The sequence below is a fragment of the Hesperophylax consimilis genome, chromosome 1 (genome assembly GCF_061612785.1).
Source record: "Hesperophylax consimilis isolate HC1 chromosome 1, BYU_Hcon_1.0, whole genome shotgun sequence".
Taxonomy (NCBI): Eukaryota; Metazoa; Arthropoda; class Insecta; order Trichoptera; family Limnephilidae; genus Hesperophylax; species Hesperophylax consimilis.
Genome location: NC_142836.1, coordinates 79,861 through 368,218, shown reverse-complemented (window position 1 = coordinate 368,218; position 288,358 = coordinate 79,861). Strand labels below are relative to the sequence as shown.

General features: G+C 35.9%; 2 protein-coding genes and 1 long non-coding RNA gene across 4 annotated transcripts; all 3 read left to right on the top strand.

Moving 5' to 3' along the window:
* The first annotated feature begins 95,879 nt into the window (after nt 1–95,879).
* On the top strand, nt 95,880–222,004 carry LOC149426077 (uncharacterized). The gene is made up of 4 exons (XM_089635207.1): nt 95,880–96,089; nt 165,141–165,259; nt 221,458–221,551; nt 221,846–222,004. The coding sequence occupies exons 1-4, from the start codon at nt 95,880–95,882 to the stop codon at nt 222,002–222,004; spliced, it is 582 nt and encodes a 193-aa protein (XP_089491333.1).
* On the top strand, nt 141,155–141,982 carry LOC149426078 (uncharacterized). The gene has a single exon (XM_089631668.1). It carries the CDS (start codon nt 141,155–141,157, stop codon nt 141,980–141,982), a length of 828 nt encoding a protein of 275 aa, XP_089487794.1.
* Nucleotides 222,005–264,131: 42,127 nt separating the features above from the next.
* Nucleotides 264,132–267,974, top strand: LOC149426076 (uncharacterized). Of its 2 annotated transcripts, XR_016302622.1 has the most exons (5): nt 264,132–264,618; nt 264,711–264,907; nt 265,000–265,141; nt 265,243–265,387; nt 265,635–267,974. It is a non-coding gene; the product is annotated as an uncharacterized LOC149426076 (long non-coding RNA). The 2 variants fall into 2 exon arrangements; XR_016302621.1 differs by having other exon boundaries at nt 264,132–264,907.
* Nucleotides 267,975–288,358: the final 20,384 nt, after the last annotated feature.

Sequence of the window (288,358 nt, the reverse complement as noted above, 5' to 3'; positions counted from 1 at the left end):
TTTTTATTTATATTTTTTGTAGTTTTCTTCCGATCGTATATGAAGGGGTAATTTATTAAATAATTTTACACCCTTGAATATATAGTGATGCTGTGCTGTTGTGGTTCGTGCTAGTGGCACGGTTAGTCCTCCAACAGATATTATTCTTTTGCTAACATTCAATTGTGGTAAATTATTTTTACTAAAGAAATCTTTATGTATTTGTAGAAGTGCAATTTTGTCATAAATTTTTGTAAGTGGGGGAACCGGGAAATCTCGAAAAACATTTATAGTTGGGTAGTAATATGGCTTTTTTAAGATGATTTTTATTAATATTTTTTGAATAGTTTCCAATGGGAGTAGGGATGATTTATATGCACCCCCCCAAGCCACGATTCCATATTGTAGTACAGAGTGCGCCAGTGCATAATAAATATCTTTTAGTATTTTTAATGATACAATATTTCTTAATCTAAAAAATATATAGATCAGTTTGCTCATTCGGTCTACTGTGGAATTTATTTGACTTTTCCATTTGATGTTATTATCAATAATTATTCCAAGATATTTTATTTCTTTTTTACTACTAATGTGTATACAGTTTGAATTACAGGGTGCGAATCTAAGGAGGCAATTTATTTCGTGAATTTTTATGTTTAGATTTACATTTGAGTTATTCCCTGTTAGGCTATAAGGTATAAGATGGGTTTTTTCGACATTTAGTGTCAATAAGTTTTCGTCAAACCAAAGTTTAACGATATTTATTGCATTATTATTTATTCCTATGTATATATGTCAGCGACATGTCATTGGTACCAATTATTATACTAACTTTTATAACTTTGTTACTATTGTCATCTATGTAATTATGTACTGTTTGTTTCTGCAATAAACAAAAATAAAAATAAATAAAATAAATTATTAGCTGACACTTCGACCTCATTCCAAGAATTTCCTTCAATAGTTATCACTGTATCATCTGCGTACGATATAATGTTTCCAATGATTGGGAGTTGAAAAAGTTCATTTACATATATTATAAATAGTAAAGGTCCCAAAACAGTTCCTTGTGGAATTCCAAAATCTATATTTTCTATTTCACTTAATTCGTTGTTTACTTTAACCTGTTGAGTTCTTTGATAGAGATAACTTTTTAACCATGTTTTAGCTTTGCCAGTAATTCCTATATTATTTAATTTATTAATTAATTTTGAATGTGAGACACTATCAAAAGCTTTACGGAGGTCAATGAATATACTTAAGCATTTTTTGCCTCTATCTAATGTTTTGTAAATAAGTTTAGTTAATTCTGCGATTGCGTCTATATATTTGAGAGATTCATTTGGCAAAAATATTTAAAATTGGCGGTGACGTTGGTGGAGAGGTGGAGGTGATAAATTCGGTGGATATGCACAGCGTAGGTGGAGACCGGACTTGTGGAAGTATTCAGCACTGGCGAAGACGTTCAGGCTTCCTGGTACTCCAGTGTGAAGCAGAAAAGCCGAAGGTATAATTGACCTGGTCGGCAGATGCGCGGGAGATGCAGGCTGCCAAAAATGTCGCCGGGCCAAGGCGCAGACCGGCGCGAATATATATATATACAGGGTCTGGGCGCGTGGGGAAGACAGGCCAGGGGATAATATCCAAGGCCAGGGCGTTGGTGTAATCCCACGGAGTTGATGACTATCCGTAGCCTCTCCTTTAACCCTTAGGATACCATCAACTACAATAGTATTTCATAACTATCTTCAGGTGCATTGCAGTGTGCAGTGTGTAGAGCTAGGTTTTAGAAGTTTTGAACGCATTTCAATATTGTCCATGAAAATAAATAAGTAAAAAGTTGACATTCAAGATAAAAATAATAATAATATTAATATATTTCACAAAAAATTATACAATAAAACATATGCGGAAACTTTGACTGGCTAAGAATGGATCCTGTTTTAGGCCAGTAAAATTGACAAATTTAATTCATATCATAATTTCATATTACATTGTTTAATTATATAACATATTACTTTATAGAAGGAAAAAAGTGTTATGATTGTTAGAAGCTTTAGTTAAATATACAAATTTGTACTTTAAGAAAAAGCGAAATGATAAAATAATATCTTAAAAATACAAAATTTAGTATCGAATGCGTATGTTTAAAAATAGATGCATGTTTGGTTATTTAAATCGCTCGCAAAAATCGAAAAACAAAATATTCTTTAAGCGTGATTACAAAATATTATACTTAGAGTGAATGACGTGTCCCCAAGCTTTAGGAGCCGGTAAAGAAACACAAAAGGATGCAGCAAATGATTAATAACAGATTAATATTTATCTTAAGTAATAACAGATTAGTATTTATCTTGAGTAAGTGTATCAAAAGCGACATGAGAAAATGGTTGAAAAAAAAATGTATATATATATATATATCTTAGGCAAAGAAACTCAAAAAGATGCGACTCGAAAAAGATGCAGCAAATGATTTAAAACAAAATTGAATATTTATCTTAAGTTTATTTATAAAAAGCGACACGATTCAGCTGGGTGATTAGAATATAATAAAAAGCATAGATTAATAACGAATAGACAATTGTGTTCAGAGGAGATGAATATGTGTTTTGTATTGTAAGGACATACGAATTATGTATGAGTATTTTTGAAATTATCTATAAATTTTTTATATTGAGATTATTTATTGATAAACATATTTTAACTTTTGACACTACCTAAATCAAGGAGCCAGTCTTTGATCAATTTGCGCATTTGTACTTTTCGTTTTCCAAGCATCGGGAATGATATTAAATAATTTAGGTCCTAAATACGAAAATTGCCGCTGCCCAAGGGACGTCGAGGTTTTTATTGGGACTATTGGATTATTTCTTGAAAGTCGGGTGTCGTGAAGGTGGTCGATGGAAGGGTAGTGCTGACGTTGTTTTTGTGCAAATCATATAATCTTTCTAATATACAATTGTCTAACATCGAGAACTTTTATTTCCGTGAATAATGCATCACTGGGGTACCTGAAACGTTTTTTGACGATGACTCTTATTAGAGATTTCCGTGCTTTTAAGCAGGGAGTCTAATATTGTTTTGGAACAGCCACCCCATCATCCTAGGGATGCATATTCGAGTAAAGAATTACACATGGCAGAGTATATTGATTTCATATCTTTTACGGAGAGAATATTTGTGATGGTCATAAAAAAGTGAGTAAGTTTTCTGACTTTTGAGGAATTAGAGTTAATGTGTTCTTCCCATCTCAGATATTTATCTATGGTGATTCCTAGATATTTTAAACTATCCACGCATTTTAAGTTATTGCAAGTTATGAACAGATCATTTAATTGAATATAATTTTCACAGATCCCGTAAATGAACGTTGAAATTTGATGAACTGTTCAAATTCTCCGAAACAACCCGTCCGTCTTTGGATTGGACTTTATTTATTGACGGAGTTCCTAAACAATGAGTTTACTGACTCTAGCATAAGTGCAATTTTGGATTTTCTATTGAAACTTTACTTGGAATGATTTTATTATGGTGGGGTGAAATGAAACTTAAAACATTACTGCGACTTGGGGCAGGATTTATTTATTTTTATATACTTAATTTGCCTACTCATATACATATATAAAAGACATAAACATTCGTAAAATACGTTTACGGTAAAATTAGATAAATGGCAGATGTGGTCTTTTTACACAACCAAGTTAGAGAATTTCTGCAATTTGACTCAAAATCGTGATTGTCGTACATGTGCTTCTTTTGAATTAAACGAGATATGTAATGTGTCGATTCAGATTTCCAATTTCAGTCTTTCTCCGATATCTTCTACTTTGGTACGAAGTGAAAATTATTTATTTAGGTTGCGCTGTGAATATTTAAAGATGGCGAAAGACAACATTTATTTCTTGGTTTACGTTATGTCGGAGTGGGTACTTTAATTATAAAATCGAATAATATTATTAATCTTTTCTTTTTATTTTCAAGGGAAGCTTTAAATACCAATTATTATTTTAGATTTTATATTTACACAATTGTTGCGTTTATATTTATACAATTTCGCGAATCATTACACATCATCAAACGGAAAAAACACAAAGGTCTTTACGTTTGAAGTTTATATAAAAAAATAAATAACTGGAAGGACTGAAACAAGCTGAAACTACGCCTGAAAGTGTTTATGGTTAAGAACCTGAATACTGGTGGTAATACGTGGAGAGTAGACAGTAGGCAGTTCTAGTACGAGACGCTCTCTGAGGTTGAGGCGAGGCGGTGAGGGAACATTAGCGCCATTGTTTTCATTTTATCATCGCACTTCCTTATCTTATGCCCACTTCAAAGAAAACATTTTTTATCATAGAAGAGCGAAAATCCAGCCCTCGCGCACAAACCACCTCTTTATCTGCCGTTGTTTTTTCTATTTTAATACTATGTAGATATTATTTTTCCCAGAGATACAGAGGATGGAACTATTTTCTCTTTGTAACTGTGGCAGATATATTTTTGTGAGGTTTAGTACCTATATTTAATTAAGATAGAGCTAAGCAGAACAGGTCAGTTTATTATTAGATACCCCCAATAAAGGGGAGGGGTGTAACCAACATTATAAGAACACGAAGAGGTTTAGTAGGTTCGCCTTCTAACTTAAATACAATTGAAGCCGGTCCAATTTGAAGTGTTGTGTAAGGAATTCAGAATCAGATGCGACAATAGTTGTCAAACTCTTCACAGTGACGCCCCGATTGGGATAGAATGACGTCAGAGCGATCTGCCAATTTTTTAATAATCTCTCAAAATCGATGTATAAGGTACAAATAATACGGTGACCGGATAAATCATAAAAATGATAATTCATCACATCTTTAAAAAGTTATAAAAAGTCATGGAAAGTGATGAAACTAAAACTTTATTAACAGGGTTATGTATGTTAGGTTAGGTTAGGTTAGGTTTCAATTATTTTTTTCATCGTTTCTAATGATTTTATATCACTTTTTAAAGGTGTGTTGAATTGTCGATGTGTTGATTTATCATGTAACCGAATAATACACATCATAAAACATATTATTCCTAATCGCCGAAGATTGTTATACATATGTGGTTGGGATTCGCTTTTTGGATACTCCAAAATAAGTGAAGAGGGGAAAACGTATTTGAAAAGTTCCACGAAACTTGTTAAATCTAAAAAACATTCAAATAAGTACTAAAAAATAACCAAAATACGAACTTTATGGCTACGGCTATCGCGAGTAAATAATCAATTTATGAAATTGATCCAATTTAAATCCAAAACCAGACAACTTCTTGATCTCATCCCTTCTTGAGAGGAACGTCGTCGCGACGCCTTTATTTTTAACATGTATTTAATGTTTAGGCTGACATACATAGCCAAATAATTAAAAAAAAATCCAAATGTATAAAATATAATATTAAACCACAAAAATCATCTAATTCATTTTTTGAACACTTTGAAATATGATGACAATGTAATAAAAAATACATCTGTGATAAAAACCCTTTTGTTGGGACGCAATTTAAAATTAGTGACGAAAATTTTGCGTACACATAGTTACTTTGGAACGGAAATCAGTTGACAAGTCATTTTCCAAGGCAACAAAAATATTTTTTTTTAAATAACATTCTTTTGCCACAAATATTTTGCGAAGCGTTCATGAAAAATACCAACTCTAGTATCTAATATTTAAAAAAAACCTCTCACCAGCGTAGTATAAATGTAAGTACTTATTGTTAGGCCTTACTTCGTGATTGTAATAAGATCTTTCTGGTGAGTTGGGCATTTCAGTCTTATCCGAAACAAAACAGGAACCTCGCACGAAGTAACAAAGATTTGACGTAATGTAGTAATTAATTAAGCATAATTTAATAATGGCATAAATAATGTAATTACTTCTCTACAGTCCCTAAAGTAGCTTTAGGCCACCGTGGGGGACTGAGGAGACACTTCCCACCGGTCCCCTGCGCTGGAGATGGGAGAACGTTCTCCTGTCACCAGTGGGGTGTGGGGAGGTAACCTTGCCCTACACCCCACCCCACACATACCTTGTTGTTACTGCGTTAATAATTATTTATTTATTTTGAATGTTGACGCCCAGCAGGGCTTTTACATGTTTATTTTTCAACACAATTAACATAACTCCTAAAAGAGCATTACATCACAAAAACAAAATACTCTACAATAGTAGATCCGACATCGTGATAATATATTATATGATTTACTAAAAGGGAATAATTTGAAGAGATTCTTAATGAATTAGTAATACTCATTTTTCTCCGTGTAGATAATCGTAATTGACATATTCCCTGGTAATTGTCATTGTGAGATAATATATCGTGAGATTTTATTTTGAATTTCTTCTATCGTCAGTGAATGAATAGCCTAACTTGGTGCCCACACTTTTAACTGACGATACGTAAATTTATAATGCTTTGAATATTTCAAAATTAAATTGAATTTCTTAATACAAAAATCCAACATTTTATATTATGTATTTCTATGTGATTAATAAAATTTCGTTTCGATCAAATCATTTACCTCGATCACAGTTGTAAGCTAGTGCTATAGTTATCATTGATGGAATAATCATAAAATATTTTTTTTCAAATATTGAAGACAATATTAGTGATTTCTAAACGAAAATCTGAAACAGAAAAATCAGAAAAGGAAACGGTCACATCTGGGACTCGAACCCAGGACCCTTGTCTTTCCGGGACAGTGCTCTACCAACTGAGCTAATGGGACCCTATTCCCCTCGGTCACTTTTAACTGTATCATACTTCGAATAAGAACTACTAACATTGTCTTCATTTTTTCACCGCACATTTTTACTGGCAACTATCTTTATGTATGATCGCAAGATTCAACCCGAACTAAATGCAATCCAGACAGCGTCTTTTTAGATAAACCTATCTTATTTTTAATGTCCGACATCTGTTGACTTTTCAGCAAGTCTAGAATAAATATTTATTTTTCGGAATAACTTTATTGAGTAAAACCTCAAATTGTAATATTTAAATATTGAAGACAATATTAGTGATTTCTAAACGAAAATCTGAAACAGAAAAATCAGAAAAGGAAACGGTCACATCTGGGACTCGAACCCAGGACCCTTGTCTTTCCGGGACAGTGCTCTACCAACTGAGCTAATGGGACCCTATTCCCCTCGGTCACTTTTAACTGTATCATACATCGAATAAGAACTACTAACATTTACTTCATTTTTTCACCGCACATTTTTATTGGCAACTATCTTTATGTATGATCGCAAGATTCAACCCGAACTAAATGCAATCCAGACAGCGTCTTTTTAGATAAACCTATCTTATTTTTTTTTATTTTTAATGTGCGACATCTGTTCTGTTCTCTCCTTTTCTGATTTTTATGTTTCAGATTTTCGTTTAGAAATCACTAATATTGTCTTCAATATTTAAATATTACAATTTGAGGTTTTACTCAATAAAGTTATTCCGAAAAATATTTTTTTTTTCATTCCATGAAATCTCATAATTAGACACTTGCTTACAGTTAGTTGTTAATTGTTCTCTTGTTATTAAGTGATATTGTTGTTAAGTGACTTCTTTAAACAAAAAAGTTTAAAGAAGTCACTTAACTGTCATTCATATTTTTATAGATTTGTATATTTTATTACATTAAAACTTGGACATCGTTGAAAATAGTGAGAATATCATCCACAAATAGCAAAAGAGTTTCCAAATGTGACCCTTAGAGGATACCGCTGGTAGCGATAAATGTATATGAACTGAAGCCATCAACATTAACAGCCTTACTTAAATAACTGTTTAACCACATGTATATCGACCCGAATGATTTGCTGAAATCAGTGTAGGCAGAATCAACTTGTAACTTCTTAGACATGGATTCGGATACGGATATAAAGATTTGGTTAGTAAAAAGATTAGACGAAGTAGATTTTTCTGAAGTAAAACCATGCTGTTTGGTTGAAATAGGTTTTTTAAAGTTTTATCACGTTAAACTACAACCAGGCAGTTTGTCAACAACAATTACAGTGGCATTTGATACAGTAAATGGTTTTATTTAGAAAAAGTTTCTCAAAACGTTTAGGGATAGTTGATAAAATGCAGAATGGTCTAAGTAAGCAAATATCTCTTGTAATGATTTGATACAAATAAAATGTAGTGGGATGCAGAGCAGTGACGCGATTCTGAAAAAAATTCAATGCAGGTGGAATGTTATCAGAACAGAATATTATATTATCCGGTTGTTTCAGTTATTCAAGTTTACCTAAGCTAAATTCAAATAATGTTCTGTGGATAAACTAGACATGCAATCGATGACTATGTTGCTGAATCACGAACAGATCGATGGCCCAGTAATAAACGGAAACAAGTTTAAAAAAAAACATTGCTATATGGGTATCAAAATATCGCGAGAAGGAGTTTTTATCAGTTTTAAACAGCAGCTAAATAGACTTATTTATCACAAATATCATAATTTATTATTTTAAAATTATCATCTTAGTGCAGGTTGTTTTTCGACTTCATAATATCAAAAAGTAATTTGGCTCTCGTAAATTCAATTTGCAAAGAGTTATGTCCTACGTACTCGTATTTTACATATAAGTCATATTTACAAAATGGGCATAACAATCGGTCTACAGTTTACATATAGCTGACTTTGGTCCCAGAAGCCGAGCTGTCATAATGCTCCATGGAGTGTTCCATGTCAGTGAGTAGCTTGTTAAGAGAAAGCTGCAAAACAAAAATGTGTATATTTTTGGTATACCTTATTGCAGGTAATAGGCATTAAAATCGCTTGAAAAACGGAGTCTAGAAAGTAAAACTGGTTTTTATTTATTTTTAAAATACTTTTACAAGAAAGTTAAAAAATTAGTCAAGTGAAACGGTCAAAGAAAATCTTAACTATAATAATGTATTTTAAAAAGTTGTTTCCTATACGCGTTCATCCATTTCTATTACAAAAATATATTTTTTAGTAGTTTACATTTATATTTTTTACCGAGCAATTTATTTTTTTACTTATATTCTACTCAAGCAAAACGATGGGAAAACCTTCAATTTATCTAAAGCATATTTTTTGGTATTCTCAATGTACACCGTTCGTTCTAAAAATTAATCCAAATAGTGATTTAGCATCAAGCTTCGCCTTAAGCGGTTGTTTTGGCTCAAGGATGTACCTATGATTATCAAGCTTCGCCTTAAGCGGTTGTTTTGGCTCAAGGATGTACCTATGATTATCAAGCTTCGCCTTAAGCGGTTGTTTTGGCTCAAGGATGTACCTATGATTATCAAGCTTCGCCTTCAGCGGTTGTTTTGGCTCAAGGATGTACCTATGATTATCAAGCTTCGCCTTAAGCGGTTGTTTTGGCTCAAGGATGTACCTATGATTATCATTCTGATCCCCTTTTAGTCGCAATAAGACCCGACGGGCCTTTGTTTAAATACGAAGTTTCTAACCCCAAAATGAAACTCGCGATTTTACGATGTTCAATTCTATTTTGTATTTTGATGTCACACTCAACGGCAGAATTTGATTATATAAGGAGATTTTATGTAAATATAAGTATTGATATATATCAATTTTTTATATAAAACAAATTTCGCCACTTGAATGGTTAACGTTTCTGAATTGTTTTTGTTTGTTGGTTATGCCCACATACAGATGTACCTATACGATACACATACCAACCGTAAAATAGTTTGTTGAAATAATTTTTTAAGAATTTCCACTTGTTTTGTTATGACCATCTTCACACTAGAGCTATAAATAAGTTGAAACCGGTAACGGGTCAAAAATTAAATTACTGAAAAACTTTAAATTATTTCAACACGATATATAATAATGGAGTTCCACCACGAATTGTCAGTATCAAAAATATAAAAATCATTATTATAGCTACATACAAATGTACAACTGTTTCCGTCTTCCATTTATGATTAAATGTCCCAGAAATAATAGAGTTTGGCAATTTAAAAAAATGAGGTGGGTGTAATATTGTGTTCTTCATTATTATTTGAAATCTATACAGGGCAGGCAAGAACTCTATCCCTTTTAAACGGGCCAATGATTACATGTAGGCGGTTGACCTGAAATTCAAAAGTTATATCTCCCCAGGAAAACTATTTGTGTGTATAATTTGTCATCAAATTCACAAATCCATTAGCGAGCATATCTCTATATCCGTCCCCCCGCTAAATTATTTCTACAGTAAATTGTCTTATAGGTAAGAACAGAGTGAGTTCAGTGAGTCCCAACTCGTACGAGTATCTCGGCTAGGACCAGTTGAAGGGGTGTCGGGTGATGTTTCATATCAAGATGAGCCGTTTTGTTTTCTTGGGCGGGTTGATTTTATCCTTATCTCACCCTATTGGCAGGCGGGTAGTTGGCTGAGGATATAATAATATAAGGCTGTAGTGGGTAGGCTATATATACCTACCAGTCCGCGCCGGACAGGACCGGCCGAGGAGGAATGGGTCGTATCAAGGAAACGTGCCTGCCTCCCACCTATCTGTCAGAGGAAATTGCCTGCCTAAAGGATATTTCAGATGATAACGTAATGCAATCACGTGGAGGTACCGCCCTTACTCTACTTCCTGCCGCCCTTTGTCTTCATTACACCTTATTCTGCCAATCTTCCACCGTCCGTTTTTGATCAGAAATTCCACTTTGAAATGTTACCAGTTAAATACTATTATATTATTATATAAAAGATCAATACAATTGCATTTTATACATGGATACTGTGAAAGTTACAATAATACGTAATACAATAAGGCAATTTGATATGCAGGCTGACATTAATTTAAATGTATTATGTATGTCTACATTCAACATGACTAAACAACTTAGCGATTTAATGATACTGAAAATCTTAACTAGATAATAATAATAATAAGCCTTCAAGCAGCAGTAAGTAGAGAGTGCCTGCGACTGACGATTATTATGTATAGTGTATCATCATCTACTTAAGACAACTCCCCAACGAATAAGTATTTTTTACGATAAATAACAATTGAGCTTGGTTAAAAAGATTCAATACAAAAACATTGTGAAAATTTAAGGCGTACTTAAAGAAATGACAAAATATGTTAGACATTTATATTCTTTTGTTCCGCCTGCGCCTGTCTCACGCAGAGAAGTGAGCCGCAGTTTTATGTTTTGCGCCTTAACGACTTTTATCAATACAAATGATCGAGGGTTGGGGACCGCTCGTGAAAAAGCGGTAGTCATTCAAAACGGACCGGAGCTTTTCTGCGAAAACAATATCAGAGAGAAAACCCCGTCCGGACGTAATCGACATCGCAACGAATATATTGGTGATTCGGATAAGTTATCACGTCTTTTCAAATATAATCGCCTTTTCAAGAGCTAACAAATATTTTAAGGGCTGGATATATTTAGAGCTATAGATATAACAATACAGCTACTGGAAATATATTATACTATTTGGTATTTTCAACCGAACAAATTTATCAAGTCGGAGCTTTCAATATTTGAAGATGTCTAATTTTGTAATTATTTCTTGAAAATAATTCGATCCGGCAACCAAAAACGTAATTAAAACGGTAGCTATCCAAATAAAATTGCATCCCAAATTATCCATTTTAGTTCTTCCATTATTTGTAAGCCAAGCAAAAATCTCCCATTAGTAAAAAAACGACCTCTTACTAGGTACAGGTACCTACTTATTTCTGAGGTCTGAAAATCATTCCACAACGAACGGTGCCCAACCAAACGGAATAATATTTTTTTAATAAAAAGGTGTAGTAAATATCTAGTGGGGATATTTACTATTTTATTTATCTGTGTTTTAAATTATCATATCAAGGCATTAAATAATTCATTTTTCGAGTTTAAAAGGCAATTTTCTGTTAGTTAATCTTCATCAAAATTAATTATAAGTAGAGAGAAAAAATGATAAAATGTCTTCAAAAAGCGTTTTTTGGTTAGAAATTTTAATTTGTATTCAACGAATTTGTGTTTCAGCGTAAACTGGTTATTTGTAATTAAAATTTACGCCCATCAATTTTTGTTTGTTTTTTTTTAATTATGTTATTGTATATTTCATCTTATTTGAGTGAATAGAGAAAAATCTCTCTTTAAATAGTTATGAACAAATAATTCATCTTAATATTTGAAAGCGTATCATGCAAAACATTTTTTCCTAAAATAATTTAATCAGCGCCGTCTACGAACACGTACATTATATCATATGTTCCATCTGCGGAGGCAAGGAGTCATCCCCGCCTAGACAAATTGTTAAACAAAAGATTATAGAAAAAAATGACATTTGTAACTGGCGCCAAAACTACAAATCTGTTCTTTTTTTATAATAAACTAGTAGGCCCGAGTACACGTTGTCCTGCCATAGACCGCATTTTATATAGACCTCATTTTGTATGGAGGCACTACTGTCAGATATTTTATGGATTTGATATACATGCGCAAGTCGCATCCATCGTAGATATTGTTTTGACGTTTTATTTGATTTCGATCATTTTAGCAGATTTTGATTTGTTCAGTACAATAGAATAATTCAACCGGCATCGTTCTACACTCTTCAAACTACCTTGAAGTATATGCCTGTGACAGATTGCTGTACGAATACGATCCATAGAAAACACTTTCAACGTACATTTTTTGAACTTTTATTCATCTGATTCAAGTGTAATAACTAAAATGAAAACTCTCAAGGGAATAATGTTATAAATGTGGTCAATAAAGTTTGATTCTTAAGTCTAAATATTGTTGTTAAACAATATTTTTGTTTTAAATTATAGTAAAAACAAAAAAATTAAGTAGTTCGATTTAGTGTACCATATTTTTTGTCAATCCGTATTTTGCCAATATGAATAGATTCGATGGTTTACCTACACGCACGCGAGCATGCAACGTAGAATTAATTGACCATGGGAGAAACATGGATTTCCAGGCCACAATGGACATTGTCTGCTCTTGTAATTTGTCAATTTTCTTTGCGAATATCAAACGAATCGGAAATTGAATAGGATTGTAGTCTCCAACGGTATCATTGAGACACGTGGCAACGGAACGATTTCTCCCCTAAACTTTCTATTAAAAATAATTGCTACAATAACATTTCCGTTGATCAGTTTGATGACCGAACGTGTACCGTTGCACAATCTAGGTAGGTTTAAATTAACAAGCAGAATTATAGGCGAACCATTCTTCAATCGAAGATTGTGTGGTGGCATTCCTTGCATGTAAAGTGAATTTTAAAAATCAGTATAATTTACTGATTCCTTTTCAACAACGACAGTGTCGATTGATTTGAAAGACACCAGTTTGCCTGGCAACGACTGTGGTATCTATCTGAAAGTTGATTTGTGAACGTAAAAAAATTTGCAACCGAAGAGCATACTAATGGCAGCTTGAGTGCTGAATATGCCGTTCGTCCACCATCTGTAAACAAAGTGGCAGCAATGCCTGACGATGCAATTGCAAAAAACTCAAAACTATCAAAAATTGGTATGTCAAATACAACTGAAAACTTACTAAAAAGTTATATTATGGAACGTACACAGAGAGTTCAAATTAGCAAGAGACAAATGAAACCCCTCCTTATCAGCATGGAGTACTGCAAGGAAGTGTACTTGGACCGATATTATTTGTAATATATGGTGACCGGAAAAATCATCACATCTTTTAAAAGTTATATAAAGTCATGGAAAGTGATGAAACAAAAACTTTATTAACTGGGTTAAGTATGTTAGGTTAGGTTAAAAAAAAATATTTTTTCATCGCTTCTAATGACTTTTTTTCACTTTTTTATGTGTGTTGAATTGTCACTGTGTTGAGTTATCATGGAACCGTAATATATATTTATATGTAAATGATATTTTTTAACCTTGGAACGAGGAGAAAAATCATTAGTTTTACTGACGGTGCATTAATTTTATTTAAATAAAGAGATTGGATAAGTACCTACAAAAAAGTGGAAAACGGACTTGGACTCCTGCAAAACTGACTTTAGAGAAATTCTCTCACGCTTAATGTCAATAAAACAAAATATCTGACAATTTTTATAACAGCCAGAGGACAGCCGTCGGATATCTTAATTCTTCAATTAAATACGTGCCAAGGAATCTATCAACAAAATCAAGGTAAATCGTGCCTCTGTCCCACCATAGCATACTCCAAAAGTATCAAATATTTTGGAATCGAAATTGATGAAAATCTCCGATGAAACTTGCACATTGAAGTAATTACAAAAAAAACGCTCAACATTCTATATTATAGAAACATCCGTAATATCCTCAACATAAACATCACTAAAAAAAGTGTACTACGCTTTGTGTCACTTACTAATAGATTACGGGATAACTGATTGCCCAAAACTACAAAAGAACTCCGACAAAAGAAATATTTTATTTCAAATAAAAATAAAATCTATATACTCCATTGCTCAACATAAATACTCAACCTGAGTAATAAGACAAAATGTACTGGTTACTCCTAGTTTGTACATCTTTTGGACAAACAATATTACATTCTATGCCACGAAATTATACAATGCTCTACCATATCAATAAAAAAACGCAAATGATATATCAAAATTTTACACACTAATGTTAGTGGTTTTCAGTTAGACCTTTTAGAAATATTAGAAATTAGGAAAAATGTCAATAAAAATTTAAATATTATTAATAATCAAACTAATTTTATTGAATATATCATTTGATATTTAAAACAAAAGTAAAAACATGGCTGAGAGAACAAAGTGATATTCAACTTACCAATATACCATTCTATTCATAAGTTATCACAGAACCTAAACTATGCCCCTACATCAGATATCAGACAGAAGAGTGTTATCTAATAATTTTATATACTTAATCAAAACTATAATTTTTCCCAAAATTTGTTATGAGATGTCTTACTGACAGCCCTGATTCAATAGAGCTAACTCTTAGTTCTCAGCAATTTCAACCAAATTCAATATTGAAGGTAACAATAACCTCAATACTAAACTACTGTACGAATTGAAAATAAGAATGCTATTGTACCTATGTATACCAGATGTTATTCTTGTTTAAATTTCAACATAATTTCTCAGTAATTATTCTGTTTAACATAATACTGTATCGATCCTGTGAACCACTGTAAACATAAATCATGTATATTGTAAAAGCCTTTTACGGCGTCTAAATAAATAATAAATAAATAAATATTATGAAGACGATGTAAAGATAACTTGAAACTAAATACAAAAGTTTGAAAAACTACAGGCCGCTTTAGAACAGGAAACTCTAGTGAGGAGGACTATATTTTTTTTAAAATTTATACTTTATTTGTACATCATGTACAAATTTTGCAATAAAATTTAAAAAATATGTATATACATAAAAAGTTCACATATCATAAAAATAATAGCATCAGGAAAACGTTTAAATCAGCATTGAACATGAAACTATGTTTTATTGTTGCATTTTCTCTGTATGCGTAATACAGATACTAATAGATGTGTTCCCACCACCATCTATTGAAAACTTACACACCTTAAAAATGAATTACGACCCTTTTTCTATAAAAAACTCTTAAAATTGCATTAAAAATATTGAGGGGGGTGTAGGGAAGTAAAATTTTTTGGATTATAAATCTGAAAAAAAAAATTGAAATTATTTTATTTTTTAAATTGCAACAGCCCCATCTATCCGTTCCAAAACTATCCTCTCTTTTAAGCTGGAACCAACCACACACATTCACAAAATTACATTGAAATCGGTTGGGTACGAGCACAGTGACACGTGATTTTTATTCATTAAGATGTGGCAAGTTTAGTGCCAGATTCCCTCTCCAATAAGACTATTGAAATGCTTGCAGTAAGTTTATCAAACCGGCTTAAGTATCGGGGCTACAGAGAAGCCCGAGTATACCTGGTTTCCGAGAAGGACTGGGCGTCTCGTATAGGGCTGGCAGATTCTTTAATAGTTCCCAGCTGCTAACCCCGTACAATTCTCAAGGACGCCGAACAAATTAATTTGGGAGTCACCTCTGGGTTGGAGCCCTACAATACTTGATAAAACAGCTTGATTCTGTGCAAATGAGGGCGGTCCGTCTGATGAACAATCCATTGTTAGCAGATGGATTGCCATCTCTAATGCACAGACACAGTGTGGGCATGCTGAGTCTGTTATACAGGTATTTTAATGGAACCTACTCTAATGACCTAGCAGCTTGATCCCTAGTGCATCAGTGCACGGGCCGCTTCTTCGATTGGTTTTTGTGTAATACCGTTCGTATGTGGAACGAATTACGGGCCTATTCAAGACTCGCATTGATAAATCCCTTCCTACAGCCCCTACCTTAGCCCGTCTCACAATACTGCCCAACCGGGGACGAAATAGCTTCCGTGCCTTTACATTCTGCAGACAGGGGCGCTCTTGTGAGGTGTCACATAATAAAAAGTCGGGGTCGGTCTTCCGCTTAGGCCCGAGAGGTCCCGGCCTAGAAGCAGGGGAACCGATTTAAAAAATACATTATTTTCACCTGGAGGCCCCGGTGCGAAATAAGTTCCTTGAGGCATAATATATCATCTGTAAGGATGCTCTGAAAATGGTTGGTACACATTGATGACACAGGACTTGGAAACATTTATATATATTTATTTCTTTAAATATTGCAAATTTACTTTGTGGCCTCATTTTATTAATAAAATAATTAAAAAAACTTTGTTTTTACCACAATAATCTTTATTTTTTATATAAAGTCAACATGTTTCGAGAACGATGTTCTCTTCATCAGGACAATTAATGTACTAAAAACTAAATTGTCAAGTATATAGAGACAGGTGTGGGTAGAAAAGGAAGTAGTGTGGGGGGGGGGTTTGAGGGGAGGGGTGAGAGGTGGAAAGGGGAGGTGCTTAGAAGATATAAGATAAAAAAATACAATGGAAATATGTTTAAGACAGGGTTATTCACAATATTAGTTTGATTATTAATAATATTTAAATTTTTATTGACATTTTTCCTAATTTCTAATATTTCTAAAAGGTCTAACTGAAAACCACTAACATTAGTGTGTAAAATTTTAAAACCAGTATTTATGTCAAATGAATGGTTGAATTCAATTAGATGGTTAGCAAATTCCGAATAATTATTGCTATTTAGACATCTCAAATGTTCCTTTCCTTGTTTCAAAATTTCTGCAAGTTTTACCTATGTAAAAATGGTTACAATCATTGCAATTCAATTGGTAAACTCCGGATTTTTTCATTTTTAAGTCTTTGTCCTTGTTATTTAGAATATAATTTTTCAATTTATTATTAGTATAAAAAGCTGGCTGTATTGTATTAGGAATTTTTTCCCCTATTAAATTAGAGGTTTGATGATTTACAAATAATATTTTTCTCCATTGCTTTTTAATATTATCCTAGGTAAATGTAGGACAAATGAAATTTTTTCTTATATTTTTGGTTTAGTATGTCGTCTATTAATTTGTCTTGTCCTGTCTTAAACATATTTCCATTGTAATTTTTTGTCTTTGATCTTTTAAGCACCTCCCCTTTCCACCTCTCACCCCTCCCCTCAACCCCCCCCCACACTACTTCCTTTTCTACCTACACCTGTCTCTATATACTTAACAATTTAGTTTTTAGTACATTAATTGTCCTGATGAAAAGAACATCGTTCTCGAAACATGTTGACTTTATATAAAAAATAAAGATTATCGTGGTAAAAACAAAGTGTTTTAATTATTTTATTAATATATTTATTTATGTATTCCTTTAGATTTACACACAGTACAATATGATACAAGATATAATTAAAATATTTTTAATGATTATAGATTATTGTACCTTATCAGGTCGAAATTATTGGTTCCTAATTAGGCAAATTGCCCGTTCCAAGGAACCAAAAATATGTGAAAGTAAGTGTGTGATTTGTCTATGTCTATAATATATCTCATTAATGCTTTAATTTGTGATGTTTAATCGTTACAATCTTATGATAGAGTCGAACTTGAGCTGTTGTGTATGTTTCAATTGTGTATGAGCAATAATTAGAATAATGGAAGATATATATATAGTGTGTGATTAGTCTATGTCTATACTATGTCTATTTATTATGTGACGTTTTTTAACATTTTTTCAGATTCTCCTCTACCCAGTCCAATCAACCATTTAGTTATTATTGGGCTTATGTAGGAAATATTACAAGTTTTGATACTTTGCCGTATTGCTCGTTGGGATAATAAGGTCATTTCTGGTGTGGCTTCTTGTGATATGTTTATGGTCAATTTTATTAATATTGTCTAGATTTTTGAAGTGAAACTTCTTTAGGCGCGTAATTCGGGGACGGAGTAAAACCGAGTCAGGATCGACACGAAAATGCGGGTACCCCCACCACCGCTCACCGTTCACTGTCCCTCTCTCACCATATGCGCTTGTTGAGGTGGGGGAGCCGCTCACGAACGTTTTGCTTTGAGTTACGAGCGAGATACGAGTTCGGTTTAGCAGGTCGGCCGGTAGCGCACTTGCGCGGCCACGCCCACCACGGCCAGTGAATCAGTTAGCAGCGTGCTCCCGCTGTGATAAGTTGTGTTCGCGTTTTGTGTTGCGTTTACATTTACATTTATAGTTGTAGTTCATTTAATTAATTCATTTAATTTTTGATGAAATGAAAATAGAGAGAGAGGAATACTAGAAGTTTCACTTCTGTCTTGCGTAGGCTTGACACACCCACTTTTTTATTTACATGGATAATAACCTTTTTATATAGTTTTGACGAACACCAAGTACATTAAATTGTTTAAAGAGCTCATCGCTAGAGAACCTATATGGTTTGCGCATTATGACTTTAATTATTGATTTCTGGGCCGTCATAAACGGATCTAGAATTGATCTTCCTGATGCTCCCCAGCCAATGCAACCATACATTAAGAGGGGGTTGCACAGTCCGAAATATATTTTTCTTAGATCTACTTGTCTAATTATGTTTTGCACTGCAACGAAAATATGAGTCAGTTTTCTTACTGTAGTGTTTGGTGTTTGCGTTCGGGTAGCTTCCGGTTCTACCGAACATAACCAAACGCTACTAAAGGCCTCGGATTACATCGTCGGGTGGCGGGAAGCTTTTCTGTCGCTAGACGGCCTTTAGGCAACTTGTTACTTGTATTGTCAGTTTATTATATTCCGAATTAAACAACCTCCGTATATTAGAATCTACGACTGTTAATAATATATATACCAGATCCCTATCCTCGTTAGAATACTGGAGATTAAGGGCCCAGTATTCTATCCTGTACAACATCAATACGTTACAGTGGCGCAGCTTAAAAGGAGTATACGGAAACAGTTTTTTCGGATTGCCGGCAAGTCGATCTGTTTCACACCAGTGACTTGCAAAAAAAAAATCTCCGGGATTTTATTGTCAAGGTGACAATAATTGGTTAAAAGAGATAAACTGGGCATAATAAGGACAATTGAAAGTAAATAATTACGTGGCTCTGGGTAACAAAGACCAGACCAAGAATCCAGCGAAGAATCAATAATTTCGTGGTTCTGGGTAACAAAGACCAGTCGAAGAATCCAGCGAAGAATAAATAATCACGTGGTTCTGGGTAACAAAGACCAGATCGGTGGCTCTGGGTAACAAAGACCAGACAAGTGTCACAGAAGAAGAAGACTTGGAATTCCGGGAAGCGGCTGGGCGCTGGACTGCATCGGTGCCGGTTCCTGGAGTCAGGTTGTCTTGGTTCTTGTTTGTTTTCTGGAAGGTGTTATTGTTGCCGGGTGGGTTTTTTTTTGTTGTTGTCGTTGCAATCATGGAATCGGGCGGAATTTCCAGGTTCTCCCACGTTAATGGAGATTGGAGTCTATTCCGCTTGAGGTTAGAACAGTTCCTTTTAATTCGTGATGACATAAAAACGACTAAGTTAGATGCTTTACAGAAACGCGCTTATTTGCTGAATCTTCTAGAAGCGGAGACATTAACTCTTTTGATCAACTTATGTTTCCCTGCTAAAGTTACAGACGTGGCATTCGATCAGTTAATAGAATTAATTGAGAAACATTGTTCCAGACCGCGATCGGTGTTCAAGGAACGAGAAAAAATTTATCAAGCCAAGCAATCGCATCGGGGGAATCGGTCAGAGATTTCGCAGTTCGTCTAAGGGGATTATCTTCCTTTTGTGAATTTGGAACGCGCTTGCCAGAAAGCTTAGCGGATGCCTTTGCAATCGGTATTTTACCAGGCCGGGCTAAGGAGAAAATTTTTCTAGAGGGAACTAAATTAACATTTAACAAGATGGAAGAGTTAGCAATAACGGTTTCAGTTTTAGACAATCTGGTTCCGGAAATAAAATCTGAATTTTCCGCAGGGAATTCAGATGTGAATGCCATTTCGAATCGTTCAAATTCGCCCGGGAGACATTCGTCGCGTTCGGGAGAAACTCAAGGTTTTTCAAGGTTATCTCGTTCAAAGAGCACCGAACGGAGGAATAAAAAATGTACAATTTGCGGTGAATATCATGTAGAAAAATATTGTAAATTCAAGAACGCAAAATGTTTTAATTGTCACAAGGTAGGGCATTTGAAGAAATTATGTAGGAATCACAAGGTTAATCCGATTTTTGAACAATCCCAGAATAATAGTATTTCATACATTAATCCGTTTAGGGCTAATGTGGTAATTAACGAAGTAAAATGTGCTGCTATGATTGATTCAGAGGCAAGCATGTCGGTCATGCCGGATTTTATTTTCAATCGTTATTTTAGAAATGTAACATTGTCACCAGATAAGCGTATTTTATCAGGATACGATGGCAAACCACTTAATCTTGTAGGTAGTGCCTGTTTTACCGTAGAATACAATAATCTTAAAAATAATTTATTATTTACTGTTGTGGTTAATGGCACGGAATTGATAGTGGGTAGGGATTTTATGGAGATTTTTAATCTGAAGATAGTTCCTGTGATGAATAATTCGGTTTCATCAATCAAGGACAAAATCTGTTTTATTGAAAATTGTGAACATGTAAATTTTCAAGCAGTTGTGGTAGCCACCGCAGCGGACAGCGAATTACAGCTAGTGTTTAGGTATTTGCGGCAGGGCTGGCCCAAACGAGTAAATCGTGACAGCAGTATATGGAAATATTGGCTAAAAAGGAACGAACTTTCTATCGTAGAAGATTGTTTGTTTTGGCAACACAGAATAGTTATACCTTTTTCTCTCCAAAAGCAAGTGTTAGATTCATTACACAGGTCACATCTTGGTATTGTTAAAATGAAGGGAATACCTAGAGCATATTTTTGGTGGACAGCTCTGAACAAAGACTTGGAGGAAGTCGTTCAATCATGTTCAGATTGTGCGTTGTCAAAACAGTCACCACCAAAAAGTCAATTGACGGTTTGGCCAAATCCAGGTAAAGCTTGGAGTAGGGTACACGTAGATTACTGTGGGCCTTTAGCGGGGAAGATGTTCCTTGTGGTGTGTGACTCATTCTCGAAATGGTTGGACTGTATTGAAGTACAGAAGGCAGATTCAACTCATACGATTTTGGAATTGAGGAAAATTTTTTCTAATTTTGGCAACCCTGAGTTAATTGTGTCTGACAATGGCTCAGTTTTTACAAGTGAGGAATTTAGAGGGTTCTTAAATTAGAACAATATTAAACTTATGACTTCTCCTGTGAAACACCCCCAGTCAAACGGATTGGCGGAAAACGCTGTTAAAACTTCGAAAACGTTCCTCAAGAAACTGTTAGTAAACGGTAAATTCCCACTAAATTTTAATGTCAAGTTATTAAATTTTTTAATGGACTATAGAAATTCTTTGCATTGCTCGACAGGTATTGAACCAGCGGTACTGTTATTAGGAAGGAGGCTGCGTTCTACTTTCGACAATTTAATTCCAGTGAAAAATGGGGATGAGTTTTCGGAAAAAGTCAAGCAAGCAAACGTTAACATTTCTAAAGCTCAATCTGATCAGGTTAAGTTTTACAAAGGGGTTAAAACCATGGTTTTTAAAGTTGGACAAAAGTGTTTAACAAAAGATTATCGTCAGGATAATAAAGTAGTTTGGGCTAAGGGAGTAGTCTCTAGAAAGCTAGGCAAGAAAGTTTATATTATTAAGATACGGAACACAGATGTGACATGGAAGAGACGTGTTGGTCAAATGAGGGAAATGTCAGAGAGCTGGAAGGAAGATGGCAATAGTGCACAGCATCCCGCGTCTGAAATTTCGAGGAATGAGCCTCATGAGTTAACGCTACTAAAGGCCTCGGATTACATCGTCGGGTGGCGGGAAGCCTTTCTGTCGCTAGACGGCCTTTAGGCAACTTGTTACTTGTATTGTCAGTTTATTATATTCCGAATTAAACAACCTCCGTATATTAGAATCTACGACTATTAATAATATATATACCAGATCCCTATCCTCGTTAGAATACTGGAGATTAAGGGCTCAGTATTCTATCCTGTACAACATCAATACGTTACACTTACCCTAGTTATAAAATTGTCAATGCGATAATTCCACTTAAGATGATTGTCTATTCTAACACCTAGGTACTTGATGTTTTTCACTCATTCAAGATCTTCACAATTGCAGTTAGGTTCAGTATTATAGGAGTTACAGTCATGATTATGTGTTTTTATTGTGTGTGTTGTACTAGGTTGTCCCTTTATAGTTGAGCAGAATCTTATGTATTTGGTTTTAGAAGTGTTCAGTGTTAGTGGATTTCTGTTAAGCCATTGTTTTATCACATTAATTTCACTTTCAGCAAGTTTGTGTGTGTCAGTCCAGTCATCTCCTTCAAGGATAGCTACCGTATCGTCTGCGAATGTAATAATTTTTCCACCGATTGGTAGCTCGCACAACTCATTGATATAGATTATAAATAGAAGGGGTCCCAGTGTGCTTCTTTGTGGTACACCAAAGTAAGCGCCTAGTGAGTTACTCAAAGTTTTACCAGTTTTGAGTTGCTGGCTTCTACCTGCTAGGTAACTCTTCAGCCATTCGTATGGCATACCTACAATTCCAATATTTTGTAGTCTTTTGAGGAGTATTTTGTGAGAAATTGTGTCAAAAACCTTGGCTAGGTCTAAGAATAATGCGATGTTTTTCTTTCCACGATCTATATTATTAGAAATATGTTCTGTGAGTTGTGCTATGGCGTCGTCCGTACCTCTTCCCGATCGAAAGCCGAACTGATTTTTGCTTAAAAGTTTTCTGTTCTCTATGTAATTACTTAATCTATTTTTAAAGATTTTTCAATAATTTTTGAGATAGCGCTGAACAGGGATATTGGTCTATAATTGTTAACTTGGTTTTTGGGTCCACTTTTGTGGATTGGTACTACTATAGAATTTTTAAGATGATCGGGGAAAATCCCCGAGGAAAAGCTTTTATTGATAATGTTTGATAGAGGCGTTGCTACATTGTGTTTAATGATTTTAAGTATAAATGTGTTTAGATTGTCAGGACCTTTAGAGTGTGTAGTGTTGAGACTGTCAATGATTTTTAAAACCTCTTTGTTTGTCGTAGGTGTGAGTTTAAATGAAAAAGGATTTTGTTTTGATTCTTTTGCCAATGCCAGTGAGTCTTCAGTCTCCTTGGTGACACTTAAGATGTTTTCTGCAAGCTTAGACCCAACCATCGTAAAGTATTGGTTTGTGTGACACGCAATTATGTCCGAATCAATGATGGATATTCATATATATAACACTTTTTTTGGGCCCAACGTCAGAGGCTAGGTTACAAAAAAATACGCCTTGAGGACACAAAACTCGAAAAAAAAATTCATATTTTATGCAAGTGGAAAATGTTGGTTGTGCAATGATGGAGCACTTAGCTAACAGTGGTTGGAAGTCGCGATTCCTGGGTATCCACTCAGCTACTAGCCAGTTAAGCTGATATGTTTTTAGGTTCCGTTTTAAGCAATGCTAAAATATTTCCGTTTTAGAAAATACTAAAGAATTTTGGCCTTAATATTGTTGTGTCACTGACTCTCCGAAAAATAAAAATCGAAAGCATTTATTGGTCTGCTCGTCGACCTACAAAAATTTTCCCCTGCGGCCATTTGTCCGAGCAATTATGATTGTTATAATTCATATTAAACTCCCTTCACCCACACCAAAAACCTACCCCTAATAGGAACAACATAGAAAAAATGTAGCCTGCGTTTCTTTGTGAGAGTTGTAAGTAATTTTCCACCCCGTTTGCTCTCGCCGGTTTCTCCAGTTGATGATGTCATAGTTCCTCAGGGCTCCGAGATCATTAAGTAATTGGGATTAATGTGCAGTATTTGCTATTTCCAAATATTTATTTAAATCAATGTAGGTAATCTACACATAAAAAAAATATATATTTGACCTTTCCAATGCTGCAAAGTTGTTACGACTACTTCTTTGTTCCTTCCCCGTAAGCTCTATAAAAACATACCCTGCCCCCCCTCTAGTTTGGAGGCTGGCGACGCCTCTGATATTTTCCGTCAGGTTTGACAAAAATGTCAACCATGTACATACAAGTGGCGCGCGTTTTGTGTGTTTCCCCGCTGGAAGTCAGGGTGTTGCTGCTGCCGATTTTGTGGATAAATTAACAACACGTTTAAAAAATATTGTTTATATTATTATACATTTGTACATTGGTAAATTTTTTGACCGCCTACTCTTAAAGTATTAAGTTATAACATCTAATCATTCAAATTAATTAGAGACCTTGCAAGCCAACTGAGATATTCTTGGAATTGAATATTTTCAACAAAATATTCAGCATTATAAAAGTACTACAAGCCCTCAAAAGATGACCTACGAAAATGGCCAATAAAATAAACGAGCATACTAAATACAAGATTTTATTATTAAAAATAAAATAAAAAATTGGTTGGTGGTGATTATTAAATTTAAAAAAATAGGATACGATTCAAACGTGTCGCCTGTTTGCTCGGTAGAAAAACACTCGGATTTGGGATTTACGGGGAGCTTTTGGGCTGAAGTTGAACACCCCCAAAACGTGCCATTATTACCTAGCTTACTATTATCCAAAATTCACCCTCCTTCTTTGATTTATTATCACAAATAAACATACATTTTATGTACGAAAATAAATCTGTGTTATGAGATATAAGACATTCACATTTTATTTCATCAAATAATTATTACAAAAGTTATTGAAGAAAAATCTAAATTATGCATTCATTAGGCTTTTAGTAAAAGTCGAAAGTCAATAAAAATGGCAGACACTGTTTAGGTTACAAACCAATTCTTTAGAACTTTGTTATCATTCAAAAAGATAGCTGCCAAAAGTACGGCCAAAATTAGTTGCAATATAATATTGTTAATTCCGAATTTGTAATATGAGATCGACAAAAATTACGTGTAATAATTAGGTCCTGATGGTCAAGTGGTTAATGACGTTGTCTCTGTAAACAGAGATCCTGGGTTCGATTCGCAGTCGTTCTGTTTCATGTTTCGTTTAGATTAATTGGTATTATCTTGTTCGATTATCGCCAAGCTACGACATCTAGACGGTCTGACTTCGATTATCTCCAAGCTACAAGCTACAAGCTACCAGTGTTTCCCGGTCTTCTTTATGCCATGCCCCACCGTAGTCTTTTCAAAAGTCAGATGCCCCACCGGCATCTTTTTTAATTAAACAGCAGGTAAATTTTCAAATCATATTGTTATATGTTTTTAAAGATATGAACCCCTAATTAGATTAAATGAAACCTATTCTAATACATATATTATAACTAAAATTATTACAAAACACAAATTGAACACGTAATGAAGTAGAATAAAATAAAAATTAAAACACAAGTTACAATTGAAATTTAGTACAAACACACACATATATTGACGCCTAATTCATTATTAAATTCAGTTCCGCTTGCCACAAACAAATTTTATGTCCGGATCTAACTTATTCAATTTCAGTCTAAGGTCCCCTCTATTAGTTATATCCAATCGATTTCGTTTTTTAATGAGTAAATTGCTTATGGTGCTATTTTTTTTTTGTATGAATGATGAGTATTCCCTTTTATATGTGGAATGCCTACGTGTCTCATTTCTGCAGTGTGATGCCCCACCGTGGGAAACACCGATCTAGACGGACCAATGTCAAAATTATTTATAACGAACACTCACATTAAATACTGTAAAATCTGTAGTATAGAAACAATTCAATAAATAACTTATGAATCATTTCAAAAGGTAAGAACCATTACTAAATATGCATTTGAAAATAATTTCTGACGAGTATGATATGAATATGTTTATTCCGAAAGCATATTTAGGATCCTATGATATTCTGTTAGGGAATGTAGGTATTTCACTCTGCAAATGAATATCATAATATGAGAAGTGAGCTATTTACTTACTGTCATCGCCGTATGTGTTTACCTACGTCATGCATCAGAGTCAGTGTCAGGGCGACGACTCAAAACCAACAGAGATGATTTAAAAAATTTTTTAAAAGCTTATACACATAGACTAAATAAGACTACATCAATGCTTATACATCTTCCAAAAACCGTAGCTTGAAAGGCAGTGTAATGTGTTCAACTACAAAATGGTAATACGAAAGGTATAATACATCAATGCTTATACATCTTCCAAAAACCGTAGCTTGAAAGGCAGTGTAATGTGTTCAACTACAAAATGGTAATACGAAAGGGATGTAAAGGTTTGAAATCTGCGTAGGTTGTGACTGAGTTAGATCTTAGGAATATGGAAGGTTGCAATCATTTGATTTTTCTCAATTGTATTATTATTATTTTTTTTTAAATGATAAAATAATCTAATATAGTAAGAAAGAGATAGTACAATAAAAGAGCAAAAACGTTTTTAGTAGTTTGGCAATGGGTACTTTTACGTTGCAAATACTTATTATACTACTTAGTTAATTTGAGGATATGAAAATACACGTAGGTATATTAAACTTTGTTTTGTTAAACATTTTAAGTTTTTACGAAAATTTAATACATATTAATAAATTAATATATCAACAAAAAGGTTAAAAAAAACCTTAATTGATACCATCTTTTGTTTTGTTATTCGTTATTGGGGTGTTATGCCGTGTCGTGATAACACATCTGCCCTGATGATGGACACTGCAATGCTGTCCGAAACGTTGGCTAAATAAGGAGTTAGCGCAACATCATAACACCCCAATAACGAATAACAAAAATACTTAATAAATCTTCTTACTATTTTAAAAGCGGCTCGTGTAAAACTCTTACATTTTGGTATACACCTATTTCCTTCAAATTGCTGGGACTATCGGTACTTACCAACTTAAAACCAATTATTAATACACGTTCTGACCATACTATGTTGTACTGGCGTCTAATTACTTATTGCTCCTACATAACACATATATGAAAATCACAAAAGTTTTACCGTTGTTTTACAAAAATTTTCATTAGGTGGTGACTTTGTGTAGAAAGGTTATTTGACCAACTGTTCTGCGGAGATTAAATAGATTTACAAACTTAACTCAGGTTTCATAGAACTAATTAACTTACTTTTAAGCCTTCCTGTTCACCCTTCCCACCCCGCTTTCACCAGTCTCATAAGAATAGTTCCATTGGCTTCGGTTACTTGGAAGGGAATCGTCTAAAAATATTAATCTAAAATACGCCTTTGAAAACGTAAATATGTATTGGTTGTCAAATAATAATTACCCGTATTTATATAACTTTCAAGATTTTATTCAAACAGCAAATTTTACATGAAAATCAGGGAAAATAATTTTTGTAATATCTGTATATTAGTAATCTCATTAAAATAGTTACAATAGATACATTTTTTTATTTTCAAAATTTTCGTTATCTCAAAGTATTAATTATCTTGTTTTTTTAAAGTATCCATTCTGGACCCAAAGAAGAAGTAGTAACTTATTTTGTATTAATGACAGACACTTCATTCAAATTCATTCAAATTCATTTACATGATTTGTGTTAAAATTTGACAACCATTTTTCTTTATTAACGTGCTAATTTAATATACGATGCACTGATGAAACACTGTAATGTTTGTAGATCTACTTGTAATAAACATAATTTTTTGAAATAAAATTTTATGAATTTCCATAAAAATATAATATTATATAAATAATGGCTGTTGTTATTCCATATAGTATAGTGGTAAGAGTGACGTCGGGAGTATAATGTAATCAAGCTAACTATACTATAAAGAGTGCGGAGGATAATGGCTAGCGAAGATTCATGACCACCGCACTTCACTCTTAGTAACCTGGACATCATTTATTTCTTTGTGCAATTAATCAAGTCGTGTTCATCGCTTCACAGCATCCCTTTCCTGTCTCTCTCTCCGTCTCACAGCATGACACCATGTAACCGGGAGCCACTTCAATTAGCTTTGTGAGGATATAGTCACTACCAAAAATGATTCTGTACATGGGGAGTTAGGTTGTCATGGTTAATGTCTTTCAACATTGCTAAATTTTAGCCTCCATGAAGTATTTACACGTTTAGAATTCTCAGGTGATTCCCATTCTAAAATGTTAGTTTAAAAGCTTATAACTTGACTAACGCTCTTTTTGTAAATATTTTTTATTTAATTCCATGTGACTAGGTACATAAAAAAGAATAATATTATATTTTCGGTTGTACTAAACAAAAATATTGTTTTTTGTGTTATTAGTTTGGCATCAGAGCGTTTTGTTGTTATGACTGGAAAATTATGGTTTTATCATTTGACTCTGCCGATGGGAAATGCAATGAAAGCTCTATTGTTTTTATCTAAACCCGCAAAAATCATCTTAAAGCAACAATTTAATATGGTCAGTCGCAAAACACTATGTAAAGTTCAGTGATCAGTGGTCTTTTATATTTATTTATTTATTACAAAACAATATAACATTTATAATAATAACAGAAGGTAAAATAATTTTTATTCCTAATTACTCTACTACTCCATAAGGTGAGCTCCAGTTGCTTGTGTTTATCGGAGGACTATTTACATACAAACATAAAATAATGATTAAATTGTATGTGTAAATAATATTCAAAGTCCTATTACAAACATAATTCAACATACCAATTAACAAAATTCAATATTCAAATTAACTACAAACATAATTCATTACACACATTTTCAGAGAATTAGTTTTAGAAAAAAATTTAACAATTACCAAGTTTTTATTTTTTTAATGTTAGGTAGTATAGATTTAGTAAACATATACTCATATGGGTACAATATGTCATTACCAATTTCAAGGAGTTAATTTGCTCTTTAAATTTTTCATATTTCAAAGTTTCGGTTAATTTTGTCTGTATAGAATAATATACTGTTCCATCTCACACCTAAATACAAGTTGTTCTTAGCGTTGGAGTTGTTACTAAGCCAATAGTTTTGAATCTATTGCTATTGCTATCTAAGGGCTGAATTTTATTGATGAAATATTCTTTTTAAATTTGATATAAGGTGTTTCTTTTATACAATTCTGTAATAGATGGTACGTTAAATTCCCAAAATATCTCTAAAATTGGGAAGTCGTATGGTTTCCGAAGGCTTATGTTAATAATTATCCTTTGAATTGTTAATATTGTATAAAATTTAATCTGTGTTATTTAATTTTACATTATGACCTCTTTGAGTTAGATAGCTTTGCAACCAAAACCCAACCTTGTCAATAATGCCGATATAATTATTAGTTTGCGAGATACTATCATAAATGAGATACTTATGTAAATCTATGAAAATGCATTTTTTATCCTATTCGTGGTATATAGTTGAAATTAGTTCTGCAATGGCATGATGAGTACCTGGTTTTTCTGTAATTCCAAATTGGGTAGGACTAAGCATTTTATTATTTTCAATATAATACACGAGTTGGTTTTTAAAATCTTTTCAATTTTTTTTGCAATATTTCAGACGAAAGATATTGGTCGATAATTTGGTATTTCGTCAGAGCTGCCTGTAGCAGGTGTAACGATATATTTTTTGAAAACAGAATTTTCCACTATTCAAACTTATATTAATTTATGTTTGTAATTGGAGTACTTCATAAATTATTGTACCGTTTCAATGTTTCAACTGAGACTCCATCAAATCATGGTGCAGATCCACCTTTTAAATCATTTAAAAATTATTTTATTTAAAAAAAATCCGTAATTCACATTATATCAGAAAGATAAATGTTTATATTAAAAAATCCTCATGCATTATCCGAACATAATTGTTTTAGAAAATAAAAATTACCCAACATGGAAATTTTCCAAACATCCACGTAATATCAAAAGATCAATCTTTTGATTAAAATTTCACGACACATTTTCCGACCAATTTTTCGAGTAAGAATTTTCAGATTTTCCTGGAATAGTGATTTTTTATAATATAAATTTTTTTATAATCTAATTATGCTAACATTACATTATAAAAAAGACAAAAGTCTTTGATGAAAAATTTCTAAACTTTGAATAACAAAATCAAAAAGATAAATGTCTAAACAAAGTAACATTTTCCAAACACAAAAATAAAAATTAAACTTATGAACCCAACTTCATGTATGACTGTATTCCTGTTATGTTTTTTGCCCGGTGATTTTGCTTCCACTGATCGCCCGATATTGATTTTTCAAAGAACCGGCTATACTTGGAATCCGTTCCTGTTGTTTTTTATAAAATTCGAATGTTTTAGCCATTATATTGTAAATGGTAATCTTGAAATTTGATATTTGAAAAATACAAAGTTTTTTTCGACGGTAATGAAATATTTTACCGGGATGAAAGATAGACCATATCTAAGGAAAAACAAAAGCACTTTCGATTTATAATATTAGCTCGGATAATAAGGATGTTTAAACCATAATTATGATTTCTTTAAAAAAAGATTGTTGAACGAAAACATTGAAATTTTTACGGGGAGTTTGAGCATAATTATCATCCCGTGCATGATGTATGACGTGTTTTGATATAACAAAAACCGCAAATTAATTTGAAATGATAGTTAGTGAATAGGATGGATAGGCGACAGAGGAGTTTAAATTACAATGTAACACCTCGTAAAACTATTGTTTGGGAGATGAGAAGACACGTTTTAACTTAGATTGGAAACTCTATTCCATTAACCGAGATACGACACGAGCCTCGTCAGGTCCTGGAGCTGGTTGAAAATAAGAGGGTTGGGTGGGGGAAAAGGGAGGGAGGGATTACACACTCCTCACCTCATCACGCTGTGCTCGAGCGCTACATCAGAGACTCGGAAATCTGGAAATATCTTTCTCGTCAAAGACATACTCGAGTAGCTGTATATGATATAACAATGTAACAAAGTAGGTAGCTGTACCTTGTTCCTGTTGGATCTCTGGATAAAGGATTACATTTACCTACTTTCCTTATTGTAACGTATAAATATTCAGTTGAATATAAATATTGTTATCACGGGTGGGTACTAAATAATCAGTATACATATATACCAACCAGTATTTCTATTTTCTTCGCGAATATTTGTTTGGTTGGTGTCGGAATGGGGAAGCCCGCGGAGAGGAAAGCAAGTTTGAGGCAGATGTAAATCAAATGTTCGGCCACATGGGTGAAGTCTCCCTGGATTCATGAGAATTCGTAGTTGGCCTGTGAGCCTGTTTTTGTTTCATTTTGGATCGTTTTTCGACCGCGATGCTGAACGACAAATTTTGTGAGCTGGTCGACCACATGGCGATGACCAGGAGTCGAGATCTGTGTGTGATCTTGAGGAGCAGAGTGAATCCTTGCTTGACTGAGAACCCCGGTACCTGTGGAAGTATTTTGTAATTAATGGGGGTTGAGGAACTCCGTCGTAGTGACTTCCTTGGAATCGGATTAAGGTGTTGGAAGGAATGTTATTCACTCTTTCTTTCTTTCGTTTCTAAAACTATGTTTGATACTTTAAAAGTTATTTATATTCTTACTTTTTATTATAATTTTATTTCTTTATTATGTTAAAATACTATTAAACTTAGTTCATGAAGACATTCTTTCAATTATCAAAAGAGTTGAATTCCTTGCCCCTCTAGTAAAAAGCAGTTTTAGCATTTTCCTCGAATCCTGAGTTTCATATGGTCCATGTTCTCTTTATATTCCCCTAAAAAAGGTGAATGACAGTTAACTAACGTGATGTTTGGCACGCTACCTACATACAGTGGCAGGCCCTGAACCAAACGGCGCCTGGCGCGAGTATAATTTTGGTGCCACTTGTCAAAACCAAGAAGCCTAGGAAGGTGATCACGGACCTGTACGTTACACTCTATGTTGCCTACCTCCTACAATATGGTTCTCTTCAAGACCCTGGTTCGTTCCTCCCTTTCCCCATAGTATCCCCAAATATTACGTACGCCCAGAGCGATTTTTTTCCTCCTGGGCCCCCTGTCTGGGGTCAAGATAAATTAAACTACTTTACTTAAATAATTAAAATATGCTGGAACAAATTCAGAAAAAAAATCCTTAGGTAAATCTATAGTATTGAATTTATCCGAGGTTCATGCGCCATATGGACTTACTTGAGGTAACGAATAGATTTAGCTTAGAAACCAAACGTTCTGGAAAAACCGCATTACCCGTTATAGTTGGTTCAGTCGACAATGCTCCGAAGCAGTTCGACGAAAAAACGCGGCTTACCGAGCCTACAACACATCTCGAACGCCCGAAAGCAGATCAGCATACAACAAATCGGCAAAGGAATGCAAGAGAATCATCAATAGGTCAAAATTCGAACACGACCTGCAGATCAGCAAAAAGCTGGCTGCCTGCCCGCATGGCAGCAGAGCATTCTGGTCGCTTGCGGGCTCAATAGGTCGAAATTTTTGCAAACCCAGTTTGCCACCTCTTACCAGACCTGACGGCTCACTAGCAAACACCGCCACCGAAAAGGCAAACCTTTTAGGGAAAATGTTTGCGGAAAACTCGACCCTCGACGACGGGGGTGCTGTTCCGCCGTCGGTTCCTCACTGCGGCTTCTATATGAAAAAGCTGAGGATCCGGCATCGGGATGTACTCCACGTCATACGAGGGCTCGATTTTAACAAAGCTAGGGGACCTGATGAAATACCTGCCCTGGTATTGCAGAGGTGTGCTGCGGAAATAGTTCCAGTTTTGACAAAGCTCTTCAAAATGTCCCTGAAGTGTGGCACTGTGCCCTCTGGTTGGAAAAAAGCGGTAATTCAGCCTATTCCCAAGAAAGGTGACCGCTCCAACCCGGCCAACTACCGCCCCATAGCGATCACATCAGTTCTGTCCAAAGTGATGGAACGTGTGATCAACGACAAACTGCTCACATACCTCGAGAAGAACAAAATTATCAACGACCGTCAATACGGATTCCGGCGGAACCGCTCGTGCGGTGATCTTCTCGCGTATGTGACGCATGTTTGGGGGCGGTGCCTGGAACGTCACGGTGAGACCCAAACGGTCGCACTAGACATATCCAAGGCCTTTGACCGGGTCTGGCACCGAGGACTTGTCAACAAATTGCATTCTTACGGACTTCCCGCATCCCTGTGTACGTGGATTGCTGACTTTTTAAGGGATAGGTCGATTCAGGCGGTTGCTGACGGTTTCACCTCTTCCTCGCACTCCATAAATGCTGGCGTCCCACAGGGATCGGTTCTGTCTCCGACTTTGTTTTTGTTGCACATCAATGACCTTTTGACATGTGCACCGATTCATTGTTACGCGGATGACAGTACAGTTCATGATAGCTTTTTGTTTGACAAGCCCCCAAAGGGCACACAAACTCCAACGGCTCGGAGGGCTTTGAAGCAGAGAATGGACGGTTATCTCGAGAGTATTTCCTCCTGGGGTAAAAATAATCTCGTCGAATTTAATGTTTCAAAGACCCAATCCTGTCTGATTACGTCTAAAAGGGATCCAAATGATAATCTAGTCTCCTTCAACGGAAGCAATCTTCCGAACAGGCCTTCCATTGATATGCTTGTTGTAACTATAAGTGACCAGCTCAGGTACGGGGGCTCCATCGAAGCTAGAGTAAAGTTGGCCTCTCAGAAGCTGGGCGTACTGTACAGGGCCCGCAGATACTTTAATAGTACACAACTGCTCACCCTGTACAAATCGCAAGTGCGCCCTACTGTCGAATTTGGCAGCCATCTCTGGTCTGGAGCCCCAAAATACCTGAAAAAAACCCTTGACTCTGTGCAGAAACGGGCGGTCCGTTTGATAGATTCCCCAATCTTAACAAACGGACTGCAATCTTTAGAGCACAGGCGTCAGGTAGGTATGCTGTCCTTGTTCTATCGGTATTACAATGGAAGATGCTCTGAGGAACTAGCGTCATTGATCCCTTCGGCACCGGTGCGTAGTCGGGATACACGCCAAACGCGCGCCCAACATTTGTACACAGTTGACACTTGTCACATGAGAACGGGTCGCTTCTATGATTCGTTCTTAAGTTCAACAGCTCGGCTGTGGAACGAACTGCCGGCCTCTGTGTTTCCTCCCTCCTACAACATGGGACTCTTCAAGACCCATGTTCACTCCTTCCTCTCCACAAAAAGACCCTCCACACAGCATCCCCAAAGATGACATAGGCCCTGAGGGAAATTATTTTCTTCAGGGCCTCCTGTGTGGAGTAAATATAAAAAAAAAAAAAAAAAAGCCGGGTTCCTATTAGAATGCTATGGCTTGTACTTGCCACGACTTGCTCAAGATACCACATGGCAGAACAGATTTTCTAGCACAGTGTACAAACATGACAAGAGGAATCGTGCTATTGAATTAAATTTGAAAAATAGTAGGTATATTTAGTTATTCTTTAAATAACCAAAAAACTTGTCTGCCCAAAGATAGGTAACATGCATGTAATTAAATTATTTTTTGTGTTTTTTTTTATTTCATTACCTCTTTTGTTTTGTATTTATTCCTGTATTGTTTTTGTTATTATAAAAATATGCATGTATTATTTTTATTGAAAATTTACTTAAAATTAAGTCGTGGACTAGTTGCTTCAACACAAGCAAACAAGCTAACGTAGTAATTAGGGAAATGTAATAAAATGTTCCAAATGTAATGTAATAAATACAAATAAATAAATACCAAATGTTAACATAAGATATCTTCAACTGTAAATGTATAAATTAATCAGTCGTACAATAATTGAGTGCATTTAAAACCATAGATTTCAAGCAACCCATCCCTTCTTCTACATTATTTACTTTACATTGACGCTTTATACTAACGAATATATTATATTACTGAAATTTGTCGCGATAAGGTGAGATTTTTTTAAATGCCGTTGCTCTCGTCATTAATTCACACGCTGCAAGTGTAACTAATTACAACTTTTCACTAAATTGAGATCAAAACTTCAAGATTCTTGTATCTGTACATCTATCGAACTATAAATTATTAACTTCCGGTACCTTTGTTTAAGATTATTCAGTTGAATTGCTTACTGGAACCCTTTAAATTATGGAAAACAATCAATACTTTGGGAAAGCTCTCAGGGTTTAAAGTTTTATCTGCATCCCGCGCCGAGGAACGGCTTATCCCAGCCGGAATCTGATCCAGATTTAGAGCTTCGATCTTTCTTACAGAACGAATCTATATTAAGATCAAGGCACCTCCAAATCTGTACCCTCCAGACTCCAGACTCCATACCCGCCTTTCTCAGGTAAAGCAACCGGCAAAGGCGTGCTAATGAAGTATATTCTGCTAATTATTATTATGATGGCAAAGCAAACAATATTTACTGGCGCAGACCCGTGAAAAATCGCGGGATTTTATAATTTTTTACGTAAAAAATATCAGTAATCCGGTTAAAAACGCGATTGCAAGTATTTTACGAATGAATTTATTGGTTTCGTAATAAACTTTTAGCAAAATACGAATGTCAATAAACACGTGTTCAAGCACCTGCATTTCACGATGCTGGAAAACGTGTTCATAAAAAATATTATATTTTCATATTTCGTTATTGCATATTATCAATGGAAACGCAGGTGCTTAAACACGTGTTCCGATGTGTTAGGAATTTATTAAAAGTTTATCAGGAAACGACCTGCAATCCCCTTTTTAAAGGATTATCAATAATTGAAAGAGATTTTTAATTAACTAGCAATACCCGTTTTCTCCGTATTTGGATTGTGAAGCTAAAGCAGAGCCATGAAGAGACGAGAAGAGCCAAGAAGTGACAAGAAGAGCGAAGAAGAATGAAGAAAAGCTACATAGAGACCAGAAGAGCCAAGAAAAGTAAAAAAAAAAACAACAACAGCCAAGTATAAGCAAGAAGAGACAAGAAGAACCAGCAAGAACAATCAAGAGCCAAGAATACCGAGAAGGTGGAAGAAGAGTATGGACGAGCCAAGTAGATCAAAGAAGAATCTAGACGAGCCAAAAAGTGACAAGAAGAACCAAGAAGAGCCAAAAATAGACAAGAAGGACCAGGAAGAATCATGAAATACTAAGAAGGCAGATAAAGGAAAAACAACGCTCAATCAAATCGTTTATTCCTGCCTATCTTAATTCCAATTTTTGATTATTTGGTTGCCATGTTTATCGGTCGACTGAACTCCAATCTCTTTTCCATCCTCAGAGCACGTCAAGTTTCAAGTCCTAACAAAAGACGACCCTGGCTGGGGTGGTAAAATCGTATCGTGTTTGGTCTGTGAAGCTGAAAGTATTTATTTTTAATAGATTTGGCAATTCCTCAATTCCTAATTCCTCAAGATCAATTTAGAGACATCATCAGAAATTTATGTTTTGAATGTACTCCGTTAGTAAAGATATGATTTCAGATATTCACGGCTAAATCATAGTGATTTATTTTTGGGGTATAACACCGTGTTGCGCTACCCCCTCTTTAGCCAACACTTCGGACAGCATTACAGTGTCATCAGGGCAGATGTGTAATCGGAGATGTGATCGCAGATGGAGACTGTAATGCTGTTCCAAATGCTGGCTAAATAATTAGGTAGAGTAACACGGCATAATCCCCCAAAAATAAATCTCTACAATCGTTTATCTTTAAAAACCATGAGATTTTCAAATTTAAATTTGTCAAAAATTAAATAAAAGAAATACATTCCATATAGAGAATTATTAGCAAATAAAATAATTTTGGTACGTATTACTTTGGTTCAAAAGTTCGTTGAACGTAAATAATTTAACGCATTAGGAACATAAAGCAGGAATATTTCACAACCCGCTCGTCATTTCACAACCCGCTCGTCATCACAGAAGACAGAAATTAGTATGTTTGATGAATGTTAAAAGTTTTCCTTTGTTTCTGTATTAAAGTGGAGATGATTGGCTACAAATATATATAAATAACAGTAAAAACCATTTTTATTTTATTTATATTTTGATAATATTATTGAGTTTAGAAAAGGGTTTATTTATGAGTATGAGTCCAAATAATGTTTTTTTTTAAATACTAATGTATTAGTGAAAATTTTTTTGAATTATGGACCATAATACAATTTATTTTAGTTACGTAGGAAAAAACCAAAATTTTTAATTTAGAAATATCAATGGCCAACTTTGACGACCTTGCGTCAAATTTAATATTACAATAATAACCATTAATAATTCCGACAATTTACTCGGATATCAATAAGTGCATTGGTAATAAAAATAAAAACAATTAAACATATGATTTTCATTATAAGTAGGTCTACATATAAATCAATCCTCTGTAAGTGGCTTCATCAGAGTTCTTAAATGCCTTCCGAAGGCAAAACAGCTGTAACATGTAATTATACCCAGTAGAATTTGTTTATTAATTAACTAGTTTTAAAGATCATATAAGAAAAGGAAATTATTTTCATAAATTCCCGACTTCTAATGGAACAACATCTACGTATTTTCTTGCATATCTTTTTACAGTTTCAAAACTTGAGCGAAAATAAAGTACGTTGTAAGAAGATCGAACAGGAGGGCTTTTTAAGTTTGTTTTATAAATAGTAAAAATTTATATTATTTTAAAATATTTTTTAATTTGTTATATTACTTAAAAAATATAGAAAAAAAAGTTCTATAATCTGTAACTTATTTCTATAGTTTCCTATTGGGAATGCGGCAATCCAGGCTCACCGACTCCTCGTGTTTGTACTTCAATCTGTACCTTATTTTCATGGTCGCTTTACAGGAATATGGCAATCCAGGATCACCGGCTCCAATTCTCCAAATTTCCGTTCTTCAATCTATACCTTATTCCTAAAGTCACCTTACAGGAATGCGGCAATGCTGGCTCACCGACTCCTCGTGTTTGTTCTCCAATCTATACCTTATTTATATGGTCGCCTTACAGGAACCTTCAGATTTATTTTTGTTTTAATTAGAAACATTACACTTTCCTGTACCCTTCCTGGGAGGCTGTCCCCGGGCTGTTCCGGGCCCCGATCGAGGGAGTAGCGGGTGTGCCTCCCCACCCCCACCCCCTGCCACGTGATATGGGGGGGGGGGGGGGGGGGTGTATAAAACATGTTGTTGGTTTTTAGCTTGGAAAAAATATTACACAACTAATATTGCTTTACAAAGGTGTAAATTTTTAATTAATTAATATTTAGCCCTCTTGGACAGTCGGCCTTAGGAAACCCATTTTATTCGCTACATTTTGATCAGGATTCACTTCTCTCGATTCTGCAAATTTCCTCCTTGTTTAGGAAAGCTACACATCCCCTCCCCACTACCTTTAGCATCACAACATAACCCAACTGGGGTTGCCATAGTCTCACTGGCTCCAGACGGTTGGGAGCAGTTGGAACTTTTGTGCGGTATTCACATAAAAAATTGCGGAGGACATTTTTTATACCAACGCGGACGTTATCGTATATGAACGCGGTATCATAAACCTTTTTATGTAGGCGTTTAATCAAGTTTTCTGTAAACATACCATGGAACGCGGCCGTTTTATGTCGGCATTTTAGTCAAGTTCGCTGTAAACATACCATGGAATGCGGCCGTTTTATGTCGGCATTTTAGTCAAGTTCGCTGTAAACATACCATGGAACGCGGTCTTTTTATGTAGGCGTTTTAGTCAAGTTCGTGGTAAACATACCATGGAACGCGGTCTTTTTATGTCGGCATTTTAGTCAAGTTCGCTGTAAACATACCATGGAACGCGGTCTTTTTATGTAGGCGTTTTAGTCAAGTTCGCTGTAAACATACCATGGAACGCGGTCTTTTTATGTCGGCATTTTAGTCAAGTTCGCTGTAAACATACCATGGAACGCGGCCGTTTTATGTCGGCATTTTAGTCAAGTTCGCTGTAAACATACCGCGGAACGCGGTCTTTTTATGTCGGCGTTTTATCAAGTTCTCTGTAAACAAACCATGGAACGCGGTCTTTTTATGTCGGCGTTTTAGTCAAGTTCCCTCTAAAAATATCACGGAACGCGGCCTTTTTATGTCCGCGTTTTGTCAAGTTTGCTGTAAACGTACCAAGGAACGCGGTATTTTAGTCAAGTTCGTTGTAAATATCTTGTGCAAATTCCAATATTTAGTGGCATTTTCCAGAGCAAAAATGTTTTTGTTTTGACCCGTTCATATATGAAATCTGTGACTGGTTCCAGTGCTTTGAAATCAATTAACAAACGAAAGAAAAATAATTTTAAATATAGAATTAATAACAATAATAATTTATTTATTTTTATATTATAAATATTTATTTGTCAATAGATCATTAGCTTGTTACACACAGTACACGCACAATATTTGATAATTGATAATAATATTGACAAAAAGTCACTGCTCAGTTATATATTCCGGACCCGGAATGCAGCTTGTTTTCATCAGTGCCTTTTTACGCGATTAACTATTTCGTTAACATCTTTTTGTTCAGATACATATATTTATGTTTATGGATGGAGTTTAGTGTATATTACATAGGTACCGCTAAATCTGAAGTAATAGAAGGGACATTTAAAGTACCTACATTGTTCGTTATTACTTTTCCACCTCGACAACGGGCAATACAAACTTCCTGTTCAACCAACACTGAAAGCCGTTTTCACGATGCGATCATTTGTTAGAAACCTGATTTTATAGTTTATTGGCTCTTCGCCTTCCGAAGCTAAAATTTGGAAAATGGCTGCAACCTGCAACGCAACTCAGAGACCCGCGCCATGTTCGTCTTCCAAAATTTTGTATGGACGATTTATTTTCATACTGGAATAACTTAGTGAGTAAAACCTCAAAAATAAAGATATTTAATCATTGAAGACAACATTAGCCACTCTCAAACGAAAAATTCATGAAAGATTCGAATTGAACCTGGGAAATTGGGAAGTGAAAAAGTGGTTAATATTGTCATCAATGGATAAATTTTTGGACTTTTGGTAACTCTCAGTCGAAAGTATAATACAGCCAAATATAACGGAAGATGATATGGTCGAATAAGCTCAGTGGTCAGAGCACTTCCTAGGCAAGGAAGAAATCCTGGTTTTTAATTCCAGATGCGATCGAATCTTTTTCTGTCTTTCCAGTTTCGCATTTTTCATTTGAGAATGGTTAACATTGTCTTCAATGATTAAATATTGTTATTTTTTATTTATTTATTAACATTCAAACCTGCTAAACTACTTATGTAGTTTGTCAGCAGGTACATAATGTAAACATTTTTGCAATAACATGGTACAATGATAAACAGTATGTAGGTGTGTATAATGTTGATGATAAATTAACAATAAATGATAAGTTGGTTAAATTACAGAATTGTATAAATATAAATATGTAAGAAGCAGTATAAGCCTCATATAACAACACAAGCACAAATGAATTTAATATGAACAAATGAATATAATCAACAAGTACTTCTATGGTTTTAATATACATAAGGTAATACAAATTTATAACGATTTTCCATTTCCCTAGAATGTGAATTCCAATTAGGAAAACAAGGTCTTCAGTAGTGCATCAATATAAATCCTCAGTATCTAATAGCCATTTCCTTAGATTATATTTGACTTTGGCTGTAAAAACGTTTATATTTTTAATTGTCATTGGTAGTTTATTAAATATTCTGGGTACAATAAAGTTTAGGGTTCTTTCACCGTATTTATTGGTACATTTCGGGACCACCAATCCTTCATTTTGGGTGAATCTTGTATTATGTTTATGGAAAACTCTTTCCCTATAAAAGGAATCAGACAATATAAGATGTTGACTTACAATATTATAAAATAATAATCCTCTGACAGGTAAAACATTCGGAGACTTTTATATTAATTTAGTATCGCTTCTGTGTGCATTGGTATATTTATAGATTAACAATTTTGTGAGGGAGTTTTGTACTGTTTGGATATAACTTATATTAGTTTTACAAGAATGTCCCCAAGAAGTGATTCCATAACGGATTGTGGATTCAGCCAGAGATAGGTAGATTAATTTTAAAGTACTTATAGGCACAAAATATTTTATTTTATAAATTCTACCCACAATAGACCGTAGTCGTTTACAAACATTAGTAATGTGTACATCCCATTTCATGTGGCAGTCAATAGTAACACCCAAATATACATAATTTTTGACAAAATCAATGGTTTCACATGAACAGGGCTGTGCAAAATTTCTATGTAAGCAGTCAAAAGTATGTGTATATAACGAAGAGATTAAATTGTATCTGGTGTGTGGTGATCTTAAGTGCATAATTTTAGTTTTTTTGGCATTTATTATGAGACCCGCGTCATGAGACCATTTTAGGAGAGCAATAAAATCAAGCTGCATAAGGTTTATTGCAGTAATCAAATCCTTGTGTGATATTATGAGTGCCGTATCGTCTGCGTACACAAAATGTTTTTTTAAATTTGTTTTATGTATTAACAAATAATAGTTTAGACGGAATTAATTGTAGTATTCTTAAACTCTTCCACCTTCAATTAGGGATGCAAGACTTGTTTCTTAGAAAGAGATCGATTCGTCATCTCAAAGTTTCCGTAAAAGTTCTGTTATTATTTCATCAGGGGTCGGATTTTCACAGTACTTGGATAACAACATCACTTGAATAGAACTTGTATCTACTCGTATACTTAACATTTGATTAAATTCTGTGAAACAACCCATCTTTGAAGAAATCGGAATAATTAAGAAAATAATAAAAAATACCAACTTTAAGACAGCAAATTTGAATGTTTAGTTATCTTTTTGGAAATTAAAGTTTTCTGTTAAAATCACAGTATTCGAAATATCAAAAATTGAAAAACTTAACGAAATCAATTAACTTACAGAAGGGATGTATTATTTATACTAACCGCAATAACACCATTGTTGTTTCTTTGAAGGAATTCCTTGATTCCTTCCCCTCGGGCCATACCAGTATAAGTCTCCCCCCTGCAGTCCCCCCTCAAGTCCCCCCGGCATCACACCCAAGCCCGTGGAAGGGGGGGGACCTTGTACGCGCGCGTCTCGACCCCCCTCCCGACCAACCCCCTAGCCTGTCCGGAAAAGGACTCGTTTAGAAGCGAACATGTGAAAAAAGGTCGGTCGTATTTGAACCGACTACATAGCAAAACGGAATATTATTTATGTTTAATACTTACATATAATTTGTAGCTTCATCCATTTCGTGAGGTGTAAAAGTCTCGACTGTGCGCCCGGAGGTTGCAACCCTTAACCGAATAGATTGTTGGTATGTAAAACTAGATTTTCTTTTCAAATACTTCATTTAAATAATTTCACAAGCTACATGGCAGGGGATGGTTTTTCGCTGTTCCCAAGGAATGCTTAACAAATCATTACATGATGTTTATGATATACATGAAATATATATGAAAAAATAGAAAAACCTCTCCAACATATCTCTCCCTCATGTGAACCGTTTGCTTTTTTATTTATTTTTTTATTTTTTATTTTTATATTTACTCCACACAGGAGGCCCTGAAGAAAATAATTTCCCTCAGGGCCTATGTCATATTTGGGGATGCTGTGTGGAGGGTCTTTTTGTGGAGAGGAAGGAGTGAACATGGGTCTTGAAGAGTCCCATGTTGTAGGAGGGAGGAAACACAGAGGCCGGCAGTTCGTTCCACAGCCGAGCTGTTGAACTTAAGAACGAATCGTAGAAGCGACCCGTTCTCATGTGACAAGTGTCAACTGTGTACAAATGTTGGGCGCGCGTTTGGCGTGTATCCCGACTACGCACCGGTGCCGAAGGGATCAATGACGCTAGTTCCTCAGAGCATCTTCCATTGTAATACCGATAGAACAAGCATACCTACCTGACGCCTGTGCTCTAAAGATTGCAGTCCGTTTGTTAAGATTGGGGAATCTATCAAACGGACCGCCCGTTTCTGCACAGAGTCAAGGGTTTTTTTCAGGTATTTTGGGGCTCCAGACCATAGATGGCTGCCAAATTCGACAGTAGGGCGCACTTGCGATTTGTACAGGGTGAGCAGTTGTGTACTATTAAAGTATCTGCGGGCCCTGTACAGTACGGCCAGCTTCTGAGAGGCCAACTTTACTCTGGCTTCGATGGAGCCCCCGTACCTGAGCTGGTCACTTATAGTTACAACAAGCATATCAATGGAAGGCCTGTTCGGAAGATTGCTTCCGTTGAAGGAGACTAGATTATCATTTGGATCCCCTTTAGACGTAATCAGACAGGATTGGGTCTTTGAAACATTAAATTCGACGAGATTATTTTTACCCCAGGAGGAAATACTCTCGAGATAACCGTCCATTCTCTGCTTCAAAGCCCTCCGAGCCGTTGGAGTTTGTGTGCCCTTTGGGGGCTTATCAAATAAAAAGCTATCATGAACTGTACTGTCATCCACGTAACAATGAATCGGAGCACATGTCAAAAGTTTTGACTTGATCTTAAAAATGCTCGGTTGCAGAACGGGTTATCTTTTGTTATTTTCATTTTTAAATTCAGAGTGATGTGATTATTTAAGATGTTAGTGTGCAAAACAATATTTTCAGCACTTTCTTATTCTTCAATGCGTGAAAGTGTCATATTGTAAAGAACATGTATGGTTTTCGAAATAATTTCTACCCAAATATACCAAAAGCTTTAAAGAGATGCTTGACTTCCGTGGATGAAGCGCTAATAACAGTGAATTGGACAAAAGTAAGCCTAAGGTAGGTTGTACTTGCAAAGTACGAGTAAGTCCCCATCCCATGAGATGAGAAAGAATAGAACATGTAATATGAAGGCAATAGGGTTGACCTTTGTAGTGCGGTGGCGGGCTGTGTGCTCTGTCTCCCCTTAGTCTGTAGCGGATGCAGGGGGGCGAGGGGGACGACGTGTTTCTTACGCACTTTCTATTGCATCTCATCGGATAAAGGGCCGTTGCGATATAACAACGGTTCCTGCGCTAGTGGAAAATTCCTGTTAAAACAGACATATTTTTTCACTTTCAATGAAAGAAATCAACGCTTAATGGAAACTAGGTACCGTAAATTATGCAAATCGTATATACATGGTCTCCGAAAACTCGTGGTAGAAGCGGGAAACTGGCAAATACATGTTACATTTGGAGTCGATTTTGTGATAAAAGTTTTATGGATTTGTGCTTTCGTTTTAGAGTAACTCTTAGGTATAATATTGATTAATTTTTCAAGTTTCAAAACAAAATCCGTCGCTAGGGGGTTAAAATTAGCCATTCTTTCTTTTAAAATAAGTAGAAGATTCCCCCAACCCGGTTCCCAAAGATTTTAAACCCTTCAGTTACCGAAAAAACAGTAAGAGTAAAAGTAAAAAAAATCCAAAGCTCAGATTGAATAAGTAGTCATGGGTTTTATAGTTTGTGATATAGAATCACCAGTTTATCTCTTATATTACGAGTTTCCAGACACCATGAATAAAACCTAATTTTTTTTCTCGAGTTGAATCACTTTGACTTTCTTTGATTTATACATACATTGGCAACAAAATAGATTTTTCCACGGTTTTTCGAAGGGTCATTAAGATGCTAGAGATGTTCAAATCAAAGTTTCATTCAAATCAGATTCGATAACCCAAAAAGACAACTCTTTATTAGAACTTTAAGATAAAACTAACCTTCATAATTTTATCATCTGTATTTAATGGATGAGAGGATGGCTCCTTCTCGCAACATGGCTGGTTCGCATTACAATTTCATTATACTAATGATATAGGCTACGTCTTAGTCGTTTGTTTGTCTAGCGGTCTCTCAGGACAACTTCTATTATAAATAAATGATTTGACAGCAACTTACCAATTAACCCACAAACAAACGAGGACAAAAGTGCCAGTACCTACTTATGGTACATGTGAGCGTAGTCGTGTTTTTTTCACGAGATTCCATAAATATACGTGTTTAATTAATAGCACCCTTTTACCCTGGCACAAAAGAGTTTCCAGCTCGAATGCTCCACGTGCGTGAGAGTGAGGCGACGCAGTTTTCCGCCCCTCGCGCGTCTGTCTCCCTCGCTCCCGTGGCGATGGCCGGGGGCGAGCTTTCCGCGACGACCGCCAGGGGCGCCAGTCGGCGGCTCGGAGGCGCGGAGGTTCCACGCGCGCGCTTATTGAGGTTATGTCACACTTTCCTCAAATTAACGCGATCCGAATAATATTGTTTATGTTAAACAAGTGCAGAGACAATATGTGTAACTGAAAACAGGAACCTAGCTGAAACTAAGCGTAATTTAAAATTTTCTTAAGAATAAAACCGTTCAGTATTAAATAGAAGCGTTGATTTCAGCCCAATGTAAACAATGAGTGAAAGAAATAATGTAAAATAATAGTAAAAAACTCTCGGATGGAAAGCTCCATTATCCTAATCGGTGAGTATAAAAGAAATAAGTGTTTTTTAGAAATACGTTAAGTTTTTTTGCATGATGTTTTTAAATACTTATTTTATTTATATACACATCTACCTGTTAGCGTCATATACCAAGGAATTAAAACAAAATTATATGAGTGGTATACGTGATGGCAGCGATTGGAAGTGTGCAAAGATTACAACAAACTTATAGGTTAAATTTACGCCCATCAGTGAAATACGGAATTTGTTCGAAGTGCTCCAAAATATTTTAGTTATTTCAGGTATTGTGGTAGAAAATCATATGATGTTACTGTAACTCAACTCAAAATGTTGTTATCCACCAAAAACTAATTCCTTAGAACAGGCTATATATACCTGGTTAAGAATTACTAGGCAATCAAAGTGGCAACTTAAATTTACATACAATCCCTATTTACAATAAATTAATATTTGCATATTGAATAAAATTTAATTTTTAAAAAAGTAATAAATCGTAATTAATACTATGTATTCCAAAGTGGGTTTGTTTGTTTGGCCTTCTTTCACATCGCAACGGAGAGACCGATCTAAGTTTTTTTTTAATAGGGATAGTTGGAGGACTGGGAAGTGACATTGGCTACTTTTGGAATATTGGAAAAAAACCACGGGTGCGATTCGGCGGGTAAAAGCTATTAAAAATAATATGTAATATCTACGTACATTTTTAAATCTGGAACTAAAGGGTCTGGTAAAATGAGGTTTGAACATTTTGTGTACTAGTGCAGATCTGTGAAAAATCAAATTAGTTCCATTCTTGAAAATGACACTAAAATCATTTTCTGTTAAATATATAACTGTATTAAAAACATAAGTATGGTACTGCTAGCATGAATTCTTCACAAAATCAGTTCCAATTTTGAAAATGACACTTAAATTCTAAGCAAATCCGATTTCAATATACCACAGTTACATCGCAGACATATACAGCTTATATGTTGAATTTATTTTCATAATGTAAATACCTAACTACTACATTTACTTACTTACTTAACGTGAAGTTATCAATTATTATCCCGTTGTCAATCCTTGGTCCAACAGTCCTCGATAACTTGTCTCTTCTGGGCGGATAATCACCATTAGTGTACCATCATTATTGATATATTTATAATACGGCATTCATTATGAATATCCTGGGAGGATTTATACTTTAAAATGGCTTACTTTATCGCTCCGTAGACATTGTTACACGACTCAGGTCTATCCGAGGGGAACGGTCTCAAGTTAGTATTGTTACAATTTAATGTTTAAATGAAATAATAATGTAAATAAAGTGATAAACGCCAAAAAATTACTAAAGCATCATAATATTGAAATGCGCATGCGATTCGAAATATAACAAAAACAAAAAGAGACTTGCCTGTGAACGAAGCACTGAGATTTATCTGAACCTTTCGAGCTATTGGGCATTGCGATAAACCAATTCACGGGTATATAATATTACACCTAGTGAAGAGATGTACATGTGATGGGTACATTTTTTTATTTGCCTATAACTATATTGTTTTAATATAAGGCGAAGTCCATTAATTTTAACGATGGATACATAGAATAGCAAGACCTGAGCGCCCGTATAAAAACGATAAATTCTTTTCAATATAAATATACTTTTTCTCTGCTGAAATTGAAAACAACATATCCCGATTCAAAGCCGAATATGAACAAGAACAGAATAATGCTACGCACCCTATACCTGAAACGACATATGCCGATTCAAAACCTAATATGGACAAGAACAGAACAATGCTACGCACCCTATATATGAAACGAGAACAGAACAATGCTACGCACCCCATACCCGAAACGACATATCCCGATTCCAGTTCCGAATATGAACAAGAACAGAACAATGCTACGCACCCCATACCCGAAATGACATATCCAGATTTAAGGCCGAATATGAACAAGAACAGAACAATGCTACGCACCCCATACCTGAAACGAGAACAGAACAATGCTACGCACCCCATACCGAAACGACATATCCCGATTCCAGTGCCGAATATGAACAAGAACAGAACAATGCTAGGCACCCCATACCCGAAATGACATATCCAGATTTAAGGCCGAATATGAACAAGAACAGAACAATGCTACGCACCCCATACCCGAAACGACATATCCCGATTCAAGGCCGAATATGAACAAGAACAGAACAATGCTACGCACCCCATACCTGAAACGACATATCCCGATTCAAAGTCGAATATGAACAAGAACAGAACAATGCTACGTACCCCATACCCGAAACGACATATCCCGATTTAAGGCCGAATACGAACAAGAACAGAACAATGCTACGCCCCCATACCTGAAACGACAAATCCCGATTGAAAGTCGAATATGAACAAGAACAAAACAATCCTACGCACCCCATACCTGAAACGACAAATCCCGATTGAAAGTCGAATATGAACAAGAACAGAACAATGCTACGCACCCCATACCTGAAACGACATATCCCGATTGAAAGTCGAATATGAACAAGAACAAATCAATGTTATGCACCCCATACCTGAAACGACACATCCCGATTGAAAGTCGAATATGAACAAGAACAGATCAATGCTACGCACCCCATACCTGAAACGACATATCGTCCCTTAGCTTACAACACCGCTCAAGTCGAAAATTGGCGGTTTTCACATTTTAATGCCGATAGATAGAGCTGCTCATTGCGCGTCTAACCATTGGTCACATGATATAGATTTCAGTCAATTAGAAGCCTTAATTCAAAAAGTAGTAACAGCGCGCAAGTCGGTTAGCCTCTCAACACCGCACAAGTCGTTAGTCTGTCATACATTTCTCGTAAGAGTACTTCGCGCTCCGTGATTATTATATTTTTATGTGAGTTTTATCGCTGAAAGGTCTTTGCAAGATGTTTTAATAGAAGATTAAGAGGTAAGCTATATAATACAGTAATGTTTATTCATTATCACATAATATTCACATAGAAAGAAATCATTATTGAATATCTTCATTTACTTAAGCGGTGTTTACTAACCAGCTTTTTTAACTTGGGCGGTGTTTCAAAATGTATTTTATTTCTTTGAGGAAGCTCAATAATTGAAATACACTATGGATGGAGAAGAAATTGATTCATGGAGTTCAGGTGATGATGGTGTTTTGCAAGAAATCTAAACTCAGATCATGTGACAACATAACGAACAAAAGCGGCAATATTTATTTGAAAATTTCTGGAAGAACATGAACTGGGAGCAGCAAAGATCATTTATAACTTCTCATGTTAATAAAGTACCAAAGAAAATTACAAAAAATCCAGAAATCATCCAAAAGAACTGATAGTCGAACTTACGTTTTCACGATTGATAATGTACGTCACCAAGTCTGTAAAAAAATGTTCTTGGCCACTCTTGGCATTAAAGATTCGTTTATAAGATATTGGCTGACAAAAACAGACTGTGCCACGCCTCCAGATTTGTCTACTTCAACCAGTAACCGCAGAAATCCAGAGAAAATTGAAGACCACAAATATGTTGAAAAGTTTTTAGCAGGTCTTCCAAAGATGCCGTCGCATTACTGTCGTGCTAAAACATCACGAGAATACTTAGAACCAATTTTCTCGAACATGACACAGCTCTACCACACATATCAAGAGAATTGTGAGTTAGAGGGTAGAGAATGCCTTGGTCGTAAATTATTTGACAAATTATTTTTGAAACTCAATCTGAGCCTATTCTACCCGAAGAAAGATCAATGTAACGATTGTTGCAGTCATAAAACTGGAAACATTACGGATGAAGAATACGCACAACATGTTTTGAAGAAAGATCGAGCCAGGAGAGAGAAAGATACTGACAAAGATATTGCACAGTCTGGAGCTTGTCATGTATTCACACAGGATGTTGAATCGGTAAAATTGGCTCCGTATCTTCAAGCTAATGCAATTTATTATAAAACTAAATTATTTATCCATTATTTTACATTATACAATTTAGCAACTGAAGAAGTAATGTGTTATTGGTTCGATGAGTCAAATAGCACACTTGAAGCCTTTGTTTTTGCTTCATGCTTAGTAGACTATCTAGAGAAAGTTTTGAGTCAGAAATTATTGCTTGTGATTTTATATTCCGATGGCTGTTGTGCTCAAAATCGCTATGTTACCTTAAGCAATGCTTTATTACGTTTAGCGATTGAAAAAAATATTGTAATTACTCAAAAGTACCTGGTAAAAGGCCATACCCACATGGAATGTGATTCCGTACACAGTGCAATAGAGTGTAAATTAAAAGGTAAAGAAATTTACCTTCCACAACAATACATGGCTATTACTAAAACCGCTAGGAGTGATCCTATGACTTACGAAGCTCGTTATTTGGACTAACCTTTTTTACCGACTTTTCGAAATAATTAATTTATAAATCTATACGGCCTGGTAAAAAAGCAGATGACCCAGCCGTCACAGATGTACGTATGCTAGAATACAGACCAAATGGCACAATTTGGTATAAAATTGGTTTTGATGACGAGCTTCAGCCGTTACCACATCGTCCCACGCCAATTAACAGCATTAAACAAATAAATCACCTGCAGAAATTGTATGCAGCTAGAATACCAATTACAAATCGGAAGTATAAAGATTTGCAAGACCTAAAAAGTGTATTACCATCTAGTTGCCACTCTTTTTATGATGACCTTCCGCACAGCAATCGCTAAAGACTGCAACTAACTATTAGACTGGAGATTTCGAGTATATTTTTTTAATTTTATAAAATATTACTATTATATCTTGTTTAGTTGGAGTTTATTAAAGAATATGTTTTAAATATTTTCCTGGTAAAATAAAAAAATAATAATAATAATAATTGCACTTTGGTACGCTCTAAAGGTTCGTCTGTCACCAAATAACTTAAAGCAATTTATCTCAACAATGTTATTCTTAAGATTTAGGTTATAAATACCTATTTATAACGATTGTTAATTATTTTTGAAATATTTCTTGATAAAAACTTTTCTTTGTAAATCATCTTTAATACCTTATTCCCTAACATTTCCGCAAGCAACACCGCCTAAATCTAATAAAATATCAGTCAACACAGCTCAAGTCATAAAATAATAGTTAAAATAAAGTAAATTGTCAAAGTAAGTATAAATAATTATTTCTTAACCTCTAACTAGGGTATTTATTAAGTAATAACAGAAAAAATCCACCGATTTTTTAAAATAAACAGTTTTTTTCGTCTCCTGTAAAGTTGGTAAAAATGACTTATGCGGTGTTGTTAGCTAAGGGACGATATCCAGATTGAAAGTCGAATATGAACAAGAACGGAACAATGCTACGCACCCCATACCTGAAACGACATATCCCGATTGAAAGTCGAATATGAACAAGAACAGAACAATGCTACGCACCCCATACCTGAAACGACATATCCCGATTGAAAGTCGAATATGAACAAGAACAGAACAATGCTACGCACCCCATACCTGAAACGACATATCCCGATTGAAAGTCGAATATGAACAAGAACAGAACAATGCTACGCACCCCATACCTGAAACGACATATCCCGATTGAAAGTCGAATATGAACAAGAACAGAACAATGCTACGCACCCCATAGCTGAAACGACATATCCCGATTGAAAGTCGAATATGAACAAGAACAGAACAATGCTACGCACCCCATACCTGAAACGACATATCCCGATTGAAAGTCGAATATGATCAAGAACAGAACAATGCTACGCACCCCATACCTGAAACGACATATCCCGATTGAAAGTCGAATATGAACAAGAACAGAACAATGCTACGCACCCCATACCTGAAACGACATAATATCCCGATTGAAAGTCGAATATGAACAAGAACAGAACAATGCTGCGCACCCCATACCTGAAACGACATATCCCGATTGAAAGTCGAATATGAACAAGAACAGAACAATGCTACGCACCCCATACCTGAAACGACATATCCCGATTAAAAGTCGAATATGAACAAGAACAGAACAATGCTACGCACCCCATACCTGAAACGACACGTCAGTAAAAGCCTGTTTAATTTATTTCACTTAAAAACGAGGTGAATTAATTGTTCCTATAATTTTATGGTTCTACTTTAGTTATTTAGATATTTGCTTAAAATCCAATGTGTTTAAATATTTTTTTCTATAACATCCAGTTATTACTAATCAAAGAAAAAATATAGCACTTTCTTGTTCACAGATTGAAATCCAATAACTAAACTCATAGTTAAATGAATTAAACACATTAGAAAAAGAGAGCAATTCAAAGAATATGTGAAACAGCAAAATGAACACCCCTCGTTTCTGTATGAGTTCTTCGCGACACCAGTTGCCAGATGAAGCGTCTCACTGACGGACGAACATGTCCGCGGCAAGCCTGATGTCACAGGCGGGAGACAAGCATTTTAGTATGTATATAAATCGCGTAACGCCATGCTCAGAATGCTCGCCGCGGACGTGCTCGCCCGTCAGTGGGCCGCTTTACCTACTTTCTTTCCTACTTCTCGGTGAACAAACGATCGAACAGAATAGAAAAATACGATGTAAGTACGGTTGTCCTTCATCCCCCTGTATGTTTCTGTGTTCGCTGTCTCACTTTACTTTATAAGACGTTTACGTTTTTAGGTAGCAAAAAGCATTGTGAATAATTGTATTTATTGAAATGTGATTTTTGAGTAAATGCGAATGCAAAGAAACTCCATTAGATTTGTTTTTGTTCGAGAATGGTTTTTGCACATCGCAAGAGCACAGGGAGACATTTTTTTAATATACCTACTTAATAATATGTTCTATATACCCCAAGTGGTTCGCTAAGTTTGATAATTTAGTGGGGGTGAACGAGTTCATCGAGTGAGGTGTATTCAGGATGTGCCTGCCCACCAGCTGCGGGAGGTGCCAGATCGGGAGAGGCTGCTTTGGAGAGACCCTTTGACCTCTCCAACAGGTCTCTCGACCCAGCGCCTTGCACTGCAGTGGGAGGATATATTCATATGTCCGTCACTCCTGGACATACTGATCTCTAGAACCCTACCCAACCCTCATACCTTTTACCTTAGCTGAACTTCCACTCCCCTTTTCCTTAAAAAAAACCCACTAAACAGCATCCCGAAAGATGACATATTTTCGTCATGGCCTCTTGCTAGGGGTTAATGTAAAAAGAAATATCCCCTAGCTCTGGAATTCACTCTCCTACTAGTTAATTCTGTGGCAATTATCGATCAAAATTATCGTTAAACTTTGCTTAATTAGCCTATCTACACAAAAAAGTAGAATATTGTTGTTGTAACCTCGTGGACAAATGACGTTTATATATGAATTTGGCTTATTACTGAAACATAAAGCTGTACAACTATAATCCGAAAATTTCCTAAATATAGCGTAATGTGTAATATGATAAGTTTCTTCGTGTGAAATGAAATACACCAGTCGTTCATTTTAGGGTTTAGGGACGATCGTCTAGTAATATAATACAAATAGTACCTAAACACCGTGTTTATATTCAGCACAACATTTTCCTGACATTTCTGAATAACCCGAATACAATGGCAGACACTTTTTAACAAAGCTAAATCCTTTAATCGGCTCAAGTCTGATTGAAGGGCTTCAGTACTGTGGCACAGAGATATGCGCACATCTCATTTCTGTAGCACGTCCCTCTGTACTGTTTACTGTATATATACCTTGGTAAAGTTCTACATACCATCCTATTTCCCCTGTATTGATAACCTAATCCTTGGCAAATACGTACAAATAATACGGCGGCCTTATGAGTATGTCGTATGTTCTTATGTAATACGTTGTGTATTCCCGGAGGGAGAGAAAGAATTAATTTCTCCGGTCACTAAATTAATTTTAACTGATAGCTGAATAATAAACATAAAACATGAAAACTATTAAAAAATATAGATGTTCAAATTTGAAAAGATTCAAGGTTGCAAGTATTCGATTTTCAAACCCTCCGCTCTGCTAATTAAAATTTATCCCTTATGTCCTACGCTACGGACACCCCCAAAATGAACAACTTAATTTTTTTAAATTAAAGTTAAGAAATATATAAAAATAAATGCTACATGATTTGAAGCTACATAATATTAATGTTAAAATAATAATAAAAAAATAAAACCTTACTTAATATAATTCCACTTTGAAGTAAATCATAATTTAGTTCACTGTTCTTCGTGTGTAAGACAATTTTATAATTTTCAGTATATTCATTCCATGGTATAGTTTATTCGAGGGGTTATATGGGTTATAATTGAAGAGTTTTTTCAAAACTTTACTCTGTATTATTTGTAAATCGTTAAAGTATCTAATGTGAGTGTTTCCCCATAATTTCTATTACATAATTTAGGCGGGACTGGTTTACGTTAAAGTATAAGCCCCTCTTAGAAAATGAGTTTTCTATCAAATTCACCAATTAGTGGCTGAATTTTTCCTTTAGATTTCTGTGTGTGATGACGCTGTTCACACAAGTAGCTTCATTGACATCCATTGAAAATCTGTTCAAATTCAACGATTTATTTAGCGAGGTGCACCTTGTAAATATCTGTCGCGACTGGAAAAAGCAAGTGGAGGCCATGCCATTTTAAAAACAGAAACCATGTTGTTATAAAAATATCGTCTGATCAAATTCTTTTCATGTTTACCCACAAGGAAAGCGTAATTAATTACACGATGAGGGACCATATATGTATAATCATTGGTAAGTGTAGTTGATTGTTTCCATGCGGTTTTCATGGTGTCGTAAGGTGTATGCATAAATATATTAATAAAAGTCGATGTTTAGAGTGTAACAGAACATAATGTTAAGGGATAGGGATAGTGATAAGGGTTGTCAAAACATGGATACGAAGCATTGAAAAATTAAAAGCATTTGAAAGAATGGCCTATGTCAATTTCGCCAACGCAATTAAAGGACAAAGAAAGTTGCGAGTGGAAAAGCGGACGGAGAAGGGACCGACAATAATAGACGCCAGCATTCTTACACAGCCACACGCTGTGATACGATACGGGACCACGTATAGGTATTGCGTATAGGACAGCGTCTGCGGGCCCCGGACAGTCCTTTCTCATTCCGCTCACTTCTCTTCTCTTCTTTCGGCCTCCGGCGATACAGCTTCTACTCGTGTGTGTGTAATCCTCCGTTTCCTCGAAGCGGCTGAACAAAGGTGACGATACGGGATATCACATCCCGCAAAGACGGCGATACGTTTCAGGAGTCGCGACTAAAGTCCCTCTGGCGGCGACATGCGGAAATAATAATCGGAATTTTCCGCTGAGGATCCATCGAACCGCGGGGCAGTGTGATTTCATAGATAACAAAGGGCTATTGAATGACATCTTTGTATTTCAAACAATAACGTTACAAACTAACTTCGTGAAAAGTGGAAAGAAACCCCTCCCCTCTATCACACTACTCTGAAGACGATTTCATTTTAATTTTTTTGAAAAGGAAGAATTACTACCGGTTGGGAGATTTGAATTCTCCCTGTCTGACTTCTAACGGGGTAACGAAATGCAGAAAAGGTATCTGTTCATCATTCAAAAAAATGTACCCAAGCGACATAAACACGAAAATAAATAAAAACCGCCAAAAGATGTGTTCTATTAACAAATAAATAAATAACGTGATAGTGATAATAACGCTACTCAAACCGAAAAACAAAGTTAGGTAAAATTCTTTTCTTAATTCTATTGAAGGGTTAGAATTTAGAAGTTCTAGTTTAAATTGAAATCATTTAAATTTAGCGCCCAACAACAGATCAGGTAAAAGGGTGTCCCAGATTGATTAATTACTTCGATGTTTTTCTTTGTTTAAGTTAACGAGGAGCCTATTTATTCGTGGATTTTTCAAAACTTAGTAGGTCACAATTATTATTGATATCTGCAAGTATTTTGGTTTTTATGCTGTAACAACTGAAAGCCAAAACAGCTGTCACTGATTTTACTCAATAACAAACTTGATTTAATTCAATTTAAAAAAAATACCTACAACATTATATTATGTACTAGTCTGAAGCTTACCTTAGTTGATTAAAACCGGTCCGGTCCCATAAATAAACGAATGGAATAAAGTAATACGGCATAATAACACATTCCTTAAACGTGCGAACATCGCATACTATCTACTACTCAACTTTTTGTTTCTCAATAGTTCATCATCAGTTTCTTCTAGTGAGGTATTCACAAAACACTCCTACTAACCCATACTGATTCTGACTTTTAATATCCTTGTTAAACTGGTACTCATTATGTATACTGTATGTAAATAAATAGATATAAAAGTTATAAGTTGGTTTTAGTCTACTGATTATTATCAATACTCTAGAGGTTCTAGAATAAAAATGGATGTTAAAGCGCGTAATACGAAAAATGCAAAAATATCTTTAAAAACTTGTTCTTGTTCCTCCGACGTTATGAAAATAAGTCATACTGAGCGTTTTCTTAGAATATCTCAAGTCTTCGTGAGGACGGCACTTGGCAAGTCAAATACGCGTTGATTCATTCACCTCCACAGCAATAACAGCTAGCTCTCTATGTTCCTATGTTCCAGTGCTCGGTGTACGCTCGGGGTACGCTCTGTGTACGCTCGGTGTACGAGTCGCAGCGCCCCGCAGTGGCTGGCTATAAGAAGCGCTACGCTGCGCCGTGCAGGCCACAGCACTCTCGGCCGGCCGCGCGATCGGAGCCGTAGCTCGTAGCCCGTAGACTCGTAGCCTGCTTCGTACTATCACTTCGAAGTATCACGCTTTGTACCGAGATGTTTAACTAGTGAATTTCTCTAATATTTACTATGATGCAGTTTTGTAGTTTGGAGCGTGCTCACTTGACTGAACTACAACGTTTTATTTCCGTAAGTTTCAACTACTTTTATCCTGATTCTTCAGGGTTTATTTCTAAATGATTCACTGAATCCATTATGAAACAACAACAATGTAAGGAATAAATGATTTGAAGAAAGCACCGTAGGATGTTTTAAACAAAAATAATAGGATTTTGTCGGATCTTACTAATAAACCAGTTTTAAATTTTACGCAATTTATACATTTTTGTTTGTTATATATCTAAAATTTAAAACACGTTTATTATTCGTTTGTTAAATATCTAAAATTTAAAACACGTTTATTACGAAGGGCTTTAAAATTTAATTTTAGATTCTTGTTCATGTAAAAAATACTTCATTTCTATTCTCTGCCAATTGTTATTTATTATGAAGACGCAGTACCTATTGGAAAAATGAGTACAAAGTTTAATAATTTTTATTTATTTGCTTCAATTTATTAAAGAAAACCTCAATTTTATAAATGCGTAAAGCTGCGTCTAGTACCATGTTTACATTTTAAACAACAAATGATTTAATTTCCATTGGTCGTTTGAATTTTGTAAATGTTCTTGTTACCTTATAAACTTATTAATTTATGAAAAAAATCCATTATCATTAATTGATCATACAGCATCCACATGCGACACATATTATTGCTACATAATTATTGAGGTAGTCGGTTCACAGAAAAAAATGTTTTATCGATTTATTATAATCCTTTTAAAAACGGGACAGCGCCGCTTCCTAATAAAAATTAAGTACTTTCTGAATACATCGGATTCCATGTTCATCCACCTGCATTTACCTTGTTAATATATATTGACGAAATTCAAAAATATTAACTATGTCACTTTTACTGGTACATTATTTTTTTTACTAAAAGTTGAACATGAAACCTTTCAATTCATTCGTTCAGGGCATGGAATTTTTTTTAACAGGATTACGAATAATTCAAAGACATTTTTAATTCATTAGCAATATTGTTTTTTTGTTTCTCTGTGCATTGACAATTAAAATGCCATTACCTAATCTAGAAACAAGTAAATGATAAATATAAAATCTAACAAAGGCCCCGAGGAAAACAATTTCCCGCTTCTACTATAAACAAAACCTTAATTTATTTGTACCGGTAATTCATTAAATAAATAAAGCAATTTGGTATGTATTGTATACAAATAATACACTATTAATAATATAATATTGCGTAGGTACAACAAAAACTCCAAGCGAATTTTCTCATCTTGAACAAGAAATTAGTTTTCTTGTGAATTTACTTTTAAACCGCATGCCATTAAATATAAAAAAATATGTTTTATGTTTGAATTATTAGATAAAATAAATCTATTCCAAGGATTGTTTGTTATAATGAGTCAATGAAAAAAAAGACTTAGAAATCTAAAATTTTAAAGTTTTAAAAAAGTCGCTTTGAAAAAGCTTCAAATTATGAATATAATATTAAAGAAATCTTAAATTGTACTTCTGTTTCGGATTTTTGTTTTTTTGAGAAACGTTTAAATTCGCTTTGTTATTTTATCCTGTATCTTCCAATTTATCTCTCACCACAGAGTTAATTTTTTTTTATAAATTTTAAATAGAATTATTTGCTTTGATTTACTTATTGGTCGTAAAAATTATGACACATCATACATTTCTTAATGAATAAGATGTTATCTTAGTTTGTGAAATGCAGGTTGCTTACTGCAACTTGAAAAACTTCCACCGTTGAAGGAGTTTAATATTAAAATGTCTTCAAAATTTCCCACACAAAGAAAGAGGCGGACCGTGATGAACTTTTCCGATAGCCCGATAGCGCCGTAAGTAAAAGTTTGAGGCAAATTACACGGTGCGCCGGGCCTTTTCCGTCCCGCTCGCGCCATCGCCTCTGCCTTTCTCTCGACCCGAACTCGGCAACTTATAGACTGGAACATTAATATTATAAGGTCTCTATGTTCCTGATAACTATCTAAGACAGCGCCATGATAGATTATTCTCGCTGCCAATCTTTCTTGCGGTAGAGAGAAGTATTATATTGCTTCTGAACAAAATCTCTTCGGCTCTAGACAAATTTAGCGTCAGTAAGCAGAGATTCATAAAGAAATCCTATTCATTCTTGACCCACCTCACTGACCCGATTTACATCACTAGCTGAATTTTTTAAACTATTAAATTAAATTCATCTTCCATATTTATTTCTTATATTTCTATCACGAATTAAAATACAACCCTATTATTAACACGAGACAAATTATTTTGGTTACATAACAGATAACCAATAAGTTCTACGTAATACTAGAGATGTTACGTTTCTTCTTCTAACTTTTCTTCTACGAACAATTTAAATATGATTTGGACAGAAACTTTTAGGACAATAAAAAATCGCAGGAAGCAAATGTAAAATAGAACACAAAAACATTTAGAAGGATCAAAAAAAAAATGAACTGACATAAAAGGTTCAAAGAAATAAACACTCCGTTCAATCTGCATTCTCACAGTCCGCCTTCGGGGTCCTAATCTGCTTCCAGAAAACACATAGTTTATTGATAAACTTCCACAACCATCGAACCGTTTTAAATTTTAAAAAAATACTAAAGTGTCAAAATAAAGATTCTTTTTCCCTTTTAAGGCTTTTGATTCAAGTCTTAGTGCCTATAAAATAATACATGCCTTATGATGTTGAGAACGGAATAACTTTTATGTTATCTTTTACCAATGTTTCATTTGAATTAAAAAGTAGTTAATGAATAAACGCGGTACAGGTAATATAGCGGTGATTGCGGACTAATTTCATCATTAAACAACAAGAATAGTTACTCGTTATATTATACGCATAAAGCTTACATTTTATTTAAAAAAATCATGAATTCATTACCCTATTTAATAAATTTCCCCATAGCTCATTACGGACTGAAGTCTGGTTTGTGATCGTTATTGGGTCCCTATTAAGGAATTGCCGGAAGTAGCAGAACTAATGGGCCCTTGACAAAGCCTTCCTCCGACGGATCGCGACCCCACCTTGAACTCCCCGCCCTCATACCGCAGTTGGCTGCATGAACTGACATAAGGAGAACCGCTTTGATATTCCGACTTGGAGGTACAAAAGAAGCCGGAAATTGTTATCCACTTTATAACTTTTCATTTTATTATTATTATTGTAGATGCCTGTCAATTATTTAAAATATAAATTTCAATATTATATTTGGCTTCGGGTTATTTACAAAATATGTTTCGTCTTCTAAGGGTTAAAGAACATTTTAATTTAATCATTATATAAACTTTTAAAATACTTTCTGACTTGAATATGATGTTTTGCATATTTCTGTAATATCAAAGCTGTTGGACAAACAGCTGTTTTGAAGAGCCAAATTAGGCGTAATAAATTTAACCTAACGTACGAATTTGTTTGTTTCGCACTTATAAATGATTAGTACTGATAAGTTGCACTGGAACCTAACTTCTTCATACCCGCTGACAGTGGCCTAGTACGTTTTAAAATGTACGTTTCTCCTAAAAAATAAATGAACAAAATAAACAACAGCGATTCACCGAAAAGTGGTAATTTTCGGTGAAATAACGCGATTTTATTGTATTTAAAAAAAATAAAGTAATAATATAATTTATAATTATTTCTTTGTCTAATGCTCACAGCTAAATTCTTTTATTCAAACATTTCTCTGGTTGCAAAATAACACCACTTAAAAATAAAACCATTATTACCTAAAAATAACGGATACTTCAAAAAAAAATAACGTGAAATTTTCAGGTGCCCACTCATGCGATGTAATGCTTATATAATAATGCGTATGTAAGTATACGAAAAAGACCATGTTTCGAGATAAAATGAGATTGAATTCAATTTCATTTTGTTTTCCCTCCGACTGAAGTCAAAATATTTAAGCATGCAAAAGAATTCCCGATGAGGCCCGAATACCACCCCACCCCCCACCCCGCAGGCGCGCCTTATCCGGAAACATCTAAATCTGCCTTTTAAATAAATCGTTACATCTAACGATTTGCGTTTCTTCGAAGAATAAATGAGAGTTTTTTAGTATAATAGTATTAGGTACGTAACTAAAGATGAAATTTCCATTTGCCCTCATTAAAGTTATATTTTATTCTTAACACGATCGCAACATGAAAAATAAGAAGCCTTCGGTTCAATTTGAGGTTCAAATTTGAAATTGCTTTCGAAGGAATATTTCCTTGGATATCGCACCTGTCCTGATCTAATAAATGATTTAATTATTTATTGCGGTGATTGATCTTTTGTTTGTCGATAGGCGACCTATTACTGATTTTTAATTTTTTTTACATATTGAACGGTGTTTTTACGGCTTGGTTTGATATCACAAAAGGTGCGAAACAAGGCTGCGTAATGTGACCATAGTTATTCATTCTATACATGGATAATAGTATGCAAGAATTTAAAGAGGTGGGCGCGAATTTGAGTAATCTGAAAGTATGTTGACTGTTGTATGCTGATGATGCGGTGCTGATTGCTAACAGAATGGAAGAGTAGAATCTACAGTCTCTCGTATCTAGGATTAACGGAGTATGTATGAATGAGTTAATGATTAATGTAAGTAAGTCTAAAGTCATGGTGTTTGAAAAAGACAGTACGAAAACAGTGTGCAATATAGTTGTGAATGAAGTATATGAATATAGTTGGAATACTTGGAGCAGGTGGATGAGTTTGTGTATTTAGGAAGTATGTTTACGAGAGATGGGAAGGCTGACAGAGATATTGAAAGAAGAGTAAATGCAGGTAACTCCATTAATGGAGGACTGAACGCAGTTGGCGCTAACAAAAGAATGTCCAAAGAAGCGAAGCTAGCAGTCTACAATGGAGTGCTGGTACCTACCCTGATGTACGGAAGTGAGGCATGGAACTGGCAGAGAAAGGATGAAAGTAGAATGAATGTTGTAGAATTCAGATCCCTGAGGCGTATGTGTGGTAAAACCATATATGGTCGTGTGAGAAATGTGGAGATCCGCCAAGAGTGTAAGATTGATGTAAAAGAGTGTAAGTAGAATATATTATACAAATGTGAATAGTAGCAGAAGTCGGGGACACTCGGGGAAGATATGGCACGAACAAATGAATCAGATACTTGAGTCGGACAATGTCAAGAGTCAGAATAATAGAAGAGTATGTATGAGACGATGTATGAATGTGAATGAGGCAGGGAGTGTGTGCCAAGACCGAGTTGCTTGGCGGTCCGTCCTCTCCGCCTTCCTCTGCGGAGAAACGGCGTGATGGTTAGTTAGTTAGTAAGTTAGCTACCCAGCACACGTTTTCTTACATAAACCGCTGACGCTGGGTACAACTCGTAAGGGTTGACTTTAAGTTTGGGTACGATATAATATATCCATCTTATGTCCATAAGGCATAAAGGGCCTGCAGCTTGTTGATGTGTTACCTACAAGAGACGGAGGAACTATAAATCAATGTTTTCCTTCTTGCAATTTTTTTCAGTGAGTTATTTACTACGCTACTTTATTTAGCCTCTGAGAGTTAATTTTCTTTTATGCTACTGATGGTTGTACAAGTCTATGAAATAGGGACCTGTTGAAATTGTGAATGGTGTTTCGACATTAATACATTGATTAAGGACGGGTTGTTTCGGAGAATTTGAACAATTCATCAAATTTCAACGTTCATTTTCGGGTTCTGTGAAAGTCCTATTCAAGTTCTGTTACTATATCATTTTAGGCTAGTTGCTTGACAAAACTGAAATAAAAACAGAACTTGAAAAAATCTTTCGCAGAACTTGAAAATTAACTTTGAAATTTGAATAATTGTTCAAATTCTCCGAAACAACCCGTCCTAAGAATTGATAATTTGAAAATGGAAAATTTCTTACGTTAACGGAAGGGTGTGTTTTAATATTAACAATATGTTGTATGGTATTTTCCATATCTTATACAGAGGATTTGTTAGAAATTAATATTCAATTTTTGATTTTTTTTGTTTGTCCATTTGATATGAAGTTCCGTCTCTATTATAGAGGATTTATCGGAAACTTATTAAAAAAATGGTTTTGTTTATTTTATTTGAAAACGAAAACAAAAAAAAAATAACGTTAATTCTTTCACAAGGGCGTGTTTTGATATTAATGATACGTTGGATCTAAAGCAAGCCTACTTGAACTCGGGTAATTGTTTGACGAATTAAAACAAAATTAAATGTTCAATTTACATCGAATTATTATTATTAATTTTATAATATTTGAAGATTATTTAGATAGTAATTTTAAATTAATACATAAAAGATCACATATTCGAATTTAATTTAAAAAGAAGTTCACATATGACAACATTTATCTCTTGATCATCTCATCAAACTTTTTTTGATTCAATATTTTTAACTTCTCAATATATTATATGGAATATTATATGCAAATTTGCATACATTTGTTGCTTGAATTTTATGGAACATTTGTATAAATTAAATGCTTGAATTTTATTCTTTTCAAAAATAATTATTGCAATATCTTTAAAATTTGTTGAAAATTATGACTAATTTTAAGAGGTTTGAGTCTTGGATAGGTTTTATAAACTTGGATCTAAAATCAAAACACTTATTGATAATACATAAACGTTTTGAATTTCGCTTTGAAGTAAGATTATTGAGAATATCAACGAATTTTTCTTTTTTAATGGATTTTGGATTTATTATATATTGGTGAAATAATTAATTCTTTGATAAAATACCACACATTTTTTCTTTACTTTTAAAATTTCATTTCTGCGGTATCAGCTCTTCAACAAAATGTTATCAAATATTGATTTTGAATTGTTAATACATTATTCAAATATGTGTTTTTTTCTGTTTATCAAGATTTTATTGAACCATGCTGGTTATAATATATTGTTTACCATTACATTTCAAAGGGGCATTTCAACAATTACAATTATAGATTCTTTTTTTTCTTGTGTAACATCTTTGTGTTCAAAAAACCTTTATTTTTATTTAATTATAAACCAAGTAGGTACATAGCTGCAGGTAAAGAAGATAACCAGCAAGAAAGAAAAAAATCATCCACGAGTTTTCCACACTGATATCCAAGAAATAATATCTCGGCATATTTCACCTCATCACAACAAAATCATTGAAGATACATGGAGAAGCTGTAATTTATGGAATTGCTGCACTTATTCAGTCTTCATACAGAACATCATGGTTTCCAAGTCACACTGCGGGAGGCCGCTACTTAACTCTACAGAGATAACATGAGTTGATATCGCTTCAGTCTTCAAGCATATCATCAGGCCGTTCCAGCAAGTCACACAGTACAGGAGGATTTTAACACTAGAGTGTTCCATGTGTAATGTAACGGTGTAAAACAACAACCCCTTCTTCTGTTACTTATATCGATTCGAAGATATAGGCAATCGTATCAATGAGTAACAACATATATTTGACTTGCTGACGAGTTCAGATCCAGAAGAGCGGCTGTGAAGGCGTTAAAGGACACGTGGAGATCGAGGCGAATCATGGCGACGAAACGAATTAGTAGGGAACTATAAAAAAATATATACATTGTTTTCTTTCTAATCATTTTTGGTTTATCATGTAGCATATTTAAATAATTACTTGTGTGTTATGTTTAAACAAACTCGCACCCTATAAATTCATTAATTATTCGAATAACTTAAATATTATAATGTGGTGATATTTTGTAATCGACCACCGTTGAAATTTGTAGCGGTAAGCTACTAGAAGGTTGGGGAACGTTCATACGTGCAACCCGTATCGCATTAGAACCTACTGTTAAGACGGAAAATGAATAAAAGCGAAGCCGCTGGCCTATCTTTTTGTGATTGCACGGATTATTCTCGAACGAATTTGCGCCTTTATAAACGGAAGAGTCAATAGTCAATAATCAGTCGGTTACGAGTGGGTACCCGCTCAACTGAATTTGGCGGCCGTTTCAGCGTTGCGCCCGGATACTATCCCACCGCGTCGCCATGGGCCACGGATCTACTACGCTAAAGGAGAGGCTCCACAGGATTACATAACCACCTTGGCCTTATGATATCATCACTAGCCTGCACTAAACACGCGCCTAGGCCCTGCGAAATATTTGCTGGTCTGCGCCATGGACCTGCGCCTTGGACCTGCGATATCTTTGCCGGCCTGCATCTCCCACGCTGCGAGTTCATCCGCGCTCGCATCATCTTCTAACCAGGTCAATCACACTTTTTAATGATCTGCACTTTTCAAACTTTTCTTTCTTCTCTTTCTACGATAAATTTTCTTCAAGTCCCATAGGTAACTTTTCCATAAGGCTTTGATTATGTATATACCCAGGGTAGGAATTTCCTCCCTGCCGTCTGTACAAGCCTTTGTTCCTCTCTTTATTACACATCCCTTCAGGTGTGCGCATCCTAGTTTGTCTACGTGATTTACGACCTTGAACGTAATCATTTTACGTGATGGTTCAGTATAAAAAGGTATAATGTGACACGTAAGGTCCTAAGTTACATGCCACCTCCAGAAAACGCTGTAAATTCCTCGTCGTCGGGAACTTACATCCCTTTCTAGGTCAATAACATAGATAATACACGACGATCTTGTCGACATTTAATCTGCTTCTATCGATAGGTTGTGTGCCTATCCATTCAGTCAATTATCATGTGAGATATATGTAGGGTTTACTCGAAATGCCAAATTTAGGATGAGGACTGTCTGTATTTTAGTATTTGGTTCCAGTAATTATTTTATGAGGTTACTAGCATCCTCGTGTATTAGGTATGGGTAACTTCTATTGAATACCTATCCTCTCAGGTAGGTATAAACGGATAATTGGTTTGATTTTGGCATTTAATTTTATGAGGCTGCCTACCCCTCGAAAGGGACCTGTTGAGAAAAGTTGTTCGGTTGGTAGTTTTATTTCGGAGATTACCATCTCCCCCTTTGACTCTGGATTTGTTCTTGTGTATTCCGATTTGTAAATTAGAAAGTCAAACAATAGATGAAAAGTATCAAACTAGAAAGTCAAATAACAGAAAAAAAGTATTCATTTTTGTTCTGTCTGGTTGCATCCGATCGCTTTCTATTCGGGCGGTCATACGCTAGCAAAACTTCCCCTTCGACTGACTGTACACCGCGCCTCGGCCCACATATGAAAAGGTCACTGGCCCGTCTCCCCTTTTCAGCTGATAGATAATCTGACTGACACATTCCCTTTTGAAACATTATTTGGGCGGTAGGGGTTGTAAACTTGGTTGCTGTTCTTCGGTTGTATCCGTCTTTTAAAGGGTTTTCTGGAATTTAATAAATAATATAAAAAAACTCACCCTGTTAGTCATCTTCCAATCTTAGTGTGAAACTCACCTGGTTACACACTACATAGCTAAATCAGTTTAATTTTCGGTCTCCTCCCTACACCTATAAAAGAGTAATTAAATAATCCTGTAAACAAAATTATACCTCCCTAATCTCTGTCAGGATTCGAACCCGAGTTTTATGATTTATTTGATTCTCTGGTTTACGGTCTCCGTGGATAGAACGCCATCTCGCCAATTATTTTATTCCTCCCTAGCTCGATCAACCGATATGATAAACACTTCCTGCTGCTAAATAAGTTCACTTTATTTTTAAAATGCAATTATTATTATTGTTATTTCTATGTTTTTAAAACAAGTAATTAAGTTTGAACTATTTACGAAATCACGTTTAATTTAACACATTTTATATTATAATCGCGACCGCACAACTCTTAGCGCCCTTGAGGTGATTTTTCACAAAACGGCGCTCTACAAATTATCCAATTATTATTATCTCTATCCTCACTGAGTCCAACCACTTTCACTTCACACAAACACCGGTTAAATAATATTTCACTTTAATTCAATATTTAACAATACTTTTTAACACCATCTTAATTCACTAACTGTAATTCCACACATCGCCACTGATTTTTAATCGATTTCTTCGAGCTGTTTCCATCTCCAACTTCAAATCCCGACTGCTTGTCCCGCGATCTCATCTTTCTCCCTTCCCGTGGGAACGTGTTTACTTTTAAAAAAACCTGCCTGTCATGTATCCTTTGTTGCTAGTCTAGACAAAAAAATTTTTGGAGCACGTTCGTTTCGTTTATTTATGTGAGTATTCAAATCATCACAACCTTTGGCTCTCTTACTTCACACTGGAGTACTAGGCAGACTCAATGGCATCCCCAGTACTAAACACCACCTACAAGTCCAGTCTCTACCAAGCGGGGCCGAGCCACCGACTTTATCGCCTCGATCACTCCATCACCGTCTTCTACGTTCACATCTGGTGTCGATCTTCGATCTTCGTAGGATTTTCCGCTGACTACATCCACCGACGCGGTGTCGATCTTCATAGGATTCGCCGCTGACTACATCCACCGACGTGGTGTCGATCTTCGGCCCGGGAAAATTTCCGTCGACCATATCCACCAACTGAGTGAGCATCGGTCAAGAGTCTACTCATCTCGCTACTACATCGACTCAATAAAAGCTGTGTCCTCCCTACCAGCGGCGGCTCGCAACTTTTGGGTGAACTAGAGTGTTATTATTACAAAAAATGGCATTATTGATGTTGTTGTATTTGAAAACGATTTTTTTATTCTTTCGATAGTTGGATTTGTTTTATGAAGATTTTCAGGAAATCCATGAGGCGCACGGCCTAACTGAAATTTCTGAAAACCTGTAGACAAAAAATGCATTTTTCTAAAAAAAATTAACACCATTTTGAGCTACAATAACATCAATACTGCCTTGTTGTAATGTTAGCACTCTAGTACTCCCAAAAGCCACGAGCCGCCACTGCTCCCAACCCAACCTCTTTCATTTGTCTCCTTCCATTACAACAATGATTAAATAAAATAATTATAGAATCCTTTTTATCACTTCAAACAGAACTTGTGTTTCTTTATATTGTAATTAATGTTCTATTTACTTTTATGCTTTCTGAATAATTATTAATAATGTTATATTATTATGGATGTAGGTATTGGTTTTCATATTGTTTTCATAGTTCTCTTCATATTTTATTGTTTTCATATTTCAAATAATAATATTTTGTTATTATTTCATTATTAACTACTATCTAATAAGAAGAGTATAAATTTAAAAAAAAACAAACCTTCCCGGGTTACGAATAAACTTTTTCATTTTTATATGATACAAAAGCGCCCCTGAATGTACAGTGCAAGCAAGAGGAACTATGTCACCACCCGGTTGGGCAGCGTGGTGATGCAGGTTAAGGTAGAGACTGTAGGAAGGGATTTACTAATGCGGGTCTAGAAAACATATGCCTGTAGCTCGTTCCACACACGGGCTGAAGAAACGTTACATTCTCATGAAGCCAACGTCAACTGAGAAAGGGTGTTCCGCTCGAGTCCGTTGAGTTTCACGCACGAGCACTGGTGCACCGGGGATCAAAACTGCTAGTTCCTTAGAGCAGGCTAAGTATTGCACGGCTCCAGTCCAGAGGCAGCCGCCAAGTTCATTTGTAGGGCGTACTTGAGATTTATATAGCGTTAACAACTGGTAACTATTAAAGAATCTGCCAGCCCTTTATAAGACGCCCAGTTTCTACACGTTTATATACGAGTAGCTTAATAATAAGTTGAAAATCTCCTTCTACAACGTGATGGAGGTCTTAGTCAGCCGAGGAACTGAACTCACGACGCCTGGGTAAAACCCAAAAGCAATGCCAATTCAGCCACTGACCATTGTACAAAGGGTCCAGAATATAAATCAGATTTTGATAAATTCTACAAATGGTATATTATCTATTAACTATGCGCGAGCAAAGGTAGAATATTTAAATATTTTCAACCATGAAGAAAGGAAGCATTTCAGTAATACGTTTTTAAATTTCGGTAGAAAAAATATCAACGTTTATATTGATGACAAAATGGTTCCAAAATGTCTTTTGGAATTTTTTGGTTATTCTTTATTTTTATTTTTTTATTTTTTATTTATCAACTTTCAAAAATACATTTTTTACAATTAAGTCCCGTTAAACTGATTGATATCAGTTTGTCAACGGGTTCTTTTAACAATTACTTCTTAAATACATATACAATTTTAACAAGTACATAAAATATACACATAATTACATTAGTACAAAAAAATTCTTTCACATAACCATTTTTTTAACATACATTTCCTTCTGTGAGTCAATTCACAGCTTTTTATTGAGTTTGGTAACATGTTATAAATTATTGGAACGAGGTATTCTAGAGTTCTTTGACCATATTTATTCAGGTATCTGGGAACTACAAGTCCATCGTTTGCAATAAGTCTTGTATTATGAACATGTGTCACTATTTTATTATGTTCAGATTGAGATGTATGCTGACTCGCAATTTTAAGCCACAATAAAGCACGAACAGATAATACATTTACAGAGTTGTATAGTAATGACTTTGGTACGTCATTTCTTTGTTCGTATTTAGTTCTGTTTAATAATAATTTTACCAAAGAATATTGTACATTTTGGACTGAAAGAAGATTTGTTTTTGTTGAATGTCCCCATGAAGTTATTCCGTATCTTATTAGGGATTCCGCCAATGATAGGTATACTATTTTAAGGGTATTTGGTGGAACAAAAAACTTTAATCTATAAAGTTTGCTCACTATAGCTCTAAGCCGTGTGCACACTTTTTGTGTATGTATATCCCATTTAAAATAACAATCAATTGTTAAGCCTAGATATACGTATTTTGAAACAAGTTCAATATTTTTGCATGAGCATGGTTGTATTACAAAGTTATGAATGCAATTAAAGTCATGAGAAATAATTTTAGGAGTTATGGTGATGTTATTATGAGGAGATCTGATGTGCATAAGCTTTGTTTTTTTAGCATTGATTATTAAACCTACATCATGTGACCATTTTTGAAGAGTGACAAAGTCAATTTGCAGTAAATTACTCGCTATTAATAAATCCTCATGTGAAATAACTAATGCAGTGTCGTCAGCATAAACGTAATGTTTAACATGAGAAAAAATAAATTTCATTGCAGTAACATATATTATATACAAGGTAGGGCCTAGTATGGACCCTTGTGGTACGCCTGCGAAAACAATATTTTTTTTGCTAAAATGATCAAAAATTTTTACACAAATCTTTCTATTTTGAAAGTAGTTAACAAATAATTTATGTAGGTTTCCTGTAATTCCAATGTTTTCTAGAGTTTTAAGTAATTTACTATGATCAATCGTATCAAAAGCCTTTGAATTATCAATAAATAATACGAGTACATGTTTTCTTTTGTTAAGATCATTATTAATTTTATTTGAAAATTCTTGAAGTAGTAGATATGTGCTTTTATTTTTTTGGAAACCATATTGATGGGTATCAATAATAGAAAATTTTTCAAGGTACTTTATTAGTTTAACAGATATATATTTTTCTAGGATCTTTTCAATTGCAGGTAAAATACTGATCGGTCTATAGTTTTCAATTTCACTGTGTTTACCACCTTTGTAGATGGGTCGGATTATGCTACATTTAAGATCTTCAGGTATAATTGCCTCCGATAAAATCATATTAATTAATAGAGTTAAAATAGGTCCTAAGATATTAAAGTGTTTTTTAATGTCAGACATTCTAATTTTATCTATCCCCGGCGATTGACTATTTTTTAAACTTCTGACTACTTTTTCAATATCACAAAGTTTTGCTTGTGTTAAGAGCATGCTGTGTGGAAGTCTATGTGTTTGAATATGAAAAGCTTTTTTGTCACATCTATGTAATTGTACTGGACGGGAGTCCGCACAAGACTGTAGATTTAGGCGCCGGGTCCAAACCGTGTCTTCAACCGATGAGAATGCTCCTTTACGGCCGATGATGATGATGATAGTTGTATATTTGATGAAATCTGCCTCCCGCACCCAGGCTTGGTGAATAGTGGGCACTGGGTGTGCTGTTGTCTCTGCTCGCTTCTGGTGTTGGCGGTTTTCCAGAGGAGGGCCGGCTGGTCTTGAAGAGGTAACACCAGAAGATCTTGGAGCAGAAGACTCGGCGAGGTGAGGCAGATGTTGAGCAGGAGTCACTTGTTGATAAATAAAACGCTTGGTTTTGGTGGTAAAGATGAACTGATTTATTTTGAATTATGGGGCTGCTTATATTTGATTAGCCTGACTCGTGCCCGACATTGGGCTAGGAGCCCAAAAGTGGTGGGGGGTTGTACCCGCGCCAACAATGCGTTTATAGCCTCCGACAAACTGTTGCATATTCATTTTGTCGGTAGCAATGGTGAGAGTAGTCGCTTAAATTTGAGAGTTACAAAAGATTTTGAGCGCTAACATGAATGATAATTACATATATGATTTAAGATTTTCACGGCCAAAAGTATTTTTGTTATTTGTTTTTGGGGTATTATGCCGTGTTGCGCTAACTCCTTCTTTAGCCAACGTTTCGGACAGCATTGCAGTGTCCATCATCAGGGCAGATGTCTTATTTGAGGTTGTGTTGAAATGTGAGCTTAAGTATAAGGTTGTGATACCGTGTTGCCAGCTCCAGCAGTCCGTTATCGCCAGTACTAGCCAACTTTTTTATGGAGAAGTTTGAAGAAGTGGCACTCGACACAGCTTCGGCTGTCCCTAAAGTATGGTGGCGCTACGTCGACGATGTCTTCGCCATTTGGCCTCATGGAACGGAGAAACTAAACGAATTCCTGGACCATCTTAATTCTCTCCACAGCAAAATTAAATTCACAATGGAACTGGAAAACGAAGATAAAATCCTGCCCTTTCTAGATGTGGAGGTGATGCGGAAACACGATGGTAGCCTAGGGCATACTGTATATAGGAAACCAACCCATACGAATCGGTACTTACACGCTGATTCGCACCACCACCCAGCGCAGAAGAGAGGACTTATCCATACATTGGTGACCCGAGCGACCAGAATATGCGAAGAACATAAAATCGGAGCGGAACTAACGAAGCTGACCGATGCACTGGAGCGTAACGGCTACCCAGCAAGTCAGACAAGGCAAATCATAAGAGCCAAATCTGCACCAAACGAAGACAGAGTTGAACAAGAGTCGAAAGGCTGTGCCTTCCTGCCTTATGTGCACAATGTGACAGACAAAATTGCCAAGCTTTTGAGAAAGGAAAATATCAAGACTCTCTTCGGAACAACAACAAAGATACAGGACTTACTGAGGTCTGCAAAGACTAAGTTTCCTCTGGAAACAGATGGAGTGTATAAACTCAGCTGTTCCGGATGTGACAAGGTCTATGTAGGCCAGACAGAGCGGACTATCTCCAAAAGAATTTCGGAACACTTCAGAGCTTGTAAACTCGGCCACCCTGACAAATCGGCAATTGCCGAGCATTTGATTGACACCGGGCATTACTTTGGATTTGTTCCTGAAATCCTGGGGAGACCGAAAACTTATAGAGCACGGCTGATTACGGAGGCCATTGAAATTCATAAAAATCCCGTAAACATTAATAGAGACGATGGAGCTAAGCTTAATAGTTCTTGGTATCCAGTAATTGACGGATACACCAGAGCTAAACGAAGAAAACCACTTTAAATAAAAAAAAAATAATAAAAAAAATGATACGTTAATGTTAGCTCAGAGGGTTGGAGCTGGCAACACGGTATCACAACCTTATACTTAAGCTCACATTTCAACACAACCTCAAATAAGACATCTGCCCTGATGATGGACACTGCAATGCTGTCCGAAACGTTGGCTAAAGAAGGAGTTAGCGCAACACGGCATAATACCCCAAAAACAAATAACAAAAAAAAAAAAAAAAAAAAAAAAAAAAAAGATAATTACATAGTTTAAATGCATAGTAGTTATAGGAATGTGTATCTTGACAACTAGATTTTTTGTTTGTCAAGATACGACAAAAAATAAGAAATGTTTGTAAAATAAATGTGTAAAAATGATCTCAAGCGATCAAATTTGTAAAACATGTGAAGTTAGTATTTTTCCGAGGTCCCCCGTAACATAGCGCTCAGAAAGAGATAAGATTCACTATGCTACGAGGTTCCTGGATTTTTGTACACGCAAAAAAGGTAAAAAATATTGTTCAAAAATGGGTTTACATATGGGTGAAAAACAGCTTTTTTAATATCTCTTCAGCGGTAGTATATCGAAAATAGTGTTTATTTGACTACCGCCGAGGGGATGAACAAGTAAAATATACATATTTGCAATGTTTAAAAATTGATTTTTCTATGTAAAATTTACATAGAAAAAATGCTGGATATTGATCCACGCGGCAGGTAAGCCGGCGATGTGGTATCGAAGCCATTCGGAGTCAAAGTTTTCAAGCCGCTTGGGCCGAAAACTGGACAAAATGACCAGTGGCGGGGAGTGGTGATTTTGCCAGTGGCGTGGAGTAGGGACATTTTATAAAAGTAAAACAATTTTTATGAAATTAAATTAAATGGTCAACTACGTCCGTTACACTCCCCCCGTTTAGCTATGCTGAACTAAAAAATAGGACGTTTGTTGGTACGGCGCAGTCCGCGGCGGCCAGTCCCTCTGGGATGGTGCTGGGCTGGTGGTACTGTTGGGTTTGCATCGGTAGGTGGGGCCGGCAAGATTACAGCGAGCTTCACAGCGGGGCGGACGTAAATTCCGGTGCTCGTCTGGATCCTGGCGGTCCTCACTTGGCCGTCTGCAGCAGGGGTGGCATCAAGGACTCGACCGCGTGGCCAGCTGTTGCGGGGCATAGCGGGGTCCATGATGATCACAAGGTCATCCTTCTTGATGGGGATGACTGGCTGTTGCCATTTTTGGCGAGCAGCCAGGGTGGGGAGATATTCGCGGAGCCACCGTCTCCAGAACATATCAGCGAGTTGTTGGCTGATACGCCACTGGCGACGGAGGCATACCTCCTCATCCTGCCTGTCGTATAGTGACAGATGAGGTCGGTTTCCGGCTCTTCCCAGTAAAAAGTGGTTGGGGGTGAGGGGCTCTTCGTCCCTGGGATCCACCGAGACGTGTGTGAGGGGGCGGTTGTTTACAGTCCACTCGGCCTCGGCAAACGCTGTCCTCAAGGTCTCTTCGCGTGGAGCTCGTTCCAGCAAGATGGCCTTCAGGGCGGTTTTTACAGAACGCACCAGGCGCTCCCAAGCTCCCCCCATATGAGGAGACATTGGAGGGATGAAGTTCCATTCGATCCCCTTTGTTGACAAATGATCCCTCATCCGGGTGTCATTTTTGAGTGATTCGATGGCATCCTTCAGCTCGTTGTCAGCACCATGGAAGTTCGTACCATTGTCTGAGTACAGAGCTTTTGGTTGGCCTCGGCGCGCCGTCATGCGTTGTAAAGCCATGATGGCGGAGTCCGTGGTCAGTGAAGTTGTCAGCTCAAGGTGAATGGCACGAGTAGATAGACATGTGAAGATTGCACCATATCTTTTCTCCCGATGTCTGCATACGGTGACTTCCATCGGCCCAAAGTAATCTAGTCCACAGTTTGTGAATGGAGGAACATGGTGGGCTAGCCTTGATGGCGGCAAGGGCCCCATAAGTGGGGGGGCTGGCTTGCTCCTGCGCATCTTGCAGGTGGGGCAGTTGTGGGCGATCATCCGAATATTTGTTCGCAGTCGCAGCACAAGGTAGCTGCCTCGCACCTCAGCCATCGTTCTCTCCGTACTTGGGTGATTGGCTTCCTGGTGATGATGTTTCACCAGAAGTCTTGTATAGGCGTGATCACCATCTAATATGATCGGTGTCCGCACTGCTTGAGGCACTTTACTGAGGGCTTGTAATCTGGAATTCATCCTCAGTAGGCCGTCAGGTCCAAGGAAGGGGCTCAAGGCTTTGAGCCGGCTGTCACTTGGTAGTGGATCTCCTTTCTGGAGCGCATTTATGTCCTGATAAAATGTCTCTTCTTGACATATTCTTGCCCATCGGGCCTCTGCTTCTTTGATTTCATCGCTTCTTAAATATTTATCAGGTTGTTCGTGATGTTTTCCACGACACCTTTTAATAAAACGGTGTATCCAGCAGGTAGTACGAATAAGTCGACGCCATGAAAAGAATCTGTTGATTTCGGGCAGTGTCTCTGCCACAGTTGTTGTGATGCCAACGTATTGAGGCCTCACTTCCAGGGTGCCATCATCAGGCTGAGGCAGTTTGCACCGTTCGCGCGGCCATTCTGCCTCGTCTGAGGTCAGGAAGGCTGGTCCACTGAACCATCGTCCAGAGTGTGAGAGGTCAGGAGTGTTGACGTCTCGGGTGCCGATGTCTGCCGGGTTTAGTTTGGTAGGGACCCATCTCCAATCTGCAATGCGGGTGAGCTCGTCGATTTCGCCGAGTCTGTTGGCCACAAAGGCGGAGTATGTGCGTGGATCTGTGCGCAGCCAGCACAACACTGTTGTCGAGTCTGTCCAGAACACTGTTCGCGCAATGTTGCTGCGACATTCCTTCTTCAGGGTTGCTGCCAGTCTGGCCGCCATGAGCGCTGATTGTAGCTCAAGGCGGGGTATTGAAAGAGGTTTCAGAGGAGCCACTTTGCACTTGCTGGCCAAGAAGGTGGCTGTGGTGTTCCCATCAATCTCCTCGGTATGGTAGGCGACTGCACAGCATGCCTGCTCTGAGGCATCACAGAAGAGGTGGAGGGTGACGAAGCTCTCTTTGCTTTGCAAGCAGCGCCGAGGTATGGCAACTTTGCAGTCTTGCAGAAGTCCCAGCCAGTCCATCCACCTTTCGTTGTGCTCAGGTGTGATGATGTCGTCCCATCCGATGTTGGATCGCCAGACAGCTTGTAGTAGTATCTTCGATCGGACTGTGAGGCAAGCGACGAAGCCCACAGGGTCGAAGATCTTCATGACAATGCTGAGCAGCTGGCGTTTGGTAGGCCTGCTGATCAGTTCAGGATCGGCAGCATCGCGAAATGCATATAAAAATCGATCTGTGACAGGATCCCACAGAAGTCCGAGGATTCTCTCGGTATCTGCTTCTCCGCTGTTTATGGTGATGGCTGACCTGGCTCGGTCTATAAGCGGGATAGTAGCCATCACTGAAGTATCGTTAGAGGCCCAGTTTGTTAGGTGGAATCCTCCAGTTGACAGCACTTTGGCAACAGTAGTGATGAGTGCTGTCGCTTCAGTTTTGGTATCGACCGCATCCAAATAGTCATCCATATAAAACTTTGTTTGGATGGCGGCTGCGGCAGCAGGGAATAGTGCAGAATTCTCCTGGGCCACTTTGTTTCGCACGTACTGGGCGCTGCTTGGTGAACAGGTAGCGCCAAACATCATTGATGACATCATGTAAGTACGTGGTTCTTGTTGAGGTGTTGGTCTCCATAAAAACAATTGTGACTGTTGATCTTCACTTTTGATTTTCACTTGTAAAAACATCTCCTTGATGTCGGCGGCGAGAGCTATTTTTCCCTCTCGAAACCGGAGTATGTTTCCTAACAATGAAGTCAGCAGGTCAGGCCCAGTCAGCAACTGATCATTGAGGGAGGTCCCTCGGCAGCGGCTGGCAGCATCAAACACCACACGGATCTTGTTTGGTTTGTTTTGGTTCACTACGGCAAAATGTGGTAGGTACCATTTGCGGGCAGAGGGTTTTTCTACCTCTCGATCCGTAAGTTCACGTGCGTGGCCTTGTGTTATAAGTCCGTTGATTTTAGCTGCATAGGCGGTTGCCAAGTCCTTTTCCTTCGATAATTTTCTCTCCAGAGACCACAGTCGTTTTAAAGCACATTGCCGATTGTCAGGCAGTGTGATATTATTCTCCTTCCACAGAAGGCCGGTTTCCCATCGGCCAGATGTCAGTTGATGGGTTGTATCTTCCATCAGCTGATTTGCACGTACTATGTGCGCAGTTACACGAGAGGCGGACGTGATCCCCAATGAGTCAATCGCAAAATTGTGTTTGATGAGATCACTCATGAGGTCGTCTTTGTGGCTCTCCTCGCGCAGGGCCAGTGTTGTAGCCTCAGCTTCGTGTTCAGGGGCCCCTCCGCCATGGGTGATCCACCCCAGCGCCGTCCGTGACAATATTCGCGTAGAGTCACGAACGTCGCGCACTTCCCTCGAGACAATAAGGTGTACATTGTCTTGCCCGATGAGAAGTGTGGGGGTGATGTAGCGGCCGTGGATCCTCTGTTCAGGAAGGCTGAGCTGCTGGACGGTGTTGGCCTTGATGACGTACTCATCAGAGATTCCGGCGCCGCGTAGAGTGATTGGCACGCGGCGGGACGTTAAGTCTGTTGAGCACATATTTTTTGCTCCGTGTAGTCGTAGCTCACGGGTAGGTCCGGTTGTGCCGATTTTCTGTGCTGTGGTGGCATCAATAAGGGTGACAGTTGAGCCCTCGTCCAGAAGCGCAAAGGTTTTAATCTGTCGCTTGGGGCCCGACAATATGACCCCCACCACTTTTAACACGGCACTTTCGGTGTGGCGTCACATATTGTGAACGTTTGCCACTGTATTGTTATTTTCACGATAGTTCGGGTTGTGAAGAAGTCGGTGGTGGGGGTATCTGCACTCCCCCACTCCGCACCAGTCACTAACTTTGCAGAATTTGGTAAAATGTTTGCCATTGAGGCATACTCGGCACAATCCGGCACTTTTAACTGTCACAAAACGGGTTTTTATGTCTTTCGCGGCGAAAGTACGACATTCGCTAAGTTGGTGGCCATTTTCACCGCACTGAACACACCCGGCGCGGTTGTCGAACTCGCGAACTTCATTGTAACTGTTTTGCACTTTTTCCCCGCTTCGATTATTTTCTCGATTATTACCAGACAAAATTTGGGGCATTCGATTATTACCAGACAAATTTTGGGGCTTTCGATTATTTTGCGCGAAATGTTGTTTTTCACTAGAATTGTCATTGTAAACATTGTTTTCCCGCGATAAAAACCGTTCTGACGCGGCAGACGTGTTTAAACTGTGGTCACAAGTGTCACTTTTGTTCGAATTGTTTTTTCGCGAAAACTTTTCTGACGCGGCAGACATATTTTGGGAACTTTCACAGGTATCACGTTTTTTAGCACCGTTTTTGCGCGAAAACTGTTCCGTTGTGGCGAGCGTATGTTCACGGCGTGGGCGGGACCTCGCGGGGTCAACCAAACCGGACTTTGGGATGGCGTTCGCGACGGTTTTCAGGAAGGCGGCAAACTGGCAGATGGTAGCGGAGGCCTCGTAGTGCCGCACTTCCATCAGCCACGCCAACCGCAAGGTGGGCGGCATCTTCCCCGCGATGTCACTGAGCAGCGCTGGATTCGTCAGGTAGCCATCATTGTTGAGGGAGCGGAGTGATGCCACCAGGTTCTGGACTGTGCCAGAGAAGTCTGCGATGTCCTCCAGAGAGGCCTCAATTGTGAGGTGGGGCAGCTTCTTCACCTTGTCCAGCATCAGGGCAGCGAGTGAGGTAGTCCCTCCAAATCTCTGCTCCAGGACTGCCAGGATCTCCGGAACCTGAGCAGGGTCCATCAGAAGGGGGCCGACGGCTTCTCGGGCTTTCCCCTTGAGGGCCCGCTGTAGGCGGATCAAGTTTTCACTGGAGGTCATCCGACATGTGGAGGTAGACTGGTTAAACTGTGCCCTCCATGTGGGCCACTCCAGTGGATCTCCAGAGAATGGAGGCAGGTCCTTGGCCATGGATTGTCTGGCAATAAGGGCCGCCATTCGTGGATCGTCCTCGATTGTGGGACGGGGGCTGTCCTGAGCCCTCGAAGCTCTGATGGCTTCTGTCAGGGCGGAGGCCAGCTGAGCCATGGGACTGCCATCATGCTGAACCCAGGCTCTGGTATGTTGGGCCGTCTCATCCGCCGTAGGTTGGGGCGGGAATCTCGGCATGGAGCTGGTACTGGCTGTGGGCGGGCCATCTGGCCGTGCCGGCACGCCATACTCCTGTTCGCGCAGTGGTACGGGCGGCACATGTCCAGATGGTCCAGAGGGTCCAGGTGGTCCAGGCTGTGTCCATGGCACGTCCCACTGCTCCAGCAGTCCGGCAGGTGATCCTGGCGTCGGCGCTGGGTACCCCGGGTGGGGCAGAGGTACGGGCAGCACAGGGCCATGAGGTCCAGGCTGCACCAGTACTGGGCATCCCTGAATGGTCCAGGGTGCTGGTTGCGCAGGGCCTGCTGGCTCTTGCTGCGCTCGTGATGCGTACCTCTGGTCCACCAGAGGTACAGGTCCGGCTGGCACTTCAGGTACGGCTTGCCTCTGTTCGATCAGAGGGGCGGGCGGTACGGGGCCAGAGGGTCCAGGCTGCATCATGTTTGGCCACCCTGCATTGGGCCAGGGTGACGAGGGCGGGGGACCGGCTGGCCTGGGCTGCGCCGCTGCTGAGTACCTCTGGTCCACCAGAGGCACCGGGCTCGGTTGGCCGGGCTGCACCCATCCAGGGCTGTACCCTTGGAAGCGCCAGGGTCCTCCTTGAGCAGGGTACCCTTCCAGGAGTACGGGTCCAGATCGGGCAGGCGCTGCTGCTGCTGGTTCCTCGTACCTCTGGTCCACCAGAGGCACCGGGCTCGATTGGCCGGGCTGCGTCCATGATGGTGGTGACCTCTCCAGGAGCTTCGAAGGTCCAGGAGGGGCAGGGGCTGCTGCTGTTGGAGCTGATTGAAGAGCTGCTTTAAGTCTCTCAATGTGCTCGGTTTGACTGCGAAGCTGCTGTCGCAATGACTCCATCGCATCCTCTTGAGATGTGGAGGGCGGTGAGTCATGATGTGCAGGTGGTGCCATGTCAGGAGTAGTGCTGGGCGTGGGCATGGGGGTTACGTCAGGCGTGACGTGAACCGCAGCCGTGGCCTGAGACCCAGCGTCCAGGGCATCTGCAGATGGTGTTGAGGATCCATCGTCTTGGATCCGGCTCGACCGTAAGGTTGGAGACATCTTGGTTGAAGGCGTGTGAGAATCCCGGCTAGAAGGACCACTTGTACTGGACGGGAGTCCGCACAAGACTGTAGATTTAGGCGCCGGGTCCAAACCGTGTCTTCAACCGATGAGAATGCTCCTTTACGGCCGATGATGATGATGATAGTTGTATATTTGATGAAATCTGCCTCCCGCACCCAGGCTTGGTGAATAGTGGGCACTGGGTGTGCTGTTGTCTCTGCTCGCTTCTGGTGTTGGCGGTTTTCCAGAGGAGGGCCGGCTGGTCTTGAAGAGGTAACACCAGAAGATCTTGGAGCAGAAGACTCGGCGAGGTGAGGCAGATGTTGAGCAGGAGTCACTTGTTGATAAATAAAACGCTTGGTTTTGGTGGTAAAGATGAACTGATTTATTTTGAATTATGGGGCTGCTTATATTTGATTAGCCTGACTCGTGCCCGACATTGGGCTAGGAGCCCAAAAGTGGTGGGGGGTTGTACCCGCGCCAACAATGCGTTTATAGCCTCCGACAAACTGTTGCATATTCATTTTGTCGGTAGCAATGGTGAGAGTAGTCGCTTAAATTTGAGAGTTACAAAAGATTTTGAGCGCTAACATGAATGATAATTACATAGTTTAAATGCATAGTAGTTATAGGAATGTGTATCTTGACAACTAGATTTTTTGTTTGTCAAGATACGACAAAAAATAAGAAATGTTTGTAAAATAAATGTGTAAAAATGATCTCAAGCGATCAAATTTGTAAAACATGTGAAGTTAGTATTTTTCCGAGGTCCCCCGTAACATAGCGCTCAGAAAGAGATAAGATTCACTATGCTACGAGGTTCCTGGATTTTTGTACACGCAAAAAAGGTAAAAAATATTGTTCAAAAATGGGTTTACATATGGGTGAAAAACAGCTTTTTTAATATCTCTTCAGCGGTAGTATATCGAAAATAGTGTTTATTTGACTACCGCCGAGGGGATGAACAAGTAAAATATACATATTTGCAATGTTTAAAAATTGATTTTTCTATGTAAAATTTACATAGAAAAAATGCTGGATATTGATCCACGCGGCAGGTAAGCCGGCGATGTGGTATCGAAGCCATTCGGAGTCAAAGTTTTCAAGCCGCTTGGGCCGAAAACTGGACAAAATGACCAGTGGCGGGGAGTGGTGATTTTGCCAGTGGCGTGGAGTAGGGACATTTTATAAAAGTAAAACAATTTTTATGAAATTAAATTAAATGGTCAACTACGTCCGTTACAGTAATAGTTGCTTAACATTGTCAGAAAAAAAGTTTGCAAAATTGTTAGATGTTTGTTCAGTCGTTTGTTCTTTTTTTAAAAAATAGTTTGATATTACTTGGTCGCAATTACTTTTGCTCTTCCTCCCTAACAATCTGTTTATTTCGTCCCACGTTTTTTTAGAGTCGGCAAAGTAATTTTTAAATTTTGAGTTGAAGAATTTTAATTTGCATGCACTGATTAATTTTGTAACTTTGTTTCGATTACATTTGTACTCTCTTTCATAAAATTTATTTGTAGGATTATTTTTCCATCTTTTGTAAAGTGTATCTTTTAATTTGATTTTTGATAATAGATCTTCATTAATCCATTCATTTATGGCATAAGGTCTGATTTGAGGTTTATAAGACTTTACTACAGTACTTTTTTCATAGATTTCATTAAATTTATTTTTAATTTTATTATACAGAGTAACGCAATCCACTTCTTTCAAAAGAATATTCCAATTATATTTTTTTATTTCTTTATCAACACGTTTTTGAGACAGAATTGTGATTTTTTCATTTTGTTCAATATTTTTGACGTCATGGTATTGTAAATTTAGTCCCGCCATAAAATGATCAGCAATTCTCGAATCAATTACACACGCGGACAAGTTACATTTATTAGATCTAACATATATGTGGTCAATACAGGATTTGGTTATTTGACCAGCAACGATTGCTTCTCTAGTCGTATCATTAATACATTTTGTTAAGTAATTACTGGTAAGTATATTTTCATAAGCTATTATATTTGAATCACTTTGATTTAGTATGTTAAGATTAATATCCCCAAAAAATATTATATTATCATTAAAGTTTACATTATTGCAAAAAAAACAAGAAATTTCATTTAAGAATCCCTTTTTATTGAGGTTAGGTGGTCTATAAATTGCTAAAATATAAAAATTACATTTATTAGGTAATGTCAATATTCCAAACACATTTTCAAAGTGAATGGTTTCAAATATTTTTTGTTTAAAATGTAAATGTTCCCTTATATACAGCAATATTCCACCTCCTTGTTTATTTTTTCTGCAATAATAATACGATTTATATCCTGGAATATCATATAATTTAATAAGTTCCTCGTTAATTGCAGTTTCGCAAAGCATAATTACATCTATGTCTTTCAAACAGTTTTTCAAATAGGCATGAAGAATATCCCAATACTTGTTTAGTGATCTTATATTTATTTGGACACAGGTAAGGTTAGTATTGCTTTTATTAATATTTTGTGCGTGAATCCAACATTCTAAATTGCTTACTCGGGTAAATTCTACATCAGTATCATTTTCAATATAGTTGAAAGCCATTTAAAAATATAATATAATATTATACTCGTAACATTCAGTATAATGGTTGGAAGTTGAAATATAGCATCTATTAATAATGTACAAAATAATAATGATGTACAAAATATACTTGAATATTGTAGGCTTGTAAAAAATCAATTGAAAAATAGATTTTAATTTTGTACATCTTATAAAGAAAAATATCGAACTGTTTGTAATAATAGTATTATCCTCGTATATTTTAATATTATGGTTGTTGGGCTTAGTATTATTTGATACTATTTCCCGAGAAGCTATGTACAACCTAGTATTGAGTAATACAAAACAAACTTGAATAATATCGGCGTGTAAGTAGAATATATAAAAAGAGATATGTTTCAATAATAATACCAGAGAATACTGCTGTAGAGTTATGTGCAAAATACTACTATAGAGTACAAAATAAACTTCAAGAATATGGATTTGTAAAACGTAGTTAGAAATGTCAATTGAGAATTGTTATTGTAATATTAAATCATTTTTAACTGTATGAACGAGATACAAAGTGACTCTTGCAAAATCTTTAAATAACTTGACCGTGTTCTTTGAATATTTAATTCTCTGAAATTTTTCGCTGTTTTGAATAAAAATGTTTGCGTTTAGTTTTTTTTCAAGTTTGAAATTTTCTAAAACATTAAAAATGAAAGTTTATTTCAACTACAAGAATCTTAAAGGTAATTTTATCTAGTCTCTATAATAGACCCAGCAGCAGCGTTTGGGGCGCATTGGATGCCCTCTCCAGCCGGACTCTCCCAGCCTATCGCCTAGCACCGCAGTGGGTGGGCTGGAACCAAACGCTCATCACTCCTGGACAGCCTGAACCCCAGATTCCTACCCACCCCTCATACCTTTCCTTTCCAGACCTTTCCTTTCACCTCCTACCCTTACAAAAAAAAAAAACTTAAAATTTATGAACATACAACACAACAATTTTAACATCGTTACAGCGGCGAGTAGCAAGCGTCCCCGGTGCGGGCCAAAACTGTTGGTAAATTTTGCCAACATTCGCGGCCTGCCCACAAATTTAAATTCCGTCCATCACCATCTTTTGTCCCAACATCCCAACCTTCTTTTCCTATCCGAAACTCAGATAGCCGAGCCACCAGACTCCTCCTAAAGATTCGAAGATTCTACGCATGTCTATACCGCTCACCGAACCATAGCGAATCAGACACTTCCAAGCTCTTCAAACATTTGAGCGAAACTATTGATGATCTCTTGCCCCGCTACCCTTCGGCCGAGTTTGTTGTTCTAAGGGATTTCAATGTTCATAACGAACCATGGTTGAAGTTCTCAGGCCCAACGGACTCGGCTGGCCGACAGGCGGAATCCTTTGCCATTTGCTACGGATTAGAGCAATTAGTTCAGGAGCCTACAAGGGTTCCTGATGTCCAGACTCACCGCTCCAATCTGTTAGACCTATTCTTAACTACTGTGCCACACGGTTATAAGATTGACGTCACAGCGCCTCTGGGATCATCTGACCACTGCCTAGTGACGACATCAATCCCCGTTAGCCTCAGACCAACCAATGAGAGGCTGAGGAGAAAAGTGTGGCACTATAGGTCAGCAGATTGGTTCGGTATGCAGGCCCATTTCAACGCTTTTCCGTGGTCAGCTGTTTGTTTTCGGACTTCGGACCCTTCAAGATGTGCCCAGGAGATTGGTGAAGTCATCAAATCGGCAATGGATGGCTTCATACAATCGACTACTAAAGAAACTGGTGTGGGCTCAAAGCCGTGGTTCAGTCGACAATGCTCCGAAGCAGTTCGACGAAAAAATGTGAGCCTACAACACATCTCGAACGCGCGAAAGCAGATCAACATACAACAAATCGGCAAAGGAATGCAAGAGAATCATTAATAGGTCAAAATTCGAACACGACCTGCAGATCAGCAAAAAGCTGGCTGCCTGCCCGCATGGCAGCAGAGCATTCTGGTCGCTTGCGGGCTCAAAAGGTCGAAATTTTTGCAAACCCAGTTTGCCACCTCTTACCAGACCTGACGGCTCACTAGCAAACACCACCACCGAAAAGGCTAACCTATTAGGGAAAATGTTTGCGGAAAACTCGACCCTCGACGATGGGGGTGCTGTTCCGCCGTTGGTTCCTCACTACGGCTTCTATATGAAAAAGCTGAGGATCCGGCATCGGAATGTACTCCACGTCATACGGGGGCTCGATGTTAACAAAGCTAGTGGACCTGATGGAATACCTGCCCTGGTATTGCAATTCCCATGGTAATTCACCCTATTCCCAAGAAAGGTGACCGCTCCAACCCGGCCAACTACCGCCCCATAGCGATCACATCAGTTCTGTCCAAAGCGATGGAACGTGTGATCAACGACAAACTGCTCACATACCTCGAGAAGAACAAAATTATCAACGACCGTCAATACGGATTCCGGCGGAACCGCTCGTGCGGTGATCTTCTCGCGAATGTGACGCATGTTTGGGGGCGGTGCCTGGAACGTCACGGTGAGACCCAAACGGTCGCACTAGACATATCCAAGGCCTTTGACCGGGTCTGGCACCGAGGACTTGTCAACAAATTGCATTCTTACGGACTTCCCGCATCCTTGTGTACGTGGATTGCTGACTTTTTAAGGGATAGGTCGATTTAGGCGGTTGCTGACGGTTTCACCTCTTCCTCGCACTCCATAAATGCTGGCGTCCTACAGGGATCGGTTCTGTCTCCAACTTTGTTTTTGTTGCACATCAATGACCTTTTGACATGTGCACCGATTCATTGCTACGCGGATGACAGTACAGTTCATGATAGTTTTTTGTTTGACAAGCCCCCAAAGGGCACACAAACTCCAACGGCTCGGAGGGCTTTGAAGCAGAGAATGGACGGTTATCTCGAGAGTATTTCCTCCTGGGGTAAAAATAATCTCGTCGAATTTAATGTTTCAAAGACCCAATCCTGTCTGATTACGTCTAAAACGATTACGTTTTGACGGCCGGCATAGTCCAGTGGTAACGCATTGGACTGCCATTCCGAAGGTCGCGGGTTCGAACCCGGCGTGCGCAAATAAATTTTATTTGATTAATTTGTGTTATTTCACAATTAATTAATTAAAATAATATATAGTATATTTGCGGCACGTTCCAGAGTGGAAGATACTACCAGTATCGCCCTGGTGTAAGACCACCATTCAGAATTGAAACGTTGCTCCAAATGGCTTTAGCCGTGTTTAGTGACTAGATCTGAATAGCCAGGTACTTCCCCACCTTCCTCTTTCCCTTCCCCACTTACCTTCAGCCTCACAACATCCCCCAATTGGGGATGCCATAGTCTCACTGGCTCCAGACGGGAGCAGTTGGGACTCTTGTGAGGTATTCACTATAAAAAATAAAAATAAAATACATAAATTTAATTATTAAATAAAATATTTATTTTAAAACAAGTTATAGAAGTATCAAAAAAGAGTAAATTAATCATCTCGAACAATTTTTAAACATAAGTTTTTATAAATCATTAATCTAAGATTATTATTAATTATTATTAATAAGGAAATTAATATTTATCATTAATCTAAATATTAATTTCCCATAAAGATAAAGATATGTTTTCCACGATTTTTTAAGAATTTATTATTTTTTCTCATTTTTATAAAATCATGAATGTGCTGAAATAGGATTGACTGAAACTCTCCCAGCGATTGTGAACGGGAAATCAGTTGTTGGAGATGTTCTACCGCTCTACTCGTACTTCATACAGACAGATCTTACCAATACTATCTAATATACTCAACACCAGCCTCGTTCATATAAATCATTCGAATATCAAATCAGCTCGACTGTTACGAACTACTGAGTCTAGTCAACATACGAATACCACCAACTAGGTGTAAGTATCTATATTTTAATATCACAGTACACATATAATAACAATTAATTCTCTTGAATCGCAAATTTCTAAAGCTGTGAGATCTGGTTTATTCCATTTAAGGTAGATAAAATCAATCAGGAGATGCCTTCCCTCTGATGGAGCAAGGTCACTCATAAATTCGTTCGTCGTCTCACGTATGGACTATTGCAATAGTGCATATGCCGGCCTACCTCAGAAACAAATCAATAGAATCCAGTCAGTTCTTAATGCTGCGGCGAGATTGATTTTTGGTGAATCTAAGTATTGTCGTATAACCCATATAACATATAATTGGGACTCTTGTGAGGTATTCACTATAAAAAAAATAAAAAAAAGGGATCCAAATGATAATCTAGTCTCCTTCAACGGAAGCAATCTTCCGAACAGGCCTTCCATTGATATGCTTGGTGTAACTATAAGTGACCAGCTCAGGTATGGGGGCTCCATCGAAGCCAGAGTAAAGTTGGCCTCTCAGAAGCTGGCCGTACTGTACAGGGCCCGCAGATACTTTAATAGTACACTACACAACTGCTCACCCTGTACAAATCGCAAGTGCGCCCTACTGTCGAATTTGGCAGCCATCTCTGGTCTGGAGCCCCAAAATACCTGAAAAAAATCCTTGACTCTGTGCAGAAACGGGCGGTCCGTTTGATAGATTCCCCAATCTTAACAAACGGACTGCAATCTTTAGAGCACAAGCGTCAGGTAGGTATGCTGTCCTTGTTCTATCGGTATTACAATGGAAGATGCTCTGAGGAACTAGCGTCATTGATCCCTTCGGCACCGGTGCGTAGTCGGGATACACGCCAAACGCGCGCCCAACATTTGTACACAGTTGACACTTGTCACATGAGAACGGGTCGCTTCTAAGATTCGTTCTTAAGTTCAACAGCTCGGCTGTGGAACGAACTGCCGGCCTCTGTGTTTCCTCCCTCCTACAACATGGGACTCTTCAAGACCCATGTTCACTCCTTCCTCTCCACAAAAAGACCCTCCACACAGCATCCCCAAAGATGACATAGGCCCTGAGGGAAATTATTTTCTTCATAGCCTCCTGTGTGGAGTAAATGTAAAAATAAAAAAAAATAAAAAAAATAATATTTGTTTTTACAACAATTTGAAAATGAAGAACACTAAAACACTGATGAATTGTTCAAATTCTCCGAAACAACCGGTCCTTATATTTAAAATACCTTGAAAATTCGATCAGAAATTATATTATTTGAAGTTTACACAACACATAAATAACCCTGTGACTGGATAAGAAATGTATATATATTATGTATCTTTTCATGAACTATTTTACGTCAACTTATATTTAATATTTCAATTAGTAAGGTTTTCACACACCCGGTCATATATCAATTGAATAAATTATTCACAACGTTTTGTAGAGACCTTAGTTTACATAATGTTTCCGGTTTAATTTCTAAAGGTCTTATAACATCCCGTATAGCATGAATGAGCTTTTTTAACCCCTTGGTTTTTTATTTTAATGTTGTTACTTTTGACTTGAGGGGTACCGTTTCTTAACCCTTGAATTTAGTTTCGGGTACATAGCGACGATTTTCAGAAGTGTGGGTAGGTTCAATTAAATTAATAATATTTTCTGAAATCTGTAAAACGAAATCATACATTGCACTAGTACCTATACTCTTTGGCACGCGGGAGAAACTACAAACATCCAAATGGCCCCCGACAGTTTCCACCCCCCCCCCCTTTGTATAGGGCGTCCAATTTTGAAATGAAGCTAATATTCACGCGATTCCGATTAAAATCCAGTATGTTGATTAAATTTAATTATTGACAGATTTGAGTGAGGACAAGGGAAGCTACTGTACCGACGTGTTCACTTTGCATGGTGCTCAGTGCTACCTGTGTGGGTGTGGGTTTGGGTGTGAGTGTGGATAGTGCGGTGCCACGATTAGGTTGTTGCGGCCAGACTGTTTATGGTTCAAACAGATAATTAGTAATCGTATAGACGAATATTAATTTAGACAATCAATGTTTCTAAATAATCCGAGTTGCTACAACGACTTATACTGAAATTTCTACATTGAATTTAAGCTTGATTAATAAGACGATTGAACTATTTACCCGAATAGCAAAAGGCTTACACCCTGGCTCCCAACAATGTATTGGTCATCTAACTAATAATAAACAATCCACAGATTTTATATTCATTTGCGATTTGAAAGCGCTGTTTCTTCGTAGTGGTTTTATGGTTTAAGTAATAGTTAGCTGTGGCAAGATATAAGGTGCGATATAAAATGCTTAAACCAATTGGCAGACCCTCGGATTGTCCTTTGTTTAAGTCTACGAGGGTTCATTTGCTTAAATTGTGCGCGAATTAGGTTGCATTAAGAAGATAATACAGACTCTAATTTGATCATTTGTCTCTAATCGTAGCCATTCGAGACATTTGCTTGTAATATTGTTAAAATTCCCCAAGTAATGAGGCGACAATCAACATAACTGCTAATTACGATCAGGGCATATTATATTATGTACTTATCCCGCCGGAATATTCATGAAAGCTAAGTTCAATAAATTATTGAATTTGCTACCAAAATTGCACAGGCATATAACCTTTTCATTTATTAGTTGTATACAATTATTATTTTTTTTAAATATTTATTTATCTATTGTTATAAAGCACATATTTAGAAATAAATTAGTCAATAGATGTATTTTTAAAATTTTCAAAACTAATTATTGTTTTGTGATCTACATACATAAATGTAAGCTTCCCTGCAATAAAACTATATATCGACAATCAGAACTATTTCTCCTTGAAATAATTACTAGGATCGCCAATGCGTGCATATTAATTAAATAAATATCCATTACTAGTATTATGAATTCATTCAAAACAATCGTTTTTTAAAAATACATCTAACTTCGAACGAGCAAAAGATGCTTGCAGAACTTTTTTCGATTTTAAGTCCATAGTGTGAGTCTACAAAACTCAATACTAACATTTTAGTTACACTGTTAAATCAACCTCTTCCATCAGTTTTGTGAGGAGGTAAAACATATTCGAATGCCAAACAATAATGCAAATAGATGAAGGGCATAATATTTAACTCTTTTAACCTTTAGGTTATATACATGCCCGTGGTGAGATAATAAAACGTTGCTGACAGCTTTGCTCACAGCGGAGATGGTTAGTGGTTAGTGGTTAGTGGTTAGTGGTTAGTGGTTAATGGTTAGTGGTTAGTGGTTAGTGGTTAGTGGTTAGTGGTTAGTGGTTAGTGGTTAGTGGTTAGTGGTTAGTGATTAGGCTGCAAGGGATATTACATAATAAGGCAAAAGTAAGACAAATGTACATACTGCCTCCGAAAAATGTTTGTCGCCAAACATAATAATACGGTCATAATTGCTTTGTAGTTTTTAGTTGGTTACGTCATTTTGTACCCCACAGAAGTAACTTAAGTATTATAAAATAATACACGTGTAGGTACCTACTTGTGTATTAAAAAAGTGGCGTATCATATCTTAAAATATCATTCAATTCAAATTAATTAATTTTCTTACCGTTATTGTAACGGGTCGGCAGTTAAACTTTTATGCAGTGGTTGTGTGTTTAGTTTATGGATTTTATATGGCTCGAAAATCGTTTTTGGTCAGATGGAAGCATTACGAACACAATGGTTCCTTTTTGGTGAAAAATCAAAAAAATAAATTTGTTACTCATTTTTCATACAAATTTAAAAAAATTAAGCTTAAAAGTGTTGATTATTTTACGAATGTCAATTTTGAAAAGTACTTCATGATGGAGTAATAATAATTGTGAATGTAAATTCTCCATCTCCATACTGGATAAATAAATATATTAATATCGAAATGGATATATTTAAAGTGACGAGAAAAACACACTAAATTTAAATCTCTTTCTGTTTGTTGAATGAAAGTTCTCTTAAAATTTTAAAAAAATATCCAACGGATGGTATTACCGGGGTTATTTAAATAAACAACAATAAATTACAACACGAAAATGTTATAATTTATAGCAAGGTACTTTTGAATTGTTTAAATATCTAATGCAATTTTTAAAATGACAATTAAAGCAATTTCATGATAAATAATATTATAAGGTGATTTTTCACAAAAACGGCGCTCTACAAATTATCCAATTATTATTATTATTATTATTATAAAGTTATAGGTAGGTAGATAGCTACTTTGTCGGTTACAGTGTCAGTGGTGTGAGTTGTTGAGTGAAGAGTTGACTAGAGCCTGGTTGATTTGTATGCAACGGTTAGGTACAGTGACAGAGAGGTATACAGCTTAAAACGGTTTGTACATAGAACGTAACGGCATTAGTACGGACTCAACATATAACTAATAAGCGTCGCCTAAATAAAGTCCTCTATTGGAGTACACACGACTGAACACGAATAGCTTTGCGGCTGGTTCTCGTGCTCGTGCTCGGGCAAGTCGAGAAGTGGGGCTTAAGGAGCTTTTTGCTGAACGTGCCGTGGAATGCAATTTTCCATAGATTTACTTTCTGACAAGTCGGCGTTATCGAGCACCTCCCCCCCACCGCTACCAGCCCCACCTCGCGGGCTATACGTCAGAAGTACGGAAGTTGGAGGACTCCCAACTCCCACTCCCGGCATATTATGCTTCAATTCACCTACCTACAAATCATACTCCTGTATTACTAGATCAAAAGGTTCCATTTTTTTAGTCTCTCCTTTCGCGTTTGAAAACCTTAAGGGATTCGAAATTTTATTTAGTATTATTTTGTTGATTTTGGTAAATTAAACTGGAGGGATACCTATATCTGTGAGCACCAATTGAGTGTTTTAAAGCCTTCCGGTTAAATTAATTTATTATTCTCGTTTTCTCTGGGCAGAACCTCCTAGAATTTTCTCAACGTAAATATTGGGTATGAATTTAATTTGTTTGAAAAGATTTTTTTCCATATTTGTTTACAGAATAAAATAAATTTTCAAACCCGCGGCCACAGCTCGATTTACTGAGATATAATAAATTTAATACAACAGGGTAAAGTGCACTAACTTCAGGAAGTGATTACGAGATGTAATTTCGAAAAAATACCAATAAATTTTTTCGAAATTACATCTTTTTTTCCGTACTAAAAAATACCTACTAATAATCCTTAGTGTGAGGTACAAACTTACCCGATAAATTCGCCGTTAGCTTGTCGAGAGTGACTTTGGCAACGTTGTATACTAGACTGTCCAGTATCCATGGAAACCATAACATAGAATGAGAGTTTGACGTTTTCAAAATAGTATGATTTAAACCAAATTCAAAAAGAGAACTGCACTAAAATAACAAAATTTAGTACAATTTCTAAGATATAATTATTTATAACAATTTTTTTTTGTTTATTTAGAAAAAAAGTAAATATTCACAAGAGATAAAAATATATTACATTTCTTATCAGACATCACTTTTTTTTGTTTACCCAATTTGTATAGAAATATTCTCGGGTCAAACTGGGGAGCTAGTCTATGTGCTTATATATATAGATAATAACAATTAAGTGTTAATCTCAAGTGACCTACCAGGTAAGTATTGTACTGTATATTTTCTCCATAAATAGTTAAGTAATAACATAGATCACTGTGGAAATGTATTATAAGTTTGTACAGCGCCCTTGAGGTGTTTTTGCACAAAAACGGCGCTATACAAGTCGTCCAAGTATTATTATAATAATATGTACAGTTACAAAAATGGAAAAAAAAATATTTTCAAAAATACTGTAAAATACTACAAAATATTGTACTATAAGAAAATTACAAATAATTATAGAAACAGAATATCAGCAAAAATCAACGAAAAATCAACAAAAATATAAGCAACAGAATGTATCTGAAAATCATCGATAAAAGTAAGTCAATCTTCTCTGTAAAAAAACAACGAAAGTTTTTTTTTAAATTAAAAATAATTTTTCTCGCTTTTTATTGTATCCGGTAAATCGTTAAATAACTTTGGGCCTATATATTCATGATGGTGTTGTACAGCTGTCGTATTGCATCTAGATACATACATGTTCCCAGATGTTCTAGGTCTTATACTTCGCGTTGAGGACCTTTCAGAATCTTTAAAAACTTTTAAAATAGCATTTCTTTGAAATAGTTTTGAAATCGGTAGGACCTTAAATTTTTCAAAAAGTTCGTTGGTTGGAAAAATTCTTGGTTTTTTAATAATAACTTTGATTATCATTTTTTGTGTGGTTACTATCCAATACAGATTATTCTTATAGATACCTCCCCATGCGATTATTCCGTACTGCAACACTGACTGTAATTATTAATTGCTTACCTAATGTCATTTGACTATTTTAACAAAATTTCAAAATGTACACCTTCCATCATGTAATATAATTAATGTCTGCCCGTTCTTCGTAGGTTAGGCCAGGGATTGTCACAGTAATAAAAAATTACGCTCAATTTGAACAGTTAGGCAAGTCTACAACTAAATAAATACAAGTTTTTAGTAAGTTTGAAGTAAGTATTCAGAGAAAACATGCACTGAATAAAGAGGCTATTTTAAGTAAGTCTAACTACGGGTTGTTTCACATAATTTAAACAATTCATCAAATTTGAAAGTTGATTTTCAAGTTCTGTGAAGATTCTATTCAAGTTCTGTTACCTTATAATTATTGGCCAGTTGTTTCACAAAACTAAAATTATAATAGAACCTTAACAGAACTTGAAAATCAACTTTGATATTTTATAAATAGTTCAAATTCTGTGAAACAACGCGTCCTTAATATTGTATTGTATTTATACACTGGATAGAGATACGCTACATTAACAGGTTTTTGACATTAACAGGATATTTGATTAACTCCACACAGGAGGCCCTGGAGGAAAATGTTTTCCCCTAGGATCTATGTCATATCTGGGGATGCTATCTGGAGGGTCTTTTTAAGGAGAGGAAGAAGTGAACATAGGTCTTGAAGAGACCAGCGTTGTAGGAGGGAGGAAACACAGAGGCAGACAAATCATTCCACAGTCGAGCTGTTGAACTCAATGACCCGTTCTCATGTGACAAATGTCTCCCCCTAGGATCTATGTCATATCTGGGGATGCTATCTGGAGGGTCTTTTTAAGGAGAGGAAGAAGTGAACATAGGTCTTGAAGAGACCAGCGTTGTAGGAGGGAGGAAACACAGAGGCAGACAAATCATTCCACAGTCGAGCTGTTGAACTCAATGACCCGTTCTCATGTGACAAATGTCAACCACAATGTCGTGAGCGCGTTTGGCGTGTTTCTCAATCGTGCACCAGTGCCGAAGGGATCTATGACGCTAGTTCCTGGGAGCATCTCTATTGTAATACCGGTAGAACAAGGACAGCACACCTAACTGACGCCTGTGCAATCCGCCTGTTGAGATAGGGGAATCTAACAAACGCAGTCCTTGTAGTGCACAGAGTCTAGATTCAACAGTGGGGCGCACTTGCGATAAGTTAATCCATAAACACAATAATGGTGTGTTTATCTGATTTGACCTGCCAGGTAGATACGTCAAAACTAAAACAAGGCATTTAAAATAAAGAATTCATTCATAACATTATTTGAGTACCTACCTACATTATCCCTTGCCTGATATGATTTATACTTATTAGTCCCACTTTTGAAAATTAAAAATTCATTTAACTTAAATAATTTTCCTTTTCAAAAATTAATGAATTAATTATCATTACAAACAAAGACAAAATTTGGATATTTTAATTCGGCTACAAGTGTATACACAGATTAGGTACGCTGTATGTATCAGAGCGTTGTTTACAACTCCATATCGCTCGTCATACAATCCCATACGGACCAGTCACAACTGACAGATGATGTGTTTTAAGTGACGACGCTGTACGCCGTGATCTGCTGCCAGACGATTTTTGAAAATGTTGCGAACCCCTCTGCTGCCTACGGCGGGAGATTGGTCAGGTCAGTTTACGGAGCGACGTGATAACGTGTCAAGGTGACAGATCCCAAATAAATGATATTCCGCTTCAGTTCCTCAAGTGATCTGGCCCCTTTTCCAGAAGAAATTATATCGTAGTGTTACACCTCAACATATGATCTGCATATAGTGCATATGCTCCTCCCAAGCAAGCGTCAAAGAGTAAAGAGTAATGTGTCAGAAAAGGCCCGGTTTCTATACATGGTTTTATGTTAATATTATGTATTAATTTAACCCTTAATAATTTGCTCAGTTGACATCCTAAACAAAATTTTCACACAATTTAAGTCTTTTGAAATATAACTATTAATAAATCGGTCCTTTTCAGAGTCAAATGAAGGAGTAAACTCTTTCTTTTGGAATATCGCCAATAACACGATTTCCAACTTTTGTAATAAACCAATCTTTGTGCTGCTATTTTTCATTTAAAACCGCCTTCAGAAGTCGCTATTCATAAGTCGAGTGAAATGAAGAGGCCCATTCAAATCTCTTAACGGATGTTAATGAAAAAGCTACTTTTACCAATCCGACTGAGTACAAAGATTTGTTCCTGACAGATATTTTAGCATCAAAAAACGCTGCAAGCTACTATAGATAATATAAGAGTAGGTGTGCTTAATGTTTAGACTTTATTATTAAGTTATATTTTGTTAAACAGTTAATCGATTTATTTTCTTAAATATACTGATTATTGAATCCGGAGCCACTTTTTCGTAAAACCTTACTGTAACAGCCATTAGGGAAAATGATTGAAATGATGACGACGTCCATCGTCCGTTTTCATAATCATTTAGAGAATATCTTCCGACAGGTTTATATACTCGTACATATAATACATGCCTAATTTGTTTACAGAAATTAGAGAAAAGTCGATATTTTGTAATCAAATTATGTAAAAAATATATTTTCGGGAGCTTACATTTCTAACTCTGGCTAAACCTTATGGTATACATCGACATAATGTTTTACACAATTGTATATCTTAAGAAGACCTACAAAAAATTCAATAACAAAATGATATAATATGTCTATCTCCTAAGGATGACTCCCAGTGACTGAATATTATATTATGTTGTACCTACTGGTAGATGGTAGCTATCCAAAGTTGAAAGTATGAATATATCCATATCCAAGTATGGGACGTACTTGACTTATTTTAACAAGTGATTCCTGACTTTATTTTGAGACAAAAATTTCTTGAATATTTAATGTTTCTTTTGTTTCAAAAATATATATTTTTAAATTCCCACATCCTCACTTGACACTCGCCTGAGTAATCGTTTATCCCCCCACATCAATCCCAGCTTTCAAATACCTACAGATTTTTACGTTTTTAGTCGAACCAAAAAAAATGTCACCGGGCACCAAAGTATAAAATAATGTGAGAATTCACTGGTTAAAGTAAGTCCAGTACGTCCGTTAACAACCCGTATACATATGGGATAACGAGTTCATTGGTGAATTAACAAAATAAATAATCAATTAAGCGGGTAGGTTTCAGGTAGAAATTGTGATGAGAGTAAACCACCTAAACCGCGCGGTCGCCGGTTTGCGGTTTGCGGTTTGCGGTTTGCGGTTTGCGGTTTGCGGTTTGCGGTGCTATTCTGACATACGACCCTACACAACTACAATTATACCTACTACCTACATGCCCTTCCCCTCGTTAGCTAGCACTCAAATTATCACATTTTTATTATATAAGACTCACGCGTTAAGATTTTATGTTGTTAAGTCTTTTTTATGTTAATAATATGAGAGACAATGATAATTTTTCCACTTTTGTGATTGTGAAAGTTCTTCATTTTTTTTCAAAAATATGTTGTCTTTTTGTTTCAGATGCTGTCGTTCTAAAAGAACTGCTCATTTAACTGTTAAGTCGATTAAAAACTTGATTAATTGTTAACAAAATACGTAAGGGTTGGTAATAATTCTTCATCTAAAGCTGACTTCATTTTATCGAATCTTAAAAAAATGACGTTTGTTTTGAAAGCTCAATAAAATAAAATATATCCAATATAATGGACAGAATTGAGTAAAACTGAAAATTTTCAAAATAGATTTTGATTATTGAAGATCATCATCAGCCTCTGTCTGCCGTGGCTGGTAGCCGGTAACTGGTGACCGGTGACTAGTGCCTAGTGCCCGATGAAGTGGTGAGGTATGAGCGTCGGCAAGGGCGGCGTGGAGGCGCGCAGGGGCGAGGCGGAGGGTGCGGGGGTGGGGGACTCGCCCTTGGCACGCGCCTGCTGCTGGGCACGGGGGCCAGAGGACGCAGAGCCCGAGGGGACCGCCCAGCGACAGCAGTTCTACCACGACAGTCGCGGCAAGTGTTGCAGGAAACTGCTCCGGCACAATGGATATCCTAACAAGGTACTACCGAACTACTTTCCTAGTAGTATCTAATACATTAGGCTGTGCCACACGTACACTTCGGAGCGGCGGTACCACGTGCCGATCCAGACCGCCGCGCAGAAAAGTTTTACAATGAACTGTGCTGTAAACCGTTACCTTACTTTAGGACGTCACTTTTCTACGCGGCGGCCTGGAATGGCGCGTGGTACCGCCGCTCCGAAGCGTACGTGTGGCAGAGCCTATTAGGTTCATGTATCCGTAGTAAATTTTATTATGCAATTTTTTTTTCATGGTGATTCCTTTTCTCCAATAATCGCAGGTTTATTATGAGATTAAAACTACACGGAGTTCACGGGCAACTGTAGTGTCGATAGTTTTACTACAACCTTCGCGGTTACAATGATGCCATAAGAACGGTATTTGGTCGTTTGTTGAAGTGGCTCGTTTGAAGTTAGTAGAAAGAAAAAGAGCGGTCACTTTTTCTGCGGTGGTAAAATACCTAGCCGACCGGTGTTGCCCAGACATAAATAAACCACCCACCCTAGTGGATAAGAATAGAAATCATTATACCCAGTTATATTCACCATTTGAAAATAAATTCATATTATATTATAAGTGCGATCCCCGCGGCTCTGCGAGAAGCAGTCATATATCTTTTTTTCCTTGAGATAAAATCACAAAGCCCTCAAAACCCAGAACTTGCGTGATATTAATACCGTGGAGAAAATATTTTTCAAGCTATTAAATTACAAATACATCAATTTATTTTACTTAGTTTAATATTCCGATAACCACTATGGCTGCACCGTGCCAGCTCTCGCTGATATCGTAAACTCAGTTCCTGTGCCGGTGCTTGCACCGGTTCTAGCTCCAGTTCCAATACTAGTGCCGACCCACCGTACAGAGAGTACTAGTACTGTATTATAGTGTTTACCAGTGTATACTCTGCAGTCTGCACACCGTGCGGTACTGCTCCGTTAGTGCGGGGTACACAGACTCATATTAGTGGAGAATAACGAACAGCTCATTTGCCCGTATAATTTGGCCCATTTTGCTCAATTTGCATTTCAAACGAGGGACTATGAGTGTTCTCGGTCTCGTTTCTCCTCTAATGCCATTCTCTAACTCCCCTTTTTGTCTTGCTTTTTAATCCAGCAGTAATCAGTTGGTGATTTTTAAAGTACAACTATTGGAGAGTTTTATAGTGACTTCGTACGAGCTCTTTTCATTTTGAGATTAAACATAACAATTATCTACATTACCGTGATATATATAAATTGAAAAAAAAAACTTTTAAACTTAAGTGTCGTTGAAAGTTTAGTAACTATTAATATACCAGTAATAGGCATATTCAGGATTTTTATTTCAAAATAATCGATTATATACGTATTTTTCAAACACCCGAAGGGTTTTTACAGACAAAATACAGATAAAATAACGCAAAAGTTTAATACTTGAGTACTTGTAATAAATATCATTAGATACAATAAATCGAACAACTACCTTGTATCGAGTCTTAACTCTGTTAGGTATATAATGTTTACATTTCACCAAATTAATCCGTTCTATTTGAAGTCATAAAATGTATTAAAACGGACTTATATCTATAACATCGGAGTATATGTTTCCCAAATTCTCGATTCGTCTCATAGTCGCGTAATACTGTGACGTTGTAGAAGAATTGCTACAATAGTATGGTAGGTACGGTCTTGTACTGTCCTGTCAGGAACATGGAACAAAATTAAATGTAGCATGTCAGGGGTATTCAATAACGAATTAATAATTTTACTAAATAAACGCATTAAATCGCACATAATTCTTCTTTCCGATAGTTTTAATAAATTTAATGAGTAAAGAAAGTAACCGTAATTAGGCATTCTCTAGGAATACCTACTATAAAATTACATATGTAGAATTTATTTTGGATTCTTTCAATGGTGTGTGAATTCATAATTTTGCAGACCAAACTGTGGAATTATACTCGATATGATTCCTTACTAGTGACGCATAAATTTTTTTGATAGTATAGATATTGTGAAAATCATTAAGTAATCTTAAAATAAAGCCCATCATTTTCAAAGCTTTGTTGGATATGAATTCTCTATGCTTTATTAAATTGAGTTTCATTTCAAACCATATACCACAAGAAAGAAAATAACGATATATCACTAATGGAATAATCAAAAATTATAGGATTCCTTGTTCGATAAAACCTCATAATTTGACATTTGTTTATGTTGAGTTGCAAGTTATTTTCTTGACACCATAAAAACAGTTTGGAAAAGTTATTTGACAATATATGGCGATCATTAACATGTCTTATAGCTTTAAGTAATTTTAAATCATCTGCAAACATTAGGACATAAACATGATTGAAAAAAAAGAAAAAAATATTTTTAACAAATAACAAAAACAAGATAGATCCTAAATGTGACCCTTGTGGAACGCCACTCGTAGCAATACATTTTATGATGTTATGTTAACAATTTTAACAGCCTCTCCTTTTTCATCCTCTGTTAATTAAATAACTTTTTAACCACTGATATAGTGATCCATCTATACCGAGTTTATACAGTAATAAATCATGTTCAACTTTGTCGAACGCCTTACTGAGATGTGTATAAATAGAATCAACCCGATGTTTACTAGACTAGGACAAATAATTTTGACATATTATCAATTTAGTAAGAGTACATTTTCCGGCATTAAAACCATGTTGCTTAGGAAAAAATATTTTTTTGACAGAATTTTTTCAAACATTTTAGGAATTGTCGATAGAAGGCACACCGGTCAGTAGTTAACCTCTTCGTGTTTATCATTTTTTAAATAAGGGTGATAAAACGGAATTTCCATGTATTAGGAAAACATGATGTTTGTAAAGAATGATTGAAAAGCAAATACAAATGATTTGCTAGATTGGTGGCATAATAATTAATCAAAAATATAGGAGGATTATTATCGGGTCTACCACTTTTGCCTTGATGCAGTAGTTTTAGTTGAGACCAGATGTCATTATATTCTATATAAAGAAGAGATAAATTTAGATTACGATTAGTAACAAAATTTGATCTAGCATTAACACAAGTTGAAATATCACAGTCCTAAACATTTTAAAGAAATGAGCGAAACGGTCAACGATGCTTTGAGTATTATTGGCTTTTTCGCCCGCATATTCCCCGCTATTTCGGTAGATGTTACTTTTGAAGCTGTCATTTTTTGACATTTGACAAGTAGAAACTACGCCATTAATAAAAATGGAACGATACACGCTTCAATAACGCATTGAAATTATTAAAATTCACTTGAGTGAATCAAATGCAAATCATTTTGAGTGATGAGGCCCATTTCCACCTCGATGGATTCGTCAACAAGCAAAATTTTCGCATCTGGGGCTCGAAAAACCCAAGAGTTATTGTTGAAAAGCATCTCTATCCTCAACGTGTGACTGTTTGGTGCGGTTTATGGTCCGGCGGAGTCATTGGACCTTACTTTTTCGAAAATGAGGCTGGAGCAACAGTTACGGTGAATGGATTGCGCTATTGAAAGATGATTAATGATTTTTTACAGCCGGAATTGGATGGTATTGATCTGGACAGCGAAATTATATAATTTAATTTCAACATAACGGCGCTACGTGCCACACAAGCAACAAAACCATTGATCTTTTACGATTGAATATCAAAATGACACCTCTTATTGGAAAACCCTATACTTTACATTATTGTTTATTGAGTTTTCAACATTATTAATAAAATAATCATAGCTTATTTTTGACAAGATTTTACAACATTTTCTAATATTTTCAACTTCAATGTAATTTGATAAAGATCTCTTTTCTTTATATTTCTTATGAAAATCCTTTTTAAGAGCAATTAATTAAACAAAAAATTTATTGAACCACCTCGGATCCTTAGATTCTTTAAAATGAATGAGTGGGATAAAATTCGTGGTAACTTCATTCAGCAAAGCTTAAAATGATTAATTATTTTGATTAATATCACCTACTTTAAAAATGACCAGTTTACCGCAATTATTTATATCACGATAGTTAGCATTTTTGGAATTAATTGAGTTGTAAGTTTTCGATTGAATTTTTTAGTGCAAGGAATGAGAATAGTTAGTAGGGGAATGGCGGTTGTCTATTGGAAGAATATATTCTAATGATCTGTTAATAATTATATCAATCTCATTCTAGAGAAAAACTAATCAAGTAAACGATCAAATTACATACGTTTTTGAATTGGGTTAAATTAAAAAAAAATAATTCATATCCAGGATTTCTCGTTTGCAAGCAGTTACTGGCATGGGATTATAGTTATTGCCAAAAACGTTAAAATTGCAGTCAAGTAGGTTATAATCACCGCAGATGATGATTTTAAAATTTCAGTATTTCGTTTTCAATAGCTCGTCTTCACAATGTTTATTATACACTGATATATTGGAATTCGGAGGTATATACACAGTTCCAATAATATTTTTATTGAATTCACCACTTAACATTACGAATATTGGTTCTACGTCACTATTTTTATTTTTAAGGGCTTTTGAAGTAATCCGTTTGTGGACCGCTATCAAGACTCTTCTCTTCTTATATTGGAGCTGGTATTCTGTCTACTTGGTGGTATGGTGATTGTGTAATCCCAATAACGCCGAGGAGATTATTAACTAGGTTTCAGTTAGCTTGATGACGTCATGTGAAAAAGTCTGGGCACTTATTCTAAATTCTGTTTAGTTCTGATATGCCCCTAACATTCTGGTAGTAGAGGATGCGCTTTTTTAGCTGGAGTTTTTTGTAAAATATTGACAATTTTAGGGAAGTTATTAATATATTTTAGGTTAAATTGGCTTCACCATTTTTCTTTCTGGATTCCTGTTCTTCCCGAAGCATCATCAGTCTGGTCGTTGCTGGCTTTAACACCGTCTTTGAATTTTCTTTTATTACTTAGGATTGTTCGGACAAAATGTTCCTCTTTAATTTCTTATTTAATGGGCCAACATTTATTTGCATTTTTTTTTTGTTTCTAACCTTTACGATATATGTTAATATCTTTAACACTTAACGAATTATCAAGATTTTTAAGAGTCTTCGTAACCTTGTTGACATCATCTGAAATATTAATTAAAGTAAATTCTGACGTGCTCTCCAGGGACATTGGAGAAAATGACATTTTTGCATGGAGTTTCCTATCTTCAATTTCCAATAACACATCACAAACCTTAATGAAAGATATGTGGGATAAGCATCTATTGACTGGGTATTCACTGCATTTTTTAAGGTTGTTAATTCGCCTTCCAATATTTCCATTCTTACAGCCATCATTCCTGTGGTTCCCAACAGTTATGGGTGTTATTTTTCCCACCTGTTCCTCCGTTAACTTGTTTCCAGGATCATTTATAATTTAAATATGTGAACTTATGAGTTGAGAGAGTATTTCATTTAAGTCCATAATTTAATTTATAGTGAAAAGATTTAACAATAGCGCCTATCTGTCTAAATTCTAAATTAAGACACTTTCGGCCAATAGAGAGATATATGACAGTGCTTTCGACCAATGGCGACACAATGACAACAGTTGTTCTTTACGCCTGTTTGTTTGGTCTACTTACGATATCAGAAATGTTTTTTAAATCACTACACAGCTCACTATACACTGTGTTTCAGAAATCTAATTAACTGTAAACTACAAACACCAACTGATTTCAATTATTTAACACTTTATACTATGTTTTGGCAATTTTAATGTGGAGCATATTTCACTGTATTCTTCTAGACTATAGGAAGGTAGGTTGTTGCTTTTTTTATATTACAAATTCCAGCATTTTATTCTTAGTATTTTATTTTTAAAATTTATCGATTAGTTTAAAATAAGTGGTCATTGTGTTTTCATGAACAAAAAAATCTCGTTTTTCGGTGACGTTTTCGTATTTAAATCTAGCCAAACCACTTATCATAATAATTTCAAAAGTTAGTTAATTTTAAAAGTGACAAATGTTAAGAAATGATTTATTCTATTGAATATTAAAGTAACTAATTGACGAGCCCAATCATTTTCAAATACCATTGAACCCCCCGTGTTATCACTGTTGATTAATCTTTTATATTTTTATATATATGGTTGAAAAAAAAAGATTAATTTGAAGGGATAATATAAGTTGAAATGAAATCAAGCAGAGTTGTAAAAAGAAAGGCTGAAAATGAAAAGTCCCCACCGGCTGAAAGACCGACAGCTGACAGCCACTCCGGCCCGGCTCACCACTCACCACTTCACCACCTCTGTCCCGTACCCTCTCTAGGTCTACAGTAGTATACCTCTGAATTGGCTCGTTACGCGTTGGTATTCGTTAACACCGTAATCTAATACTGTCATTTGAAGGGCTGGCATCAATATATGCCTAATATGGTTTACTTTATACTTGTAACCCCTACACAATGAAGTAACACAATGCGTTATTTACGGATGGGAGCAAGTAGGAAAGTATAAATACTTTTTGACGTACTTGCATATTTACATACTTACGTAAAAACCTTCGATATATATATATAATTATTGCTCCTAATTTTTATTAAATAAAAGCTCTCAACGTAAAATTAAAGCGTAACAAATACTCACAAAAAAATAAACATAGCCAATGTCTTTAATTTATTTATTTTTTAATTATAAAAAAATGACATAACAGAATAAATACAAAATCTATTGTCACAAATAATTTCTCAGTAAATCAGTTTAACCGGTAATAAATCATTCAGTTAACACAATAATAATAAAAAAAATAATAATTGCAGAACTTCATAATAACATTATTAAATTTGAATTCAATGAATTAAACACAAAAACAATTAATAGCTAAACATCGTTAAAAATACTATACGTAAAATAGTTTTAAAATATAACACTTTGAAACAATGAATATCGACATCTAACAAAGGGTGGATAAATTTGAAAAGGAGTTTTTTGATTTCTGGAATTCACAGCTAAAAATGTCTAAAAAGTAATTTCTTCGTTCGATACTCGATGGTTTTCCAATTTTAGAATTTGATGATGTTTTTATTTGCTTCTTTTGTAAGAAAATTACTTCAATTAATTTATTACTCCTTTTTAACACCTTGCAAATGGGTAAACTGTTCAGCCATCCATGAGTTTGTTTCGCGGATTGTTGCGATAATCTCTCGAAACACACGTTAAAAAGGCAGAACTCTCATCGGGCTGTTGCGATAATCTCTCGAAACACCCGTTTAAAAGGCAGAACTCGCATCGGGCTGTTGCGTCTCTCGTCTGTTAATCTCTCCAAACACCAGTTTAGAAAGGGGATCTCGCCGTTGTAAAAATCTATATAAATTTGATTTCATTCGTATTACAGACGGATCGTGTCAAATCGAGAAACGTTATAAATAAATTAAGGTAAGGCTCTAGACCTGTGATCCGCAGGTCGCGGGCTCAAATCCCGGCATCAAGTAAATTTTAATTAATTTATTAATTTGTGTTATTTCACAACGTATTCATTTAAAATAATATACGGTTGCGAGAAGTTCTGCGGTATTCACGTAAAAAAATCATAAATCGTCTCATTATTTATCGTTATTTAGTCTTTTGATATGGCATTTCCTCGAGCGACCCCGACTTCTTCTGAGAAGAAAGTCTAAGTACAAATTTTTTGTCGTAAAAGAAGAATGTTACGAATAATAGTGGAATGTGCGAGATTGTATGAATAATTCCTTTGTAAACTCGTTAAAAAATATTCTCCAAGCGGGCGTTAGCAAGTCACCACGGTGGGAATTCTGAAACGACTTCTGCATCTGTAATTAATTCAATTGGCACCTCTCTGATGGGGGGGGAGTAGTGCGAGGAATCCCTTATTCGGCGCCTGAGCGATAACCCGCCCGATGCCGCCCACGGCCGCCCACTTCCGCCCATCGCCTCCCATCGCCGCCCATCGCCGCCCTGCGATAGCCCCGGGTGCCAGAATACTGATACGCTGAACACTGAACAGGGACAGGAACAGGAGAGACTGAAACCGACTGCCAGCCACCGCGTTCAGCTGCTTTGTAATTCCAAATTGACACCACCGAACACTGGAATGCGATTTCGTATCGCTTTGTGAGGAATTGCTTTTTACCTTATATATTTTATTTTACATGGGTATGTTTTGATAGCACGTTACCTTTATTTGTCTTCACCAGACAACGGGGGCGGGGCGGGGGCGGGGGCGGGGGCGACTGGCTTATTTCATATTCACGCGAAGGGACCATTATTTAACCATTATTCAGTGCCTCTGTTCCACACTTTGTATAGAATGTTTGTTTACTGACGGCCTCCACAAAGTTTTACGCATTAAACTTTCAGTGGTGAGATTTGGGATTCGATTCCATGGTATTAATGAATCTAAAAAAATGTCTTCACAGCTGTCAAATACGAGTATCTATACAAATATGAAACAAAGATACTTATGAAACAGCACTTCTCAACAAAAACACATAAAATCTCAGGCAAAGATACATGTTATCGATTACACCAATGATTAAAAAAACGTTGAGTTAACAGAACTGCAAAATAGGTTACCCGAAAAAATAATATACATTTTTTTATTTTTTTTTATTTTTTTATTAGTGTCTATTTAATAAGGTGTGATGAGATTTACATTATATAAAAATCTATAATATTTCATTCATATAGTTTCTTCTTAGTCCTCCTCTCTAGGTAGTCCTGTGCTGAGGCGGACTGGTAGATTTTTTTGATTTTCTGTTATTTAGTTTCTATGATGTTTTTAGTACATTTTCTAGTATGTCTGCATCAATTTCTTTCACCCATGTTTTGATTTTTTCCTTAAGCTTATTTATCTTTTCTATCTTTTTCAAACTTGGAGGAAGGATATTGTAAAGTTTGGTTGCCAGATATATGTGGTTTCTTTGGCCAAAACTTGTCTTGAATTTTGGAACATCTCGTATATCCCTTTTTGAGGCTCTTGTATCATGTATCCGAGTTTCATTAGGAGATTTTCTGTTTTTAAAATGATGTATTAAAATATTCTTGGCATATAGGGTAAGATGGGGGAATGCCGGTCAGCGGGAAATGCCGGTCACTGTGGAATACCAAGTTCCTGAATTATTTAAAAAAATGATACCTATACCACCATCTAGTCTTCACTGGGGACAACTAATTTACATGGCCGCGGCCATCTTGCATCGCACGTCAGTATGGCAGTGCGTCGTTCATGTTTCGGAGTGTTTTGTTGTTAAAAATTGGAATTTTCAATCAAAGGAAAGCTTAAGTATATTATTTACGGCTGGATTTGCTTTTATCACCAATTATAACAAATTTGTTATCATTTTTTATGTGCCGGTTTGATTTTTGATAGCTTATTTAGATTTTTAGTGAATGTCAAAGAAAACATTTCTTTTGTTTTGGGGTTATGCCAGTTACTCGAAGTGGGTAATGGCAGTCACCGACCGGCATTACCTCATATGAAAATATAGGGCTAATTTACATGATGTGGCTTCTATATTCAACAAAGCCTACTGTGACACGGCTACAATTCAGAAAGGAGTTTCTGGATTTAAGGCGAGTGGAATTATGCCTATCGATCCTGCCGTTTTTGGAGAAGAAGATTTCATGGCCTCAGACTATCTATTAGATTTTCAAAACGACACTGTTACTGTGATGAATGATTCCACAGCTAACCCTTTGGACCATGATCAAGCACCATCTTTTACCTTTCCGCTTGAGGCCAATAATTTGCCAGGACTCAGTGCCCAAGTACAGATTACTCCTGAGGCCAATAACTTGCCAGAAACAAGCGCCCAATTACTGAATACTCCCGAGGACAATAATTTGCCAGGAACGAGCGCCAAAATACAGAACGCTGTATTGTCTCCGTTGCCACTTTTGACAACTCAAGCCATAAAACGTGCAAATACCAAACAACACTCTGCTATCTTAACAGCAACACCCCTGAAAGCAGACTGTGATGGACTCGCCCTGGGATAAATTTTTTTTATTGTTGATTTATTATGGTGGGAAAGAAATTTTCAGTTGGTCTCACGACATAGGAGATTACCAGATGTTGGACAACTGATTTTAAAACAAGTGTTTAGATTTATTAGGGTAGAGAGAAAAAAAAATGGGAACATGCACTGTATCGGCAGAGACCTCCGTGATGGTGGTTGATAATAGTAAGCCGAGCTAAAATGCTGGTGGGCCAACACGCCACTGGACTGGGGGTAGTCAAGTTTCATCCTTTGAACAAAGAGTTAGACATTTTACTGGAGAAGTAACAATTTATTGGTTTTGAAACGATTTAAAATTAATGTGACAGGTTCTAGGGCCATAATTGATGTGTTCCTTTAGTGCATTTCTGTCTTTTGAAAACAAAAAGCATTCAGAATTCAAAAGAAAATAAATTAGAAATCGCATATGGTGATTTGGGGGGTTGGTTTGAGAAGGGGGAGTCTGGATTTGAAAGCGCGGGGAGACGGTCAAGGCAGTCAGCGTTGAAGGTCGGAAGAAGCAAGTCGATAGTCGTGGTTAGAAAAAGCGGGTCAAGACAGTCAGCGTTGAAGATCGGAAGGAGGAAGTCGATAGTCGTGGTTAGAAAAAGCGGGTCAAGGCAGTCAGCGTTGAAGGGCGGAAGAAGCAAGTCGATAGTCGTGGTTAAGGAGCGCGGGCGGGTAGTCAGTTTTTGGGAGTCTGGATTTGAAAGCGCGGGGAGACGGTCGGGACAGTTAGCGTTGAAGGTCGGAAGAAGCAAGTCGATAGTCGGTGGTTAGAAAAAGCGGTTCAAGATAGTCAGTTTGAAAACGTTGGGAGGCGGGAAATAAAGTCAAGGGGGTCAGAGTTTCAAGGTCTGGGAGACGGTCAGGAATAATCAGGATCGGTCAGCGTTTTAAGATAGTCGAGTTAGTAAAAAACTAGGAAGCGCGTCAACAAGAATTAATCGTCGGGACGCGAACACGGCTAAAATCATTTAGTGTAGAAGGTGCGGTTTTCTAACAGCATGAGTTTTCTGCATGTGACTGTGTTTGTTTTTTTATAATTATTTGGATTGTTGACACTAAGATGTATCGGTAAGTCTATTATAATCTAATTATTAACACTTATTTCCTTAATGTAAACCAAATAATCCAATTGTATTTTGAAGTAAGGGTATTCAACTTGAGCACTATAGGTACCCGTTAGCGAAGGAGGTCATAAATTACGAGACCTGGCCATTAAAAAAAAGGGACGAAGAACGGTTACCCTGAAACCGCTTTAGATCATCCAACAATAGACATTGTTTATGAGTTTAAAATGATTTAATAATTCTCTAGTAGTTATATTTAGCGCCAAAATTTAAAGAACACAAACCATTGTATTTATGCAGTGTTTTTATAGTAACGGATAGAACGGTAAATTAAATGCTTCAATGCCTGTTATTTGAAAATGAGTTGTCGTATCCTCCTTGGGAATTCAACTTATTCTATACGGAATTCATAAAATATATTTAATTAAATATAATTTATTCAAACATCGCTCTTTTAATTCATTTTTGAATCGGAATAACGCAGCGGATCGAGGCTAGTCGCCGAGAGAGTGCATCTGTCTGGCATTCCTATTCTATCAAGCGAGATTTTAATTTTTCATGGGTTTGACGGGGACGAAGTATACGAATTTTCCGTAGGCTGTCCTATCTTACCAAAGCGACAAAAGCGAAGGGAACGAAATTTGTAATTTGGCTTGCCTAATAGGGACTCTTGTGTTAGCAAAGTCGATAACCCTGGATACCGATATAACGTCTATTTTAGTATAGCAGCGCCGGCTTTTTCCCCTGCTATTGGTGTGGTTGAGTTATTCCCGTACAAGCACCGGTTTCTGTCAAAGGTGTTGGCGGACCAGCCTTAGATAGTCACCTGGAATAGACCCCTGTTTCGAGTATTTTCAGCTGGTGAGAGGACGCTTTCACTGAGTTCAGATCGAAGGGAACGAAAATTGCTAATGGGCTTTCCTACTTGAGTTAGCTGGTAGACGAAGGAACAAAGCGGATAAGGGCTATGCTATTCTTGGCTGGCGTGTGAGGAGGATTTTCTCGCTGACAGAACGAAGGGATCGTGACTAATATGAAGTTGTTTCGGCGCTTTCTGACGTCCTTCCTGTCAAATTCAATAAGTATTTACCCCACTATAGGAGGAGAAGTCATCCAGAATTAGGTTGGAAATTGACTCCGACTGAAACCGTTTGAGCTGACGGAGATCGGATGATTTCAGATTCACGACCTGATGATTCCAGTATTCCTGATCCTTAGCGCCGGAAGTCGAGGATATCAATTTCTACCATTCTTTGATATTTGAAGCGAACGGAGGGTAACAAACGATAGAGCGAATGACCATGACTTTGAAGTGGGGTAAAATCTCCCGTCTAGGAAACATTCGTTATGTCGGATGGACGCCCTCATCCAAATTAAATATTGACATGACTATTTTGAGTGTGGACGAAAGACTTGAAGTATGATCTGTATTGTACATATGATAAATATGTGTCATTACCTCTACTGGAACGAGAAGCTGTATAGACTGGAGCCAGGAGCTATTTGGAGTAGCGTGACTGCAGAGGCGAAGTCGAACAAACTGAAGCTGAATTCATCATTATCCTTACGAGCGTAAACCAGAGGGGTGTTCACGGGACTCCCGAACTCCTGACGTTGCTGATGCAAACCACTTCAGTATATGTTTATGTTTGAGGTTAGTAGAGTGGACTCCTAATTTTCGGCATGCTGGCGAAGCTCAACTCATCATCGATTTGGGGGAGGTTGACGCGACCTAAACCTCGCGCTACCCACGTGGCCCAAATGGTTCCTGACACCAGGCTATCATGCCACCGGACCGGAGCAGCCCCTTGTACCTAACGGTATAAGATGAATCTTCATCATTCATCATCAACATCAACATCAACAGTTACCACCAAGGACCCACATTCCACCTTCATCACCCTCCGGCAGGAGGCAAAACATGTCATTATTTCATCTGTCGCTGAGCGATATTCAATTCATTTCTGGAGGTGTTGGGATTGGACCATCAACTTGGCTGCTCTCGAGCTGGTCACGTTGATGGGTGGGATTTGGACGGAGACCAATCGAAAGCAACACATGTTTTGTCTCTAGCTATTCCCGAAAATACCTACTCATAGAAATAACTCACAAAACTAACAATCCATAGTCAAATCATTAACTTAGAATCTTGTGCATCTTGAATTGAATTGTCTATAGTGAATTTCATGTACTTAATTTGTAATTAATTGTCTCATTATATTAGCACATTATCAACTGCAGCAACCGGAAACGTTTGGGCGAGCAAACAAGGTAGGAAAAGGTAGTTAAAATCAGGGTAGTCGGTCATTGTCTTATTTTCAAACCATACAGAATGTAACACGCCTCATCTAAAAAGAACCAAAGTTACCACAACCAATTAAAAGGATCCTTCAATGAATTAATCCCTGTCGAAACAAAAAATTGACACAACGTGACATATTAATTCGTTAAGATTGAAGGGTTGATAAACCGCGAGAAGAGCCAAATCAAACGAGCAAAAGATTAATCCGTTAACGAGAACGTTGAGCGAGGGGGAATACATTACAAGACTTAGAAAACAAGGAAAGAAAAAGACAAGAGAAGTTGTCAAAAGATAGCAAGAAGATTGACAAGAAAACTGACAAGAAAACTGATAAGAAAAAGACAAACACCACCATCAAACGAAGACAGCTTAAGACCAGTAAGAAATCAAGGATCGATTCAGAATATTTTTCTTCAGATGAAGAAGTTTTGGCTTCTAAGAAGAAAAAGTCAATCCCAGACTCGTCAGATGAAGAGAACCTTGAAAGTATAGATGATAGTGAGCAAAAAATATGTTGCGTTTGCAAAGAATTTGGGAAAAATGAAATTTGGTTCAGATGTCGAGGTTGTGGAAAGTGGGCACACAAAGAATGCACCGGAACCGATTCTCCTGACAAATACGAATGCGATTCTTGTGTGCGTAGAAATAAAGTTCTAAAACGCCTTGATTTAGGTATAGCTTTTTAAATAAGAACTTTGGTAAATCTTTGTAATAAAAACATTGTGTTACATTTAAAACATTGTTTTACTGATTTCTAGTCATTATTAGTTTTTTTTAATGCAAAGCTCTACTGATTTTGAGCGACTGTTATTACCCCTCATGGTGACTGCCATTTCCCGCAAAGTGCGGGCAATACCAGTCAATGAAAGGTTTAAAAAATGTAAAAAAATAATTAAACTACTTAAGCTGGGTTATTTACAACATAGTAAACATAAAGTGTACTATTTTAGCTATATGAAAGTTTAATTACTTTTACACAAAGTTCTTTAATAAAAGAATTATGTCGTTTTTCGCTTAAGTGACCGCCATCCCCCCACCTTACCCTATTTGTTTTAAATTTAGAATATCAAAACACTTGAAAATATCTTTTGAGGAGGTTCTGATGGGTAATTTTAGTATGGTTTTTATAATGCTCTTTTGAGCAATATCTAAGTAGTTCATATTATTAGCTGTAGCAGATCCCCATACTAGAATTCCGTACTCAAGACGGGATTGAACTAAAGCATAAAATACTTTTTTAATGTCTTTCCTAGGTAGTATGTTTCTTAGGTTTTTGAAGAAATATACAAGTCTCGTAAGCTTTTTAGTGAGTTCATTTATGTGTATGTCTCATCTATTAAAACTTTTGAATTTAAAATACCAACAACTACACAAATACGATATAAATAAAACCTACCTAATAATAAAAAAACACACCGAAATAGAAAAAAAACTAAATTGTCTTCTCTCCACACATACAAGAACGGATTTTTATAGGGTAAAACTAAAAATATATACTTATATAATGCATAATTTTCATTCTTTGCATTTTTTTTTATAAATTCGTTTATTCGAACGAATAAGCAATACTTATATATAAATATATTTGTTAATTATAAATTCATTATTTAAAAAAAAAATTAAGCGTTTGAAAAACCAAACGAGTAAATTTGTCGCTAGGAATGTGGTAAAAGAAGGAACCTGAGTTCTAATTGATATAACGCAAAATCCTATTGGTAAAGCTGAGAGATGTGTGGAGGGAGATTGGGGGGTTAAAGTTTAGAATGTGTGGGTGTTGAATGTATTGCAGATGTAACGGATCCATAGAGTTATTTGTGTTTTGAAAGTATGGAGTTGAGTTTCGGATTTTAGTATATCAATATTATAATATAACTAGCCGACGTGGGCTCGTCGTCGCTGGGGGTTTTCTTTAGGAGATAGACATATACCACGGTGTTCTTTTCTGTAGGCCTTTTTAAGATACACAATTCCGTAGCACATTATTTTGATGTATCTTACAAGGTTTAGCCAGCGTTAGCAATGAAAAAATATTCGAAAGCTTGAAAAATATTTTTACGACTTCATTATAAAACATCGACTTTTCTCTAGTTTCTATAAATACAATATATGTGTAAACCTTTGGGAAGAAATTTTCTAAATGATAGTGCAAACCCTATCAATATCCGTTGGGTAACTAAGAATAACTATGCGCACATAAAGACAGACGCGGATGGCGACTTTATTTTATACTATTTTAAGATTTTTAGGACGTAAATACGATATTGACAACATTTCCTAGCACGGTCAGCGATTGATAAGAAATTCGTACAAAGAAAATTCGCCAAATCTCCTTGGCTGTCAGTTAAATTTGGGTGACTGTTGATATAAGCAACTTTTTAAATAATATCGTTTTTTATGCAAAATTAGTAGTTTATCAATGAACGGGGGGAGATTAACGAAGCTCCTTGGTTTGAAAGACGTTAGACCAGAGGTTCCCAAACTTTTTTGCCCCGTAGACCACTTGCCAAATATATATTTTTTCCGTAGACCCCCTGCCTACCGAATATTGAATTTTCCTAAAACTATTAACGTCCCATGTGATAATTTCTCTTTTTCGTAAGAAGATTCCCTTCCCTTGCCTGTCCAACAAGCGGGTGGCGGTTTAGTTCCTTTGTCTTTACATTGTGCAGACAGGGGCGCCCTTGTGTGGTACTACACCAAATGAAAATGGAGCAGGATAACGGGAATTTCGTAACAGAATTTCTTAACAGAAATGTATTATTGTATTATCATGTATTCTATAAATAAAAAATAAAAAAATATTATCATGTATTCTATAAATAAAAAAAACAGTCAAAATATCCTAAAACTTAGTTTTGAAATCTGTGTGAAGTACATTTAAATGTAGAACGTCATTATTAACCTGGACGTTTTTCAAAAATAAGTTGGGAATCAAGGAAAATTCGCAGCTTCCGATGTGCAATGTAATACTGACGAGAAAAGGAACGTATACTTTTATTTATATACCTCAATAAACAACTTTACGAAATATAAGAATACAAATATCAAATAAGTAATTTCTCAGTCTATTATTAGTATCACGTAAACTGTGTTATTTGTGTTAGGTGTATTGTGTCATCTACGGAACTCCGTTACGGACTCCTTTACGGACTTAAGGTAAATGGGGGTCCGCTCGTATGTACCCCCATTTGAATCTCGTGGACCCCAAATTTTTTTCTCGCTGACATAGACCCCTAGCAAGCCGATATCGACCCCTGGGGGTCTATATAGACCACTTTGGGAACCTCTGCGTTAGACGTTTAAAGTTTATTAATTAAATCCGTTCGAACTTGGAGAGACACTTGTTTCGTATATCTAGTATTATTGCTAAATATCTAATTGACAAATTAACTCCGCTGTGAATAAATATCTTATTATGTAATTAACTCCCTTTTTAATGTCAAAAAGTAAATACGGGCTGCCAATGCATATTTTATGATAAAAACACATAAATTTGTTTTTGACCACTATTGTTTTATTTTCACTCTACCGGTTTCGGAAGAACCCTTCCTTCGTCAGGAGAATATTAAGAAGTTTTTAATATTCTCCTGGCGAAGGAAGGGTTCTTCCGAAACCGGTAGAGTGAAAATAAAGCAATAGTGGTCAAAAACAAATTTATGTGTTTTTATTATAAATTATGATATGCCACATAGTGAATGCTTTTTGCAATTGCATATTTTATGATTCGGAATGTCAAATTACTCTAGTGTTGCCAGTATGTTGACGAATTTGTGGTAGCATGGTCTAACTATTGATACGCCAACCGCTATCTTAATGCAAATCCATATACGCTAGCAATACTGGAAGCTGGGAAATGAATTGATGTCAGACGGCTACGAAAAGTAAAAATTAATAATAAATTGACAATTTCGAATTTAAATAATAACTTTAACTTACATTGGCAGTCCGCATGCACTTTTTGACACTAAAAGTTAATAAGTGCATATGGTTTTTAGTTAACAACTAACAACTTTTGTTCTTCTATGTAAGAACAGAATTAATTGATCGCGTTTCGATCGTTTATACAATTTCTTTCAACTTAAATGCTTAGTTAATTCACCTCAATTCATGTTATTTTGCACAAGGAACGACATTATCCAAAAAGTCGTGCATATTGACAGCTTATCCGATATGTTTAAAGCCTCTATCGACTATCGGAATTATATTAGACCGTGCTCGCGAATATCGCTATCAGCCGCAAACACGTTTCTATATAAACTCCCAGATTTTAATTATCCTGAAAAGGTAGTTCTTATACTAGTGTTCTTAAAGTGCGTCCTTATAAGTGAAATATGCCAAATTTTTTGTTTTTATGTTAAAATAAATATAAATGTATTGTGTTAATTCTAATAGATAGAACATTTTCAAATATTGAAAGTAAATTTTTTATTCAAAAAATTTGACAGACATAGTTTTTTTGTTAAGTGCAGTATGCGCTTACAGATACATGCCACATATTTTATGCTGGGGTGGAGCGATGACCGATATAAAGTTACGTTTTATTTTTTGTGTGAACTTTCGAAATGGGTCGGAAGGATTATAAATCATGATAAGATATTCTTTGGACGAATTGTATGCTTTACGACTCTTACCCGTAATAAATAATAACTAGCAGTTAAAAACCCGCTCCGTGTGGAAAAAATCTATATATATATATATCTTATGTATCTTTCCATGAACTATTTTATTTAAGTTTCTATTTTACTTTTCAATTAATAAGATTTACATACACGGTTGTTTAACAATTTCAAAGTTTTCACCACGTGTTTTAGTAAGACCGTAAATATATATTTTACCGACGTATCGTTCTTGTTTAATTCGAAGTTCGACTTTTTAAAATCGTTAAGACATGAATAGATATCTTTAGATTGCTGTAGGGTGAATTCACGAATAAATTAAAAACAAAATCAGCAGTTCTCAAAACTACTCTAAATTGTAAGGTTAAGCTTCACAATAAAACTTTATACATATTTTTTAAGGGTTAGATGAATATCCCTAAACGTACTCAATACTCACACGTAGAAAGTCAAAACAGCCAACCGCTCAGCAGCTAACAGGGGACGAGTGTCCATTTTCTACCAATTTGTCACGTTTTCATTGAAATTCATTTGATGTTCGTTAGCGCAGGCCGCCGGACGCCGGCGCCGCGCCGCAGACACTCTTCCTGGAATCTGCACTCTGTAGTCTGTAGTCCGTCCTGTACGTACTCCTCGTTATTTCAATTATTACTTCGAGGGCCATCCCCACCATTATGGTGGTCCTTGGGGCGTTGAGTCGTGTAATATTATTTTGACCATGACTTGTTAACTTGGTTTCTAAAAATGTGCTTTCAATGTTACATAAAATATGTATTTAAAAACTATCCAATATTAAAAACTATCAATATTGCTTACACTTTTCTACGTATTGTAAGTGTGCATACATAAAAAAGTCAATAAAATTAGTTTGTTTTATTATCTGAAAAAAAATGCAACAGAGATTGCAATATACTGTTTCGATTCCGTCATTATTAATTTTCTCAACATTACTCGATATTCGCACTACACTATTGACACGGACGCACAGACATAAGAATATATAGACTAGAAATTAAAGGTGAGGGGTAAAATCAACTGTTGAAGAACGAAGGGGGTAAAGCTGACTGTGATTCGTCAATAAATCAATCTGACAGTATATAGGCATCTCGCATTTTAATATCACCATTTAGTTCTTAAAAGTAAAATCTGCTTTTGAATGAATAGACATTTTTACATGGGAGCGCAAATTACTCGCCACGTTATGAACAAATTTGCGAAGTCCAAATTCGGCAAAAAAAATTTCTTCTATTTTCAGAGTCGAATATTTTGTTTACGTATTTAGTTAAGACACTTTTATAAGTGTTCATAATTTACTTCCCAGTAACAACGATGCGCACACTTGAGAATCGCTACATTCGACCAGATGTATCTCGATGTAATAGTATATGTTTCTACAACTGATTCATATTATACGATGTGAATAAGCTTAAAATGATGCTTACATATGGAATGTAATACGACAATTGGGTTTATTCTCTTTTTCACATCTATTTTTACAAGTTTTCATATCACAAGCCACTATTTTGCCGTGTTATTTCATAAAATGCCTCGACCATAACTCGACGCTAGTTCGAACAAGAATGATGACGTCACATTCTCAAGATTCAAGGGAAGCCATACGCGAGCCCAGCCGGCTCCAATGGAACCGGTATGGGGAGTGGGGAATAATACGCTTTTAATCACTTAGGGCAGGTCTACTAATATTCATATGTCTATGCACGGACGTTGATTTGCACAAAGTGCTTTGCAGAGTCGAATGTTTTCATACTAATTATAATGAAAAATAATTGTCCTCCCTTTTGAAATATAATCCATTTATTTATTCCAATAAATATTCATAACAATTTACAAACATAATTCAGACATAACATATCAGTACGTACGTATAATACATATCAGTATAATAAATACTTATCATTTTACAAACATATCAGTTATATTCAACTATTTTTACTTTGATGTAGAACGGAGATGTTTTAAATACATCGAAAAAGTCTGTAAATGTATTGGCAGTTTGGTGAAATTGCGCTTGTTGGGAGTGATATGAATAGTTAGTGCTATGGTTGTCACAGTACAAAAGATGGTGGATCAAGTAGATTTAACTGGGACACGGTTATAATCACAAACATCTCTGCCAGATGACCAGATGTATTTGCACCAATATGGTGAACAAACTCAAAACTAAATTTAGGGTTTGTGAAGCTCACGACATTTATTATTATATTTTCGTCACTTAAACGTATTTAGGCACTGAAAATGGGGTGACCGTAGCCTCGGTAGCTCATGTGGGGTTGAATCCATAATCTATTTGTTGATCTCCAAAAAGCTTTCGACAGCATGTCTCAGGTCTAAGATTTAAATGACAATAATATAATAAAAGTTTATTGCAATGCGTATGCAGGGGTATTGCAATGCAATAATTTCACATTTAAAAATAACAGACGATTAATAATAAGAATATACAGATAGGCAATGTGAAAACTAATAAAACGGCAAGGTTGGTGGAGATCGACTGACGTTTATTTAGTTTATAGATACATCATAGATGGAGCTAGTCACACATATAAATTTTGTTATATAATTCTAACACCCTCTCGTAACAAAATAAACTAAATACCATTCTAACAAAACAATATTATGAAAATGGATTTAAATTTCCGATATGCCCATTGAACTTAAATTTTTTTGATGTTTATTCGAACAAAGACTTTTTGTTAACAAGTCAGCTGGCATATTGGAAGTTGACACATATTCAAGCATAACTTTATTATCAAATACACATTCTCTGACAAAGTGATGTCGTACATTAATGTGCTTGGTGCGTTTATGAAACAGTGGATTAACAGACAAATTAATAGAACTTTGACTGTCACTATATAAACATACCGCTGTATTTATATGTTTTTCTATCATATCAGATAATAAGTTATTTAAGTAAATAGCCTCTTTGAAAGCTTCGGATAGAGCCATATATTGTGCTTCTGTACTAGACAAGGCAACTGTTCTTTGCTTTCTAGATTCATAAGATATAACACATCCTGACATTATGAAACAGAACCCAGTATATGACCTTCTATCTAAGGTACATGATGCCCAATCAGCATCTACAAAACCATGTAAAGAATAATCACTTTTCTTATAAACTAAAGCATACTTTTGGTTTTTTGTAGATATTTTAACAATCTTTTTAAATGTTTCCAATGAGTTTCATTATAACAGCTATTATACTGACTTAGGTAACTTACGCTGTAAGCAATGTCTGGTCTTGTCAACACAGATAAGTACATAAGACTCCCTATTAACTATTGGTATGGATATTTTATAATATCATCATTTTTATTTACATCTTTCTCTAATTTTAAATTAACTTCCATAGGGGTATCTGAAGTTTGACAATCTGACATATTGAACTTATTTAAAATATTGTTTACAAAAAGCTCTTGATCAACAGTAATACAATCTTTTTGAGCATTCACTCTCATTCCTAGACACTGTTTAATCTCACCTAAATCTTTTATCTTAAATTTATCGATAAGTTCATTCTATAACTGTTCATAATAATTTTCTGAATTATAGAATACAAAGAAATCATCCACAAATAATGCAACAAATATTTTAAAATTTTTATTACTTTTTATGAAAAGACAAGGTTCATATTTGGATTTTTTATATCCTAAGTTCAATAAACATTCTTCTACTCTAATATACCAACTCCTAGCAGACTGTTTGAGACCATAAATGGCTCTTTTTAATTTCAATACTTTATTTTTACAATCAACAAAATGAGAGTATTCTGGTATTTCTGTAAAAACATTTTCCTTAAGAAAACCATTTAAGAATGCTGTTGGTACATCAAGGTGGTTCATATTGAGATCAAGTTCTACACTCAAGGCAAAAAATAATCTAAGAGTGGAATATCTTAACACTGGTGAGAAAGTTTCGGTAAAATCTATACCCTTCTTCTGAGAAAAACCTTTTGCAACAAGTCTTGCTCTGAAACGCACTTCACCATCACTGTTTTATTTCTTTTTAAGAACCCACTTATTTTTTACCACTGTGCCGTCCTTTGGCCTGTCCACTAGCTCCCAAGTGTCATTATCACTAAAAGATTTTAACTCCTCCTTTATTGCAATTTGCCATTGCACTTTTTCGGGTCGAGTTATAGCCTCAGCGAGAGAAATCTGTTCACTTGACACGTCTTCTATACACAAGTTCGTGTAACCGTAATAGTCTGGTTTACGTTTAGCTCGTTTTTCTGGAACAATATTTGCATCAGCGGGAACAACATTTGTGTCAGCCGGGGTCAAAGTGTCATAAAGACTGTCATCTGAGTCACTTGTCGATTCAGCAGGAACATAATATGTAACGTCATTCACATCATCTTCTTCGATATATGTGCTATTCAACTGAGTTCAACTTCGATATATGTGCTAGTCTCCTGTGTAATCTGGTTGCTGTTTTTCTTCTACGAAAATAGTTGTTGATGAACTGTCATTAATATTTTCCATCACTACAACATCTCTGCTGGTCATAATATGATTGGTCTTCGGGTTGTAAAGCCTGTAACCCTTAATGTTCTCTGGGTAACCAATCAGGATATATTCTTCAGCCTTTCTGTCCCATTTAGTCCTCTTTGCTTTCGGAACGTGGACCATCACAGGACTGCCAAATATCCGAATATGGCCGAGATCTGGTTTTTTACCTCTCCAAAGCTCATAAGGTGTTTTTTGTAATCCTGATGCCAAAGTTCTGTTTCGTAAGTAGACTGCAGTATTCACTGCTTCAGCCCAAAACTTCTTATGCAAATTAGCCTCAAACAAAAGGCACCGAGCTCTCTCCACCACTGTTCTGTTTAGTCTTTCGCACAGGCCATTCTGTTCCGGTGTATGGGGGTTCGTCATTTGATGCACAATACCATTTTTATTCAAAAAATTATCAAATTCTAACGAACAAAACTCTCCACCATTGTCTGTTCTCAATACTTTGAGTTTTCTGCCTGTCTGTGTTTCAACAAGAGCTATAAACTCTTTGAAATACTTAAACACCTGATTTTTGGTCTTAAGGAAATACACAAATGCCATTCTAGTATAGTCATCTACAAAAAGCAGAAAGTACTTGGCTTGTCCAATTGAAATTTGTTCCATGGGTCCACAGACATCGGCATGAACAAGTTCTAGCACATTTTCACACCTTGACCCTTTGTGTGAAAATGGCATTCTCGACTGCTTCCCTTCACAACATGTGATGCAGTTGGACTTATCAAAGTCAGCCTTATCCGGGTATAAAATTCCTTCCACAGCACCATCCTTCATAGCATTCAAAGTTTTACTGTTAATGTGTCCCAACCTTCGATGCCATATTTCACTAGTCACATTTGTTGCTGAGCACGCAAACAAATTTTCTGACTTAATATTCAATCTGTACACTCCATTTATTAGATTTGCTATTCCTACCAGCACATTCTGTCGATTGCGTATATAGCAAACTTCTGATTCAAAGTTAACCTTGTTTCCACTTTGAATCAGCTGATTTACTGATAACAAATTAGTTGAAAGGTTAGGCACACATAAAACATGTTTAACAGGGATATCAAACTCCGAATTGTCCACTACGGTAGTAATCATCGTCTTTCCTGAGCATATAGGTAACTGGTATTTTGTGTTGATTTGCAACTACTATTTCTTTTACTTTGTGTCTGTACGACACATTTTGTAAACAATTCTTATCAGTAATCAAATATGAACTTGCACCCGAATCTACGTACCAATCTGAATCTTTGAATGTTCCATTCAAAAATATCGCACTAAATGCATTACTTTCACTTTTATGCTGTGAATTATTATGGCACTTATTCATATAATGTCCGAGTTGCTTACATTTATAGCAGCGGATTGTTTTGACAGAATTCAAAGATGGCGGCGGTAACTCTTTCGATTTTGACGTAAAAGCAGGGTTGCCATTTTTCTTGCTATTTCGGAGCTGCCAACCTTTTGACAAAAAAGCACTATTTGTTCCAGAGCTGCCAACTTCCGAACTCATGTCCAACAATTTCGACTTTATAACATCCGTGCTGATGTGCAATCCACTATGCTCTATGGCCATTACTAAAGGAGCAAACCTGTCTGTTAGCCCCGCCAGTAATAATGACCCGATCCACTCATCAGTGATCTGGAAGCCGGTACCTTTAAGTTTCTGTGCGGTATCAACCATTTGCGTTACATAGGCACCCATTGACTCGGAGTCTTCTAGTCGAATAGATATTAGCTGACGAAGTAGACTGATGCGACGAGTGAAGCCACAATCATCATATAGGGCCTTCAAACGCTTCCATACATCTTGTACTGTTTGCTCATTTTTGATGTGAACATAAATTGAAGAATCAATCGTCATAATAAGTTTAAATTTTGCCTTTTTATCATCCAGACTTGTACAATCAGATGATTCTGGCTTGTGAATATCCACACCATCCAACATCAAAAAATGTTCAGCTGCAAACGCCCACTCATCATAATTTTCACGTCCCTTCAATTTAGGTACATTCACTATGTAACTTCCCGCCATGTTGAAATAAACGCACACCGAGAACGCGGTAACAGATTGACGATCACAAAAACAGTTATTATTGCGGCGATTAACACTGTTTTTATAGAGTATATGATATACTGGTCACTGATTGTCCAACTAAATAGTATTTTATGCAGGAAAACTTTGATTTAACGCTGATTTTACGCGAGTTATAGCCCTGGGCCCAGAACCTAATAAAACGGCAAGGTTGGTGGAGATCGACTGACGTTTATTTAGTTTATAGATACATCATAGATGGAGCTAGTCACACATATTAATTTTGTTATATTAAGTAGGGGAGTAGAACATCTCTCGTTTCCAGAGGGCCATTAGGGGTGACACCATCCAGGCAACCATGGCAGTGATAATTGTGTTCTTTGATTGACGTAGTCTGCGCCATAATCTTCCCATGTAGTGGCGGAGAAGCGCTCTGAAAGACTGCACTCGTCCCTCTAGGAAAATTTATTGTATATAACGAGATCTACTATGGAACAAAAAAAATCGTGGAAAATCACGGACTACATTGATCGAAAATTAGGTGATTTGAAATCAAAAATGTTTTAAAAAATTCGAGACGACGAAATTAGCTGGATTAAAAAAGCTACCCGATTTGAAAGCGACAGATAGGGCGAAATCAATAAAAAAATCTCGATTTACCGAAACAACGCTAAAATATTAAAAAAGACTTTGAAATTAAATAATCGTTGCTTTAGAAATTAAGATAGCCGAATCAGAACAAAGAGAATTAACAAAAATATATGTTTAGGTTACCGGATTTAAAGTATCGATTAACAAACCGCCGTATGAAAAATTCAAACAGAATTACTTCTGCCTTCGGAATAAATCTAGAACCAGCGGACAAATTCAAATATCTAAAACCAAGTGAAACAAAACCTCCTTGTTTAATATTTATTATAAAAAAACGACAGTGATTAGTGCTAAAAATAGCAATGTCTTCTTCCTTCTAATTGCAGTTGTTAATAAAAAAAACTTTATCTAAATGAAGTCCTGACGCCATTTTACAAAAATCTTCTATGGAATACTAAAATAAGAGCAAAGAAGAAAAAATTCAAATAAATTTGGTTCAAAAACTGAAAATTACTGGTGCGACAATCTGAAGATTCACTTATAACTGAAATAAAAAATCATATTAATCTTTCAAATAAAATGATGTAAACAAGCCATTGTTTCTGTACACATCTACAATATAATATACACATTTACCAGAAATGGATATTTTAGCTGATATCAAAATAGAAAACCCTTCTCCTGATGCCATAACAATTTCAACAACATGAGAAATTAATGACTTCAAAAAAACAAAAAACATTGAAAATTCTCCGCCAGAATATACGAAGCATCAACAAAAATTATATAGTGCTGACGGTGATGCTACAGCAACTTGAAGAGGATATATACATCACCATACTCACATAGTGCTGTAAAAAAAGAGACTTATTCACCAAAACACTTGAACAACTATAAGGTATATAACTCCACGCAACATAGATATCAGAATGACGGAGTGATAATTTATGTAAAAAATGAGATTCAAAGAATCGTAAAGGAAATTCAACTCGGAGACACTAACTGTTTACTCTTAAACATTGATAATGACATCTCAATATTCGGGATATACAGGTCACCGTTAATAAGAGACGATTCTCTCTTTCTTCACTCCCTGGATGACGAGCTAACACAACTACGAGATAATCGGAATGGGTAACTAATTGGGGACATCAACATCAACATACTAAATACTGGACAGAAACACCCGCAATGTGATGACTACCAACTACTTCCGCTACATCATGGACTAATAAGTGCTGTTAATATATCAACAAGGTTATGATATAATGTAGTGCTTCTCTTCCATGGAAAGTCGTGGGAGACTGTATTCGAAACATCTGAAGTAAGGATGAACACTGAACAGGGTAAAACAATGGCTTGATTCAAATTCACTAACCTTAAATGACACAAAAAAATAAATATATTAAATTTAAACAGATAACGTTAATACAAACTTAAACGTAAAAATGGTTTAAACTCGAATGAAGAAGATCCTTGCAACTGCCTAACATTGAATGAAATACAAATGATAAAGTACCTAGGCATAATTATTGATTGGATTGAACTCCCAAGTTGTAAATATCTCTGTAAATATCTCTATAGAAAAAGCTGTAAATATCTCTATAGAAATGATTTGTCTTAATATTGTAAAGCAATACCTTGCAAAAGCGTATTTAAACAAAATTAATTAATTAACGCCATCTGTGAACACGTAGAATACAACGAGCGTTGCTATGCTGCCTCTTGCAATTAAAACCTCTTAAATATAACCGACTTTAAAAGAAGTATTAAGACATGGATTATGGACACGGGAAGGAAGAATATATAAGACCGGTCAGTGGCCGAGTTGACATCGCGCTTGGGTCCCACTCAGGCGTAGTGTGTTCAATTCCTCGGCTGGCTAAGTCCTCCATCACAACACAACATTTTCAGCTTACTGTGGTGGTAGTAGGAGATTTTAAAATATTGTCAGGTTATTCGTAACCCGGGAATGTTTGTCTTTCTTTAAAAAAAATATATATGTATAAATAAATGTATATATATATATACATATATATTTTTTTTAAAGAAAGACAAACATTCCCGGGTATATATATATATATTTATACCTAACCTAACAAAGATAAACGTTTTGTTTGACTTTCTTTAAAAAAAAAAATTATAGTTATGTTTTTTTCTACATGTTTTGCCACTATACATTTTTTCTTGTATAATGTTATGTTTTCTTCTATTATTTAGCTTTATAATTTACCTGTTGTATATTTTGAACGCTTACAAAAATTACTTTCAAAATAAATTTGCATACTAAAAAAAATACATTTACATTTACATTTATAATTCAAACATATTAGCATGTACCTACAGTTTGACCTTAGAACGGGGTACCTAAGGTGATAATGTCTTTTCAACAAACGTAAAAAAAATTGGGTCCAATACATCGTGTATTTAAAAATAAAGTGAAACCACAAAAAAGTCCCAACTACTGCCAACCATCTGGAAACAGTGAGACTATGATAATCCCCAATTGGGACATATTGTGAGGATGACAGTAGTTGGGAGGGGAATGAAATGGGGAAGAGAAAAGTGGGGAAGTACCTGGCTATTCAGATCTGGTCACCAAACACGGCCAAAGCCATTGAAAGTAAAGTTTCAACGTTTTGGAACGTGCCGCAAATAAACAATATGATATTTTAAAATAGTGTTTTGTGAAATAACACAAACTTATCAACCTCAAAGGAAGCGTTATTTCTTACGCGGATGACAAGTGCATCATCGTAAATTGTCAGGGCTGGAATACTGTGTAAAATAATGTGTATGATAAAGCTGTAGGTTGCGTCACCGTAATTGGGGAAGAGACAGTTGTTCTATCCTCTCTCTGTTCTGGGGAGAGTTGTAACTCAGTGGGAATCGCGCTGCCAAAACCAACACACAAATTAATCGCAGATTTCGGCACTTTTCAGGTTTAGTGATTGCTTCGTCCAGCAGGGCCCGTCTCGGTATTTTCCAATATGCGTAGTGTAATGCGTCGCACGGCGGGATTTCTAATTACGTGTAGAGACGACGGACGTTGATCGAACTCATTTAAAATTCTGATTACCATGACATTTCATAACTGCATAAACGGCGGACATCACTTGCAATGATTACCATGACATTTCATCACTGCACAAACGGCGGACATCACTTGCAATGATTACCATGACATTTCACCACTGCACAAACGGCGGACATCACTTGCAATGATTACCATGACATTTCATCACTGCACAAACGGCGGACATCACTTGTAATGATTACCATGACATTTCATCACTGCACAAACGGCGGACATCACTTGTAATGATTACCATGACATTTCATCACTGCACTATAATGACTATGTTTCACAGTGTTTTACAGCGGTTATAATTTCTGTAAATATCTCTGTTATAGATGTTGAGCAGATGGAGGTTGACAGCTTACTTTTTAACGCTAGCTGCGTTCAGTTGCACTGTGTTCTGTGCCAATCAAACACGAACACAAATGGTGTGTCCTAGCTCTATGGTTAGTCGGGCCGAAAGAAGGTGATAATGTGATGCAGCAACAAAATGTTAATAATGACATGCAAATCCTGAAATACTGGTTTGATACAAACCTGCTCTCAATTAATACCAAAAAACGCTTTATATTTTTCGTACTCAATAAATAAATTCAAAAAATTACCAAAAACATTGAAATAATTACACACAGTAAAAAATGTAACCAAAATATTATTAAACTATTTGTAAGAATAATAATATTTGGATGATTCTATCTTCGTTTACCTGTTCTTGTACTTCATTTTTATTAACTTAACTTCACTTTATTTTTGTAACATTTATATTTTTTTAATACCTGCATCAACTGTAAAGCGCCCCTGAGGTGATATCTCACAAAAGCGGCGCTATACAAATTGTCCAATAAATAAATAAATTATTACTAACAATAGATCATGTACCATTTTAAACCTAACAACTGAAATTACTTTATTTCCTCAGTGTAATTATAGACCAACAAACGAAATGGAACAAACACCATTAAGAGATATTCTTAAGTAAGATAATTTAAAACGCTTAAGTTAGATAATTTTTACGCGCTTGTCCAGTCATTAATTCAGTGGGGAATTATTAGATGGCATATTATGAAAAAAATGTATGTCCTGTAAAGGTGGTACGCAGACTAATTATTAAAGTAATTTTTAAAAACAACCTTAATTCTGTAAAAAATATTAAACATTACAAATATTCAAAGATAATACATTAAAGCAATTACTTAAGGCATCGTTAAGAAAAAAATTCAACAAAGATAATACATTAAAACAATTACTTAAGTCATCGGTAAGAAATAAATACAACAAAGATAATACATTAAAACAATTACTTAAGGCATCGTTAAGAAATAAATTCAACAAAGATAATACATTAAAACAATTACTTAAGTCATCGTTAAGAAATAAATAAAACAAAGATTATACATTAAAACAATTAATAAAGTCATCATTAAGAAATAAATAGAACAAAGATAATACATTAAAACAATTACTTAAACCATCGTTAAGAAATAAATAAAACAAGGTATTACATTAAAATAAGTACTTAAGTCATCGTTAAGAAATAAATACAGCATCGAAATTCCTGTATTTTCTGCCCAATAAATGCATAGTAATTATATTTACGAAAGGATGAAATATTTAAAAAGTCTTCTAGAAGAAGTCATAAAACAACAGAATTGGTATGAGTCAAGAGAAGAGTTGTTAAAAACAATTATCTCCAACGATGAATTGTCTTCCATAGAGTTCAAATTAAATTGTTTCAATAATCGTAATCTTGTTATCAGCGAATACGAGAATCTTTGACGTTTACATAGGTATTTCGGTTATTATGGCTTTTGTACATGTAATAAAAAAACAAATAATTGAAGTAAGTTATCGTAAACATGAAAGTAACTAGGGACCCAATTCCCATTCGTTAAAACTAAACAGTTGAAAAACATTTCATTATTATATTATGAACTAAGTTTGATTATTTTTGTAGAGATAAAAATGCCAAGCTGGAAGACAAAACAAACTGAAGTCAATTTAATGCTGATACAATCATCTCAATAAGAGAGAAGTAATTGGCGGACCGTGACTGTATAAAGCTCAGTAAGATGTCGTCTGCCGGGAAAATCTTATTAGTAATTGAAGGACGTCTGCACGCTGCACGCTGCAGGTAGGCAAACTGGAGCTAAATATATATTTCACATTCTTATTTGTACCTTTACATACCGAATGGCATCATACAATGTCGTTGGAAATAAAAAAAATGTTTTCAATGAATCGAGCAATAAACCAAAACCTTTTAGATCACATCTAGGAATTTTTGGATAGATCGGAGAGCATGTGATAGATCCAATATGAAATTCAATGATGTGCTATCATTAGTCCTATAAAATAGGAAATAATCCGTAAGAAAAGAAAATATTATTTTCCATTGAATGGTTGTATGTTGCAATAAATGGGCGCGTGCTGGTGTATAGCTTAGGAGGAAGGAGGTAGTAGAAAGGAGGTGGGAGGTAGTAGTATGTAGCAAGTGAGCCGTGCATACATTAATCAAATCAGATGGCATATTGCAGGAAAGTTGGGACCGCGGCGGTTACTACCGTACTTACATCGCTAAAGCTCTATTTGTTATTCCAGTCAAATTGGATGAGCGATATATGTACCTATTTGAGCTTTATTTAACATGTTGTTAGTTCAATTAGTGCGATTAAGAAATTAATTTAGAAAAGTCACGCTGCTACTCGTTTATAAGCCACAATAATCTCTTAAAGTCGAAGGTGACCACAAATCTTTTACGAAGTGATTGCCTGTTTTAAATTGACAGTTGAATAGGAATTTTGCTGACCGATAGAATGCATAGCACAATCACTGGATAATACTCTTTAATACAACAGTAATCATTAAATAAAACTTTGATATATAGAAATTCAATACAATTATGCTTAGCTTAGTTATTAATATTATTGAGTATGTTAATATAGTTTTCTTGTAACTATATTCCGTGCAGTTGAACCCATCTACAATTTCTGCGAAATTATTGTTAACTTCATGTAATGTAGCTACAAGTGAGTTTCTAACTGACTAAACTGTTTTTTGTAGTTATTACCGTTTTTATTTTGAATTATGGAATTAAGTTTCGCGATAGGTAATATAAATTATTTTCATTAAAGCTTATGTTAGTTTCGAATAGAATTAGTTTATCTGCTCAAATGGAATAGTTTTTTAATCATATATACATATTTTCATCAATTAATTTTATGTTATTTGGGCGAAATGATAATTCCACGCATCAAAAATCGTAAAAATGTTTTAACCGAGATTCTCACTTTATATGTTTAATAAACTTGAAGCTGCTTACATCACTTTAGAGTCGGCGTATAACTGGAGCTGTTAATTTCAATTGTCAGCCGAGTTGGACAAGTTAAACATGTTAAACTGAGAGAAATAAACAGGAACTTTCTCTCGCGCGTAATTATAAAACTCATTTCATTGAAAAGTGAAGGACGTTAATACGGGATTTCGTGAAATCCGTCGCTCGAATCCTTCGTAGCATTCTCCGCAGCATTGTGATGCTAATCAGGGTGGGGGTGTCATTAAAAACTTTACTAGAGAATGAATTGAATGGTAGAACACTGCGACGCTCGCACTTATCCGCGACTGTGCACCCACTGCCTCCACCCCCTTCCACCCATCATTCCATGTAATTAATTCACTCTCCTTTTCCAAAGTGACACAAGCTTGAGAAGCTGTCTTCATTCACAATAATTTCTTACGGTGCGGAAGTGATTAACGTTTTGGTGGCAAATACCTACCCTTTTTACAAAACAGCTGTATTGGCAGATTTCAGAAACGAAAGTGTTGTTTGCTATTAATTCCTTGTCAGTGTGTTTTTAATACTCTCCAAAATGGTAAATCTATTTTTCGTTAATTACGTCGGTTTGGTGGTATCCTACTGTCGTACTTATATCAAATTTAAATAAAAGTGAACATTTCCCGTCATGGAATACATGCCTAGCAAGGGCGCACAGTGGGCTGAAAATCGCCTTTCATAGAGACTTGAATTTTCAAGGATATTTTTTTTGGCTAGAAATGGATTCTGCTGATCATTACTATGCTATAAAATTTCGTATGAAGCAATTGCGTGTACAAATGAAGGAGTCATCATTTTTTTAAGAAAAATTTGTATGGCACTGACATTAAAAATGAGGCTATCTCTGGAATCTTAAGGTTGGCCATTATATCCTTACACACAGATAAACTAACTATTTATTTGTATTTTTTGACATACTTCGTATTGTGGCGCAACTTGCGATTTTTTTTTAAATCCTCAAAGTTGAAAAAAAAACTATTTTATGTTGATGATTAATTTTAATGCTTAAATGCTTTACAATTAGGAATTGTAAAGCATTTAAGCATTTAATCATTTTGGTTTCGTAATTAAGAACTCATATCCGTTTCGTAACACAAAAACACTGACGTTATTATATAACACACTAGTCCTAAGTGTACTTGAATCAAACTCGATCATCTGGGCTCCACGTGAATTAACATACACTTTACGCATTGAAAGAGTCCATAAATTTTTTTAAAGGTTTTTATTCTCGCGGCTCTATGGACGTTACCCTTGGCTTTACCCGTCGATTTATATATTAGGCATGACCAATTACCACTCCCTAGAGACATGTAGAGGTATTGCTTTGCTTAAATATTTTTTTCAACTAATAAACGGTCACTTATCTAATAATGAGATACTGGCCCAATTATTTTTTTTTGTACCAGAGTCTCACTCTCGAGGACGTCATCACAATCTTCTATATAGTAGAGCAAGCCGCACTAATTTTTTTATGAACTCACCTGTGGGGAGAGCTACGTGCTTTTTGAATGCGATAGATACAAAAATAGATTTATTTTTTGTGTCCTATAGCGCATTTGTGAGATTTTTGGCATTACATATACACTGCATAAATGGTACAATTATAACGTCTTAGGCTATATTACCTGTAATTGTTATAAATAAATGTACAAATTATATATAAATAAAAAATATGAGTATGCTTTGTCTAGTTTTCAGTATTTTATTTACTCTTCAAGCCATCTGTTACATTCCAATTTAGTTTGGGTTTGTTGTAATCTCCAGCTAATAAATACAATCCTTCCGGGTGATTTGTGTGCAGGTCTGATGTAACGTTTAAGTGGTGAGTTAAAATATGGATGTAGCTGGTGTTTTGTGGGTGATACGTGGAGCAGATATATAGATTTTTGAGTTTGTTATTGTTACCTAGCATTGGCAGCGATATTCAGATCTCCTCAGTACACGTAGACAAGGGTAATCGCAGAGCTTTGAGAGATTTAGAGGTTGCAATAAGTACCCCCCCCCTCCCTTCTGATATCCAGAGACTAAGTAATTACGATTTTTTCTAAATACTTGGTACCTATTGTCAAACAATTCATTATCATAGATGTTTTTTTTTAATATTTATTTGTTTGTTACAAAAATATTACAGCATAGATTTTGACTGTCCAACTAGGAAGGTCTCCCGTTCTAGGACAGTTTGATTCATTTATTTATTGTTTTTGTGTTTAATTCGTAGAACTCCATTTAATGTTTTTTTTTTAAATTTACTTAAAATCAAATTAACATAATTATAAAAATACTTGCAGAACTTAATAATTATATTATTAACTTTGATTTTAATTAAATAAAAAAATAAATTCATAGATTCATTTAGCCAAGTTTTGCATATAAGTTAAATGTCAAAATTGTTCAAAAGGACTTGATTTAAGAAGTTATGTGTCTTTCTACGAAGTCCTCGTATTGTTAAATATTGTTTTTTTTTGGTAAAATTCATCACAAAATATTTTACAAATATAAACATTTATGCTGTGATTGGGGGGTCTTTTTGAACATCAGGTTGTTTGTTTATGCGTAATAAATTATTTTTGCTGTGGTTTTTAAGAAGCTTTAGTTTTTACAGATTATTAATAGATTGTAAATAAACCGAGCAAATAATATTATGTTTTGACATTATATATATGGTTTATATTATCTACGGTTATGATGAGATTGAGTATTTCCTTGAATTGAATTGATTGAATTTAGTATAAATTATTTTATTTTTGACATTTTTATGTAGGTTTAGTTGTTTCCTAAAATAAAGGCCTATATAGAAGCGTCTTTTGGTGTTTTAATGTTGATATTACGTCATCTTGACTAGCAATTAATTTTATGGGGGTTGAATCATTTATGCGAATTAATATTTTACAGTTTCTAACAGAGCAGTACAGATTTTATTCCATTTTTATAGATCGACATTGTTTGAAGAGATGTTGGTTTTTAGTAGTTAAATGTTCGTTAATGTACACGGCTCTCTTCGCATTGCCCCATGGCAGCTATCTATATACACACCTATATATATACCTATCCACCAACCGAGAGATGGTTCTTCAATAGAATCGATCTTCCTGACAGATTGCGGGTTACTAATAAATTTAAAGCTAGAATAAAGAGTTAAACCAAGCTACCAAGCAATGATGCTATATTCGATCATACATCGAACAATAGCTTAACGAAAGCAAACTAACCCTGAATAAAAAAAAATGAAATATATGAAACACAGATTTTATTACAGACAAATTTATAACACAAAAAGGTCTGCTCCCTCGAATGTTTGTTCTGAAAATACGTAACTGCTCACAACCTTTTTCAACATGCCATTGAGAAAGCATAGGAAATGTTAAACAAACCTTAGAATCATATTAACTTAAAAATATGTACCTCTTAAACAATATCAAAAACCACAATATCCCACCCACAATACTAAGAGCGATTTATTTTGCTGGTTCTTAAACTACTCGTATAATCACATATGGTCTATTGTCTTGGGGAAGTGTAACTAATAACTCTCTGGATCCCCAAGAAAAAGCACAAAAGTAAACTATTAAACTAATTCTTCCAGCATACCAATTGATGTATTATACAGTCTATGACAATACCACATGAAACTGACTCCGAGAAAATGTATAAACTGCTCAACGTTTTGTAAATTAGATAACTTTGTGCCAAAGCGTCGATTATTTACTCACTCAAACAGAAACTACATACTTCCTTGTAATCTCTATAACAACCTGTCTCAAACCTAACCCTTAACATCCCAATAAAACACTCCACCCACGGACAAAGATCTTTTAGGTACTATTCGATCAAACTGTATAACTGCTTGCCACCTAATCTGAAACAACCTGGTGATAATTCAACAATACGCAAGCAGAAAAACAGATGACAGAATGGATAAAAACTAAAGGTAAAAACTTTCTCAAAAAAATATTAACTCCAAACCAAACATTGCAATTAGCATGTATATTATGTTTTTAGTTCTTGTACTGTAGTTCTTATGTTCCGATCTACTAAATCGATTACTGTTAAATAATGTTACTATTTAATAATGTAATTTTAATAAGTATTATTATTGCTGTTCAGACGCAAAAAATTGTCATTACAAAGATATTTAAATTTAAAGAGTTTTACCGAAATTCACTGTAAAATTTTGGTACCTCGAAGTGGCGAAGTGTAAGAGCTTGCATTGTGCATTATTTAATTCACACTTAACCAACTCATAATAATCCAAAACTAATATTTGAATACGCCAAGTGTCAAACAATTTAGTATTTTTATTGTTAACTTTGTGGGTATCTACCTATGCCGAAGCCGCAGTGAGTAGTGTATTGGCCAGTATAGTACCTACTAACATATTGGTTCCGAGTGCGCTGAGATATCTAGGCTGTCCCATTAGCCACATCTGCAAGTAAATAATTACAACTTTTTCTTTCCAAAAACCATTCTTAATATGGATGCTCAGGCATATATTTGTCTCGCAAAGGACGCAGTGAACTTACTGACCAACATGATTATGGATCCCAATAATAAATTCACGAAAGAACATATCGCTAAAATTATTCCTAGAACCAATGACATATTAGGAACAATTGGCCAAATGGCTGTTAAAATGCGAATCTTGAGGGTGAATTAACAGCTCTTAAAACTGCAACCCCTAATGTGTGCACCCCCTCAGTTTCACAAACTCAGAGTGTCTTTTTATTTTTATTTTTTATAGTGAATACCTCACAAGAGTCCCAACTGCTCCCGTCTGGAGCCAGTGAGACTATGGCATCCCCAATTGGGGGATGTTGTGAGGTTGAAGGTAAGTGGGGAAGGGAAAGAGGAAGGTGAGGAAGTACCTGGCTATTCAGATCTAGTCACTAAACACGGCTAAAGCCATTTGGAGCAACGTTTCAATTCTGAATGGTGGTCTTACACCAGGGCGATACTGGTAGTATCTTCCACTCTGGGATATCTGTCTGTGATATCCTCGCCGAAATCAAAGAACAAAGTTACAGAGATAAAAATTTGATTATTCATAATATTCCGGAGAATACATCGTTATCTCAGACTGAATCAATAAATAGCGACATAGTGTCAGTGAAAAAAATAATTTCAGATTTAGATATGTCAACATTAAATCTTGACTTGAAAATCTACAGATTGGGTCAAAGGCGTGTCGATAAACCAAGAGGAATTAAAATCGAGTTTCCGGAAGCTAAATGGCCGAAAATACTATTAAGCAAGAAACACGCATTAAAAAATAATATACGTATTTACCAAGATCAGTCATTTATGCAGCGGAAACAATTGAGTGACCTAAGAAATGAATTGGAAAATAGAAAATCTTCTGGTGAAACGGATATCACGATAAAATACATAAATAATAATCCGTCGATAGTCAAATCGAACCCAAAAAACTAAATTCTAAAATAAAAATATTTTATCAAAACGTACGTGGACTAAGAACAAAATTACAGGACCTGAAATCAACCTTACCTACTCTGGATTACGATTCTTACGCTTTCACTGAGACATGGCTGAACAAAAACATTGATAATACGGAATTGGGTTTCTTTGAACACACAGTGTACAGACAAGATAGAAGCAATAGCAATAAAACTAGAGGAGGTGGTGTGTTAATATCCGTAAATAAGAAATTCAACTCAAGAAAACTCAAATGCTTCTACACTCATCTGGAACAACTATTCATCATGGTGTCTACCAATAAGGAAAAAATTATTGTTGGCTGCTTATATATACCCCCTTCTTCTGATGCTCAATTATACAAAGACCACTACCTCGAAGCTGAAACAATACGAAGAAAATTTCCAGATGCCACTTTGATATTAACAGGAGACTACAATCTACCTAATGTAACGTGGGACACAGAAAACAATAAAACTTCATGCACGGACAACATCAATCATGGTTCCCATGATATAATCGAGATGTCAAATTTTTTAAGTCTCCGGCAGTTAAACTATGTCTACAATGTTAACGCTCGTCTTCTCGATCTAGTGTTTTCCAATTCTTCTTCTGTAAAAGTATCCGCATCTGCTGAAGATATTCTCCCAATCGACAAGTATCACCCTCCTTTAACGATCGAATGCTACAGTTCAAAAATAGAAAAAAATCCATCTCCATCAACAAAATTAAACTTTTTCAAAGCTGATTTTAAGCAAATCACAAATCTTCTATTGTCTACTGACTGGAACTTTCTTGACTTTGAAGAAAACCTAAATGTAATGGTAGACAAATTTTACTTAATTTAAAATAATGCAATTGAATTGTTTGTACCCGTCACTAAAATCACTGTGCACAACTACCCAAAATGGTTTAGCAACGACCTTATCAAAATAATTAGAGACAAAAAAATTGCTCATAAAGTTTATAAATCGTCACGTGATCCTAAAGATTATGTAAAATTTTGTGAACTAAGAAAGACAACTTTTCAATTTGGTAGGCGGGAATGGGTACCGCCGCCCTGGGAACCATTTATTGGATTACCAACACCTCTGCCACAGGTCACCCCAAGTGGTTCGCTACGTTTGGTGACTTAGCAGGGGTGCCCGGGTTCATGGGTTAAGGTTTGCCCAGGTCTTGGTGGCGGGTGCGTCGGCCCACCTTCTGTGTGGCGGGCCGGTTGGGAGATGCTGGTTGAGGGAGACCCTTTACAACCGGTTACCGCTGTCCGGGCCGCTCGATAGTACAGGGGCCCGACCCTCAGGCTCACGACTAAGGGTGGGCTGCCCCATCAGCGAGTGAAAAAACCCCGCCACTGCTGTTGTGCCGGTTCGTGACCGGAGGGGACCCAGCAGCAGCGTTTGGGGTGCATTGGATGCCCTCTCCAGCCGGACTCTCCCAGCCTATCACCTAGCACCGCAGTGGATGGGGTGGAACCAAACGCTCATCACTCCTGGACAGCCTGAACCCCAGATTCCTACCCACCCCTCATACCTTTCCTTTCCAGACCTTGCCTTTCACCTCCTACCCTTATAAAAAAAAATAAAAAAATAAATTCATGAACATACAACACAACAATTTTAACATCGTTACAGCGGCGAGTAGCAGGCGTCCCCGGTGCGGGCCAAAACTGTTGGTAAATTTTGCCAACATTCGCGGCCTGCACACAAATTTAAATTCCGTCCATCACCATCTTTTGTCCCAACGTCCCAACCTTTTTTTTCTATCCGAAACTCAGATAGCCGAGCCGCCAGACTCCTCCTATCTGGACTGCCCGGGCTTTACCCTCGCAAGCAAATTCCGACTGAAAGGAGGAGTCTGCCTCTATAGTCGAGCTGACGTCAACTGTGTGCGACTATTGAGTCTGGAAAACTCCAGATTCGACGTAATGTGGGTGCGCGTCAATCTTGCCAGTACGGCAAGATTCTACGCATGTCTATACCGCTCACCGAACCATAGCGAATCAGACACTTCCGAGCTCTTCAAACATTTGAGCGATACTATTGATGATCTCTTGCCCCGCTACCCTTCGGCCAAGTTTGTTGTTCTGGGGGACTTCAACGTTCATAACAAACCATGGTTGAAGTTCTCAGGCCCAACGGACTCGGCTGGCCGACAGGCGGAATCCTTTGCCATTTGCTACGGATTAGAGCAATTGGTTCAGGAGCCTACAAGGGTTCCTGATGTCCAGACTCACCGCTCCAATCTGTTAGACCTATTCTTAACTACTGTGCCACACGGTTATAAGATTGACGTCACAGCGCCTCTGGGATCATCTGACCACTGCCTAGTGACGACATCAATCCCCGTTAGCCTCAGACCAACCAATGAGAGGCTGAGGAGAAAAGTGTGGCACTATAGGTCAGCAGATTGGTTCGGTATGCGGGCCCATTTCAATGCTTTTCCGTGGTCAGCTGTTTGTTTTCGGACTTCGGACCCTTCAAGATGTGCCCAGGAGATTGGTGAAGTCATCAAATCGGCGATGGATGGCTTCATACAATCGACTACTAAAGAAACTGGTGTGGGCTCAAAGCCGTGGTTCAGTCGACAATGCTCCGAAGCAGTCCGACGAAAAAACGCGGCTTACCGAGCCTACAACACATCTCGAACGCCCGAAAGCAGATCAGCATACAACAAATCGGCAAAGGAATGCAAGAGAATCATCAATAGGTCAAAATTCGAACACGACCTGCAGATCAGCAAAAGCTGGCTGCCTGCCCGCATGGCAGCAGAGCATTCTGGTCGCTTGCGGGCTCAATAGGTCGAAATTTTTGCAAACCCAGTTTGCCACCTCTTACCAGACCTGACGGCTCACTAGCAAACACCGCCACCGAAAAGGCTAACTTATTAGGGAAAATTTTTGCGGAAAACTCGACCCTCGACGACGGGGGTGCTGTTCCGCCGTCGGTTCCTCACTGCGGCTTCTATATGAAAAAGCTGAGGATCCGGCATCGGGATGTACTCCACGTCATACGGGAGCTCGATGTTAACAAAAATAGTGGACCTGATGGAATACCTGCCCTGGTATTGCAGAGGTGTGCTGCGGAAATAGTTCCAGTTTTGACAAAGCTCTTCAAAATGTCCCTGAAGTGTGGCACTGTGCCCTCTGGTTGGAAAAAAGCGGTAATTCACCCTATTCCCAAGAAAGGTGACCGCTCCAACCCGGCCAACTACCGCCCCATAGCGATCACATCAGTTCTGTCCAAAGTGATGGAACGTGTGATCAACGACAAACTGCTCACATACCTCGAGAAGAACAAAATTATCAACGACCGTCAATACGGATTCCGGCGGAACCGCTCGTGCGGTGATCTTCTCGCGTATGTGACGCATGTTTGGGGGCGGTGCCTGGAACGTCACGGTGAGACCCAAACGGTCGCACTAGACATATCCAAGGCCTTTGACCGGGTCTGGCACCGAGGACTTGTCAACAAATTGCATTCTTACGGACTTCCCGCATCCCTGTGTACGTGGATTGCTGACTTTTTAAGGGATAGGTCGATTCAGGCGGTTGCTGACGGTTTCACCTCTTCCTCGCACTCCATAAATGCTGGCGTCCCACAGGGATCGGTTCTGTCTCCGACTTTGTTTTTGTTGCACATCAATGACCTTTTGACATGTGCACCGATTCATTGTTACGCGGATGACAGTACAGTTCATGATAGCTTTTTGTTTGACAAGCCCCCAAAGGGCACACAAACTCCAACGGCTCGGAGGGCTTTGAAGCAGAGAATGGACGGTTATCTCGAGAGTATTTCCTCCTGGGGTAAAAATAATCTCGTCGAATTTAATGTTTCAAAGACCCAATCCTGTCTGATTACGTCTAAAAGGGATCCAAATGATAATCTAGTCTCCTTCAACGGAAGCAATCTTCCGAACAGGCCTTCCATTGATATGCTTGGTGTAACTATAAGTGACCAGCTCAGGTACGGGGGCTCCATCGAAGCCAGAGTAAAGTTGGCCTCTCAGAAGCTGGGCGTACTGTACAGGGCCCGCAGATACTTTAATAGTACACAACTGCTCACCCTGTACAAATCGCAAGTGCGCCCTACTGTCGAATTTGGCAGCCATCTCTGGTCTGGAGCCCCAAAATACCTGAAAAAAACCCTTTACTCTGTGCAGAAACGGGCGGTCCGTTTGATAGATTCCCCAATCTTAACAAACGGACTGCAATCTTTAGAGCACAGGCGTCAGGTAGGTATGCTGTCCTTGTTCTATCGGTATTACAATGGAAGATGCTCTGAGGAACTAGCGTCATTGATCCCTTCGGCACCGGTGCGTAGTCGGGATACACGCCAAACGCGCGCCTAACATTTGTACACAGTTGACACTTGTCACATGAGAACGGGTCGCTTCTACGATTCGTTCTTAAGTTCAACAGCTCGGCTGTGGAACGAACTGCCGGCCTCTGTGTTTCCTCCCTCCTACAGCATGGGACTCTTCAAGACCCATGTTCACTCCTTCCTCTCCAAAAAAAGACCCTCCACACAGCATCCCCAAAGATGACATAGGCCCCGAGGGAAATTATTTTCTTCAGGGCCTCCTGTGTGGAGTAAATATAAAAAAAAAAAAAAAAAAAAAAAAACTAAAAATATGTCCAAGTTATGTTACAAAAGGTGTATCGAAAACTGCGAAGAATTGGCAGCAGCTAATCCTCAGAATATTTATAAATTTGCGAACATGCTCAATAATAATGACTCTAGTATTCCGTCAAACATGTATTTAGATAATAAAATGGCCGATACCCCCCAAGAAGTCGTCAATCTGTTTGCTGAATTTTTCAGCAAAGTCTATGATACTGCAAACAACTCTCCATTATTCGATACAACTACAGCTAACAATGACAACAAGATCGATTTTAGCCAATGTATATTCAAAGAAAGCGATATTAGAACTAAATTAAAATCCCTTGATATTAATAAATCGGCTGGTCCCGATAACATTCCTCCAATTTTCTTATCAAAATGCTTATCAGTTTTAACATTACCTCTAACTAAACTTTTTAACTTGTCTCTAAAAATTGGTACCTTTCCACAAAAATGGAAAACCAGTTTTCTATTTCCAATCTTTAAGAAAGGAAATAGATCAGATATCTCTAACTATAGACCTATATGTATCCAATCGTCAATCTCTAAACTATTTGAATCTGCTCTGCTTTCTAAACTCTCGCCTGAGATTAACAAAGTTATTTCACATCGTCAACATGGTTTCATGGCAAAAAGATCTACTTTTACAAACTTGATGATCTATCAGGAATACCTATTTAATACAATGCAAAAGCGTCTTCAAACAGACGTAGTGTATACTGACTTTAGTAAGGCATTCGACAAAGTCTCACATAAAATTCTCATACATAAACTTAGTGCCCTTGGAATAACAGGGAATATTTTGAGATGGTTTGAGAGTTATCTGCATAAAAGAAAAATATGTGTTAAACTCAACTCACACTATTCACACCAGTTCGAAGTCTTTACCGGCGTCCCACAGGGGTCTCATTTAGGACCAGTACTATTTTTATTGTTTATCAATGATATAACTACGGTTTTTGATGGAGTCATGATTCTCTTATTTGCAGATGATCTCAAAATTTATAAAACCATTACAAATATTCATGACTGTTACGTACTACAATTTAATCTTGTGAGGCTACAAGAGTGGTGCACCCACAATGAACTATTTCTCAATATTGATAAATAATAATAAATAATAATAATACTTGGATGACTTGTATAGCGCCGTTTTTGTGCAAAAACACCTCATAACTTTTTCCCGAATCAAAAATCCCATTACGCATCAATATAGCATCAACAACATTTTCCTAAAAAGAGTTGAGAATATTAAGGATCTTGGTATTATTTTTGACAGGCAACTAACATTTGTTCCTCATATAAACGAAATAACCAACAAGGCCATGAAATGTTTGGGTTTTATTTTAAGGACAACGAAAGATTTTAAATTAATAAATTCCTTCAAACTGCTATTCACTGGTTTAGTTAGAAGTAATCTAGAGTATAACTCAACAATCTGGTCTCCATTTTATAAGATTCACCAATTAAAAATTGAAAGAGTGCAACATAAATTTCTGCGATTTATTAATTATAAATTAGGAATTCCAAACGAATATCTTAATTACACTTTCTAAAAACTTACTAAATTTAACCGATTTATCATTGAGACGCACAGTGTGCGACTTAGTATCTCTTTTCAAAATTTCGAATGGCAGACTGGACGCCATTGATTTGACGAGTCTTATATCGCTCCGTGTACCTACGCGCGACACTCGACAGACCGCTCTATATAATGTTCCCATATCTGCTAACAATTATTTTCAAAACTCACCTATTCAAAGACTTCACATACTCGGTAATAAGTATAGCTCAATTGATGTTTATCATCACCAATCAGTATACAAACTAAAATACAGTATACTAGAATGTTTGTAACAGATTCATATTTTTTTTTTTCAAACGCATATTTTATTGTTTCATTAACTAAGCTTTGTTTTGTAAAATTCCCAATCGGGCAAAATAAAGATTGATGATTACAAAGATGGTTTACAACAAACTGTAGTGTTTATCTTTATAATAATAATAACAAACTTACTTGTCTTGTGTGTATTACCTACTTACATTATTGTACTCTTGTAACTACACTATATTTATATAAACTTATCGAACTCATTGTCCAAATTCCAATAACACCGTAACTATATACTTGAATTGTATCTACTTAACTACCTACCTATATCTGTTATATTTTTCTCAAGTTTATGTATTAGTTTAACCTATGTTCTGTAAAATATTCAACCGACGTACTTTGTACAATAAACTTTGCTTGCTTATGTTTATAAAATAATAACACCATAACAATAACCCTATACATTGTTATGTAAGTTCATACTCAATTTATTATGCTATGTAATTAAAATATTTTATAATGCTACTGAACAACAAAACCCATAACATGTATATGTAAAAGCCTTCTAGGCGTTAATAAAATGAAAATAAAATAAATAAATACTCTGCATTTTAGATACTTGCATTGATTATCATCTACTTCTGTTTTGTTTTATTCTCTTTCGTCTTAACTGTATTTTTAAGTACACTTCGTGTTGTTTTCTTTCCTCAAAACAGTGTCTATGTAAAATGTAAAATTATGATGTAACAACTATTAACCTATTATATACACATTACTGCCGCCATGTATGAAACCAGAGTATCCTCCTTGGGTTCCTCAATGATGATGTGTTTTTACTTATGACGGCTATAAATAATAAAAAATATATGTTAGTTCGTCAGTTGATACATAGGCTGCGTTATTTCTCACTCTGCATATTTCAGTTTGTTTATACATTTTTATTACAAGTTAAGTACGAAAAGTTAAGTTCGCGGATAGTGTTTTGCGAGGGCTTCCGCCCTATAATATTTTTTTTCCGGTTCTCTACCGACAAGATATAAAAAAAAAACAATTTAAAAAACAAGTCTCACAAGTGAAACACGCACGTCAAACGTCAAACGCGATCTTGTACAATATTATATTTAAAAAAAAACCACTATTTTGTGCAGTGTAAAAGAACTAAACCATCCTATCCGCTCTTACCGTTTAACGGTGTATAAATAACATTATTTAAGTGCAATATTGTGTTATAAAAATATATATTTACAAATGCCACAATAATTAATTTGAAATAGCGTAATAATTACAAGTTCGCTAAAACCAACACCGAAGAATATAAGAGCAAAATTCGCCACTCCGTATAAGAGGCCCATAGCAACGTGGGTTAATGCACCATATCCGATACTGTACTTGCCAGCGCCCGTGGTTCGATCCTTACACCGGCGAATCTTTTTTTTAAAAATAAACTTACCATCAGCTTGCCCGCCAACAGGCGTCGGTATCAGTTATCAAAGGAGCTGCGGAGTTTGCCAACCAACAGGCTCTAAAAATTAAACATCCCGTGTCAATAAATTATTTTATATAAATATGTCTTGTAAACACTGTAAGAGTGAAATACTCTCCGGTGATGGCATTAAATGCTCTACATGTCTGCTTAACTACCATTTCTTCTGTGTGAACATGAAAGAAACTAACTTTAGGAAGATGGGTGTTAAGCGTGATACCTGGAACTGTATTGACTGCAAAGATGATCTGAAAGTCAACCAATCTTCGAGCGGGAACAGAGTGTCTACTGCTTCTCCTGCGTGCGGTATGAAGTCGCCTCAGAACCCGGATGTCGAGCAGATAATGCTTATAGTTCGACGATGTATTGCATCAGAGTTCGAATCTTTTCACGAAAAACTCAACATTCTACCGGAGTTAAAAAAGTCCGTAAACTTCATCTCCGCTGAATACGAGGACCTAAAAAAAATGTTCTCGGAATCACTAGCCACCATCAAAAGCTTACAGGCCGAAAATACGAGGCTTCACACAGAAATGCGTAATCTTAACACGCGCGTATCCCAAATTGAACAGATGGCCAGAGAAACCAATGTAGAGATTCAGTGTGTTCCTGAAAATAGATCTGAGAACTTAGTATCCATCATCAAACAACTTGGAAGCGTAATTTCCCGTCCCATTGCTGAATCTGAAATACTTCACTTACATCGGGTCCCCAAGGTCCATCCTGAATCCAGCCGACCCAAGTCAATAATAGTGAAGCTTCCAAGCGTGAGGGTAAAGAATGAAGTGCTGGCTGCAGTTGCCAACTTCAATAAAAAAAACAAGACGAACAAACTAAATTCTACACACATAGGCATCGATGGCACGAAATCACCAATTTACGTCAGTGAACATCTATCTCCCGCAAATAAGGCCCTGTATGCAGCTACTAGGATGAAAGCCAAAGAAACACATCATAAATTCGTATGGATCCAAAATGGACGGATCTTTGTACGAAAAAATTAAAACTCTGCTCACGTACTGTTGATCCGCGATCATGACTCCTTGGATTCTCTCACCTAAATTTCCCAATTTAATTTATCTGTAGAATGTATAATCTATCAAAATCTTAACAAAACAAAATGGAACTGAATTTTTTTTATCAAAACGTTAGAGGAGTCAAAACTAAAACAAATGATATAAAAAATGAAATTTCAATCAACAATTACGATATAATCTGCTTCACTGAAACATGGTTAAATTCATCAATATTTAGTAATGAATTGTTTGACGAGCGTTACCTAGTTTTTCGAAGAGATCGCGAATCCACTAGTTCAGCATCCAGAGAAGGCGGTGGAGTTTTAGCAGCAGTCGATAAAAAATTAATAACAACACGCAAATCATCTTGGGAAAGTGATGGAGAAGATTTATGGTTATCAATAAAACCGCACGAATATTCTAACTCACTTATCTACATTTGTGTATTATATATTCCTCCCAATTTATCTGTTGATGATTACTGTAATAGAATCAAGAATATACAGGATATTTATCTACAACATAGTAATCCGAAATCTAAATTTATAATTATCGGCGACTTTAATTTACCTGAGATTAAATGGACACCAGACATAGCATATAACAACAAAACACTAGCTCCGTCCAACTACACTAGTCATAAAGCTCACTGTGTTGTCAACTTGGCCTCAATGTGTAACCTTCACCAATTCAATTATATTCTTAATGGAAATTCTAATATTCTTGACCTACTTTTTTGTGATGAAACTAATATTAATCTGTCTAGAACAACAGGGTTATCAAAAGTCGACAATCATCATCCCCCTTTCGAAATGATTTTAAAATTTGAAAAACTGAAATACTTAAAAGATAATCATTGCCCTATTAAATACAATTTTAAGAAAGGAAATTATGAAGCTTGTCGTCTAGATCTGTCAAATGTTAATTGGATCTCACTTTTCAGTAACTCGAATGTCAACAATAAGGTACAATTATTCTACGATACTTTGTGGGATATTATTGATAAACATATCCCGAAAAAAAAAACACAAATAAGAAATCACTACCCCAAATGGTTTAGTCAGTCTCTTATTAAGCTCCTCAAAGAGAAAAATAAAGTAAGACTGCGGGCCAATAAATATAAAAACCCGCTAGACTATGCTGAGTTTGGTATTCTAAGAAAAAGATCGAAAAAAATGCAAAAAGAATGCTATTTATCATATATAAATTCTGTTGAACAAGGCATAAAAGTAAATGTAAAAGCTTTCTGGGCATACTCAAAATCGTTGCGTACTACCAATTGCATTCCTAAATCAATGCACCTGGATTCTATATCTGCAGATAATGGACAACACATTGCCAATCTTTTCTCTAATTATTTCGCATCCGTTTATACTCAATCTAATCCCTTGTTATATACTGCCATGCCAAAAGTTTCACAAAACAACCAATTTAATCTTGGAAAAATTAATGTTAGCAAGGAAACCATTAAATCTTGTTTAGAAAAAATCGATACATCCAAAGGCCCAGGACCTGATAAAATACCTCCCTTGTTTGTAAGATGTTGTTCCAGCTCGCTGATTAACCCACTTCTTTTAATATATAATGAATCATTATCTTCAGGAACTTTCCCAGACTTGTGGAAAAATGCACATATTGTTCCAATACATAAATCTGGTGATAAATCTTTTGTGAAAAATTACCGATCAATCAGCATTTTATCTTGTTTTGCGAAAGTCTTTGAATCTATAGTATATATTTCTGTATTTTCACACTTTAAACCGCAATTATGCATCAATCAACATGGGTTTGTTCCCAGCAGATCTATAAATTCAAATCTTCTTGACTTTTGTGATTATGTTTGTAATGCTTTCAATGAAAGAACTCAAGTAGATGCCATTTACACAGATTTTCAAAAGGCATTTGATAAAGTTAACCATTCTATTCTACTACAGAAGCTTGATCGAATAGGTATTCACGGTGATCTTTTTAGATGGCTTAAGTCTTACTTAGAAAATAGAACACAATTAGTACTTATTAATGGGTACGAATCACCTCCCATAATTGTAACATCAGGCGTACCCCAGGGGTCCAATCTTGGCCCACTGCTTTTCTTAATCTTTATTAACGACCTTGGCCCCATGTTACGCTGTGATTTTGTTCTATTTGCCGATGATCTCAAGATTTACCGCAAAATTTCCACTGATTGTGATCATGTTAAGCTTCAAGAAGACCTTTGCACACTAAATAGCTGGTGCATTCAAAACGATATGTTTTTAAATATTGAAAAATGTTACATTATTACTTTTACTCGTAACAGAAAACGAAAGGATTTTGCATATTCCATTAATAATGTACGATTAAATGCAGTCACCACTATAAGAGATCTAGGAATCACTCTTGATTCAAAGTTTATGTTTGATGTACACATAAATGATATTATAAGTAAATCAATGAAAATGATTGGATTCATTCATAGAATATCGAAACCATTTAAATACCCCCAATCCATTATAACATTATACAACTCGTTGGTCAGAAGCAAATTGGAATATGGGAGTGTTATCTGGAACCCACATTATATAAAATATTCTAAAAGTATTGAATCTGTGCAAAAAAAATTCCTAAGACTGTTATCATATAAACTTGGATTAAATGCCTCACTCAAATCTTATGAAGAACGTCTACTAAACTTCAAATTTACGACATTGGAAAAAAGAAGACAATTTGCAGACTTAATATGTTTATATAAAATTATTCATGATAAACTTCTTACCACTAATTGTCTGAGCAATATTCATATTAAAGTCCCTAATAGACATAATTTAAGGAGCCAAAATATATTCCATATTGATATATTTAATAATAATATTGCATATTTCAATCCACTATCTAGAATGTGTCGTCTGTACAATACAGTTGAATGCGACCTTATAGATATATTCGCAAACAGTCTCGCATATTTTAAAAAACAAATTAACCATCTTCTACCATGATATGTTATGGAGAACAGTTAAGAGATATATTTGCTTTATTATTTTCTTTACTTTTCTTCCTTATCCTTTCTCTGTACATTTACTATATTTTATATTTCATACTTAATATTCATGTTTTATATTTCTTTTTAATTATTATTATATTTGTATTTTTTTTTCTTTCACCACTAGCATCTCCGCCTAATATCAACTAAACCTTGTTTACGCATGCTGTGAACATTTTTAATTGGGGTGTTAATATATGTGCACATTCCCACCGAAATAATATAAATGTTATAATTGTTAACACTCTGTAAATGTTTCAAACAATAAATAAATAAATAAATAAATAAAATTAATGATGGTTAGGATTTTTAAGTTGGTAGGGAGTTGAACTTAAGTACAAAATACAAAGTACATGTAACGTTCAGATACAGATAGAATTTATGATTTAACGCAGTACGTAACAGTATGAAAGTATAAAATGTAAATTAGGAAACTAGGTGTACTAAAATGTATAGGTTAGCAACATTTTAGAGGTAAACAGATATTTTTGTAGCATATGTCAGATACTTATATCAGTTACCATAAAGAATTTATAGAAATAATGTTTCATCACCCACATGTTATTCTACATCACTTTAAATATTTCACTTAAAGTGACATTTTATTAATCAAAGAACACTTTTTGTATCCCGCCACGCCTTGCTGTGGCATAGTCTGCCTGTGCATTTTTTTTTTTTTGGTTACATTTCTTAGTACACTTTAGTAATGTTGGTCTCACTGGGTGGTTTACCCGTGCTGAGGCCTCCATATTAAAATAGGTACTAATAAATCTAAATGAAACACAGAACAAGATACAAAAAATAAAAAAGGTAACGGAATCGAACCGAAATAAGGCTCTGTTGTTATTTTCTGTATCTCGTTCTGTTTCATGATTCGTTCAGATTTATTAGTATTATCTTCAATTATTAATATTATATTAATGGGTATAACCTTCAAAAGTAATTAAAGCTAGTTATTTGAATAAAAGTGATATTTTATTATTCGATAGAGGTTTTCTTTGACAGACGAAGGTGTACATTTTGAATGTGAAACAATTTTGGTTTCGTAAATAATGGAAAACATAGCAACGATATTCACGAACAACGCGCAACGGCAACGTGTAGAATGTGGAGGGAAGAATTGAGATTACAATCTGAGACCTGGCGGGGGTGCTCCTATTCCTGACTGACGAATAAAGGTTCAGTGTTGATTGAAAAGGGATGAAGTAAACAGAACGGGAGAAAGACTCTGGCAAAAGACGAGATTGAAAAAAGAAATGCGGCTATAAGCGAACATTTAAGGGTTAAACTAACAATACGAGTACATTATGGTGGTACTCACTCGCACACAATACACATACAACACACGCGTCTTCGAAATAGACTTTATAAAGTCCCTGAGGTCAGGTGACTTGCAAATAATAGAGATGCTACAATTCTTTATTCTGCAACTCTCTGGGATTTTTGTTCATCTCAATAAACATTTCAAAAATACTAATTTCGTGTGTGACTCTGTCTGTAAATCTGGTTCAATGATCTCTAGAACTCGGATTTGCTATACATTTCAGCGTCATTTCGAATTGGAACTTATTATAATAAAGCGATTAATCTAGCTAGCACCTACCTGAAATATAATATTATTTAATAGAATTTCTTAAGTATATTAATTTCTTGTGTACTTAATTTGAAATTTGCATTTCTTTGGTTTGTTTTTTAATGGTTAATCTTGACGAGTAAATACACATTCAGTGGTTTTTCAAGAGTTTTTAGCTAACATACAATCATCGATTTTACAATCATAATATCCCGTGGTTTGTCACGGTGGGTTACTGCAGGTCTCAATAATATTATGAAACCGAAAACTTACAAGCGATACTAATCGTCATATTCTTACTTATTATCTTATTCTTTCTCTTATTTCCCATTTTTTCTACTTTTGTGCTCTAAATAATGATGTGGCAACATATAATAGTTTTGTTTTTAATTTTACACAATATGTAATAGAACTGTTTTTTTTTATAAAATATGTATATTAATAGGACTATAATATGCAATGAAACCACCAGTTAGAAATATTTATTATATGTTTTTGTATTTAATTCGTAGAACTTCATATATATTTTTATCAATTTAATGTAAAACAAATTTAATAATTATTTAGTTCTGAAAGTATTTTAGTTTTATTTTTATTATGACAGTTGTTTCGGCATTCAAGGCCATTATCAAACTCAAATTAGGCCACGTTGAGACGACTTACTAATATGATGATTCTCTTTCAATTTTAATTTTTACGATATCTGAAATGAGTTATTGTCGGATAAACTGACCTAATATAGCTATAATACTTGCGGAACATCATTTATATATCATTATTAAATTTGATTAACATTAAATTTTATTAAAAAAATCTTTATGTTTTAATCCTGTATTGTTAAGTATACTTATTTTATTATTATTATTTAATAACTAGCGACACGCCCCGGCTTCGCACGGGTGCAATGCACTAATGTGGTATCACAAGAGTCCGAGCGACACATGTACATTGTACAAGCCGATCCAATTTTAGCGCTTTGACATTGACAGTTTATAGTTCCAAAAAGTGTGTTTAGCAATAATTTTACTTTTTTTATTTTTTATCAACATTTTATTGGAAATATAATTTTTTTTGCACAGTTTTTTTAGATTATATTAGCTGTGAATATCAATATTTATCTTGAATCAGACTATACTGCCAGTAACTACAGAACGTCTTTAGTTACAATTTTTACAGCTGTAAAATGTACAATGTTAACTGTTCTTTCATTAAACAGCACAGACAGATTTTGCTTAGAAGTTACGCGAGAAAGAGCTGTATAATATAGTTGTCCATGTGAAAAACACTCAAAGCTCAAATCTAACCCAGCAACATTGAATGTTTGAGCCCTGTGACTTTTTAATGGTCATTGAAAAATACAGTTTTACTGGAAATTACAGTATTTTAAATTGAAACGCTAAATCCGTCGGTATTAAAGAAATCCGAGGAGTGAAAACAATTTTTCCGGTTCCACATCCGGTCAGTATAGTACACGCTATTATAAATGTTTTTTTTAGATTTTACCTGCAAACGTGTACCATTTGCACAATTTGGTTGGATTTAGGTTCCATAGTAAAATAATAAGACACCTTACTTTCTTTTACCTTATTTATGTGGTCCAGAGGGCTGCAAGGAATTGAGAAAATCCATGAGAACATGAACAGTCCTTTCAATATCGAGCACAGTGTCTACGGAGTAGCATGCTTTCGTCGGTGCATCAATCTTCGAGAGAATCAAGTTATTTACCTTCTCTACTTGTTCGTTAGAAGGTGACCAAATCGCTCTCTCCTTGAATCTTACAACTTATGTCATTAAATTAGGGATAAACATTGTCGACCAATTCTTGAAGGTCATTAACAAAAAACGCGAAGGTTTTCACTGTCGAGATTAATTTTTCCATTGTATTGCGGTAGCTGCCCATTCCCAAATTTGAGCAACAACTTTGCAAAAAGCCATTTTCATGTGTACTCGATGAGACTCTTATGTTGGTTTTAAGTTTCAATTTATTTACTCATATGAGCCTTGTTAATGAGGTATAAGAGTTTCTGTACTTTTAAATGAAATACTCTATTCATTATATCGTATCTGTCTTGTGGAGATAAATTGAAGTTATTATTTTCCTTGATTTCTGTCCAGTTCAGGTTATATGTAGCAATTATAAAGAGATCAGATTTACCGTGATGTCAGGTATAAGTCATTGCGTTCTGAGATGTTTCATGCAAATATCGTGGCCCATCCGTGAACTATGAAGGTACTGTAGCCAATTGTCCAATGTCGCTGCTGTGTTCGTAACGATGAACGTAATTTCCTGCTATCACTTTATTTTGATAGTTACGGATGTAAGCTAATCGTTCTGATTCAATTTTTGCATATTGATCGACTAAGTATTGGTTCTTTAACATACCATATTTAAGTAAGGGGTTAAAATTGTTATGTGTTGTTATTATACGATAGTAATATTAGTTCACGCACGAAACCGTTTCACGTAGAGGTGCTCCATTAATCGTGTAAACTTGAGAAACATTAATAGCGTATCCGTCTTCTATCCGACATACTCGTAGCATAAAAGAAAACTGTAAGCTGTCATAAGATCTGTGGAACTCTGAGATTTTTTGCAAATTGTCATCAAGGCTGAGCAATACAATATCTCTTTTTATCAAATTCTTGTCCAGCTATCAATACTGCTACTTTGCTTATGGCTGTGGCATTATAACGGCAGCTGTGTTCTTCGAAATGTATTTTATTTGCATGGATTACGATATTAAAGTCCGCTGTGCCTGGTGGAACGCTCTCAATACCAGTTTTGAAAAACTGCATGTAGTTGTTATGGGAATGTAACATATTTTGTAGAGATCTTACCAAACCACTATTAATTGGCTGTGCGACACTGTTACACTGTTGTTTGTGTTTCTGGATCTGAGATACAATAGATTTGCAGAAATTTATGATCATCGGGCTGCTATGGAAGCAAGCTCCCTGCTAAATGATAAACTTAATTTTAAATGTAGGTATAAAACCCCGCTCAACAACGATCTATATAACTATATATACATACTATATATATAGATTGGTATCGTTAGGTGAAACTTTACGCGGTCACGTGGAAAAAACAAAAAACATTTTTTTGAGGATTTGTCGATTAAAGAACAAACGAAAAACACGCAAAAGATCTCTCGCGTGCCTTGCCCTACATGCTGCGTTCTCCAAGGGGCGTGCGGAAAGGGTTGACCGCAATGACGTGTGATTGACAGGAGGCGGCTAACCCTCCATACTCCGCACCCCACCCCACCCCACCATACTCCACACTACACACTACACACTAGGCAGAAGGGTTAGTAATGACAAACCAAATTCAATCATTCGGTGTTTCGGTTCAATCAATCAACTCCGGCTTCATCTTTCAGAGAGATGATTGTGAAGTGCCTTATAATATGTTGTCAGTTGAAAAGCATGTCGATGTTTTCTTTATATTCGTTTTTAAGGTCTACTACCATCGACGCATAATAATAAGAAAAATGCGGATTAATTTAATTACCATCTTCACCACAACAAGAGCATAACAAAATGCTTGTTTGCGGGTTTTTGTAGGGGTTGTGTGAATTTGAACAATTCAAGAAATTTTAAATATAATTTTCAAGTTCTATAAAGATTTGTTAAATTTTTGTTATTATTTTACAATTGGCCAGTGGCTACACGATACTGAAATAATAACAGAACTTTAATAGAACATTCACAGAACTTGACACATAGGAAAAGTTAATATTCAGTGAAACAACCCGTCATTAATCTTCCAACTGATAATCCAGGGGACGGCCGGACGATTGATTGAATTTTTGCAGAGTATAGAACTGAGAATCTTGCACCTCGTGCAGTGAGTTTATTCAAAACGTTTCTCGTGTATATATTTCTTGATTTCGCCTCGGGCGCAATAAAAATACCGGAATTTAAAACAGAATTAATTAATTCCGAACATTTGATAATCATTTAACGTGAATACTCAAATATTTGTCTCTCTAATCCCGGGCTTATCTGTCAGAAGCGCGGGCGGGGCGAGGCCCTCTGCCAGATTGTACCGAGGCTTTAGGCCAAATCCGTCCCGGGGGCGGCGCGGAGAGCTCTACCAGGCGGGGGGCGCCCGGCCAGGCGGGGGGCGCTCGGCCGGGCGGGGGGCGCTCGGCCGGGCGGGGAGCGAGGGCAGGTGATCTAGCACCAGACACCGACAACATTTACTCATTCCTTTGATTTTTCCCATCATATGCCTGTTTGCTTACCTCCAATGCGATGCTCGGTTGCCACGAGGGAATGTGAGACTAATTAATTACATAATTGTTGAGTTGAATCACTTTGTTGACTTTTTCTCTAGGGATCCTCAGCAAACGGTCAAATTAATTTCTACAAAACTTTATGTATAAATTTACAACGTAGGTAAATAGATTTAACCTCACGTTACTATCACAAGCTCTTTGTTATATAAATTCAATATAGAAATTCATTATTTGGCGGCTGAAATTATTCCACCCCTTTTATATCCATATTTAGTATCCCGTCCCAGTAAAAACATTTCACAAACAAAAACTTTTAACGAACCAACAAGTTATCGTTCGCAGTTCGCAGGCTTAACTAGTCGGAAAGTAGATTTTCTTAACTCTCAAAGAGTTGATACACTTAAACACTAGTTCAAAGCGACTCTCTGTTTGAAGAGTGTCGTTAGGGACTGCAATCTACTACCTAATACAGCGGGAGTTATGCGAGGATCCGAGCTGATAACATTGTTCCAACAAACAACTAAATAATGTTCTTTTTGCTCCGATATCTGAACACTGCCAGTTACTTGTTAGAATCCCAGGCTCACGTGAGAGGGAAAGTAAACAAGTTATTTTTACGCTTGACGTTGTTCTATCCGCAATTTCACGGACGAATCATCCGATATCCGGAGGTAAAACCTCAGCCCTGAGCCATTCGAGCCACTGTACCCTCTTGGGGGCGTCAATCAAAGTGGTATCACGCTACTACTTCTCCGACAGACGGAATCCGTGTCTCATTGTAACTACTGAATTATATTTTCCTTCAATATTCTTTCTGTTTGATATTTACACTTATTCAAAATTTAAATATTATGTTTTTACAATTCTAATCATACAACTAATAAAGGACGTATATAGGGGGGTGTGGGGTTTAGGTGTTTTAAACCTACTAACTAACTAACTAACCATCACGCCGTTTCCCCGCAGGGGTAGGCAGAGAGGACGGACCGCCAAGCAACTCGGTCTTGGCACACACTTCTTGCCTCATTCACATTCATACATTGTCTCATACATACTCTTCTATTATTCTGACTCTTGACATGGCCCGACTCGAGTATCTGATTCACTTGATCGTGCCATGTCTTCCTCGGGCGTCCTCGACTTCTGCTACCATTCGCATTTGCATCATATATCCTCCTTACACTCTTATCTTCGCTCATTCGCTCTACATGCCCAAACCATCTAAGCGTCCCTTTTTTAATCTTACTCATTACGCTTACATCAGTCTTGCACTCTTTGCGGATCTCCACATTCCTCACACGATCAAAATAAATAATTTTAAACAATTAATAATTTTAAACACACATCACTCAGAATTACTGAATTACATTTCAGGAAATAAAAATAATATTATTACAACATATTTCTTATCAATGTGATGTAAATAATAAGTTGTGGTAAATAGAGGTCCCAAGAAGCTTAAAAATATATTTCGACGATGAAGTAAATTTTTGAAGAAATTGTTTCAAATAAATATAGGTATTTGAGCTTTACTGACACTTCACTGATTGGAGTAGTACAAACACAATTTTATACTTTTTCTCAATTTTGTCACATAAGAACGGGTCGTTTTTACGACTTATTTTGAATTCAACAGCTCGGCTCCTTCAAGACCCATTCCGTCATTCTTTCTTTTCCTCAAATAGACCCTCCACACAACACTCCGAAGATAGATAAGTTACTCGCGAACGGAGAAAATGCAAGACAACTAACAATAATGTATGATTGAATAATCGGTCAAAAATTAATTTCTTCATTTTAAGGTTAGAAAAAAACATTTTCGCGATTACAGTTACTTAAGATTTTGACGCATCTGCAAGTATTTTCTCGGTGCGAGGAATTTGAAAACATTGTTTTGGTTTTTATTTTCCGTGAATTTTTCCGGATTAGCGTTAGCGGTTGCCCATTTTTCCGGAATTGTGGAAAGTGAAGTAAAAATTCCTTCTGAATTTCTCGAGAAACGAAAAATTCCAACGAAAATCACTCTACGTTTTTTTTTTCTTTTACGCGTTGTTTGAACTATTAAACAATGCATAAAGAAAAACGTAGAAAGAACAATGAAAAAAAATATAGGAAAACAACATCATATTTTTTGTTCTTAAACTACGATGGACGTACTGAAAGTATCTTATAGAAGCGACGGATACCAGACTCTTCAGAAATGTTTCAAGATAGACGAAATAAAATTCTACACACGATCAGGTCAATTTATATACAAACCACATAATTATGGTGAAGAAGTCGGTTCAAGTGAAATGAATTATAATAAAAAAAATAAATACAAAAAAAGATAATACCAGTTGTTGGTACACATTAAATTTTTATAAATTTCCCCTTTCGTGTGTCATGAGCGCGGAAATGTTTAAGAGAAAAATGTAAGGATACATAATTCTATTATCCTTGTGCTCGTAAAAAGTAACTCACGGGGTTAAACAAAAACCTCCTACATAGATAAGTTAAACCTTGTTAATAATATGACATTGTTTAGTGTTCGGAAATGAAAAAACGTGCTTGGCTAGGCTGTCAAAAAGGAAGGGTTTATTACATATCATAAACATGTTAAAGTAACCAAAGACATGGCATATTTATAACAAACCCGATAATTTCTTTTCTCGATTTAAGAAATTCATTATATTTTATAATATTATCATGTCAAAGATTTCACTAATGCTGTTAGCTTTTCTGTCTGTTTTTATTTTTAATGTTTATTTAAAAATATATACAATATGTAATTGATGTTTATTAAATTGAAAATTTAATATAAATATAAAAAAATATTTTAAAACGATGAACACAAAATACATAAAAAAATCAGAAAAGTTGATAATATTATCCAAATTTCCCTATGTAACGGAATGAGAGACCTCTCCACTTTTTCATGGAGATAAATATTGAAGTTTCTAACCCCGACAAAACAAGGTATGAAAGTTTTCAAGTGGAGGCGTCAAGTTTCCACATTGAAATAAAACTGTAAACCTTTTGTACGTTCGCAGCCGTGGAATAAAGCATATAGCAAGAAGAGGTGGAAATTTCATATTTCATCAATATATAGTAAATATAGTTATTATTTCCTTTTCGCGGTAACTATTCATGAAACAATTTAATGAACTTTTTACAAACTCTTGCATTCTCAGACTGAATCTTTAAGATTTTAATAAAGAAAACACCGAATGCATTCTAAAGGTTATGTTAGAGAACAGCTTTTCACGATTCAATGGATAGCTAAATAATAACAAAGGTGTTTAGGTTCGGGGTTCTGGATCAGCGGAATTATCGCTTAGACTGTTTGTTACCGCTAACATAATGTCACTCCATGTAGGTGAGTGGCTGTTGAAGTTGTGAAAGTGGCGGATAAGAAGGAGTGATGTGAGATGGCGATGTGCCTGTGATCGTCTATGCCCCCTTCAGCTACAGCTACGGTAAGAGGAGGCGGCTACGTGTTCGGATTGTGTAATAGAATCAATTTGACTAGTGTTGTACTATTGGCTAAACATTTTGTGCACGTTTCAGAACATTTTAGATAACAAGCGTCGCAAAGTTCGAATTGTACGGAAATGCTGCACAATTGGACGAAAACACTCGAATAGCAAAAATAAAATTTGCCTGAGTTTTAAATAAAATGGTGAAGCGTGCCTGGACTTCTTAGCGAACACGCTTATTTCGTAATGTGGAGCTTTGTGCTAGTCATAACTTGGAACTAATTAGTGTATTGAACTGTGTTAGTCTCGGACACAATGTTCTAGAATGTAGATGAGAATGTGTTCTTTTGGACAGCAACCGTGACCGGATGTCTTAATCTGCACAAACTTTTTTAATAAAGAAAAGTGTTAACTTGCATAAATATAATTTAATGCGTCGGTATAAACTTTCGCTAAGTGTACGACGAGGAACTCAGTTATAACTCCGAGGTGCGCCACTGCCAATATCCGGCCAAAGTTTTTCAACACTTCACACGGGATAAACTTATGAAAACTCGATACAGTTAGTCGTGGATATTTACGACAAAGTTTCTTAAATGAGGGTTACCGAATTGCGGAAGATGAATGCATTAAATCTTTTTAAACTGGTGCTAAGTAATATTATTTTGGGAAGGTTTTTCTTATGTTCGATGTGTTTACATTTTCCCTGACTTTCCCTGCCATGATCTTTATATTAATTATTCTGTTTGTGCTAGGCACTCTCATCGGGATAGCCTGTGTTATAACACAAAGCTGTCTTAGTACTCTTAAACTAGGATTAGTGATCCCTATTTAGAACGCAAGAGACGAAACGGAAATTACTAACAACCAATCACATTGTTGAACTCACTATCAAAGATCTTTGAAAGAGTATTAAAAAACCAATTTGTAAAATACCTGGAAGATAAAATCTGAATCTTGGATAAACAGTGTGGATTTATTGAAAAAAGGGGCATAACACAAGCATTTGTGTAATAGATTATGAATATATAGCAACCAAGATCAAGGACATAAGTGCACAGTGATATATCCAAATTTAGCTAAAGCCTTTGATTCGATCTGCCACAAAATCCTATTTAAAAAATAGAAAAAAAATGTATCAAAGGCAAGGAAATCCAACTAATGAAAAGTTATATGAGTAACGGAACTCTGCAAGCCAAAATTAATCACCATACTAGCAAACGCATCTATCGATTGCATATGGAGTTCCACAAGGAAGTTCCACTAGGGCCCGTTCTTTTAATTTTTTACATAAATGATCTATCCAACATGTAAATGGATGGAAAAATTGTTAGCAAAAATCACTATTTAATTTAATATTCAAATCTATAGATAAGACAAAAGTCTGTAATATAGCGGAATTAGGAAAAACGCAATTGAAAACGCGGTAAGACATAAACTTTCAAAATCCTCAAGTTATAATATGAATAATAGAGAACAGTCAAAAATTAAGACAAACACTATAAATATACAAGAATGCATGACACAAGTACAAGAATACAAACAAAAATACAAGACACGAACATCTACGATTGCCCTACTCTAGAATAAACTGGCCAAATAAAATATCTAGGATTCATAATAGACAATACCTAAGATAGACACATCATATTAAACACATCACAAATAAACTACTCAAAACAATAAACATTTTCTTGAACATAAGAAACATGTAAAGTAAAACAAATGAAAACAGTATATTATCCACTTTGCCAATCCATTATAGAATACGTTATAATTGTTCGGGGAGGAGCAATAAACAAAGGAAATTACACAGAAAAATATCATAAAGGTAATACCTAAAAACCTAGAATGACTAACAATGACCAACTTTTTAACACGTTTCACACACTTATTGATATACGCCAAATTTGCATAAAAAACTACTTAAGTACTTATTTGACCAAAATCTAAATATTAAAACACACACATAGATAATATAGATCAGTTCTTTTATAAACTTCGCCGATAAGCACAAGCTTTGAAAAAATACACCACACATACCAGGCAATAAAAGCATTTAACAATCTAACACTCGACACAGAAAATTAAGAAAACAAAAAACATTACACAAAAAAATTAAGAAATGGACTAAAGAACCAAAAACGATAAATTACAAAAAAAATGACTACATAGTACACATAGCTTATACAATCGGTTTGATAATTACTTACATATTGCTTACTTTTTATAAATATTTACATATTTTTTTATTAAATTACAGTATTTTATATTATTTATTTTATTTTGTTTCTTTTATTTCTTAATATTTCATTTAAATTCGTTTATTTTAATTTATCACAATCGGACTAATAACACAGGTCTGCAAATTGACATTTTTAATTTTTAAAAAATGGTAATGGTTAAATTATATGTATTTCGGTATGCTGAATTCGAGAATGCCATCCATTTCGACCCATCACGTAAGGATTTTTCACAATGTGGAAATTAAAATATACGCAAAACCCGCCTTACACTACTTCTGTAGGGAATGTGCAAAAGAAAAAAATCATAAAATTATACAAATTTCATTAGTTTTAAGTCATAATATATTTTATTTACATTATGTACTATTATAAATCTTTATAAAATCTGCTTTTTTAGTTTGGAAGCTTCGTTTTGTGCTTTTTCGTTTGTGGGACGTTATATTATATTTTCCCTATGCAGCATCCAGCAGTAGTTGCCCATCATATTTGTATCCCATCGACCTTGATACCTTCTCTCCATTTCCTTGATATCTTGGTGAAACCCCTCACCTTGCTCTTCACTAACTGCACCAAAATTTTCCGGGAAATAATCCAAATGGAAGTTCAAAAAATGGAGTTTTAAAATCATTGAGCATCCCAGATTTTTAAAATTGATCGACATATTTTCTATGATATTTTCAAAGTCCGGGTCCTTCTGATTCCCTAGAAACTTCGTAACTACATCTTTAAAAGAATTTCATGGTAACCTCTCAACATCGTTCATCAGATTTTCAAAGTTGTTATCTTTCATCAGCTTACGAATGTCAGGACCAACAAAAACTTCCTCCTTCAGCTTTGCTTCAAACAGACCAGGAAACTTGCTTGAAAGGTATTTAAATGTCTCGCCATCTTTTGGCAATGCCTTCACAAACTGCTTCATCATCCCAAGTTTGATATGGAGCAGTGGTAGAAGAACCTTTTTAGGATCAATCAAAGATTCAAAGTGCACGTTTTTCTCTCCGACCTTCAATGTTCTTTTCGGCCAAACTTTTTGGTTCCAGTGTTCAGCTTGAGCACGACTATCCCATTCACAAAGAAAACAGGGAAATTTTGTGTAACCACCTTGCTGTCCAAATTTCATAGAAATTACTTTAAGATCCCCACACACTGTCCACTCGAATTCCTTGTAATTTAACTTATCCAAGATCAATGACAAGTTACCATAAGTTTCCTTCAAATGCATTGAGTGACCGAGTATTGATGCGTACCTATTCCCGTTGTGAAGTAAAACAGCTTTTATACTTCTTTCCGAGGAATCAACAATCAACAGTCTCCAATTTTCAACTATATGTTGAACTTTGAACGTGGACATTAAACCATTAACATCGGAACAATAGACTAGCTCACCATCTTGAGAAAAATAAGGCTCAAAATGTTTTTCTCTATTTTTATACCAAGCAAAAGAAGTTCCAGGTATCAATAAATTCTTCTCTTGCAGTCTGGATCCTAGTAATTCATCAGATTCTTTCGGGAGTCCCAAATCTCGGATCAGGTCATTTAATTCAAATTGAGAAAATTGTTGAGGTCCACTGGAGTCGACTACTTGAAACTTGTCACTAGAATTTTCTTCTAATTCACTTTCTGATGATGACAAATCGTCCAGCCTTTGGGGTGCTTGTGGTGTAGGAATGTTAGGTCGATGAGGGACTGAGCGGAGTGCTGAATCCATGTTTGGGTAGCAAATTTGTTTTTTACTTTTGGTACTATTATACCCTTGTACATTGCACGAACAAAAGTAGCAGTCATCGCTGTGGTTTCGAGGCTCTCTCCAAATCATGGGAACATCAAAACGAAAAACTTTAACTTTACCTTTTGACCACATTCTAAGTCCTTCAACACACCCTGAACAAACTCCATGCGGGGCCCAAGATTTGTCCTGGTCCCCCATATTCACACCAAAATACGCAAAATATACTTTTTTAATAAAATCAGTAATATTTCTTTGTTGTTTTTTAACTAAAAATTCACGACAAATATAGCAAAAACTCTCAGAAAAATTTACACAACCTCTTGAAGTCATTTTTGAAACGCACGTTACGAAATTTGGAACAGAAATAAATTAATGAAAGGGCATAGAAAGGAGTGGGCACCTTGGGAATTCCGGCATTCTCTCATAATACTTACTACGGAAAATCCCAATATAATATGATTCAAAGCTGACTAATTTTATCGTCATGAGTTACTAAATGTTTTGTTTCAATCTATTAAACTTAATATTATCTTATAATAAATTGTAAATAATAAAAAATATATATTTCGGCAATAAACCCCGTTTTGCACCTTAAGATAGGCAATCCCACAGTATTTTGCGTTTTGCGGAAAAACCTTACGTAATGGAATTTTTTTGATAATTTTCCCGAATTCAGCAACCAAAAATACATGGAAATTATCTCTTATTTTAAAGAAGAAAAAAAAAACGTTGCAAACCTGTGTAATTACATACATATTGCTTAGTTTTACTAGCTTAATTATTTTAATTCAATAACTTCATTTTATTTATTTTATTTTATTTTATTTTATTTTATTTCTTACGTATTATTACGCTAGCATCTGGACAATCTAGTTTTAATAATATATTTTGTTACAATAAATTGTAAAATGGGGGCCTCAGCACTGGTGAGTATTACCAAATAATATTTTGTAAAAAAACTTCGAATATACCAAAAAAAATTTAATCCATAAATTAAATAATTAACAGCACCGAACTATAACACTTGATTTATTTCCGAATCCCTCGCAAACCAACATCCCCGTATTATTGTTACAACTCCACTGCGTAATCACATTATGTACTATCGTTCACCGAATACAGATTTTGGGAAATTAAGGATGTTATTAACGGTGACCGGATAACTCATTAGTATATTTCTTAATATACATATGTAAAAGCCCTGAAAAAGGGCGTTAATTTATAAATAAAATAACAATTCAACACACCTATAAGAAGTGCTATAAAGTTATGAAAAGTGATGACACAAAAATTTGGTTAAATAGGTTACATTACATACGTAACGATGTATTACTCAGCACGGGCAAACCACCCAGTGACGCCAACATTACTGGATTGTACTATGAAATCTAAAATATTGTGCCAAAATAATAAAAAAACATATGTATTGAACCTAATTTTTGTTTCATTACTTTTCATAATTTTATAGCACTTTTTATAGGTGTGTTGAATTACAATTTTGAAGAGTTCTCATGGAACCATTATTAACATATTATTTGACGTATCAATCACTAAATAAAATATTTGTAATATAATTCGTTTCGGTACATAAACTATATTATTATATATTTTTTTATAGTACACAAAGAATTTTCTATGGACTTTTTTTATGGTGTTTCCAGTAATGTTTCAGAATCTATCTATTATCTTATTTAATATTTTTCCACATTGCATTGTAAAGTTTATTTTAAATTGTTGTTCATTAAATGTTTATTGTCTTATATGATAAACATATGAAAGTCTAGCTGGGCGTGATAAAATCAAATAGAAAAATATTCCTTCAAGGTACATCTTATAAAATAAACTTGTACAAAACCATGTTTATACGTCTTATTTCAGATCACGGCTATGTTTTGCGCTACACCACTGGTATAAGTTTAATTTTGTAAAGCATATTTCTCATTCGATATTCCAAGAGAAAATAAACCAAAGAACTCTTTTTAGTAATAAGTTTTCCAAGTAATCACCCCGAGGCCACGCTCATCTTCTCTTCTCTCTTCCTTCCTTCTTCATCTCTATTTCCACATCTTCTCTCCGTATAAAACTCATCATAAACACATATGAAGACATATTTCATTTCGAGATCACTTTTGAGGAAAATAACATTCTGAAACCGTTTTAAATCATGGAACGTAGAGTTAAAGTTCGTGAAATTGCCTTCAAACCTGATTAGTTATTCTAGAAGGAGTTTAGTTTAGAGACTAAGGAACGAGCTAGACGTCACAAATGACTATCTGAATACACGTGATGTTGTGATTGACTGCGTGCCTGTACAGGCTCTGCCGTTCCCGGAAGAGGGCCAACTATATGACTACATGTGATGTTGTGACTGACTGTGTGGTATATGGGTGTGCAGGTGCTGCTGTTCCCGGAGGAGGGCTGGGCGCGCAGTGCTTCCTCGTCCTACTGGACCCTTCAGCCCTCCTGGTGGAGCCGCACAAGATGCAAGGTGGTGGAGATCACTGCCGACTATATGACTACATGTGATGTTGTGACTAACTGTGTGGTATATGGGTGTGCAGGTGCTGCTGTTCCCGGAGGAGGGCTGGGCGCGCAGTGCTTCCTCGTCCTACTGGACCCTTCAGCCCTCCTGGTGGAGCCGCACAAGATGCAAGGTGGTGGAGATTACTGCCGACTATATGACTACATGTGATGTTGTGACTAACTGTGTGGTATATGGGTGTGCAGGTGCTGCTGTTCCCGGAGGAGGGCTGGGCGCGCAGTGCTTCCTCGTCTTACTGGACCCTTCAGCCCTCCTGGTGGAGCCGCACAAGATGCAAGGTGGTGGAGATCACTGCCGACTATATGACTACATGTGATGTTGTGACTAACTGTGTGGTATATGGGTGTGCAGGTGCTGCTGTTCCCGGAGGAGGGCTGGGCGCGCAGTGCTTCCTCGTCCTACTGGACCCTTCAGCCCTCCTGGTGGAGCCGCACAAGATGCAAGGTGGTGGAGATCACTGCCGACTATATGACTACATGTGATGTTGTGACTAACTGTGTGGTATATGGGTGTGCAGGTGCTGCTGTTCCCGGAGGAGGGCTGGGCGCGCAGTGCTTCCTCGTCTTACTGGACCCTTCAGCCCTCCTGGTGGAGCCGCACAAGATGCAAGGTGGTGGAGATTACTGCCGACTATATGACTACATGTGATGTTGTGACTAACTGTGTGGTATATGGGTGTGCAGGTGCTGCTGTTCCCGGAGGAGGGCTGGGCGCGCAGTGCTTCCTCGTCCTACTGGACCCTTCAGCCCTCCTGGTGGAGCCGCACAAGATGCAAGGTGGTGGAGATCACTGCCGACTATATGACTACATGTGATGTTGTGACTAACTGTGTGGTATATGGGTGTGCAGGTGCTGCTGTTCCCGGAGGAGGGCTGGGCGCGCAGTGCTTCCTCGTCCTACTGGACCCTTCAGCCCTCCTGGTGGAGCCGCACAAGATGCAAGGTGGTGGAGATCACTGCCGACTATATGACTACATGTGATGTTGTGACTAACTGTGTGGTATATGGGTGTGCAGGTGCTGCTGTTCCCGGAGGAGGGCTGGGCGCGCAGTGCTTCCTCGTCTTACTGGACCCTCCAGCCCTCCTGGTGGAGCCGCACAAGATGCAAGGTGGTGGAGATCATTGCCGACTATATGACTACATGTGATGTTGTGACTAACTGTGTGGTATATGGGTGTGCAGGTGCTGCTGTTCCCGGAGGAGGGCTGGGCGCGCAGTGCTTCCTCGTCCTACTGGACCCTTCAGCCCTCCTGGTGGAGCCGCACAAGATGCAAGGTGGTGGAGATCACTGCCGACTATATGACTACATGTGATGTTGTGACTAACTGTGTGGTATATGGGTGTGCAGGTGCTGCTGTTCCCGGAGGAGGGCTGGGCGCGCAGTGCTTCCTCGTCTTACTGGACCCTTCAGCCCTCCTGGTGGAGCCGCACAAGATGCAAGGTGGTGGAGATCACTGCCGACTATATGACTACATGTGATGTTGTGACTAACTGTGTGGTATATGGGTGTGCAGGTGCTGCTGTTCCCGGAGGAGGGCTGGGCGCGCAGTGCTTCCTCGTCTTACTGGACCCTTCAGCCCTCCTGGTGGAGCCGCACAAGATGCAAGGTGGTGGAGATCACTGCCGACTATATGACTACATGTGATGTTGTGACTAACTGTGTGGTATATGGGTGTGCAGGTGCTGCTGTTCCCGGAGGAGGGCTGGGCGCGCAGTGCTTCCTCGTCTTACTGGACCCTTCAGCCCTCCTGGTGGAGCCGCACAAGATGCAAGGTGGTGGAGATCACTGCCGACTATATGACTACATGTGATGTTGTGACTAACTGTGTGGTATATGGGTGTGCAGGTGCTGCTGTTCCCGGAGGAGGGCTGGGCGCGCAGTGCTTCCTCGTCTTACTGGACCCTTCAGCCCTCCTGGTGGAGCCGCACAAGATGCAAGGTGGTGGAGATCACTGCCGACTATATGACTACATGTGATGTTGTGACTAACTGTGTGGTATATGGGTGTGCAGGTGCTGCTGTTCCCGGAGGAGGGCTGGGCGCGCAGTGCTTCCTCGTCTTACTGGACCCTTCAGCCCTCCTGGTGGAGCCGCACAAGATGCAAGGTGGTGGAGATTACTGCCGACTATATGACTACATGTGATGTTGTGACTAACTGTGTGGTATATGGGTGTGCAGGTGCTGCTGTTCCCGGAGGAGGGCTGGGCGCGCAGTGCTTCCTCGTCTTACTGGACCCTTCAGCCCTCCTGGTGGAGCCGCACAAGATGCAAGGTGGTGGAGATCACTGCCGACTATATGACTACATGTGATGTTGTGACTAACTGTGTGGTATATGGGTGTGCAGGTGCTGCTGTTCCCGGAGGAGGGCTGGGCGCGCAGTGCTTCCTCGTCTTACTGGACCCTTCAGCCCTCCTGGTGGAGCCGCACAAGATGCAAGGTGGTGGAGATTACTGCCGACTATATGACTACATGTGATGTTGTGACTAACTGTGTGGTATATGGGTGTGCAGGTGCTGCTGTTCCCGGAGGAGGGCTGGGCGCGCAGTGCTTCCTCGTCTTACTGGACCCTTCAGCCCTCCTGGTGGAGCCGCACAAGATGCAAGGTGGTGGAGATTACTGCCGACTATATGACTACATGTGATGTTGTGACTAACTGTGTGGTATATGGGTGTGCAGGTGCTGCTGTTCCCGGAGGAGGGCTGGGCGCGCAGTGCTTCCTCGTCTTACTGGACCCTTCAGCCCTCCTGGTGGAGCCGCACAAGATGCAAGGTGGTGGAGATTACTGCCGACTATATGACTACATGTGATGTTGTGACTAACTGTGTGGTATATGGGTGTGCAGGTGCTGCTGTTCCCGGAGGAGGGCTGGGCGCGCAGTGCTTCCTCGTCTTACTGGACCCTTCAGCCCTCCTGGTGGAGCCGCACAAGATGCAAGGTGGTGGAGATCACTGCCGACTATATGACTACATGTGATGTTGTGACTAACTGTGTGGTATATGGGTGTGCAGGTGCTGCTGTTCCCGGAGGAGGGCTGGGCGCGCAGTGCTTCCTCGTCTTACTGGACCCTTCAGCCCTCCTGGTGGAGCCGCACAAGATGCAAGGTGGTGGAGATCACTGCCGACTATATGACTACATGTGATGTTGTGACTAACTGTGTGGTATATGGGTGTGCAGGTGCTGCTGTTCCCGGAGGAGGGCTGGGCGCGCAGTGCTTCCTCGTCTTACTGGACCCTTCAGCCCTCCTGGTGGAGCCGCACAAGATGCAAGGTGGTGGAGATCACTGCCGACTATATGACTACATGTGATGTTGTGACTAACTGTGTGGTATATGGGTGTGCAGGTGCTGCTGTTCCCGGAGGAGGGCTGGGCGCGCAGTGCTTCCTCGTCTTACTGGACCCTTCAGCCCTCCTGGTGGAGCCGCACAAGATGCAAGGTGGTGGAGATTACTGCCGACTATATGACTACATGTGATGTTGTGACTAACTGTGTGGTATATGGGTGTGCAGGTGCTGCTGTTCCCGGAGGAGGGCTGGGCGCGCAGTGCTTCCTCGTCTTACTGGACCCTTCAGCCCTCCTGGTGGAGCCGCACAAGATGCAAGGTGGTGGAGATCACTGCCGACTATATGACTACATGTGATGTTGTGACTAACTGTGTGGTATATGGGTGTGCAGGTGCTGCTGTTCCCGGAGGAGGGCTGGGCGCGCAGTGCTTCCTCGTCTTACTGGACCCTTCAGCCCTCCTGGTGGAGCCGCACAAGATGCAAGGTGGTGGAGATTACTGCCGACTATATGACTACATGTGATGTTGTGACTAACTGTGTGGTATATGGGTGTGCAGGTGCTGCTGTTCCCGGAGGAGGGCTGGGCGCGCAGTGCTTCCTCGTCTTACTGGACCCTTCAGCCCTCCTGGTGGAGCCGCACAAGATGCAAGGTGGTGGAGATTACTGCCGACTATATGACTACATGTGATGTTGTGACTAACTGTGTGGTATATGGGTGTGCAGGTGCTGCTGTTCCCGGAGGAGGGCTGGGCGCGCAGTGCTTCCTCGTCTTACTGGACCCTTCAGCCCTCCTGGTGGAGCCGCACAAGATGCAAGGTGGTGGAGATTACTGCCGACTATATGACTACATGTGATGTTGTGACTAACTGTGTGGTATATGGGTGTGCAGGTGCTGCTGTTCCCGGAGGAGGGCTGGGCGCGCAGTGCTTCCTCGTCTTACTGGACCCTTCAGCCCTCCTGGTGGAGCCGCACAAGATGCAAGGTGGTGGAGATCACTGCCGACTATATGACTACATGTGATGTTGTGACTAACTGTGTGGTATATGGGTGTGCAGGTGCTGCTGTTCCCGGAGGAGGGCTGGGCGCGCAGTGCTTCCTCGTCTTACTGGACCCTTCAGCCCTCCTGGTGGAGCCGCACAAGATGCAAGGTAGTGGAGATCGCCGGAACTAGAAGGTAATAAAACATTTATATCTCTAAATAATTCTCTGCTGCCGCTGTTTATGAAGTGTTCGCTCTAAGCATTGTGCCGGAGAAATATATTTCCTTTGATATTAATTCTAATTATGTAAATCTACCTCCCACGCGTTTACTTATTTGTATTTTATTTCAACATTACCGACATATGCAGGTATATGTATTTAGTTGAATAAGATGCATGTATAATGCATGTATAGTTCTCCACGCTAGGAGTTCATCTGTATTGTGGAGGAAATTTTTCCAGAAGTGAATTTAAGATTGAGTATAGGAGAAGACTACGAAGGAAATAAAATATAAATACGGTTTTTGAAAATTCAATATAATTTTTACATCGGTAGGCAAACACTATATTTATTTGATTCTAAACATTTTTAGTGGATTACTAACATTTACGCTTTTCGCGATGTTCATTTTATTTCTTTATCATGTTAACATACTAGTTTCTTCACCATTACCATTTTCGTAAATTTTTCAGGGCGGTTAGTTATTTTAATAATTAAAAAAAACTTCTTAATAATTTTTCTAAATTATATTTTCGATTCGCCGTTCTAAATCTCATTCGATGGCTCCACATACCAAGACTCACCTTTTCAATTAAAATGTTATCCATCATAATAACAAAGAACGATTAACTCATTGAACAGTTTATAATCCTTTCTATTTCCAACCATCTCTGGTGCGTGAAACGCCGGGCCGGGGAGTCCCCCTCTCGCGCAGCCGCCAAACCCAGTTCCCGCCCTAACGCTAACGGCGCCGCCTGCGCCGTACCAGTCTAGCGAGTAGATAGAGTAGGACTACATCTAATATAGGAAATACCGATATGTGCACCTACTAGATCTGTTTTCATGGTGTACTGCATTTATATCAAATCATATTATAGAGCCTTATGGACCTACGTAATACATACATGCATCCGTACATAGATTAAGGATAAGCAAAGGATGTCATATGAAGTCATAGCGCGATCAATTAAACCAAATGTTTGTCAAGAGTGTGCATTTCAAAACCGCAGAATATACCTATGAATCTATGACCACATCATCCCGACAAAAGAAGTGTCATCGTTTTACTATGTACACAAAGCTATGTTTCGAGCACCGGCCATTTACCAGCTACCCCCGGAAGAGAATAATGTGACTTTATTATGTACATTCTCAAGATATAACAATCAAAACACACCGCTACTGGAAATTTACCTATTTTGATATTCTGCGCTCGAAATATAATGTCATCCCGGCAAAACATTCATATTTCCCTCGATCCCTGTTTAGAGTAGGTATACAGTAAACAAGATGTTGAGAGTTATTTCGCAATAATGCAAATTTTTCAGCTTTATTTTTTTTTTCATATGAACGAGCCATTAATGCATATGTTCTGTGGTGATTCCATTCTGTTTAATTAGAGTGGGTGACCTCTTTAACAATGAAATTGTTAAAACTTTGCTCATAACACCGTGCGTTTTATGAGCAAACTAACAAATCAAACCCTAATCTTGTAGACCTTTAATGAAATCCGAGAACATGAAATAGTTTTATTATTGTGTAAATTAGAATCGACATGCAAAGAGTATCGGGCTTCGGACATTTCCTGTAATCTTACTCTGTGGTCGTCACCGCCGCCGTCTCCACCTGTTGCGATCTATGTTAGTTTTGTTATTAACCAAGTCTTATCTCGAGGAAAGGAATGATAGAGAAGGGGAGGGGAAGGAAAAGGGGTAACTATACAAATAAATCTCTTTCGAACTTCGCAGGCTTCTCCACCTCCATCGTCCCGAGCGTGTCCAGGCTATGCCCCTATAGCTGGCGATCCATCTCTTAAATGTAAAAATAAGGATAACAAATTAAACATTCTTACCATATCCACAAATTTCTCAAAACTCTACTTTGAAGTCTACTTCACTGTCTACTTATGAAGAAATTAAATAACGCGAAAGTGTGTCATGTAGACTTTGTATGATAAAGCTCATCTTCACCTCTTAGAATCTGCTGTAACTCCGCCAAGAGTGCGTACTAGTTGGCTTACATCAGCTTCCAGGTCGACACCACTAGAGTACGCTATAGCGCCACGCCACGTCAACGTCCCCTCAAAACAACCTTGCAGAAAACTTGGGATACCTTCTGCTGAGACGCCTCCGACTGCGAATCATGCCCTTGCATTCCATGTGACGTTTCCTTTTCATTCTGTCACCCATGCCTTCCAGACTGCAAAAAAAACAAAACCAAAATACAAAACGCGGAAGGGAATAACTTCCGGTACCCGACGTAAATCTGCTCAGTCTATGTTGACGTCTCCTTTAACACGATAGTGTAAGAAAAGAAAACCTTCTGACTGGCTCATATTCGTGGGATACGGTTTTACAGCGACACTATCAACACCCGGGTGTTACTGGAAATTTACCTATTTTGATATTTTGCCCTTGAAATATTTATATTCACTTGCGTGTGAATCTTATATCTTTGATAAACGTACATTTGGTATAATGCGTTAGTTCAAGTCAACATACCAAAAAACCAAATTCATTTTATCTTCTTTCGAAAAAGATGCCAATGCAAATTTGCTCAATAAACGCAATGAATTCTTACAGATAATAATATAATCATAATAAAACAAAATAAAATACTTTTTGTTGTAAAACCACGAGTTTTTAATAATTTTTATAACCGACCGGTTTCGCTTTACTCAAACATCTTCAGGGTGCCAATTATTACTAGACAAGAAGTACAAAGTGTGAGCTTATATATAAAAAACAAACGGGCATGGTAACAGACTCAATAATCTTGAAGCACTGGAAATAAAAAAAGCTGTAAAAACCAAAATTCCTATTCTTAATAATCAAGTAGTCCAATATTAAGTTTGTTTCCAATGAACCCTTAAAAATGTCCAAGTCCTCCTTATCACCATGTCAGTTGATGCTTTGTTCCTCCATACATATTATTATAATCCATTAGTCTACATAATTATATTTTGGTTTTTCCCATGTCTTTTGTACTTGTGTAAATGTATTGTATGATTTCTCTGTGTTTGTTAAATTTATATCATGTTGTCTCCCTCAAATTTTTTTTATATAAAAGCTCACACTTTGTACTTCTTGTCTAGTAATAATTTGTACCCTGAAGATGGTTTAGTAAAGCGAAACCGGTCAGTTATAAAAATTATTAAAAACTCATGGTTTTAAAACAAAAAGTATTTTATTTTATTTTATTAAATATGTCAAACCACAAAGTGATTGCTTTCTACAATAATAATAATAATACAATCGCAAATATATTTATAATGCAAGAAAACAAGGCACTTTCACTATCGCTTTTATGTTGAACTTATAAGAACTTGAATAGAACCTTCATATATAACTTGAAAATCAACATTGAAATTTGACGAATTGTTCAAACTTTGCGAAACAACCCATCCTTAGTAAACACTACTTTTATATTTTATACTTAACCGTAGCTTCATCGGTGATGTATAATACTGTATTGATGCAGAATACAGTATTATACAGAACCGAATACAGTATTATAGAAGCTACGGTTATAGCGAAACCCGGTGGGCATTAAGTATAAAAAATAAAAGTGGTGTTTACTAAGTTATTGATTTATTTTTAAATATTCTTTTGGTTGTCTATTGATTGATAAAAACAGCTTTTAAATTAGTATTTATCTAGTACATACCTAACAAACCCATGATTTATTAATGTCAAACAATTTTGGCGAGGTGCAATGATTATAGTACAAGTACCAACATTAAAAACATATTACCTATTCGTAAATAAATGACAGTAAAATGCAATCACTTCAAAGCGACAGAAGTGTGAATGACTAATTCCACGCTCTATAGAATGAGGCACCATTTCAATTGCAATAAACAAAAATTTTAATGCAGAGCGTCAATGGTATTCCTTAACGTTAAAGCGAATAATAAATTTCAGAGCTTTCATACTCCACGGCTAATAACTTCCGATTGATAAAAACATGCCGGCGCGAAAGCCTTCTCGTATCCGGATTGAAGGCCAGGGGGGTTTTGACTCGGTATGGCAAAAATTGAGGCATTTGCCTTTTCTGGGCGTGTATGTAAATCATATTTATGGTATTTCTAGGTTCTCAAAAAGGGGAAGGAAATGAGAAGGGGCTGTAAGTGGAGACCAAACGCGCCGTCACTTCAATGGCCAAGCAATAACCATCTTGATAGATTTTGCAAGGAAAATACATTTTTTATGGATTCTTTACCAAAAATTATTTTTATTTATTCATTATGTTGATTTTTTATTATGCGAAGTAACTCAAACTCTCGGATAATGAGGCACAGCCAAAAGCATAAAAGAACAAGAAAAGGTTTAGTAGATTTAAGGCTATTGAGTTTGTTCAGCCTTGTTTCTTCGCTTTAATTCATAAGGTAAAATATCAGTCTTTACAAAAAATGAAAGTATTAAGTAGACAATCTAGGAAGTTGCGTAAAACGTTTAGTGCGTAAAAGCTCAAAGACTTTGAAGGGGCTATTTTAATAGAGACAAGAAAGCTAACGAACGTTTGTTATTTTAATTGGGAGTGGGAAAAGCTTCACGAAAGCGGATTTTTAATTTTTTTATGACGTAATTTGAATATAATAAAGCCTTATAAAACATTCCTTGTACTATTACCTGATATTCTCAGGCGGAGAGGCGTAATCTTATTTTTATTTGATCGTCTCAGCAAATTACTTTCCTCGCCCCCGGCTGCGCCTGAACAAATTTTGGAACATGAAGCTATTACCGAGAATAGCCAATTTTTAGTCTTTATTGCTATACAATATTACTTTATATTATTTATTTTCGGTATGAACCGAGTGGACGAAAATATTACCAAAGAAAACTTTTCTCTACCGAATGGTAATGCATGTCAGTAATTGGACATTTGGAAGGCTCGTAATATAAATTGGCAATTACTTTGCATTCTAAACACGATTATTATAAAATTCCGCTCTTTTGCCTCAGTTCTTTGAAAATTTTCATCTCATTCAAGGAATGTCGAAAGGGTGGGGAGGCATAATATTGATCCTTATTCAAGTAATGTGTAAGTTACGTTAGGCATTTAATGTAGACCAAAATTGCCCTTCACAGTTTATCATTTTATCGATATCTTAGAAGATATCGGTAAGATATAAGATACCGTAGATTTAAAATTACGCGCAACAACAAAAAAATATACTGATATAGTTTCAAACCTTACCCAATTACTAATATATTTCCGATTTTATGTCCGGGTTAAATCTTCCCCATAGGAAAAACTAAACCCTTCCACACACTTTTCCACAAATGATCATCTAGTCAATCAACATTATGCAAGTGCATTATATAAGCAAAATAAATACAAAACAATACAAGAACAACACGTCAACTCACCAGAGATCAAATGGGAAAATAATTCACCGACTCCAGATATTTTCATATCAGAGGGTTCGGCTCGTTCGAACTCCTAACAGGGCCTATAAATCATACTGATCCCTCAACATAAATGTTTAAAAAAACTTTCGTTATCCTATATGTATTTAAAATGACTGATTTTTGCATAATGACTGATTTTTGCATTTTTATATATAATTTTTTGATAGATCTAATACGCCTAAATTTTTAATGAGAGAGCTAGGTATAATGCCAGTAGCTAGTAGCTGTAGTGGCCAAAATAACAAATGGTAATATTTTTATAGTCTGAGAATGCCGAATTCTTTTTTTCTCATTTCCTAAATCTGAGTATTTTCTTATTTTTTCACTAACGGATTTTTGAATATTACAGGAATTTGGAATAGCGACATCAATGATATAAGTTATTTTTTTTAATTTTGTCATGTAAAACTATATCGGGTCTATTATGACTATTCGTTCGGTCTGTTAGTATAGTTTTATCATAATATATTTGTACTGGACAGGAGTCCGCACAAGACTGTAGATTTGGGCTCCGGGTCCAAACGGTGTCTTCAACCGAAGGGAATGCTCCTTTACGGCCGATGATGATAATAGCTGTACAAATTATTGCAATCTGCCTCCCGCGCCCTGTGCTCTGTGAATGTTGGGCACTGAGTGTGCTGTCGTCTTTGCTCGTTTCTGGCGTTTGGCGGTTTTCCTAGTCAGGGCCGGCTGGTCTTGAAGAGGTAAAATACGATAAGTTTTGCAGCAGAAGACTATGCGAGGTGAGGCAGTCGGTGGTGGGGCAAGAGTCACTTGTAGAAGTAAAAAACTTGTTTTTGATGGTAAAGTTGAACTGATTCAACTATTTTTTCGTCTCTGCTTATATCCTATATGGTTGACTCGCAGCGGACATTTGGCTGTCGACCGAAAAAGGGTGGAGATTTTACTCGCGCCACATACGCGTACATATGCCACCGTAAAACATTGCAAGGTTTTCTGCAGTTTCTCTTACTCCAACAGGCAAATGCGGAAGGATTCCCACAATAGGACGCAGCCGAATTTCCCCCCCGATCCCAACATAACACCAACTGACATGTATGTAGTATATGGCTGCCGACGTTCGCTGGTTGATGCTGATGCTGGAAAAAATATACAATTTTAGTAGGGTTTGTAGATAAAAAAAATTTTTCCCTACCGATAAAATACAAGGCCTCTAAGTCTATAATAGCCAGGTAATATTTAAAACTCCCATATGAGGTAAAAATTGTGAGGCGCATATGACGCTGTTCTATTTGTATAAAGATCATTAACTTTAAATTCAGTAAATTTAAATGATTCACCATTTCACGGAAAATAAAAATCTAGAAAATCAAAAAAAAAAAATTTGGCCGAAACGGGATACAAATGCGCAGTGGCGGAGAGAGAGGAATTTGCCAGTGGGGTGGAGTTGGCACATTTTATAAATGAAAACATATTTTTGATAAATGTGGCCAACAACGTCCGTTACAATGTTTTCTAAAAATGAATTTGGTTCGTATTCATAATATGGTATTATATGACGGCAGTCAATCAAGTTATGTTTAATTACCAAACTTTGGTGAATTATTTTTAAAACTTGATTGTACCTTAATGTAAAGTTATTATTATTTTTTTAATGCTTCCGATTTTGTTGTCCGGGTTAAATCTTCCCCATAGGAAAAACCAAACCCTTCCACTCACTTTTCCACAAATGATCAGCTAGTCAATCAACACTATGCAAGTGCATTATATAGGTAAAATAAATACAAAACAATACAAGAACAACAACACGTCAACTCACCAGAGATCAAATGGGAAAAAAAATTCACCGACTCCAGATATTTTCATATCAGAGGGTTCGGCTCGGTAGAACTTCTAACAGGGCCTATAAATCTTACTGATCCCACAACATAAATATTTTAAAAAATCTTTCGTTATCCTCCATGTATTCAAAATGACCGACTTTTGCATCTTTATATATAAATTTTTTGATAGATCTAATACGCCTAAATTTTTAATGAGAGAGCTAGGTATAATGCCAGTAGCTAGGTAGTAGCCAAAATAACAAATGGTAATATTTTTATAGTCTGAGAATGCCGAATTCTTTTTTTCTCATTTCCTAAATCTGAGTATTTTCTTATTTTTTCACAAACGGATTTTTGAATATTACAGGAATTTGGAATAGCGACATCAATGATATAAGTTATTTTTTTTAAATTTTGTCATGTAAAACTATATCGGTTCTATTATGTCTTATCGTTCGGTCTGTTAGTATAGTTTTATCATAATATATTTTATAAAATTCGTTTTCTAAAAATGAATTTGGTTCGTATTCATAATATGGTATTATATTACGGCAGTCAATCAAGTTATGTTTAATTACCAAACTTTGGTGAATTATTTTTAAAACTTGATTGTGCCTAAATGTATACTCGGACGGTGCTAATATAGAACATCCCGATATAATATGTTCTATAGTTAATGAGTAGAAAAGCCAAAAATTTTCTACACAAATCATCAATTTGATTTGTATTTTTGATTTTTTGATTTTTTATTTTTATTTTTTATTATCAATATAAAGTTTTTTTACAGGTTTTTTTTTCGATGTCTGTCTCACTAGGATAAACCTGTGTCGAGACAGACGTATTTGATACATGAATTAATGTTTACATATTTTTTGATGCATAAAATATTTCATTACATTAAATGACATTGTGAAAAAGATACAAAATAATAAATAATAATAATAAATGTTAAATTTGTTAATCAGCATCTAGTTGGAGTACATACTTATGTAGGGATTTTTATAAAATTTTTGATCATGGATCTGTCTTGGCTGATGATCCAAGACTTGATGTCTGTTTTATATTTCAAAAAAAATTCGTTCAGTCTAATGGCTAGTGGGAGAGCATTATATAGCCTTGTTGCAAAATATCTAAAATTTCTCTGGCCAAAAGTTGTTTTAGCAAAAGGGATTTGTAAGAAATTATGTCCTTTGGTTCTAGTATCACGAGCAGTTTGGATATTGTCAAAAGTAGTTTTGTGTTTGAAGAGGTATGTTAGTATGTTTTTGGCATAAAGTTGCCTAATGTCCATAACACAGATTTTCCTAAAGATTTCATCCGAACTGCTTGTGATTGGTAGTTTGAGGATAATCTTTATTATAAGTTTCTGAGCTTTAGATATTTGGATCAATGGCGGCAGCGTTTGCTCCTCCCCATGCTATGATACCATATTCTATTAAAGATTGACAAAGTGCATAGTAGATTGTTTTGAGCTGGCTTAGGTTGAGAAAGTTGCGAGTTTGTCTAAAAAAGTAAATGAATTTTCTAAGTTTGTTTGCTGTAGTGGTTATATGTTGTTTCCACTTTAAATTGCTGTCAAAAATAATACCTAAGTATTTAATTTTAGTTACCTGTTCTAAATAAGGGCAATCACATATTATCGTATTTGTCAGGTTGCAAGCACATATTTTAATTTGATTTTCTGGGTTTCTTAAGAAAGGATTAATACTAAATTCAATGTATTTAGTTTTGGTCACATTCATTGTTAGTGTATTATTGTTTAACCATCTTTTAACCACAGTTATGCCCCTGTTAGCTTTTATGTATACATCATCCAATTGCTTGATTTGAAGAGGAGAATCGTATCATCAGCGAAACTTACAATTTTGGCATCTATTTGAAGATTACATAATTCATTTACGTATATTAAAAACAGGGTAGGACCTGAAACACTTCTTTGAGGCACGCCGTAGCTAATTGGTAATTGATTGCTATTGCAGTTGTTGATTTTCACACTTTGCTTTCGGTTTGACAGGTAATCGCTAATAATAGTAAGTTCATCACCATTTATACCAATATTAGATAGTTTTTGTAAAAGTTTAGAGTGAGAGATAGTATCGAATGCTTTGCACAAGTCTAAGAATATTGATATGCATTTTGATCCCTTGTCTAAGTTTTCATTTAGAAAATCGGTAACTGTTGCCAGGGCTTCGGAGGTGCCTTTATTTTTCCTGAATCCAAACTGGTTGAGTGATAGTATGTTATTTTGTTCAAGGTATTCGATTAGTTGATTATTAATAGTTTTTTCAAAGACTTTAGATAGTGAATTTAGTAATGTAATTGGACGATAGTTAGTTATGTCCGCTCTAGAGCCTCCTTTATGTATTGGGATTATGATTCCGTGTTTTAGTTTGTCAGGGAATAGGCCTTTTAGGATGCTTAAGTTAATAAGATATGTTAAGGGAGTGGTTATTTCTGATACAAGTTTTTTTAAGGCAATATTTGATATATCGTCCAAGCCAGTTGAAGACGAGTTTTTTAATGAGTTTATGATCAATCTAGTATCTTCATTTGAAATTTGTTTTAGACTAAAATGCAAGTTGTTAGGCAAATTTGTATTACAGCTTAGTGAACTGGAGTTGGTATGGTTTACATCGATATTTTTTGCGAGTTGTTCACCTATTTTTGAGAAGTATTTATTTGCATGATTAACAATAATATCGGGATTACTAGAAAAATTAAATATTTTATCCTTTACTTTTAGTTGTTTTAAGTCATTCGTAGGATTAGGTTGAGAGTGAGTGGCTTCTTTAAGTGTTTTCCAAAGTTTTTTAGGATCATTATTACAGTTTTTATTTTCTGTTTGTAATATATCTCTTTAGCCTTTCTTATTATTTGGGTACAAATGTTTCTATATCTTTTATAAAAGTTTCGAAGTTGTATATCATAAGGATTGTTAATAACGTTTTTGTGGAGTTTGTTACGTTTACGGATAGATTTAATAAAAGTGTGGTTTATCCATGCCTTAATTGGTAAAATATTATTTGGTAAATGTTTTATAATTATGTTTGTATGTTCGTTAATGGTAGTCTGTAAGTAATTGATAAAGTACGTCCAGGCGTCTTCTGGATTTATGGTGTTAAGTAATTCTGACCACGATTTACTCATCAGAGATTGACGAACACAATCATAATTGATTTGAATGATTTTTTTCTTATTTTTTGTGTTTTTATGTTTGTCTTTTCTGTTGCATGTTTGTATGGAAAGAATAGTGGTGTAGTGGTCGGTAAGTGTAGATTCATATACAATAGATATTACTGGGCAGTTGGATTTGACCATGATGTGGTCAATGCATGAAATGGAGTCTAATGAAGCACGTGTGGGAGTGTTTATGGTGCTTTGGAATCCATGGTATGTGAGCGTATTTAAGTATTCTTGGCACTGAGAATGTTCGTTTGTGGGCAGAATATTTATGTTGAGGTCACCAGCAATAATACAATTTTTAATATTACATAATTCAGTTAAACAGTTATTAATTGATTTTAGGAATGGTGAAATATTATAAGAGGATGGAGAACGGTTTATTGCTAAGATACATGTGTCATTATTGAGAGTTATTTGCAAACAGTTTGCACCGCTGACTTGGATTTCCTTGACAGATAAACCAATCAGTTCAGTTCTGGTATAGACAACAACTCCATCATTTTGTTTAGTATGTATTGAAGTGCTGTAGTGATCATACCCTTTCAAAATTTTAGGAGCATTTTTTTTTTTTTATCCAGCATTCAGTAAGAATAATTATATGAAAAGAGGTTCCAATATTATCAAGTTGTAGCAAGAATTCGTCAAAATTCTTGGAAATCGATCTAATATTTTGCTGTAAGATTTGAAGAGAGGATGAGTGTGTTTGTAGTACATTTTTACAGAATTTAGGATTTGACGTCCTATAATTGGTAATACAGTCCATTTTTAATAATATCTATTACAATAAGGGTTTTCTCTAGAATTAAAAATCTACAATACCATTTTTTTAATGTCACTTTCATGTTTGATTTGAATGATTTTTTCCCCTGGACCCTTACGAACAAGTAATTTATTGGCTTTAAACCAAACAAATTCGAATTTTGTTTCTTTAGCCTTTTGTTTTGTTTTCCACAGCAATTCCTTATAATAAGGCGTAAGCACCTCACTAAGATAAATAGGTGATTTTGGGTAAAGTATTTTGGCTGTATTTTTGAAAGATAAGACCATATCTCTCGTTTTCTGGCTGTAGAAGTTTACTTGCAGTTTATCGGGGGCGTTAGTTCTGCGGTCCTGGGTCCTGGTCACAAGGCGTAGATCCTGATGCAACAATGGCATACCAAGAGAATTGGCTACCCGAAGAACGGCTTCAGCTGGTTGTTCTCCCGGCCGCAATTCAACACCCGCCATTTCCACACAGTCGCAGAGATTATTTTGTTCTATAGTGGCTAGTCTGGTTTCCAGGCTTGAAATTCTTAAGTCATTCTTAGTATTTATTTCACGTAAGGATTGTGTATCTTTTTGTAGGTCTTGTAGTACTTATGTTTACGTCTTCGAACATTTTTTTAAGTTCAGTGACCTTTTGGTCAAAATGTTTGGTCAGACGAATAAAGAGAATATCATCATCATCGGTATTTGCAGCCGAGGATGTAGACGGTGATCCTGGTCTGATTAGGCACTTTGGGCATTTCCAAGAGGTTTTATTTTTTTCTGCCACTTTTTTGTATTTGGAATCAGAGATATTGAGGCAATTATTGTGAAATGTTATTTTGCACTTGGTACACGTGAACATATACTCATCTTTATTTATTGGGTTGAGGCAACCTTCACAGTTAAACATTGTGGTTAATAATCCTCAACGCCTAAATAATAGTTTTTCGCAAAATTTTAGCACGAAGCAACCTCACTTTTGACCAATAGCGAGATAGGTATATTGTTTTGAATTTTGTTTAGTGTCAAAGTAATTATGGACACTGATAAGATGCTCCTAAATTTTTTTTTTTTTTTTTTTTTTTTTTATATATACAATAATATTATTATTGGGTTTATAAAAACAGTTTATTTTTAAACAAGTTCTGCTGTGTAATTATTATTACGCGTGACAGCTGTTTCGCCCTCTGAAGGCATTATCAAACTGAGAACCTTCAGAGGGCGAAACAGCTGTCACGCGTAATAATAATTACACAGCAGAACTTGTTTAAAAATAAACTGTTTTTATAAACCCAATAATAATATTATTGTATATATAAAAAAATAAAATGGAGTCCTACAAATTAAACTTAATAACAATAAATAACTCTTATCAATATGGGTAGCCACAGAGTAATTTTTAGACCGTTAGGTTTCACCGTATTACACACGATTGCAGTTTTACTTTCACTATTTTATCATTTGACTATTTCGATTATTGTATACTTAATTTGTTTATCACATTTATATTAGCAGCGCGAAACGCAGCGATGACACTGTGAGTAGGGTTTGACACTTTTTTGGTTTTATTATAGTGATTTTGGTGATGTTTTTTTTAGATTTTTATGTAGAGCGTTTGACAGTTGACTTGTAGGTAGGTAGGCTAGTTGACATCTATGCTATGCATCATATGTTAGTTGATTATATGCTGCCTATAATTTTTAGTATTAATGACTCTATCCTGAATGGCAAGCATAAATCCTTCTTTTTCTGCGCTCAACTCTCCAATACTCAACCATTTGTTTGACGAAAATTTATCAACATACGTTTAGTTGAGATAATTGAAGTGTTTTGCGTGTAAAATTTTATTTGACCAGGAATCTAATAATTCCTGGTTGGGATTTATAAAAATGTTGGCATTCTCATCGTATAAATTTAAAAGTGTAATATTTCTATCTGCCTTGCAAATTATTTTGTGCATTTCTGAGCTATGAGCTTTCCTATGGAAAAAAAGTTCTTAGCATTTCTACCTGATTATGTTTCAAAGAAGTGATTTTGACTATACCTCTACCTCCTAAATTTCTAGGTAAATTAATTCGTTCTATAGCTGAATTTGGATGATGGCAATTAAACTTTGTTAGCGTAGTTCTAATTAATCTTTCTAAGTTATCTAAATCTGTATTGGACCATTTAATTATGCCAAATGTTACATTTTGATTTGAATGTAGATAAACATTGTTTTAATAATATCTTAGAAGATATCACAATTTTAAAAATCTCTCAAGACGGTCGGCCTCAAGCACAAATGCAGGAAACCATGAAGTAGATAACCGGATGGTCGTTCCCTATAACTCACTGCTTATAAAAATGTTCGATGCTCACATCAAAATTAAGTTGTGCAGTTCAGTACAATCAATCCAATATGTTACTAAAAATATTTTTTTATTGATTTGTTTATTTAACGCCCAGGAAGATTTCACATGTAGGTGGTACAATTTTGATGACAGACAATTCTGAAAAAAAAAATTAAAATAAAACAAGAATACTAATTTAAAAATACAGCGATTTGACTGGTTTGCAAAAATAAAACTTCTGTTTAAGAATAGTGTTGGAATAAATCTTCGACGTTCCACAAAATAGAAAAAAAGTTCCAAAAAAGTTAATATCAAATATGTGGACATCACCAAGTATTGGTTTCCCATTGTAGACGGCGAACAGCATAAAATAATAATTAAGTTAATTTCCTTATTATGGCAACATTCTGTGTCCAAGACAACGGTCCGTCAGTCCGCTGACCGATTCATTCCTGATTTCTCGTTTGTCTCGACTGGTTGTGCCCTTTTGAATACCGTCTACATTCTAGAATCGTCCATGTAAAATTTACTGTCGCGTATAACAATGTGTTCAAATAAACTCAGTGAATTTCAATATTCTTTTATTAAAAACAACCTTCTGATATTGAGAGTCCTTTAGGATCTGTTTTAATCCACAGAACAAGTAAAAATCCTAAACTATATTGTGAAACCGTTGTATTGGAAGTTCGCTATGTAATTGCGCTCATTTGTGCTGCTTAGAATAGTGTATTTTGTCGTGGTGTTATTGTAGGTATTCGTAAGTTTATGAGTTGCAGAAGTTCGCAACAGTTGAATTTAGAGTTTAGAATTTTGAATAAAAAAGTTAAGTCGTTTATTTTACGCCTGTCTTCCAATGTGTGTATTTTCAGAGAATTTAATAAGAAATTATATTATAAGTCTTCTAGTATTAGGATCATTAATTTAAAATTTATAAAACGTTAATTTTTTTTTGTACTCGCTCAATGTTTTATCAATGTGAATTTTGAGGGAGATCAAACTACTGAGTTATATTCAATTATGTTTCTGACTATAGATATGTTTAACAGTTTAATGGCTTCTATGGAGTTAAAGTTTTTAGTTGTTCTTAATACGAAGCCTTGTGTTTTCATGCTTTTGTTCACAATTTGGTGGATATGATTGGCGAAACTTTGTTTTTCTCGCTACTATATGTATAAACATATATCAAATTAATTGTGGCATATATGAACTAAAATGTGACAACGCTGATTGCAACGCTACTTATATTGGACAGACGGAAGGGCTTTCTCAACTAGATTCAAAGAACATATAAGAAGTTGTAATAATAAAAGCACTTCTTCGAAATTCACAGAAAATCTCTTAGTAAATAATTACGTCCCGCTTGACAACAATGAACTTAAACCCTTATGTAGAAATAAAGGGCATTAGATTAAATGTACTTGAACAATTAGAAATCAATAAAAGAAACAATGACCGTAATGTAACATTAATTAATAAAGTAAGGAAAATAATTTATTCCCCGCTTCAAAGTATGTTAAAAAACCCAAACAATATAACACATTTAAATAAATTAATAGCAGCCACATCATTATTGAACAATTTATTAACAAGCAACATTTTCAGCTTACTGTGGTGGTAGTAGGAGATTTTCATATATTGTCAGGTTATTCGTAACCCAGGAATGTTTGTCTTTCTTTAAAAAAAAAAAAAAAATTAAGATAACATTAATGTGGGGAAAAAAAACTTCAAAATACCCCCACAGAACATGAAATCTATTGTCACTATTATTTTATCATTAAATCGGTCTAACCGGTAATAAATAATTTTAAATTGGGAGGGGGTAAAATAAAAATCATATAAATAAGTCGTCTAAACGTGCTTATAACCACGGTTTGAAAATGGCCTTGTAAGCTGAAACAGCTGTAACAATAACAAAAACCAAAAAATACTTGCATAACTTAATAATCATATTATTAATTTTGATTTTAATTAAATAAAAAATGGAGTTCTACGAATTAAACACAAAAACAATAAATAATTTTAATGCTGTTAGTTTTCAGATATTTTTTTTATACGTATTCTTGTTATTTGTCGTTTGTCGGGTCCATTGTGTGAGTTTGTGTATGTTGGGTGATTATATTCAGCTAAGACTTTGTAAGTTATAACTATGCGTTTAGTCAAAGGAAAATCTTCGCAATTAAAATAAAAAAATAACAAAATAATTAAAATAAATAGTAAAAATAGATCAATTAAGTGATTTAAGGAAGTAGAAATGATTATGAGCATCAAAATTATATTAGTAATATGAATAAAATAACTGTCCTGATGAAGGTTGAGTTCAACTGAAACGGTCGACGTATATACATTTAATAAAGTGGTTTAAAACAAAGATATTGTTTCATTTGTGTAATAATGTCAAGCCACAAAGTTTTTGCTTCCTTCGATAATTAAATTATATAAGGTAATTTAAGTAAAGTAGTTAAATCAAATAAATAAGGGCCATTTGCATCGAAAATAGTTGAAGTTAATTTTTGGTTAAAGTTAAATAAAGTAACTTTTTATCATTTCTTGCAAAAATTGGTTGTTTCAACTTCGTTTAAAAAAAGTTAACTGAATATTTACTTTTACTTAACCCAGCAATGTCTCAACATTAAAGTTAGATTTTGGTTTGAAGCTGTCAGACGTCATCCGTCACCAAGGAACAGAATATTATTTGAAGAGAAAATAATTAAAAAATGTCTGACAACCCGGACTTTGATAATCGATACATTTTAGAGTATTTACCTTCATTTCCTATGGGAAGTGGTGGATTTTATTGCCAGATTTCGGATGTCAAAAAGTGTGATGTATATTTTATTTTGTTCATTGCCAATGACATCACATCATTCACGGTGAACATTTATATAATGAAAGCCAAATCAGGACAAGAAATGTGGTAGAAAGAACTTTTGGGATATGGAAAAGGCGCCTTCCCGCAATAGGGATGAAATTGAGAATTGGTGCCACAAGGGTGGTATCAATTCTTGATCGTTGCCACAGCGGTCTTGCAAAACTTATGCACCAACAATAATGACATCAGACATTCATCACCAGACTTTGTCGCCATCCTCCAAGAAATTGACGCTGGATATTTTCCTGAAAATGATAGACTTGGTAATAATGACATAAGAAAATATCTTGTTAATGGCTATTTAGCTCATTTATTGTAATTTTTTGTAAATTGTTTTAAGGGGAAATCATTATCCGTTTGGTTTACCTCTTTGATTATTTTAACTTCTAAATCATGGATTATTTTCATGTATTTAATTTTTAATTCAAATATAACCCTTTTTTTTAAAGAAAGACAGACATTCCCGGGTTACAAATAACCTGAAAATATTTGAAAATCTCCTACTACCAACACAGTAAGCTTAAAATGTTTCTTGTGTTGTGATGGAGGACTTAGCCAGCCGAGGAATTGAACACACTACGCCTGAGTGGGACCCAAGCGCGATGTCAACTCGGCCACCGACCGGTCTATTCTGATATGTGTCTATATTCTTGTTCTTGGAGTATTTTTTTGTTCTCCAGATCTAATTCTGTGGACAAACCTACTGAATTTTTTTGGGCTTCGGCCAATTCCATGAAGTTTCTGCGGACATCGATTTTCTTTTGTTTGATAGGCTTGGAAAAATATTACATTACAATAAAAACAGAATGAACAGATTGAACAGTTGAACAGAATTAATTCGGATATCGACATATTTAGCATCGGTGAAGCTGCCTTTAAAAGGCAAGCCCTATTGATGCTGGTATAGTTTATACACCGCTTACTTATTATATAATACCATTTTACAAATGTACTTAAAAACGAAATAAAATGTAATTTTGTAATGTTTTTGAAGGAATAAACTAATTGAATTGAATTGAATAAAAACATTCGAAAGTAAGCAGGTTGTTTTTGCAAATATATTGAAACGTTTTGCTTGATGAAGGAGAATAAATGACACATATGTGAATGGTAAAAGTAGTCGGGGACGCCTGAGAAAAAATGGCACGATCAAGTGAACCCACAGACATATGAATATTAATAGACTAGAAATTAAGGGTGAGGGGTAAAATCAAAGGTTGAAGAACGAAGAGATTCTGATTCTGCTGACTGTGATTCGTCAATAAATCAATGTGATAGTATATAGGCATCTCGCCTTATAATATCACCATTTAGTTCTTAAAAGTAAAATCTGCTTTTGAATGAATAGACATTTTTACATGGGAGCGCAAATTACTCGCCACGTTATGAACAAATTTGCGAAGTCTAAATTCGGAAAAAAAAAATTCTTCTATTTTCAGAGTCGAATATTTAGTTTACGTATTTAGTAAAGACACTTTTATAAATGTTCATAATTTACTTCCCAGTAACAACGATGCGCACACTTGAGAATCGCTACATTCGACCAATGTTGGAGGGTTGTCACAACCGCTCTTTACCTATTAATAATAAAATATTGAAATCTTTAAGAAAATATATAACATTTCACTTTTAAAAAGATAATAGAAAAGTAAAACAACTAAAAAAAACAAATGAAATTATATACCTACACACAGCTTTTACCAGCGATTCCTAAGAGTATTTGGAGTAAAAATTTGGAGATCATTTTGCCTTCCGATGACACTTTTTCAATTAAAAACAAAAAACATGTTTTTCTATCACACATCGCCACTCGGTATAACCTAGCGCATTACGTGATATGCACTCCTTCTCGTTCCAGCAGTACCGTACATACGAAACAAGCGCGTACCTAACACGTGGTCCGTTGCGATGTGTGATAGTATGAAAGATAATATGTGATCGGTGGCGACGTGCGATAGAAAAATATAATATTTAAATTTTAATATTTAAATTTAAATTTAATAATATTTAAATTTTAATAGATAAAAAATGTCATCGAACAGCAAAATGACACATACATTTTTCATTCCAAACATGCTCACTTTATCTACATTTTACTTCCAAACATACCAATTTTTCACAATTGATAACCAACCATTTATCCTATATTAAGTGTTGTTTATGAATTGTGTAAAGTTGTAATCAAATACTCAAACGTCAAACAGTGAACAAGTCCAAATCTTTGCTCCTATAAAACTATGTGTAAAGCGTGATTTAAGTGTCATATCTGTGAAATCAAACTAATTCCACATATTTACCCAAGTAATTTCTTCTTGATTGCCCACAAAATAGAAAGACAATCTTAGTGAACCTAATATAAAAAGTGTGATATCACCGGGAATGTCAAACGTCAAACGGTGTTATTGTCATTTGCTATAAATAAATAAACACTAGAAACTTTATGCTGTGAAAAGGAATCAAACAATATAATCCTTTGCCATTACTTGTTCATATCTTAGCGTAAATAATTATACAAAAACACTGTGGAAATCATCCGCAATGATAGAATGCAAATCATTCAAGACCCAAATACATGACAACGAAAATTTGAACTGCAAGACATGTAAGCATAATTTTCATTTCTTTTGTTGTCATATAACTGAAATTAATTTTCGAAAGATGAATAAAAACTACAAAAAAAGTTTCAAATCTTGCAAAGAAACTAATAAAATTTCTCAACAAACAAATGAGCTGACAGAGACATCTGTGGATGAAGCCCCACAACATAATGAAGATGAGCTGACGGAGACATCTGTGAACGAATCCCTACAACATTATGAAACACCGGGAGATAACGATAAAACTAATTCAATAATTAACCAATTAAACAAAAACTTCAAAAGCTTCCAAGAGATGTCTCTAAAAATATATTCACTACTAGAAAATTTTCAACAAGAAATTAAAAGTCAAATTACAAACATAGATAAAAACATCAATGAACTAAAGCATGTAACAAAAAAAGTGGAGAATTCCTTAACAAATTTAACACCTTCAAGCAGTAATCAATCGCTCTTGACTTATAAAGCCGAAACAAAGCAACTTCTCATAGTGGAAAATAACATTTATTTACATCAACTAGCAGATCTCGTAATGCCGCCGCAGGAAAACAAATCTAAAGTACTCATTTTTGGAGATGAGGAAGGAAGAAAAATGCGACGAAATATTGAAAAAAATTCAAAAACAATAGAATGCCGGAGTTATATTTATCCCGGTGCCATTGTAGACAAATTTAGTGCAACAATATTACAGTCATGTGAAATCCTTACAAAAAAAGATTTTGTCATCATTTTTACTGGGACAAATGAAAAATCACCGAAAAATATAATTAGTCACTTGTACTATATTGTAAATAATCTTCACCACACCAATGTAGTGCACTCGGTACCTAAAAATAATCATTTGAATGTTTCCAAACTCAACCATGAAATAAGGTCTCATGCTGCTCTATTCAAAAATAATTGTCAATTCATCGGACCAATTTTCCACGACCGAATGAATGAATACAATATCTCGAAATCAATGAGTTTGGCAAGAATAAACATAATTGAAATAAATAAGAATAACCACCGGAAAATTTTCTATAATATCGAGAAGGAAATAAACTAACATGAACCCAAATCTACCTACACGCAAACTCCAAAAAACTGGATCCCGATAGTGCCGGAAAAATCACCAATTTAATGGACGAAATGGAATCTTATAATACAAAAAAAAAAAAAAAAATAGTCAATCGACGACCACCAGTCATATCGAAACTTACTATTTAGAAACAAAAAAACTACATACACGGGTAGATGACGTAACTCTCTACAAACAGTTGGGAACAAACAAAAACCAAACTTCAATCTCATTCCTATATCTAAATATTAGAAGCCTGAAAGGAAAAGTCGACGAGATCCTGTGCTTATTAAAAACCATTAACTACAAAATCAACATAATAATTTTAACAGAAACTTGGCTCAAAGAAACGGACGTACCATACATTAATATTGAAGGCTACAAACACGAGGCATCCTGCCGACCTGAGGGCATCGGTGGTGGAGTATCCATATTTATTGAAGAAAACTTAGAATATAATTTAATCGACAATATAGTAGATCCAGACAACAATTTCCTCTGGATTCAATTAAATAAACTTAACTTAAACATTGGAGTGATATATAAAAAACCAAACACCAATTTCCAAGATTTTCTAGATAAGTTAAACACACAGCTGAAAACTCACAAAAGGTCCATAATACTAGGGGACTTTAATATCAACTTACTTGACTCCACAAACACACACACTTGTAAATACACAGAAATCATCAAGTCAAACAATTTGAATATAATAAACAAAATAAACAAAAACATGCGACACGTATCACAGAAAGCACCAACACCATTATCGATCACATCATCTCAGACATAAATCTTTCATATTCTATAACAAACTGTGACACTTCAATATCTGATCACAACCTACTGATTCTTGACATATTGCACACCTACACTAAAAAGAATTCACAAAAACCCTCCTATAAATATACGAAAATTGACTATGATAAACTAGAGGAGGATATTCGACAAAACCCCTTTTCTATAAATAATAACGAGGACTCGGAACTGAACTACGATAACTTTGTAAACTATCTAATAAACAAAATTACTTTTTACAGTTCAACAATAATAAAAAAAAATAAAACCTGTCTTCCTGGTTGGATAACAAAAGACTTATTAAAAATGATTAATAAAAGAAATAAACTACACTTAAAAATAAAAAAGAACCCTGTAACCTATTACTGAAAACAGAATTTACTAAAATACGTAACCAAATAACTATACAAAAACAAAACTCTAAAAAACAACACTATAGCAGACTATTTAAAAAATGTGAAAATAATATAATAATGAAAAAACCTTTCAGGTACCCCAGCGATTCATTGTTCGCAGAGTTTCGTGTTCTTGATGTAAGACAATTATACATGAGGAAAATCATATTACATACTCAAAAACAGAGGCACTACTTAGCTTCCGTAAACCACTGTCATAATACAAGACATGCAAAAAAAAACCCAACAGTTCCGCCCACCACTTCCTCATCTTTAGCACAGAGACAATTCTCATACTTAGGCCCTAAACTGCTCAATCTCATACCTGATGCATGGAAGGCAAAGAGTACTAATATTCTGCGTATGCAGGTAAACAATTGGCTTCTGGTCTTGGGGAGAGCTGAATGCGAGAATATGCTAAAAAACAGTAATTAAATTGTAAATTTTGTTTTTCTTTACACTCTTCTTTACATTTTAATTTATATTGGTATTATATTAGCATTACAGGAACTGTATTTTTACATAAAGAAAGTTCGAAAATATCTCAATTCTTCGTGATATTTTTCCTTAAAGGAAAAGTTCCTTCTTTACTTTCATTTTTTATTATTTTTTTTATTTTTCATTTCCTTGTTTTATCTTTTAATATTTCTTTAGTTTATTATATCAGCTAAACAATAGTAAAAAAAAAATGTCGTGGTATAACTGAAAGTATACTAGATTATGAATATACATTTGTATTACTTTACCAACAGAATTTCTTCAATTCAGTTTCATTTTCAAATTCATTTTCTTGTTTTTATCTATTAATATTTCTTTAGTTTATTATGTCAGCTAAATAATAGTAAAATATGTCGTGATATAACTGAAAGTATTCTAGAATATGAATATACATATGTATTTTTTTAACAACAGAATAGTCAACACTATAATTTACTATAATTTACATGTAAAAACATTATCATATTGGAATGTCCTAAAACGGGCAATCGCCTAGTTGGACATTTTAAGTTCATTAATCGTATTATGTAATATTTACAAACAAACAATAAATAATAAATAATAATAAAAGGTAATATTCTTGTAATTTAAAAAAATAAAAAATAAAAAAATAAAAAAAAAATAAAAAAATAAAAAATAAAAAAAAACCAAAAAAACTTGGAACCTAATTAACAACATCATCAAGAATCAAACAAACACGAAAAGCAAACCATGTAAAAAACTAAAGAGAGATAATGAAATTATCACAGAAGAGATCAAGATATGCGAATGCTTTAATAACTACTTTTGTAATGTTGGCGCCTCTTTAGCTGGTAATATAATTAACAAATACACCCATGAACTGGATGAAAAAATTACATTAAAGTATGAAAGTATGGAGTCAATATACCTACAACCCGCAACTGAACCCGAAATACTAGCTATTATACAGTCCCTAAAATCAAATGCGAGTGCTGGTCATGACCAATCAAAATGTGTAACAGTACAAAAACTTGCCCCGCTATTAACACCTATACTAACTAAACTGATTAACCTGAGCCTAAAAGAAGGTCAATTTCCGAACAGTTCTAAAATCGCAAGAGTTATCCCAATATATAAAGGGAGCTCGAAAACTCAAACATCAAACTACAGGCCTATTTCTGTCCTACCAATTCTATCAAAAATATACGAAAGAGTAATATACAATGGGCTAAACAACTTTCTGAAAAAAAAAATCATTTCTATATGCCAAATAATACGGTTTCAGAAAAAAGTCTAACACTCTTTCTGTAACTAATGATCTAATAAATAAACTTAGAACTAGCATAGATAATAGAAAATATGTCATAGCAATTCTTGTAGACCTTCAAAAAGCCTTTGACACCGTAAGTCATAAAATACTGATTAAAAAAATAGAAAAAACAGGAGTAACCGGTCTAGCTATCAAATTAATTAAATCATATCTATCAAACAGAAAACAATATGTTAGCATAGAAGATAATAACAGTCAGTTAGATAGTATAAACTATGGAGTTCCGCAAGGATCTATACTAGGGCCCCTCCTATTCCAAATATATATAAATGACATCTGCCAGTTGAAACTACATGATAAAATATTTCTATACGCAGATGACACTGCAATATTTTACTTCGGAAAAAACTTAGAAACTCTATTAGAACAATCTCAAGAGGATCTTAATATTCTAAACAGTTGGCTAATAAAAAAATATATTAACAATAAATATTAATAAAACCGGCTACATGATCCTAAGCTCACCTAAAATAATAATACCGTCGCATAAACCTCTACCAATAGAAGAAAGGGACTTGCTTATTCTAGACAGCGAAAAATACCTTGGCTTACATATTGATAAACATCTGACATTTAAATAACACGTAGAAAAATTAAAAGCAAAAATCATCCCACTAATTGGTGTATTTGGGAGAATTGCCCATCTCCTACCAACGGAGGTAAAGAGGGGCTTATACTTCAGTTTAATCCAGTCCCATCTAAATTATTTAATAGAAATATGGGGAAACACATACATTACAAACCTAAATGATTTACAAACAATACAGAACAAAGTTATTAAAAAACTCTTCAATTATAACCCGGACACTCCCACAAAAAAATTGTATCAGGAAATGAAACTCTTGAAAATAAAAAATTTTTACGAATACAACATATGCCTTCTTATCTACAAAATCCAAAATGGACTTATACACACAAACACAACATTTAAACAAACGTCACAAGTACACGAACATTATACTAGGCAACATAAAAAATTGTACACATATGCTGTAAAGACTGAAAGTGGCAAAAGAGGCATTGGCCACGAGGGTGTACAAATATACAATCTCCTTCCAGATAAACTTAAAACGGAGAGTATAAATGTGTTTAAAAAAAACTTTTTAATCTTAAGTTATTAGAACAATATAAGAAAACTATTTATTTAATGTTATATATTTAAGTTAAGAAAGTGAAAAGTAAATTTCTTTTAACTTAATAAATGAAAAAAAAAGTTCAAAACTCGTTTAGTAATAACGCCATTAAAGTGGAATAAATTTAAAAATTATTGGTTTATTATCCTTTATTAATACGACGGAGTTCCAAATGATACTATATGTATTTCATCAAAGCGCAAAAGGCGAAGGCACATCCCTGATTCTTGTGCACGGCTTTGTGTTTCGCGTCCATCGCGTGATAGTATTTGTTTCTAAAACTGATCCATATTATACGATGTGAATAAGGTTAAAACAAAGTAAAATAATGCTTACCTATGGAATGTAATACGACAATTAGGTTTATTCTCTTTTTCACTTCTATTTTTACAAGTTTTCATAGCGCAAGCCACCATTTTGCCGTGTTATTTCTTAAAATGAACTCGACCATAGCTTGACGCTAGTTCGCACAAGAATGATGACGTCACATTCTCAAGATTCAAGGGAGGCCATACGCGAGCCCAGCCGGCTCCAATGGAACCGGTATGAGGAGTGGGGAATAATACGCTTTTAATCACTTAGGGCAGGTCTACTAATATTCATATGTCTATGAGTGAACCAAATACTCAAGTTGGGCCATGTCAAGTGTCAGAATAACAAAAGAGTATGTATAAATGTGAATGAAGCAAGAGCGAGTTGTTTGGCGGTCCGTTGAGTTTGTTCGGCATGATGCTGTTAAAATAGAAACTGTTATGATCCTATACTACTAGGGCAACACTAAACTCTGTTTTCAGGGACAGTGTTATTATTTTTATCATTGTTAGCTATTTTTCTTCTCGACTGTTGGCCTGCCGAGGGGAAAGCAACGTTATGGGGCCATACCTCTAACTAGTTCAGTTCAACTCACCTAAACCATCACCCTAAATCTCGTTTATTAATTTTACAATAAAATATACAGTTTTACATATTAGCTTTTCTACGGGACGTGTTTGCCTGCACAAGAAAAGACTGTAAATAATAAGCACCGGCACACATCAGTCCTCAACCTGGGTAATGACTTAAGTAAAACACCGTGAGGTGTTCTATCCAAACCATCATTAAAGAAAGACGATTCAAATGAAAATTCACATTTTAATTACAAGTATTGTACTGGTATACAGAACGTATAAAGGGGTGTAGCTTATAGGTACTTCCTATTTTTTAAAGCCAACCCAATTCACAAAAAATAGTTATATGTATTTCAATACAACTGGGATTTAAAACACAGATAGAAAACTGAGACCATCGGAATTCTTTCAGCGATAATTTCAGATTGGAGCACATTGTGCATCATCGCACCATACGACACAGCAAATGGCGTAGGCGAATGCTGCAGCAGTGGCCAGTTCAATTGGTAGCCAGCAGGAATTGGCCAGCCTCTAAGCTTCATCATCAATGGCTAATTCAGTCGGTAGCCAGGAAGAATTGGCCGGCCTCTAGGTTGTCAGCATCAATGGCTAATTCAGTCGGTAGCCAGGAAGAATTGGCCGGCTTCTAGGTTTTCAGCATCAATGGCTTATTCAGGCGGTAGCCAGGAAGAATTGGTCGGCATCTAGGTTGTCAGCATCAATGGCTAATTCAGTCGGCAGCCAAGAAGAATTGACCGGCTTCTAGGTTTTCAGCATCAATGGCTAATTCAGTTGGTAGCCAGGAAGAATTGGCCGGCAACTAGGTTTTCAGCATCAATGGCTAATTCAGTCGGTAGCCGGGAAGAATTGGTCGGCCTCTAGGTTGTCAGCATCAATGCAGCAGGGATTGGCTAGCCTCTAAGTGATCAGCGGCAGTGGGCAGTTCAGTTGGTAGCCAGCAGGTATTCGTCAGCCTTTAGGTCGTCAGCATCTGTGGTTGGTTCAGTCGGTGGCCAGGAGGAATTCATCAGCCTCTAGGTTGTCAGCATCAATGCAGCAGGGATTGGCCAACCTCTAGATGATCAGCGGCAGTGGGAAATTCAGTCGGTAACCAGCAGGTATTCGTCAGCCTTTAGGTTGTCAGCATCTGTGGTCGGTTCAGTCGCAGTAATTCAGCGGCGGCATGGTCATTTGATTATAAGAGCCGGCACACGGAGACGCCCCATTATTGTAATGATGACAGATGCGTCTGGCTCAGCTCATAGAGTGCCGGCCGTAAACAGCTCTTTGCAAATAGTTGTTATCTTTGGAATGATTGTGCCGTGATGGAGGAACAAAAGCGACTACAGATTTCAGTTGACACTCAGGAATTTATAATTTTTAAATTAAAATTAACAGATCGCGTTTTAACTGGAGGTGTTCCGTCCACTCGTGTTAAGTTTTGAAACTTGGTTTTGAAAATGGCCCATTTATAATGTCTCCTACCAGCGTTTGTGTGACGTAAGGCAGGTATTTTTAGTGCCAATAATAATTTCGCCCAGCGACTAGTTTTGTCAATATTTTGATTTCGTTTTAGAAAATAGGGTTATCGAACTGTTTCAGGTTTGATTCAGTCTATTTGCTGCCTGGTAACAAGATTGATAGATTTTTCAACTAGTAAATGTTATGATTTGGAAAAAGGGGTCATCAAACTTGCAGGTGTTCAACTTTAGTCGCAATTAAAATTAAATGCAATAAAATAATTGTTCATGTTCGATACAGCTTTGATGCTTGACATTTTTGGATTGAACATTTTTTCAAAGTGCAGAAAATACATTTCGGTGTAAGTTTTCGATGTTGACATTTACTTCTCGGTCATAATTATGACCAGTTTCCCGTAATTTCGTCCGACATTTTCAGAAATGGTTATTTAGAACTCGTAATTATGCTACATATTTCCAATTTGATGTGATTGGCTCTAGGCGTCATTCATTATTATTATTAATTTGTAAGCGTTAATGTACAAATAACTTAAAAAAATGAATAACCAATGGTAATAAAAAAAATTACTTACTGCTGGACTTGTTTTCTACGAGGCAAACTTGCGTTATCAAAAGTTATATTAAATGCGATACAATTAAATCCATAGCTCAACTACTATGGAATGCGTTTTTTGATTAGCCCTATTCCAAAACATTAATTCTCATAAACCATATATTTTACGAATTTATTTTTGTTATTTGTGACATTACTCTTACGATCCGATCATGGATCTATTTGTATAAAAGTAAAACAATAATTTCTTCGACATTCAAATTGTTACTAAAATGGGCAATATTAACTGTAATAAATTATTGGGTAAACTGCTGCCGAGTGTCAAGTGTCAAACACCAAGTGTCGAGCATCAAGCACCGAGCCCCGAGCGCCGAGCACCGAGCGCGGGCTTCGCGCTTTGCCCCATCATTTAGATACCGAAGTAGAAAACCCTCAGCACAGCAAGTGGTCGGTTGCGAGCGCGTTAGAAGTCAGCTTACGAAACTTAGTTACCGCTGAAAGCTGGGAACTAAAAGCACTGCCAGTTGCCATCGAGCCATTCTGCAGCTTTCAAGTCAGAGCAATTTATTTGGAATTAATGGCAAAACGTTGAGACAAGGCGACTGTTAAAAAAGGTCATTTTGTTAGAAATAATATGCTCAATTTATAGTAGTTTATTTAACTAACTAACTAACTAACCATCACGCCTTTTTCCGAAAGGGTAGGCAGAGAGGACGGACCGCCAAACAAATCGGTCTCAGCACACACTTCTTGCCTCATTCACATTCATACATCGTCTCATACATACTCTTCTATTTTTCTGATTCTTACATGGCCTGACTCGAGTATCTGATTCACTTGATCGTTCCATGTCTCCTTTCTTCGCTCATTCGCTATACATGGCCAAACAATACAAGCGTCCCATTCTTAATCTTACTCATTACGCTTACATTAGCCTTGCACTCTTTGCGGATCTCCACACGATCATACATGTTTTTATCATACATACGCCTCAGGGATCTCATTTCAACAGCATTCAATCTACTTTCATCTTTTCTTTGACAGTTCTATGCCTCACTACCATACATCAGGGTAGGTACCAGCACTCCATTGTGGACTGCTACCTTCGCTTCGTTGGACAATTTTTTGTTTGCGCAAACTGCGTTCAGTCCTCCATTAATGGAGTTACCTGCATTTACAATTCTTTCAATATCTCTGTCAGCCTTCCCATCTCTCGTAACGCTGGCTAAACCTTAGAAGATACAACAAAATAATGTACTATAGAATTGTATATTTTGAAAATGCCTGCAGAAAAGTTTGATGTGGTTTATATTGTGTTATAATTAAATTAAAAAATATATCTCCTAATAACCCACAGTAATCATTTTTATCTTTTACATATATTATGTGTTACGACTCAAATTTGACCAATAAAATATTAATTCTTATCCAATTAAATAGGTTAGTTATGGATAGAATAAAATGTTTATTAAAATATCCCTGTACGACATCTAATTTAAATCAATATCTTACAAGATATTGCAATTTGAAAAAATCACTTGCAACACAACTGTTTGCCGCACGCACAAAAGCCGCCGCGGCGATTACCTATCTTTGTCGCGATAACGTATAAGTCGGAGCTCTCCGTGTTGGTTTGTTTATTGACAATATTATGTGGTTTAGTGTTGTTATTTTGTGTATATTTCGAATGTTAGTTCTTTTGTTATTTGTCGTTTATTTTCTAAGTCACAGTTTTGTATTTAACTTATGTTTTGAAAACGTAGTGGTTTGAATATCGATTGTAGTACAAGGAATGTAAAAAAGATGTGCTTGGTAAGTCTTAACGACGAAAACGAAGAAGAAAGGGATATACGGCTGTCAAATAGCAGATACAGTTCTTCTTCGCGAAGAGATAGATAATCGTCTGTTGAACGTAAGGCAATGACATAAGTTGTAAGGGTAAAAAAAATATTTTCACTAAGCGTTTATCCCGACGAAGAAACCATCCGTTTTGAAACATGTCGATCCATCTTCGTTAAACAATGGTGCACACAAAGAATTTATTTTTTCACAAATTGATTTTATTGTATCCACCTGAAAATGTATTGAAATCAAATTACGTTAAAAACCGCCCAACCCTCATTCCGAAGCATTGAATAAAATGTTGTTTTATTTATTTGTGGCTTTTTGATGGTTGGCTGAACTGATTGGAGTTTTGACGTTAATTTTACAATTAGAAATGCATTTTGTAATTTATCGCTTCTTTGAGTTTCACGTGGCTTTGGGAAATTGCAAACCAGAATCTATACGAGTTTTAGGTACGGTTCATCGTCCATTTCAGAAAATAATCCATTTTAATAAAATAAAATACTTTTTTGTTTTAAAACCACGATATTTATTAATTTAAGAACCGACCGGTTTCGCTTTACTTAAGCATCATCAGGGTACAAATTAATACTGTATTAATTTGTACCCTGATGATGCTTAAGTAAAGCGAAACCGGTCGGTTCTTAAATTAATAAATATCGTGGTTTTAAAACAAAAAAGTATTTTATTTTATTAAATATGTCAAACCACAAAGTGATTGCTTTCTACAATAATAATCCATTTTATTTTCTCACTCTGCATAATATCATTTAACTGTGCTACGACCGAATGTATTTAATCAATATGGCTACACGAAAAAAACTAACAGATTACAAATACTGTTAAATAAATATATTAAAAATTTGGTCGCATTATTCGTTTTCCTGTTAAAATTGGGACTGCAGGCCTAGCATTAATGAATTAAAAGAGTTCCTAAGTAAGTTCCTAACAGTCAAAAGAAAAGTTTTTTTAATGATGGCGGAACAAGTGTATAGTGTATAGTGTATAGTGTATAGTGTATAGTGTATAGTGTATAGTGTATATACAAATACTGATATTGATATTCTGATATTGTCGCATTCCGTCATTATATGTATTAGGAAAAGGACACGTTTTCTCGATATATTCTGAATGACTAATATTTTATCAGGAAGTTGGCAGGCTATCACTTTTTTAACAGGATAATTTTTCTCCGTGTAAAAAATAAATAAATTTTTACATCACATATAAAACATTCTATTTTATAAAAATAAATACATAAATAATGAAGTAAATCCCTCACAGTGTACGGACGGTTGACCAACGACCATGCAGCTACGTAAATACCAAGTTCTACTTTAATTTTATGTGCTAGTCTCCAGAAGCTAGAGATTTGTACTCGAGCAGATGTTGTACCTTCATCTTATTTAGATATTGATTAGGGTTAGAGTATTGACTAGCAGCAGATTGAGCAGTGTAAAGTTTCGAAGGCAAACCACCCGCCAAATGGATCGCTAGTCGACTGGAAGATTGCTCCCCATCGCTTTGTGTCACGATCGTAGCCGTACAATGAACAGAGTGCTGTGTGCAGTCTTCCTCTGTAGTGCACAGTGCACCGTGAACACTGCATATCGTGACAGAAGGGTAGTTGTTCAAGCCGTCTTGCGTCGCGTGGCTTCTCACCCACATTGAACATTCATCATGATATAAAATAATACTTCAAATAAATATTAAATATTGTTCGGATCAGTAGTATCGATTGTAGATCTGATATAAATTATAGTATTCTACAAAATAAATTCATACCAAAATATCGCGCCATTATCCGATGCTCCGTCAACCTTCATAAACATTTACTTTTTAAAAGGTATAATAATAACATGCACATAATAGGAACTGTGTGCACTTTTCCCTACTAGGAGATCTCAAATAGTAAAATCAAATTCTAACTTTGTTATTATTTTTTTGATAAATTAATGTTTTTAAAGACAAGATTTTATTTATGCATAGCACAAAGGATAACAATTATTTTTATAAGCAATAATTGTTCGCCTGAAACACTCATCCACATTGAAAAAATCTCCTGATAAAAAATACATGACGCCAACGGGACTCGAACCCGTGTCCATTCGATTTCCGGTCGAAAGCTCTGACCACTGAGCTATGGGGGCTTATTTCTTACCCGAGAAAATATTCAATATATGCTAGTGTTTCATTCAACAATTACTGCTTTTTACATTTTTTCACCTGAGAACAACCAACTTTATTTTTATATGAGAAAGGCATTGTAAGTGCTAAATCTCTCACTATCTCTAACTTTGTTGTCAAACAGATTCTTCGAGAGAAAAATAATGGTGGTTGCTTTTCTTCGCAAATTCCCCATAAAAAAAGGAAAGTAGTTCGACGCCAATGAAGATTCTTTCAAGTTTTTTCCTCATAAACAAGAAGTTTTGGATGGGAAAGTTGCAAAGACTAAAGGAAGCTAAATGAAAAATGTTTACACGCCAATGCCCCGTTTTACTACCTTTACTCTAAAACTGCTTTTCGTTGCACCTCTTTTGAAACCGTATCAACTCTTTTTGAAGAAAAAATACAAGAAACATACCTACGATTCGAATTTAACATAAAAGTATGTGATCATTTTATTTTAAGAGAATGAGTGATGTAAAATGGAGTTTAATAAAAACAAAAAAATCAATTAATATGAGACATTTTTAATGGAAGTTTTAACTCTTTCAATGCCAGAGTTCCTCCTGAGGAAAGTGAACAAAAAACTTAATATCAATGAACAATTAATTAAATATTATACACGTTCTTCAAGAATTATCCAAAAATACATACACGCACATATAAATGTGTGTTTTGATGTTTCAATATACGTCTGTGAAAAAAAAAAAAACTTTCTACTACAACACATAAATACCCGTCACACTTAATCACAAACACGTTAACACCTCAGCACAGGTTCTCCTAGTGAGGTGTTCACGTAACATACAATATCACCCACACATAGTTTTACCTATATCAATCTATGTTCTTTATTTTTTATACCTTTTTTTCTGTACTACAATATAAACCACTGTAATCATTTGTAAAATGTGTATTCAAGAATAGAAATAAATAAATAAATGAACTTAATGATGGCGGTCCAGAGTTTACGAGGCTGTGAGGACCCAGGCTGTCTCATCGAGACCAACCGCAGAGGGTATTGAAACCCTATTAATTGAAGAAAATCATGATTCTGATGAAAGTGCCAAATTTAATTCACTTCCATTTATGCCGATACCAATGTATTTTTAAACATATTGTGATGATGATCATCAACCACCTCCCTAAGCACGGGTGTACAATATGTCCAATCACAAATGTCGCATCACTTGCAGTAATCGTATTTGCTTAGAGCACTCAAATTGTGCCATTTTCCAAGTAAAAAATTCTAACGACGCCTAATCACCAAATATATTCACAGTTAAAAAATATATAAGTAAAATATTGTATAATATATAAAGTATAAATGTCTTTCAAATCTCTCGGTATTTTTGTAAATCGCCAGTGTACTCATTTTTGCATTTGCTTATTGTTTATTTTGGAAAATAAGTTACTTTCAAAAGAAAGTTACATACATTATGATGCTACAGGAATGGATGAATAAGTTTATTTATTCATGCATTTGAATGACGCAGGCATCACCGCGGGTGACAGTCTGTACTGCGGCGACTTGGTTCCGCGACGGTGAAACGACTGAAACATTATCGCACAAGGGAAGGTTCTCAAACTCAATTATAACGTCCATAATATTACAAGAAGTATATTTGTTCGTCATTTAAAAAAATATTAAATACGTAATAGGATTTTATACAGGACTAGCGAAGACCCTGATTAACTGCTTGGAAGGCGAATGTGCTGACCATAACACCATCAACTATTTTAAGAACGGCTTCCACAATTCATTACCTTCTGAAGATAATAAAAATCATTTATTGTTGAATATAAATTTTAGAATGTTACGTAAGTACTCGCATTAAATTGTTTATTACTAACGCAAACCAGTGGAAAATCGCGGGACAGTCTGAATTTTTGACAAATCAGTTTCATCTTCGAAAATGATACAAATCAAATAATTTTCCGTAAAAACATAATATTGAAGCTGGGTGGTTAATCGCTTTTCTGAACACTTCTCACACACTCCGTTCTAATTTTTGAAAGTGATTTTTTTTACATTAACTCCGCATAGGAGGCCCTGAGGAAAATAATTTCCCTCAAGGCCTATGTCTTCTTTGGGGATGCTGTGTGGCGGGTCTTTTTGAGGAAAGCAAGGATAGAAAGTAAATATAGGATACTTAAAACTCAATGTAAATTTAAGTTAAGTGTTTTTTTTTGTGTGTTTTTGTGTTTTATTTTTTATTTTTTTTTATGTGTTTTTTTGTTTTTTTTGTTTATTTTTTATTTTTTTTTATTACAAGATAATACATTACAAAATGATAACAAAGTTATAATGTATTATCCCCAGTGAGTTTATAAAACTCATTTCGGGAAAGACAACATTAGATTAAGGACAAGACAAATACATAAAATACATTAAAATAAATAAACGCAGAGGTTTTTTTGTTATTGGGGTGTTATAAACAAATAACAAAAATACTTTTGGCCGTGAAAATCTTAAATCATAATTAAATCATATTAAACGCAGGTGTTATTATGGAGTTCCAGAGAAAGATTGTGTTAGTCATTAATGAAACTGCTAAGGAAATAGCTTTTAAGAGCTTTTGCCAATGTTTTTTTGTTTGTTGCCAAAAGTTTTAAATTACTAGATAATGCGTTATATGTTTATGTGCAATGTATTGTAAGGAGTTAATTCCAAATTTGGTCGTGTAAGTAGATGACAATAAATGTATTTGATTTTGTGATCATGTTTTGTGCTGGTGTATGTCAGAATTAAAGACTGGTATAGTGTTGGTGTGTGAGGAGTGTTGAATTATTTGTAGAATGGCAGTTGTGATGTTATACTTTGGCAGGACCGTAAAAGGGAGTTTTTGTGTCTGTGAGTATATATCTTTGACATGTGTATCCCATGGCAGATTATATATATTACTTACGGCTCTATTTTGAATTACTTGTACTTCGGAACTTTTTTTTTTGGTAATGGTGCCCAAGATACTAACTAGATAACTCAGGTGGGAGTGGATCATAGCATAATATGTTGCACGCAATAAGATGTGGGAAGCACACCTTTTTAATAAATTAATATTTTTAATTAGTTACAATAATATTTTCAATTCAATCAAACATCTATTTGTTATCGTACCAGCAGCAACACAACCAGGCAGCGCACTATTCCGAATATAGAAACCATCTTGCTGTTGGGTGTCCGATGTCCGGTGTCTAGGGTCGATGTCCACTCGTTGCAGCTGTGAGCTAGCAGGTGGACTGATACCCGATTTATACTATGATTTTGCAGATAAGACATGCTCTTGATTTTATTATCAGTTAGACGTGTTATTAGGGTATTCATATAAAAAAATATCCAGAAATTACTGTTTACTAGTGGCTCACGTTCAGTCGTGGTTTTAGTGAGTTTAGCAACAAATTATCTTCAAACTTAATATCAGTGCCGACTGCCAATTCAACATTTGCCAACAATGTGGGAGAATTCTTCGCAATTTACCTACAATCTTCGACTGGTGTGGAGTAGCTGAGTTGTCAATGCTTCTGGTTCCCATTCAGGCGTAGTGGGTTCAATTCCTCTCCTAGCCAAGTCCTTGATAATTGCAGAAACAACATCTGCCGCTTATAATGATGCTAGTAGATTTTCCAAAGATTGTCAATTTTTTCATGAATCGGGAATGTGCTATGTAGAAATCGCCTTCCAGGTTAACATATCGGTAGTTGAAAAACACTCATTGGAGCGGCTGGAGTAATAAGTTGAGGACTTCTTGGCCCCAGGCAGGTTAATGTATGTGTTATGTCGGGTTTACTGCAGTTTAAGTGTAGACGAGAACTCGGCCAACTTTTAGCTTGTTTGTTTATAATGAGCTCCAACCGCCATTTTGGTGTTAGTTCGAATAAAATTTGAATATCTCATATTGAAGACGATTTCATTTTTCGGACAACTCGAAATAGTCACGCGCTCTAAATCTTATCCCCTCGGATTCTTTGCACGCTCGCCGTAAATCGTTAGGATTCCTTTCCCGCTTCTTATCCGAATTTCCCCCCAATAAGCGTGTTTGACGAACAAGACGCATCTATTTTACATAGTACGTAAAGATAACTGAAGGGTAAGTACGAGACGATGCATGAATATGAATGAAGAGTGGAGTGTATGCCCAGATGAAGTTGTTTTGTGGTCAATCCTCTATGCCCAAACCTGCGGGGAAATGTCGTGAAGTTAAGTTAGTTAGAGCAGATGTAATTCTTTATATATAAGTACACTGTGATTATGGAGACTAATCGGAAGATTAAACAGATTTTTCTTAAATATGTTTATTCTATTTTCTGTTTTCAGCCCATCTTTGGTGTACACTCTCATGGCCTATTTTTATTTTGCCACTTTCAGTCTTTACTGAATTTGTATGCGCAATTTATCATGTTGTCGTGTGTAGTTTTCAGGTACTTGGGATGTTTTTATAAATATTGTGTTCGTGTGTATAAATCCGTTTTGAATTTTATACATTGATAGGCATTTGTTTATTGGTAATTTTTTGGGTGGGGGTATCTGGTTTATAATGAAAAAGATTTTTGATTACTTTATTCTGCATTATTGTAAATCGTTTAATTACGTGATGTGTGTTCCCCATATTTTAATAAGATAACTGAATTAAACTAAAGCATAGGTCGCTCTTTTAATGTGTCGGTAGAAGATCAGCTATTCCACCAAATACACCAATTAGTAGTTTTTGTTTTTGTTTTAGTTTTGTATGTGCTATTTACATGACATGCGTTTATCGATATGAAGTCCAAGGTATTATACTATCTGAAATTTGTAGGTTTTCCTTCTATTTATTTTTAATTAGCGAGTTGTTTAATGTGTTAAGATCCAGATTTTTGACAAAGTAAAATTTTGCAGTATCATCTGTATATAAGAAGATTTTGCCATTTAGGTTTGATTGATAGCATATCATTTATATATATTTGAAATAAGAGTGACACTAATGTGGATCCTTTAGGAACTCCGTAGATTTTGCTATTGTGTTGAGTGCTTTTGTTATCTAAGCAGACATTTTGCACTCTGTTATTTAGATACCATTTGGTACCTAAACCACTTGAGTTGGAGAGCAGGATAAGTGACACATATTTTAACATTTCTTTGTAGTGTCTCACAATTCAAAGTATCGAATGCTTTTTGGAGGTTTACGAGGATTGCTTTAGCAAATTTTCCTTTGTCTGTGCTGGTTCCTGGACCTATTTATCAGGTTTTTAGATGTCAATAGAATATTTAATTTTCCTATGTCTGTGCTGGTTCCTGGTCTTATTTATCAGGTCATTCGATGCCAATAGAGTATTTAATTTTCCTTTATCTATGCCGGTTCCTGCTCCTATTTATCAGCTCATTCAATGCTAATAGACTATTTAATGTTCCTTTGTCTGTGCTGATCTTGCTCCTATTTATCAGGTCATTCTATGCCAATAGAGTATTTTTTTCAGGAACCTTATTATTTATTTATTGAAACTTGTTTAGCCTTAAATAACCTAACTTAAATAATAACTTTTAGCCTCATAAATAACAAGTTATTTTTTTTTAATGCACTTGATATAATTGAGATGGATTCAATGTTTCAAAAAGTTGTCGAAGTTGTAAAGGTAAAAACAGCGGTAAGGAGGTGGGTGTTTTTGTAGCACAATAGATAAATGTCATCTCCTGGTCCGAATTCCTGTCGCAACCTAAACATTTTTCTTCTCCGTATCTTATTCTAATAATTCATATGGCTTAAATTTTATTAATATAATTTCAATAATTAATAAAATTATCAGATTAATCGTAATATTTTTGAAAAAACACGATTTATATTGTACCTACCCACTTACATACCTCACATGGCCGTACTTTTTCCAAATTTTTGGTAAAACCGAATCGCGGATTTCCAATGTGTCAGTTGCGTATAGTTCCTAGTAACAATTCTTACGGAAAGTCTGATATCGTAATTATCATCGGCGCTACCACAGCGTGGGATTTGGCCCACTCCTAAAAGTCTGAATTCGAAACGGAAAAAGATTAATTCGGGATCTGTTATGTGTCATTAAAATTAAAATATGTCAATCAGACTGCAACTAAATGAAAAACCTTCTCGAAGAGACATATCCGGAAAAAACACTTAAACTTGATAGAGGCCACCATCTGAATACCATTCCGCCGATTCCTGGTTGTAGAAAAAAAAGTAATTATTATTAATTTTCAATCCTTTAGTAAATTGATTTTAGATTACTCGGAGGACGATATTTGATCACAGATATTAATACCAAAGAAGTTAATTAATTCGAAAAAAAACAAAGTTGTAAATGCTTTTTTTTCGATTGATACGCTTTAACTTACTTTCTGAAAATTAAAAAAAATAACGATAAAAATTACAGGATATTTGTTCTAACAAATCTAAAAATCACCGCATTAATTAATGCATGTAAAGAAATTACAAGTGTTTTAATAGTCCGACTGCTTCAAAAAGCGGAATTATTTTTTCAGCATCATTCTATGTCCAAATCCTCCCGATGCTTTGTATCAAAGTATTCTATCGATAGTGAAAATTAAATGTGTTTATTTCAGCCAATTGGGTTTTGGTGGCCATTCTCCTTCTACCGTCTCCCAACTGAACGTGGGTACGTCTCCCTGTCTTGGCGACCAGGACATCCACTCTGTACGTCTCCCTGTCTCGGCGACCAGCACATCCACTCTGTACGTCTCCCTGTCTCGGCGACCAGCACATCTACTCTGTACGTCTCCCTGTCTCGGCGACCAGCACATCCACTCTGTACGTCTCCCTGTCTCGGCGACCAGCACATCCACTCTGTACGTCTCCCTGTCTCGGCGACCAGCACATCCACTCTGTACGTCTCTCTGTCTCGGCGACCAGCACATCCACTGTGTACGTCTCCCTGTCTCGGCGACCGGCACATCCACTCTGTACGTCTCCCTGTCTCGGCGACCAGCACATCCACTCTGTACGTCTCCCTGTCTCGGCGACCAGCACATCCACTCTGTACGTCTCCCTGTCTCGGCGACCAGCACATCCACTCTGTACGTCTCTCTGTCTCGGCGACCAGCACATCCACTGTGTACGTCTCCCTGTCTCGGCGACCGGCACATCCACTCTGTACGTCTCCCTGTCTCGGCGACCAGCACATCCACTCTGTACGTCTCCCTGTCTCGGCGACCAGCACATCCACTCTGTACGTCTCCCTGTCTCGGCGACCAGCACATCCACTCTGTACGTCTCTCTGTCTCGGCGACCAGCACATCCACTGTGTACGTCTCCCTGTCTCGGCGACCGGCACATCCACTCTGTACGTCTCCCTGTCTCGGCGACCAGCACATCCACTCTGTACGTCTCCCTGTCTCGGCGACCAGCACATCCACTCTGTACGTCTCCCTGTCTCGGCGACCAGCAAGCACATCCAATCTGTAGATAACTTTAGTGGGGCTATTAATATTTTTTTCAATACTGTACGACGAAAAAAATCTAATAGTATTTCAAAATATCAAACAAAAGCCTAATTTTTAATTTTTTTTAATCCAGAGAGGAGAAATTATAAAAAAATAAACCACATTTGACACCGAAGTTTCGTTTCTGGGCGAGAAAAAAGACTGGTTGTATCACAGAATTTTAACAATTCGTCTAATTTTCAAGTTCTGTAAGGGTTGTATTCATTTTGTTATTATTTCAGTTGTTTGAATCATCTGGCCAATAATGATATATTAGCAGAACTTGAATAAAACCAGAACAGAATTTAAAATTTAATTTTGAAATTTGATGAAACATTGTTCATATTCTGTGAAACAACAAACAACCAGTCCCAAATGATTATTTCATAATCAACAAACATTTAACAAACTGTCGATGAAATCTATAGAAAATGTTAATAATTCATCGTGGAGATTTCCCAGAAAATGTTATTAAAAAGGCGGGTACAGGAAGTGCTCGACTGCTCGGGGGGTGAACCGGTGGAGCGGTGGAGCTGGGGGCGGGGGAGCTGGGGGCGGGGGAGCTGGGGGCGGGGGCTGGCCAATCGCCGGCAGGACTCGAACGGACTAAAAATCTTAATACAGATTTATCACTTACACACAATATCATTTAAAAAAATGAAATTGAAATGGCTTTAACTAGATTTAGTCTGCGCAGAGACTTGGCAGCACTGGCTTTTCACTGATAGTTTCATGGTACAACGTAAATCTACAATTGCCCTGGAACCAAACAATGACGCTGATGTTAGCTCTCGTATATCTATTTCGATAACTTCGAACACAAATAAGCATTGTGCATACTATAAGGAATAGGGTCTCGAGGGGTGGAATGAAAGCAATAGATCGGGAATGGCGCTCAGCTTGGAAACGGCCGTGAGATATAACGTAGGTAGGTAGATAGGTAATATAAATATCTCTGCTCCAATAATAAATTACACGAAATCTGAGAAGAGGTTTCCTTTCAGGTGAACAAATGATAACCTGCAGCCCCGTTTACAATTTACAACCCTTAATGTGTTTTCAGATATTAAAATGAACGATGAGATCCAGATTTCACCGTGAAAATGTATTTTCAACATTATTAAGCCAATGTTTGGGTATTTCAAATTTCGAGAACGTTGTTATTTTTAAAGCCGACTGAAAGTTACGGGTCTTAATGTATAAGGTCATAAGTTTAATAAATTACATTACGAGTAGAATAATATATTCTATTCCACTGTAAAGTAATGCAGTAGTTCCCAAAACGTTTTTTTCATTAGATACTGAAATGTTAGTTAGTTATTTGGTAGTTGGGCTGTTAAAATATTCATGAGCTCCGTTAAATGGAACGTCAGAGGTGTGTTTTTTTCTATAGCTGTTCTCGTGATACAAATAATACTTTAATCGCATAGCATTGGTTTGTTTGCTTGTATTTCGGTTTACATATATCAATGAATTCTGTAAACTGTGGATAGAACTCTAAGTTGGTTGTGTAGCCTTCGATACAGATCCTAATATAATGGTGTACGAGTATGTGCCCGGGCACGTCTAACGAGTAACATGTACCGTATAATGCGTATGTATGTATGAGAGCGCGCGACTTATTTATGCAGTACTTTAATCTACGCCAGGTATTGAATTTTCGGTGAAAATGTGTATCACGTACTCATTTTATTGCTGCTATAAGTTTACCAACCTGATATCCAAATAAGATTTGTTAATTCCGCGCGAAGTTACTAAATTTGTAGTGCCTCAGCTTCAAATAGATAAGTTCTATGCTTGATAATAACTAATAACTTAACTGTGCAAAATGGTGAGAATAAACAATCATCTTTGAAAAGTTTTCATGAATTTATTTCACAGTCTGGGACATTCTCGAATGAAATTCTTTAACTTTGGGTATTCACTGTTTATATTTGAATTTTTTCTACTTCTGAAAATAATAACTCATAAATATAATAAATATTGTGAATGTCATTTATCCTTTCCCCATCCAGCCAAATCAAGTGCATATTTTCTAGCATCATCGCACATGACATATGTTTACGGATAAAAGAAAATGTTAACTTTGGTAACGAACGGCGGTTGACAATCCCACAAACCTTTACTGGGGTAAACTTTAAAATGACCAAAGAATACCAATGGCCGTGAGAATCTAAAAACTAACCAAAGAATACCAGTCTCATCTCAAACCCGAGACGTTAGGGGTGCGCAGGGCCTTGGTTCTGGGTGCCATGCTCGGCCGGCAGATAATCGCCGGGGTTAGGGGAACTCAATGTACGAGGATAACCTGTCGATACATTATCTCAAACCCGAGACGTAAGGGGTGCGCAGGGCCTTGGTTCTGGGTGCCATGCTCGGCCGGCAGATAATCGCCGGGGTTAGGGGAACTCAATGTACGAGGATAACCTGTCGATACATTATCTCAAACCCGAGACGTAAGGGGTGCGCAGGGCCTTGGTTCTGGGTGCCATGCTCGGCCGGCAGATAATCGCCGGGGTTAGGGGAACTCAATGTACGAAGATAACCTGTCGATACATTATCTCAAACCCGAGACGTAAGGGGTGCGCAGGGCCTTGGTTCTGGGTGCCATGCTCGGCCGGCAGATAATCGCCGGGGTTAGGGGAACTCAATGTACGAGGATAACCTGTCGATACATTATCTCAAACCCGAGACGTAAGGGGTGCGCAGGGCCTTGGTTCTGGGTGCCATGCTCGGCCGGCAGATAATCGCCGGGGTTAGGGGAACTCAATGTACGAGGATAACCTGTCGATACATTTTCCATTGTCATCATGGTGTCCCTATCATATATAATATTATAATAATTACTATCATTATATCACATGTTTACATGAATTATTCAAAGCCCGTTTATACACTTTGAAACATCCTAAAATATAATTCATACTGGTAGGTACCTAACTTTGGGTTATGAAACTTCTCCTCGAACGAAATGCTTTTTCACAAGATAAATAACACTGAAATGTTTTCAAGCCGTGAAACACTGTTTGCCTATTTTTACTGAGCACAAAAATGAATAATATTCTTCTCTAACGCGTGGAATTTTTATTCAAAGAAAGTACCGAAGGGAGAAAGGGACTAACATTACTTTAAAGAATGGGGATGATAGGGGCGAATTAGCGCGGAACCTGAGTTCCTCTTGTTTATAGACTCAGGCGCCCAGGACGTACTTACGTCTCACGAGCCGAGCCCAGAACTAATTCCGTGACATACATTTATTCCGACGTCGCAAACGAGAAACTATTTCAATAAAACCATCTACGCCTCCGCCACCGAGAAGTCCCGGCAGGCACTACGTTTTAGTATTTAATATCCATTTTGGTCGTGGTCCACGAGATTCGTAAACAGGGAGATAAATGGAAGAAACTCTAAATGTCTTCGTAAATAATTTAAAATTTCCTTGTTGTGAATATACCCTTTAAAACGTGCTTCCTTTTTGAAGTGAAACATCTTTTGGCGCGCCTAGGGGGGAAAACCGCCTCTTGGGTAGCAATCGTGGCAAGACGGGTCGACGCTTAGCTTCGTGACTCGTCGGCTCCTTCCGCCCGGCCGCCAAAACATTTGCTTTAATTCTCACTGATTCTCGGATCTATTCTAAATGACGATGAATTTTTAATTTGTAATATATTTCATCTGCCAGGCGTCACGTGACTGCACTTTTAAAAAACTTATTCTCCTCGTAAATAAGATCTCTCGCTACCTCTGCCTTTCCTTCCTGGTCGGTATCTTCCCAGTAGCGTCCACGCCCAGTACCGGGTAGCGAAGTAATTTCCTCCTCACGGGCCGATTAGGGCGGCTAATTAAGCTACAGATCCCTATCCCCCACCCCTCCCCCGTGTGCGGCCCTGGTATCGTATAAATCACTAGCGACCGGTTCTAGCGGGCGCACACAACCTGTTTATTGTGTCGGTTAAAGAGAAGCACGGGAGAGTAGAGAGTAGATGGCAACGAATAAATAGCCATTCTGTCGTGCATGTATCGCTTTCGGAATTATTCCTCTAAATAAAAATAACAATAATGCAAAGCGCCAACATCTCCGGAAAAATTAAAAGGAGCAGATGGTGAAGGTCTCTCACCAGAAGGTGTCAAATGGATTTGTAGCCGAAATCAAAGACGATTTTCAGTTTAAATATTAATTGCGCAATTGGATCAAGTATGAGTAAAAGTGACACTGAGAATTTAAGCTGGGCAATTTTTTATAGATACCACCGTTGAATTTATTTTAAGAAATTAACATTCCCGGGTTAAGAATTACATGACAATATTTGAAAATCTCCTACTACCACCACAGTGAAAATGTTGATTGTGTTGTAATAGTGGACTTAGCCCGCCGAGGAATTGAACACACGACGCCTAAGTGGGATTCAAACGCGATGCCAACTCAGCCACTGACCGGTCATATGGGAGATGGAAGTTGAATCCTGCTTCTGGGCTGGAAATATGTTAATAATCTTATCATTTTCGCAGCATGGCAGACTATGACATTAATTAGCAAATATGAAAATACTAAATAATTATAAGCAATAAATTAGTCGCCTGAAATATCAATACAAATTGAAAATATCTCCCGAGTAAAAATAAATGCCGCCAACGGGAATTGAACCCGTGCCTTCTGATGTCCGGTCAGGTGCTCTGAAACCACTGAGCTATGTCGGCTTATTTCCAACCCGCCAAATGATTCAATATGTACTAGTACCTCAATCAACAATTACTGCTTATCATATTTTTTCCACCTGTAAACAACTTTATTTTTGTAAGAAAGGCTTTGTTAGTGCTAAATTTCTCACTAGATGGCGTCGAGACATATAATATCTTCATTTATTAGTGAAATATTTTTGACTTGTCAAATATTATTATTTTTTTAATGAAAAACTAATGTTTATAAGACAAGGTTTTATGCATAGCATAAGATATAACAAATATTTATAGGCAATAATTATTTTTTATCCTTTATAGGATAATTATTTGTTATCTATGCATAAAACATTGTCTTATAAACCCTAGTTTATGATTAAAAAAATAATGAAAATGTTAGATTTAAATATTTTAAAATGGATAGTAATGTACGTATACCCGGTGTCCGGAAACTAGTTGTAAATACTTATTATTAGCATTGACACTTACTCCAGACACAGTGTACTTACACTTTCCTAAAAGTGGCTTCCCATCGTGACAGGCCTTTTATAATAAAATTAAGGTAAGGTTGATTCTACGTAATGTTTGAGAAAGGAGAATCCGGTTGATAAATATCTTCGGGTACTTCGATGTATGTATGATGTCGTGTTGTTGGTGAGGTGCGCTGGTTTGGGATTTTTTATTACGTATCTAGAATCTGTGTACCAGGAAAAAAAAAGTCAAAAAACCAAAGAACAGTCGAAACGAAGACGGATTAAAATATTTTTTATTGTTATCAAGTTTAATTTGTAGAAGTCCATCGATTTTTTTTGCTTTTGTTTTATAAATTCAATAATATTATTTTTAAATTTATAAAAAAACTGTTTATTTATGAACAAATTCTGCCATGTAGTTATGCGTGGCAGCTGTTTCACCCTCTGAAGGCACGAACTGTGGTGAAGCCATTTATTATTTCCATATAGTTACTTATAATTAAAACAAAAAATATATTATTTGCTATCACCTACGCCATTAATGATGTAAAAACGGAAAATATTAATGGTTTAAAGTTTCCCTTTATTATTGTTTTGTCTAATTTGAATAAAGGTCGTTAAAGTTAGGTGTTTCCAAATAAATAATTTGGGTGACTCAGAACTTTCACGTATTACTTAACATTATTATTATTTTCAAGTTTTATAATAATTGAACCTGGCTTGAACACATCGGATCGCCATTTAAAAAATACTTAGTGCAACAATGGAATTCTTTAAAAAATGTACACCTTTTTTGGTAGTTAAATATTTGAAAACAAACAAGGTAAATATAACAAGTAAGTTAATAAACAAATAAACTCGTTCTATATAACCTGATAGAGGTGCTGGAGGTTGATTGTGACTTTAAATAAACTCCTTCCATATTTATTTATGTATCGTTTCTTTACATTGTGTCTTTTTTTTAAGTTAGAATTTTTATATAACCTGGTAGAGGTGCTGGAGGTTGATTGTGACTTTAAATAAACTCTTTCTATATAACCTGGTAGAGGTGCTGGAGGTTGATTGTGACTTAAAATCGATGGACACTTGTTCGTAAATCTATTACTTTCTACATGTTATGATAGTGCACAGCAAGTTATCATAACATGTGGAAAGTAAATCTATTACTTTCTACATGTTATGATAGTGCACAATAAGTGATCATAACATGTGGAAAGTAAATCTATTACTTTCTACATGTTATGATAGTGCACAGCAAGTGATCATAACATGTGGAAAGTAAATCTATTACTTTCTACATGTTATGATAGTGCACAGCAAGTTATCATAACATGTGGAAAGTAAATCTATTACTTTCTACATGTTATGATAGTGCACAGCAAGTTATCATAACATGTGGAAAGTAAATCTATCACTTTCTACATGTTATGATAGTGCACAGCAAGTTATCATAACATGTGGAAAGTAAATCTATTAATTGCTGTGCACTATCATAACATGTAGAAAGTAATAGATTTACTTTCCACATGTTATGATAACTTGCTGTGCACTATCATAACATGTTTTTTTTTTTTTTTTTTTTTTTTTTTCTTTATTCATGAAATATTAATGTGTACAGTTTTTACATGCTTTTCGACTACCACACTAGACACACGCCCGTATTATGGTAGTCGAAATTTATATACATAGGTTTATATAATTATATAAATGTAATATTTGATAACTTGTTAATCTAAGTATTTTTTTTCTTACATGCAATGTATGTGTATAATAGGTGACACTTTTACTGGTTCCCAGTTCAGTAGATTGCTCAAGTGTACATCAACCGTATTTTAAACTGTTGATATTAATGAGATAAAATGAACACATTCAGCAAATAAATAGGTTACTTTACTTGTTAAAATAATGAAAATAAAGTAGAAATTATGAAAATGAACTTGTTGAAATAATGAAAATAAAGATTAATTAATTAATTATTAAACTTTTTTCTTTAATTAATTATTAAACTTTTTTCTTATGTAGAAAGTAAATCTATTACTTTCTACATGTTATGATAGTGCACAACAAGTGATCATAATTAATAATGCATCGCCCAAAGAAACGTCCGCTGGACATAACGTTGTCTCCAAATACCGAACAACATGGAGGAAAGTAAATCTATTTCGAGGAAAGTGCGCTTATAGTGAGGACTTGGAAGAGGGTTCTGAAACGTCATCCCATTGCTCAGACAGCAGTGAAACAAAGTTTCCGAGCGTCTCTGGAGTGGACGTTCTAAACGAAGCCCACGCTCATCTGACGGCCCTTCAAGGAGTCTTGGCCGAAAAACAAGGTCTCGAAGGAACAGCAATTGAAGATCTCTTAAAATGTCTCTGAAGTTTTCAGAGCCGTTTCCCAGCTGCTGTTGGAGCTCGAGACCATGCGCGCCGATTTGGAGACAGTGACCGCCCAACTTAAAATGGCGGAAATTAAAATTCGTCATGAAAAAGACGAAAAAAAGTACCTGGAACAGAAAATAATTCAACTGGAATCTGACCTCGGACCCGTGATGCGAAGAGTAGCTGTAGCAACGGAGGCTAGCTTATCACTTGCTGATATTGTCCGAAAGCAGACAAATGTTGCTGACCAACCCCCACCAATTACCCAATCAGGACATCGCGTCGGAGCACCAAGGCCCGCCATCTTCATCTTCCCTACAAACGCAGATGCCACCGAGGATAGTGAAGGAACTAAAAAAATTATTCAGAACATTATTCGGCCATCTGAGTTGGGCATTCGCATTACCGGAGTACGTAAGATCAGAAATAAAGGTGTCCTTCTTAACACAGCTACCGCAAGTGAACAAGAAAAGTTGTTAAACGCACCGTGTTTTGAAAACTCAGGCACACTTAAGGCTCGACTTCCCACCAAGCGACTCCCGAGGCTAATATTTTTTAATGTACCGAGGGACCTAACGGACGTTGAATTCTTAAGGATCGCTCTCACGGGTATTCCCAATGTACAAGACATCGGAGGAATAATATCAACCTGCGAGCTGAGTCACCTGGCCGGCGCTCGCTCTGGAACCACCTGTCATCGGGTTTATGAGATGCCCGCTACAATACGAAAACTGCTGGTGGAACAGGAGAAGGTGTTCGTCAATTGGACTGTGTGCCGTGTCAGAGACTTTATTGGACTAACCGTATGTACTAAGTGCCAAATGATAGGACACTCATATAAGTACTGCAGAGACACTCTTAGATGTGGACACTGTGCTGAAGAGAACCACACCAACGAATCCTGCCCAAATGCCGCTGCCAAACCAGTCTGCGCTACGTGCACTAGATTTGGAAAGCCCGCTACGCACTCGACTGGAGACAAGGACAACTGCCCGGCCTACAAAGCTGCACTGAAAAAGGACCTTGCTACGATCGACTATGGCGTTCAATAATTATTATTTTGAGGAGGACAATGAGGTAAATTTTTGCAAAACTAGTGATCTTCAAAAATGGATTGAGGACAAAACACACATTTATAATAAAGATTGCAACAAGGAACAATTAAATATTGTACAACTGAACTTAAGGTCCATTTAGAAATACTGGGACACTCTTAACATTTATCTTAATACCTGCTGGAAACATATAAATATTTTGATGTTATGTGAAACAGCAATTACAAATGACCTTACTTGTCTCTACAAAGTTCCTGGTTTCAAAGCTTATAACCATTGTAGAACAAAAAAAACAGGAGGTGGTATATTGCTCTATGTTAGAGATGAAATCACTTTTCTACAAAAATCACTAGAAACAAAATATTTTGAAAGTTTATTTGGCATCATAACTTTACCCAATAATATAACAATGAACATTTTAGCAATATACCGCCCTCCAAATCATAGCAAATCATTGTTTCTGAATGAAATCTCATCCATCTTATCAAATATTACTAACCCCATGGAAAATATGTTGTTTCTTGGAGATGTTAATTTAGGTTATTTGTTTTTGGGGTGTTATGCCGTGTTGCGCTAACTCCTTCTTTAGCCAACGTTTCGGACAGCATTGCAGTGTCCATCATCAGGGCAGATGTGTTATTTGAGGTTGTGTTAAAATGTGAGCTTAAGTATGAGGTTGAGATACCGTGTTGCCAGCTCCAACCCTCTGAGCTAACATTAATGTATCATTTTTTTTTATTATTATTTAAAATGGTTTTTATTCGTTTAGCTCTGGTGTATCCGTCAATTACCGGATACCAAGAACTATTGAGCTTAGCTCCATCGTCTCTATTAATGTTTACGGGATTTTTATGAATTTCAATGGCTTCCGTAATCAGCCGTGCTCTATAAGTTTTGGGTCTCCCCAGGATTTCAGGAACAAATCCAAAATAATGCCCGGTGTCAATCAAATGCTCGGCAATTGCCGATTTGTCAGGGTGGCCAAGTTTACAAGCTCTGAAGTGTTCTGAAATCCTTTTGGAGATAGTCCGCTCTGTCTGGCCTATATAGACTTTGTCACATCCGGAACAGCTGAGTTTATACACCCCATCTGTTTCCAGAGGAAACTTAGTCTTTGCAGACCTCAGTAAGTCCTGTATTTTAGTTGTTGTTCCGAAGACAGTCTTGATATTTTCCTTTCTCAATAGCCTGGCAATTCTGTCTGTCACATTGTGCACATAAGGCAGGAAGGCACAGCCTTTCGACTCTTGTTCAATTCTGTCTTCGTTTGGTGCAGATTTGGCTCTTATGATTTGCCTAGTCTGACTTGCTGGGTAACCGTTACGCTCCAGTGCATCGGTCAGCTTCGTAAGTTCCGCTCCGATTTTATGTTCTTCACATATTCTGGTCGCTCGGGTCACCAATGTATGGATAAGTCCTCTCTTCTGCGCTGGGTGGTGGTGTGAATCAGCGTGTAAGTACCGATTCGTATGGGTTGGTTTCCTATATACAGTATGCCCTAGGCTACCATCGTGTTTACGCATCACCTCCACATCTAGAAAAGGCAGGATTTTATCTTCGTTTTCCAGTTCCATTGTGAATTTAATTTTGCTGTGGAGAGAATTAAGATGGTCCAGGAATTCGTTTAGTTTCTCCGTTCCATGAGGCCAAATAGCGAAGACATCGTCGACGTAGCGCCACCATACTTTAGGGACAGCCAAAGCTGTGTCGAGTGCCACTTCTTCAAACTTCTCCATAAAAAAGTTGGCTAGTACTGGCGATAACGGACTGCCCATCGCAACTCCCTCCAATTGCTCAAATAGTTCACCCTGAAACGCAAAGTATCCCGTTTTGAGGCAGTGTTCAAAAAGTTTGCAAATGTCTTCCTCATATATCTCCCTGAGCATTGTCATGGAGTCTTCTAGAGGCACATTTGTAAAAAGAGACACGACGTCAAAGCTGACCAGAATATCTCCTTCCTCAGTCTTAACTTTCTTGAGCTTACTAATCAGATCTGTTGAATCCTTAATCCACGATTCGGTTTTCCCAGTTTGCATCTGCAGTAAACTGGGAAAACCGAATCGTGGATTAAGGATTCAACAGATCTGATTAGTAAGCTCAAGAAAGTTAAGACTGAGGAAGGAGATATTCTGGTCAGCTTTGACGTCGTGTCTCTTTTTACAAATGTGCCTCTAGAAGACTCCATGACAATGCTCAGGGAGATATATGAGGAAGACATTTGCAAACTTTTTGAACACTGCCTCAAAACGGGATACTTTGCGTTTCAGGGTGAACTATTTGAGCAATTGGAGGGAGTTGCGATGGGCAGTCCGTTATCGCCAGTACTAGCCAACTTTTTTATGGAGAAGTTTGAAGAAGTGGCACTCGACACAGCTTTGGCTGTCCCTAAAGTATGGTGGCGCTACGTCGACGATGTCTTCGCTATTTGGCCTCATGGAACGGAGAAACTAAACGAATTCCTGGACCATCTTAATTCTCTCCACAGCAAAATTAAATTCACAATGGAACTGGAAAACGAAGATAAAATCCTGCCTTTTCTAGATGTGGAGGTGATGCGTAAACACGATGGTAGCCTAGGGCATACTGTATATAGGAAACCAACCCATACGAATCGGTACTTACACGCTGATTCACACCACCACCCAGCGCAGAAGAGAGGACTTATCCATACATTGGTGACCCGAGCGACCAGAATATGTGAAGAACATAAAATCGGAGCGGAACTTACGAAGCTGACCGATGCACTGGAGCGTAACGGTTACCCAGCAAGTCAGACTAGGCAAATCATAAGAGCCAAATCTGCACCAAACGAAGACAGAATTGAACAAGAGTCGAAAGGCTGTGCCTTCCTGCCTTATGTGCACAATGTGACAGACAGAATTGCCAGGCTATTGAGAAAGGAAAATATCAAGACTGTCTTCGGAACAACAACTAAAATACAGGACTTACTGAGGTCTGCAAAGACTAAGTTTCCTCTGGAAACAGATGGGGTGTATAAACTCAGCTGTTCCGGATGTGACAAAGTCTATATAGGCCAGACAGAGCGGACTATCTCCAAAAGGATTTCAGAACACTTCAGAGCTTGTAAACTTGGCCACCCTGACAAATCGGCAATTGCCGAGCATTTGATTGACACCGGGCATTATTTTGGATTTGTTCCTGAAATCCTGGGGAGACCCAAAACTTATAGAGCACGGCTGATTACGGAAGCCATTGAAATTCATAAAAATCCCGTAAACATTAATAGAGACGATGGAGCTAAGCTCAATAGTTCTTGGTATCCGGTAATTGACGGATACACCAGAGCTAAACGAATAAAAACCATTTTAAATAATAATAAAAAAAAATGATACATTAATGTTAGCTCAGAGGGTTGGAGCTGGCAACACGGTATCTCAACCTCATACTTAAGCTCACATTTTAACACAACCTCAAATAACACATCTGCCCTGATGATGGACACTGCAATGCTGTCCGAAACGTTGGCTAAAGAAGGAGTTAGCGCAACACGGCATAACACCCCAAAAACAAATAACAAAAATACTTTTGGCCGTGAAAATCTTAAATCATATTATGTTAATTTAGATTTATTAAACCCTCAACACCCAGTTATTATGTCTTACGAAAACATATTATCTAGCCATCATTTAATAAAGTGTATCAACGATGTGACAAGGGAAGCATTAGTAGCCGGAAATGTTACACGCACATGCATAGATCACATTTTTATAAGGTTCAACAGCAGGCAGCAACAAGCTGACGTATTTTCTTCTTGTATTTGTGATTTTAATATAGCGGATCACTTCGCGACAGCTCTTAACATCACGTATAGTAGCGCAATTACAAAAACCAAACATCGCGGGGAAAGTATTTCAATAATATCCCAAAAACGAATTGATAAAAACATACGTAGTTTTAATTAAATTAAGCTCATTTTCTTTATTAGTCATTTTTGTTTTTTCATTCAATTCTGTAAAGAAAAAAGTTTAATAATTAATTAATTAATCTTTATTTTCATTATTTCAACAAGTTCATTTTCATAATTTCTACTTTATTTTCATTATTTTAACAAGTAAAGTAACCTATTTATTTGCTGATTGTGTTCATTTTATCTCATTAATATCAACAGTTTAAAATACGGTTGATGTACACTTGAGCAATCTACTGAACTGGGAACCAGTAAAAGTGTCACCTATTATACACATACATTGCATGTAAAAAAAAAATACTTAGATTAACAAGTTATCAAATATTACATTTATATAATTATATAAACCTATGTATATAAATTTCGACTACCATAATACGGGCGTGTGTCTAGTGTGGTAGTCGAAAAGCATGTAAAAACTGTACACATTAATATTTCATGAATAAAGAAAAAAAAAAAAAAAAATTGGAACGCTCTGCTTGCTGAAGAAAATTGCGTTGACATATACAATAAACTCAAAAACATTTTTAACGACCTATATGAAAAAAGTAAAATCACTTTTTATCCAAAACCGAAAAAAAGACCACATGCAATAAAATTATGAATAACGGATGATATTTTAGAAAAAATTAAAATAAGAGACTCCATGTACAGAAGATGGAAAAATTCACCTACTAATAAAACCTACGAAAAACAATACAAATCAACCCGAAATACTGTTTCCAAATTAATCATAAAAAGTAAAACTACGTATTTTAATGAAACATTTAAAAGCTATTTCAGCAATTCCAAAAAAACTTGGGATCAAATTAATAAATTATTGGGACGTAAAACAAAAACAAACTGCGATGAAATTATCTCAAAGTACATGTTGAATAATAGCGGGCAAAGAGAGGAAATCATTGTAAATAGATTCGCTGAGCAGTTTACCAATATTATCAGCTCGATGTTACACAAATGTGACTACAAAGCGTCCAACATAGCCCCCGTTGATTTGCCGCATAGCATGTACTTGCCCAGAGCGACCTGTGAAGATATACGCAGGATAGTCAGTCAACTAAAAAATTCCAAGTCGCCAGGGATTGAAAATATTAGAATGTTCGACATTAAAAAACATATAACTATTCTATGTCCGATAATTACTCATTTAATTAATAAAATCTTATCTCAAGCAGTTAGACCGAATGAGCTTAAATGTAGCATTATTAGGCCAATATACAAAGGGGGAAAGCACACTGAAATGGAAAATTATAGACCTATCAGTATATTGCCAGCAATTGAAAAAATTCTAGAAAAATACATCTCCGTAAATTTAATAAAATACCTAGAAAGTTTCTCCATTATTGATCGCAACCAATACGGATTTCAAAAAAATAAAAGCACAGAAATTTTACTACAGGACTTTTCCAATTACGTAAATCAAGAACTCAATGATAAAAAACATATTTTTATATTTTTCATAGATAACTCTAAAGCGTTTGATACTATTGATCCAATAAAACTATTACAGATATTGGAGGCGATAGGAATTAGGGGAAAATTTCAAAAACTTCTCAAAAACTATTTAACCAATCGACAAATTAAAGTGAAACTCTTTCAAACTTACAGCAAAGCTAAATATATGTCAACAGGAGTCCCGCAGGGGTCAATTCTCGGGCCAACATTATACATAATATTTGTTTCACTCATGAATAAAATTTTCACCTTTGTTTAGCATTACGTTTATGCTGATGATACGGCGCTAGTCATTTCGCATGAAGATTTATCTATTGTAATAAAACTCATGCAGCATGATTTCTTTTCTTTACAGAAATGGTCACATGATGCCGGCCTAATAATAAATTCCAAAAAGACTAAATTGATGCATATACGATCTCCAAATGCCAAATACACCATCACGCCTATAATAAAGTCGCATACATCTGAGTGTATACACAATTCTTCACAGTCCTGTAAATGTGGAACCACTGAACTGGTACAAACTTATGTATATTTGGGGATAACTGTAGATGCGCATATGAAATGGGATACACACGTTAGCAACATATGCAAACGCCTACGAGCTATTGCGGGGCGAATTTGCAAAATTAAATATTTTATGCCTATAAGTACGTTAAAATAATCTATTTGTCACTAGCGGAATCTACAATCAGATACGGAATAACGTCCTGGGGAAACTCCTGCAAGACAAATATAGGTTACATCCAATCAATTCAAAACTCCATGACTAAGCTTTTGGTAAACAAACGTATTTATGCACACAGAAGAGATATAAAATTATTATATGTGTCAGTTAACGTATTATCTGTTCGAGGAATATTATGGTTTAAAATTATATGTCAAAACATAACGTCAGATTCAATATACAAAGAAAAAGTAGATCATGCATATGACACAAGATTCAATAGAAATGAAGGTATGTCCATTCCGAAAATTATAAATAAATACAGACAACGGACTTTCTTTTATCTTGTGCCTACCATATTTAATAAGATTCCAATAGACATAAAAATTCAATCAAATTGCACCCCCGAATTAAAAAATAAAATTAAAAAATGGTTAATAGATCAAGCTTTTTTATACTGATATTGTTTATAATCTTATGCATATATATATATATATATACATATAAATATGAGTAATTTGCCTGTGTTACAACTGACTGTCTTTGTATTTTATTATTTTGTATTGTAGTAAGTTAAAAGTTATTCTATTGATTCTTTTTTATATATGGCTCTGTTTTTGTGATTATTTAAGTTCTTATTTAAATTCTTCTGTATCTATTTTAAATATTTTGATTTCTCGCTTTTTGTATGCTTTGATAATATATTATGTTAAACTGACCTGCTGACAAACTGCTCGAGCAGTTTAGCGGTTATAAATAATAAAAAATAAAAAAAAATAAAAAAAAAAAAATGTGGAAAGTAAATCTATTACTTTCTACATGTTATGATAGTGCACAGCAAGTTATCATAACATGTGGAAAGTAAATCTATTACTTTCTACATGTTATGATAGTGCACAGCAAGTTATCATAACATGTGGAAAGTAAATCTATTACTTTCTACATGTTATGATAGTGCACAGCAAGTTATCATAACATGTGGAAAGTAAATCTATTACTTTCTACATGTTATGATAGTGCACAGCAAGTTATCATAACATGTGGAAAGTAAATCTATTACTTTCTATATGTTATGATAGTGCACAGCAAGTTATCATAACATGTGGAAAGTAAATCTATTACTTTCTACATGTTATGATAGTGCACAGCAAGTTATCATAACAATATGTGGAAAGTAAATCTATTACTTTCTACATGTTATGATAGTGCACAACAAGTGATCATAACATGTGGAAAGTAAATCTATTACTTTCCACATGTTATGATAGTGCACAGCAAGTTATAACAGGCACTAATTTATCTATCACGAGTATATTGGAAAGTCATGCGTCACGTCTGTAATGCTTTATTTTAGTTTCTGAACCCAGACACAGAAGCCAAAGGGTTTAATTCCTTTGTGAAATACAAACAGGAAATTACGAAATGCTTTTTCCTGCCAAGGGGTGCTATAAAGATGATCTTTGGGTCATAAACTTGTTCTCCGATAAAAAATTTACGTGAAACAGCCTCCCACCTAAATAACCAACAAAATCTTATTCATTTAAGTAAATTGCGATTCAGCTTCAGAAATGCTTTTGACTATAATTTAAATTTTAAAATGAATATTTCCTTAAGGATTTATCATGAACAGACATTATATCGTCAACAGATCTAAGCACATTGGAGGGTCTAGAATCGTTTTAAAATAAATTTAGCTCCTTTTTTTAAAAAAAAATAGAGTCCTGACGTGTGCGGCTAAGGAGGTTAAACAATCAGTTTCATAACACAGCCGTTGGGAAAGGGTGGGTCCCCTCCAAAGACCTAAGCATCATTTTTTGCCAGTAAAGTAGTTTTGGATATTTTCAATAAACTATCCTCTTTTATTATATCTAATAGTGTCCTCTAAATTAATTTTGATTCCAAAATCTTAACCAAGTACTTATTGTCCAAGTACCGAATGAAAACTATGGAACGGTTTGTAATAAAACCGTACAACTAAGCCTTATTTTCCCTGGCCACTCGAAAGGAATTTGTCTTTAAATTATTATTTTCCGTATTTACTCAAAGCGTTCTCTGCCTAGCTCAGTTCTAATCTGTATGAATTACGCATCTGTAACCAAATCGCTATTAATTATGGCTCTATGGAGCTTTGCTTTAGTTGCCGCGTCTCAAGTCCAATCTACACTTATCGAGGTGCGCTCATCCAAAGCCTTCCACGAGTGGCTAAACTTCCCTCGTTTATTTCTGGAACTGAGAGACACAGCGAATGAAAATCCGTTTTTTGTGATTCGTGTCTAGTTACTTGACAAACCACTTGAATTTGTGTATACTTTTGTTTTGAATTTATCGCGAATATGTCAGGCCTAACATTCAGTAATACAAGTTTTCGTCAAAAGTCCAGATCTACCGTATTACTAGAGTATTTCAACAGGATATAACGTAAGCGAAGTTATTTTTGAAGCTCGGTAGAAATTCGTTAACCTTGTACACGTATTTTGCCTAGCTTGGCGGCTTTTACGGGCAATTTGTGTGATTTACGGCATGGCGAGGGAAAGTTTGCTCGCCGATTTTACAGGTTAGGTTCAATTTTAATTAGACCTCCTTGTGCCAGGTGCTGTGTTCCTGGCTGTGTTACTAAGCCGAGCCCCTTTATTGCTCAACAAAACCTATCAATTGTTTCTTGGCCGCGTCCTGCTGGGGCTTTAGTCCGCGGTGTCCCTGCGCAATTAATCAGCCAGACTGGTCAGTGCTCACCAACCTATTATTACTGTTTTTCTCTTCATTTGAATACAGGTGGAAAGCAAATACTCCGAAATCTCCACTAAATTCCATCACTTCTTTTGATATTTTAGTTTATTGGCATATTTCAAAAGTTCCGCAATAAAAAGTTCCAATAATAACCGGTTTGATACGGGCTTTAACTCATTACCGCCAATTCCATCATTAGTGCCGTATCCACCCTACTAATGCGTACTAGAAAGCATTTAAGTTAAGTTACGCCTTGACAAAACAATACGAAGCTAAGGTTTCTATTTCATGATGTTTGAATTTCATTTATGAAACTTTTTCTCTTGTTTTATTTCAGAAACAGTACGTGGGCAAAGATGGTAGACAATGGAACAGGGGCAATTTACATAATGGGATCCTTTAAAAGAATGCAGGCAGATCCTGATTTCAAGGTTTGATAATTCACGTAATAGTAAGAAAATCAGACATATTAAAAAATAAATTAATTTTACTGTATCGATTCCTCTTTATATTTTGAATGGCATCTTTATATAATGAAGTTTTACATTGAATGAAGCATTTTTATGATCTATGCTTCAAAAAGTTTATCATAATTGATTTCAAATTCTATGGTATGTTTTTTTTTAAAATTTACTTCTCTCTTATATTATCTTTTTAGTTTCGCGAACAAAAAAAAAGTAGAAGTAATTATTGTGTGACGCTTGAAATTGAATTATTTTTTTCAGCTCTACCTCACATCCAACGTAACATCATCCGACTTCAACATGGGCTACTCCATGACTGGGACTCTGGAGAGAGGCTGCAAGAAAACGAACGCATTCCAGATGACGCACTTTGCCGTGATCCGGAGAAAGGACTTCGAGGCTGGCAGAGATAGAACATAGGGCAAGCTTCCCGGGGAGTGCGGCAGCTGCGTGAGCTTCATCGATTGCTGAGGACGCGCCGAGTGTTCTAATGTTCATGGGGAACCTCGCGCCCAGCGCTGCTCCGGGAGTTTTAGTTTAGTTAACGGTCAAAACACAACGACCCATGTTCTAGGAGTGGGCTCGTTGTAGGACGATTTTAGGAATAAAGTAAAACGTGATGTGTAGTACGTTACTCGTAGATGTAAACCAAATCCATATATTCTGGCTTTAAAAATCGGGATGATTATTTGTTTTTAAGGTTGTAAGGTTATGTTATATTATTTCATGATCCCTGTGGAAGTATCATGCGCAGTTATGCTGGGCGCAGAGTAACCAAACTTGTGAATATTATGATTCCCAACGCTAAAACTATGGCAGTATAAAAACTAGTCTGTATAAAAGGTTTAAGAGACAATCAACTTTGATGAATTAATTCGGTTATAGTATCCTCGACACCTTTAAGTCTTCCAGATAACTTCCAGTGTTCTGGTCCTACTGTGGACTACTGAGTGGATGATCATCATAAAATTATTTTGTTCATTACATTCTCTGATATGAGACTTTTCGTCTAGATTTCTAGAACTCCTCAACGAATGAGATATCTGGTCATCATCTCGTATTTCATTAGAGTAATAATTAAACAATTATTTTTTTTTTTAAATATTGGTTACCTCAAAAAATGGGCAATTACTGGATTTTTCACAGAAAAATATTATTAACCTCTTCGCTGAATTATTGCAAAAATACCGTAAGAAATATTAAAAAAGAATATTTTAACCTTTTGCAATTAAAAAATAATACCAACACCAACGCGGGATAATTCAAAACCTTACATTTTATTTTCTAAAATGATCTGATCCGGCGATTTGGGGATGTACGCTGTACGCGCACGGTCTCAAATTAAATTATTAATTGTTTTGTTAAATGATTATATGTAGGTATTAACGAGATATTATTCGATTCTAACGCAATTAAGGTGAGTCAGCAAATTTCAGATGAAATGCAACTGAACCGATGTTGGCTTCTCTGAAATACGCCTGGAATATAAGATTTGGCAAAGCAATGTAAGCAAGCAAAGTAAGCGAGGCAAAGTAAGCAATGGTGCGGCGGGAGTCTCTCCTTGCATAGAGGACTGGTAGCGCAGCATCCTACATCTGTGGTGCCTTGCTCCGTTTCTGATTGACTCTAAGCCTTTAACCCTTTCATTATTAGGTCCGTTTTAATTTGGTATATATGTTATGTAAGACGTTATATGTATTAAATGATATCATTATTTGGATGAAATTTGGGCACCTATTATGTATCTCTTATTTTATGTACTTTTCTCAAGAAGAGGTGAAATCTAAATAAAAAGCCTGGTGTTTTGTTAAATGATTGTATGTTAGAATTAAGGTAATGTAAGTCAGGGTGATCTACTATCAAACAAAAGAGAATGACGTACAAAAATAACAATCTTATTTTATCACATATTTTTCTCCGCGAAAACCGGCCAAAATAGTCCTTAAGTTGGAACTAAAATTAAAATCACCAGAATATATAGAGGTATCAAAGCTTGAAAACGTTCAAGATGAAACTTTTCTCGCCTGCACTTGAACCAGTAGGTGAGAGTAGTTTAATTGCATTGATAGCTACTTGACTGGATCGATTATCAGTTATTATTGATCACCCATATCACGTCACATTACTCGTGTTTCTAGAGAGGTAACATTAGATTTTTTAAATAGTTTAAAGAAAATGGATATATATTGATGTTATCCAATATTCCCCGAGAGGCGATGGTGTATTTATTAGGTAGGTATGTACTCCTCCCGCCTCCGCCTTCCAGCGGGAAGTTTGCTATCCGGTTTGGAGCCTCCCCCGGGATTTGCTTATTCCGGCCGGTTTACATGCTAATATAACATTCAATAACACTTCTCGTTACTACATTCGAATAGTATTGAAGCCTCTACTAAAGTGATTATAATGAGACTGAGGACTTGCTTTGTTTACCTCCATCCCAAGTAAACGACACGCACGAGTAGCTAATCCTCGTCATCGACATGGTTGCTTTTCTTGAAATTATTTTAATATTGCCGAATTAATTTTTTGGCTTTAGCTTTCAATTAGAACTATCTCTCTGTGTATATTTTGAATGGTAAGAATAAATATAAAATTTGTGGAAAACCTAATCACAAAACGGAAACGAATCGTTTAAAAAAACGTCCACGCTTTACCCCAGCCAACCCTCCTTCCAATAAATGTAAGTCCATATTTCTTTAATTTTTTTCTACACCGTTGTTTCTTCTCAAACACCTGATATTGAAATATCAGGTGTGATGTGCAAATTCACATCTCCTCTATTTATTTACCAAAATATCAAGATACTTTAATAGCTTTAAAACAGGTTACGGCGTATGCACAAGTTGATAGTCATCTGACCGAGAGTACCAAACACATGATTATCATAAGAATAACATCACCCCACTCTCTAGAAGCTCCTGTATAGGGATGTTGCTGGTGCAATGATGGATAACGATGCCTGAGTGAGAACTCGATGCATCTGCCGAATCAGCCTCTGACTGGTCGTTAAGAAGGGATATATTTTTTAAAACATCAAATTATTCCACGAATTACGTAACGTGATTTATCCTACATTCGGAGTTCTTATCCTCTTTTAATCTGTTGGAAGATATTCATGCACACTACCGCACACTACCGCAAACTACCGCACACTACCGCACACTACCGCACACTACCGCACACTACCGCACACTACCGCACACTACCGCACACTACCGCACACTACCGCACACTACCGCACACTACCGCACACTACCGCACACTACCGCACACTACCGCACACTACCGCACACTACCGCACACTACCGCACACTATCGCACACTACCGCACACTACCGCACACTTACCACTAATAGGTAAATTGTTTATAAGTGTTATTCAGAATAAAAACTCTGACATTCTTATAGGCGGTATATTACCTATTCGCTCGAAATGATTCTATTTGTCTACCACAATTCAAATAATTTATTAACTTGTTGAGGGTCAAATGTTAACGGATGCTCCGGATGTAAGTTTTCTTGGCTCCACTGTAAATTGATGCTGGTAGCTGGTTAACGTAGAGCTCCGATGGAAGTTTTCTTGGCTCCACTGTAAATGGATGCTGGTAGCTGGTCAACGTAGAGCTCCAGATAGAAGATTACTTGGCTCCACTTTTCATTCAATCAAATAATGATTTGCTTTACGAAGATAATATTATATATAGCAAAGAGGGGATGATCACGATAGTAACATTTTGCGATGTCTTGAAAGAAAATTCTATATGAAATAAGCTCAGCTTTGGCAAAAAATTTTCAATATAATTTTCAAATAATATTCTCTAACGTGATTTATTTATAAAAGTTTGCGTTCAATCCGAGCGGAAAATTTTGTCTGCTATTCCTTTGTGTTCCGATACATTTTCCAGAAAACTGAGATTTCCTCGTGAGTTTCCCTTCTTATTGTTTCTTAAAGGCTCTTTATTCCTTTGGCCCGAAATAACATCAGCCGAGAAGCTCTAAATATAAATCACGATTCCTTTTTCCGGGGAATTAAAAATTTTTGTGAACATTATTTCATAAAAATGTACTTGCATAGCCAGTATTACTATTAAAAAACCTTAAAATTCTCATATCGATTGCACTTAGAAAATATTGCTCTATCTTTCGCGTTTTTTCATTAATAACTTCCCGTTTATTTTTATTTTTATAAAATAACTCACCCTACATTGTTCACAATTAAATTAAATTTAAAACAAGTGCTTTTCGTTATTTTTCCATCAAATGAAGGGTTTATGAAGGGTTATAGCCTCATATACTCTTTCGGTAGGTTTATGATTTATCGAGAAATGAGTGTAAGCAAAATGATAATTCCTGAAATTACTGACAAAATGACTTGTTTTTCGGGTTAAGGCGAAGCTTAATGCCAAATTACTATTTCGATTAATCTTTATAAGAAATTGGTATACATTATGAATACCAAAATATGCTTTAGAGAAATTGAAGGTTTTCCGAGCGTTTCGCTTGAGTAGAATACAAATAAATAAATAAATTACTCAATAAAAAATATGAATGTAAACTACAAATTTTTTTTTTCAATAGAATGTATCAACGCATAAAGGAAACGACTTAAAAAATACAGTATTATAGCTAAGATTATCTGTGACAGTTTCATTTGATTAACTTTTTTGCTTTCTTATAAAATTATTTACAAAATAAATAAAAACCAGTTTTGTGCTTGAAATCGAACGTTTCTAGACTCCATTTGTCAAGCGATTTTAATGCCTATTATCTACGATATAAGGTATACCAAGAATATACACATTTTTGGCTTGCAGCTTCCTCTTAATAGCGTTTTGAACATTGGATCCATCAGCAACTTTTTCCCTGAGTACACCAGTGATTTATATTTAAGGTTCATTGTAGTATACAAAACTTATTCATTCATAAAAAAGTTCCCTTTTTTGGTTTCTCTGAAATTTGATTTATTACATAAAGTATATTAAATTTAAAACATCTCTCTTCCTTGGCTGGTTTTCCAACTATGGGGTTTTCAGAGTTCTTGGAAACTAGCTGTATCAACAAAAATAACATCGTAATAAAAACGTATTGCTTTCATCCAAATACTCATATTTCACTCATATGGTGAAAATATAGCCCATTACGATCAAATCATATAACATCTTTACGACGCTTACAGATTCAAAGCATATAATAGATACATGGTCTTGTATATCCCGTTGCATTGTCAGCACAACGCCTGATATTCAGTTTATGTGTCAAGTGTTTTATTTTGGCCATTTTTTTAAATAAAATAACTAACGATTGTTACCTAAACGAATACTTTTTCCAAAGTTTAAATAATTGATAATTGACCCGTTAAGTATGCTTCTCTTTAATTATTAGTTGAAGATTAAAATACGTAACCTAATAAGTACTTATGTCAATGAAATATACACGTCCTTAGCATGTATTGAAATATCCGCGTTAAGAAAATTGTTTAACGATAAAAGGTAGCCCTAACTCTTAAAACTCTTCTATATTATGGATATTTGTAAGCTTCTGAAAATTGTAATTATTGTAGCACACTTGTTTCTGTATTGTATTACGACTTTACTTCGGATCTCGTAGTATGCACTTGTAAATGAATGCACATTAAACTTGAACCTATGCTTGCTAGAATCTATGTATTCTAAACGTCCGATATCAGGATCCATCCAAAGAAATTAAAGGATATTTTCTATGAAATAGATTTAAGTGAAATAAAAAGTTTCAGAAGTGGTCCATTCAGTCCAAGTGAAGACACAATCATTATTGATCAATTAGTCGGTATATCTCTCTTGGCCCACTTGGTTTAGTCTGATGCAACTACGATCATTAGCGAGAGCCACTCTCTATTAGACTTTTTCAAATTACTGAATCTCATTTTAAATGTTTTTATTATCGACTTGTAGTTGTTAAGCGGTATTACTTATTGTCAGTATTGAAAAGCTTTTGGCTGTGACTAGAAATTAAAATATTGAACGAAAGTATTAATAAGCTAAACAATTTGCTTTTAAAAATAAGCTGGTATCTTACATAACTATGAGGGAGGTGGCATTTAATTACTAACGCCGTATTAATGAGTGTTAGATTTTTAATTAAAAAAAATAATCAGTGTTCAATGTGTAATATTAGCTTGTCAAAACAAAAAAAAAAACATTTTTGTGTTTAATTTCAATAGTTTTTCTGAATTTGGTGACAATTATACATTTATGTGTTTAATTTCAATAGTTTTTCTGAATTTGGTGACAATTATACATTCTTACAAAGTCAATATTTTTGTACATTTGATTTCCCTATTGAAATAGATAATTATTTTGCTACGAAGCGCTCCTCGTGTTTTTAAATAATAGAAAGTAGATTGCGAAGTAAATAGAAATTTTTAAAAAACAATACAAACTTAACTAAACAATGGCTAAAATCTGAAAATTGTATTCGGGTGTGACTTCATGGCTATGTAACAGAAATATTCACAAATGAATTATATGTTTGTTGATTAAAATGAAATAAAAAATGTAACGTAATAATTTAATGCTTTAATTAAAGAGATTTCTTTTCACGAAGATTTATATTTATTATTTTTAAATTATTAAAACTAATAGTTAAGAGACAAGGGTTTTTTATGCATAGCACAAAGGATAATGTATTATTTTTAAGCAATAATTATTCGATATAAGTCGATTTAATTTCTGAAAAAAATAAAGTTGGTTGTTTTCTAGTGAAAAATCTAATATGCGATAGTTGTTGAATGAAAAATACCAGTACATATTGAATCAGCCGATGTAGAGCAATTGGTAGAGAACATGACCGGCAGTCAGAAGGTTGCGGGTTCAATTCCCTTCAGCGGAATGGATTTTTCTGGGAAGATTTTTTCAATTTATATAGGTGTTTCAGGCTAATAATTATTGCTTAAAAAGTTTATATTTATTGTTATCCTCATAGAAAGTAATGGTTGCATTTCTTCAAAATGGTCGAATCTATGTTTAACCACTGAACAAATAATATTCACTAGAAATGCCTCCCGTGTAGATTTGAATGGAAACCAAAGTCGCCACAGGCTTTACCTACCTTTTGATTTCAGCTCATTAGGACATGCTCTCTTTCGCTCTACCGCCATCCCGTTTGATCGAAATGGAAATTTCATAATGATAATGAAACACAGTAGATACTGCATTTGAAATTTCATAATAATGATAAAACACAGTACTGCATATGAAATTTCATAATAATGATAAAACACAGTACTGCATATGAAATTTCACAATAATGATAAAACACAGCACTGCATAGGAAATTTAAGCAAAGAATTGTCATGTTTTGGATCCTGAACGTGGCCCAAGTCGTATTTCTTGTGTTCTTCTTTATTCTACGGTTTTAACAGTGAAGGAGTCAGAGTTTCAAATAACAGAGTGCGGTAAGTATCGGGTTGTAACCGAGTGTTTACTTAGCAGAGGCCAAAGTTAAATAATCCAGATCCAGCCGGGTCAGATCAGGGATCACGCACACCCCCACACCCCACCCCACCACACCCCGCATGCTCTCTGGGGAAAATGCTCCAATTATTGTGACGTTGCGAGATAAGTATAAGGTGACTATTTTCATCAGTCAACCTGTCCACTTAAGGAAGGAAAATGAAAGAGATCTTTTATTTTAAGTTAACTTCGTGAATCCGCGTGGATTGAAGCTACGCATACAGATTCACACCATGGCGACAGAAGACGAAATAAATAAATAGGTATTGAATCCTGAATCTTATCTCTGTACTTTCAGTATTGAAGCAAAACCAACGAAATAAAACTCTGGATTATCGAAAATTAAGGGTTTCTGGACTCTAGCCACCATCACTTAATTATATCTCCATGGCTTTAATTTGGGATACGGGTACGGGTACCGCTGCCCCGGGAAATGTTTATTGGATAACCAACACCTCTGTCATAGGTCACTCCAATTGGTTAGATACGTTTGTTGACTTGGCAGAGATGCCCAGTTCGTGGTGTGAGGTTTATTCAGGTCTGCGGCGGATGAGACCATGGCTGGCCGGGTCGGGAGAGACCTCTCCCAGAGGACTATCCACATCGCCTTGTAGCGCAGTGGGAGGGATGGATTCATGCGTCCGTAACTCCTGGACTCACTAACCCCCAGATACCTGCCCCTTTTTCCTTCCCAGAACTTCCCATCTTTAATTTCATAAAAAAACCCCACACAAAGCATCCCCAAAGATGAAGCAGACCGTGAGAGGAATTATATTCTACTGAATACCAAATCTTTATTCTGTGGTTTCAAGGAAAAAGCTATTATAATATTACTCTTGTTCATGTTCGTAAATGCAACACGTATGCGATATAAAGTACACAATTGAATTAAATTAAAACAATTTATCCTTGAGAAGGACACGAGGATCGTCATTTTCCACTGTTCAATAGTTTCGACATACATATAAATTCTCTGGATGCTGTTATATAATTTCTGCAAGGTCTCGAAGAAAATTCAAATTGGATATTGGAATCTACTCGGATAAATCACACGAATAAACCTAGCCCGGGCAGAGTGATCGTAAACCACTGTGTACATACTGTACATAGTAATTACCATATTGTGCTAAATTAATGCCGCTCTTGTTTCAGAAATTCTTATTTGCCTCATGAATTGATTATAAGAAAAGTAAAAGAGCTGTTATATCCCCTTCTGTAGTTAGAACCGAGCGCCAGTTGCTCCCGGAGTGAGGTAACAGGCAGTAAGCAGTCATATCGATACAATGCAATCTATGTGAGATCCACTGCATGAAGCCGGTCGGTCTGCGGCACCCCCGAATGAGGAATAATACTCACAAGTATGAAGTAAGTGAGTATGGGTTGGGACAGAAGGAGAAGAGAGAGAAGGATTGCTGGCATTATGCTTATTTGCTGGCTTTGGATTATATGACCCTTTGATTCAACTTAATTGCTATAAAAGTCAACAAATTACATCCGCAAGTGGTAAATACTGCATTTAAAATTACAATTAAGTAAAATAATCATTTATTTTTGTGTGGGACGACCGCGCCTTTTTGAAACTATACAAGGCCAAAACGCACGCATAGTGTCCAAATTTTAAATTAAAGTCTTTAGAAAGTAAACACGTTTCGTGCATAATGATGAATACTTTCTAGCCTCGTAATTTGAATCTTTACATAGCTAAAACACAACCACAGTATAAGCGGGGCAAGGCAATTATGATTTAAGATTTTCACGGCCAAAAGTATTTTTGTTATATGTTTTTGGGGTGTTATGCCGTGTTGCGCTAACTCCTTCTTTAGCCAACGTTTCGGACAGCATTGCAGTGTCCATCATCAGGGCAGATGTGTTATTTGATGGACACTGCAATGCTGTCCGAAACGTTGGCTAAAGAAGGAGTTAGCGCAACACGGCATAACACCCCAAAAACATATAACAAAAAAGGGGCAAGGCAATGTTTCGATAGAGTCCTGCTGATGAGGTCAAAAAGGTCTCCCTCGACCAGTATCTCCCGATCTGGCCCGCCATGCAGCAGACGCATCCGCCACTAAGACCCGGGCAAAGTCCACTCCTGCTAATAATGATAATAATAATATTGGACAATTTTTATAGCGCCGCTTTTGTGAGTAATCACCTCAGGGGCGCTTTACAGTTGATGCAGGTATTACAAAAAAATATATATATATATATATTTATATATATATATATATATATATTACCAAAATAAAGTGAAGTTAAGTAAAGTAAAATGAAGAACAGGAACAGGTGACATGAAGACAGAAGATGGAGACTCTGCTGCAAGAATCCTAGGTGGTGAAGAAACTGGACCAGCTGTTGCAGCGAGAGAGTCCTCCGCGTCCACCAACAGTACCAGCACGAGGTTCGTCATCCGTTCAGGTATGTGTCTGCTGCTAATAAAGCGCTGATATGTGTCTGCTGCTATTAAAGCGCTGACACAATATCCTCACATAGATAAGAGACCTCGGCAGCACCGCTGTGACGTGCGAAGAAGATAAAGAATGGAGACTCTGCAGCAAGAATCCTAGGTGGTGAAGATACTGGACCAGCTGCTGCAGGGAGAGAGTCCTCCGCGTCCACCAACAGTGCTAGCACGTGGTTCGTCATCCGTTCAGGTATGTGTCTGCTGCTAATAAAGAGCGCTGAAATAATATCCTCACATAGATAACAGACCTGGGCAGCACCGCTGTAACGTTCGGCGAGTCCATCATATCTAGTCTCTATTAATAATAATAATAATATTAATAATTTGGACGATTTATACAGCGCCGCTCTTGTGCAAAATCACCTCATCTCTCCTAGTCTATTTTAGTCCCTTCTAGTCACTTCTTAGCCATTCATGCCACTTAGTGCATCTTCTCGACCCTTTTAGACTCTTTCCTGGCTCTAATACCTAAATAAATAAAAAAAAATAAATAAAAAAATAAAAAAAATTACAATTTCTTTTATTGTGTCGTGATCCAACGATTTCATACCTCTGTCTCAGACCTATAGGGCTCGCTTACCGCAGGCTTTCATAAACAAAATCTTGAACCAAAGTCAAAGTGAAGTGTACCTATGTGTCATCTGAAACGAAAACATAAATAAAAACAAAAAATTTAAATAAAATATGGCTTATCTGTTTTCTATGTAGATATCCTTGGTTGAAGAGGTCCCGTAAATCCCGAACTAAAGACACCACTTGACATTTGAGGGGTCAGGTATAAAATCTCCAACTGCATTGAGCATCTTTGCTCTGGCTCCACTTCCCAAATTTTATCGGTTTAAAATGCTTTAATAATTGCAAATTCCGGCTAAACAGTAACAGTTACGCACATTTCGTGAAAAAAGAAGGTAAGCAGTATATAAAACACGTATGCTGAACATTTTTCAGCAAACTCTTAGCAAGGGAAACCTTTTGAAAGGATTAAAAAAACCGGAGCAGTTAAAACACGTCCGCTCTTCAGGAATCAAGATGTTAAGTGTCACCAAACGTGCAAATCACTTGGAATGACCTATGGTTGAGATGTTGTTTTGCCAATAAATGGTTCTTCAAGCTCCATTAACAGGTAAAAAGCGGTCCTTATGACCTTTCCCTGAGACTATTTCTCAAAAACTTGCTGCTCTAATCTTACCAACGCAATTATAATGCAATAACCACGTACTTGTACACATCTATAGAAACAAAAACTTGCTGCTCTAATCTTACTAACGCAATTATAATGCAATAACCACGTACTCGTACACATCTATAGAAACAAAAACTTGCTGCTCTAATCTTACTAACGCAATTATAATGCAATAACCACGTACTCGTACACATCTATAGAAACAAAAACTTGCTGCTCTAATCTTACTAACGCAATTATAATGCAATAACCACGTACTCGTACACATCTATAGAAACAAAAACTTGCTGCTCTAATCTTACTAACGCAATTATAATGCAATAACCACGTACTCGTACACATCTATAGAAACAATAACATGCTGCTCTAATCTTACTAACGCAATTATAATGCAATAACCACGTACTCGTACACATCTATAGAAACAATAACTTGCTGCTCTAATCTTACTAACGCAATTATAATGCAATAACCACGTACTCGTACACATCTATAGAAACAAAAACTTGCTGCTCTAATCTTACTAACGCAATTATAATGCAATAACCACGTACACATCTACAGAAAATACACATCTACAGTCGGTGGCCGAATTGACATCGCGTTTGGGTCCCACCCAGGCGTAGCGTGTTCAATTCCTCGGCTCGCTAAGTCCTCCATCACAACACAAGCAACATTTTCCGCTTACTGTGGTGGTAGTAGGAGATTTTTAAATATTTTCAGGTTATCCGTAACCCGGGAATGTTTGTCTTTCTTTAAAAAAAAACGTAAGTATGTGTTAGGGTCCGATAGGCGATTGTCAATGTTAATTCAGTACTCGGTATAATTTCTGTATATAGTTTATTTATCGGTATTACGTTACAGGAATGCACGGACAGCGATACTGTCTGGTCCGGCTACAATGTTCACTCTGGTCTTTCTTCTCTATATTTCTCTTATATAATAAATAATTATCTAATATTAGAACTAACAATATTGTTCTTATAACTATGTACTTATTGATTAATAGGGTCCAATTAGGTTTATTGCAATCTCTATGTATTTATTGATTACTAGGTTCCAACTAACTAGTTGTTACAAATATTTACTTATTATTAATAGGGTCCAACTGATTGTTGTTATAACTACGCATGCACAAGAATATTGATAACAATGATAACAAATGATAGCATGGGTTGCATTGGTACATAACATCTTCCCCCTTAGAAGAATTGTCGACCTCGACAATCTTTCCTTACTTCACTGTCGATGTAAGTCGCGTATGTCGACCACTGACTGAAGCGTCGTTGTCGTCTTCTAGTGTTACAACAAGTGTAGGTACCTCTGGAGTGTCTAAATTATTCGCTTGGTTTTTTGATTTATAATATTTGTATAGTCTATAAAAAATAAACATGACAATGCTCATTAAAAGGTATGAGAAATATGAATTCTGAGAGATTTTATGAAGCGTTACTTTTGATTCTGTTTCAATATTAAGATACATTTCATCTAGATTGCGACTTGCAGTATTTAATTCTTCATTATTAAGACTCTGAATTTTGGAGGACATATCTGGAATTTCTAGAGCAATAGTTTTATTTCCAGTTTCTGAGTAACAATTATTTTCTAGTATATTAAATTGAGGGATAATTGATTTAGATGAAAGCATGTCATTTAAATTAATGTTGTTAAAATTTGTGTAAATTATAGAGGAACTAGTATATATTTTACAATTCGACATTAAGGATAATATTCCAATATTTGCTAGAAATAAATCGGATGGATCAGAATGATTACATTTGATGGTTATTCTAGTTGGTTTAGGAAGTACAACAATCCACTGATTTTTGTTTACAAATTTATGCCATACTTCGTCAATTGAATTTGTGATTCTAATATTGCAATTATTTGGCATGACAGTCATATTATTTAATAGAAGTTGGGTTTCACATATTGGTCTTAATTGTATGGAATATAATGGATTGATAAGTTCACAAATTGAATTATTTTCATTGATATTTTTACAAGATTCTAAATTATTAATTATTGAATAATATTTCTTGGTTTCAGCTATAGCAAGATAATCTATAGATGGTAAAATAAATACATAATAATTATCTGGTCGTTTGGCTGGTAAAGATATAAGTTTATACATTTCGTAATTAATATGATTGGTTAAGGGAATTGACATTACAAAGATAATTCTTGTATTAAGATAAAAACATTTCAACTTAATTAGTGGTAACAATTGATTTACATATCTTGTTTCAGGAGGTACAGGGTAACATGTTGAGCTTGGTAGGTAAGGAATAGATTTGGTTAGCTCAATAGATAATTGGTTAGGACTTATAATAAATGGATGTAATATATTGCCTTTGACAAATAATATTGCGTCGATGAGTGTCATGTATTCATTTTGTAATTCTGTGATAATGAGTGTAAGTGAAGCTAAATGATATTCAATGTCTTGTTTGATTTCGACATCAAACATGTGTTTGTTAATTTCAGTGGCATAAGCTTGAAATTTGTGAAAATTTATATTAAACTGATTTTCATTCTTTTCTATATTCGCTACTGAATTCATTTAGAGATGTAGATGCTATAGGCATAGACTTTAGTACCGTGATTAATCTGGAACAAGAGCTCTCTTTAATCGATTTGCATGTACCTTTACTTTTTTATTTTTTATTAAAATAGTATAGTTTACTGGTGAATTTATTTGACAGATTTTATAAGGACCTTTGTAGTTAGGTGTTAGTTTTTTGGAATGGTGAATTAGGGATGATTCGTTTCGTAAATAAACCTTATCATTTAGGTTGTACGTTATATTATTAACACTTTTCTTATCGTAAAATTCCTTTGATTTATTTTTTTGTTTAATTATGTTACTTCTTGCGAATTCAAACGATTTATTTAACTTTAATTGGAGATTATCTGCATAATGTTCGTAAGTATATTTAAATTCTGGATCTCTGATAATAGCAGTTGGTAATTCTGGTTTATTTCCAAAAATTAATTCATGAGGGGTATATTTAGTTGAGGAATGTGTTGTTGTGTTGTATGAAAACATTGCTAAGTTTATCCATTCGTCCCAATCAGTTTGATTATCGGAGATAAAGTGCTTAAGGTAATCAGCTAAGGTAGCGTGACTCCTTTCTAACGCACCATTAGATTGTGGATGATATGCGCTTGTTTGAATTTGTTTGATCTTGAAAAGTTTTGCAACTTCTTTTAAAATTGAGGACGTAAAATCTTTACCTTGATCCGTGATTATTTGTTTAGGTATTCCAAATTTACAAATAAAATTGTTAACTAATTGATGAGCTATTGTGACGGCTTCGTGATTTGGAATTGCAAATGCTTGAGAGAATTTACTGAGATCATCTTGTAACGTAAGGATGTACTTGTTACCGTTTTCGGTTAAAGGTAATGGACCTACGATGTCCAATGCTATTTTATCGAATGGCTTTTCCGAGGTTGAAGTTATTTCCATAGGTTGAATGTTACGTTTACGAGATATTTTGTTTTTCTGACATGATTCACATTTTTTAATATAATCGCGAATATCTTTTTTCATTTGACTCCACGAGTATCGGTCTTTGACTCGGCGATACGTTCTGTGGAAACCTGAATGTCCAGAATGGGGAGAATCATGATTTTCCTTAATGATATCCGGTATATCTTCAATATTTGGATTACAAATTTTATTTTTACAAATTGTTACTTTAATATTAGTTCCAGCGAATAAGTAAAAAATGAAAGATTTTATTTTATTTGAGTTTAAATTATTTATATCATTTCCAAATGTCGGGATCGATATAGAGTTAATATTTTGAGAGATTAGTATATCTTTTAATTTTCTGAAGCAGTTGAATACATCTTGATATGAGGGTTTATCCCAAAAATGTTCTTTTGCAATCAAATGGAATATTTTGAAATTATTATATTTAGAATATAATATATCATTTAAGTCGCTTTTAGATTTAGCGATTTCATTAAAATTAGTTATCAGGTTTTTTATTTCAAAAGCGATTCCTTGAGACATCTCTTTATCGTTTGAAATTATATGACACCAATTATCCTTCTGAGTTAGCAAATTATTATTGATTTCAACGATATTCTGACAGTCTGTATTTTTATTTAAATAGTGTGATTTAATAAAGTCTTCATATGAGTTTGGTTCTGGATCTATCTTGATATGGAGTATTTGTTTACTATCTATTCGAGACAGAGCGTCAGCGTTTGAGTTAAGCTTACCCGGTTTAAAAATAATGTCGTAATCGTATTCCTCAAGTTTCAACCGCCATCGAACTAATCGAGAACCTGGATCTTTTGCATTAAATAGCCAAACTAATGGTTTGTGATCTGTAATTATGTTAAATTTTACACCATAAAGGTATGGTCTGAAATGTTTTACTGCAAAAATGATAGCAAGAAGTTCACGTTCGGTTGTTGAATAATTTGATTCAGCTTTATTGAGAGTGCGAGAGGCATATGAAATAGGTAAATCTTTTGATATTGGACCTTGAGATAGAACGGCACCAATAGCAAAATTACTACTATCTGTCGTAACATTGAAAGGCAGGGAGAAATCCGGATATTGAAGAATTGGTTCAGAGATTAGGAAATTTTTCATTTTGTCAAATGATTCTTGTTGAGTGTTTCCCCACTTAAAAGGTTCATCCTTTCTTAATAATTTGGTAAGTGGTTGTGCTTCAACACTAAAATTTTTAATGAATCTTCTATAGTACCCTATGAGTCCTAAGAAAGATTGCAATTCTTTCACGTTTCTTGGAACAGGATAATTTTTTATAACTGAAATTTTATCTGGGTTTGGTTTAACACCTTCATTTGAAATTATATGACCTAGATAAATAACTTCACGTCTCATAAATTCGCATTTATTTGGTTGTAGTTTGAGATTATGCGTTCGTAGACGATTAAATACTTCGCGTAGCTTAATGGAATGATTTTCAATATTATCCGCATAAATGACGATGTCATCTAGGTACACAAAACATCTGATGCCTTGTAAACCTGTTAGGACTTTATTCATAAGCCTTTGGAAGGTATTTGGCGAATTTTTTAGACCCATTGGCATTCTATTGAACTGATAGTGTCCAAGTGGAGTGGAAAATGCAGTTTTATCACTGTCTTCTTTTTTCATATTAATTTGATAAAAACCTTGAGCTAAATCCAATGTAGTGAAATATTTCGAATGCCCCATCTGATCTAGTATTTCGGAAATATTTGGAAGTGGAAAACTGTCGCCGATAGTAATATTATTTAATTTTCTGTAGTCGATTACGATACGCCATTTAGTTTTCCCGCTGGCATCCTGCTTTTTAGGAACTACCCACAGAGGTGATGACCACGGTGAATTCGACTCTTTAATAATTTTTTGTTCTAACATTTTCGCGATCTGGAAGTTGACTTCTTTTTTGTGAATTTCTGGATATCGGTATGATTTTGTAAAAATTGGGATTTCAGAGGTTGTATGTATTTCGTGTTCTACAGCGTTTGTTGTCGTGAGTGTATCATTATCTAAATGAAATAAATTATTGTATTCTTTAATTATAGATAAGACGGAGTGTTTTTCTTCAGAATTTAAATGATCCAGTCGAACTGAATTTAATATATTTTGTTCACGTTCAGCCCCATTATTTGATGATGATTTGAATTTGAATATGTTTTTATTATTTGTAAATGTATTTTGATTTAACAAACTTGATTTAGATTTTTCGAATGGTTCGAGGAAGAGACTGAGTGCTTGGATTTTTACAGACCTTTCGGTTGTATTCAATATGGTAGCTAGAGCCTTGCAATTTGTATTGACTTTAGCTATTGATTTAGATAAATAAACACCTTCAAGTATTTCGACTTCAGGAACGAGACCTTCTTCGATCTCTGGATTTTGAACATGAAATTCAATAAGAGTTTCGGTGCGCGGTTTAATTATAAATGAGTTAGATATTGATTTAGATTGACCCGCGTCGATTTTGTGATAAATAAGAATATGTTGACCATGGAATTGTAAAGAATTGGATTCGTAATTGATATGTGCGCGAACACGACGTAGGAAATCATTGCCAAGCAATCCATCTAATGGGACGTTGGTTGATTCAGGAATTATGTGAATTTTGTGGTAATATTTTTTTGCATTGAATTTTAATTCGAGTTTGACGATGCCGAGAGTTAGTGTAGGATCATTAGAATTATTTACACCTCTGAGATTTAGTTTGATTGATTCATCTACAGGAACGTCTCCCTGTATAGATGAGAGTTTGATCAAAGAGATGTCGGCACCGGTGTCCAATAGGAGGTTCAGACAATTATTTGGATTAATGGAATTTGGACACGTGATTTTGATATGTGGAGTTGACTCGTTTATATTAAGGATTCTGCCTTTATGTGGTTGATATTCCGCGACGTGGCAGTCCGGTCGGAATTCCCGGAGTTTAAATGATTGGAAGAGGAGGTTGCATGATTTTGGCCTTTGTTTTGATTATTATATTTTCTTTTTCGACATTCCGATATAACATGACCTTTTTTTTGCAATAATTACACGTTTTTGAATATTCGCTTCTTTTTAAAGATTCGTCATTGTTCGTGTTAAGATGGTTTATAGATTTGGGTTTATTCTGGGGATTTTTGAAACAATTATACGAATTATGACCGATTTTTTGGCAGTAAGTGCATGTTATTTTATTGACCTTATTTATGTTTGTATTGCTAATTACAGGATTTTTAGGATTTTTGTACTGAATTATTTTTTCTTCGTTGAGTGCAAGGTACGAAGCTTCTTCAAAAGATTTAGGGTTTTGACCGCGTATCACAATACTGTAATTAGAATTTACGCCAACAAGAAATTGGTAGAGGGCCATCTGTTTTACCATAGCGTTTTTTCCAATTAATTCAGTAGGATTTGATGTTTCTGCTTTAATTACTCTGATTAGATTACTGTAGCATTTATCAATTCTTTGAGTGAAACATGTAATTGACTCGTTACGATTTTGAGTACATGATTGTAATTCGAGAGCTATTTGTGAAAAACTTTTATTTTCAGTGAAATTTTCGATTAACCCTTTCGTCCCGGAAAGAAAAAAATCACATTGGATCCGAAGCGGGGTCACTCAGTCCCCCAATTTGTTTTGCTTATTAAAATGTGTTAATGACATAATTCGATGAAATTTGTTTTGGTTATAATTAGAGGGAAGTATATATTACATATTTCAGTAGTCATTATCAAAATCGTTTCATAAATAAAGTCATAATTAATGTTCTAATGAATTTAGACCATAACGCATATGTTTTCAAAGAAAACGGAGAAGGCGGGTACGTAGCAAGCATCGCGCCTCGTTTCCGAATCTCGACTGCCGATTGGCGATTAAGCGTCGACGTGGGTGGCTAGTTTCTTGCATAGGGTGGTCTGTAAATGATGGATATGTATTTTTTACTTTTATAGTTTATGAAAACTACTACGTACTACTAAACTAGGTACGGATGTTAAATATTTTGAAACAAATGTTGTATGTTGATATTTAATGTAGGTATTAAATTATTTTATTTCTACAATTATTCTTATTATTATTATGTATCTTTTCTCGGGAGATTTTTCAATGTGGATGAGTGTTTCAAGCTAATAATTATTGCTTATAAATAAATGTTACCCTTTGTGCTATGAAAAAAAATTCTTGTCTTAAACATTAGTTTACAAAAAAAAAAATAATTAATATCTTATTTCTGATTGTTTTTATTATAATTTCATTTAGAGTATCATCTAGCATCGTGCCGCAGTTAACCTGTAATCATAAATGATGCGTTTGCTTGAATAGGTATATATTGAGTTTATAGTTTTTCACTGATCCATTTATGTAGGTATGTTTTACATTTTTAACGGTGAATGGTTTTGTTTTGTAATGTTTTATCAAATAAAATTGTAAAAAATAAGGTATTTTTAATAACTTCAAATTGTTAAAAATAAGGTATTTTTAAAGTATTGAAATCCAATCTTGAAATAAATATTTTTTTATTGTAGCCTGAGAATTCCCCGTTTTTGATAAACAATATTTATGAGAGATCTGGAAACGGTATTTATAAACTCGTAATAGGATACATATGAGAAACCGGAGAATTTCTCTCTTTTTCTTAGTAATGACGGCCCCCATGGTCAAATGGTTGAGATTCTGGGTCGCGGGTTCAAAATCCCAGCAAGCGCAAATTAATTCAATAATTATGTGATATTTCATAAATAATTCATAAAATATAATGCATTTAATATAATATATTTTCCGCACGGCCAAGGATGGGAAATGCGTTCAGTATTGCCCTGAACAAAAACCACCATTTAGAATAGAAACGTCATCATACTAGGAGGCTATCTCTTTTATGGTGACCATTTATAGGGATTGATTAAATAAACTGAAAATTGCAAAATTATAATAGAAAATAGAAAAAGACATTCGTAATATAAAACATAATTTTAATATAATTTTAAAATATCTTACACACATAATATCGTAGTAAAATGAAGAAATTTACAAAAAGACAAAAAACACACCTCAAAATATTATATTTTTACAAAAATACACCTCAACATTTTGGAAACACATAAGGTAGGTACCTACTTTATAATAAATGAGTTTTATGAAACAAACATTAGATATTAGCAAAAATTATTACACATATAGTATAATGAACATACCTATTACTGGTAAACAAGACATGTCGATCATCCAGTTGATTAGTCAGACATCTCTAAATACAAAGTTTTGAGATAATGAGGAAAGCAATGTTCGAATGCTCGCCATAAACCAAATATTATTTACATGTGTCTGTATTTTATAAATTAAATATGCTATAAAAAAATAACACCGGGAAGTATAACGGTTCGGTACATTAGTACGACATTTTTAAATTTTCTACAAATAACCCAGAAAACATATATTTTGTTTGTTTTTTCATTTTACATATAACTGTATACTCAACTCAAATTCCGATTCTTCGGAGATGTCTGACTAATCAACTGGACGATCGTTATATTTACATATTATACACAAATCGCGTGATGAAAATCACAACTTGAAATGTAAGATATTTACTCTTTATCGTATTATTACAAAGAATTTTTTTTCTTGAGCAAGTGGAATGTAACATATACACACGGCACGAGTTCCCAAAATTGAAGATGAAATAAACGAAAATTATAACCTAGCTAGAAGACAATAACTTTTTAAATAAAAATTCACAATTTAGAAAAACACACACAACACGATGAAAGTTAAACCCAAACAACATGGAATAAAATCAGCATTATTAAATAGCGAATAATTCTGTCAGCTATTAATTTTGGTACATACATATCCCAAACTTTAATTTATTGGTAAATCGAATAAATATACTCCAGAATAAATTGTATGAAAAAATGAAATGCAAAGTGATTACCAAGAAATAATCTAATCTAAAATTGGGATCATATTTATAAAAGAAGACAAAACAAAAACAAGCTGACGTTAACAACACAATTTTTGCGTAATTTGATGGAAAAACATAAAATATAATGTTATAAGAAGGTACAGTAACTATTGGATATTATGTCCGGTTTTTGACAACATTTCACTTGTAAGATATTATAGCGTAATGACTCCTGGATATATACTTATTGCACAAGACTGCAAAAGTGAACTAGATGTTCTGGAAAACATTGTAAAATTGATATCAAGTTATCAATAAACAATCGCATAAATTAACAATTTCCAAATGACCACTATGCTTTGAGCAATTGAAACCTTTATACATAAATTTAAATGGAAAATGAGAAAAGTGCACCACGTCTAAAACAGTAGAGGGACTTCTTATAAAAAAGTGATAAACAGAGAAATGATTAAAAGCACAAAAGATATGGTCGAAAAATGTTTGTTTTCTTATAGAAAAATATGTTGTTCATTTACCAAATGTTAGTAAGTGACTACATGCACTATCATGAATGCTTTAATTATTTAAAATACACGTAATTTATTATTAAAAACTATAATATTAATATGAAATAAACAAAACGGATTTTTATGCAAAATATTTTCCAACGTGATCATTTTAAAAATGAAACAATTCGACTGAGAATACACCAAGATAACACAAACAACCAGTACACTAATTGAGTTTGTGTAATCAAATGAACGTGAACAAATTCTAAAATACTAGACAAACCTAAAATTGCAGATCATGGCACCATTAGTATAGTGATGACTTGAAAAGAAACAGCAAAAATACTAGAAAAAGTGAATAATAGAAGAAATTTCTAAAGGTCGGATATGCTTATTACAAAAATGACAGATTGTTTGTTAATTTTAAAGTTCTATGAAATTTCTATTCAAGTTCTGTTATGATATCAGTATAGGCCAGGTACTTCACAGAACTGAAATAATATCGGAACTTGAATAGAACTTTCGCAGAACCTGAAAATTAACATCAAAATTTGATGAATTGTTTAAAATCTGTCAAAAGATCCGTCCTAAGCAACTTTTATTATTTTAACAACATTCATTATTGGCATTGTCCTTGATAGTTTTACAGTTAGTACAAAAATTTTCTTGGACCCTGTGCAGAACACAAATAGATTTCCTGCAAGTATAACAACACAGCTTAGTTTTTCTATCAATGTTGCGCGGGCAAAGATAACACCGTCTTCGTATTGCCTTGGTAGGTAAAACTTGTACTTCATTTAATACAATATCGTCGCTTGTGCTCGGCATAACTTTTTCAAATAATTCGAAGCCGTATTGCTGCGCTTTGTGAAATTTTACACCGCTTTCTTTTCTACTTTTAATGTTGTTTTTCACTAAGTCCATGGCCAACTCCCTGATAAAGATTTTTCGTCTGCTTCGGTCATTTGAATGCCATTCTGGATATTTAGTGATCCAAATAACATAAGCATTCAAGGCAGCCATATCTAAAATCTCCATGAAAATACGAAATGGCCACCTTCTTGTCGACCTAACGCAGGAATATTCCCTTGTCATTTTGTCCCCGGTGTCTACAGCCCCCTTTGTTGAGTTGTAATGTAATATTATATCTGGCTTTTTTGACTCTGACGCTGATGAAATTTTGTCGTCGTGGAATTCGGTTGAAAGAAGAGCCACTGCACTCTTCTTTTTCGGCACATAAGAAACAATTGTAAGTGCATCGGTAAAACCAAAAAGGCTTGTATGTAATTCCCTTTGCGGAGAAGGTAAAAATTCTTTTGGAATTTCTCTTTTATTCGACCTCAATGTACCAGTCAGCGTCAAATTATTATCCAATAATTTATTGGCAAGAGGTATTGACGTGAAAAAGTTGTCTGTCGTAACACCTCTTCCAGAACCGTAATATGGTGCTACTAAGTCAGTTACGACTCGTAACCCCTGATTTACTTCTCGGGCATTGCCAATTTTGCCCGTGTATACTTGAGTATTTAAAATATAGGCTGTTTTGGCATCAGCTGCCACCCATATTTTAATTCCGTATCGTCCAGGTTTGCTTTTCATGTATACACGGAAAGGACATGATCCCCGGTACGTCGCCAAACGTTCGTCTACGGTGATGTGGGAATCCGGGGAGTAATTTCTAGTGCAAGCTGCGTTAAAATTTTCATAAATTGATTTTATCGCCTCCAGTTTTGTCCCACTTTGTGCGATTCTTTCGTGCCTAGTCACTCTATCATCAAATCGTAGAGTACTAAATAAGAATGCAAATCTATCTCTAGACATAGCTGCTGTATAAAAAAATTGCCTAAATAGATCATTCGTTGTCCACAACTCTTTCAACTGCATCTTTCTGCAACGGTTTCTCCCAGCAGCAAGCAATATGCCGATAAAGGATTTAATTTCATCCGTAGAAATTGATGCATCATCGGCTGTGCCCTTGTTTTCCCTCACACAAAAACGTTGGGTTTCAGTAACTATTTCTTTGAGAATATCGTCAGTAATAAACAATGAAAATGCGTCTCCAATAGATGAAATATTTTTGCTTTCATTTGTCAGGCCAGGACGAGAGTAAACAATATTGTGTTGCCTACTACGGGATTGTGTCGGAGGAACGGAACTCCACTTAAATCCAGATTTGGAAGTAAAAGATTTTTCTTCCGTTTCATCAGTAATCTTTTCGGCATCTTCGTCAGAGGTGTCGGATTCACTTTCAGAAGAACTTTCAAAAGAAACATGATCTTCAATGTCCGATGTGTTTTGAATGTTTTCAAATTCAAAATCACTGTTTGACTCATCACTACCAGAGTCTTTCTCTAATAACGCTCGCACCTGCTCAGCGTTTAAAAATTTTTTGGGCATTTTTTTAGAATTGTGTAAATTTAAATGTAAGTAGGTAAACTTGATATCGTAACTGAATCTGCAATCAGAGCCTGCAATCTGTAATCAGAAAAAAGTAATTATGTAGCATCAACCCACTTACTTTTCAATAATAACTAACTAAATATCTAATCATCACGTCGTTTCCCGCAGGGGTACCTAGGCAGAGAGGACAGACCGCCAAAAACTCGGTCTTGGTACACACTCTTTGCCTCATTCACATTCATATATCGTCTCATATATATATATATATATGAGACGATATATGAATATATATATACAGTCAAACTTGGTTATAGCGAGCACAAAAAACTAAATTTTCTCCTTAGAGCGATTACTCGTTTTATCCAAAATAGGTTTTCTAAAAGTCGTAAGTACCTACCTACCTGCCCCTACTATTAATATATGTGTAGTGTATTAGAAAACAACACTTTTATTCATAAAATTTATAATCAATGATTGTTTTTAATTTTTCGTTTTCCCGCTCCACAATTCCTTTCTCAAAACAATCAACACATTATAACTACCTTCACCTGGTTCGAGGCTTCCAAGAAAAATAACATTAAATTGCCAGTCGTAATATAATCAATAGCATGGGCATATTGTAATTTTACTCATTGCACTTACATCAGCCTTGCATTCTTTGCAGATTTCCACATTTCTCATACGATCAAATATGGTTTTACCACACATACTCCTCAGGGATCTCATATCAACAGCATTCAGTCTACTTTCATCATCATCATCTGCCAGTTCCATGCCTCACTGCCATACATCAGGGTAGGTACAAGCATTCCACTGTGGACTACTAGCTTCGCTTCTTTAGACAGCTTTTTGTTGGCGCCAACGGAATTCAGTCCTCCATTAATGGAGTTACCTGCATTTACCCATCTTTCAATATCTCTATCAGCCTTCCCATCTGAGATTGATATTCTCAAAATATCTCAAATCGAAAATTTATGCATCCAAAAAATAACCATGGGTGCCTTCCGTTGATTATGTGTTTACATTTTTATGTTTTTAATGATCTATCAAATAACGAAGATAAAATAAAATAAATAACAAAAACATCTTGAAATTATTATTTCACATAAAGAAAAGAATTAAATGATACCTTTTTGTTAATTATAATTAATGTAAGACTAAATTTAACGCTTCTTGAGGTGAATTTTCACAAAAACGGCGCTATTTAAATCATATGGTCATATTCTAATGCGTGAAAAACTAGTAGGTACTATTAGTACTACTAGTAGTACGATTATTCTATAAATTGTATGGTTTGAGCAATGGAATACATAATGTTTACATGAAAATAAATTTAGAATTAATATAATAATTTTTATCATAAAATAAAAGAATATGGGAACCAAATGAACATTTTGAGTAAAAGCGCAAAAACAAGCTGCAATAATATGCAGTTATAATAATAATACACCGAGAAATTTTGACACTGATACCATCAATAAAAGCAAACTATTAAAATGCAATATTTTAATATTGTGGAGAATAAATAATGTTTATGAATGTAAGTAAGTCCAAAGTCATGGTATTTGAAAGAGAGAGTATGAAAACAGTGTGCAATATAGTTGTGAATGATGAATACTTGGAGCAAGTGGATGAGTTTGTGTATTTGGGAAGTATGTTTACGAGAGATGGGAAGGCTGATAGGGATATTGAAAGAAGGGTGAATGCAGGTAACTCCATAAATGGTGGGTTAAATGCCGTAGGCGCCAACAAAAAGCTGTCCAAAGAAGCAAAGCTGGCAGTCCACAATGGAGTGCTGGTACCTACCCTGATGTATGGCAGTGAAGCATGGAACTGGCAGAGGAAGGATGAAAGTAGGCTGAATGCTGTAGAGATGAGATCCCTGAGGCGTACGTGTGGTAAAACCATGTATGATCGTGTGAGTAATGTGGATATCCGCAAAGAATGCAAGGCTGATGTGAGCGTAATGAGTAAAATTAAGAAAGGGACCCTCAGATGGTTTGGGCATGTAGAGCGAATGAATGAAGAAAGGAGCGTAAGGAGAATATATGACGCAAGTGTGAATGGTGTAAGAAGTAGGGGACGCCCGAGGAAGACATGGCACGATCAAGTGAATCAGATACTTGAGTCGGGTCATGTCAAGAGTCAGAAAAATAGAAGAGTATGTATGAGACGATGTATGAATGTGAATGAGGCAAAGAGTGTGTGCCAAGACCGAGTTGTTTGGCGGTCCGTCCTCTCTGCCTACCCCTGCGGGGAAACGGCGTGATGGTTAGTTAGTTAGTTAACACCCCTGAAACATATACTTTTATACGCCATTGCATAAGATAAATGTACTTACCAATCTGAAGACGCCCGTAGCACTGTGAAACTGGTCCGTTCCCAAAGAGAATTATTTAACACCAAAACACAAGTTAGCAATAACCGAAAACACTATTTATTCGCTGCAGTCTTCAATCATACTGTACTTTAAACTTTTGAGCAAGTTCTATCTTCCAAATTCCAACAAATTTAAAAAAATAATTGTCTCTTTCTGGTCTATTTGTATTTCATACGACAAACAGAGACGGATGCAATTTTAATTGTGTTCCTAAAATGTGTTGCTCATAGAATGTATAAGGACACCTGCGCCGGATGTTACCCAGACGAAATGGTCTGGGACCGCCAAGTGAATATCTTAGTATTTCAAAAGGACATATGAGAAGCGCTGTGTCACCGATTCGGATTAAGTCCTTTTCATTAATAACTAAGAAATTACTTACTATCCCTTAAAAATTGTCCAGTTACCGCCTCTCCCATTTCAATTCCGGTCAATCATTAGGTAAAGCAAAATGGTAAAGTGATAATAAGAATACTAGCGTGACTCAATTATAACGGTGTAGCCCTTTTTATTACAATGCAAAATTTATCTTTCGGCTACCGGCTTCGGCAGGATCTTCGTCCAGTTCGTGGAAACGTTTATAAAGTCCCGCCCCGTAAAAAATATTCTATCAGATTTAGATGTAATTTATTTAATATCTTAAAAAGTAGTAATGCGATATAAATTTTTTAAATGCAGATCGATAGCTGAATAGTTTTTCTAAGATTACCTAAATTATTTGTTATATGGTGTAAAAAACCATCTAGATACAGCTTAAAACTCTAGTTAGTGTAGAATTATAACCCCGGTCCGGGGTGGAAGTGTTAAAAATGATTTATATGCTTCCCATGTTTCGAGTGATCTACAAGATGTAATTAAGTCTGCCTTACCAATAACTTGAGTTTGAATGTAAGTGAAAATTATATCTTTTTGTTCATCGTTCGCAAGCTTGTATGCATAGTCACATTTTTTTATAAAAATGGGTAATTGGTCTGTATCACCGTCAAAAGTACGTATGAGTTTAGTTAAAAAACTTAGAGAAATATTTTCTGGTTTAATAGTGTCTGTTTTAGGCGGCATTTTGTGTAATTAGTGTTAGTGTGAATAATTGTAAAAGACGAAAAAGGAGAGTGAGCAGAATTGAATGGCAAGAGAGATGAAATTAACTTATATTACAGGAAAAATAGGATTTCGAATAGAATGGGTAAGGAATATTTAAGGAACTTACATAAAAAATGACATTATGAAGTAATCAGCTTCCAGCATCCAGCACTTCGGCAGCTCAAGCAGAAGACGGAGATTTTCCGGCAGCTTCAGCAGAAGACGGAGATTTTCCAGCAGCTTCAGCAGAAGACGGAGAATTTCCAGCAGCTTCAGCAGAATACGGATATTTTCCAGCAGCTTCAGCAGAATACGGAGAATTTCCAGCAGCTTCAGCAGAATACGGAGATTTTCCAGCAGCTTCAGCAGAAGACGGAGATTTTATGTGTTCTTCTTTAATTTGACGTTCCTGTCGGTTTAATGTGTCGTAGAAGTCCCTTGTCTTAATTCGCTTCCTTGTGAATTAACAATTTCACCAATTGTACCGTTAAACCCTGTTAGAGTTCCTCAATATTTCAGGAAATATTTTTTCGAGGATCCCGCTTCTGACACCACTTTAATGTTAGGGTCCGGTAGGTGATTGTCAATGTTAATTCAGTACTCGGTATAATTTCTGTATATAGTTTATTTATCGGTATTACGTTACAGGAATGCACGGACAGCGATACTGTCTGGTCCGGCTACAATGTTCACTCTGGTCTTTCTTCTCTATATTTCTCTTATATAATAAATAATTATCTAATATTAGAACTAACAATATTGTTCTTATAACTATGTACTTATTGATTAATAGGGTCCAATTAGGTTTATTGCAATCTCTATGTATTTATTGATTACTAGGTTCCAACTAACTAGTTGTTACAAATATTTACTTATTATTAATAGGGTCCAACTGATTGTTGTTATAACTACGCATGCACAAGAATATTGATAACAATGATAGCAAATGATAGCATGGGTTGCATTGGTACATAACATATGTATTATTATATATTAATTTTTTTCACATGTAGCAAACATTTTGTGTTATATATTGTAATGTACTGCAGTGGGTACTCGAACGGTATCTCTACAGATCATTCTCCGGCGATTGTCGAAGTCTCGCAACTAACCCGTACACTAGAAAACACTACATATATTATCGATATGTTTTAAATATCAATGTATTAAATATTATGAAGAAGAAGTAGAAAATACTCTAAATGGCAAAATCAATCATTTTAAAAAGGACTTTTGAATGGATTTGTGCACACCGATAGTGTCGAAAGTTTCGAAAATGTTTTTAGAACTAGTTTGGAACACCCGTCCGCAGTCCTCTCTTACATATACTTTCTAGTATATACTTTCGACGGCGATTGCTAACGGCCTGAATTGGAGAATCGATACCCAGGACTAAGAAGATGATTACGTTTCATGTACTGCCAAATACGCGCTTGACATGGCTTGACGCCTGTTTGTTCTGGACACCATAAAAAAGTATAAATTAATAAACAACATGTCCGGGTAAAGTGTAATACCTTCGAGGGAGATGATTCTATGTAGGCAATGGTAGGTACATGATAATACGAGGATATAATTAAGGACAGAAATGACCTTTATGATCCAACGAGCAACACAGCGACACATCAAAAAGTATTCTCATACCTAGGACCAAAAATATTTAATAAAATCCCTTCAATGCTTTTGGCCGTGAGAATCTAAAAACTTACCAAATCCCTTCACAACTGAAAGTGTGAATTGTCATCCTTCGATCCAAAAATAGAAAAATGCTTATTTGATTTCGGTAGGATATGTGCAATAACATTTTTTAAATGTGTTCATATTTACCCACGTATTATTTATTCCTCACACGTAATGAGAATATGTGTAACGGATTTCGTTACTTATTTTATCAAAGTAAATGAGTTTCCAACATACTTATACTTAAATAAGTAAAGCAAGGCTCAGTGGAGATTTCTCCAGAGACGGACAACTCGACAGAGTCTTTCAAAGTATCCCGTTGCCGGGCCGCGGCTGGCTCCAACAACTTGCATACAAAACAACGAATTAATGGGGACAGCCGAATGAAGAACTCCGCGGAAACTTTACTCCGTTTTTACTTACCTCGCTGCCCGTGAAAATTTGCAACAGAATTTTTAACTGTCTTTGAAGAATTTATAGCCAGATTTATGATGATATTTATGCGAAACAACTGTGAAATTACGAATTATTTCCCATTTTAGATTGATTTTGAAAACTAAAGTAAAAATGAAGGGTTTATGAAAAAGCATTACAATTAGCAATAATTTGATTTCAACAACTAGTATAATATTATGTGAGTTCTACAATGAGGGGTTTATTGATGTTTGAGCCAATAAAAAGGTTGTTTCGGTGTTGATTGAATTGAAACATAATTTAGGCACCTATAATAATTTATATTTATGGCATTTATGTAAAAATGGCGGCTTTTGGACCACTGGTGACAACGCTCGTCAAATCCGCTCTGTGCGTTATGATTATTTATTTATTATTTTATTAACCATTATTTTTTGATCTGTTTATTTTAAATAAATACAAAAAAACAAGTGCTCAGAAAAATATTATAATTTTTATTTGATGGTAGGACAGAAGCGTCTTGTGGTCCAGTGGTGAAAACGCCAGCTCATACTTGCACTGAGTTTCGGAAAACCTCAGTTTGAATCCTACTAATTCGAAAAAAATAACATATACATTTCTCTTTTTATTTTTATCATTATTAAAAATAGTTAAAGATTTGGGGATCTGGTTAGGAGGCACGGAATGAAAGAGATTGTGAAGGTCACAGTGTTTTATTGAGTCAGGTTGCCGTGATGATAGATGACTTAGGAACGATGTTGAACACTCCGGATGCAGGCGATGATGTGCTGGTCAAGGCGGGTCAGTGAGTCGACGCCGCTGCTGGTGACCGGACTCATTGACGTTCAGGAACTGGCAAAGAACGTGGGTCTTTGGGAACTCCAGTGCTGACAGGAAAGCCGAAGGTGCGGTGGACCTTGTAGGCGGTTGTACGGGAGGTGCATAGACCAGGGAGGATGCTGCGTGGTCTAGGTGCGTGGATGTAGCGCTGGAACCAGGGCGCGGTGATCTGGTGTAGCGCTGGCCAGGGACGGTGGCCAGGGCCAAGGCGCTATGATGATATCCCGATGGAGTCAATGGTTGAATCCATGCAGAGCCAGGAATGTTGTCTTACGCGCGGTGAAGGTGCGCGGGTTATCACTCGCGAGATTTGCAAATTGTTGAAAGACTAATGACTGATAACTGACTGGCTGACTGCTCGCTGCGTCGGTCCCATTTATACTGACCGGCCGATGGCATCGCAGGTAAAATGGAGACAACTCGCTCAGTCTGAGTCCTACTGTAATTTTCGTTGGCGCTGCTATTATTCCTAGGCAACAGGCTAGAACCTTCTAGTGAGTTCGCGTAATGTGCTAGACCAACTCGCAACGTATTAAATTATTAATATTAAATTTGTTAAACTCGCTTTCAAAGATTTTCGAAAGAGTATTAAAAAACCAAATTATAAAATACCTAGAAGAAAACAAATTAATCTCGGATAACCAATGTGGATTTAGATACAAAATAGGCACAAAAGAATCTTTGGCATGTACAATAGATTATTTACATAGAAACTTAGATCAAGGATACAAATGCAAAGCGATATATCTAGATTTAGCTAAAGCCTTTGACTCAATCTGCCACAATTCACTTTTTAATAAATTAGAAAACATGGGTATCAAAGGCAAGGAACTTCAACTATTAAAAAGTTATATGAGTAACAGAACACAACAAGTCAAAATTAACAACCATACTAGTAAACCACTGCCGATTACATATGGAGTTCCACAAGGAAGCATACTAGGGCCCGTTCTTTTTACTATTTACATAAATGAACTTTGCAGCATGAAAATAGACGGTAAAATAGTTAGCTATGCTGATGACACAGTTTTACTCTTCAAATCTAAGGGTTGGATAATGTATATAACATAGCGAATTTGGGAATCTCGCAAGTGAAAACATGGCTAGACTCAAACATACTTACACTTAACATATTAAAGACAAAATTCACAATATACAGTATAAATAGCACGGGACAGCCAAAAAACAACACAAACACCAAAAAAATAGACGAATGTTTAAACACCAACATCTGCGATTGCCCTCCTCTAGAAAAAAACCTAACCTTAGATGGATACCTCACATCAAACAAATCACAAATAAATTTCTCAAAACAATACACATTTTCCTAAACATAAGAATCATATATAAAATAAAACAATTGAAAACAATGTATTTTGCACTTTGCCAATCAATAATAGAATATGGAATTATTGCTTAGGGAGGAGCAACAAACTCGGCTATCAATTACATAAAAACCGCACAGAAAACGATCTTAAAGGTAATACTAAAAAAACATAGACTGACTGATACAGACCAAATATTCAACAGCTGTGACGTACCTACTAGATATACGCCAATTATACGTTAAAACACTACTAAACTACATTTTTGACAAAAAAATAAATTTCAACATACACAAAATAACACTAACAGACCAGTTAGACAAGCGTACAAAGAAAACATAAAAACTCCGACAGTAAATTTAAGCTTTGGACAAAGACACTACCAATACCATGCAATAAAAGCTTTCAACAGTTTAAAACTTGAAATTAAAATTGAGGAAAATAAAAAATAAATTCACACACAAAATGGATTAAAGTACAGAAAAGACAATATTACCAAAATTTCATAGCATAAAATACAAATAAAACCTTCACGTAACACACAAAATCAATATAAACACACATCACTCACAAACACACAAGATTATTTTCAATGTACTATTTTTTTTAAATTTTAATATATTATTATGTATTTTTAATTTTAAATGTATAATTTTTCTCATTAAATGTATTATGTAGTTTATATTTCATATTACAAAATGAAGGCCTCAGCACGGGCAAGCCACCCAGTGAGGCCTACATTACTGGAAAACTTGAATTGTAAAAAATATTGTACCTAATAGGTAAAAAAAATAGAAAATTGTCGTAGGTAGCTCAAGACGTCGCGAGTAGGTAGTTCACTCGCAAGTAGATGCTCGTAGATAGGTAGGTCATGTTGTTTACTTCCAGCGAGACAATCTGGATGATTCCACCCATCGCTAAAAAGACATTAAAATAAATAAATACAATAGAAATGATATTTAGGACATTACAATAAATCGTAAATGGCAGATCCCCTGTGTACCCCCCAGGGAAACCCCCACCCCTTTCAAAAATCGGGTACGACCCCGAGGTCACCGATAATCCAGAGCCGTAGCAGTTTAGAGCTAGCTAAGTCTCCAAGACAAACCCGAGCCGAGAGCAGAAAAGTCGTGGATAAACAACTAAATAATGGAATTAAGACCGATAAGATTGCATCAATTCCCACTTACACCAGCTCTGCTTTTTCTACCATCACCGCAACTAAAAAATCCGCACCAACAATAGCAATATCCAGTGCGGCGCTTCTATCTCCTAAAGAAGATAAAACTTCTCCCCTCAAAACCAAACCGATCATGACTCCTATTCAAACCTCACATTATATCTTCCAGGATTTCAGCACTATCATGGAGGACATAAAAAAGATCCAAATGCACTTATCGTCGTTTAAGGCACTCCACGATGATAAAAATGTCCTTCGTGAGGAAGTGTAGGGGGTGCAAAAATCTGTTCACAGCTGCCACTAGGATGTCGGAACATCCAGAAAAAAAATTGTCGACGCAGAAAATCGCCTCCAAAAGGTTGAAAAAAAGAAGTGCGCACTATAGTTGAGGATGATTTGAAAAAACTAAGAAGCAAAATCAGTAATGCTCGAATTCAAAATCGACGATAAAGAACGTACAAAATAATTTTGTTGCCGAATAAGAGGAATACCGGAAGTTTAAGGAGAGAATTTACAAAATATCGTATTCGACATATCTCAAGAATTAAATATAACCACTACGAGAAACAATATTGAGGGGAGCTTTAGGCCTCTTGGAAGAAAATACCAACAAAAACCCGACCTCTAATCGTGCGGTTCCAACACGCACACTGTGTAAAAAGGTACAATTTGAATGCTGTTTCTAAAGAAGAAAACTCAAGCGACATTTCCGGACCGCGTATACTAGTTTATATATAGGAACATTTAGCATCAACAAATAAACACTAACTTTACCTAGCAAAGAGGGATGGTTATCGAAAAAAACTAGCTTACGTAAGGGTAAAAGTTGGACGATTCTACATACGCCAAACCTAAGAATCGCGAGCCAAACACATTACCTCTGAAAATACACTTCTCATACTATGACTTAAAACAAGCATGCACATATTACTATATAATATTACTAATTATAAAACTTACTAATACAAGCCTACTTTACTCATACATCACGAACATCATCATCATGTACATCCTAGTTTTGACTGACTTCTGGATCAATAAATATTACACCTCCAAAGAGATACAAAATTACAACAGTTGTATCACACAACTAGTGTAATAAATAAAGCTAGTGTTTCTGTTATCTATGTGAGAGATGGCATACAAACGCAAGTTGAAAAACTCACTTCATCACAAGCAAACTGTCTAAAAATTATGCTTAACAAAAATATATTTTGTTTATTTGCAATCTATGGATCACCGTCATTCCACAGTATCGATAAACAGCTATCGTAAACAGCCAAAATAACCCAGAACAGCAAAAAATCATTGGAGAATTTATTATTAACACCATTCAAGACAATCATCCTAATCTGATGATTATTTATATTTTCTCCCTGAAAACTGTTTCACTCCAACAATCGACACACACACCACAGTACAGTACCACAGACACGAGTAAATACTGTTTAGATCACATTAACGTAAAAATAATAATTTTACATACTCATTTGTCACACACACAACAATTTCAGATCGTTATACCACAGCTCTAGTACTAATAAATAAGCCTTTCACCCCTGCTAAAAAATATATACTCGATGAACAAATTACAGCAGCCTGCTTGAAGAGTTACACACAGAAACTCTATAGCATTATTATTTTCCAAAATAATACTTTAGGACCAAGAGAAAGTATTTATTATCATAATACTTCAATTCAGTATTTTTAAAGAATAGGAGAAAAACTATTGTTATTTTTCCGAAACATTATTTAAAAACAAAGAGATAGTATATATTATTATTATTATTAATTTTTATTCTTTAACAAAAGGAGAACGACTATTTCCAAAACATTATTTTAAACAATTATTTTATTATTTTACATTATTATCTTCATTATTATTTTTAAGTTGCTATGGTGAATTTCATTTTGATATTTAACCTTTTCCAGTTCGTAATTAAAAATGTTATCAATTGGGAAGCTAATTATTGATTTCCACTCGCAATTTGAAAATTGTTTTTCTTGTTCACTCAAATTTAAGGTAAAATATAGTTTGTTTATTTTGAAGCTCTATTCACAATCACACTTCACTTTGATTCACTTATTTCCAACAAAACATTTATACTAAATTTAAATAATTCAACACTTTAACTTCATTTAATTTTATCTTTGTCGTAAACACTGAATTTAACTCTATTTCATAGTAGCGTTCAAACTCGTAAGCGAAATCATGGAGATTTCGTGTCAGAGGCGATGAAATATAGATACAACGCTATAAAGAAACTAATACTTGTGTCGAAACATCCTACGTCGAAAATAATTATCATCGGCGATTATAATCTTCTTAATTTGAAATGGAACTCCAGTGACAGTGGTTATATTAACAATAAATGTTCTAATGACCCAGCACGTGAAATGATTGATATGATCAACTATTTAAATCTACAACAATATAATTTTGTATACAACGAATGGGATCGCCTCTTAGCCTTTTAAAACTGCTCTTAACTATGTGTTGAAATGTAAAACAATCGGCTAATTATCATCCTCTCTTACACATCGTAGAAAATATGTAGGTACACAAACAAACCCTCAATGAAACAAACAACGCTCAACTTCAAAAACGCCGATAACGATTCTATTAACTATCAACTCACTAATACAGATTGGACCTTTTTGACTGATGATGGCATCGAACAAACCCAAGAAAAAATTTACCATACATTTTCCGAAAATATAAAATCTGATGTCCCCTCGTATATACCAAAATACAGAATATATCCAATTTGGTTCTCCAAAGACCTTTTACTATTACTCATACAAACAAAAAACAGTTACATAAAATTTTTAAACTTACTCACAAAACCGATGAATGTTTAAACTTTTCAGAAATGAGAAAAAAATGGAAAACACTCTCCAAACTGTGCTATAAAACTGAGAAAAAAGCCTTAGGATAAAAAAAAATGTGTAAATTTGTTAAAAAATAAACAATGAAGGTACCGACTACCCCCCACAATGCATTACGATGGAAAAATAGCAAATAGCACCATTGATGTTGTAAATTTGTTTGCTGATCATTTCCAAAGTGTATACGAAGGCGAAATATAAGATAACAACGTACCATCGTATGTATATCAAAATACATTACAGTTACAGAACTACCGCATTACACGGGAATCATGTATAAACAAAATCCCTTCCCTCGACTCTAACAAATCTGCGGGCCCAGATTTACATGACTACTAATTATGGTAAAACCATATTTACCGATGAAAGGTTACCATTACCATTGCTTTCCTTTATTTTCCAGGACTTGTATAATATCTCATCGTTAGGGTGTCCCAGGACATAAGGAAGAATTTTTTTTCATGAATTTAAATACGCATACCCTCTTATTTTATGTCATTTGATCCCAATAACTCATATAATAAATATTATTATGATTAAATACCGGCAACCCGTGCCGACTTGATACCAAACAAAATATGGTACAAAAATTTGTAGAGAGTTAATATGGAAAGATTTTAAACATTCATTTTTGTCGGATTAAGACAATTGAAAAATGTACAAATGTTCAATTATGTAGTATGTTATATTTAAAAATGGTTTATTGATTAAATTTTCTCTTCAAGTTTGTTTTTTACAGTCGGGGTAAATCTTCCGGTGTTCCTGAACGCACCGTAACAAAAATGGTTTTTGTTCCTCTTCGACCGTGATTAAACCAAGAAAATCTTGCATTAACTTAACAGCTCTTTCAGCTGTATCATTCGCTACCCTCAGCAACGACACCTTTTTTCTGGCTTCTTGATACGAAGCATTATTTGACCACATCGTAGGGCATTCGTTAAGAAAACTGGCATCCATTTTCAGACCATCAAACAAAGACTTGCTTTTGACTGAAATGAAGTCGTAAATATTTTTCTCGGAAATAAAATTCAGTAAATTATGATATAAACAAAATCCTTAATACAAAACATAAATGTAACTACTTATTAAACTTACCATTCAATTTACCATCAATATCTTCCTTCGATGGGATGCAACGTTTGTCATGGGTTGATAATTTTTTTTTTATATTTTCGAGCATTTTTATTTTAGTTGTTTGATGCACAGCGTCGACCAACTACCTAAATAAATACCATAAATGCACTAAGCTTCTGTAAAGATGCAATTGAGATGTTTTCATCAATTGTTTCGTAAGCCCCTAAAAATATCACAGAGAGCTCTAACAACTCTCGATAGTCATCTCCAAGTATTTTTGTCGTCAGTGCAGTACGGTAAAAGTCAAGCAAATCATCGATTTCGGAAGCGGTTAAGTGCAATGTGAAATATTCTCTGTACCACTGAATTTTATCAGGATCAACATTTTTCCAGTTATCTAGAAACTTTTTGAAGAGTGGGATGTCAGGGCTTGTAGTCACTTGACTGATTTTTACTTTAATAATAATAATAATAATTGGATGACTTGTATAGCGCCGTTTTCTTGCAAAATCACTTCAAGGGCGCTATTCAAACACAGCTTGTAATACCAACTCATACAAATAATGGCGGCAAGTAAAAATAAACATTTCTCTATTAAGTTTTTGTTCAAGAAGCACACAAGCACCATTGAAGCGACCTCTATTTGAAGCTGTCAACATAGAATTTGCACTTTATCATCCAGATTCCAGTCTACAATCGCATTCCACACAACCTGTGCTTGTTCGCTTCCCGAAGAACTGGCACCTGTCTAGCGCTGCGACTAACTTTGGAATAATTAAGTCTTTTCACATCGAAGTTTTACTGGTTTCCGTTTGAGTTTTTTGTAGCGGTTTTGGAAAATCTTATAAATTTGTGTCTTCGTTAGATTCAGAAGATGAGTCGTTTTGTAACGGTTTGTAAGACGATGTTGAAGGAGTTGGCGCAGATAAAAATTTAGTAGGTACGCCGCTTTTCTTCCTCGATTGTTGCGTGCTCTCTCCTCTTTATCTGTCAGTTATTTGTCAACCCCCCCTTAAGTAGCCAGGGCGACCTGGCTCTGTTTGATTCTATCTTCATTTATTTGATTTATTATTCAAGAGCATCGGCGTGTGCAATGTCAAATAAATTATATAAGTTTTTAACAAACTCTTGACGATGTTGTTCAAATAAGACTTGCGTCCCTTTAAATTTGATATAAGTTTACAAGTTTTTTCACACAAGTAGGTAAAGATTTGGTTGATATACGCGCCTTTTCCCAATAGATAACACACTCGCAAATAGTGAGATTACCACTTTGATTGACAGTTAAATTCACTTCCCGGATATTGTAGAACAAAACTTCAAGAACTTGTCCATTAGATGGCAGTTTAGAACCCAATATTTGGTGTTTCACGACTCCTATTAAAAATATACTCTTTTTAAAACTGCGTAAATCTAACGTCATTTTGCCTGAATTATTGAAAATTCGTTTACTAACAAAAAGCAAGTTACTATAAGCTCATCAACACGTTTGCTCGTGGACGTCTTAATGTACAAGTACTAAAAAGTTTCGATGCAAGTCGGCACGGGTTACAGTGGTCCCAAGTAAACGAAAAAAAATTTATAAGTGTTTTGTCATTATTGCAACAAAATTAGAGGGTATGCGTTGAAAAATAACAACTTTAATTTTTTTGGGACACCCTACTCATCGTGCATGCCGGCATTTTGAAGTTATCGGCGCGCTGTGCCTGGCGAGCGCTTGTAACCGACTTATGGCCGAAATATCTCACATCGGAAAATGATCCGATATACGTTGCAAATATATTAAATATATTAAATTAGTAAATTGTGAAATAACACAAATTGCTTCATTCACATTCATATCTCAAGTCATAAATACTTCTTTGATACTATCAATACGTTTACATCAGCCTTTCCTGCACATTTATCACAGTTACACATGGATTTACAACACCCCATGGATCTCAATTCTCTGCCAGTTTCATGCCTCACTGCCATACATCCAGGGTTGGTATCTGTAACGTATTGATGTTAACAGGTTATAGAATACTGGGCCCTCAATCTCCAGTATTCTATCGAGGATAGGGATCTGGTATTATCTCTATTAAAAGTCGTAGATTCTGATATACGGAGGTTGTTTTAATCGTAATATAATATACTGACAATACAAGTAACAAGTAGCCTAACGGCCGTCTAGCGAGAGAAAGACTTCGCGCCAGCCGACGATGTCATACAAGGCCTGTAGTAGCGTTCGGTTATCTTCGGTAGAACCCGAAGCTAAACGAGCGCAAACACCAAACACTACACCTTCCCTCCTTCAATTCTGAAGCTACTTACAAACCAACATAAATATTTCACATATATATAAATCACAACATAGATATTCATTTTATATTACATTTGGTTTTAACAATGATTCTTAAAGATAGACAACTTAGAAATTTAAAATATTAAGCACCAAACACGATTAAATCATCAATTGAAGTTATTACATTTGCTAACAAATAATCCTAAGACTAATAACCGCGGTGCCTGGGTCAAGTTGCCCCGTTTCCTCTGGAAGATGTGGGTGTCTCGCGTCTTGGCCGCAATCTCCCCGACCATGGTCTCTGTTACCGGGCCTGTGTCTGCTCCGACACCACCTCCTCTGCCGCCAACCTGAAATCAGGAGGAAAACCAGTGAATCCACGCAATAAGGTTGAAGTCTCTAACTCATGAGGCTCATTCCTCGAAATTTCAGACGCGGGATGCTGTGCACTATTGCCATCTTCCTTCCGGCTCTCTGACACTTCCCTCATTTGATCAACATGTCTCTTCCATGTCACATCTGTGTTCCCTATCTTAATAATATAAAATTTTTTACCTAGCTTCCTAGAGACTACTCCCTTAGCCCAAACTACTTTATTATCCTGACGATAATCTTTTGTTAAACACTTTTGTCCAACTTTAAAAACCCTGGTTTTAACCCCTTTGTAAAACTTAACCTGATCAGATTGAGCTTTAGAAATGTTAACGTTTGCTTGCTTGACTTTTTCCGAAAACTCATCACCATTTTTCACTGGAATTAAATTGTCGAAACTAGAACGCAGCCTCCTTCCTAATAACAATACCGCTGGTTCAATACCTGTCGAGCAATGCAAAGAATTTCTATAGTCCATTAAAAAATTTAATAACTTGACATTAAAATTTAGTGGGAATTTACCGTTTACTAACAGTTTCTTGAGGAACGTTTTCGAAGTTTTAACAGCGTTTTCCGCCAATCCGTTTGACTGGGGGTGTTTCACAGGAGAAGTCATAAGTTTAATATTGTTCTCCTTTAAGAACCCTCTAAATTCCTCACTTGTAAAAACTGAGCCATTGTCAGACACAATTAAGTCAGGGTTGCCAAAATTAGAAAAAATTTTCCTCAATTCTAAAATCGTATGAGTTGAATCTGCCTTCTGTACTTCAATACAGTCCAACCATTTGGAGAATGAGTCACAAACCACGAGGAACATCTTCCCCGCTAAAGGCCCACAGAAATCTACGTGTACCCTACTCCAAGCTTTACCTGGATTTGGCCAAACCGCCCATTGACTTTTTGGTGCTGACTGTTTTGACAACGCACAATCTGAACATGATTGAACGACTTCCTCCAAGTCTTTGTTCAGAGCTGTCCACCAACAATATGCTCTAGCTATTCCCTTCATTTTAACAATACCAAAATGTGACCTGTGTAATAAATCTAACACTTGTTTTTGGAGAGAAAAAGGTATAACTATTCTGTGTTGCAAAAACAAACAATCTCCTACGATAGAAAGTTCGTTCCTTTTTAGCCAATATTTCCATATACTGCTATCACGATTTACTCGTTTGGGCCAGCCCTGCCGCAAATACCTAAATACCAGCTGTAATTCGCTGTCCGCTGCGGTGGCTACCACAACTGCTTGAAAATTTACATGTTCACAATTTTCAATAAAACAGATTTTGTCCTTGATTGATGAAACCGAATTATTCATCACAGGAACTATCTTCAGATTAAAAATCTCCATAAAATCCCTACCCACTATCAATTCCGTGCCATTAACCACAACAGTAAATAATAAATTATTTTTAAGATTATTGTATTCTACGGTAAAACAGGCACTACCTACAATATTAAGTGGTTTGCCATCGTATCCTGATAAAGTACGCTTATCTGGTGACAATGTTACATTTCTAAAATAACGATTGAAAATAAAATCCGGCATGACCGACATGCTTGCCCCTGAATCAATCATAGCAGCACATTTCACTTCGTTAATTACCACATTAGCCCTAAACGGATTAATGTATGAAATACTATTATTCTGGGATTGTTCAAAAATCGGATTAACCTTGTTATTCCTACAAAATTTCTTCAAATGCCCTACCTTGTGACAATTAAAACATTTTGCGTTCTTGAATTTACAATATTTTTCTACATGATATTCACCGCAAATCGTACATTTTTTATTCCTCGGTTCGGGGCTCTTTGAACGAGATAACCTTGAAAAACCTTGAGTTTCTCCCAAACGCGACGAATGTCTCCCGGGCGAATTTGAACGATTCGAAATGGCGTTCACATCCGAATTCTCTGCGGAAAATTCAGATTTAATTTCCGGAACCAGATTGTCTAACGCTGAAACCGTTATTGCTAACTCTTCCATCTCGTTAAATGTTAATTTAGTTCCCTCTAGAAAAATTTTCTCCTTAGCCCGGCCTGGTAAAATACCGATTGCAAAGGCATCCGCTAAGCTTTCTGGCAAGCGCGTTCCAAATTCGCAAAAAGAAGATAAACCCCTTAGACGGACCGCGAAATCTCTAACCGATTCCCCATGCGATTGCTTGGCTTGATAAAATTTTTCTCGTTCCTTGAATACCGATCGCGGTCTGGAACAATGTTTCTCAATTAATTCTATTAACTGATCGAATGCCACGTCTGTAACTTTAGCAGGGAAACATAAGTTGATCAAAAGAGTTAATGTCTCCGCTTCCAGAAGATTCAGCAAATAAGCGCGTTTCTGTGAAGCATCTAACTTGGTCGTTTTAATGTCATCACGAATTAGAAGGAACTGTTCTAACCTCAAGCGGAATAGACTCCAATCTCCATTAACGTGGGAGAACCTGGAAATTCCGCCCGATTCCATGATTGCAACGACAACAACCAAAAAAAAAAAAAAACCCACCCGGCAACAATAACACCTTCCAGAAACAAACAAGAAACAAGACAACCTGACTCCAGGAACCGGCGCCGATGCAGTCCAGCGCCCAGCCGCTTCCCGGAATTCGAAATCTTCTTCTTCTGTAAAACTTGTCTGGTCTTTGTTACCCAGGGCCACCGATCTGGTCTTTGTTACCCAGGACCACCGATCTGGTCTTTGTTACCCAGGACCACGTGGTTATTTATTCTTCGCTGGATTCTTCGTCTGGTCTTTGTTACCCAGAACCACGAAATTATTGATTCTTCGCTGGATTCTTCGTCTGGTCTTTGTTACCCAGAGGCACGTTATTTACTTCCAATTGTCCTTATTATGCCCAGTTTATCTCCATTTATTGTCACCTTGACAATAAAATCCCGGAGATTTTTTTTCGCAAGTCACTGGTGTGAAATAATCCGACTTGCCGGCAATCCGAAAAACTGTTTCCGTATACTCCTTTTTAAGCAGCGCCACTGTAACGTATTGATGTTAACAGGTTATAGAATACTGGGCCCTCAATCTCCAGTATTCTATCGAGGATAGGGATCTGGTATTATCTCTATTAAAAGTCGTAGATTCTGATATACGGAGGTTGTTTTAATCGTAATATAATATACTGACAATACAAGTAACAAGTAGCCTAACGGCCGTCTAGCGAGAGAAAGACTTCGCGCCAGCCGACGATGTCATACAAGGCCTGTAGTAGCGTTCGGTTATCTTCGGTAGAACCCGAAGCTAAACGAGCGCAAACACCAAACACTACAGTATCAGCAATCAACTCAACAACAGACGGATTAGTCATTGGATCACGGACGGCAGATGGGAATGCTATCCTTTACCTACCGGTATTTTAATGGAAAATGTCCCTTGGTCTTAGTGGTATAGGATGCAGAGATCGACGCTTACCTCACCGTTCTCGCATACTATTGGGGTGTCATGTTGATTGAAATAAAGATGGTTATGTTTCACAGAATCTATTGTTTGTTGAATTTATTGTAACATTATTAACACGAAATTAATTCAGAAGATATATAGGCGAATCGCGCACGCGAGCAGCCAGCCGAACCAGGGACCCAATTTTCATTTCAGTAGACAACTGCTCGCATGCGATAATTATCTACGTTGTCTATGGTTTTTCTATCATCGAGTAATTATCTACTAATTTTCGATAGAAAGCGTATTTTGGAATTTCTAATAGATAATTATCTATTACAAAGCAGTAGATAATTGGACTATTGGTTTTAGTAGTAGTTCAACTGTCAAAAAGTGTTACTTGTACGGTTTGCGTGTGTCGTATTTTTGTTAATTATTATAAAAATGGTGAGTTTTGAAGATTTGACGCACATACAAGCGATCGAAGACATGGAACATGCCGAATATTTAACTGAAAGGCCACCAAGAAAACTTTTTTCAAGAAATGATGCATTTAGTCTGAGTAATGAACTGTTCATAAAAAATTTTCGACTATCTAAACAATTGGTGCTCAAATTAATTGATTTATTGTCGCCTTTGATGAAAGAACCGTATAAAATCAAGTCTGTAGATGTTAAAACGAAGGTAAGAACGATTAATGATCCCCGTTATATGCAAACAAATCATTTTTTGTAGTCAATCAGTGATATGATAATAAAACATTGTTTTTTTTTCAGATTTTAATTGCGTTGAATTTTTTTGGCACAGGATCTTATCAACATCCTGTTGGGTCAAATTTAAATATGGCAGTATCGCAATCTACTGTATCAAAATCTATTAGTGAAGTGGTGAATGCTTTAAATCATCCTACCATTTTTGACAAATGGGTGCGATTCCCATCTACATTAGCTGAGTTAGAAGCAAATAGGAATGTGTAAGTTATTATTTGAACCGTATTGAAATTTTAAAGAGCTGTACATTTTTTTCAAAGTATGTAGGTATATAGTTTGAACATTATTATTTCAGATTTTATAATGAACATGGATATCCCGGAGTTGTAGGATGTGTGGATTGTACACATGTGGCAATAGTTCCACCTTCAAACATATCCTCTGATGAACGATCATATGTGAATAGGAAACAATATCATTCCATTAATGTACAGTTGGTAAGTAATTGAGTTTTCCTTAATTGCTAGAAACATAATTATTAGTGATATATCAAATGAATATAATAAATCTCACACCATCGAAAATGTACTTTTTTTAGATATGTGATGCACGGCTCAAAATCATACATGTTAATGCACTGTTTCCTGGAAGCACACATGACTCGTTCATTTGGAGGAATTCTAGCATTGAACCTTTATTAGAGATGTTATATAGAAGAGGCCACCGGGGATTCTATGTGATAGGTAATATTTTATCTAATCATCTGTCGTCATTTACTTGAAAATAGAACAAAGTTAAGGTCTTCAAAACAAGTTATATTTCCCCAGCATTCATCATTCATTCATCATTAACGTACCTATAGGTACGTCTAATGAGTTTCTGATATGTATGTTCCACTGTTATATTAAAATAAAGAGCATTGATAATTTTTCACCTATAAATGTATATGTATTTTTACAACAATATCATTATTCATATTCCTATTTTTAGGTGACTCTGGATACTATTTGCGGCCATGGATATTGACCCCAATTGCAAATGTGCAACCTCACTCAGTCGAAGATCGCCATAATACTGTGTTTAGAAAAGTACGTTCAGTGATCGAAAGGTGCAACGGTGTGTTGAAAATGAGGTTCAGGTGCTTGTTAAAGCATAGGTGCCTGCATTATAAGCCTGAAAAGGCATCTCAAATAATTAATGCATGTGTCGTCTTGCACAATATGTGCATTGATAATAATGAACCAGTATTAGTTCATGATGAGCACATCGATTATGATTTCGGTGATATCAGTACAACCGACAATGTTGGAGGGAGTTCAACAAATGTTGATTTGCTTGCTGGAAGGGCTCTTCAGCGTCAAATTGTAAATAATTATTTTAGAAGGTGATTTAGAAACTATTTAAGATTTATTTTATTGCTGTTTATTATAGGCACATCATAGGTTTATCGTTTGTTGAATTTACATTAGCATTATTTTTTTTAAAGCTGCTTCGTTCTGTTTTTTTCTTCTATTTTTATTAAATTAGTTTTATGTTTCTGAATAACTATCTGTGAACATTAATGATTGGTCTGTTTTTTTGCCATCCTCTTATGTATATTGTATAGCTAAGACTGTTTATGTTCCTCAAATAAATTAATAAATAAAAACATATGTATGTATACATATTATTAAATAAATAGTAAAAAAAAAACAATATTTGACAGTGTTCCTATTAGTTGCCCGAGGATAAAAAATATTAAAATTTGTATTACCTTTATTTTTTATTACTCACCTTACTTTACTTTCATTCCAACATACATAGTGGTACATTAATTTGTATAACTTGTGGTACGATGCATTTTAGTAAGCACGTGTGTGTGTGTTACAATGCAATAATTGATATCAAATATCTCAGGAGATTTGGTAATAATTAAAAGAAATATCTATTTTATTTATTTATTACAAAATCCTTTTTACAATGTATAACAATTTTTGACAATAAAATATAAAACTATACAATATTAAGTTTAAAATTTGAGTAATCGGTATAGTATTTTAATTTGTGGATTATGCTATTCTACTAGGCTATGTCTGTCCCAGAGTAGCGTTATAGAACGCAATTCTATTTTATTGTATTTGTCATAGTATTTACTTTTATAAGAACCTAAAACATTTTTATTACTTCCCAGTATGCAAACGATTGAAATATATTAAATAAATGTTATTTTATTAATACATGTTCATTTGTGTACTAAAGTGTTTTATTTATTTTGCCGTTGGAAATGATACATTTTTTTGGTATATGACCTGACTTAACTTTTGGAAAATAGCGAAAAGTTAATGGTATTACTTTTTGCTATTTTCCATAAGTTGTACAATTTTTTTCAAGTATAGATTAGTTTGCCTTACTAATCTATTTTTTTTTTTAGCCACAACTAATTGCTGCTTTTGTATCTCAAGCTTCTCCCTTTTGATTTTCATGTTCTCTTCAGAATATTTCATAATTTTTTTTGCTGCCATAATGCTCCCTACACTTTTTTTTTTAAATAATTTGGTGTTGATTGTCCCAAGATGCAATCTACTTCAATATCACTTTGATCACCACCTATGGGACTGTTCACAGTTCCAACATGATCTATAGAAACCTCTGTATTGAAATCATTGGAATTGTGGAGTGTTGTGACTACATCTGCATCATCTATCCCCATATTAAACGTCGCTATAGATTCGGAGACACCCACGTGTCCCTGTATCGATGCTGGGTTTATTGTCTCCAGGATTCTGGCTTCGTCTTCTGTGAGGTCTTCTTCAAGAGACGGTCCTCCACCTGTGCCCCTCGCATACCGAACTAACTTGGCCTGTTTATTTTTAGTTTTGGCTTTTAAGTCTTGCCAACACTGAAACATAAGAAAGTTAAAGGTTAATAATGTATTCAACACAACAAAGGAATACTAATATACTCAATATACATGTTTTAATTTATTATTTTGTCAAAATGCTTTATCAACGTGATAACTTTTCATCTATCTCTCAATACTGAAATTTTTCAATTTATTTTATAGAGAAACAAAGTACTTAGATAGCATTATTAGCCTATATTCAATTGTTCAAAGTTGTTTGCAAAATATGTACTGACTCATAAAAATTTCTTCGTAAACATCATAATGTGATAAATGGTTCACGTCACATAACAAATAAATCATACAACTATGATGCTTGATTGGTACGACTATCGCAAGGAGCGATCTCTTTGATCTCACCAAAATGATAATTATTAGCTTATGAATTTTCATAAAAAGTAAACTTTGTACTAGGATCAAAATATAATCATTTCATACTAGCTAACACTGCACTGCATATTATGATTAGATACAATAACTACTTACTTTTCGCCATTGTTTCCAGTCTTTGCATCCACCGGGAATGGCATTCAGCGTATTTGCGATGTATTCCCATCGATTCTTCGCCTCTTTAAAAGTAAACGTGGGGCTGAACTTCCCACTTATCAACTGGGGATCCTCCATCATCAGTTCCGTCAACTTCTTTTTTTGCATTACTGACAAATATCCAATTCGAACAGACATTACGAAGAAAGGTCCAAAAACACAGCCAAAGGTCAAATTATAACAAAAAGAAAAGTCCAAAAACACAGCCAAAGATCAAATAGTAACAGAAAGTCCAAGAGTAAAGCAAATGTCGGTAATATTTTGAAAAACACGCAAGAGGAAACAACTACTTCTTCAACGAACAACAAAGTGAATTGAAAATTGACAGTCGTAAACAGATGTATATAGAAAAATGTATCAAATCTATGGAGTTAAATACACGGGTTACCATATAAAAAAATAAAATTGGTACATTTTTATGTTGGTATTAATATCGGTTGTTTTACATTATCTACGACGGTCGAAAATACGCATTTATCGAAACAGTAGATAATTTATCGTACGCGATCCTCGCATGCGAGCAATTGTCTACTGAAATGAAAATTGGGTCCCTGTTCCCAACAGTGAATGGTGGGCGGTCAAACTCCGCTCAGTAGGTAAGTAGAACGCTGCTTTCGATGGGGATACCATACGGGAAAAATAATATTGTGGCTACAAAATGCGCGCGTGGTGACCGCCTATAGTGGCACCGGTGCACAGTCGGGAAAAATGCCAAACGTGCGCCCAACATAATATGTACATAGTTGACAATCTCTCACATAAGAACGGGTCGCTCCACGACTCGTTCTTGCATTCAACGGCTCGACTATGGAATGATTTGCCGATTTATATATTTCCTCCCTTAAACAACACTGGTATCTTAAAGACCCAGGTTCATTCCTTCCTTTATCCCAAAAGACTCATGCCCAAAGATGACAAAAAATTGTAGGGAAATATTTGCCACTGGGTCTTCTGTGTGGAATTGTGCATGAAGCATTATCAGTATTGCACAGCATCCGCGTACAACGCTTGTCGTGTCAAAATCCGTATCTACAATTCTTTAACCGTATTAACTAATATGTTATTGTAGACAGGCTATTTCAATTATACTTGTCTGATATATAACTCTTATACTTCAACTATATTTTTGCTTTTTCTATTCTGTTACATTATCTTAACCATGTCATTGTATGAAGTGTTGTCTGTATGTACCTACTGACAAACTGCAAAAGCAGCTTACCAGGTTTAAATTGTAAAATATAAAAAAATAAATTAAAAATTGTCATTTAACTTTTTATATTAGTGTACCGACGATGTGTGTAATTTTGGTTAGTATTTTTAGCAAGATTTCGTCCAATGCTTATAAAAAATGTATTAAAAAACAAATGAAAATTTTTCTGGTTTATCGTTAAAAATAATTGAGGTTCCAGTATTTTTAATAGCATGATTTAGTATTATTATTTATTATTTCATTAATTGTATTCCAGGTCTTTGTACTGCTGGTATTTGGTTGATTCTTTTTTTCTATAATAATTTTTTTTAAGTTACTTTTATAATTTTTGTTAATTGAGAGATTATTTTTGTAAAATAGTAGAGCTTTTTTTATTTCGAATTGACAAAATTAACACTCGCGTAATCCATGGTTTTATTTTTATCTAAATGACTATTCATACATTTTTTATTAGTACAATTTGAAATATATGTGTTTAGGGTATTTTAAATTTTTGTTTCACATATACTATGGACCATGAGTTATTACGTAGTTTATTATGAAGTTGTAGATAATCTAGTATATTTTTATAATATTACATTTACAGGCTGCGTTTTCTGTGTAGTTCGTATACGAAATTATTTGTGTGGTGATCCGTAATCTAATTTTTCCAAAAAATTGATTTAATATTACTCCATATGGCACGAGAAAAAAAAACAGTTTAATTCTTTTGTACATTTTATTTCTATACGATGTAAAATTAATCTCACTTAACACTTCACTTTTTCAAATATTTTCACCAATAAGTCCCAACGACTAGGTGAACTTTTTTGGAATTTCGGAATGCTTCGTAGGTATTCCTAGGTATATATAAAACATATTGCTTATTTTTGAAGCTGTCATTAAAAGAAATACTATTTTAGAAACTAGATAAAATATCAAAAAAACTTACCAGGAAATATTGACTCGGAACGTCTTTTGCAAATATTCGACATTTATAAAACGTATTCCTTTTGTGTAGGTGATAAGTAACAAAACTGGAACTTCACTTTTTAGACCGCTTTTGCAATAAAAAAATATAAATAATTTTTTAACTTTAACTGTCAATGAAAAAATGCCGAAATTCGTAACTAGGCACCTTGAAAATTTTAAAAAATTTTATCCATGTGATAATATATAAATATTTTATACAAACTGTAAAGAATAATTATTTATCTTTCCAACGACGAAATATCACATATCTACCGTCAAATCCCGGCGCCGAGCCACCCCGCAGTGAATTAATGATATTTACTACTTCTGGTTCCGAGGCAGGTTCGAGAAATAGCATTTTATCTGAATCTATTAAATTACATGTACTTCATGATTATTACTGACAGTTACGGAGTTTCTTTTTTGTTCAAAATTTTTACCAACATGAGCAAAAAATTTATTTAAAAAATTCGTACATTGATTCGGCTCGTCTTTTACGTCTATAGAATTATCATTGTACATTAGTGTATTTCCGACGGTTTGCGTTTCTTATCAATAATATCATTTAATGTCGACCACATTATATTTTTTAATCATATTCTGCTTGGGCCATTTTTGTTTTATAAACTGCTCTTTAGTATTCCTTATTAAATTGGTAAGCATATTACGATATTTGACAAAGTTATTTTTAAATATAGAATTGAAAGGATGTTTTTTCCAAAGTATGAATATACGATGTTTTTCTCATACAGATTTCGCCAATCCTGGACTCATCCTCGGCTTCACTGGACGTTACTTAGATACTAACTTGTGTACCTCGGAGACCGTACACTAGCCCGGAGTGAAAGAGGTCGAAAAAAAATTTTCTTCGAATTTCAAAAACCCTGTATCATTTAATGTTGCTGTAGATAAATAGCTGAAAAATTTTTTTTTTTTGACATATGATCTTCAGGTGGCGCAGAGGACCTGAAATTTTAAAAAAATGATCGATTTTAGAAATTTTAAAAAAATTTAAAACAAAATTATTATCATATTTAACTTTATTATTTGCATTAAAATATAAGAAACATTAAGAATATATATTTTTTTTAATCATTTTAGCCTTCAGTTGTGTCATATGCGTATGGGGTAGCTCCCTGAATTCCAGAGGAAAAGTGTGATTTTGTTTCGAATTTCGGTATTTCTTTTCTCGATTTTATTCTTGCTCAAATATATCCATCGCGTGCTGTACTTCCGCAAACGGCCAAGCTAGTTTCAGTGACCAGCTTCACACCTCTCTCCACAGCCTGTGTGTGACAGGGAAAATTTTCAATCCGGATATTTATATCTTCGCTCATAATTTTGTCCCATAATTCACTGTCACCGTATTTTTTTGTGAATGGTGGCTCGAATATTTTTTCTGTCTTCCAGTTTATCAAATCATAATAATCGTTGGCTACGAAGTTTAGTTTTGGAGTACAGAATGTCCTTGCTTTTTTCTCCTTTGCATTTTGTCAGGCTTTAAGAATTCTTCTTACTGCTAATTCTTTTATATGCTGTCTTTCGTCTTGTAGCATCGCTAATAAAATATTTTCAGAATTTTTTTATTTTTTATTTATTCACATTTAAACCCGCTAAACTACTTATGTAGTTTGTCAGCAGGGACATAGAGACAACATTTATACACTCATAAGATACAATTTGAACGGTACATAATTACATAAATTGGTTACATTGCAGAAAAGTTTAAATAGCAGCATAAAAGCCTTATATAATAAGCAAGTAAAAATAAATGTATGAACAAATTAGTATTATCAACAAGTACATCAATAGTTTCATAAATAGAGGTAGGTAGTCAGGTATTACAAAATAATTGTTTTTCCATTTTCTACGAATATGAACTCCATTTCAGGGGCATCAGTATAGATCATTATTATCCAATAACCATTTCCTTAGATTATATTTAATATTAGCAGTATACATGTTATTATTTTTAATTGTCATTGGTAATAGGTTAAAAATTTTGGGTACTATATAGTTTAAAGTTCTTTCACCATATTTATTAGTACATTTCGGAACTACCAGTCCTTCATTTTGAGTGAATCTTGTGTTATGTTTATGGCAAACTCTTTCCCTATACAATGAATCAGACAATATAACATGTTGACTTACAATATTATAAAACAATAATCCTCTGACAGGTAAAATATTCAGAGACTTGTATATTAATTTAATGTTACTTCTGTGTTGATTGTCATATTTATGGATTAACAATTTTATAATGGAGTTTTGTAATGTTTGTATATAGCTTATATTAGTTTTACAAGAATGTCCCCAAGAAGTAATTCCATAACGTATAGTGGATTCAGCCAGAGATAAGTAGATTAACTTTAAAGTACTTATAGGCACGAAATATTTTATTTTATAAATCCTACCCACAATAGCTCGTAGACGTTTACAAACATTAGCAATGTGTACATCCCATTTCATGTAGCAGTCAATAGTAACACCCAAATATACATAACTTTTGACAAAATCAATGGTTTCACATGAACAGGGCTGTGCAACATTTTTATGTATGCAGTCAAATGTGTGTGTATATAATGAAGGAATTACATTACATCTGGCGTGTGGAGATCTGATGTGCATAATTTTAGTTTTTTTGGCGTTTATAAAGAGGCCTGCATCATGTGACCATTTCAGTAGGGCAATAAAATCATGTTGCATAAGGTTCATTGCAGTAACCAGATCTTCGTGCGATATTACGAGCGCCGTATCGTCTGCATATATAAAATGTTTAACGAATGAAAACAATTTTCTCATAATTGAAACATAAATAATATAAAGGGTTGGCCCTAGAATTGACCCCTGTGCAACACCTGTTGAGATATATTTTCTTTTGCTAAATTTTTTAAGAATTTTTACTCTTATTTGTCGATTAGTTAGTAAATTTTTTAATAAAACTAGCAGCTTTCCTCTAATTCCTATTGCCTCCAGTGTTTCTAATAGTTTATTTGTATCAATGGTTTCAAATGCCTTAGAGTTATCTATGAATAAAACCAACACTTGTTTTTTTAGATTTAATTCATAATTTATGTGATTTGAAAATTCCTGAAGCAGCATTTCCGTACTTTTTTTCTTTTGAAATCCATATTGGTTGGGATCCAACAAAGAGAAAGATTCTAGATATTTATTAAGTTCTATGGAAATGTATTTTTCAAGTATTTTTTTTAGGGCTGGCAATATGCTTATTGGCCTATAATTTTGAATATCTGTATGTTTGCCCCCTTTGTAAATTGGCCTAATGATGCTACTTTTTAGTTCATCTGGTATTACTGCTTGCGATAAAATTAAATTGATAAAGTGTGTTATAACAGGCCCTAAAATATTAATATGTGTCTTAATGTCAAACGTTCGAATGTTGTCAATCCCTGGTGACTTTGAATTGTTTAATTTGCTAACAATAATATTGATTTCTTGGCAGGTAGCTCTGGGTAGGTACATACTATGTTGCACTTCATTCGGCCTGACGGTCGATGCTAAATAATCACATTTATGTATCATAGAGCTAACACTATTTGTAAAATATTCAACAAACTTATCTGCTACGGTTTCTTCATTATTCGTATTTAACATATATTTCGAGATTATTTCGTCACAACTACTTTTGGACTTGCGTCCTAATAATTTATTTATTTCATCCCAAGTTTTTTTTGTATTTCCAAAATAATTTTTGAATTTATTGTTAAAAAAGGTAGACTTTATTTTATTTTTTATTTATTTAATACATGTTACATTGTTTCGAAATTTACATAAAGTAGATATAATGAATCACCATACTAGGCGGCTGCCTGTTTCATGGTGACCAATTGAGTGTAATTACTTTGTATGAAATATGAAATCTAGTGTAAACATATGAAATAAGTAACTATAGATGAAGCTAAAATTTTGGAAAAATTGTAATAATAAGTAGAAGATAGAAATTATAGATAGACTTACATTTAATAATTTCTTTTGTCACCTTATTTCTGAAAGTTTTATATTCCAATTCAAAGAATTGATTGCTAGGAAAATTCTTTCACCTTCTGTACAATGAATCTTTTTTTTTAATGTTTTCTAAGATATTAGAAGTTATCCAAGGTTTTATTGACAGAGGTCTTTTTTTGGGTTTATAATTCATAACGATTTTACTCTGTTCATACAAATTCTTAAAGTTGTTTTTAATTTTACTATATAGTATATTGCAATTTTGTTCCTCAAGCAAGGAGTGCCACTTAAAATTATGAATATTTTTGTCGATTTTGTTTTGCGATAAAAACGAAATTCTTTCCCAGTGTTCTGGGGCTTCTTTCCTTGCACTATATTTAATATTAACTGCAGTTAAAAAGTGATCCGCTATAGTAATATTATTACATACACATGAGGAAAGAGAATCGCTTTGTTTACATCCACTGTTAAATCGGACAAATATGTGGTCTAAACAAGTACGAGTAACTTTTTCTGCTAAAACTGCTTCTCTAGTTACGTCACAAATACATTTGATTAAATAATTATCCGACATTATATTTTCATATGCCATAATAATAGGGTTTTGACAATTTAACAAGTCTAGATTAATATCTCCTATAAGTAAAACATTTTCTTTGGGGCTTATAGTATGCAGAATGGCAGATATTTCATTAAGAAATTGTGGTTGGCTAGAGTTGGGGGGGCGGTATATTGCTATGATGTTTAAAATACTCTTGTTTGGAAGTGTCATAGAGCCAAGCACACATTCAAAATGGTTTGTTTCTATTGTTTTCTGTTGAAATGTGAATTCATTTCGAACATATAGCAATATACCTCCTCCAGATTTTTTAGTTCGGCAATAGTTGTAACAATTAAATCCAGGAATATTATACAAACAGACAAGATTCGGTGTTATAGCCGTTTCACATAACATTAACACATGAATATGTTTCCAACAAGTATTTAAGTAGACATTCAAAGTATCTCAGTATTTATAAATCGATCTAACATTCAACTGAACAATATTAATATTTTCCATATTGTAGTTGCTATGAAACTTTAGCCAATCACAGAAATTATGAGTATTTTCGTAATCTACCTCGTCATCTTCTTCAATGTAATTAGACGCCATAATCAATAGTTGCAAAGTCCTTGGCAAGGGCAGCCTTGTAGGCCGGGCAGGAGTCCTTGTCTCCAGTCGGATGTGCAGCGGGCTTCCCAAATCTTGTACAGGTGGCGCAGACAGGCTCGGCGGCGGCTTTTGGGCAGTTTATCCGGGCGTGACCTTCGCCTGCGCAGTGTCCACATCTTTGCTGGTCCTTGCAAAACTTGAAGGAATGTCCGATCATTTGGCACTTGGAGCACACTGTAAGTCCAATGAAGTCACGAACACGGCACACATTCCAGTCCACAAAGACTTTCCCCTGCTCCACCAGCACGTGACGAATGTGGGCAGGAACCTCGAAGACCCGGTGGCAAGTTGATCCAGTTCGAGCGCCAGCAAGGTGACTTAGCTTGCACCTTTTTACTGCGAATTCTAGGCCTGCTTTGTCCTGGGCTCCTGCTAAGGCATTTTTTAGAAGCACTCGTCCGTTAGGTCACGAGGAACGTTGAAGAAGATCACCCTTGGAAGCCGTTTTGTTGGTAATCGAGCGCTTAGAGTGTCCGAGTTTGCTAGACATGGGGTTTTCAGTATTTTATCCTGATCTTCTTGTGTTGCAGTATGGATAACAACGCCTTTGTTTCGGATACTCCTAATGCCCGTCACACGGATTCCAAGTTCTGATGGTCGTAATGTATATTTTAGTAGCTGTTTCGTATCGTTGCTATCTTTTGTAGAATCCAGCTTTGGGAAGATGCATACAGCAGGTTTGGGGGTCCAAACGTTAAGTCCTGAGCGGTTGATTGATGGTATCATCTTCTGTGGGCCATTTTTCACAATATCGGCAAATGATAGGCTTGCTTCCGTGGCATCGGCTACTCTACGCATCACTGGTCCTAGATCCGACTACAACTGCAATATTTTTTCCAACCTGTTTTGGTTTTCTGCTTTTTCAATCGCGATCTCTCCCTTTGCCACTATTAATTTGGCATTGACTGTTGTCAGATCAGCTTTGAAGCCCTCTCGTTCCAATAACAGCTGTGAAACTTATCTGAATACATCGGATACATATGCGCTTATCCGCAGTTGTTGGTCCTTTGAGACTCTTGACTGCTTTTCAGCAAGGACATCTTGGAGTGCTCTTAGACTTGCTTCAGTGTCGTTCAGTATCTGGACTGAGGACACTGGGATTTCACTCTCATTTTCAGACACGTCGGAATAGTCCGATGCTCCGTCAGATTCCTCATCTTCAACCACTGGAGAAATCATTCCCGAGTCCTTTTTTGTGATGGGGACGTCATCTTGTCCAGCATTCTTTTTTTACGCCGATGACAGCATTCATCAGGCATCGGTGGGATGGACATTTCAATGAGAACAAACACACAATCTTAGGTTGTTTTAAAACTTTCGATAAAAATGTTTAGAATCCGCTAGAATAGTATTATTTTATTACTGTTTTATCAAATAAACTTTTTTGGCACTTAAATTTTCCATATAAATACTGTTTGCACACGAATTCGGAGGTTTTTTTTAGTTTTTTTGCAAGAGCAAAGTGTAAACACAAACTTTTGTCACTGCGATTATTGTTACAATTGAGCGAAGAAAGAGTTCCGCTCGATTATTCGAAAAACAATTGTTTTCAGCTCATATTTTAAATAGGAGCATCTTTTTATCATACTAAGGACATTTTTCGGACCATCTTTACATGAAGGTTTTGTTTTTATGGTGAACCATATTGGCGCATACACTTTTATCACAAACGTAGCAATCTCAACCAGACCATGAGTTGGAAACTTTGTTGCTACATATAGTCTCAATATTCTATTTGCACAGGTTAGCCAACAAGAGTGTGCCAGCTTTCCTGGTTGCTTATTAACCAAATCAGTTTTTACGCTGCCTTGTGTTACAGCTTGACAAATTTCATACAGATATTTTTGATCATTGCTTAGAATTTTCACGTCGATATCGGGTAAGACTGTCGTAATTTTATCAAATTTCACCGTGCTGTAACATCTTGCCAATGACTCCTGCGAACGTATTGGGACCTGAAGTACTGCCATCTAAAGTATTAAAAAGATGACGCAGAGGTAATTCGTTGGCATGCAACAAACATATAAACCAGTGTAATGGTTTATTTAAATGTCTTTCAATCAATGCGATTGCTCCATTCTTGAAGCCCGTGTTTACAGCCGTTCCATCGCATCCAATGGCTACAATGGTTGATAAATCTCCGAAGTGCAAATTTAAAAATTCTAAAACTGAATCCTTAATAGAATTAGCGGTTCCAGAAGGAGGCGCGACGTGGCCAATGTACTGAGAATCTGGCTCGGAGAGCAAAACAATATGTTCTTCAGTAATGGTTCTCCTGTGGTACTTGTTATCATGTTTTTCCTGCACAATGGTCTTGTCTTTCCGACCATCAAAATATAACCCAGTTATTTTACCGTCAGAACTCCCGAAACTCGAAATCTGCCTTCTTTGCAACTCTTCTCGAACTTTTCGGCGCTCGCGTCCTAATTTACTTAATCTATTACTTAGAAATCTTGTTTAGAAATAAAACCAATATCTTGAAGAACTGCACTGGCGATGGTTGATGCTGATCTGTCGGAGACTCCAGTCCTGTCACAGGCAGTGGCAAGATTAGTTAATCGATGCCTCATCTGATTTGTTTGTGATTTCGATGTGGATGACGTGGAGTATGCCGGAAAAAGTGTATAAAAGTCTGGATCTTGATTGCTGTCTGATAATTTTACACTATCATCCGAGGTCTCTGAAGTCTCTGGTGAGGGGCTCAGAGGTTTCTCAACAGTCTGTTTTTGAAGTAATTTATTTTGCGTCATCAGTCGTAATTGCCCACGCTCCAAAGCCTTGGTTGCCACTATATCTTTTGAGCCGATATACATTTTGCGGCTACTTCTCTGATCTTGCAGGAATTCTAGCTCCTTCTTGGGTATTTTCACTAAACATTTACAAAAATCGACACAAATGCACTTGCAAATAGCAATATCAAAGAATTTTTTTTTTGTTGCATCTTCATAAAATTAAGTTTTCTTTTTAGGTACTCGACATTTCTTTAAGCATTTGTACTTGTGATAATACCGGGTTAGTTTAGTTACAATTTGAAGTTCAGTTAGAATAGGAATAGACGCTTTATTCCACAATATAATTAGATCAATTGCAATTATTTCACATATATCTTTCACAGAAGGATCGTTTCCATTTGATAACCACTGCAAGTCATTTCTAATCCACAAATAATACTTTATTACATCCGAATAAGTTGGCAACACATTGTCTTTTAATTTTTCTGGGCCACCAAACATAGAACAAATTGAATTTTTTCTTGTTTTAGGCATATTACAAAGAAATCACAATCAAGTTTTCGCAGCTGTTCCAAAGAACGTGCACTCCGCGCTAATGTCTGTTAATTACTGATTGCATAAATATACCACTCTCTAGATCGATATCTTCGGGCTTTTTGTATGTTACGGAATTATACAGTACTTAACCACAGATATACAAGCAGCATACAAGCAGTACCTACCGTGCGGAGCAGAGCAGTAGACAAGGTAGAGGAAACTCAAGGCCATTTAAAAAAAGATGCGACCATTGACAACATAATTGCTCTCAGCCTACTCTATTCATTCACTAGCCCAAAAAAACATATTATAAAAATAAAAATGTCCTTGAAGCAGAAAAATGTCGAAATGTTTTCCAAGGGCAAGGTTCATCTGAATAAGAAAATAAACTTTTACAGTGCATTTCCTTAAGATGAAACTTGTTAATCTGAGAAGAAGAAACCCAAAATGACAAGAAATTTGCAAAAACACTGAAGAAAATTTCCAAAACATGATTGTCCGACAGTACGACGAAGAATTCCGACATTTTTCAGCCTCGTGAACTCATGGTTACATTTGTTTAAAAATCTTTAATTTCACCAAAACAATAAGATAATACAGGATAACACTAATCAATAACATTAATAAGTTTATCGATATAATAAATAACATTTATACGTTGTGGAGGAAGACATAATGCCAAGTATGAAGCATTGTTCAAAAAACCGAACGAATTACCTAAAAACTGTCAATTCACTTTAAATTTGAACTTACGTAGGTAGGTTGAATATATGTTTGTAACTCGCTAACACTATACTGGCTTATATTGTATTTTTATCACGAACAACTTTAACACGCAATATTTTCGACGGAAATGATAGTATTTCGGCAGCAAATGACAACCCGCGTGTAAATAAACCACACTCATTTTGTTTGAATGATTTGAAACTGTCAAACGGCAAAATTCCGTCATCTCTTTCTGTTTAGTCATTATGGTAGAGAGCGAGAGATCAAACCAATCCTTCTTTTCTCACCAATGAGATCTGAGCTTTTAGCCATATTATTCGTTTTCTATAAGAATTTTGAGGTGGGCGTGGCGGTTTCAAATGAGTTTCAAGGCCAAAGCTTAGTTAAATGCCCCTGACTGATTGACTGCAGCTATTGTTACGCAAAATAGTGTGAAAGGGTAGGGGGAGGAGGGGTAAGTTAGCTGGCTAAAACTTAAATACATTTTGTGACGTTAAAGCTGGATTAGATGATGTGCTTGTTTACTAAAAAAATCTGAAAAAACACCATTTTTGTAGAACTTTAGGGTCAGTGCGCCACCTGAAGATGAAGTTGGAATTTGATGATATTTTGTGTACTTTATAGGGTTACTACCAAGGCACCCATTGGTAATATAGGAAACACAAAATTTGAAAAAAAGTTTTTTCACTCCGCCCTACCGTACACGCCTCTATATGTTTTGTTAAAATTTCCTCAAAAAGGTGAGAGCTCTCTATAATATCCCGACTAGCTAAAACGCAAGTCTAATATTCTCTCTTTATTTAACACTAGTGCTACGGTGGAAAAGTTGCTACGCTATCTTTACTATTGTGGGTAGGTAATATAAGATATAGTACATAGATGAAATCAATTTGCACAGTGAACAGCTTCATTTCCTTTGACGGAAACTTGGACGCCAAACTATGCCAGTGAAGACAAAGTATGCTAAACAGTGTGGTAGAGTCTGAGAATCATCATCATGGATGGGCACTGTTTTTTACATTACTTAGAGCTTTGGAATCATACTAAATAAAATAGATGTGGATTGATATTAAAGATTTATTAATTAATATACCTGGGTTTAAACACATACCTGTGGACCAATTCTACACCTGAGCTATCTATCTAGAACCTATGATCACTCGATTGACGATTCGGGTTCCTGGAAACGGAATGGAGACTCCACGGGCCTTAGGAGCCCTCCATCTCCCTCCTCATGGCATCAGCGTCTGGTCTGGTAGCTCTTTCCCCCTTCTGTCTGGAGTGCGCGTGGATGCAGACCACCTGGTCCCGGTGACCCTCGACATGAGGTCGGTGGAATCCCCAAATTCCACAAATAAGCGGACACGAAGATACGGTAGTGCGATGTGACGTTTATTCCTCCGCTGTGTAGCTCGAACGTAGTCGGATGACTTTAATATCCATCGGATATGAATGTTACATTGACGGTATCACCGCCCGCCATTATAACCAGAATTCCGAACATGAATTTCCCGATAAGACAATTAAATCAGCGCGGTCGCTCCTCGACCGGCTGTAAACTTAACGATCACATAATACTGCTAAATTGCACACCGATCCGTTACACTTTATTAATGAATAATCCACATTTTGGTGACCAGTCGGTAACGTGCCGTGGCCTGTCAGCGCATTCCCAAAAAGTGACCCGAACAACCAATAACCCTCTGTAGTTCAAATTTTAAAGTATTCCCGGAGAAAAGGTGCAACTGTTGATAGCCAATCAATTACAATTAACTGACTGCAATCTACCCGGGGTAATATGAAACATTACTAACTTTACTTAGGAAAATAATTATATATAAAACCAAAGTATTTATTTTCATAACACTAGTTTAGTATATTCTCTAACTTTAATTGGATTTGTTCGCGTTATTGCATTATAATATAATAAACACATATAGTGGTCTGTTATGATGGTTTTATTTGATTTAAATATATAAGTATTATTACTGTTTACCCACATATGGTCAATACAGGAAGGTTTTTAAACAGAGATATCACGAGTAAAATTATTAATACATGATTTAAAATTCAACTCAGTTAGCATATTAACATAATCGTCCTTTAAATGGGGTAGATGATTTTCAGATATATCTAAATGAATATCGCCAACCAACACTGTAAACAAGTCGCGATATTTGTGTAGAATTTCTCTTAATGGAGGAAGATCTGACAAGTGTGTCCTACAGATTGCAATTAAATTAATTGTCAGTTTATTTGTGCACAATTCAACACGCAGACAGTTTACTTTGTTAATAACAACTTCCTCAATACCCCGTATTACGAAAATATTTGTAATAAACAATAATGTTCTTGAATTCTTATTTATTTCGAGTGTTGCAATGCAAATATAGTTTGGTATATCAAAGTGGGTATTATTGACATTCTGATAAATCCCGGCGATTTAATAATTAATTCTAATTGCACTTAAAATTAACAAATTTTTTTTTATTCGCACTTCTGATATTCATGTGCAGTAGGTACAGAATTTCATTGCATTCATCGCTGATATCTCAAACATTTTCACAGCTGATCAATATTTTGCATTGGAAATCATCCATTTTAAAAGTCTAATTTTTGACGAGCTGTTGACAACAATATTTGTTTGTCACTATTCGCAATGTGATTAGTTGATTTTTTTGTTTGTCAACAACATTGTTTAAAATGCAAATTTTGCAATTCGACAGATCATGTTTTTTTGGGCATTCTTGAAATTTATGATCGCCTGCAAAATGTGAGCAAGATGCTTCTTTTGTTTAGACATCTTAGGCTATTATGGTTTAATTTAAGGCAATGGTAGCATTGTGCCGTTGGACTGCTGTTTTCCACCTTTACTTTATGATATCCAAGATGAACAGTGTATTTGTTCAGTATTATACACTGTTTAGACATCTTAGGCAATTATGGTTAAATTTAAGGCAATGGTAGCATTGTGCCGTTGGACTGCTGTTTTCCACCTTAGATTTATGATATCCAAGATGAACAGTGTATTTGTTCAGTATTATTTTTCTCATTGTCCCACTAGTTTCCACTATGACGTTAGAAAATTCAGTTGTTTTCCTCTTTATTATTTTTTTGCCTCCATTCTGTTCACAGCCTCCATTTCGTGAGCATTTATTATAAAAAACTTTCAAAGAAATATTATTTGCCATTTCATTTTCAACTCCTTTAAAAATAATACACAGTTTTTTTCTTACGTCTTCTGCTGATATTTGTTCCGATGATATTTGTTTTCTTATTTATTTTCATTTTCAGTTTTTCTGAGTCGTCTTTCATGTCACATGTCACAATCAATCTATTATTAGATATTTTTTTGATTCCGCTAATACCGATACCAAAAGTTACACTCACATTTTTTTGTAACTTTTCGTTTGGAAGTTCCTCGTGTTCCGTGTTGTCATCCTTCGTTGATATTATTAGTCCATATTTTGTAGACTCTGCTTCTATCGTTCTTGGTGCTGTGGTTGTAACGACAGTTGCGTATTAAATTTTAGGGGATAGTGTTTTACTCAATTGGATTGCCATGTGGGCCATCAGTGACTTTTGAAGTTCCTTATTTGTTTTTTTCTGTTTCTGATAGTATAGCCATTATCTCATGATTTGTGCTTGCTGACAATTAAATGTGGGTAAAAAGACCCACCAGGTTCGTTCATCTTTTGGAGCAATGTTTTAGGTCGTCCCTAATTTTAACCTCGGTTTTTAAGGTGTTAATATTTGATTACTGGTTATAAAACAGGTACACTTTGCAACAACAATTTGAAATCGTCTGTACGGGCTAGCCGCTAGACTGAGACTGAAGATATATATTAGTAAGGGAAAGAAGTTCATTCCACATTACCGGGCCTACTTTACGGTAAGCTCGCTCATAGCTAATGGCTCTTTTTGACCTGGGAGGTTTGATGAATTTTAAATTGATTAACGGCAACAAGATCAGGTATAGTTACGATAATATGTAGGCCCGTGCAATTCCCAGAAGCGCTTCGAAAAGATCATGTAAATCCGGAATTATTTTTTTTCAGAACACCGAAGCTATTGAAGGAGATCCATTAGAAGTGGAGTTACATAATAAAAATCTTCCAAGCATCCAATAAATATTCCACCACCATCTTCACCACCAGCAAACATATAATCTCTGTGGAGACTAAAAAAATTAAGGAAAAACCATTTGCATCCAATCCTAGGAATATATAGAGTAGTGGAATAAATAGCATGGAATAAACTTCCACAAAATGTCATCGATGCCACTAATATAAAACAAATTAAGGTTCAATTGGATTATTATGATTTGGAGAGAAGAAAAAATTAAAAAATATTTAGTTTTAAATTTGAAACAACTCAATTACTGGTAAACTTGTTAAGAAATCAGATATGAGTGCATCAACAGAATGGTGCCCGCTCATTAAATGATAATGAAGTGATTATAATAATAACAAATCCTTGCCGGAACCTTTAAAAGGGCTTTGATTGCCTAATCCAGATGGTTTACCTACCTTTAAAAGTTACTTTGATTATTTCACAGGAATAATTAACCAAACAGCAGCTTGTGTTCATAGGTGGCATTATATTTTACCGTGTTTAAAGAATCCAATTTCTCTAATCTCTCTATATATATTGAACCGATTAGGACAGAAAAAAAATGTCAACCTTTTCACAGAAATGTAATGAATCAATCCATTATATGAATGGCTTATAAAATTGTTTAGCAGAAAGACACCAAGTGCCTAAATCCTTTACTAGGTACGGTTTAAACGTACAAACAAGCACATAGCTGTAAGGGCGAAAATAATCCAACACAGCAATACTAATTGACATAGAGTCTGTCCAAATCAGAAGAACAATAATTGTCAAGAAAACTTTGCAGTGATCAACACGATTTTTTTATTTATTTATTTTTTTAATTTGTTTTTTATTAGGTACAATATTTTTTACAATTCAAGTTTTCCAGTAATGTAGGCCTCACTAGGTGGCTTGCCCGTGCTGAGGCCTTCATTTTATAATATGAAATATAAACTACATAATACATTTAATGAGAAAAATTATACATTTAAAATTAAAAATACATAATAATATATTAAAATTTAAAAAAAATAGTACATTAAAAAAAATCTTGTGTGTTTGTGAGTGATGTGTGTTTATATTGATTTTGTGTGTTACGTGAAGGTTTTATTTGTATTTTATGCTATGAAATTTTGGTAATATTGTCTTTTTTGTACTTTAATCCATTTTGTGTGTGAATTTATTTTTATTTTCCTCAATTTTAATTTCAAGTTTTAAACTGTTGAAAGCTTTTATTGCATGGTATTGGTAGTGTCTTTGTCCAAAGCTTGAATTTACTGTCGGAGTTTTTATGTTTTCTTTGTACGCTTGTCTAACTGGTCTGTTAGTGTTATTTTGTGTATGTTGAAATTTTTTTTTTTTTGTCAAAATGTAGTTTAGTAGTTTTTTTTGTTGATCCGAAGATGTGTGACATCTTCGGATCTACCGGATCTGCCCTGATGATGGACACTGCAACGCTGTCCGAAACGTCGGCTAAAGGAGTTAGCGCAACACGGCATAACACCCCAAAAACAAACAACAAAAATGCTTTTGGCCGTGAGAATCTAAAAACTTACCTAGTTTAGTAGTGTTTTAATGTATAATTGGCGTATATCTAGTACGTCACAGCTGTTGAATATTTGGTCTGTATCAGTCAGTCTATGTTTTTTTAGTATTACCTGATCGTTTTCTGTGCGGTTTCTATGTAATTGATAGCCGAGTTTGTTGCTCCTCCCCAAGCAAAAATTCCATATTTTATTATTGATTGGCAAAGTGCAAAATATATTGTTTTCAATTGTTTTATTTTATTTTTTTTTTTATTTTTTTTTTTTTTATATTTACTCCACACAGGAGGCCCTGAAGAAAATAATTTCCCTCAGGGCCTATGTCATCTTTGGGGATGCTGTGTGGAGAGGAAGGAGTGAACATGGGTCTTGAAGAGTCCCATGTTGTAGGAGGGAGGAAACACAGAGGCCGGCAGTTCGTTCCACAGCCGAGCTGTTGAACTTAAGAACGAATCGTAGAAGCGACCCGTTCTCATGTGACAAGTGTCAACTGTGTACAAATGTTGGGCGCGCGTTTGGCGTGTATCCCGACTACGCACCGGTGCCGAAGGGATCAATGACGCTAGTTCCTCAGAGCATCTTCCATTGTAATACCGATAGAACAAGGACAGCATACCTACCTGACGCCTGTGCTCTAAAGATTGCAGTCCGTTTGTTAAGATTGGGGAATCTATCAAACGGACCGCCCGTTTCTGCACAGAGTCAAGGGTTTTTTCAGGTATTTAGGGGCTCCAGACCAGAGATGGCTGCCAAATTCGACCGTAGGGCGCACTTGCGATTTGTACAGGGTGAGCAGTTGTGTACTATTAAAGTATCTGCGGGCCCTGTACAGTACGCCCAGCTTCTGAGAGGCCAACTTTACTCTGGCTTCGATGGAGCCCCCGTACCTGAGCTGGTCACTTATAGTTACACCAAGCATATCAATGGAAGGCCTGTTCGGAAGATTGCTTCCGTTGAAGGAGACTAGATTATTATTTGGATCCCTTTTAGACGTAATCAGACAGGATTGGGTCTTTGAAACATTAAATTCGACGAGATTATTTTTACCCCAGGAGGAAATACTCTCGAGATAATCGTCCATTCTCTGCTTCAAAGCCCTCCGAGCCGTTGGAGTTTGTGTGCCCTTTGGGGGCTTATCAAACAAAAAGCTATCATGAACTGTACTGTCATCCGCGTAACAATGAATCGGTGCACATGTCAAAAGGTCATTGATGTGCAACAAAAACAAAGTCGGAGACAGAACCGATCCCTGTGGGACGCCAGCATTTATGGAGTGCGAGGAAGAGGTGAAACCGTCAGCAACCGCCTGAATCGACCTATCCCTTAAAAAATTAGCAATCCACGTACACAGGGATGCGGGAAGTCCGTAAGAATGCAATTTGTTGACAAGTCCTCGGTGCCAGACCCGGTCAAAGGCCTTGGATATGTCTAGTGCGACCGTTTGGGTCTCACCGTGACGTTCCAGGCACCGCCCCCAAACATGCGTCACATACGCGAGAAGATCACCGCACGAGCGGTTCCGCCGGAATCCGTATTGACGGTCGTTGAAAATTTTGTTCTTCTCGAGGTATGTGAGCAGTTTGTCGTTGATCACACGTTCCATCACTTTGGACAGAACTGATGTGATCGCTATGGGGCGGTAGTTGGCCGGGTTGAAGCGGTCACCTTTCTTGGGAATAGGGTGAATTACCGCTTTTTTCCAACCAGAGGGCACAGTGCCACACTTCAGGGACATTTTGAAGAGCTTTGTCAAAACCGGAACTATTTCCGCAGCACACCTCTGCAATACCAGGGCAGGTATTCCATCAGGTCCACTAGCTTTGTTAACATCGAGCCCCCGTATGACGTGGAGTACATCCCGATGCCGGATCCTCAGCTTTTTCATATAGAAGCCGCAGTGAGGAACCGACGGCGGAACAGCACCCCCGTCGTCGAGGGTCGAGTTTTCCGCAAACATTTTCCCTAATAAGTTAGCCTTTTCGGTGGCGGTGTTTGCTAGTGAGCCGTCAGGTCTGGTAAGAGGTGGCAAACTGGGTTTGCAAAAATTTCGACCTATTGAGCCCGCAAGCGACCAGAATGCTCTGCTGCCATGCGGGCAGGCAGCCAGCTTTTTGCTGATCTGCAGGTCGTGTTCGAATTTTGACCTATTAATGATTCTCTTGCATTCCTTTGCCGATTTGTTGTATACTAATCTGCTTTCGGGCGTTCGAGATGTGTTGTAGGCGCGATAAGCCGCGTTTTTTCGTCGAACTGCTTCGGAGCATTGTCGACTGAACCACGGCTTTGAGCCCACACCAGTTTCTTTAGTAGTCGATTGTATGAAGCCATCCATCGCCGATTTGATGACTTCACCAATCTCCTGGGCACATCTTGAAGGGTCCGAAGTCCGAAAACAAACAGCTGACCACGGAAAAGCGTTGAAATGGGCCCGCATACCGAACCAATCTGCTGACCTATAGTGCCACACTTTTCTCCTCAGTCTCTCATTGGTTGGTCTGAAGCTAACAGGGATTGATGTCGTCACTAGGCAGTGGTCAGATGATCCCAGAGGCGCTGTGACGTCAATCTTATAACCGTGTGGCACAGTAGTTAAGAATAGGTCTAACAGATTGGAGCGGTGAGTCTGGACATCAGGAACCCTTGTAGGCTCCTGAACTAATTGCTCTAATCCGTAGCAAATGGCAAAGGATTCCGCCTGTCGGCCAGCCGAGTCCGTTGGGCCTGAGAACTTCAACCATGGTTCGTTATGAACATTGAAGTCCCCCAGAACAACAAACTCGGCCGAAGGGTAGCGGGGCAAGAGATCATCAATAGTATCGCTCAAATGTTTGAAGAGCTCGGAAGTGTCTGATTCGCTTTGGTTCGGTGAGCGGTATAGACATGCGTAGAATCTTGCCGTACTGGCAAGATTGACGCGCACCCACATTACGTCGAATCTGGAGTTTTCCAGACTCAATAGTCGTACACAGTTGACGTCAGCTCGACTATAGAGGCAGACTCCTTTGAGTCGAAATTTGCTTGCGAGGGTAAAGCCCGGGCAGTCCAGATAGGAGGAGTCTGGCGGCTCGGCTATCTGAGTTTCGGATAGGAAAAGAAGGTTGGGACGTTGGGACAAAAGATGGTGATGGACGGAATTTAAATTTGTGTGCAGGCCGCGAATGTTGGCAAAATTTACCAACAGTTTTGGCCCGCACCGGGGACGCCTGCTACTCGCCGCTGTAATGATGTTAAGTTTGTTTTTTTGTATATTCATGATTTTAATATTTGCTTTTTTAAGGGTATGAGGGGAAAGGAAGGTCTGGAATGGAAAGGT

Coding starts and splice junctions, on each gene's coding strand:
- LOC149426077 (XM_089635207.1), top strand. CDS start 95,880: ATGAGCGTCGGCAAGGGCGGCGTGGAGGCGCGCAGGGGCGAGGCGGAG. Junction 96,090..165,140: donor ACAATGGATATCCTAACAAG/GTACTACCGAAC, acceptor ATGGGTGTGCAG/GTGCTGCTGTTCCCGGAGGA. Junction 165,260..221,457: donor GAGATCGCCGGAACTAGAAG/GTAATAAAACAT, acceptor GTTTTATTTCAG/AAACAGTACGTGGGCAAAGA.
- LOC149426078 (XM_089631668.1), top strand. CDS start 141,155: ATGAAAGAAACTAACTTTAGGAAGATGGGTGTTAAGCGTGATACCTGG.